The 270,247-nt window shown below is 48.9% G+C and overlaps 3 protein-coding genes and 1 non-coding gene across 12 annotated transcripts; 3 read left to right on the top strand and 1 right to left on the bottom strand.

The window, feature by feature from the left end:
* The first annotated feature begins 19,344 nt into the window (after window positions 1–19,344).
* Window positions 19,345–19,482, top strand: LOC119945335. The gene has a single exon (XR_005456204.1). It is a non-coding gene; the product is annotated as a small nucleolar RNA SNORA7 (small nucleolar RNA).
* Window positions 19,483–61,519: 42,037 nt separating this feature from the next.
* Window positions 61,520–109,919, top strand: ZYG11B (zyg-11 family member B, cell cycle regulator). The gene is made up of 14 exons (XM_038766340.1): window positions 61,520–61,618; window positions 70,254–71,008; window positions 90,592–90,732; window positions 95,086–95,262; window positions 96,592–96,656; window positions 97,907–98,006; window positions 98,093–98,143; window positions 100,572–100,733; window positions 100,830–100,877; window positions 101,789–101,986; window positions 102,085–102,137; window positions 103,913–104,010; window positions 108,844–109,082; window positions 109,484–109,919. The coding sequence occupies exons 1-13, from the start codon at window positions 61,606–61,608 to the stop codon at window positions 109,032–109,034; spliced, it is 2,052 nt and encodes a 683-aa protein (XP_038622268.1). The 5' UTR covers window positions 61,520–61,605; the 3' UTR covers window positions 109,035–109,082; window positions 109,484–109,919.
* A 31,351-nt stretch (window positions 109,920–141,270) lies between these two features.
* On the bottom strand, window positions 141,271–160,733 carry ECHDC2 (enoyl-CoA hydratase domain containing 2). Of its 9 annotated transcripts, none has more exons than XM_038766199.1 (10): window positions 160,647–160,733; window positions 153,685–153,752; window positions 152,004–152,091; window positions 145,477–145,563; window positions 145,093–145,213; window positions 144,936–144,992; window positions 144,635–144,822; window positions 142,482–142,532; window positions 142,087–142,165; window positions 141,271–141,774 (listed from the first exon to the last, which is right to left on the bottom strand). In XM_038766199.1, the coding sequence occupies exons 2-10, from the start codon at window positions 153,733–153,735 to the stop codon at window positions 141,423–141,425; spliced, it is 1,074 nt and encodes a 357-aa protein (XP_038622127.1). In that variant the 5' UTR covers window positions 153,736–153,752; window positions 160,647–160,733; the 3' UTR covers window positions 141,271–141,422. The 9 variants fall into 9 exon arrangements, with proteins under 9 accessions (XP_038622127.1, XP_038622121.1, XP_038622126.1 ...); XM_038766193.1 differs by lacking the exon at window positions 160,647–160,733 and adding an exon at window positions 160,150–160,168; XM_038766198.1 differs by lacking the exon at window positions 160,647–160,733 and adding an exon at window positions 155,655–155,687.
* Window positions 160,734–164,245: 3,512 nt separating this feature from the next.
* On the top strand, window positions 164,246–263,874 carry SCP2 (sterol carrier protein 2). Its single transcript, XM_038766078.1, has 16 exons — window positions 164,246–164,481; window positions 177,602–177,659; window positions 178,597–178,668; window positions 179,155–179,283; window positions 180,166–180,230; window positions 185,044–185,170; window positions 191,488–191,551; window positions 204,811–204,897; window positions 209,266–209,413; window positions 217,112–217,259; window positions 218,801–218,908; window positions 237,651–237,828; window positions 244,475–244,568; window positions 249,218–249,347; window positions 255,663–255,742; window positions 262,832–263,874. The coding sequence occupies exons 1-16, from the start codon at window positions 164,311–164,313 to the stop codon at window positions 262,925–262,927; spliced, it is 1,755 nt and encodes a 584-aa protein (XP_038622006.1). The 5' UTR covers window positions 164,246–164,310; the 3' UTR covers window positions 262,928–263,874.
* The last annotated feature ends 6,373 nt before the right edge of the window (window positions 263,875–270,247 follow it).

Raw genomic sequence — 270,247 nt, 5'->3', positions numbered from 1 at the left:
GCAGAGCACTGTACTAAGCGCTTGGGAAGTACAGATCACACTGTTCCACATTATGGCATTTTTTTAAGTATTTACTAAGTGCCAAAGCACCGTGCTAAGTGATGGGGTAGATATGAAGGAATCGTTCATTCATCCATTCAATCGTATTTATTGAGCGCTTGAATAAATGAATGAATGAATTGAGCGCTTACCGTGTGCAGAGCACTGTACTAAGCGCTTGGGAAGTACAGATCACACTGTTCCACATTATGGCATTTTTTTAAGTATTTACTAAGTGCCAAAGCACCGTGCCAAGTGATGGGGTAGATATGAAGTAATCATTCATTCATTCATTCATTCAGTCGTATTTATTGAGCGCTTGAATGAATGAATTGAGTGCTTACTGTGTGCAGAGCACTGTACTAAGCGCTTGAGAAGTACAGATCACACTGTTCCACATTATGGCATTTTTTTAAGTATTTACTAAGTGCCAAAGCACCGTGCTAAGTGATGGGGTAGATATGAAGTAATCATTCATTCATTCATTCAGTCGTATTTATTGAGCGCTTGAATGAATGAATTGAGCGCTTACTGTGTGCAGAGCACTGTACTAAGCGCTTGGGAAGTACAGATCACACTGTTCCACATTATGGCATTTTTTTAAAGTATTTACTAAGTGCCAAAGCACCGTGCTAAGTGATGGGCTAGATATGAAGGAATCATTCATTCATTCATTCAATCATATTTATTGAGTGCTTGAATGAATGAATGAATGAATTGAGCACTTACCGTTTGCAGGGCACTGTACTAAGCGCTTGGGAAGTACAGATCACACTGTTCCACATTATGGCATTTTTTTTAAGTATTTACTAAGTGCCAAAGCCCCGTGCTAAGTGATGGGGTAGATTTGAAGTAATCATTCATTCATTCATTCAATCGTATTTATTGAGCGCTTGAATGAATGAATGAATTGAGCGCTTACTGTGTGCAGAGCACTGTACTGAGCGCTTGGGAAGTACAGATCACACTGTTCCACATTATGGCATTTTTTAAGTATTTACTAAGTGCCAAAGCACCGTGCTAAGTGATGGGGTAGATATGAAGGAATCATTAATTCATTCATTCAATCGTATTTATTGAGGGCTTGAATGAATGAATGAATTGAGCGCTTACCGTGTGCAGAGCACTGTACTAAGCGCTTGGGAAGTACAGATCACACTGTTCCACGTTATGGCATTTTTTAAGTATTTACTAAGTGCCAAAGCACCGTGCTAAGTGATGGGGTAGATATGAAGTAAACATTCATTCATTCATTTATTCAATCGTATTTATTGAGCGCTTACTATGTGCAGAGCACTGCACTAAGCGCTTGGGAAGTACAGATCACACTGTTCCACATTATGGCATTTTTTAAGTATTTACTAAGTGCCAAAGCACCGTGCTAGGTGATGGGGTAAATATGAAGTAATCAGACCACAGTGTTCCACATTATGGCATTTTTTAAGTATTTACTAAGCGCCAAAGCACCGTGCTAAGCAATGGGGTAGATATGAAGCCCGCTGTTGGGAAGGGACCGTCTCTATATGTTGCCAACTTGTACTTCTCAAGCGCTTAGTACAGTGCTCTGCGCTTAGTACAGTGCTCTGCACCCAGTAAGCGCTCAATAAATACGATTGAATGAATGAATCGTACTTATTGAGCGCTTACAGGGTGCAGAGCACTAAATATGATTGAATGAATGAATGAATTGTATTTATTGAGCGCTTACTGTGTGCAGAGCACTGTACTAAGCGCTTGAGAAGTACAAGTCGGCAACATATAGAGACGGTCCCTACCCAACAGCGGGCTCACAGTCTAGAAGGGGGAGACAGACAACAAAACAAAACATAGTAACAAAATAAAATAAATAGAATAAATATGAACAAATAAAATAAAGAAATAGAGTAATAAATCCGTACAAACATATATACATATATACAGGTGCTGTGGAGAGGGGAAGGAGGTAAGGCCAGGGGGATGGGGAGGGAGAGGTGGGGGAGAGGAAGGAGGGGGCTCAGTCTGGGAAGGCCTCCCATTTTACAGATGAGGGAGCTGAGGCACAGAGAAGTGAAGTGAGCCCGCTGTTGGGTAGGGACCGTCTCTATATGTTGCCAACTTGTACTTCCCAAGCGCTTAGTACAGTGCTCTGCACACAGTAAGCGCTCAATAAATGTGATTAAATGAATGAAAGGAAATGAAGTGACTTGCCCAAAGTCACCCAGTTGACAAATGGCGAAGCCGGATTTGAACCCTTGACCTCTGACTCCGAAGTCCGGGCTCTTTCCACTGAGCCACGCTGCTTCCCCCCCCCCCCCGCCCCCCAAATAAGCACTGTTCTAAGCACTGGGGAGGTTACAAGGTGATCAGGTTGTCCCACGGGGGGCTCCCAGTCTTCATCCCCATTTTCCAGATGAGGGAACTGCGGCCCAGAGAAGTGAAGTGACTTGCCCAAAGTCACACAGCTGACAAGTGGCAGAGCCAGGATTTGAACCCATGACCTCTGACTCCAAAGCCCGGGCTCTTTCCACTGAGCCACGCTGCTTCTATAATAATCAAGCGCTTAGTACAGTGCTCTGCACACAGTAAGCACTTAATAAATATGATTGAATGAACAGCATTTATTAAACGCTTACTATGTGCAGAGCACTTTTCTAAGCGCTGGGGAGGTTACAAGGTGATCAAGTTGTCTCACGGGGGGCTCACGGTCTTCATCCCCATTTTCCAGATGAGGGAACTGAGGCCCAGAGAAGTGAAGTGACTTGCCCAAAGTCACACAGCTGACAGTGGCGGAGCTGGGATTTGAACCCATGACCTCAGACTCCAAACCCATGCTCTTTCCACTGAGCCACGCTGCTTCCCTAAGCAGCCATCCGTTCAGTCATTCAGTCAGGCATCCATTCATTGTCAGTCAGTCCTATGTAGTGAGCGCTTACTGTGTGCAGAGCACTGTTCTAAGCGCTTGGGAAGTACCATTCATTCATTCGTTCATTCAATCATATTTATTGAGCGCTTAACTGTGGGCAGAGCGCTGGACTAAGTGCTTGGAACGTACTATTCATTCAATCCTATTTATTGAGCACTTACTGGGTGCAGAGCGCTGTTCTAAGCGCTTGGGAAGTACAATTCAATCATTAAATTGTATTTATTGAGCGCTTACTGGGTGCAGAGCGCTGTTCTAAGCGCTTGGAACGTACCATTCATTCATTCAATCGTATTTATTGGACGCTTTCTACGTGCAGAGCACTGTTCTAAGCGTTTGGAAAGTACAATTAATTCATTTGTTCATTCAATCCTATTTATTGAGCGCTTACTGGGTGCAGAGCGCTGGACTAAGCGCTTAGAAAGTACAGTTTACTAATTCATTCAATCATCTTTATTGAGCGCTCACTTTGTGCAGAGCTCTGTTCTAAGCGTTTGGGAAGTACAATTCAATCATTTAATCGTACTTATTGAGCGCTTACTGGGTGCAGAGTGCTGGACTAAGCGCTTGGAAAGTACCATTCATTCATTCAATCGTATTTATTGAGCGCCTACCGGGTGCAGAGCGCTGGACTAAGCGCTTGGAAAGTACCATTCATTCATTCAATCGTATTTACTGAGCGCTTACTGTGTGCAGAGCGCTGGACTAAGCGCTTGGAAAGTACCATTCATTCATTCAATCGTATTTACTGAGCGCTTACTGTGTGCAGAGCGCTGGACTAAGCGCTTGGAAAGTACCATTCATTCATTCAATCGTATTTACTGAGCGCTTACTGTGTGCAGAGCACTGTTCTAAGCGCTTGGAAAGTACCATTCATTCATTCAATCATATTTATTGAGCGCTTACTGTGTGTAGAGCGCTGTTCTAAGCACTTGGAAACTACAATTCATTCATTCATCCATTCAGTCGTATTTATTGAGCGCTTACTGTGTGTAGGGCGCTGTTCTAAGCGCTTGGACACTACAATTCATTTCATCCATTCATTCATCCATTCAATCGTATTTATTGAGCGTCTACTGTGTGCAGAGTGCTGGACTAAGCGCTTGGAAAGTACAATTCATTCATTTAATCGTATTTATTGAGCGCTTACTGTGTGCAGAGCGCTGGACTAAGCGCTTGGAAAGTACCATTCATTCATTCAATCGTATTTATTGAGCGCCTACCGGGTGCAGAGCGCTGGACTAAGCGCTTGGAAAGTACCATTCATTCATTCAATCGTATTTACTGAGCGCTTACTGTGTGCAGAGCGCTGGACTAAGCGCTTGGAAAGAACCATTCATTCATTCAATCGTATTTACTGAGCGCTTACTGTGTGCAGAGTGCTGTTCTAAGCGCTTGGAAAGTACCATTCATTCATTCAATCGTATTTACTGAGCGCTTACTGTGTGCAGAGAGCTGTTCTAAGCACTTGGAAACTACAATTCATTCATTCATCCATTCAGTCGCATTTATTGAGCGCTTACTGTGTGCAGAGCTCTGTTCTAAGCGCTTGGGAAGTACAATTCAATCATTTAATCGTATTTATCGAGCGCTTACCGGGTTCAGAGCGCTGGACTAAACGCTTAGAAAGTACACTTCAATCATTCATTCATTCAATCGTATTTATTGAGCGCCTACTGGGTGCAGAGCGCTGGACTAAGCGCTTGGAAGGTACCATTCATTCATTCAATCGTATTTATTGAGTGCCTACTGTGTGCAGAGCGCTGGACTAAGAGCTTGGAAAGTACAATTCATTCATTCATTCGCCTTTACTGAGTGCTTACTGTGTGCAGAGCGCTGAACTAAGCGCTTGGAGAGTACCATTCATTAATTCATTCATTCAATCGTGTTTATTGAGCGCTTACTGTGTGCAGAGCGCTGTTCTAAGCGCTTGGAAAGTACCATTCATTCATTGGTTCACTCAGTCGTATTTATTGAGCGCTTACTGTGTGCAGAGCGCTGGACTAAGCGCTTGAAAACTACCATTCATTCATTCAATCGTATTTATTGAGCGCTTACTGTGTGCAGAGCGCTGTTCTAAGTGCTTGGAAATACAATTCATTCATTCATTCATTCATCCATTCAATCATGTGCAGAAATAATTCAATCATTTAATCGTATTTATCGAGCGGTTACTGGGTGCAGAGCGCTGGACTAAGCGCTTGGACCGTACCGTTCATTCATTCATTCAATCGTATTTATTGAGCACCTACTGTGTGCAGAGCACTGGACTAAGCGCTTGGAAAGTACTATTCATTCATTCAATCGTCTTTATTGAGTGCTTACTGTGTGCAGAGTGCTGGACTAAGCGCTTGGAAAGTACAGTTCATTTAATCGTATTTATTGAGCGCTTACTGTGTGCAGAGCGCTGGACTAAGGGCTTGGGAAGTACAATTCACTAAATCGTATTTATTGAGCGCTTACTGTGTGCAGAGCGCTGGACTAAGCACTTGGAAAGTACAACTCATTCATTCGTTCATTCAGTCGTATTTATTGAGCGCTTACTTTGTGCAGAGCACTGGACTAAGCGCTTGGAAAGTACCATTCATTCAATTGTATTTATTGAGCGCTTACTGTGTGCAGAGTGCTGTTCTAAGGGCTTGGAAACTACAATTCATTCATTAATTCATCCATTCAATCGTATTTATTGAGCGCTTACTGTGTGCAGAACACTCTACTAAGCGCGTGGGAAGTACAATTCAATCATTTAATCGTATTTATCGAGCGCTTACTGGGTGCAGAGCGCTGGACTAAGTGCTTGGAAAGTACCATTCATTCATTCAATCGTATTTATTGAGCGCCTACTGTGTGCAGTGCGCTGGACTAAGCGCTTGGAAGGTACCATTCATTCATTCAATCGTATTTATTGAGTGCCTACTGTGTGCAGAGCGCTGGACTAAGCGCTTGGAAGGTACCATTCATTCATTCAATCATATTTATTGAGCGCCTACAGTGTGCAGAGCGCTGGACTAAGCGCTTGGAAGGTACCATTCATTCATTCAATCGTATTTATTGAGCTCCTACTGGGTGCAGAGCGTTGGACTAAGCGCTTGGAAAGTACCATTCATTCAATCGTATTTATTGAGCGCTTACTGTGTGTAGAGCGCTGTTCTAAGCACTTGGAAACTACAATTCATTCATTCATCCATTCAGTCGTATTTATTGAGCGCTTACTGTGTGCAGAGCCCTGTTCTAAGCGCTTGGGAAGTACCATTCAATCATTTAATCGTATTTATCGAGCGCTTACCGGGTGCAGAGCGCTGGACTAAGCGCTTAGAAAGTACACTTCAATCATTCATTCATTCAATCATATTTATTGAGTGCCTACTGTGTGCAGAGGGCTGGACTAAGCGCTTGGAAGGTACCATTCATTCATTCAATCGTATTTATTGAGTGCCTACTGTGTGCAGAGCGCTGGACTAAGAGCTTGGAAAGTACAATTCATTCATTCATTCGCCTTTACTGAGTGCTTACTGTGTGCAGAGCGCTGAACTAAGCGCTTGGAAAGTACCATTCATTAATTCATTCATTCAATCGTGTTTATTGAGCGCTTACTGTGTGCAGAGCGCTGTTCTAAGCGCTTGGAAAGTACCATTCATTCATTGGTTCACTCAGTCGTATTTATTGAGCGCTTACTGTGTGCAGAGCGCTGGACTAAGCGCTTGAAAACTACCATTCATTCATTCAATCGTATTTATTGAGCGCTTACTGTGTGCAGAGCGCTGTTCTAAGTGCTTGGAAATACAATTCATTCATTCATTCATTCATCCATTCAATCATGTGCAGAAATAATTCAATCATTTAATCGTATTTATCGAGCGGTTACTGGGTGCAGAGCGCTGGACTAAGCGCTTGGAACGTACCGTTCATTCATTCATTCAATCGTATTTATTGAGCGCCTACTGTGTGCAGAGGGCTGGACTAAGCGCTTGGAAAGTACTATTCATTCATTCAATCATCTTTATTGAGCGCCTACTGTGTGCAGAGCGCTGGACTAAGCGCTTGGAAAGTACAGTTCATTTAATCGTATTTATTGAGCGTTTACTGTGTGCAGAGCGCTGGACTAAGGGCTTGGGAAGTACAATTCACTAAATCGTATTTATTGAGCGCTTACTGTGTGCTGAGCGCTGGACTAAGCGCTTGGAAAGTACAATTTATTCATTCGTTCATTCAGTCGTATTTATTGAGCGCTTACTTTGTGCCGAGCGCTGGACTAAGCGCTTGGAAAGTACCATTCATTCAATCGTATTTATTGAGCGCTTACTGTGTGCAGAGCGCTGTTCTGAGCACTTGGAAACTACAGTTCATTCATTCATTCATTCATCCATTCAATCGTATTTATTGAGCGCTTACTGTGTGCAGGGCACTGTACTAAGCGCTTGGGAAGTACAATTCAATCATTTAATCGTATTTATCAAGCGCTTACTGGGTGCAGAGCGCTGGACTAAGCGCTCGGGAAGTACAATTCATTCATTCAATCGTATTTATTGAGTGCCTACTGTGTGCAGAGTGCTGGACTAAGCGCTTGGAAGGTACCATTCATTCATTCAATCGTATTTATTGAGCGCCTACTGTGTGCAGAGCGCTGGACTAAGCGCTTGGAAGGTACCATTCATTCATTCAATCGTATTTATTGAGCACCTACTGGGTGCAGAGCGCTGGACTAAGCACTTGGAAAGTACCATTCATTCATTCAATCATATTTATTGAGCTCCTACTGGGTGCAGAGCGCTGGACTAAGCGCTTGGAAGGTACCATTCATTCATTCAATTGTCTTTATTGAGCACCTATTGGGTGGAGAGCGCTGGACTAAGCCCTTGGGAAGTACAATTCATTCATTTAATCGTATTTATTGAGCGCTTACTGTGTGCAGAGCACTGTTCTAAGCGCTTGGAAACGACCATTCATTCGTTCATTCAACATTTATTGAGCGCTTACTGTGCGCAGAGCGCTGTTCTAAGCGCTTGGGAAGTACAATTCATTCATTCATCCAATCAATCGTATTTATTGAACGCTTACTGTGTGCAGAGCGCTGTTCTAAGCGCTTGGGAGAGTACAATTCAATCATTTAATCGTATTTATTGAGCACTTACTGGGTGCAGAGCGCTGGACTAAGCGCTTGGACAGTGCCATTCATTCTTTCAGTCATATTTATTGAACACTTTCTATGTGCAGAGCACTGTTCTAAGCACTTGGAAAGTACAATTCATTCATTCGTTCATTCAGTCGTATTTATTGAGCGCTTACTGTGTGCAGAGCGCTGGACTAAGCACTTGGAAAGTACAGTTTATTCATTCATTCATTCAATCGTCTTTATTGAGCGCTTACTGTGTGCAGAGCGCTTGACTAAGCGCTTGGAAAGTACCATTCATTCATTTAATTGTATTTATTGAGCGCTTACTGGGTGCAGAACGCTGTTCTAAGCGCTTGGAACATACCATTCATTCATTCATTCAATCGTATTTATTGAGCTCCTACTGTGTGCAGAGAGCTGGACTAAGCGCTTGGAAAACAACATTCATTCATTCCATCGTATTCATTGAGCGCTTACTGTGTGCAGAACGCTGTTCTAAGCGCTTGGGAAGTAAAATTCATTCATTTAATTGTACTTAGTGAGCGCTTACTGTGTGCAGAGCGCTGTTCTAAGCGCTTGGAAAGTACAATTCATTCATTCGTTCATTCAACATTTATTGAGCGCTTACTGTGGGCAGAGCGCCGGACTAAGCGCTTGGAAAGTACCATTCATTCATTCAATCGTATTTATTGAGTGCTTACTGGGTGACTGGTGCATAGTACTGTACTAAGCGCTTGGAAGGTAGAATTCATTCATTCATTCAATGGTATTTATTGAGCGCTTACTTTGTGCAGAGTGCTGTTCTAAGCGCTTGGAAAGTACAATTCATTCATTCATTCAATCGTCTTTATTGAGCACTTACTGTGTGCAGAGCGCTGGACTAAGCGCTTGGAAAGTACCATTCAATCATTTAATCGTATTTATTGAGCGCTTACTGTGTGCAGAGCGCTGTTCTCGGAAAGCGCTTGGAAAGTACAATTCATTCATTCATTCAGTCAGTCATATTTATTGAGCGCTTACTGTGTGCAGAGCGCTGGACTAAGCACTTGGAAAGTACAATTCATTTATTCAGTAGTATTTATTGGGCGCTTACTGTGTGCAGAGCACTGGACTAAGCGCTTGAAAAGTACCAGTCATTAATTCAATCGTATTTATTGAGTGCTTACTGGGTGACTGGGTGCATAGTACTGTAGTAAGCGCTTGGAAGGTAGAATTCATTCATTCATTCAATGGTATTTATTGAGCGCTTACTTTGGGCAGAGCGCTGTTCTAAGCGCTTGGAAAGTACAATTCATTCATTCATTCAATCGTCTTTATTGAGCGCTTACTGTGTGCAGGGTGCTGTTCTAAATGCTTGGAAAGTACAATTCAATCATTTCATAGTATTTATTGAGTGCTTACTGTGTGCAGAGCGCTGTGCTAAGCGCTTGGAAAGTACACTTCATTCATTCATTCATTCAGTCATATGTATTGAGCGTTTACTGTGTGCAGAGCGCTGTACTAAGCGCTTGGGAAGTGCCAGTCGGCGACATATAGAGACAGTCCCTACCCAACAGTGGGCTTACAGTCTAGAAGGGGGAGACAGCAAAACAAAACAAGTAGACGGGTGTCGATACCATCAAAATAAGTAGCACGATAGCTCTATACGCATCATTAATAAAATAAATAGAATAATAAATATGTACAAATAGACAGTCGGCAACCTATAGGGACGGTCCCTACCCAACAGCGGGCTCACAGTCTAGAAGGGGGAGACAGACAGCAAAACAAAACAAGTAGACGGGTGTCATCATCAATCGCATTTATTGAGCGCTTACTATGTGCAGAGCACTGTACTAAGCGCTTGGGAAGTACAAATTGGCAACATCTAGAGACGGTCCCTACCCAACAGTGGGCTCACAGTCTAAAAGGGGGAGACGGAGAACAAAACCAAACATACTAACAAAATAAAATAAATAGAATAGATAGGTACAAGTAAAATAAATAAATAAATAAATGGAGTAACAAATCTGCAAAATAAGTAGCATGATAGCTCTGTAAGCATTATTAATAAAATAATTAGAATAATAAATATATACAAATAGGCACAAGTGCTGCAGGGAGGGGAAGGAGGTAAGGCAGAGGCAGGGAGTGGGGGTGATGGGGAGGGGAGGAGGAACGGAGGATAAGGGGGGTTTATCAAGCAGCCGCAGGCCCCAGCCTGGCCCCTTAATTAATTCATTCATTCATTCAATCGTATTTATTGAGCGCTTACTGTGTGCAGAGCGCTGTACTAAGCGCTTGGGAAGTCCAAGTTGGCAACATATAGAGACGTCCCCTACCCAACAGCGGGCTCACGGTCTAGAAGGGGGAGACAGACAGCAAAACGTAACAAGTAGATGGGTGTCGATACCATCAAAATAAGTAGCATGATAGCTCTATAGGCATTATTAATAAAATAAATAGAATAATAAATATATACAAATAGACACAAGTGCTGCAGGGAGGGGAAAGAGGTAAGGCAGAGGCAGGGAGTGGGGGTGATGGGAGGGGAGGAGGAAATGAGGATAAGGGGGGGTTTATCAAGCAGCCGCAGGCCCCGGCCTGGCCCCTTCATTCATTCATTCATTTAATCATATTTATTGAGCGTTTACTGTGTGCAGAGCACTGTACTAAGCACTTGGGAAGTCCAAGTTGGCAAGATATAGAGACGGTCCCTACCCAACAGCGGGCTCACGGTCTAGAAGGGGGAGGATGGGGGTGCTGAGGGGGAAAAGAGAGGAGCCAGAGGAGACAGAGCTGAGGAGATGAAGGACAGGAGGCCGAGCTGAGGAGGGCCAAGGTGTGTTGAGGCCGATGTTCCTCTTGACCACAGCTACTCCATTTTGAGTTGAAAAATCCCCAACACGAGGACAGGAGGCTGAACTGACGAGGGCTGAGGAGAGGAGAGCTGAGGAAGCAGTGACCCTCCTCTTCTTTAACTCTCCTCCCTTCCTCTACCTACGGCTCATTGTCAAGGCTCTTAGCTTCGCTGTGCCTCAGTTTCCTCATCTTTAAAGTGGGGACTAGGACTGTGAGCCCCACGTGGGGTTGAAGCCGACGTTCCTCTTGACCACAGCTACTCCATTTTGAGTTGAAAAATCCCCAACACGAGGACAGGAGGCTGAACTGACAAGGGCCGAGGAGAGGAGGGCTGAGGAAGGAGTGACCCTCCTCTTCTTTAACTCTCCTCCTTTCCTCTACCTACGGCTCCTTATCAAGTCTCTTAGCTTCTCTGTGCCTCAGTTTCCTCATCTTTAAAGTGGGGATTAGGACTGTGAGCCCCATATGGGGTTGAAGCCGGCGTTCCTCTTGACCACAGCTACTCCATTTTGATTTGAAAAATCCCCAACACGAGGACAGGAGGCTGAACTGACAAGGGCCGAGGAGAGGAGGGCTGAGGAAGGAGTGACCCTCCTCTTCTTTGACTCTCCTCCCTTCCTCTACCTATGGCTCATGGTCAAGGCTCTTAGCTTCGCTGCGCCTCAGTTTCCTCATCTTTAAAGTGGGGATTAGGACTGTGAGCCCCACGTTGGGTTGAAGCCGACATTCCTCTTGACCACAGCTACTCCGTTTTGAGTTGAAAAATCCCCAACACGAGGACAGGAGGCTGAACTGAGGAGGGCCGAGGAGAGGAGTGACCCTCCTCTTCTTTAACTCTACTCCCTCCCTCTACCTACGGCTCCTTGTCAAGTCTCTTACCTTCTCTGCGCCTCAGTTTCCTCATCTTCAAAGTGGGGATTAGGACTGTGAGCCCCACGGGGGACAGGGACTCTGTCCAACCCAACTTGCTCGGATCCACCCCTTAATACAGTGCCTGATATATAGTACATGCCTAACAAACGACGCTATTAGTATTATCTCACAAAAGCATTTGCTCCCACTGCCCTCCACTCCCTTACTGATAATTTCATCCTAGTACTAGTAGTGGCATTTATTCAGCACCCACGGAGTGTAATGCACTGTACTAAGCGTCTATCTCCCCGCCCCGACTAGACTTTCAGCCCACTGTGGGCAGGGATTGTCTCATTATTGCTGCATTGTGCATTCCAAATGCTTAGGACAGCACTTTGCACACAGTAAGTGCTCAATAAATACGATTGAATGAGTGAATGTTTGCAATACAATAAAAGTACAATGTTGTTGTATTTGTTAAGCGCTTACTAAGCTAGGCACGGTGATCAGATCGGACACAGTTTCTGTTGTATATAAGGTGCTGTGTTTCGTTTTGTCATCTGTCTCCCCCTTCTAGACTGTGAGCCCGCTGTTGGGTAGGGACCGTCTCTATCTGTTGCCAGCTTGTACTTCCCAAGCGCTTAGTACAGTGCTCCGCACCCAATAAGCACTCAATAAATATGAGTGAATGAACGAATGATTGACGTCTACTTTCCAAGCGCTTAGTCGAGCGCTCTGCACACAGTAAGCGCTCCATAAGCGTGGCTCAGTGGAAAGAGGCTGGGCTTTAGAGTCGGAGGTCATGAGTTCGAATCCCGGCTCTGCCCACTGTCAGCTGTGTGACTTTGGGCAAGTCACTTAACTTCTCTGTGCCTCAGTTCCCTCATCTGGAAAATAGGGGTTAAAACTGTGAGCCCCCCATGGGACAACCTGATCACCCTGTAACATCCCCATCGCTTAGAACAGTGCTTTTCACATAGTAAGCACTTAACAAATACCATCATCATTATTATTATTATTATTATTAATAAATTCGATTGGATGATTGAATTGCACTTTCCAAGCGCTTAGAACAGTGCTCTGCACACAGCAAGCGCTCAATAAATGCGATTGAATGAACGAATGATTGAAGCGTATTTTCCGAGCGCTCAGTCTGGCGCTCTAAACACAGTAAGCGCTCAATAAATACGATTGAATGAAGGAAGGAAGGAAAGAGAACAGGTATTTTATCCCTATTTTGCAGATTAGGAAATGGGCATGGAGAATTAAGTTAATTTGCCCGAGGTCAAAAGGCAGACAGTGACAGAGCTGGGATTGGACCAAGTCTTCCGATGCCCAGTTTTGTGCTTTTTCCACTTGTCTTATGCTTTCGTGTCGTCGTTTTAGTTTACGGCTCCCGGCCTCCCTCCCTGACGGCTCCTGAAGCCAGTCCCTTGGCTCAAGTGTCGTGTCCGGGTTTGCTTGCTTAGAACAGTGCTTCAGTGCTTAGAACAGTGCTTTGCACATAGTAAGCACTTAAAAATGCCATTATTAGTAGTAGGAGAACTGAAGGATCGGAGAAAAAGAAGGAGAGCCCGGAGATGCTGCAGGTTTGGGCGACTTAGACTGTGAGCCCACTGTTGGGTAGGGACTGTCTCTATATGTTGCCACCTTGTACTTCCCAAGCACTTAGTACAGTGCTCTGCACACAGTAAGCGCTCAATAAATACAATTGATTGATTGATTGATTGAATCGGGTGGGCAGAAGCACAAAAATGGAAACCAGAAGACATATCACAAATCATGCCGCATATGCTGGCCTAGAGTGGGGCATGGTTGTTTTGAGGGGTTTTTGGTCGCTGTTATATTTAATAATAATAATATTTTATTTTATTTTACTTGTACATATTTACTATTCTATTTATTTTATTTTGCTAATATGCTTTGTTTTGTTGTCTGTCTCCCACCTTCTAGGCTGTGAGCCCGTTGTTGGGTAGGGACCGTCCCTATACGTTGCCAACTTGTACTTCCCAAGCGCTTAGTACAGTGCTCTGCACACAGTAAGTGCTCAATAAATATGATTGATTGAATGAATGAATGAATAATAATAATAATGACATTTATTAAGCGCTTACTATGTGCAAAGCACTGTTCTAAGCGCTGGGGAGGTTACAAGGTGATCAGGTGGTTCCACGGGGGGCTCCCAGTCTTCATCCCCATTTTCCAGATGAGGGAACAGTGCCTTGCATACGATTGGATGATTGAATTGCACTTTCCAAGAGCTTAGAAAAGTGCTCCGTACACAGCAAGCGCTCAATAAATGTGATTGAATGAATGAATGATTGAAGTGTATTTTCCGAGTGCTCAGTCCGGCACTCTGCACACAGTAAGCACTCAATAAATACGATTGAATGAAGGAAGGAAGGAAAGAGAACAGGTATTTTATCCCTATTTTGCAGATTAGGAAATGGGCATAGAGAATGAAGTTAATTTGCCCGAGGTCAAAAGGCAGACAGTGAAGCCCAGAGAAGTGAAGTGACTTGCCCAAAGTCACCCAGCTGACAAGTGGTGGGGCAGAGATTTGAACCCGTGACCTCCAACTCCAAAGCCTGGGCTTTTTCCACTGAGCCACGCTGCTTCTCATAGTTAAGCACTTACTCTGTGGCCAGCATTCATTCATTCATTCAATCGTGTTTATTGAGCGCTTACTGTGTGCAGAGCACTGTACTAAGCGCTTGGGAAGTACAAGTCGGCAACCTATAGAGACGGTCCCTACCCAACAACGGGCTCACAGCATTGGGGTAGATAAGTAGGATGCAGAACAGGCAGTAAACCCCCATTTTGCAGTTGAGGAAACAGAGGCACAGAGAACTTGAGTGACTCGTCCAAGGTCACACGGCAGATAAGTGGTAGACCGGGGATAAGAAGCCTGGGGGCCCAGATGCAGGCACTTTCCACTGGGCTAAACCGCTTCCTATGCTGCAGAGTGAGAGTCTCGAGGTCCCGTTGTTTGGAAGAATGTCACTCCTATTCATCATCATCATCAATCGTATTTATTGAGCGCTTACTGTGTGCAGAGCACTGTACTAAGCGCTTGGGAAGTACAAGTTGGCAACATATAGAGACAGTCCCTACCCAGTAGTGGGCTCACAGTCTAAAAGGAGGCGACAGAGAACAAAACCAAACATACAAAATAAAATAAACAGCATAGATATGTACAAGTAAAATAAATAAATAAATAAATAGAGTAATAAATATGTAATAAATATGTAATAAATATGTACAAACATATATTCCCCTCCCCACCCACCGCCACCACACAAATGCACAGTTTACCAAATAGTGGGAGCAGTGAGAAGAGCAAGGATCAGAAAGGGAGTAAGCAGAATATCCCAAATTAAAGTGGAATAAACAAGAATCAATTAATCTATAGTATTGATTGAGCTCTTGCTAGGGAGAATACAGCAGAAAATCTCATCATCCCTGCCCTCTACGATCTTTAAATCTAGGAGGGGAGACAGGCATAAAATAATCTGAGAAGCGGCGTAGCCGAATGGAAAGAGTGCGGGCCTCCGAGTCAGAAGGACCTCAGTTCTAATCCTGATTCCGCCACTTGTCTGCCGTGTGACCTTGGGCAAATCACTTCACTTCTCTGGGCTTCAGTTACCTCACCTGTAAAATGGGGATTAAGACTGTGAGCCCCACGTGGGACTTGGACGGCGCCCAACCTGACTGTCTTGCATCTACCCCAGCGCTTAGTACAGCGCTTGGAACGTAGTACGCACTTAACAAATACCACTAGAAGGAAAAAGAAAAGCCGGGGGAAGAAGAGGAAAGAGGATGAGTAAGTGCTTAAATAATAGGGTCTATAAATGGATATTCATAGCACTGTGGGAGATTATGAATGTCAAGTGCAGAGATGGCACAAAAATACCGAGACAGTCACTGGGAGGGTATATAATCGGGATGCAGCGATAACAGACTGGGGCAGCACGTCTGGAGAATAAGCTGTTTTTTCGGGGGGAAAGGGAAGATGAGGAGGGGGAAAGGAGCCATCAGAAAATGAATGATTGATGATAATAATAACTGTGATATTTGTTAAGCCCTTAGAAATTGAGCACTCAAGCAAATCGGGTTGGACACAGTCCCTTGCCCACGTGGGACTCCCAGACTTAATCCCCATTTTACAGGTGAGGGAAATGAGCCTAGAGAAGTGAAGTGACTTGCCTAACTAAAGCCACTCAGCAGACAAGTAGGAAACTGAGGCACAGACAAGAGTGGACCCAAGGGTTTCTACAGATTGAGCAGGGATAGGGTTGGGAGGCCCAAGTGGAGGAGTAGGTTTGGAGAGGTTTTGAGCTAAAAAGGACGAGAGAGTGGATGGGGATGGGTTGGGAGGCCCAAGTGGAGGGGTAGGTTTCAAGAGGTTTTGAGCTAAAAAGGACGAGAGAGTGGATGGGCTGGGAGGAGGGAGCGGAGGAGTGGCAGAATAACCAGAGCTCATATCTGAAGGTTTTGATTTTGTCAACGATGAAGTTGGCAGGGTCATCAGGGGTGGGAATATGAGGGTTTCAGGATGGAGTTAAAGATCCAGAATAATTGCCTTCCCCATAAATCTGTACTGTTCCCCCGTGCAGACCACCAACCTTTTCACCCCATCCAATTTTCTCAAGTCATCATGATAGTCATAATAATAATAATAATGGTATTAAGTGCTAACTAGGTGCCAAGCACTGTTCTAAGCACTGGGGTAGATACAAGGTGATCAGGTTGTCCCACAGTCTTAATCCCCATTTTCCAGATGAGGTAACTGAGGCACAGAGACGTTAAGTGACTTGCCCCAAGTCACACAGCTGATAGGTGGCGGAGCCGGGATTAGAACCCACAACCTCTGACTCCCAAGCCCAAGCTCTTTCCATTCAGCCGCTCTGCTTCTCTAAATCGTGCCCCATTTAGCCTCCATAACCAAAATACCTTCCCTCGATGACCAGATTGATTCTTCAACGCCACCTTATCTACTGAACTCACCTCACTCGCCCGCCTATCCCTTCGCCGCTCTCGTGTCACTAACCCGTGGCCCTGGGTCACCTCTACAGCCTGCCTCCTTATTGACACTTGTGCCTATCATCCTCGCCAGTTGTTGCAGACATTTAACTCCCTCCTCAGGTTCCCTTCCCCCCCCCCCCCCCGGCTCCCCCATCCCCGGCCCCCAGTGACCTGGCCGTTTACTTCATCGACAAAACTGACAGTCTCGGATGTGAACTCCCGAAAATCTCCCCTGCCCCTTCTTCAACTCTCCCATCTTTTCCCAGCACTATCTCCAGAGGAAATCTCCTGCCGTATCTCAAAATCCACCCCCTCCACCTGTGCATCTGACCCCATTTCTTTGCACCTCATCAAAACACTTGCCCTCTCCCTCCTTCCCTCCCTAACTGCCATCCTCAACTGTTCGCTCTCCAGTGGCTTCTTCCCCACTGCTTTTAAACATGTCCTTGTCTCCCCTATCTTAAAAGAACCCTCCCTTGACCCCACGGCTCCCTCCAGTTATCACCCCGTCTTCGTACCCTTCCTCTCCAAACTCCTTGAGCGAGCCGTCCATACCCACTGAATCAAGTTCCTCTCCTCCAGTTCTCCCCTTGACCCCCTCCGGTCTGGCTTCCATCCTCTTTTCTCCACAGAAACCACCCTCTCATAGGTCACCAACGATCTCCTCCTCTCCAAATCCAACGGCCTCTACTCCATCCTAATCCTCCTTGACCTCTCAGCTGCCGTTATCACTCCCTTCTCCTGGAAACATCCCGGAGAACCAACCTCGGCTTCACCGACAGTGTCCTCTCTGCCTATCTCTCTGGCTGCTCATTCTCAATCTCTTTTGCTGTCTTCTCCTCCGCTGCCCATCCCCTAACTGTGGGGGTCCCTCCAGATTCAGTTCTAGGTCCCCTTCTTTTCTTCATCTACCCCTAATCCCTTGGAAAACTCATTCACTCACAAGGCTTCAACTACTACCTCTATGTTGACGACGCCCAAATCTACACCTCCAGCCCTGATCTCTCTCCCTCTCTGAAGCCTCGCATTTCCTCCTGCCTTCAAGACATCTCTCCTTGGATGTCCTCCAATCACCTCAAACATAAACCGAACTTCTTATCTTCCCACCCAAACCCCGTCCTCCTACTCACTTTCCCATCGCTGTTGACGGCACCACCATCCTTCCTGTCTCAGAAGCCCATAACCTTGGCGTTATCCTTGATTCCTCTCTCTCATTCCACCCACATATTCGAGTCAGCACTAAATCCTGTCAGTTCCGCCATCACTAAAATCCACCCCATCCTCTCTGTCCAAACTCCCAACACATTCACGCAAGCACGTACCCTACCCCATCCCGCCTTGATTATCGTATCAACCTCCTAGCTGATCTCCCTGCCCCCAGTCTTTCCCCACTCCAGTCCATACTCCATTCTGCTGCCTAAATCATTTTCTTTCAAAAACATTCAGACCAGGTTTCCCCTCTCCTCAAGAAACGCCGGTGGTTGCTCATCCACCTCCTCATCGAACAAAAACTCCTCACCATTGGCTTTAAAGTCCTCAATCACCGTGCCCCCTCTTACCTCACCACGCTACTCTCCTACAAAAACCCAGCTTACACACTTCATTCCTCTAATGCTAGCCTTCTCACTGTACCTCAATCTCATCTATCTCACCAACAACCTCTCGTCCACATCCTACCCCTGGCCTGGAAAACCGTCCCTCTTATCAGACAGATAACTGCTCTCCCCAACTTCTAAACCTTACTGAAGGCACATCTCCTCCCCTCCCTTCCGTGTCGTCCTGATTTGTTGCTCCCTTCATTCATCCTTCCTCCCATCTCCACAGCACAGATGTATTTGTCTGAAGTTTATTAAATTTTTTATCCATGCATGTATTTTAGTGTCTGCCTCCCCATCTAGACTGTGAGTTTATCATGGCAGGGACTGTATCTGTTGGTTGTTGTATTGTACTCTCCCAAGTGCTTAGTACAGTGTTCTGCACTCAGTAAATGCTCGATACATACAATTGAATGAATGAATGAATAATAAGGGTGCATTTAGCTTTAATTCTATTTGTTCTGACGACTTGACACCTGTCCATATGTTTTGTTTCGTTGTCCGTCTCCCCCTTCTAGACTGTGAGCCCGTTGTTAGGTAGGGACCGTCTCTATATGTTGCCAACTTGTATTTCCCAAGCGCTTAGTATAGTGCTCTGCACACAGTAAGTGCTCAATAAATACGGTTGAATGAATGAATGAAGGTGTGACCTAGATTACACTGTAGCGTTATTTATTATTTGGCCAATTTTCTCTTGGCCAAAGAGATCATTTCTTATAATAATAACAATAATAATAATAATAACAATAACAATAATAATAATGACATTTATTAAGTGCTTACTATGTGCAAACCACTGTTCTAAGCGGTGGGCACTGAACCCCAGTTTTCTCTTCATCTGATAGGGTAGTTTAATAAAAGTTTTGAATGAGCCCAAGTTCAATAGTCCTTATATTCAAAATAATACCCGTCACCCACCTAATGAAAATTGGACTTTCCCATCTACGAAGCCCAGGGTTTTCTGCAGGTAGTGTTATGGACCCCTCTCAGGGTTGCAACTGGAGAGTTTCCAGTCCTCTACCACTCTCGGCTACAGGAGGGAGAGCCAAGCAGAAGCCCACCCGTTCCATTCCTAGCTTGGGCAGTGGCTAGCGAGTGGAAGGTAATCTGCTACAAGTCAAAACTCACCTGTGCTGGGATCACGGGGGAGAATCGAGGGCAGAGATGTGAGTTTACTGTGCGGAAGGCAGCAATGGTAGACCACTTCCGTATTTTGACCAAGAAAACCCTACGGATCCACTACCGGAACGATTGCAGACGGAGGTGGGGCACTCTGGGAGAGATGTGTCTGTGGTGTTGGAAACGACTCGATGGCATAAGGCGAGATAATAATAATAATGATGGCATTTATTAGGCGCTTACTATGTGCCAACACTGGCCTCAAACCTGAGCTAAACTCCAGGTGTCAGCTGAAAAAAGCACTTTCTCACTTTAAAGGACCAAGTCCCAGTCTCTGCTGATCGGAACTTTGTTTGATGGCCAGAATCAGCCTTCCAACATGGCTACGCCAATTCCACCATCTTTCAACGGGAGCGTGAGAACCTGCTGAAATAGCATGTGACTGTTCTGGGGGGATAGATCCCTGAAAGATGAGAGTAAATCAACCACTGGGCGACCTTTCCACTTGTGTTGGACCCAACTTCCTTCACTTTGAGGACACCCAGGGAGAGCTGAGTTGGCTCCAGAAAACCTCTGCTTCCCAAATTTCAGTGAAAGGAGGGGCACCATTGTCTGGAGCTGGTTCTCAATCACTCAGTGAGTGACCCAGATTGGTGACTTGATGCAGCCAACTGATTACCTTGGGGTATTAATAATAATAATAACAATAATAATAATGGTAAGCCCTTAACAAATACGATAATAATAATAATAATAGCAATTACCATTGCTATAATGGTAATTATAATACCATTATTATTATTATGGTATTTGTTAAGGGCTTACCATGTGCCAGACACTGTATTAAATGCTGGGGTGGATACAAGCAAATCTGGTTGGACACAGTCCCTGTCCCAAATGGGGCTCACAGCCTCAATCCCCATTTTCCAGATGAGGTAACTGAGACACAGAGAAGTAAAGTGAATTGTCCAAGGTCACCCGGCAGATGCGTGGCGGAGCCTGGATTAGAACCCATGACCTACTGACTCCCAAGGCCTGGGCTGTAATCCACTACTCCACGCTGCTGACAAGGTTTGACTCCCCTCAACCGACGGGTTGAAAAGAGTGTAAAGCTGACCCAGAGAATTTCTCCCAAAGCGCAATGTAGTCTAGCATTGACTAGGGTACGCAACTTTTCACTAACCCAAACGGAAGCAACAAAATGCAGTACTGATATTGACAAATATCAGCAGTCACTATGACTAGCGTATGCAACTTTACACTAACTCAGACAAAAATAACACAAAAACCCGCAGAGGCTTTCTATGCCTGGATTGCAGATTTAGCCTAAAAACTAATGTCCCAAAGCGGTTGGGTTAATTCAAATTATCGATCACAGCACACCAGGGCTCAACACTGGAACTTGGGAAGCAAAATGACTAAACTCATTAGTAGTAGAGAGTGGATTGCTCCATCTTATATTTTATTGAAGCCATAACATTATCCACGGGGCCTCATTATTTGTTTCAAGCAGAGCAAGTTATGGCCTGCTCCCTAGAAGAAGTACGATTTGCTTCAGATTAAGGGCATGTGTCAGTAAGATCACTTGGTTTCCAAGCATAGTCATTCATTCATTGATTCATTCAATATATTTACTGAGCGTTTACTGCAGAAGAGTGTACTAAGCGCTCGGGAGAGTACGATACAACAATTAACATACACATTCCTCACCCACAATGAGTTTACAGTCCAGAGAGGGGCAGGCAGACAGTAATATAATTTAATAAATTACAGATGTGTACATAAGTGTTGTGGGGCAGGGTGGGGGAAAGAATAAAGGGAGCAAGGCAGGGTGACCCAGAAGGGAGTGGGAAAAGGGGAAAGGAGGTCTAAGTCAGGGAAAGGCCTCTTGGAAGAGATGTGCCTTCACTAAGTCCATGAAGGAGGGGAGAGTAATTGTCCGTCGGATTTGAGGAGGGAGGGAGTCCAGGCCAGGGACAGGATGTGGGCGAGGGGTCGGCGGCGAACTAGATGAGACGGAGGCACAGTGAGAAGGTTGTCGGTAGAGAAGCGAAGGGTGTGTGATGGATTAGAGTAGGAGAGTAGTGAGGTGACGTAGGAGGGGACAAGTTGATGGAGTGCTTTAAAGCCGGTGGCGAAGGAGATGCGGAGGTGGACGGACAATCACTGGAGTTTTTGGAGGAGTGGGGAGACACGTCCCGAATGTTTCTGTGGAAAAACAATCCGGGCAGCAGAGCGAAATATGACCTGGAGTGGGGAGAGACAGGAGGCAGGGAGGTCAATAAGGAGGCTGATGCCGTAATCCAGAAGGGAAAGGATGAGTGATTGTATCAACGTGGTAAAAGTTTGGATGGAGAAGAAAGAGGGGATTGTAGTTACGTAGGGAAGGTGGGACCAACAGGATTTAGTGATGGATTGAATATTGGAGTTGACTAAGAGAGAGGAGTCAAGGATAACGCCAAGGTTACGGGCTTGTGATACGGGAAGGATGGAGGTGCCATCTGCAGTGATGGGAAAATCGGGCGGGCAGGGTTTGGGTGGGAAGATAAGGAGCTCTGTTTTGGACGTGTTAAGCTTGAGGTGATGGGAGGACAACCAAGTAGAGATTTCTTGAAGGAAAGAACCTGGAGAGAGGAAGAGAGATCAGGGCTGGAGATGTAAGTTTGGGTATCATCTGCGTAGAGGAGTTTCATTGGCGTAGAGGAGTTAGTTGAAGCCAAGGAGCAAATGAATTCTCTGAGGAAGCAGGTGTAGATGGAGAATAGGAGGGGACCCACAATTTTGAGGGGTGGAAGGGCGAGGAGAAGCCTGCGAAGGAGATGGAGAATGACTGGCCAGAGAGATAGGAGGAGAACCAGGGGAGGACAGAGTCAGTGAAGGGTTGGATAATGTTTCCAGGAGAAGGGGGTGGTCTACAGTGGCGGAGACGGCGGAGAGGTCGAAGAGGATTAGGATGGAGTAGATGCTGTTGGATTTGGCAAGAAGGAGATCATTAATGACCTAAAAGAGGGCGGTTTCTGTGGAGTGAAGGGGACAGGAGCCAGATTGGAGGGCGTCAAGGAGACAACTGGAGGAGAGGAATTTGAGATGGCGGGTGTAGACAACTCGCTCTAGAGGAACGGTAGGAGGGAGATCGGGCCATAGCTGGAGGGAGCCGTAGGGTTTTTTTAGGATAGGGGAGACATGATATTCCACCTCACTTGTGAAAGCATCCTTGGCTTGCTATTACTACTAATAATAATTATGGTGCTGGTTAATAGCTTATTATTTACCAAGCACTCGGTATATATTGAGAAGCAGCGTGGCTCAGTGGAAAGAGCCGGGCTTTGGAGTCAGAGGTCAGGGGTTCAAATCCTGGGTCCTCCACTTGTCAGCTGTGTGACTTTGGGCAAGTCACTTCACTTCTCTGTACCTCAGTTACCTCATCTGTAAAATGGGAATTCATTCATTCATTCATTCAATCGTATTTATTGAGCGCTTACTGTGTGCAGAGCACTGTACTAAGCGCTTGGGAAGTACGAGTTGGCAACATATAGAGACCGAACAACGGGCTCACAGTCTAGAAGGAGGAGACAAACAACAGAACAAAACATGTGGACAGGTGTCATCAGAATAAAAAGAAGCTAGATGCAAATCATTGACAAAATAAATACAATAGTCAGCTGTGTGACTTCGGGCAAGTCACTTCACTTCTCTGTGCCTCAGTTACCTCATCTGTACAACGGGGATTAAGACTGTGAGCCCCACTTGGGACAACCTGATTACCTTGGAACCTCCCCAGCACTTAGAACAGTGCTTGGCACATAGTAAGCGCTTAATACATACCATTATTATTATTATTATTATTATTAAGAGCTGGATAAGATACAAGATAACTCAGTTGGACACATTCCCTTGTCCCACAGGTGGGCTCACAGTCTAAGTAGAAGAGAGTAGGATTTAAAATCCATTTAATAGGTGAGAAAACTGAGGCCCAGAAGTAAAGTGACTTTTCCAAGGTCTCCCAGTGGACAAGCATAGGAAATGGGATTAGAACCCACGCTCTGTAAAGTCCAGGTCCGTGCTCTTTGACTAGGGCATGTTAGGAAAGACAAAATTTGAGAATCAGTCCCGTACAAAGGGGACTCAACCTATATGGGAGCTCACTAGAAGTGGCGTGGGTCGTGGGTTCTAATTCCGACTCCGCCATTTGTCCGCTGTGTGACCTTGGGCAAGTCACTTCACTTCTCTGGGCCTCAGTTACCTTATCGGTAAAATGGGGATTGAGACTGTGAGCCCCACATGGGCCAGGGACTGTGTCCAACCCGATTTGCTTGTATCTACCCCCACGCTTAGTACAGTGCATGGTATATACTAAGCACTTAGCAAATATCTTAATTATTATTATTATTATTATTATTATTATTATTACTATTATTATTATTATTGAACAAGAGTGTCAGCTAGGGATTGAGACTGTGAGCCCCACATAGGCCAGGGACTGTGTCCAACCCGATTTGCTTGTATCTACCCCCACGCTTAGTACAGTGCATGGTATATACTAAGCACTTAGCAAATACCTTAATTATTATTATTATTATTATTATAGAATACAGTGCATGGTATATACTAAGCACTTAGCAAATACCTTAATTATTAATATTATTATTATAGAACAAGAGTGTCAGCTAGGGATTGAGACTGTGAGCCCCACATGGGCCAGGGACTGTGGTCCAACCTGATTTGCTTGTATCTACCCCCGCGCTTAGTACAGTGCATGGCATATACTAAGCACTTAGCAAATACCTTAATTATTATTATTATAGAACTAGAACGTCAGCTAGGGATTGAAACAGTGAGCCCCACATGGGCCAGGGACTGTGTCCAACCTGATTTGCTTGTATCTACCCCCACACTTAGTACAGTGCATGGTATATACTAAGCACTTAGCAAATACCTTAATTATTATTATCATTATTTTAGAATACAGTGCATGGTGTATACTAAGCACTTAGCAAATACCTTAATTATTATTATTATTATTATAGAACAAGAGTGTCAGCTAGGGATTGAGACTGTGAGCCCCACATGGGCCAGGGACTGTGTCCAACCCGATTTGCTTGTATCTACCCCCGCGCTTAGTACAGTGCATGGTGTATACTAAGCACTTAGCAAATACCTTAATTATTATTATTATTATTATAGAACAAGCGTGGCAGCTACCGCTCCGGCTCCCTAGAGCATTTAGCTGGCAAATTAACTTCTCCAGCCACATTTTAACAGCTTTCGGCCCCAATCTCCAGCAACTTCCAGGGAGGCCCCCTTCCCTTGGCTTGCTTAATTCTTCGTTCTCCAGGTTACCGAAGACAATCTCCCCCAGGATTGCTATTTCTCTCCTTCCAGCTGCTGCTGCCTTTATATTCTTTTCATATTATTCCTCTACCCTTCCCTTTCGCCTCACGACCTTATTACCTGGCCCCGAGAGACCCCCCCCAAACGCCCCACAGTCACTCCCGACACACTTTAGTGAGCACTTTGTGTGGAACACTGTACCGAGTGAGTAGTTGGGAGAGTGGAAAAGAGTAAGGAGACCAATCCCAGCCCTCAAGGCAGTTCAACAACTACATAATTTCCGCAGACTCCTACAGAGAACCTTTTCGTGTTTGCATAATAATAATAATAATAATAATGACATTTATTAAGTGCTTACTATGTGCAAAGCACTGTTCTAAGCGCTGGGGGGGGATACAAGGTGATCAGGTTGCCCCGCGGGGGGCTCACAGTCTTCATCCCCATTTTACAGATGAGGTAACTGAGGCACAGAGAAGTTAAGTGACTTGCCCAAAGTCACACAGCTGACAATTGGCAGAACTGGGATTTGAACCCATGACCTCTGACTCCAAAGCCCATCCTCTTTCCACTGAGCCACGCTGCTTCTCTAATGTCATAATGTCATAATGTCATAATGTCAGTAACCTGGGTGTTGGATTTCTTTAATTGGATCAGCACTTAGAACATTGCTTGGCACATAGTAAGTGCTTAATAAATGCCATTATTATTATTATTCATTCATTCATTCAATCGTATTTATTGAGCGCTTACCGTGTGCAGAGCGCTTGGGAAGTACAAGTTGGCAACATATAGAGATGGTCCCTACACAACAGCGGGCTCACAGTCTAGAAGGGGGAGACAGAGAACAAAATAAAACATATTAACAAAATAAAACATATAGAATAAATATGTACAAATAAAATAAATAAATAGAGTAATAAATACGTACATATATACATATATACAGGTACTGTGGGGAGGGGAAGGAGGTAAGGCTGGGGGATGGGGAGGGGGAGGAGATAATAATATTATTAATATTATTATTATCAGTGGCTATTTTGGTGTCCTGAGTGAAAGGGGGGAAAGGGGAGAGAGGGGTATTAGGGAGAGGGGGGAGGGAGGGCTCTCGCATGGAAATCCAACTTCACGGAAAAGACAACTTGGATGGTTCTCCCGGCCTAAACTGGCCAGGCCTCTTGATTTACGGAATGGGATTTTCTTGGCTCTCCTTGGCAAGGAATTTTTCTCCTCCGATTTCACAGCCTGCCACAAGCTGAAACTCCCAAACCGTGGGCCCCAGGACACTCAATCAGCTCTCCCCCATCCTACCTGGATTCTCTCCTCTTTCACCGCAACCCAGTGGCTCCTCTGTTACCCACAGTGAGTTCCCTACCTGTAATTTATTTTAATGTCTAGCTCTCCCACTAGATTATAAATTGCTTGAGGGCAGGGACTCTGTTTACTTATTATTATTATTATTATTGTTATTAATTATGGCATTTGTCAAGCTCCCTCTCAGGATCGGACCCGGAGAGTTTCCAGTTCTCTACCAGTCTGGGCTGCAGGAGGGAAAGTCAAGCAGAGGCCTACCGGTTCCATTCCTAGCTTGGGCAGTGGCTAGCGAGTGGCTACAAGTCAAAACTCCTCCGTGCCGGGCAGCAGCGACAGGGGAGAGAGTCGAGGGCTGAGACTCGAGTTTACGGCGCGAAAGAAGGCAACGATCAACCACTTCTGGATTTTTAGCCAAGGAAACTCTACGGATCCACTGCCGGAACGACTGCAGATGGAGGTGGGGCGTCCTGGAGGCGATGGATCCGTGGAGTCGCCATGGGCTGGAAATGGAAATAAAGACAAGACAATTTGTCAAGTGCTTACAAGGTGCCAGGCACTGTACTAAGCGCCTGGGTTCAAATCCCGGCTCTGCCGCTTGTCAGCTGTGTGACCTTGGGCAAGTCACAGTGTGGCCCAGTGGAAAGAGCCCGGGCTTTGGAGTCGGAGGTCAGGGGTTCAAATCCCGGCTCCGTCACTTGTCAGCTGTGTGACTTTGGGCAAGTTACTTCACTTCTCTGGGCCTCAGTGTCCTCATCCATAAATTGGGGATGAAGACTGTGAGCCCCATGTGGGACAACCTGATTACCGTGTATCCCACCAGCACTTAGAACAGTGCTTTGCACATAGTAAGCGCTTAATAAATGCCATTATTATTATTATTATTATTATTATTATTATTATTATTATTATTATTCTCTGGGCCTCAGTTGCCTCATCTGTAAAATGGGGATTAAGACTGCGAGCCCCCCGTGGGACAAACTGATCACCTTGTAACTTCCCCAGTGCTTAGAACAGCGCTTTGCACATAGTAAGCGCTTAATAAATGCCATTTAAAAAAAAAAGCAAATTGGGATGTTCACAGTCCCTGTCCCACAGCTCAATCCCCACACAGCCTCAATCCCCATTTTACAGATGAAGAAACTGAGGCTCAGAGAAGTGAACAGACTTGCCCAAGTGGCAGAGGCAGGATTTGAACCCATGATATTCTAACTCTCAGGCCTGTGCTCTATCCACTAAGCCACGCTGCTTCTCTTTACTTATTCTACTGTACTCTCCTGAGTGCTTAGCGCAGTAAGTGCTTATAAATATCATTGTTGGCTAAATTAATATTTGTTACCTTACCTGTAAAATAGGAATTAATCAATCAGTCCATCATATTTATTAGGTGTCGACTGTGTGCAGAGCACTGTGCTAAGCGCTTGAGAGATTACAATATAACAGACGCATTTCCTGCCCACAACAAGCATACGGGACATGGACTGGGTCGAACCTGATTCGCTTGTATCTACCCCAGTGCCTGGCACATAGCAAGCACTTAATAAATACCAAAAAAAAAAAGACAGATATAATCCATGTTACAAGAGGTTGCTCGGTGGTTGGGAAAGGGAGGAAAGGCGTGGGCTACAGTGGATGAGGAAGTGACTTGAGGAAAGGGGTGGACACAGCTACAGATTTGAAAATTGTCATCCCTGTGATCCCTGTGATCTCTGTGATCTTGGGATCCCTCAGATCCCAAGTTCTATACCCCTAATCATCCATAATAATGATGATGGTATTTGTTCATTCATTCATTCATTCATTCATTCAATCGTATTTATTGAGCGCTTACTTTGTGCAGAGCACTGTACTAAGCGCTTGGGAAGTACAAGTTGGCAACATATAGAGACGGTCCCTACCCAACAGTGGGCTCACAGTCTAGAAGGGGGAGACAGCACTTGCTATGTGCAAAGCACCGTTCTAAGCACTGGGGAGGTTACAAGGTGATCAGGTTGTCCCACGGGGGGTTCACAGTTCTAATCAAGCGCTTAGTACAGTGCTCTGCACACAGTATGCGCTCAATAAATATGATTGAATGAATGAATGAATGAATCCTCATTTTACAGATGAGGTAACTGAGGCCCAGAGAAGTGAAGTGAGTTGCCCAAAGTCACCCAGCTGACAGTTGGAGGAGCCGGGATTTGAACCCGTGACCTCTGACTCCAAAGCCCGGGCTCTTTCCACTGAGCCATGCTGCTTCTCTATGTATTTGTATTAATGTCTGTCTCACCCATCTGGACTGTAAGTTCATTGTGGGCAGGGAATGTGTCTGTTTATTGTTAGACTGTCCTCTCCCAGAACTCAGTACAGGGTTTTGCACACCTTAAGTGTTTGATAAATGTGATTGAATGAATTAATGAATAAATGAATATTGCAATGTATTCCCTGCCCCCACCAAAAGTCGTCTACCCTGGGCTATTCATCATTGGAGTCAGAGGTCACGGGTTCACATCCCGGCTCCTCCACTTGTCAGCTGTGTGACTTTGGGCAAGTCCCTTCACTTCTCTGGGCCTCAGTGACTCCATCTGGAAAACAGGGATGAAGACTGTGAGCCCCCGGGGGGGACAACTGGATCACCTTGTAACCTCCCCAGTGCTCAGAACAGTGCTTTGCACATAGTAAGCGTTTAATAAATGCCATCATTATTATTATTATTATTATTATCATCCATGGTATTTATTGACCGCTTACTATATGCAGAGCACTGTTCTAAGCGTTTGGGAGTGTAGGATACAACAAAGTTAGCAGACTGGTTCCTGCCCAAGGTGAGTTTACAGCCACGAGCCACGCAGCTTCTCTATGTATTTATATTAATGTCTGTCTCACCCATCTGGACTGTAAGTTCATCGTGGGCAGGGAATGTGTCTGTTTATTGTTAGATTGTACTCTCCCAGAACTCAGTACGGTGTTTTGCACACAGTAAGTGCTCGATAAATGCGATTGAATGAATTAATGAGTAAATGAATATTGCAATGTATTCCCTGCCCCCGTGAGCTTACAGCCACGAGGGCTAGTGTGACTTATTTTACTTAATGATGGCATTTATTAAGCACTTACTATGTGCAAAGCACTGTTTCTTCCGGAGCAAAATCTTCCACCAGATAGCACAGAGAATGGAGGGAGGCCAAATATTAGCAGGAAAAAAGTCCACAGTCTATCAGTGATATTTATTGAGTGTTTACTGTCTACCAACAGTACCAAGTCTCCAAGTGTAATATCCACTATTGCACTCTGGATCGTAAGCTCGCTGTGGGCAGGGAAGGTGTCTGTGCATTGTTGCATTGTACTCTCCCAAGTGCTTAGTACAGTGCTCTGCACCCAGTGCCCATTCGCTCATCATCATCATCATCAATCGTATTTATTGAGCGCTTACTATGTGCAGAGCACTGTACTAAGCGCTTGGGAAGTACAAATTGGCAACATATACAGACAGTCCCTACCCAGCAGTGGGCTCACAGTCTAAAAGGGGGAGACAGAGAACAAAACCAAACATACTAACAAAATAAAATAAATAGAATAGATATGTACAAGTAAAATAAATAAATAAATAAATAGAGTAATAAATATGTACAAACATATATACATATATAGAATCGAATGAACGGAGTTGGGAGTCAGATCCTGCCCTTGAGGAGCTGATGGATCAGTAGGGGAGAGGACCCGTGGCCTTGATGGAAAGAAACAATAGTTAGGGAATGTGAGGCAGGAGGAACAGGAGATCGTTGGAACGAGGACTCTGAAAGAGCCAGATCCCAGGGAGGCTCCCAGAAGGCAGAAGGACAATCGGGAGCTTTCCCAAACCGGCCAAGAAGCTTAATTCATTCAATTAATAACAGCTCGGCACTTTAAAGTTAAACCTGTCTCTACCTGATCGTTAATAATAATAATAAGAAGAATAATGATGGCATTTATTAAGCTCTCACTATGTGCAAAGCACTGTTCTAAGCGCTGGGGAGGTTACAAGGTGATTAGCTTGTCCCACCGGGGGCTTGCAGTCTTCATCCCCATTTTACAGATGAGGTAACTGAGGCCCAGGGAAGTGAAGTGACTTGCCCAAAGTCACACAGCTGACAGCTGGCAGAGCCGGGATTTGAACCCCTGACCTGTGACTCCAAAGCCCGGGCTCTTTCCACTGAGCCATGCTGCCTCTCAATCATCATTAATCTTGATGAGTAGGTCTTGCCTCACCCGATCATTTCCATCGTCCCGATCCAACTCCCAGACTTCGCACTGACTTGGGAGGGGAATTCCAAGGTTTGGGAACCTGGAGGGGGGAGGATCCGGAAGCAGTAGGATGCCAGAGATCTCTGCAAGCAGACACAGAAACCAAGTGAGTTGGATGCTGCTCTGTCTGCTGCCGGTCCATCGGTCAGAGGCCTGCTGAGGGCAGAGCGCTGGACTAAGCACCTGGTAATAATAATAATAATAATGGCATTTGTTAAATGCTTACTATGTGCAAAGCACTGTTCTAAGTGCTGGGGGGATACAAGGTGATCAGATTGTCCCACGGGGGGCTCACAGTCTTCATCCCCTGGAAGTTCTTGAGGAGAGGGGGGACGCGGCCCAAACGTTTTTGTAGAAAAACGATCCGCGCAGCGGAGTGAAGTGTGGACTGGAGTGGGGCGAGACAGGAGACAGGAGACAGGGAGGTCGGCAAGGAGGCGGATACGGTAATCAACAGGGCTAAGTGCTTGGATTAAAGTAGCGGCCGTTTGGATGGAGAGGAGAGGGTAGATTTTAGTGAGGTCGTGGAGGTCGAAACGGCAGGATGGATTGACTGCTGTGAGGGTTGAATGAGAGAGAAGAGTCAAGGACGACGCCTTGAGATGGGAGACGGGAAGGATGGACGGGCCGTCTACGGTGATGGGAAAGTCGGGGTCAGGCGAAGCAAGGAATTAGAGTTGGTGGCAGGGGAGCAGGACGACGCCGAGGTTACGGGCCCGTGAGACGGGAAGGATGGCCGGGCCGTCTACGGTGATGGGAAAGTCAGGGTCAGGAGAAGCAAGGAATTAGAGTTGGCGGCAGGGGAGCTCGAGGACGAGCCGTTGAGTAGCACAGTCCTGTTGGCTTCCCCGTCCCCCGCCCGGAGTCACGCCAGGTCACTGAGGGGCCGGACCGCCGCCCGGCTGCCCAGTAGGTATCCCCCATCCAACCCGGGGCCCGCTCCTTGGCCTCGGGCACAGGTACGTCAAGACCGAGTCCTCTCCTCACCCTTCCCGCCAGTGTCAGGTCAGCCCGGGCCTCTCGTCGCCCCGGAGCCCGCGGGTCGGGATGCTCAGCTTGGCCCTGAGAGAAGAAAATAGCATCGTCTAGGAAGTAATTTACGGTGAACTGTTCTGGTCTGTGCCCTATGGCTTTTCTCCTTGCTATTGCACTCTCTAAATGCTTACACTCTGCAAAAAGGAAATGCTCAACAAGTACTGTACGTTATTATTGTATAATAATAATAATTACTAGACCAGGGGTAGGAGGAGGCGGGTGAAGAACCCCCCGCTCCGCAACCTCGCCACCCGATGAAGCTTGGGTGAAGGAGAAGCTTGGGTGAAGGAATAATAATTATTATAAGAATATAATATAATAATATAATATAATTAATATAACATAACATAACATAAAATATAATATAATATAATATAATATAAATAATATAATATAATATATAGCATAATAGAACATAATACAATACAATATAATACAATACAACATAATATAATATTATAATGATAATAATTATTATTATTACCATAGAGTGATTGATGTTGAATCCAATGCTGATAATAATAATAACGATGGTATTTATGAAGCGCTTACTATGTGCAAAGCACTGTTCTAAGCGCTGGGGAGGTTACAAGGTGATCGGGTTGTCCCACGCGGGGCTCCCAGTCTTCATCCCCCTTTTCCAGATGAGGTCACTGAGGCCCAGAGAAGTGAAGTGACTTGCCCAAAGTCACACAGCCGGCAATTGGCGGAGCCGGGATTCGAACCCATGACCTCGGACTCCAAAGCCCCAGTTCTTGCCACTGAGCCATGCTGCTGATCACGGCAGTGCATTATCCTGGGGCCTCATTCAAAAAGTCAAGACGGTGTAAATCATTTAGGTGCCAGAAACAGGATACTCTGTTACGTCGTACTCTCCCAAGCGCTTAGTACAGTGCTCTGCACCCAGAAAAGAGCTTAATAGATACAACTGATGGACCGATTCAAGTCTTTCTCTGTGCCTCAGTGACCTCATCCATAAAATGGGGATTAAAACCGTGAGAACCCCGTGGGACAGCCTGATCACCTTGTAACCACCCCAGCGCTTAGCAAGCGCTTAATAAATAAATAAATTATTAATAAATGAATAAATAATAAATTATTTATTATTATTATTTATTTTTGACTTCAGCCAGCCGGCAGCTTGCCCTCTGATCGGAAAGGGGCTCTTTGGGTCACTTGATTCCGGGGTCAGGATTGGGAGGGTAAATAAAGGGCAGGAAGGGGGGGTGTTCAGTTACTCTTTGGGGGGGTTGCTAGGGGGAAGGTTGTTTTTAGTTTTAAGGGAGCGGCATCGGGATGCCCGCCAGGAGACGGGATGATCTGGGAGGCGGTTGGCCTTCCCAGGAATGGCGCCAGCGGGATCAGGGAGAGAGGCCGTTCTGGTCGGGGGGAGAGGCTGGAAGGGAGGGCCTTCCCCCAGTGAGGTCTCACACCCCTGCTTCTCCTTCACCCAAGCTTCACGGGGTGGCGAGGTTGGGGGGCGGGGGGGGGGGTCTCTGTCTAATAATAATAATAATAATAATAATAATAATAATAATGATAATAATAATAGTTATTACCCCTCATCTAGTTACCGCTCCAATCTTCCCCCAGCATTTTGACACCTCTCTTCATGTTTTGTTTTGTTGTCCGTCTCCCCCTTCTAATAATAATAATAATAATATTATTATTATTATTGTTATTATTACCCTGATCTAGTAACCACTTCAATCTTCCCCCAGCATTTTGACACCTCTCTCCATGTTTTGTTTTGTTGTCCATCTCCCCCTTCTAATAATAATAATAATGGCATTGATGAAGCGCTTACTATGTGCAAAGCACTGTTCTAGGCACTGGAGAGGTTACAGGGTGATCAGGTTGTCCCACGGGGGGCTCACCCTTAATCCCCATTTTATAGTTGAGGTAACTGAGGCCCAGAGAAGTGAAGTGATTTGCCCAAAGTCACACAGCTGACAGTTGGCAGAGCCGGGATTTGAACCCATGCACCCATGACCTCTGACTCCAAATAATAATAATGTTGGTATTTGTTAAGTGCTTACTATGTGCCGAGCACTGTTCTAAGCGCTGGGGTCGATGCAAGGTAATCAGGTTGTCCCACGTGGTTTTCATAGTCTCCATCCCCATTTTCCAGATGAGGGAACTGAGGCCCAGAGAAGTGAAGTGACTTGCCCAAAGTCACACAGCTGATGATTGGCAGAGCTGGGATTTGAACCCATGCACCCATGACCTCTGACTCCAAATAATAACAATAATAATAATGTTGGTATTTGTTAAGTGCTTACTATGTGCCGAGCACTCTTCTAAGCGCTGGGGTACATATAAGGTAATCAGGTTGTCCCACGTGGGGCTCACAGTCTTTATCCCCATTTTCCCGATGAGGTAACTGAGGCCCAGAGAAGTGAAGTGACTTGCCCAAAGTCACACAGCTGACAATTGGCGGAGCCGGGATTTGAACCCATGACCTCTGATTCCAAAGCCCGGGCTCTTTCCACTGAGCCATACTGCTTCTCTAGTCTGCTTCTAGACTGTGAGGCCGTTGTTGGGTAGGGGCCGTCTCTATATGTCACCGACTTGTCCTTCCCAAGCACTTAGTACAGTGCTCTGCACACAGTAAGCGCTCAATAAATACGATTGAATGAGTGAATGGATGAGAAGCAGCGCAGCTCAGTGGAAAGAGCCCGGCCTTTGGAGTCAGAGGTCACGGGGTCAAATCCCGGCTCCACCAATTGTCAGCTGGGTGACTTTCATTCATTCAATCGTATTTATGGAGCGCTTACTGTGTGCAGAGCACTGTACTAAGCGCTTGGGCAAGTCGCTTCACTTCTCTGGGCCTCAGTGACCTCATCTGGAAAATGGGGATGAAGACTGCGAGCCCCCCCGTGGGACAACCCGATCTCCTTGTCACCTCCCCAGCGCTTAGAACAGTGCTTTGCACATAGTACTCGCTTAATAAATGTGCCATCATTATTATTACGCTGTAACCTCCCAGCGCCTAGAACAGTGCTTTGCACATAGTAAGTGCTTAATAAATGCCATTATTACTATTATTATTGTTATTATGACCACCATGACCACCCCCACGACTACTGTAGGCCCAACCTAAACTGAGGCTGCCTCTGGTGTCCCCCCATTGGTCCCCCCCGCCAATAATGGCCTTGCTGGGCCCCCCCAGATTGGCAGGGTAGGTCATCTGGAGGTGGCCCCTTGAGATCTGCGTGGCCCAGTTTCAAAACACAACCGCTCCCTCCCTCGGTGCTATGTACTGAGCGCCTACTCTGGGCTGACCACTGAACTAAGCCCTGACGAATGCGCCGCCGAGCTGGAGGGGTAAGGGAGAGGAGGCTGTTCCAACTTGTCCTTCCCAAGCGCTTAGTCCAGGGCTCTGCACACAGTAAGCGCTCTATAAATACGATTGAATGACTGAATGACTGAATGAATGAATGAATGAATGAATGAATGAATGAATGAATTAATGAATGCGGGGGGCCTGGGGTGGAGAACGGGCCGGGGCCGAAGGAACGCGGGGCGGGGCCTGGAGGTCGGTGGGCGGGGCCCGGAGGGCGGAGCGGGATGGGGATTGGTGGGCGGGCCGGGGAGGGCGGGGCCTGGAGGGCGGAGCGGGATGGGGATTGGTGGGCGGTCAGGGGAGGGGCGGGGCCCGGAGGGCGGAGCGGGATGGGGATTGGTGGGCGGTCAGGGGAGGGGCGGGGCCTGGAGGACGGTGGGCGGGGCCCGGAGGGCGGACCGGCGTGGGGATTGGTGGGCGGGCCGGGGAGGGCGGGGCCTGGAGGACTTGGGGGCGAGGCCTGGAGGGTGATGGGCGGGGCCTGGAGGGCGGTGCGGGGTCGGGATTGGTCCGCGGGCCGGGGAGGGCGGGGCCTGGATGGGGGGGAAGGGGCCTGGATGGCGGAGCGGGGTCGGGATTGGTCGGCGGGCCGTGGAGGGGCGGGGCCGGGGGACGAGTGGGCGGGGCCTGAAGGACGGGGGCGAGAGTGCTTTGCACATAGTAAGCGCTTAACAAATACCATTATTATTATTATTATTATCTAGAGAACAAATGGGCGGGGCCTGGTGTTCGGGGCGGGGCCTGGAGGGCGGGGCTTGGAGGGCGGGGGCGGGGCTTGGAGGACGGGGCGGGGCCTGGAGTTCTTGCGGGCGGGGCCCAGAGGGCGGAGCGGGGTCGGGATTGGTGGGCGGGCCGGGGAGGGGCGGGGCCTGGAGAGCAAGAGGGCGGGGCGTGGAGGACTTGGGGGCGTGTCCTGGAGGGCGGTGGGCGGGGCCCCGAGGGAGGAGCGGGATATGGTTGGTGGGCGGGCCGGGGAGGGGCGGGGCCTGGAGAGCAAGAGGGCGGGGCGTGGAGGATTTGGGGGCGTGTCCTGGAGGGCGAGCGGGCGTGTCCTGGAGGGCGGAGTGGGGTCGGGATTGGTCGGCGGGACGGGGAGGGGCGGGGCCCGGAGGACGAGAGGGCGGGGCCTGGAGGTCGGTGGGCGTGGCCTGGAGGGCGGAGCGGGGTCGGGATTGGTGGGCGGGCCGGGGAGGGGCGGGTCCCGGAGGGGGAGCGGAGTGGGGATTGGTGGGCGGGGCGGGGCGGGGCGGGGCCTTAGAGGGGGTCCGGGCCACTGCGGGCCGCGTCTCCTTTAAGGCCGGCGGCGGGGCCTGCCGGGCTTGCGGTTGCCGTTGGGCCCAGCCCGACCGACCGACCGACCGACCGACCGACCGACCGACCCCGGGACCCCGGAGCGCGCGGCCGCCATGGTGAGCCGGGGGGGGGGCCGCGGGGGGCTTTGGGGGGGGGGGGGGGGGGCCTGGGCCCACCGTGTCCGCTCCGCCCCTCCCCGGCCCGGCCGCTGTACTGAGCTCACCGAGCCGGCGGAAGGACCGAGGGACCGCAGCCCCACCACAGGCCTCCCCCCATTCAGAATAACGATAAGAGTCACAATCATGGAAATCGTAACCACGATGGCCGTTGCTGAGCGCTTACTACGTGCTAAGCGCCGACCTCCGGTCCAGGCGCGTTGTGTCAGGCCGCTTTATAAGCAGGGTGGGCTGTTACACTGTGCTAAAGGCCTCCCCCCCCCCCCCCCCCCCGCCCCGGCGAAAATCAAATAATCCTATGTATTGAGCGCAGAGCGCTGCGCTAAACGCTTGGGAGGCAGTCGGTGGACACATTCTACTGACAGCCCAGGTGCTGATCTGGGTGATCCGGCACCATCGATTGTCTTTTGTATACATATATGTGTGTGTGTGTGTGTGTGTGTATATAGTAATAATGGAATATATTTTTTATATAATACTACATATATCGCTTATTTATAGAATACAGTGCATATTGTTTATGTATGTATAAACAATATGTACTCTATTATATACAAGCAATATATGTAGTGTTATATGTGTAAACAATGTATGCTGTTTATATATATATAGTATTATGTATATAAACAATCTGCATTGTTTATGTATGTAGTATTATATATATATATAAACAATCTACATTGTTTATATATTGTTATATATAAACAATCTGCATTGTTTATATATTATAGTATATGAACAATCTGCATTGTTTATATATTATAGTATATAAACAATCTACATTGTTTATATAGTATTATATATAAACAATCTACATTGTTTATATAGTATTATATATAAACAATCTACATTGTTTATATAGTATTATATATAAACAATCTACATTGTTTATATATGGTGTTACATATAAACAATCTACGTTATTTATATATAGTATTGTGTTGTTTATATATATATATCCATTCAATCGTATTTAGTGCTTGCTGTGCAGAGCACTGTACTAAGCGCTTCAGTCATTCATTCAGTCGTGTTTGTTGAGCACTTACTGTGTGCAGAGCACTGTACTAAGCGCTTCATTCATTCATTCAATCGTATTTATTGAGCACTTACTGTGAGCAGAGCACTGTACTAGCAATCAATCAATCGTATTTATTGAGCGCTTACTGTGTGCAGAGCACTGGACTAAGCGCTTGGGAAGTCCAAGTTGGCAACATATAGAGACAGTCCCTACCCAACAGCGGGCTCACAGTCTAGAAGGGGGAGACAGAGAACAAAACCAAACATAGTAACAAAATAAAATAAATAGAATAGATATGTACAAGTAAAATAAATAGAGTAATAAATACATACAAACATATGTACATATATACAGGTGCTGTGGGGAAGGGAAGAAGGTAAGATGAGGGGGATGGAGAGGGCGGTGAGGGGGAGAGGAAGGAAGGGGCTCAGTCTGGGAAGGCCTCCTGGAGGAGGTGAGCTCTCAGCAGGGCCTTGAAGGGAGGAAGAGAGAGGCGGATGGCGGATGAGCAGAGGGATTGGGGGCATTCCAGGCCCGGGGGAGGATGTGGGCCGGGGGTCGATGGCGGGACAGGCGAGAACGAGGTACGGTGAGGAGATCAGCGGCGGAGGAGCGGAGGGTGCGGGCTGGGCCGGAGAAGGAGAGAAGGGAGGTGAGGTAGGAGGGGGCGAGGGGATGGACAGCCTTGAAGCCCAGGGTGAGGAGTTTCTGCCTGATGCCTAGGTTGATTGGTAGCCATTGGAGATTTTTGAGGAGGGGAGTAACATGCCCAGAGCGTTTCTGGACAAAGACGATCCGGGCAGCAGCATGAAGTATGGATTGAAGTGGGGAGAGACACGAGGATGGGAGATCGGAGAAGAGGCTGATGCAGTAGTCCAGACGGGATAGGATGAGAGCTTGAACGAGCAGGGTAGCGGTGTGGATGGAGAGGAAAAGGCGGATCTTGGCGATGTTGCGGAGCTGAGACCGGCAGGTTTTGGTGATGGCTTGGATGTGAGGGGTGAAGGAGAGAGTGGAGTCGAGGATGACACCGAGGTTGTGGGCTTGTGAGATGGGAAGGATGGTAGTGCCGTCAGCAGAGATGGGAAAGTCAGGGAGAGGGCAGGGTTTGGGAGGGAAGACAAGGAGTTCCGTCTTGGACATGTTGAGTTTTAGGTGGCGGGCGGACATCCAGATGGAGATGTCCTGAAGGCAGGAGGAGACGGGAGCCTGGAGGGAGGGAGAGAGAGCAGGGGCAGAGATGTAGATTTGGGTGTCATCAGCGTAGAGATGAGGGTTGAAGCCGTGGGAGCGAATGAGGTCACCAAGGGAGTGCGTGTAGATCGAGAACAGAAGGGGACCAAGAAGTGACCCTTGAGGAACCCCTACAGTAACGGGATGGAAGGGGGAGGAGGAGCCCGCCAAAGAGACTGAGAATGAACGACCAGAGAGGTAAGAGGAGAACCAGGAGAGGACGGAGTCTGTGAAGCCAAGGTCGGATAGCGTGTTGAGGAGAAGGGGGTGGTCCACAGTGTCGAAGGCAGCTGAGAGGTCGAGGAGGATTAGGATGGAGTAGGAGCCGTTGGATTTGGCAAGCAGGAGGTCATCGGTGACCTTTGAGAGGGCAGTTTCCGTGGAATGTAGGGGACGGAAGCCAGACTGGAGGGGGTCGAGGAGAGAGTTGGTGTTGAGGAACTCGAGGCAGCATGTACTAAGCCCTTGATATATATCTTTTAAGAGGTATTAATAATCTTGCTGTAGAGACATCAGGGCCCAAACGTGGGTGAATGAATAATACCGATTGGGGCACTTAATAATAATAATGATGGCATTTGCTCATTCATTCAATTGTATTTATTGAGCACTTACTGTGTGCAGAGCACTGTACTAAGCGCTTGGGAAGTGCAAGTTGGCAACATATAGAGACGGTCCCTACCCAACAGCGGGCTCACAAGCGCTTACTATGTGCAAAGCACTGTTCCAAGCACTGGGGAGGTTACAAGGTGATCAGGTTGGCCCATGTGGGGCTCACAGTCTTCATCCCCATTTTCCAGATGAGGGAATTGAGGCCCTGAGAATAATAGTAATGATAATGATGGCATTTATTAAGCGCTTACTATGTGCAAAGCACAGTTCTAAGCACTGGGAACGTTACAAGGTGATCAGGATGTCCCACGGGAAGCTCACAGTCTTAATCCCAGTTTTACAGACGAGGAAACCGAGGCACAGAGAAGTGAAGTGACTTGCCCAGAGTCACCCAGCTGACAGTTGGCGGAGCTGGGGTTTGAACCCGTGACCTCTGACTCCAGAGCCAGGGCTCTTTCCACTGAGCCACACTGCTTCTCTAAACACCCGCCAAGTGCCAACCTCTGGAGGAAGATGCAGAGAATCCGATGAGATGCAGTCCCTGGCCTGGCTACCTGGGGCCCACCCTCGAAGGAGGAAGGAGAACGGGGGTCGAATCTCCAATTTGGAGATGAGGAAACTGAGGCTCAGAGAAGTCAGGGGGCAGGCGCAGGATTAGAACCCGGATCCCCCCGGCTCCCAGACGCATGCCCTTCCCACCAGGCTATGTATCGTGTGCCATCGGTTTTCCCAGTCCCCATCACACTTCTTCCCCCTCCATCCGTTCATTCTTTCGTGTTTAGTGAGCGCTTACTGTGCGCCAAGCACTGTACTAAGCGCTTGGGAGAGTATGACATCGGAATAATAGACAGCCACATTCCTGCCCTTCTAGACTGTGAGCCCGCTGTTGGATAGGGACCATCTCTATATGTTGCCAACTTGTACTTCCCAAGCGCTTAGTACAGTGCTCTGCACACAGTAAGCGCTCAATAAATACGATTGAATGAATGAATGAATGGATGAATGAGCTCGTGGTCTAGAGGGGGAGATGGATATTAATATAAATAATTGGATAAATTGCATACATATGTAGTGATTGGGAGAGTATGACATCGGAATAGTAGACAGCCACATTCCTGCCCACAACGAGCTCGCGGTCTAGAGGGGGAGATGGATATTAATATAAATAAATGGATAAATAAGTTAGAGATATATGTAGCGCTTGGGAGAGTATGACGTCGGAACAATAGACAGCCACATGCCTGCCCACAACCAGCTCGCGGTCTAGAGGGGGAGACGGATATTAATATAAATAAATGGATAAATAAATTACAGATATATGTAGCGCTTGGGAGAGTATGACGTCGGAACAATAGACAGCCACATTCCTGCCCACAGCGAGCTCGCGGTCTAGAGGGGGAGACGGATATTAATATAAATAATTGGATAAATAAATTGCAGATATATGTAGCGCTTGGGAGAGTATGACGTCAGAACAATAGACAGCCACATGCCTGCCCACAATGAGCTCATGGTCTAGAGGGGGAGACGGATATTAATATAAATAAATAGATAAATAAACTACAGATATATGTACACTCCTGGCCAGTTCTGTCCCCCTCCGGGGTCAGAGGTTGCAACAAGTGAGGAAACCGGGGTACAGCACAGGGGTGCGGCTCAGTGGAAGGACTCCGGGCTTGGGAGTCCGAGGTCGTGGGTTCTAATCCCACCTCCGCCACTTGTCAGCTTGTGTGACTTTGGGCAGATTTGTACAGATTTATTACCCTATTTATTTTACTTGTACATATTTGCTATTCTATTTATTTTGTTAATGATGTGCATTTTGCTTTAATTCTATTTGTTCTGCCGACCCGACACCCGTCCACATGTGCTGTTTTGTCGTCCGTCTCCCCCTTCTAGACCGCGAGCCCGTTCTCGGGTAGGGACCGTCTCTATCGGTCGCCGACTTGGACTTCCCAAGCGCTTAGTACAGTGCTCTGCACGCAGGAAGCGCTCAATAAATACGATTGAATGAATGAATGAGTGGGCAAGCCACTTCACTGCTCTGGGCCTCAGTTCCCTCATCTGGAAAATGGGGATGAAGATCGTGAGCCCCACATGGGACAACCTGATGACCTTGGATCTACCCAGCACTTAGAACAGTGCTTGGCACATCGTAGGCGCTTAACAGATACCACCATTATTATTATTATTTAAAAAGTGCACGCAGGACCCATTCCCAGCCAGAGTGACTGCAGCATGTCAGTACTGGCCCACTGTAGTCGGTGGTTACGCCTTGGTAGCCACCGGGATCTTTACCGCCCACATCAGCCAGCCGTTTTGCAGGATTCTTGCTGGAAAAACACGCAGCACTGTACATCATCAGTGGTATTTATTGAACGCCTACTGTGTGCAGAGCATCCCACTAAGCCCTCGTACAGATGGTAGTTCTGAGGCGGGCCGGGAAGCGGAGCGGATTCTCCTTCAGCCGCGCCGCATGTACGCTTACGATCTTACTCGTCCAACACTGAAGCCACCTGGGCCTGCTTGGAGATCAGGTGATACCGGGACAGATTCTTGAATTCTTCCACCGTGACCCGGCCAAATAATAATAATAATAATAATAATAATAACAACAATAATAATGGCATTTATTAAGCGCTTACTATGTGCAAAGTACTGTTCTAAGTGCTAGGGAGGTTACAAAGTGGATCAGGTTGTCCCCCGGGGGGCTCACAGTCTCAATCCCCATTTTCCAGATGAGGTAACTGAGGCCCAGAGAAGTGAAGTGACTTGCCCAAAGTCACACAGCTGACAATTGGCGGAGCCGGGATTTGAACCCGTGACCTCTGAGTCCAAAGCCCGGGTTCTTTCCCCTGAGCCACGCTGCTTCTCTTAAATAGTGCGCTGAAAACTCACATTATAGCAAGAACAGCGGGGGTGCTCTCGTGCTCTGCTAAGCGCTGCAAACCTTTGCTTACGGCTTTGTGGGCGCTTAAATATCCCGTGAATAATAATAATAATAATGTTGGCATTTGTTAAGCGCTTACTATGTGCCTAGCACTGTTCTAAGCGCTGGGGGGGATAGGAGGTAATCAAGGTTGTCCCACGTGGGGCTCCCAGTCTTAATCCCCATTTTACAGATGAGGGAACTGAGGCACAGAGGAGTGAAGTGACTCGCCCAAAGTCACACAGCTAAAAAAGCGGCAGAGCCAGGATTAGAACCCATGACCTCTGACTCCCAAACCCGAGCTCTTTCCACTGAGCTGCGCTGTGTGGATCGTGGGTCGAAATGGAAGCATCTGAGGGATGCAAGGATGGCTGGCTTCGTGCGGTCATTCAGTGGTTTTTATTCAGCACAATAATAATAATAATGGCATTTATTTAGCACTTACTATGTGCAAAAGCACTGTTCTAAGTGCTGGAACACTGTTCTAATAATAATAATAATAATAATAATGGCATTTATTAAGCGCTTACTATGTGTAAAGCACTGTTCTAAGCGCTGGGGAGGTTACAAGGTGATCAGGTTATCCTACAGGGGGCTCATTCATTCTTTCATTCAATCGTATTTATTGAGCGCTTACTGTGTGCAGAGCACTGTACTAAGTGCTTGGGAAGTCCAAGTTGGCAACATATAGAGATGATCCCTACCCAACAGCGGGCTCACAGTCTAGAAGGGGGAGACAGCAAAACCAAACACATTAACAAAATAAAATAAATAGAATAGTAAATATGTACAAGTAAAATAAAGTAAAATAAAGTAGTAAAATAGAGTAACAGTCTTAATCCCCATAATAATAATAATAATAATGACGGTATTTGTTAAGCGCTCACTATGTGCAAAACACTGTTCTAAGCACTGGAGGGATCCAAGGTGATCAGGTTGTCCCAAGGGGGGCTCACAGTCTTCATCCCCATTTTCCAGATGAGGGAACTGAGGCACAGAGAAGTGAAGTGACTAGCCCAAAGTCACCCAGCTGACAATTGGAGGAGCCGGGATTTGAACCCATGAACTCTGACTCCAAAGCCCGAGCTCTTTCCACTGAGCCATGCTGCTTCTCGTTCATTCATTCATTCATTCATTCAGTTGTATTTATTAAGCGCTTACGGTGTGCAGAGCACCGTACTAAGCGCTTGGGAAGTCCAAGTTGGCAACATAGAGAGATGGTCCCTACCCAACAGCGGGCTCACAGTCGAGAAGTCATCCATTGTAGGGGGGGAAATACAAGCCGTGGGAGCGGGGGAAAGAACAATGTTGCAACCGTTGAAAGTGTGACAGGATAATTTAGAAAAATCAGTGGGTTAATGCGCCCGGTGGATGGCTTCGACCTGGGAAAGTGGATCCTACTCGGAGATGGTCTGCGGATGTAGGTGGGTTGGCCGGAGGGCTCTGAAATCCCGGGGACGGGGAGCGTGAGTTGGCTGACCCAAAGTAGGAGGGGGGTTTCACACAGGAAAAGGGTCTTGGGTCTGGGGTTGGAGAGTCCCGAGAGGCAAACCGAGAGGGTTAGAGTGAGAGGAGGGAAATAGACGTCCTCCTGTGGCTGATAAGGAAGAGGGAGATAGATAATCAATCAATCTATCGTATTTATTGAGCGCTTACTGTGTGCAGAGCACTGTACTAATCGCTTGGGAAGTACAAGTCGGCAACATATAGAGACGGTCCCTTCCCAACAGTGGGCTCACAGTCTAGAAGGGGGAGACAGACAACAAAACCAAACCTATTAATACAATAAATAGGATAGATATGTACAAGTAAAATAAATAAATCAATAGAGTAATAAATATGTACAAACATATATACATATATGCAGGTGCTGTGGGGAAGAGAAGGAGGTGACTGGAAGGCAACCTGAAAGCTGAGATTCAAAAGTTTCTGGTTTAAAAATAATAATAATTATGGTTCTGGTGAAGTACTTACTAGGTGCCAAGCACTGACCTAAGCGCGGGGGTAGATACAAGTTAATTAGATGGGACGCGACCCCTGTCCCACATGGGGCTCACCCTCTGCGCCCCCATTTTCCAGAAGAGGCGACCGAGGCCCAGAGAAGTGAAGCGACTCGCCCCAAGTCACACAGCGGACGTGTGGCCAGAAATCCATCAGCGGGGATCTGTTGGCGTGGCTGCTGGGTGCGGAGCCCAGTCCTAAGCCCTGGGGAGAGTACAGTAAAATTAACAGGTGTCCCCCTGCCCTCAAGGCTCTTCCAATCCAGCAGAGTAGACGGCTACAGCAGCGTGTATCCGAAGCAGCGTGGCTCAGTGGAAAGAACCCGGGCTTTGGAGTCGGAGGTCATGGGTTCAAACCCCGGCCCAGCCAATTGTCAGCTGTGTGACTTTGGGCAAGTCACTTCTCTGGGCCTCAGTTCCCTCATCTGTCAAATGGGGATGAAGACTGTGAGCCCCCCCAAGGGACAACCTGATCACTTTGTACCCTCCCCAGCGCTTAGAACAGTGCTTTGCACACAGTAAGCGCTTAATAAATGCCATTATTATTATTATTATTATTATTATTATTATTATACCCGAGTGTAATGCCGTGCCGGGTGAGACGGACACAGGCGTGCAGGTGGAAGGGACGGTTGAGGGGATACAAACGGGAGAGAATAGAAATTCCATCAGGGAAGGCCGCGGTTGGGGATGTCAGCGCAGAATGGCTCGGAAGATGGGCGTTTGGATGGGGAAGAAACTCCAGCCCAGGGGGAGGGCAAAGGCGAAAGGCGGCAGGAGAGACGAAAATGAGGAACAGTGGGGTAGGTTAGCCCGCGAGGAGCAAAGATTTCGAGCTGGGCTGTAATGGGAGAAGAGGACGGTTAAGTCGGAGGAAGAAAGCTGCTCGATTTTGGTGCCGTCAAGCCGGCGGTCAGGGGTCTCTGCTGGGCGTGGGGAGTCATTGGAAGAGCGGGAAGGTGTGTGCCGAATCGTATTTTAGAAAAACGAACCGGGGAGCAGAACGAATTAGCAGAAGTAGCTCAATCCCCCCCTTCAAGGCCCTATTGAGAGCTCACCTCCTCCAGGAGGCCCTCCCAGACCGAGCCCCCCTTTTCCTCTGCTCCTCCTCCCGTCCCCATCGCCCCTTCCCTCCCTCTGCTCTACCCCCGTCCCCGCGTCACAGCACTTGTGTATATATGTACATATTTATTATTCTATTTATTTTATTAATGATGTGTATATAGCTATAATTCCGTTCCTTTATTTTGATGCTGTTGATGCCTGGCTACTTGCCTCGTTCCGTCGTCTGTCTCCCTGTAGCGTCAGTCGGCTCTGTGAAAAGTGCCGGGATCAATCCCTGGCTGAGTGGATAAAGCACAGGCCTGGGAACCAGAAGGACCTGGGTTCTAATCCCGAGTCCGCCACTTGTCTGCCCTGTGACTTTGGGCAGGTCACGTCATTTTTCTGTGCCTGTTACCTCATCTGTAAAATGTCAGTGTACAGTGTACGATTGCGTGTACAGACCAATGTACTAAGTGCCGGGGAGAGTCCGATACAGTAATGAACGGACACGTTCCCTGCCCACAAAGAGTTTACAGTCTAGAGGGGGAGACCCGGCATTAATATAAATTACAGCTACGTTCATAATGGGGCTGAAGTCTGCGAGCCCCAGGTGGGGCGTGGACTGTGTCCAGTGCGGTGAGCTTCTGTCGACCCCAGAGCTTAGTTCTGTCTTTGGCACATCGTAAGCGCTTAACAAATACCATAAGAAAACAAAACAGCAGCAACATGTGGAGAGGAATATGTAAATATGTATATATGTTTAGCTATGTTTGTACGTATATATGTTTGTACGTATTTATTACTCTATTTTATTTTGTTAATATGTTTTGTTTTGTTCTGTCTCCCCCTTCTAGACTGTGAGCCCACTGTTGGGTAGGGACCGTCTCTATATGTTGCCGACTTGGACTTCCCAAGCGCTTAGTACAGTGCTATGCACACAGTAAGCACTCAATAAATACGATTGAATGAATGAATGAATGAATGGCACATAGTAAGTGCTTAACAAATACCATAAGAAAACAAAACAGCAGCGACGTGTGGAGAGGAATATGCATATATGTATATATGTTTATATATGTTTGTATGTATATATGTTTGTACATATTTATTACTCTATTCATTTTATTTGTACATATTTACTCTTATTTTATTTTGTTAATATGTTTTATTTTGTTCTCTGTCTCCCCCTTCTAGACTGTGAACCCACTGTTGGGTAGGGACCGTCTCTATATGTTGCCAATTTGGACTTCCCAAGCGCTTAGTACAGTGCTCTGCACACAGTAAGCGCTCAATAAATACAATTGAATGAATGGCACACAGTAAGTGCTTAACAAATACCATAGGAAAACAAAACAGCAGCAATATGTGGAGAGGAATATGTATATATGTATGTATGTTTATATATGTTTATATGTATATATGTTTGTACGTATTTATTACTCTATTTTATTTGTACATATTTATTCTATTTATTTTATTTTGTTAATACGTTTTGTCTTGTTCTCTGTCTCCCCCTTCTAGACTGTGAGCCCACTGTTGGGTAGGGACTGTCTCTATACGTTGCCAACTTGTACTTCCCAAGCGCTTAGTACAGTGCTCTGCACACAGTAAGAGCTCAATAAATACGATTGAATGAATGAATGAATGGCACATAGCGCTTAACAAGTTCTGTTTTGTCGTCTGTCTCCCCCTTCTAGACTGTGAGCCCGCTGTTGGGTAGGAAAAAGTCCCTATATGTTGCCAGCTTGTACTTCCCAAGCGCTTAGTACAGTGCTCTGCACACAGTAAGCGCTCAATAAATACGATTGAATGAAAATACCATAAGAAAACAAAACAGCAGCAACGTGGAGGGGAATATGTATATATGTTTATATATGTTTATATGTATATATGTTTGTACATATTTATTACTCTATTTTATTTGTATATATTTATTCTATTTATTTTATTTTGTTAATATGTTTTGTTCTCTGTCTCCCCCTTCTAGACTGTGAGCCCACTGTTGGGTAGGGACCGTCTCTATATGTTGCCAACTTGGACTTCCCAAGCGCTTAGTACAGTGCTCTGCACACAGTAAGCGCTCAATAAATACGATTGAATGAATGAATGAATGGCACATAGTAAGCGCTTAACAAATTCCATAAGAAAACAAAACAGCAGCAACATGTGGAGAGGAATATGTATATATGTGTATATATATGTTTATATGAATATGTTTGTATGTATTTATTACTCTATTTTAATTGTTCATGTTTATTCTATTTATTTTATTTTGTTAATGTTTTGTTTTGTTCTCCGTCTCCCCCTTCTAGACTGTGAGCCCACTGTTGGGTAGGGACCGTCTCCGTATGTTGCCAACTTGGACTTCCCAAGCAGTGCTGTGCACATAGTAAGCGCTCACTAAATACGATTGAATGAATGACTGAATGAATGAAAGGAAGGAGGGAATCCTGGAAGTGCTTCAGAAACAAAACGGACAATTTGCGACGGAGAAATCCCTGTGGATTCCCTGGGGGCTTTTGAAGAGTGGAAACTTGTGAAACGAGTAACCAGAAGTGTAGTGCTGACTGGCTGGGGGAGAGACGGTTGGCAGCGAGGTCGGTGAAAAGGTTGGTGAAATAGTCTCTTTGGCCGTGGCGAGAACCGGACCGGGGTGCGGCTGTCCGGGGGGACGAGGGGCAGATCCAGGGGGGCGAGGGGAAATAAGATTTAGGGACAGACTGAATGTAAGTAGTAACAAATGTCGAGGATTAGGCCGTTGGAACAAGGAGGATAGTGGTGATGTCCACTGTGCTAGATAAATTAGGGAGAGGAGCCGGTTTATTGCAATCACACGAATTTGTGAAAACACTAAAGAACAAAAATGATGAGGGTCACACACTTGATCATCATCATCATCAATCGTATTTATTGAGCGCTTACTATGTGCAGAGCACTGTACTAAGCGCTTGGGAAGTACAAATTAGCGACATATAGAGACAGTCCCTACCCAACAGTGGGCTCACAGTCTAAAAGGGGGAGACAGAGAACGAAACCAAACATACTAACAAAATAAAATAAATAGAATAGATATGTACAAGTAAAATAAATAAATAAATAGAGTAATAAATATGTACAAACATATATACATATATACAGGTGCTGTGGGGAAGGGAAGGAGGTAAGATGGGGGGATGGAGAGGGGGACGAGGGGCAGAGGAAGGAAGGGGCTCAGTCTGGGAAGGCCTCCTGAAGGAGGTGAGCTCTCAGCAGGGCCTTGAAGGGAGGAAGAGAGCTAGCTTGGCGGATGGACAGAGGGATTGGGGGCATTCCAGGCCCGGGGGATGACGTGGGCCGGGGGTCGATGGCGGGACAGGCGAGAAGGAGGTACGGGGAGGAGATTAGCGGCGGAGGAGCGGAGGGTGCGGGCCGGGCTGGAGAAGGAGAGAAGGGAGGTGAGGTAGGAGGGGGTGAGGGGATGGACAGCCTTGAAGCCGAGGGTGAGGAGTTTCTGCCTGATGCGCAGATTGATTGGTAGCCACTGGAGAGTTTTGAGGAGGGGAGTAACATGCCCAGAGCGTTTCTGGACAAAGATAATCCGGGCAGCAGCATGAAGTATGGATTGAAGTGGGGAGAGACATGAGGATGGGAGATCAGAGAGAAGGCTGATGTGTGTCCAACGCTTTAATGAGCGCTCGGGTAGATACAAGGCAGTCTGGATGGTCAGGCCCTGGGGAGAGGGTGAGTGAGGAATTCAGCTGTGGACCCGTAGAGTTTAAAGTGGCGGAAAGGTGAGTCGGAGGCTGGAGAAGATGCCTGCTGCTTCTACCCTTGGGGCATTTAATAAGCGCTTGCTAGGTGCCAAGCACTGTTCTAAGCGCTGGGGAGGTTACGAGGCGATCAGGTTGTCCCGCGGGGGGCCCCCAGTCTTCATCCCCATTTTCCAGATGAGGTCACTGCGGCCCAGAGAAGTTAAGTAACTTGCCCAAAGTCACACAGCTGACAGTTGGTGGAGCTTGGATTAGAACCATATTTATTACTCTATTTATTTTCCTTGTACATATTTACTTTTCCATTTATTTGATTTTTGTTAATACGTTTTGTTTTGTTGTCTGTCTCCCCCTTCTAGACTGTGAGCCCGCTGTTGGGTAGGGACCGTCTCTATATGTTGCCAAGCGCTTAGTACAGTGCTCTGCACACAGTAAGCGCTCGATAAATACTATTGAATGAATGAATGATCACAGAGCGGATCAGTCAGCCAGTGGTCTTTTTTGAGTGCTTACTATGTGCAGAGCACTGTACTACGTGCTTGGGAGAGTACAGTATTACAGGGCCGTTAGATATGTTCCTTGCCTGCAAGGAGCTTTCAGCGTGGAGAGGGAGACAGACATTTAAGATAAATTACAGCGATGGGCGTAAATATCGAGGTGAATATGAAGGGCTTAAAGGATACAGACCCAAATGCATCGATGATGCAGAAAGGAGAGGGAGGAGGGGAAAAGAGGACTTAATCAGGGAAGACCTCATGGAGGAGGTGATTTTTAAAAAATAAATGTCTGAAGGTGGAGAGGGTTGGGGTTTGTTGGCTGTGAAGAGGGAGGCGGGGGTCAGCAATGAGATGGATAATAATAATAATAATAATGGTGGTATTTAAGTGCTATCTGCAAAGCGCCGGGGGGGATACAAGGGGACCAGGTTGTCCCACGTGAGGCTCACAGTCTTCATCCCCATTTTACAGATGAGGGAACTGAGGCTCAGAGAATAATAATAATAACGATGGCATTTATTAATTGCTTACTATGTGCAAATCACCATTCTAAGCGCTGGGGAGGTTACAAGATGATTAGGTTGTCCCACGGGGGCTCACAGTCTTCATCCCCATTTTACAGATGAGGGAACTGAGGCCAGAGAATAATAATAATAATAATGATGGCATTTATTAAGCGCTTACTATGTGCAAATCACCGATCTAAGTGCTGGGGAGGTTACAAGATGATTAGGTTGTCTCACGGGGGGCTCACAGTCTTCATCCCCATTTTACAGATGAGGGAACTGAGGCTCAGAGAAGTCAAGTGGCTTGCCCAAGGTCACTCAGCTGACAAGTGGCAGAGTGGGATTCGAACCCATGACCTCTGACTCCAAAGTCCACGCTCTTTCCACTGAGCCACGCCGCCGAGTTGGCGGTACACTGAGGAAGTGGGCAGTAGAGGAGTCAAGTGTGCAGGCTGGGTTGCTCACTGTGGGCAGGGGATGCGTCTGTTTATTTCATTCATTCAATCGTATTTATTGAGCACTTACTGTGTGCAGAGCACTGTACTAAGCGCTTGGGCCTTTATTGTTCTTTGGCGCTCTCCCAAGTGCTCAATACCGTGCTGTGCACCAGGTTAGCACTGGAAGAACACAATCGAAGGGATGGGAAATCGGAGAGCGGGGATGAGAGACGGGGGCCAGAGGGCGAGTCTGTACCCTGGCGGAAACTGAGGCCTTTTGAGCTGGGAAATGGGGACTCCCAGGCGAAAGCGAGTACATTCAGTCGTATTTATCGGCGCGTCCTGTGTGCAGAGCACTGTACTAAGCGCTTGGGAAGGACAAGTTGGCAAGTACATGATGAGGAAGAGCTGGGGGTGCAGAACTGAGCTTCGGGGTGCGCCCACGCTTAGAGAAGCAGCGTGGCTCAGTGGAAAGACTGAGCCCCCTCCTCCCCCCTCCATCCCCCCTGCCTTACCTCCTTCCCTTCCCCACAGCACCTGGATATATGGATATATGTTTGTACGCCATTTATTACTCTATTGATTTTACTTGTACATATTCTATTTGTTTTATTTTGTTAATATGTTTTGTTTTGTTCTCTCTCTCCCCCTTCTAGACTGTGAGCCCGCTGTTGGGTGGGGACCGTCTCTCTATGTTGCCAACTTGGACTTCCCAAGCGCTTAGTACAGTGCTCTGCACACAGTAAGCGCTCAATAAGTACGATTGTTTGATTGAAAGAGCATGGGCTTTGGAGTCAGAGGTCATGGGTTCGAATTCCAGCTCCTCCACATTCATTCAATTGTATTTATTGAGCGCTTACTGTGTGCAGAGCCCTGTACTAAGTGCTTGGGAAGTCCAAGTTGGTAACATATAGAGGCGGTCCCTACCCAATAGCGGGCTGCTGTGTGACCTTGGGCAAGTCACTTCACGTCTCTGAGCCTCAGTGACCTCATCTGTAAAATGGGGATGAAGACTGTGAGCCCCCCATGGGACAACCTGTTCACCTTGTAACCTCCCCAGCGCTTAGAACAGTGCTTTGCACATAGTAAATGCTTAACAAATACCATTATTATTATTATTATTATTTTTCTGGTGGGAGGCAGGATGCTGAGAAGGCACAGTCAGAGGGTGAAGAACCAGGAGAGCGGTGGGGACCGGCCTTCTAGACTGTAAGCCCACTGTTGGGTAGGGACCATCTCTATATGTTGCCAACTTGGACTTCCCAAGCACGTAGTACAGTGCTCTGCACACAGTAAGCGCTCAATAAATACGATTGATTGATTGATTCCAGGAGGCGGGGGTGGCCAGCAGCCGGCTGAGAGGTCAGGGGCCATTAGCCCACTGGACTTGGCTAGGAGGGAGTCCCTGGTGACAGAGAGGGCAGCCCCTGGGCTACATTGTCGCAATTTCCCGCCTATTTCAATCATGAAGCTAGAACGGTCATTCATTCATTCAGTCATATTTCTTGAGCGCTTACTGTGTGCAGAGCACTGTACTAAGCGCTTGGGAAGTCCAAGTTGGCAACAAATAGAGACGGTCCCTACCCAACAGCGGGCTCACAGTCTAGAAGTCGGCATCAGCTGAAATGGGACGAAGTAAATCTGGGCTTGGGAGTCAGGAGACCTGGGTTCGGATCCTGGCTCTGTCACTTTCCCGCCGGGAGACCCTGGGCGAGTCACTTCCCTTCTCTGCACGAAGGAAGCGCTCAGGAAGGACCCGACGATTGGCTGGTCGATTCGCTGGGCCTCGGGTTCCCCGTCTGTAAAACGAGGGTGCAGATATCCTGCAGGATATCCAGAGAAGCAGCGTGGCTCAGTGGAAAGAGCCCGAGCTTGGGAGTCAGAGGTCTTGGGTTCTAATCCTGGCTCCGCCACGTGTCTGCCGTGTGACCTTGGGCAAGTCACTTCACTTCTCTGTGCCTGAGTTACCTCAACTGTAAAGTGGGGATTAAGACTGTGAGCCCCCCGTGGGACAACCTGATCACCTTGTAACCTCCCCAGCGCTTAGAACAGTGCTTTGCACACAGTAAGCACTTAATAAATGCCATTATGATTATTATTATTCTCTGAGCCTCTGTTACCTCATCTGTAAAATGGGGATGAAGACCGTGAGCCCCCCGTGGGATAACCTGATCACCTTGTATCCCCCCCCCCCCCAGTGCTTAGAACAGTGCTTCGCACATAGTAAGCGCTTAACAAATGCCATTATTATTGTTATTATTATTATTATTATTATATCTCTCATAGACTGTGAGGCCCATGTGGGACCAGGGGCCGATCTGATTATGTACAGTGCTTGGCACGTAATGATGATGATGATGGCATTTATGAAGCGCTTACTATGTGCAAAGCACTGTTCTAAGCGCTGGGGAGGTTACAAGGTGATCAGGTTGTCCCACGGGGGGCTCGCAGTCTTCACCCCCATTTTACAAATGAGGTCACTGAGGCACAGAGAAGTTAAGTGACTCACCCAAAGTCACACAGCTGACAGTTGGCAGAGCCGGGATTGGAACCCATGCCTCATGTAGTAAGTGCTTACTAAACACCACTGTAATGATCACCGGCTGGGTTACGAGAGCATCCCCAATTCCTGGGGATTGGCGCTATCTATCACGGCCGTCGTGGGGCCAGCCAGTGGGTTTTCTGTTCGTCCCCTGAGCAGGTCACCCGGGTCTGCCAGGCCTTGCCGTGCCGTGCCTAGAGAAGCAGCGTGGCTCAGTGGAAAGAGCCCGGGCTTTGGAGTCAGAGGTCCTGGGTTCAAATCCCAGCTCTGCCAATTGTCAGCTGTGTGACTTTGGGCAAGTCGCTTCACTTCTCTGGGCCTCAGTTCATCTGGAAAATGGGGATCAAGACTGTGAGCTCCCAGTGGGACAACCGGATCACCTTGTAACCTCCCCAGCACTTAGAACAGTGCTTGGCACATAGTAAGTGCTTAATAAATACTATTATTATTATTATTATTATTTAGGCCTGCTGGAGCCCGGACCGATCGGTGTCTGCCGGAGAGCCGGGCAGTGGCCATTAGAGCAGAGGACTTAGGAGAGGAGCGGCATGCTGAGCACGGGGATCCCGTGGGAGGCAGGGAAAAGAAGGAATGTTGGACCCTCTCCCTCCGCCCCCGGGAACGCTCCCAGCCAGGGGAGTGGTGGGAAGTGGGGAGGCCTAGAGGAAAGAGTCCGGGAGTCAAGAGAACCTTGGTTCTAATCCCAGCTCCGCCGCTTGTCCGCTGTGTGACCTTGGCCAAGTCACTTACTTCTCTGTGCCTCAGAGAAAAATGGAGATTAGGACTGTGAGGCCCGTGTGATGCACCTGATTCCTTTGCATCTATCCCAGTGCTTAGAACAGGGCCTGGCACAGAGTAAGCGCTTAACAAATACCCTTTTTATTTTCAAAGGCCCCAGGGAAATGGTTCATTCATTCATTCGATCGTATTTATTGAGCGCTTACTGTGTGCAGAGCACTGTACTAAGCGCTTGGGAAGTCCAAGTCGGCAACGTATAGAGACGGTCCCTACCCAACAGTGGGCTCACTTCCTAGAAGGGGGAGACAGACAACAAAACAAAACATATAAACCAAATAAAATAAATAGAATAAATATGTACAAGTAAAATAGAGTAATAAATATGTACGAACATATATTCACATGGTTGATTTAGAGTCCTGCTGAGATCAGATCTGAGTGAGGCTGTGAACTGGCCCTTGGGCTGTTTTCTTTAGCCTCTTAAAAAAAATATAAAATAAAACAAAAAAATCACTTGGTGAAGTCAATCAACGGGATTTATTGAGCACTTACTATATGCAGAGCATTCATTCGTTCAGTCATATTTATTGAGCACTTATTGTGTGCAAAAGTCAGTACTAAGCACTTGGGAATACAGTCAACGTGGCTCAGTGGAAAGAGCATGGGCTTTGGAGTCAGAGGTCATGGGTTCGAATCCTGGCTCTGCCACGTCTGCTGTGTGACCTTGGGCATGTCACTTAACTTCTCTGAGCCTCAGTTACCTCATCTGTAAAATGGGGATTAAGACTGTGAGCCCCACATGGGATCACAAACTTGATCACTTTGTATCTCCCTCAGCGCTTAGAACAGTGCTCTGCACCTAGTAAGCGCTTAACAAATGCTATTATTATTATTATTATTATTACGATATAACAGCAGACCACAACAAGCTCACTGTCTAGAAGGGGAGACAGATGCTAATACAAATAAATAGATAAACTAGCCCACTGTTGGGTAGGGACCGTCTCTATCTGTTGCTGATTTGTACTTCCCAAGCGCTTAGTACAGTGCTCTGCACACAGTAAGCGCTCAATAAATCCGATTGAATGAATTTATGAATAAATTGGAGATATATACATGTGTGCAGTGGGGATGGGAGGAAGGATAAAAGTGAGAGCAGTTATCTATCGAATATGAGGAGGGAGGAATATAGTACAGAGCACCGTACTAAGGGCTAGAGAGAGAATAATACAACAGAATTAGCAGACACGTTTCCTACCCATAACGAATTTACAGTCTAGAAGGTGAAATGAAAGCATACTTCCCACTCAATTGTATTTATCGAGGGCTCACTGTGTGCAGAGCACTGTAAAAATAATAATAATAATGATGACATTTATTGAGCACTCACTGTGTGCAGAGCACTGTAATAATAATAATAATAATGATGGCATTTATTACGTGCTTACTATGTGCAAAGCACTGTTATAAGCGCTGAGGTGGTTACAAGGGAATCATGCCGTCCCCCGGGGGGCTCCCAGTCTTCATCCCCATTTTACAGATGAGGGAACTGAGGCCCAGAGAAGTGAAGTGACTTGCCCAAAGTCACCCAGCTGACAATTGGCCGAGCCGGGATTTGAACCCATGACCTCTGACTCCAAAGCCCGGGCTCTTTCCACTGAGCCACGCAGCTTCTCACTAAGCTGTACTAAGCTCTTGGGAGAGTTACAATATAAGAAGGTAACAGACACATCCCTACCCACAACGAGCTTACACTCCCGAGTTGCCTGGTTGTATTTCATTCATTCATTCATTCAATTGTATTTATTGAGCGCTTACTGTGTGCAGAGCACTGTACTAAATGCTTATTTCCTTTTGTTGTGGCGTACTTGGTATTTCTGGCCTGTCGTAAAAAGGGAAGTGAAATCCAACTCTCACACTGTGGGTTTATAGCGTAACTGTCATTATGTAGTAGTGATTATTTAGTCTGAAGAGATTCCCTCCTTGCTCTGAGCCACTTGAATAATAAGAATTTGTGGCATTTGATAAGTGCTTACTGTGTGCCAAGCACTGTTGTAAGCGCTGGGGTAGGTAGAGTCTAATAAGATGGGCTACAGTCCCTGTCCCAGTTGAGGTTCACAGTCTTGCTCCCCTTTTTACAGATGTGGTAACTGAGGCACAGAGAAGGGAAGTGACTTGCCTAAGACACGTGGCTGAGCGGCGATTAGAACCCACGTCCCCCGACTCCCGGGCTCTTGTCTATCCACCTGAGAACAGACAGAGGGAATAAAAAGAGTTTTCTTGCTTTCTGGAACCGGCGATGAATGTGTGGACGTTGAATGATAAGTGAGGTTCCCATTCCCCTATCAGACATCCAATGATTCCCAGATTCAGCCATCTAATAATAATAATAATATTGGTATTTATTAAGCGCTTACTATGTGCAAAGCACTGTTCTAAACGCTGGGGAGGTTACAAGGTGATCAGGCTGTCCCACGGGGGGCTCACAGTCTTCATCCCCATTTTCCAGATGAGGGAACTGAGGCCCAGAGAAGTGAAGTGACTTGCCCAAAGTCACACAGTGGCAGAGCCGAGATTCAAACCCATGACCTCTGACTCCAAAGCCCGGACTCTTTCCACGGAGTCACGCTGCTTCTCTAATCTACCACCCAAGGGTATTTTTGCTTCTTTCCCCCCAGGCCAAGTGGAGGCTTTTTCCGGACACCCAAACATGGACTCCAAATCTAAATTCCATTTGAACGGATTCAGGTCATCAGCTCCTAGCCATATATCCCACTTGGTAGTTTGTTGAATACCAAATTCTCCTTCTTGGCCGCATAGTTATCTGGTATTTGTCATTTGTGAGAAGCAGTGTGGCCTGGGAATCAGGGGGACCTGGGTTCTAATCCCAGCTCTGCCACTTGTCTGCTGTGTGACCTTGGACAAGTCACTTCATGTCTCTGTGCTTCAATCACCACGCCTGTAAAAGGGGGGTTAGACGGCGAGCCGTATTTGGGACGAGGACCGTGTCCAACCTGATTAGCTTGTGTCTATCCAAGCGCTTAGTACAGTGCTCCGCACAAAGTGGTCAATAAATACGATTGAATGAATGATGTAGCATAAAGAATTGTATTAAACGGAGGTTTATTTTTATGTTTTGTGGCCTTCAAAGTCCTGTTGCTCCATTTCTCCTGATTTTTGCCAATACTCCTTTGATAGATGTGTTGGGGAAGGTAATTAAAACCGGCAGAAGCCAAGCCCTGCGTCCACACGGGCCTAGGAATCAGAAGGTCATGGGTTCCAAGCCCAAATCGGCCACGCGTCTGCTGTGTGACCTTAGGCAAGTCACTTCACTTCTCTGTCCCTCATCGGTAAGATGGGGATTGAGACCGTGAGCCCCCCGTGGGGCAGGGACTGCGTCCGACCCGATTTGCTTGTAGCCACCCCAGTGCCGAGAACAGTGCTTGGCAAATAGTAAGCGCTTAACAAATGCCATCGGTTTTATTTTGCCGTACAGTCGAGTCGCTGCACGTGGAAACCGGGGAAACGTCTTCGAGGTGATGCGATTTCTCGGGAGGCTGAGCGTTACGAAGGAACACTGCATGATGGACTGCATCAGTGGAGATTTGCCGGGGGGTCCTAGATGTGGATTCTGGGAAGCACCGAGGTCTAGTGGATAAAGCCTGGGGAGACGGACGTCGATACAAATAAATAAAATTACAGATACGTACATAAGTGCTGTGGGGCTGGGAGCCGGGGCACGAGCAAGGGGAGCAAGTTAAGGCGACGCAGAAGCGAGTGGGAAATGAGGAATAGTGGGGCTTAGTCTGGGAAGGCCTCTTGGAGGAGATGGCCCTTCAGCGTGGCTTGGAAATTGGGGAGAATAATTGTTGGATTTGAGGAGGGAGGGCGAGCCAGACCAGAGGCAGGACCGGGCCAGGGGTTTGCGAGACAGGAAGGATCGCGGTGCCGTCCACGGCGACGGGAAAGTCAGGGAGTGACGCGGGTTGCAAGGAAAACGTTTTACAAGATAGGAACAAAATGTCCAGCTATTCCACCCTTCTCGCTGTCATTCTCCCGAAGTTATTAGTGGTCATATTTGCTTTCCCCCGGGGTGTACTCTGCGCTGTTCCAACGTGGTTGAAGCGACCTCTTGAATATTGTGTTTCCCCATTTATAAACGGACACAGTGTAGCTTTTTGTGTTTGCCTAAGGGACTAACAGAGCACGTTTTCACTGTTCTGCGCAAACATACAGAACACTTGTTTATTTCATGTAGAACGTGGCTGTTCTGGGGAACGCTGCCGAAGAACACGAAGGATAGCAATTTCTGCCTTGAAAGCCTGATAATAAAAAGCTCTGATTAGCTCTGATTGGACCTGGCACAAAAGCAGTAGCTATTGCCAAGAAATAGGTCAAAGCAAAGAGAAAGGGTAAGGTTAAAGGGCAGAAGTTTCACTCTTCACCCGCAGCCCGTTTCGTTTTTCCTTTGAATTTGTTAGCAAGCATTGTATTTTAGCAGTGTCCAACAGGTTGCTTCTTCCCATTTTCAAAGCCTTAATATAAGCATATTTCCGCCAAGAGACCTTCTCTGTCTCAAAGCCCGTTTTTCCTCTTCTCCCACCCACTTCTGCTTGCTCCCTTTATTCACGCCTTCCTCAGCCCCCAGCACTTCCTTACATATCCATAATTTATTTGATTTCCGTCTCCCACGACTTCAAGACGGACCTGCGCTTTCATAATTTATTTTAATGTCTTTCTCCCCCTCTAGACTGTAAGCTCCTTATGGCCGGGGAATGTGTCGACCAACTTTGTTGTGTTCTCCCGAGCGCTTAGTACAGTTCTCTGGACACCGTGCATGCTCAGTAAATGTCGCTGATTGACTGAAAGTCTGGTTATCCCGAAAAGTTTTAGCTGGAGGTTGGAGAGGATGCTCTTCTAAGGGTGGAGAGGTTTGCTTAAGAACTGAACTGTTAACTTGCCATTTGTGAAATAAATCGCGATGTTTTTATTCATGTTGCTTATTATTTGGATAATTATGGGACTAGTAATATCCCTCCCGTCCCTCATATACTTGAACTTGGAGAATTAAATCAGCCAGGAGCTGAAGGAGAAGCATTCATTTATTCATTCATTCATTCAATCGTATTTATTTAGCACTTGGCACAGAGCACTGTACTAAGCACTTAGGAAGTACAAGTTGGCAATATATAAATATATATATGTATATATACTAAACTATACAGTGAACTATAGACTGTGGCGTATAAGCATGTTGCTTAGTGGAAAAAACACGTGCCTGGGAACCACAGGGACCTGGATTCTAATGCCGGCTCTGCCTCTTGTCTGCTGTGTGACCTTGGGCAAGTCACTTACCTCATCTGTGCCTCAGTTACCTCATCTGTAAAATGGGGATTAAGACCGTCAGCTCTATGTGGGACATGGACTGTGTGCAGTCTGATAATCTTGTATATGCCCCAGCACTTAGTACAGTGCCTGACACATAGTAAGCACTTAACAAATACCATTAAATATATATTTATATATATATAAGAATCTTACACCTGTAATTTTATTTGTATTGATGTCTGTCTCGCCCTGACTAGACTGTGAGCTCATTGTGGGCAGGGAATGCCACTGTTTATTGTTAATAATAATAATAGCATTTGTTAAGTGCTTACTATATGCAAAGCACTGTTCTAAGTGCTGGAGGGGATACAAGGTGATCAGGTGGTCCCACAGGGGGCTCACAGTCTTTCTAGACTGTGAGCCCACTGTTGGGTAGGGACTGTCTCTATATGTTGCCAACTTGTACTTCCCAAGCGCTTAGTACAGTGCTCTGCACACAGTAAGCGCTCAATAAATATGATTGATTAATCCCCATTTTACAGATGAGGTAACTGAGGCACAGAGAAGCAAAGTGACTTGCCCAAGGTCACACAACTGACGATTGGTGGAGCCGGGATTTGAACCCATGGCCACACAACTGTTGTATTGTACTTTCCCAAGTGCTTAGTACAGTGCTCGGTGCACAATAAGCGCTTAATGAATACGATTGAATGTCTGAATGTGAACATTTTTTGATTAGGATGACTGTGTAAGACGAAAGATGAGAGAGGAGAAAGAGTTTGAGACCTCCCGGGCATGTGAGCCCCACGTGGGACAGTGCTTGGCACATAGTAAGCGCTTAACAAATACCAACATTATTATTATTATTATCCAATTGTAAGGCCACTTAATGAGTTTCTGGAATAAGCGCTTAAGAAATACCAACATTATTATTATTATTATCCAATTGTAAGGCCACCTAATGAGTATCTGGAATTTTTCTCGACCTCTCCAAGGTCATCGACAACCTCTTTCTTGCCAAATCTAATGGGTGTCAGACGCATTCCTCTCCTGGTTCTCCTTCCACCTTTCTGGCCGATCGCTGCCAGGCAGTGGGGTAGAGAGAAGATAGGTCTGATACAGTCTCTGTCGCACACGGGGCTCACAGTCTGTAGTAGGAGGGAGAACAAGGGTGGAATCCCCATTTTACAGGTGAGGAAATGGAGGCCCAGGGTAAAGTGACTTGCCCGAGGTCATACAGCCGGCCCGTGGCAGAGCCAGAATTGGAACCCTCGTCCTCTGATGCCCTGGACGTGCACTTTTCGCGAGGCCACACTGCCCGCAGTGAGGACTGCCCTGGAATCCACCATTCAGTGGTATTTATTGAGCGTCTAGAGCTCATGGGAGAGGACAATTCAGTAGAATTGGTAGAATGTAAGCTCATTGTAGGCGAGGAATGCGTCTCCCAAATCTCCCAAGTGATTCACACAGTGCTCCGCACATAGCAAGCGCTCAATAAATAGAAGATTCCCTACCCACACGGAGCTGACAGTCTAGAGGCCGGAACCGGAAAACTGCCCGTCGTAGCGGTGAAAAAGATGATTCTATTTTCTGCTTCCAAATAGAAAGTCGGAAAGCTTACAGTTTCACAGCCAAGTTAATACAGTCGAACAAGTTCTTTACCGCTCATTTCTCTCTAATGTTGCTGGCTTCTGGCAACCCAGGGGAATGTCTAGAATGCCCTTCTAGACTGTGAGCCCGCTGTTGGGTAGGGACCATCGCTATACGTTGCCAACTTGCACTTCCCAAGCGCTTAGTACAGTGCTCTGCACACAGTAAGTGCTCAATAAATACGATTGAATGAATGAATGAATGAATGCACTTTTCTATGAGTAGGAAGCGTTCATAAAAAGCATATTTTAAGTGCTGTCTAAGAAAAGGCTGAATTCAGGATCAAGTTGTCTGGATTTTCATGCTCCATTCTCCGTTAATTATTTCTCTCTCTCTTTTTTTTTTATTCCACCGCTCTTAGTTTCTGAACTTTAAAGGTCACCTTGCAGTGAAACGAAACACGAGGTCTTAATAAAAATCTACCTTGCGTGTGAATGTCCGGTTTTATGTCTTTATGGAAGCTGCTTTCAGCTTTTATATCCTTAAGAGAATGTTGTCCAGACCAATAATCCTCCTACCTCGCTCTGCGTCCGTTTTCTCACGGCCATCTTTGGCCACTCGTTGCCAAATCAGTCAGTCAATCAATCAATGATTGAAATCAGAATGTCTTTTGGATGCTTTAGTTTATGAATAACCTAGGGTGAGAAGTGTCGTTGAAAAAACAACAACAAAACCCCACGGTTCCAAAATATGGTTCTATTAATAACATAGTCCCTCCATAAATTACCGAGACAGAATTGTGGAATATGATCGTGGTCAGTGTTCGAGCCGACTTTTCTGACCCTCAGAACCGTGGCGTTAGTTACGGTTTTTCTCCCGGCTCCTTGAGAAACGGGCCGGATTCCATTAAGCCGCTCCGATCCCGCTTTGCCTGCCGGACTCTGCCGTTTTCCGAGGAGACTAACTTGTAGGTTGGTGTTCCCTTTTTCCTCAGGAGGAGGCCTCTCCCTACTCCCTGCTTGACATCTGCTTGAATTTCTTGAGCACTCATCTTGAGAAATTTTGTTCCGAAAGACAAGATGGCACTTTGTGCTTGCAGGAACCTGGCACCTTCCCTCAAGAAGTGGCTGATCGGCTCCTCCGGACTATGGCAAATCACGGTAAAATTCCTTCTCTTCCTCCCCATCCTCTGTTCAGTTTAGCAGCAACAGAATGCTGACTCTAGTGACCTTCCCTAACTGAGGCCTCATTTCCTGCTCCCCCACTCCCTTCTGTGTCACCTCTGGACTTGGATTTTTTTTTAATGGTATTTGTTAAGCACTTACTATGTGCAAAGCACTGTTCTAAACGCTGGGGAGGTTACAAGGTGATCAGGTTGTCCCAAGGGGGGCTCACAGTCTTAATCCCCATTTTACAGATGAGGTAACTGAGGCAGAGAGAATTGAAGTGACTTGTCCAAAGTCACACAGCTGACAGTTGGTGGAGCCAGGATTTGAACCCATGACCTCTGATTCCAAGCCACGCTGCACACTCTATCTGCCCCTCCCTCAGCTCCACAACATTTACACATATATCCATTTATTTCCATTCATTCATTCATTCAGTCGTATTTATTGAGCGCGTACTGTACTGTACTAAGCGCTTGGGAAGTACAATTAATGTCTGTCTCCACCCTCTAGTCTATAAGCTCACTGTGGACAGGGAATGTGTCTACCAACTCTATTGTACTATAATATTAATGATATTTATTAAGCGCTTACTATGTACAAAGCACCGTTCTAAACGCTGGGGTGATCAGGTTGTCCCACGTGGGGCTCACAGTCTTCATCCCCGTTTTACAGATGAGGGAACTGAGGCCCAGAGAAGTGACGTGACTTGCCCAAAGTCACACAGCGGACAAGTGATTAGAACCCACGACCCCTGACTGCCAAGCCTGGGCTCTTTCCACCGAGCCATGCTGCTTCTCTGCTTCTCCCAAGCACATACTATAGTGTTCTGCCAACAGTAGGCGTTCAGTAAATACAATTGCCCGTTACTTGGGATGGTTTCTCCGTGCAAGAAAGTGCGGTCATCCAGTTTGCTTCTTAGAAATGCCCAATAGAGACAGCCTGATAATAACTGTGGCATTTAAGTGCTTACCAGGTGTGAAGTATGGTCATTTATTTATTTATATCAATGTCTGTCTCCGCCTCTAGACCGTAAGCTCACTGTGGGCAGGGAATGTGTTTACTAACTCTTCTGTGCTCTCCCAAGTGCTTCACATAGTGCACTGCACGCAGTAAGTGCTCAGTAAATATGAACGAACCCCGCTGTTGGGTAGGGACCGTCTCTATATGTTGCCAACTTGTACTTCCCAAGCGCTTAGTACAGTGCTGTGCACACAGTAAGCGCTCAATAAATACAATTGACTGAATGAACAAGGGAACTAAAGTAGATACGATAGTAATAATAATGATGATGATGGCATTTGTTAAGCGCTTACTAGGTGCAAACCACTGTTCTAAGCGCTGGGGAGGTTACAAGGCGATAAGGTCGTCCCACGGGGGGCTCACAATCTTCATCCCCATTTTCCAGATGAGGGAACTGAGGCCTAGAGAAGTGAAGTGACTTGCCCAAAGTCACCCAGCTGACAGTTGGCGGAGCCGCGATTTGAACCCATGACCTCCGACTCCCAAGCCCGGGCTCTTTCCATTGAGCCACGCTGCTTCTCTATGAGATACCAAGTCGGACACGGCCCTGTCCGATCTCAGGATCTAAGGGGAGGGAGAACATCAGAGAGAAACCGAGGCCCAGAAAAGTGGTGACCGGCCCACGGTCACCCAGCAGGCAAGTGACAGAGCCAAGATCCTCTGTCTCCCAAGGTTGGCCTTTCTCCAGTAATAATAATAATGGCATTTATTTAGCGCTTGCCATGTGCAAAACACTGTTCTAAGCGCTGGGGAGGTTACAGAGTGATCAGCTTGTCCCACGGGGGGCTCACAGTCTTCATCCTCATTTTACAGGTGAGGTCACTGAGGCCCAGTGAAGTGACTTGCCCAGAGTCACACAGCTGACAAGTGGGGAGCCGGGATTTGAACCCATGACCTCTGGCTCCAAAGCCCGGGCTCTTTCTCACTGAGGCACGCTGCTTCTCTCAGCCACGCTGTATCTCTGGACTGGAAGTGTCCGACTCGAGATGAAATCATGTTGTCGGTCTCAGCTGGCTGGGCTTCTTAGGGAAACTGGGACTGAGAAAGGAAAGGCAGTAGGATTAGAAGCCCGTTTGGTAGTATTTATTACGCTCCTACTGGGTGCGGAGCTTGAGATGAAGCACTTCAGGGGGTACGGTAAAGTTAGGAAACACGGTTCCTGCCCTCCGGGAACATACGGTCTAGCGGGGGGAGACAGATGAAGGAGAGATAGATGCAGACATGAGTGCATAAATAATTGAGTGTGAGGATTGGTTTAGCAGCGTTAAAGGTGCTGGCGAATAGCTAGGGCTGTGGCTTTTTGGGTTTTTGAAAATGGCGTTTAATTGCTTACTAGGATGCCAGGCACCGTACTTAGTTTTAGGGGAAGATATGGGCCAATCGGATTGGAAACGTTCCATGTCCCACAGGGGGACTCCCGTTGTTGATCCCCATTTTCCCGAGGAGGCACAAAGAAGTGAAGCGTCTTGCCCAAGGTCACACAGCAGACAAGTGGCGGAGCCGGGGTCAGTTGCCGCGGGAGGCTTGAGGGGAGAGTTGGGGTCGAGGAAAAAGAAACGAATAATAATAATAATGATGGTCTTTGTTAAGCGCTTACTATGTGCCAAGCACTGTTCTAAGCGCTGGGGAGGTTACAAGGTGATCAGGCTCTCCCACGGGGGGCTCACAGTTTTAATCCCCGTTTTCCAGATGAGGGAACTGAGGCCCAGAGACATGAAGTGACTTGCCCAAAGTCACCCAGCCGACAGTTGGCGGAGCCGGGATTTGAACCCATGACCTCCGACTTCAAAGCCCGGGCTCTTTCCACCGAGCCATGCGATGAGGAAGGCTCCCTCTCTCTGTCCCCGAGGAGGTGCGATTTCTGGAGGGCTTTGGCGAAGGGGAAAAATCGAGGCTCCACCAATATCGTTAAAAAGTTTCAAGGGAACTCTGGTTCTTGAGGGCTCGATTCGGCCCCGGCTCCTGGGCTTTCCCTGTACAGGGTTTGAGCATTCATTCATTCATTCATTCATATTTATTGAGCGCTAACTGTGTGCAGAGCACTGTACTAAGCGCTTGGGAAGTCCAAGTTGGCAACATAGAGAGACGGTCCCCGCCCAACAGCGGGCTCACAGTCTAGAAGCAGAGAATAACCATCCAACCTGGGATGCAGAAGTCAAGCAACCCTCTGAGCCGCTGTAGTGGAATAATCGGCATTTATTCATTCATTTAATCATATTTTTTGAGCGCTTACCACGCACAGAGCGCTGGACTAAGCACTTGGGAAGTCCAAGGTGGCAACATAGAGAGACGGTCCCTACCCAACAGCGGGCTTACAGTCTAGAAGCAGAGAATAACCATCCAACCTGAGATGCAGAAGTCCGGCAACCCTCTGAGCTGCTGTAGCGGAATAATCGGCATTTATTCTTTCATTTAATCGTATTTATTGAGCGCTTACTGTGCGCCAAGCACTGGACTAAGCGCTTGGGAAGTCCAAGTTGGCAACCTATAGAGACAGTCCCCTCCCAACAGCGGGCTCACAGTCTAGAAGCAGAGAATAACCATCCAACCTGGGATGCAGAGGTCAAGCAACACTCTGAGCCTCTGTAGCGGAATAATCGGCATTTATTCTTTCATTTAATCGTATTTATTGAGCACTTACCGTGCGCAGAGCACTGGACTAAGCGATTGGGAAGTCCAACTCGGCAACCTATAGAGACGGTCCCCACCCAACAACGGGTTTACAGTTTAGAAGGGGGAGACAGGCAACAAAACAAGTGGACAGGTGTCAAAACGGTCAGAATAAATAGAATTATAGCTATATGCACATCATTAATAAAATAAATAGAGTAGTAAATATGTACAAGGAAAATAGAGCAATAAATCTGTACAAATATATACAGGTGGTGTGGTGAGGGGATGGAGGTAGGCCTGGGGGGCGATGGGGAGGAGGAGAAGAGGAAAAAGGGGGCTCAGTCTGGGAAAAATAAGGAGCTCAAAATAGTATCTGAAGCAGCACGAGTCTGGCAGTCAGAGGACCTGGGTTCTAATCCCGGCTTTGCCAGTGGCTTGCTGCGTCACCCTGAGCAAGTCACTTCACTTCTCGGGGGCTCAGTTCCCAAGTTCTCCCTCTTACTTTTGATGTCTACTTGCTTTGTTTTGTTGTCCGTCTCCCCCTTCTAGACCGTGAGCCCGCTGTTGGGTAGGGATCGTCTCTATCTGTTGCCGAATTGTGCTTTCTGAGCGCTTAGTACAGTGCTCCGCACACAGTAAGCGCTCTAGAAATACAATTGAATAAATGAGTGCTTATACTGTGAGCCCCATGTGGGACGGGGCTGTGTCCAACCTAATTTACTTGTAGAGAAGCAGTGTGGCTCAATGAAGAGAGCACAGGCTTTGGAGTCAGAGGTCATGGGTTCAATCCCGGCTCCGCCAATTGTCAGCTGTGTGACTTTGGGCAAGTCACTTCACTTCTCTGGGCCTCAGTTCCCTCATCTGGAAAATGGGGATGAAGACTGTGAGCCCCACGTGGGACAATCTGATCACCTTGAATCCTCCCCAGCGCTTAGAACAGTGCTTTGCACATAGTAAGCGCTTAACAAATGCTATCATTATTATTATTATTATTATTATCTTCTGCAGCATTTGGAGCAGTATCTGACACCTAGTAAGTGCTTAACAAATACCTTTTTTTAAAAAAAGCAAGCCATCTTATTTATTGAGCACTTACTGTGTGCTCTAAGCATCCGGAAGAGAACAGTGTAACTGAGTTGGTAGACACATTCCCGGCCTACAAGGAGCTTACAGTCTAGAGAAGACAAGTAACCCTTTTATTATTATTATTATTATTAATAGTAATATTAATAATAATGGCATTTGTTAAGCGCTTACTATGTGCAAAGCACTGTTCTAAGCACTGGGGAGGATACAGGGTGATCAGATTGTCCCACGTGGTGCTGACAGTCTTCATCCCCGTTTTCCAGATGAGGTAACTGAGGCCCAGAGAAGAGAAGTGACTCGCCCAGAGTCACACAGCTGACAGTTGGCGGAGCCGGGATTTGAACCCATGACCTTTTCTTCCCGTAGAAAAGGAAACACCACTGAGGTTTTACTCCGTGGGTCTTGACGTTTTGCTCGTGGTCTGAGTCACACTGGAACTGCCGTTTGAGGTCGATCAGTGATGTTTATTGAGCGCTCACTGTGACCAGAGCACTGTACTAAGCAGCGTGGCACAGTGGACCAGAGCACGGGCTTTGGAGTCATCATCAATCGTATTTATTGAGCGCTTACTGTGTGCAGAGCACTGTACTAAGCGCTTGGGAAGTACAAATTGGCAACATATAGAGACAGTCCCTACCCAACAGTGGGCTTACAGTCTAAAAGGGGGAGACAGAGAACAAAACCAAACATACTAACAAAATAAAATAAATAGAACAGATATGTACAAGTAAAATAAATAAATAAATAGAGTAATAAATATGTACAAACATATATACATATATACAGGTGCTGTGGGGAAGGGAAGGAGGTAAGATGGGGGGGATAGAGAGGGGGAGGGTCAGAGGTCTTGGGGGAGGCAGACAACTAAACAAAACATGTAGACAGGTGTCACATTCGTCAGAACAAATAGAATTAAGGCTATATGCACCTCATTAACAAAATAAATAGAATAGGTGAGTATGTACAAGTAAAATAAATAGTAGTAAATCTGTACAAATATATATACAAGTGCTGTGGGGAGGAGGAGAGGAAAAAGGGGGCTCAGTCTGGAGGAGGTGAGCTCTCAGTAGGGCTTAGAAGGGAGGAAGAGAGTTAGCTTGGCGGATGGGCAGGGGGAGGGCATCCCGGGCCAGCGGGAGGACATGGGCCGGGGGTCGACGGCGGGACGGGCGAGAACGAGGCCCGGTGAGGAGGTGAGCGGCCGCAGAGGAGCGGAGGGAGTGGGCTGGGCTGGAGAAGGAGAGAAGGGAGGTGAGGTAGGAGGGGGCGAGGGGATGGAGAATTTTGAAGCCAATAGCGAGGAGTTTTTGCTTGATTCGAAGATTGACAGGCAGCCATGGAGATTTTTGAGGAGGGGCGTGACATGCCCAGAGCGTTTCTGCACAGAGATGATCCGGGCAGCAGAGTGAAGTATAGCCTGAAACGGGGAGAGACAGAATCCCGGCTCTGCCACCCGGCAGCTGGGTGACTTTGGGCAAGTCACTTTCACTCTTCTGTGCCTCAGTTACCTCATCTGCAAAATGGGGGTTAAGACTGTGAGCCCACATGGGACAACCTGGTTACCTTGTATCTACCCAGCGCGACTCAGTGGAAAGAGCCTGGGCTTTGGAGTCAGAGGTCACGGGTTCAAATCCCGGCTCCGCCAGCTGTCAGCTGGGTGACTTTGGGCAAGTCACTTCACTTCTCTGGGGCTCAGTGACCTCATCTGGAAAATGGGGATTAAGACTGTGAGCCCCACGTGGGGGACAACCTGATCACCTTGTATCCCCCCAGCACTTAGAACAGTGCTTTGCATATAGTAAGCGCTTAACAAATACCATCATTAGTAGTAGTAGTAGTATTCCCCATTTTGCACCTGAGGTAACTGAGAGACGTGAAGTGACTTTCCCAAGGTCACACGGCAAACAAGTGGCAAAGCTGGGATTAGAACCCAGGCCCGCTGTCTCCCGGACCTGGGCTCCATCCGGTAGGCCGTGCTGTTTCTTTTGATCATCTGGATCCTCCAGAGAAAGTTCACTGTGGGCGGTGAATGTACCTAACACTAGTCTCTCCACACGGTAGGCGCTCAATAAGTGCAACTGATCGACTGTAGCATTTTACTCTCCCAAGAGTTTAGACAGTGCTCGTCCCTCAGTGAGTGTTCAGTAAATAGGGTTGATTGACTGATCGATCTTGGCTACCTTGGCCTATATTTCCTGTATGACCATTGTGCTACTGACTATGTGCCAAGCAGTATTCCAAGAGCTGGGGTAGAGAAACAGTCCCTGCTCCACACAGGGCGTGAGCGCTTAGAACAGTGCCCTGCACATAGTAAGCGCTTGCCAAATGCCACCGTTATTATTATGAGACCCAACCATCCCCAGACTCCTATGGAATCCTGATCTCCAGGGCTTAAGGGGGGAGGCGCTTAGTACAGTGCTCTGCACACAGTAAGCACTCAATAAATACGATTGAATGAATGAAAGTCAGGATTCCTGGAACAATCGGTAGTTTTGATTGGAAGCCGGGTTCGTTTCCAGCGTGCCCTTGGTTTTGACCTTGACTCTGCCCTTGGCAAAGTCCTCGCGTGTTCCTGGCTGGAGATCGTATTTGCAGACCAGTGCAGAAAGGCCTTCCAGCATTTCGAAAAAGAAAAACTTGAAGCAGCCTGCCCTTCCGGGTGAGTCACACCCGCTTACTGTGGCAATTAATTGTTACGGTATTCGTTTCACGCTTCCTATGTGCCAAGCACTGTTCTGAGCACTGGGGTGGACGCAAGTTAATCGGGTCGGACACAGTCCCTGTCCCACGCGAGGCTCGCAGTCTGAGTAGGAGGGAGGACAGGGATCGAATCCCCATTTTGCAGTTCAGGCAACTGAGGCCCCCCGAATGAATTGACTTGCCCAAGGTCGCCCCGCAGGCTAGCGGTGAATGCAGGATTAGAACCCAGGTCCTCCGACTCCCAGCGCTCGACTCTTCCCACGCTGCTTCCCTGAAAAAAAACCTCAGAAATTGCACCCGGGGAAGAAAGGCGGAGAAGCGAAGGTTCCCTTATACCTCTGACAAGCCACTTCACTTCTCTGGGCCTCAGTTTCCTCATCTGTAAAATGGGGGTTCAGTCCTACTCCCTCCTACTTAGCCTGTGAGCTCCCATATGGGACATGCATTGGTGTCCAACCTGATTAGCTAGTGTGTATCCCAGTGCTTGGCACATAGTAAGCACTTAACAAGTACCATTATTATCATTATTATTATTATTACTATTATTTATTACTCTATTAATTTTACTTGTTCATATCTATTCTATTTTATTTTGTTAATATGTTTTGTTTTGTTCTCTGTCTCCCCCTTCTAGACCGTGAGCCCACTGTCGGGTAGGGACCGTCTCTACATGTTGCCAACTTGTACTTCCCAAGCGCTTAGTACAGTGCTCTGCACACAGTAAGCGCTCAATAAATGTGATTGATTGATTGATATTATTATTAGTATTACTCAGTTGCGTTGGGCTGACTGGTTACGCGTTCAATGAAGGGTATTTGAGCACTCGTTGGCGGGGCTCTGTAGTCTGAGCCGGGGAGAGTAAGTTCGAGGAAATGAAAATGGCGTAGCGGATGGAGAACGGGCCTGGGTTCTAATCGTGCCCCGCCACTCATCTTCCGGGTGACCTGGGGCAAGCCACCTCACTTCCCTTTGCCTCATTTACCTCATCTGTAAAATGGGAGCCCCAGGTGGGACAGAGACGGCGCCCAATCTGACTCGCTCGGATCCCCCCCCGCGCTCAGAACAGTGCTTTGCACGCGGTAAGCGCTTAATAAGCGCCATCGTTACGATCGCGGCAGCCGCCCGGCCCTGGCTGGCGGCGTCCCGGGGAGCCGGCCGCCCGCCCCGCCCCCCGCCCCCCGGTTTACGCCTCGCTGCTTCCTCACAGGGGTCCTGAACGACGGAACGGTGGGCATCTTCCGGGGCAACCAGATGCGCCTGAAGCGGGCCTGCATCCGGCGAGCCAAGATCTCCGCCGAGGCCTTCCGCCGAGCCTTCTGCCACCACAAGCTGGTGGAACTGGACGCCACCGGGGTGAACGCGGACGTCACCATCACGGACATCGTCAGCGGGCTGGGCAGCAGCAAGTGGATCCAGCGGAACCTGCAGTGCCTGGTGCTGAACTCGCTGACGCTGTCGCTGGAGGACCCGTACGAGCGCTGCTTCGGCCAGCTGGCCGGCCTGCGGGCCCTGAGCATCACCAACGTCCTCTTCTACAACGAGGACCTGGCGGACGTGGCCTCGCTGCCCAGGCTGGAGAGCCTGGACATCTCCAACACCTCGGTCACCGACCTCACGGCCCTGCTGGCCTGCAAGGGGCGGCTGAAGTCCCTGACCATGCATCACCTGAAGTGCCTGAAGATGACCACCTCCCAGATCCTGGACGTGGTCCGGGAGCTGCGGCACCTCAGCCACCTGGACATCTCCGACGACAAGCAGTTCACCTCGGACATAGCCCTGCGCCTGCTGGAGCAGAAGGACGTCCTGCCCGCCCTCCTGTCGCTCGACGTGTCCGGGCGGAAGCACGTGACCGATAAAGCGGTCGAGGCCTTCGTCCGGCAGCGGCCGGCCATGCAGTTCGTGGGCCTGCTCGCCACCGACGCGGGCCACTCGGAGTTCCTCAGCGGCGAAGGGCACCTGAAGGTCAGAGAACCGCTTTTCCGACCGGCTGCCCCGCCGGCCAGAGGGCCCGCTCACCGGTCTCCGTCTCCCCCCCCACCCCCCCTCCCCGCCGTTATCCGAGCCGAGGGCATGACCGGAACCGGGGCGGCCGACCCCGCGTAGAGTCGGTCGATCAGTCGGTGGTAGTAGTAATAACAATAATAATAATGATGACGATGGTATTTGTTAAGCGCTTCCTATGTGCCAAGCACTGGAGTAGATGATCCAAGGCGATCAGGTGGTCCCACGGGGGGCTCACGGTTTTCACCCCCATTTTACAGATGAGGGAACTGAGGCCCAGAGAATAATAATAATGACGGTATTTGTTAAGCACTTAGTATGTGCCGAGCACTGTTCTAAGCGCTGGGGAGGTTACAAGGTGGTCCCACTGGGGACTCACAGTCTTCATCCCCATTTTACAGGTGACAGAACTGAGGCCCAGAGAATAATAATAATGATGGTATTTGTTAAGCACTATGTGCCAAGCACTGTTCTAAGCGCTGAAGTAGATGATCCAAGGCAGTCAGGTTGTCCCACGGGGGGCTCACAGTTTTCATCCCCATTTTACAGATGAGGGAACTGAGGCCCAGAGAATAATAATGACGGTATTTGTTAAGCACTTAGTATGTGCCGAGCACTGTTCTAAGCGCTGGGGAGGTTACAAGGTGGTCCCACTGGGGACTCACAGTCTTCATCCCCATTTTACAGGTGACAGAACTGAGGCCCAGAGAATAATAATAATGATGGTATTTGTTAAGCACTATGTGCCAAGCACTGTTATAAGCGCTGAAGTAGATGATCCAAGGCAGTCAGGTTGTCCCACGGGGGGCTCACAGTTTTCATCCCCATTTTACAGATGAGGGAACTGAGGCCCAGAGAATAATAATGACGGTATTTGTTAAGCACTTACTATGTGCCAAGCACTGGCAAGGTGACAAGGTGATCAGGTGGTCCCACAGGGGGCTCACAGTTTTCATCCCCATTTTACAGATGAGGGAACTGAGGCCCAGAGAATAATAATAATAATAACGACGGTATTACTGTGTGCCAAGCACTGTTCTAAGCGCTGGGGAGGTTACAAGGTGATCAGGTGGTCCCACGGGGGGCTCACAGTTTTAATTCCCATTTTACAGATAAGGTAACAGAGGCACAGAGAAGTGAAGAGACTTGCCCAAAGTCACGCAGCTGACGGTTGGCGGAGCCGGGGTTTGAACCCATGACCTCTGAGTCCAAAGGCCGTGTTCTTTCCACTGAGCCACGCTGGTATTTATTGAGCGTTCACTACGTGCTGAGCACTGTAGTAAGCGCTCGAGAGGGTTCTCTGCCCGTAATGAGCTTGCAGTTGAGCAGAGGGACGGTCTGGAGACTTTTCCCTTCCTGTCGGCCCCTTGACGCCCAGTGGCTTGGATTTACGGAGCGCTTACTGAATGCAGAGCGCTCAACTAAGCGCTTGGGAGAGCGCAGTACAACAGAGCCAGTCGTCACGATCCCTGCCCACAAGGACCTAGCAGTCAAGAAATTTCTTTCTATTAATGTGTGTCTCCACCCCGCTAGACTGTAAGCTCGTTGTGGGCAGGGAATGCATCTGTTCATTGTTGTATTGGGCTCTCCCAAGCGTTTAGTACAGCGCTCAATAAATACGATTGAGTGAATGAATGAAAATAGATCAGAGATGGGGGGAAATAATGGAGTATAAGAATGTTTATGTAGTAGTAATGGTTTTTAAGAGCTCACTCCAGCGCTTAGAACAGTGCTTTGCACGTAGTAAGTGCTTAATAAATGCCATTATTATTATTATTACTGAGCACTGGACTGGATGCAAGATAATCAGGCCACAGGGCTCACAATCTAGGTAGAAAGGAGAACAGGTGTGCAAAGCCCATTTTGCAGATGAGGGAACCGAGTCCCAGAGTGGGCCTGCACTGTGAGCTCGTCGTGGGCAGGGAATGTCACGGTTTATTGCCTCGTATTTTCTCAAGCTCTTAGCACAGTGCTCCGCATGCGGTAAGCGCTCACTAAATGCAATTGAATGAATGAACGTACTAAGCGCCGGGGTGGATACAAGCCGATCAGTTTGGACCCAGCCCAGGTCCCACGTGGGGCTGACTCCCATGACCCCCCCCACCCCGTTTTACAAGCAAGGGAACTGAGGCACGGAGAGCTCACTCTTGTAACCCCCGTTTTACAAACGAGGGAACCGAGGCACGGAGGAGTGATCCCCCAGCGGGCACGGGGCCGGAGGGATTATAATAATAAATAAATAATAATAAATAAATACATTTGAATGAGTGAATGAATGAATGATTAGAACGCGGATCCTTTCGATTTCCTGGACAGACCCTCTCTCGTCGGGTGGAAGTCCCGGCAGTTTCGTTTGCCAGCCTCCCTGGCAATCTTTTCCTCTGGGCAGGGAACCCACCTCCTCCCCAGCTGTGGCAATTCCAGCCGTCTGACGGGGCATCCGGCTGCGGTGCCCTTGGCCCGCCGACGGGACGGGCAGCCTCTGACTCTCCGTCGCTTTCACCAGCTGCTCGTTGTTCCCGCAGAGGCTGGACGCGTGCCCTCCATGCCCTCTCTGGGTGCCACGGGTATCCCTTGCTGTTTCTCACTCTTGTCCCAGTCTCCTCCTCCTCTTCCTCCCACACGCTTTGACAGAGCCAGGACGTGGTCTCCACCCCCCCCCCCCCCCCGCCCCCCACCACCTTACCTCCTTCAATCAATCAATCAATCGCATTTATTGAGCGTTTACTGTGTGCAGAGCACTGTACTAAGCACTAGGGAAGTACAAGTTGGCAACATGTATAGACGGCCCCTACCCAACAGTGGGCTCACAGTCTAGAAGGGGGAGACAGAGAACAAAACCAAACATATTAACAAAAGAAAATAAATAGAATAGATATGTACAAGTAAAATAAATAAATAAATAGGGTAATAAATATGTACAAACATATATACATATATATATATCATTCATTCAATCGTATTTATTGAGCGCTTACTGTGTGCAGAGCACTGTACTAAGCGCTTGGGAAGTACAAGTTGGCAACATATAGAGACGGTCCCTACCCAACAGCGGGCTCACAGTCTAGAAGGGGGAGACAGAGAACAAAACCAAACATATTAACAAAAGAAAATAAATAGAATAGATATGTACAAGTAAAATAAATAAATAAATAGGGTAATAAATATGTACAAACATATATACATATATATATCATTCATTCAATCGTATTTATTGAGCACTTACTGTGTGCAGAGCACTGTACTAAGCGCTTGGGGAGTACAAGTTGGCAACATATAGAGACGGTCCCTACCCAACAGTGGGCTCACAGTCTAGAAGGAGGAGACAGACAACAACACAAAACGCATTAACAAAATAAAATCAATAGAATAGATATGTACAAGTAAAATAAATCAATAGAGTAATAAATCCGTACAAACATATATACATATATACAGGTGCTGTTTCTAGACTGTGAGCCCACTGTTGGGTAGGCACTGTCTCTATATGTTGCCAACTTGTACTTCCCAAGCGCTTAGTCCAGTGCTCTGCACACAGTAAGCGCTGAATAAATACGATTGATTGATTGATTACTCTATTGATTTATTTTACTTGTACATATCTATTCTATTTATTTTATTTTTTTAGTATGTTTGGTTTTGTGCTCTGTCTCCCCCTTCTAGACTGTGAGCCCACTGTTGGGTAGGGACCGTCTCTATATGTTGTCAACTTGTACTTCCCAAGCGCTTAGTACAGTGCTCTGCACATGGTAAGCACTCAATAAATGCAATTGATTGATTGATTCCTCCCCCAAGCTTTGACAGAGCCAGGACGTGGTCTCTATCCCCCCCGCCTTACCTCCTTCCCTTCCCCGCAGCACCTGTGTATATGTATATATGTTTGTACGGATTTGTTACTCTATTTATTGATTTATTTTACTTATACATATCTATTCTATTTTATTTTGTTAATTTGTTTTGTTTTGTTCTCTGTCCCCCCCTTCTAGACTGTGAGCCCACTGTTGGGTAGGGACCGTCTCTAGGTGTTGCCAACATGTACTTCCCAAGTGCTTAGTACAGTGCTCTGCACACAGTAAGCGCTCAATAAATATGATTGATTGATTGATTGGTTAGGGGGAGTGGGTTGTCTGGTCGAGAAGACCCCCTTCCCTTCCCACCCCTCTGGAGAGAACCAAGTCTCGGGGCCGATGGGGCTTGGTCCAGACTGAAGGACCCCCAAATGATGATGATGATGGAATTTATTAAGCGCTTACTATGTGCAAAGCACTATTCTAAGCGCTGGGGAGGTTACAAGGAGATCAGGTTGTCCCACGGGGGGCTCACAGTCTTAATCCCCATTTTACAGATGAGGAAACTGAGGCCCAGAGAAGTGAAGTGACTTGCCCAAAGTCACACAGCTGACAATTGGCTGAGCCAGGATTTGAACCCATGACCTCTGACTCCAAAGCCGGCGCTCTTTCCACTGAGCCACGCTGCTTCTCAAATCCCAAATGAACCAGGACTGTCTGCTTCCTCTCCCTTGCTCCCTTACTATTTATCCCCTTTCCCCCCTTTTTTCCCCCCACAGTATTTATTGAGCACATGTGTGAAGAGCACTGTCCTAAGCATTCGATATACCAGCGTTGGTAGACATATTCCCTGCCCACATTCAATCAATCAATCGTATTTATTGAGCGCTTACTGTGTGCAGAGCACTGTACTAAGCGCTTGGGAAGTACAAGTCGGCAGTGTGCTTACAGTCTAGAGGGAGAAACAGGCAGTACTTACTGGCCAAGCTGGGCTGGCGAGCATTTCAAGCTCACGTGAGAAACCTGTAGCAATACGGTAATAATAATGGTTGTGGTATTTGTTAAGCGCACAATAATAATAATGATTGTGGTATTTGTTAAGTGCTTACTATGCGCCAGGTACCGTACTAAGTGCAGGGGTGGACGCAAGGTTACGCCAAGCTGCTTCTGCTACAGTCAGAGAAGCAGCGTGGCTCAGTGGAAAGAGCCCGGGCTTTGGAGTCAGAGGTCACGGGTTCAAATCCCTGCTCTGCCAACTGTCAGCTGTGTGACTTTGGGCAAGACACTTCACTTCTCTGGGCCTCAGTGACCTCATCTGGAAAATGGGGATGAAGACTGGGAGCCCCCCGGGGGACAACCTGATCACCTTGTAACCTCCCCAGTGCTTAGAACAGTGCTTGGCAGATAGTAAGCGCTTAATAAATGCCATTATTATTATTATTATTCAGTGCTGTGCTTCGCCTGCCTCGCTTCCATATTGGACCTGTGTTCCTGTTACCCTTTGTTTCTCTCTGAATTTTGTTCTAATTGGAGCTTTGGAATACAGCCGCCTTTGGCAGGCCGGATCGCTGGGGTTGGGATGCTTAAGATACGGCTTAGTGGATCTAGCGCGGGCCTGGGTTCTAATCGTGACTCCACCCCGTGTCTACTGCGTGACCCGGGGCTTGTCACTTCACATCTCAGTTACCTCACCTGGAAAATAGGGGTTAAGAGCGTGAGCCCCATGGGAGACAGGGATTGTGTCCAACCTAACCTGTACGGATCCCGGTGCTTAGTACAGCACTCGGCACGTTACTATGAAGTGTATTTATCGATTGTTGCCCACTTGTACTTCCCAAGTGCTTAGTACAGTGCTCTGCACACAGTAAGCGCTCTGTAAATACGAATGAATGAAGCAATCCAGTCGCCACCGCCGGCCGGACCGCCTTAGACGAGGAGTCAGCGACCTGGCGCCTTGGACCCAAAGATGGCTAAGGAGCCGGGGAGGTGGGATGAGGTATTTAAGAAGCCTTTTGGGGCCCCTGAATCCCCCCAATGAACTGCGCCGCCGCAGCACGCGGCCGCAATGTGCTCAAGTTGGGGCCGTGAGGACGCTGGGCACCGTCCGGCCCCTGGTGCGAGGGACGGCGGCCGAGTGCGGAGGGACGGGACGGCATTCCCCGAGTGGCCCGTGGTCTCCACAGAATCCAGCCCCGCCACTTCCGCACGGCAGTCGCGTGGGACGAGGTTTCTCCAACTCTTAGATTCACAGCTAGGTAAACTGTGCTAATAATAATTAGGGTAATTGTTAAGCAGTGACTGTGGGCCAAGCACTGTTCATTCATTCATTCATTCAGTTGTATTTATTGAGCGCCAAGTTGGCAACATCTAGAGACGGTCCCTACCCAACATTCATTCATTCATTCATTCATTCATTCAATTGTATTTATTGAGCGCTTCCTGTGTGCAGAGCACTGTACTAAGTGCTTGGGAAGTCCAAGTTGGCAACATATAGAGACGGTCCCTACCCAACAGTGGGCTCACAGTCTAGAAGGGGGAGACAGAACAAAACAAAACATATTAACAAAATAAAATAAATGGAATAAATATGTACAAATAAAATAAATAGAGTAATAAACACGTACAAACATATATACATATATACAGGTGCTGTAAAAAGCGCCAGGGCAGATACAAGCTAATCCGGTTGGACAGAGTCCCCATCACACATGGGGCTCACAGTCTTAATCTCCCATTTTACAGGTGAGGTAATAATAATAATAATAATAATGGCTTGTGTTCATTCATCCATTCATTCAGTTGTATTTATTGAGCGCTTACTGTGTGCAGAGCGCTGTACTAAGTGCTTGGGAAGTACAAGTTGGCAACATATAGAGACGGTCCCTACCCAACAGCGGTTAAGCCCTTACTCTGTGCCAAGCACTGTTCTAAGCGCTTGGGGGGATATAGAGAAGCAGCGTGGCTCAGTGGTAAGAGCCCGGGCTTGGGAGTCAGAGGTCATGGGTTCAAATCCCGGCTCCACCGCTTGTCAGCTGGGTGACTTTGAGCAAGTCACTTCACTTCTCTGGGCCTCAGTTCCCTCATCTGGAAAATGGGGATGAAGACTGTGAGCCCCACCGTGGGGCAACCCGATCACCTTGTAACCTCCCCAGCACTTAGAACAGTGCCTTGCACATAGTAAGCGCTTAATAAATGCCATCATTATTATTATTATTACTCTTACAGGGTAATCAGGTTGTCCCACATGGGGCTCCCAGTCTTGGTCCCCATTTTACAGATGAGATAACCGAGACATAGAGAAATTAAGTGACTTGTCCAAGGTCACAGGGCAGACATGGGGCGGAGTCGGGATTAGAACCCATGACCTCTGACTCCCAAGCCCGGGCTCTTTCCACTGAGCCACGCTGCTTCTCCTGGTAACGGGCCCGGAGAAGTGAAGCAACTTGCCTGGGTTCCCACAGCAGCCAATGTGGTGTTTATTAAGCACTCGGAGTCTAGCACAGTACAAGAACAGTGCTTTGCACATAGTAAGTGCTTAATAAATACCATAATAATAATAATAATTATTATTATTATTACAGAGAGCTGGGGTAGCTATGAGATAATCGTGTCGGATACGGTCCCTGTCCCACGTGGCGTTCCCTGTCTAAGAGGGAGAGAGAACATTCATTCATTCATTGTCGTATTTATTGAGCGCTTACTGTGTGCAGAGCACTGTACTAAGCGCTTGGGAAGTCCAAGTCGGCGACATATAGAGACGGTCCCTACCCAACAACAGGCTCACAGTCTAGAAGGGGGAATTTTGGCCCCATTTTACAGAGGAGGAAACTGAGATCCGGGGATGTGAAGTGATTTGCCCCGGTAAAATGGCGGATTGTGGATTAGAACCCAGGTCCTCTGAATTCCCGGCCCAGACTCTTTCTGTGAGGTCACACTTCCATCCCGCTCTGTTTCCCGACTGTAGGATTGGATCATCTCCCGGAACTTTCGTTCGATCCAGCTCTTCCGTACAAGCCGGTCTTTGCAGAGAGCCGGGGCTGGCCAAGCAGATGGGCTGTTGTAATCTACTCTCCTTTCTTTTTTTCTTTTTCTTTCAATCATATTTATTGAGCACTTACTGTGTGCAAAGCACTGTACTAAGCGCTTGGGAAGTCCAAGTAGGCAACATATAGAGACGGTCCCTACCCAACAACGGGCTCACAGTCTAGAAGGGGGAATTTTGGCCCCATTTTACAGAGGAGGAAACCGAGATCCGGGGATGTGAAGCGACTTGCCCCGATAAAGTGGCGGTTTGGGGATTAGAACCCAGGTCCTCTGAATTCCCGGCCCAGACTCTTTCCGCGAGGTCACACTGCCATCCCGCTCTGTGTCCCGACTGTAGGATTGGATCATCTCCCGGAACTTTCGTTCGATCCAGCTCTTCCGTACAAGCCGGTCCTTGCAGAGAGCCGGGGCTGGCCAAGCAGATGGGCTGTTGTAATCTGCTCTCCCAAGCGCTTAGTACAGTGCTCTGCACCTTGTCAGCTCTCCGTAAATACCGTCGATTGATTGCAGGCCTTCATCGATCAGTGGCATTCCCCGGGGGCAGAGCATTCTACTAAGCGCTCGGGAAAGTACGGCGCCGCAGAACGGCAGACGCGCTCCCCGCCGTAGCAATTTGTGTTAATTTCCCTTATTGGATTGTAAGCTCCTTGAAGGCAGGGACTAGAGAAGCAGCGTGGCTCAATGGAAAAGACCTCAGTCAGAGGTCATGGGTTCAAATCTCAACCCTCTTTGCTTACCAGCTGCGGACTTCTCCGGGCCTGGATTCAGGGTTGCCGTCCGGATCTTTAAATTGCCCCCTCCGCCCACAGCCAGCCAAGGGGATGGGGGCCACCCTCAATGGCAGCGTGCCCGGGCTTTGGAGTCCGAGGTCATGGGTTCAAGTCCCGGCTCCGCCACTTGTCAGCTGTGTGACTTTGGGCCAGTCACTTCACTTCTCTGTGTCTTGGTTCCTGAATCTGGAAGATGGGGATTCATTCATTCAGTCATTCAATCGTATTTATTGAGCGCTTACTGTGTGCAGAGCACTGTACTAAGCGCTTGGGAAGTACAAGCTGGCAACATATAGAGACGGTCCCTACCCAACAGTGGGGATGAAGACTGTGAGCCCCCCAGGGGGACAACCTGATGACCTTGGAGAAGCAGCGTGGCTCAATGGAAAGAGCCCGGGCTTTGGAGTCAGAGGTCAGGGGTTCAAATTCCGGCTCCGCCAATTGTCAGCTGTGTGACTTCGGGCCAGTCACTTCACTTCTCTGTGCCTCAGTTCCCTCATCTGTAAAATGGGGATGAAGACTGGGAGCCCCCCGTGGGACAACCTGATCACCTTGTAATCGCCCCAGCACTTAGAACAGTGCTTTGTACATAGTAAGCGCTTAATAAGTGTCATCATTAGTATTATTATTATTGTAACCTCCCCAGCGCTTTGAACAGTGCTTTGCACATAGTAAGCACTTAATAAATGCTATCATTAGTATTATTATTATTATTACTCTGTGGCACCATGGCCCTCCCCCAGTTGGATTATGTAGGACCCCCAGAGTGAGGCATTTCAAACCATTAGTCCTCATGAAATACGCTCTGTTCGTGTGTGTTCAAACTATACATAGTGTGGCTTAGCGGAAAGAGCCCGGGCTTGGGAGTCAGAGGACATGGGTTCTAACCGGCTCCGCCACTTGTCCGCTGTGTGACCTTGGGCAAGTCACTTGACTTCTCTGTGCCTCACTTACCTCATCTGTAAAATGGGGATTAAAAGTGTGAGCCCTATGTGGGACAACGTGATTACCCTATATCTGCCCCAGAGCTAGAACAGAGCTTGGCACATAGTAAGTGCTTAACAAATACTTCTTCTCCTTCTCCTCCTCCTTCTTCTTCTTCTTCTCCTCCTCCTCCTCCTCCTCCCCCTCCTCCTCCTCCTCCTCCCCCTCCTCCTCCTCCTCCTCCTCCTCCTCCTCGTCCTCCTCCTCCTCCTCCTCCTCCTTCTTCTTCTTCTTCTTCCTTTCCTTCTTCTCCTTCTCCTCCTTCTTTCTTCTTCTTCTTCTTCTTCTTCTTCTTCTTCTTCTTCTTCTTCTTCTTCTTCTTCTTCTTCTTCTTTCTTTCTTCTTTTCTTCTTCTTCTTCTTCTTCTTCTTCTTCTTCTTCTTCTTCTTTCTTCTCCTTCTACTCCTTCTTCCTCTTCTCCTTCTCCTTCTTCTCCTTCTTCTTCTTCCTTCTTTCTTCTCCTTCTCCTTCTTTCTTCTTCCTCTTTTCTTCTCCTTCTTTCTCCTCCTTCTTGCTCTTCTTCCTCTTCTTCCTCTCTTTCTTCTCCTCCTCCTCCTCCTCCTCCTCTTCTTCCTCCTCCTCTTCCTCCTCCTTTTCCTCTTCCTTCTTCTCCTCCTTCTCCTTCTCCTCCTCCTCCTCCTCCCCCCTCCCCCCCAGTGGTTGCCGTGGTACTTTCCAATTGTGTGCTTTGTGTTGAGCACTGTGGGGAACACTGGGGTCAATCAAAAAATAAGCAAATTCAGACGCAGTCCCACCCCATATAGGACCCACAATTGTGGAGGGCGAGGACAGACAACCTAGAGAAGAGAAATAAATTCTAGCCTGAGCACGGACAGATAAGAATCTAAAGTAAGTCAGAGGAATGGAAAGGTATCAGACCAAATCTGATAGTTGGGGAGGGTACAGTCTACCTCCAACCCAACCCACTAAGACTTCTCTAGTGAGCTAAAGCCTGGCTCTAATGACGGTGGTGATTGGGGAGTTTGTTAATAATAATGATAATAATAATGGCATTTATTAAGCGCTTACTATGTGCAAAGCACTGTTGTAAGCACTGGGGAGGTTACAAAGTGATCAAGTTGTCCCTCGGGGGGCTCCCAGTCTTCATCCCCATTTTCCAGATGAGGGAACTGAGAAGTGAAGTGACTTGCCCAAAGTCACACAGCTGACAATTGGCGGAGCCGGGTGTTGAACCCATGACCTCGGACTCCAAAGCCCGGGCTCTTTCCACTGAGCCACACTGCTTCTCTAAGCCCTTTTAGGGACCAAGCGCTGGGGTAGGGAGACAATAGAAGTCCTTGTGTGTCGTATGGGGCTCTAAGGGGAAGGGAGAACAGGGATTTTAACTTCCATTTTATAGATGAAGACATCGAAACACAGTGAAGCTTTTTGCTCAGGGTCACCGGGCTGAGAACGCCGGGTCTCTGATTTCTTGGCTCCTCTACTTGACGGCCTGAGTTCAGGTTTCCGTGGTGGGCGATCACAAGTTCTCAAGATGCCTGGCAGGAGGAAGAGGGAGGCGGTTCTTTGCCCAGGGATCCCCAATGAAGTCCATGGCCACACAGAGGTGCCACAGTAGCTCACAATGCAGCACCCCTCAATAATAATAATAATAATAATGGCATTTATTAAGTGCTTACTATGTGCCAAGCACTGTTCTAAACACTGGGGAGGTTACAAGGTGATTGGGTTGTCCCAAGGGGGGCTCAGAGTCTTTATCCCCATTGTATAGATGAGGGAACTGAGGCCCACCCCCTCCTCCCCCTCTCCATCCCCCCCATTTTACCTCCTTCCCTTCCCCACAGCACCTATATATATATATATATATGTATATGTTTGTACGGATTTATTACTCTATTTATTTTACTTGTACATATTTATTCTATTTATTTTATTTTGTTAGTATGTTTTGTTTTGTTCTCTGTCTCCCCCTTCTAGACTGTGAGCCCACTGTTGGGTAGGGACCGTCTCTGTATGTTGCCAACTTGTACTTCCCAAGCGCTTAGTGCAGTGCTCTGCACACAGTAAGCGCTCAATAAATACGATTGAATGAATGAATGGACTTGCCCAAAGTCACATTGCTGACATGTGGCGGAGGTGGGATTAGAACCCGTGACCTTTGACTGCCAAGCCCGGGCTCTTTCCACTGAGCCACGCGAGACTGGGCTCTGGCAGTTTCGATGGTTTAAGTGGGTAACTGAATGAGGGGAAGATGGCAGACTTTAATAATAGTAATGATGGTATTTGTTAAGCGCTTACTATGTGCAAAACACTGTTCTAAGTGCTGGATCGTAGGAGTATTTGGTCAAATTCAGGATTCTTTTCACCCACAGAGGCCTCGTGCAAACGTCCATTTCAGTCTCAGTGCAGGACCCAGGAGGTCATTTGATCGTGTCACTAGTAGTTGTAATGATGGTATTTATAAAGCACTCACCATGTGCTTAGCACATACCAGAGAAGCAGCGTGGCTCAGTGGAAAGAGCCCGGGCTTGGGAATCAGAGGTCATGGGTTCAAATCCCGGCTCCGCCGATTGTCAGCTGTGTGACCTTGGCCAGTCACTTCACTTCTCTGGGCTTCAGTTCCCTCATCTGGAAAATGGGGATGAAGACTGTGAGCCTCCCGTGGGACAACCTGATCACCTTGTAACCTCCCCAATGCTCAGAACAGTGCTTTGCACATAGTAAGCGCTTAATAAATGCAATTATTACTATTATTATTACCTAGCCCAGAGGAGAAGCAGTGTGGCTCAGCAGAAAGACCCCGGGTTTGAGAGTCAGAGGTCATGGGTTCTAATCCCGACTCTGCTACTTGTGTGACCTTGGGCAAGCCACTTAACTTCTCTGTGCCTCAGTTCCCTCATCTGTCAAATGGGGATTAAGGCTGTGAGCCCCAAGTGGGACAACCTGATCACCTTGCATCCCCCCCAGCGCTTAAAACAGTGCTTTGCAAATAGTAAGCGCTTAACAAATGCCACTATTATTATTATTATTATGGTTGGACTCTGTTCCTGTCCCACGAGGGCCTCATGGGCTACTGAGGGGGGGAGAGTGGATATTTTTCTCCCCATTTTATAGATGAGGAAACTGAGGCCCAGAAATGTTAGGCTGCCCAAGACCCCAGAGCAGGAAAATGGTGGAGCCAGGGGTCAGAACTTAGGTCTCCCAACTCCCAGTCTCCTGCTGTTTCCACTGGGCCTTGCTTCCTTCCCTCCCCAACCCAAAGTTCCCTCGCCTTGATTAAAGAATTCCTCGCCTTAGCTTCCTTCTCTTCTCTTCCATTCCCACACCTGAAGGGGACCATTCCAAGGACACTCAAGTAAATCGGTGCATTGAAAGGCTGGGCTTAACTGGCGAGCCCAAGGGCAGGACTGTAGAGACTTAAAGAAGCAGCATGGCTTAGTGGAAAGAGCCCGGGCTTTGGAGTCAGAGGTAATGGGTTCAAATCCCACCTCCGCCCCTTGTCAGCTGTGACTTTGGGCAAGTCACTTCACTTCTAGACTGTGAGCCCACTGTTGGGTAGGGACCGTCTCTATATGCTGCCAACTTGTACTTCCCAAGCGCTTAGTACAGTGCTCTGCACACAGTAAGCGCTCAATAAATACGCTTGATTGATTCTCTGGGCCTCAGTTCCCTCATCTGTAAAATGGGGGTGAAGACTGGGAGCCCCCCGGGAGACAACCTGATCTCCTTGTAACCTCCCCAGCGCTTAGAACAGCGCTTTGCACATAGGAAGCGCTTAATAAATGCCATTATTATTATTATTATTATTACTATTGAAGAGCCCGTGGAGAAGCGACAGTTCAGGACCGGCCAAATTCTGCTCCCATGGGAGCCACTTGGGCCAAGAGCCATGAAAAGCATCTGGAATCTCTTCCGGAATTGGGTCAAAAAGGGGGACGAGGGGAGATGTGGCCCTCCTGGAAGCTTTTCTATGGAAAAGGGATGAGACTGAGGAGTAGAGGCCCCACAGACCTTTCAGTCGGCTAATGCCTTGGGGCGGTCAGTCTTCCAGGAGCCTTTCCTTCCTCTTTGGGCCTCTTTCTGCTTCCACGGATTCACTCACCACCGTCATAGGATTTCTTTCGTGAGCCCCCTGCCAAGGTGGTTTGGGACTGGTTGGCTTCAACGCAGCGAGGAGACAGGTGTACCAACTTCCAGACAGGACGTGTGTCTGGCTGTCTCTCTCTTCCCTTTTCCAAGACCTCCGTCGCCTCTAGCCTTTCTGTCATGTCGGATGATTGAAGTCACCCTTTTCTCACCAGCCCATTCCCGTCTCCGCGCCTCCTGCCATCTTTGTTGAACCCACTTTACCAAGCTCTCTCTTTCTCTGTCAATCTCCCTTGTCCTGCTCTCCCTCTATCATTCAGTCACATGTACTGAGCACAGAACACTGTACTAAGTGCTTGGGAGAGTACAATACTCCCTGCCCACGTCTGCTTAGAGTGGGGGACAGACATTAAAATAGATTACCTGTATGGACCTAAGTGCCATGGGGCGAATATCAAGTGCTGAAAGGGTACAGTGAGCCCCCCGTGAACCCCCCATGGGACAACCTGATCTCCTTGTAACCTCCCCAGCGCTTAGAACAGTGCTTTGCACATAGTAAGCGCTTAATAAATGTCATTATTATTATTACAATGCTTTCCCTTTCTCTCTCTCTCTCTCCCATTTCATTCATTCAATCGTATTTATTGAGCACTTACTGTGTGCAGAGCACTGTACTAAGCGCTTGGGAAGTACAAGTTGGCAACATATAGAGACGGTCCCTACCCGACAGCGGGCTCACAATCTAGAAGGGGGAGACAGAGAACAAAACAAAACATATAAACCAAATAAAATAAATCGAATAAATATGTACAAGTAAAATAAATAGAGTAATAAATATGTACAAACATATATACAGGTGCTGTGGGGAGGGGAAAGAGGTAAGGCGGGGGGGAGGTGGAGGGGGAGTAGGGGGAAAGGAAGGAGGGGGCTCAGTCTGGGAAGGCCTTCTGGAGGAGGTGAGCTCTCAGTAGGACTTTGAAGGGAGGAAGAGAGCTAGCTTGGCGGATGTGCGGAGGGAGGGCATTCCAGGCCAGGGGGATGATGTGGGCCGGGGGTCAACGGCGGGACAGGCGAAAATGAGGCACGGTGAGGAGATTAGCGGCAGAGGAGCGGAGGGTGCGGGCTGGGCTGGAGAAGGAGAGAAGGGAGGTGAGGTAGGAGGGCACGAGGGAATGGACAGCCTTGAATCCCAGGGTGAGGAGTTCCTACCTGATGCGTAGGTTGATTGGTAGCCACTGGAGATTTTTGAAGAGGGGAGTAACATGCCCAGAGCGTTTCTGCACAAAGACGATCCGGGCAGCGGCGTGAAGTAAGGATTGAAGTGGGGAGAGACAGGAGAATGGGAGATCGGAGAGGAGGCTGATGCAGTAATCCAGTCGGGATAGGATGAGAGATTGAATGAGCAGGGTAGCAGTTTGGATGGAGAGGAAAGGGCGGATCTTGGCGATGTCACGGAGGTGAGACCGGCAGGATTGGTGACGGATCCGATGTGAGGGGTGAATGAGAGAGCGGAGTCGAGGATGACACCGAGGTTGCGGGCTTGTGAGACGGGAAGGATGGTAGTGCCGTCGACAGTGATGGGAAAGTCAGGGAGAGAGCAGGGTTTGGGAGGGAAGAGAAGGAGTTCAGTCTTGGACATGTTGAGTTTTAGATGGCGGGCAGACATCCAGATGGAGATGTCCTGAAGGCAGGAGGAGATACGAGCCTGGAGTGAGGGAGAGAGAGCCGGGGCAGAGATGTAGATTTGAGTGTCATCAGCATAGAGATGATAGTTGAAGCCATGGGTGCGAATGAGTTCACCAAGGGAGTGAATGTAGATAGAGTGATTTCAACATCTTCCACATAGCCCTCCCTGAAAAACTGCAAGAAACAGTTTCCCCTTCCCACTGCTAATTGTACTTTTACTTGGATGTAATGTAGAGACTCGACATTTGAATCTGTAAGCTGCATATGCATTTTTCGGATGACCCAAATATCTCCAATCTGGGTCAGTGTTGTTCGACCTAGATTTTAAGCTACTGGAGGACCAGAGGTACAATAAACTGCCTGTTTAGTCAGCTTTATTCAAGGCGTCCAACTGCTCCATGTGGAAGGAGGCATTTCCTCAATGCTTTGGTTGTTGGGATAGCCAGCCAGCTGTATTGGACACCAACTATTGCGAGCCCCATGTGGGACATGGACTCTGTCCAGCCTGATTACCTCGTATCCACCCCAGCACTTAGAACAATGCCTGGCACACAGTAAGCGCTTAAAAAATATCATTTAAAAAACCCCCACTGTGATGGATATATGGAATGTCAGATTGGTATTTGTCTGTTCTGTGACCTTGTATGGCCTTCTCTGTGCCTCAGTTACCTTATCTGTAAAATGGGGATTGAGACTGTGAACCCCAAGTGGGCCAGGGACTGTGTCCAACCTGATTTGCTTGTATCCACCCCAGTGCCTGGTACATAGTAAATGCTTAACAAATACCATAATTATTATTATTAATTATTATTATTATTGCAGGGAAGGGTGTCATCAGATGGCACCTCGCAGAGGGGAATGCGTTTATATTGTGTTTGTTTATGGTATTTGTTAAGCTTGACCATCTCTGTGCGTTGCCAACTTGTACCTCCCAAGCGCTTAGTACAGTGCTCTGCACACAGTAAGCACTCAATAAATACGATTGAATGAATGAATGTGTCGGGCACTGTTTTAAGCATTGGGGTAGATAAGGGTTATCAGGTTGGACACAGTCCTTGTCCCACGTGGAGCTCGCAGTCTTAATCCCCATTTTACAGATGAGATAACTGAGGCACAGAGAAGTGAAATGACTTGCCCAAAGTCGTACAGCCGACAAACGGTGGAGCCAGGATTAGAACCTAGGTATTTTCTGATTCCCAGGCCCGTGCTGAATTGACTAATAATAATGATAGTATTTATTAAGCGCTTACTATGTGCAAAGCACTGTTCTAAGCACTGGGGAGGTTACAAGGTGATCAGGTTGTCCCACAGGGGGCTCACAGTCTTCACCCCCATTTTACAGATGAGGGAACTGAGGCACAGAGAAGTGAAGTGACTTGCCCAAAGTCACCCAGCTGACAGTTGGCGGAGCCGGGATTTGAACCCATGAACTCTGACTCCAAAGCCCGGGCTCTTTCCACTAAGCCGTGCTGCTTCTCTGTTCATCCTGGCATAGCTCTCTGACACGTTTCCTGGCATGGCTGGCGCTCCCTACATCGGGGGGCGGTGAGCAGAGGGGACGGGAAAGACCCCAGCTCTCAGTGGCTTGTTTCTTCGTTGTCTTTTCTGAGATTTTCCCCACAGTGTTCTCTGGCCTCATGGGTTTCCTGAGAAGGAAGTGGCTTGCCCCGGAGAATCTCCCAGAAAACGGGGGCCGTTCTCCCCTTTCATCTCCCCGCTCTGCGGATGTGGATGCGGGAAATGATCAAACTTAGACTCCATATCATTTACGAAAAGGAAGACTGTAACCTTGCACGTCATAATGTATATCTGAAGGACAGTGCGTCACTAAATAGAGAAGTTGCCAACCCCTAGATGACCGCAAGGCAAGCCGATCTAGCCTTTTCAGAGAACAAATGCTGTCTGATCAGTTCATCTTCTTCTGTGACAGGAAATGAGACGCAAAATCAGTATATCTGGTCTTTGGTCAGGCCCTGGACTCTGACCTTTGGGCTGCTGTCACCCCTTAGCAAGCCAGATCCAGTCAGAAACCCTTCCATGAGGGGGTAGAAAACTAGTAGGGGGGTTTTAGGCAAGGCAACAATGACCGAGCGGACCTTGAGACTTAGAGGATCAGAGCCGGCAGGTTTCAAAGAGTTATGAGCTGAGAAATATTAGGTTTCAGGGCTCGTCAGCCGTGCTCGGAGACAGGTAGCACTCCTCGGAGTTCTGCTCCAAGATCCTCGGTTCTTGGCAGGCGCCGGAGTGAGTGAGGCTCAGAATGCAGCCCCAGAAGTTGTGGGGTCCCAAACGGTATTTGTGGTATATGTTAAACGCTTATTATCTGCCAAACCCTCTGCCAAGCCTTGGGGTAGATTTAAGCTAATTAGGTTGGCCACAGTCCCCCCCCTCCCCATGCCTAAGGAGGAAGGTGAACAGATAATGAATCCCCATTTTACCGCTAAGGAAACCAAGGCACGGAGAAGTCAAATGGCTCATCTAAGGGTCACCTACTAGGCAAGATATAGGATTAGAAGCCAGGTTCCATGATTCCGAGGCCCATACTCGTCCCGTTAACCCATCCTGTTTCTTGTGACTTGGCCCTCATGATTTGGCCTTTGCCTACAAGGGGTCGGCGATGGGTGGGACACTGTCATCGCCCTCTTTGTCCCTGCCACCTGGGCAGACAGGCCCCTGGTACTCTATTTCTAACAGTACTGGGGTTACGACTGAAAGAGTCTCTCATCAGTAACGGCATGGTTTGGGGTTCTGGAGCCTCCCGTTGGTGGCTGGGCAGGGTAGGAGATGTGGAAACCGCGAGTGTGTGCCGATCGTACCTCCAGTTCACCCCAAATTGAGAGAGATTGAAAGCGTCTCCAAAGTTGGAAAATAATTCTGATCCTCCAAACAGGGAATTAAAGATGGTCGGTGGCGACTGGGCCTTACCTAGCCTCCCTCCCCACCTCGGGGTTATAGTCTTTTAAGGAGAGCACCCCCCCCCCCCCCCCCCCGCGCGCTTCATAGGGTGCACAGGGTAGAAAGGCAAGGCAGTCATAATAATAATAATAATGGCATTTATTAAGCGCTTACTATGTGCAAAGCACTGTTCTAAGCACTGGGGAGGTTACAAGGTGATCGGGTTGTCCCACGGGGAGCTCGTAGCCTTAATCCCCATTTTACATATGAGGTAACTGAGGCACAGAGAAGTGAAGTGACTTGCCCAAAGTCACCCAGCTGACAGTTGGCAGAGCCAGGATTTGAACCCGTGACCTCTGACTCCAAAGCCCGGGCTCTTTCCACTGAGCCACACTGCTTCTCACCCTTCACCACTCCCCACTGACCTGGCAAGAAAGCCTGTGAGAATCACCCTCTTTTATGTTATTTGCTAAACACTTACTATGTGCTAGACAGTCTTCTGTGAGGATTAAAACCCAGGTCCTTCTGACACCCAGGGCCGTGCTCTACCCGCTAGACCACAATTGCTTCTCACTTGTCCTGTCCATTTACTGTGGACAGGACTAGGGGGCTTGAAGATAGATGATTGGTGGGAAGGCAGAATGAAACCGTTTATTTTTATGACTCACATTTACTGAGTGCCTGTTGTATACTTAACCCTGTATGAAACGCGTAGTGATCTTCCAAAAAACGGCAGATTTAAGACCCGGGGGTTGGCCGAAATCAAACTTGAAAGGTAACTTTCCGGCTCTGTGTCTGAAGACTGCCGACACCCTTGAGGTCATGAAGACTTTGGAGATAGGCGGGGCTTGGGACTCGTTTAGGTGGGGTCGCTTTGGTGGGACTCTGTGGGAGGAAGAAGAATCAGTCCTCAAGCCCTTTGAAACTCCTCTCTGAGGTAGAAGGCTGCCTTCTTCACTCAGCCTCCGCCTAGTTCGGCGGAACGCGAGAAGTCATTGGCACGACGGTGGTAGTTACGCACTTACTCTGCGCTAAGCGTTGGGAGAGATAAAGGGTGGCGAGGCCAGACACAGCCCTGTCCCATACGGGGCTCGTCCCGTTCATAGGGGAGGGAGAACAGGGGGTTGAAGCCCTCGGGGACAGAGAATCAAGGGATGTGGAAGGTTAGGACTGAGCTGGGTCATTTTCCGAAGTTCCCTCTGGCCCAGATATTGGAATGTGTGTATTGCCAAACTCCGAAAAGCCAATGTCAGGGACAGGAATGTACCTGGAAATGTAGAAGTGTTTTGTTTTTAAAAAAGAAAAAAATGTTGACCACCGGTCCCGACAGGTGTCTGGCGAAGCCAATGAGACTCAGCTTTCGGAAGCGTTGAGGCGGTACAGCGAACGGGCGTTCTTTGTCCGCGAAGCGCTCTTTCACCTTTTCAGCCTGACCCACGTCATGGAGAGAACGAAGCCGGAAATCTTAAAGGTACGGTGTCCCCGGGGACCCCCTCCGGTTGGGGCGTGACGGGCAGTGGAAGGGGCCGTTGATCCGCAGGGGGGGTTGCAAGATGGGTCCGAGTGCCCGGCCTAGAGGAAAGAGTCCAGGCCTGGGAACCGGGAGACCAGAGTTCTGATCCTGTCTCCGCAACTTATCTGCTCCGTGACCCTGGGCAAGTCACGTCTCCGGACCTACGTTTCCTCATCTTTAAAATGGGGATTAAATAGCCGTCCCCACAAACTCCCTTAAACCCATTTTCACGGTATTTTTAAAGCCAGGCACTGTACTAAGCACTGGGGTAGAGACAAGCTAATCAGGTTGGACACAGTCCCCGTCCCACGTGGGGCTCACAGTCTTAATCCCCGTTTTACAGGTGAGGTAACCGAGGCCCAGAGAGCTTCAAGGCCAATGGTAAGGAATCTGTCTGATGCAGAGGTGGCTGGGCTACCATGGAGGTTCTTGAATGGAGAGACGTGGGCTAATTGTTTTTGTAGAAAAAGGGTCAAGGTAACGGAGTGAAGTATGGCCTGAAGAAGGGAGAGACAGGAGGCAGGGAGGTCAGTGAGGAGGCCGAGGCGGAAGCGAAGGTGGGTTAGGATAAGTGATTGGATCAGCGGAGTAGCAATTCGGATGGAGAGAAGAAGGCGGATTTCAGTGGTTGTGAAGATAGAACTGACAGGATTTGGTGACAGATTGAACATGTGGGTTGAGTGAGAAAGATAATAATAATAATAATGATAGCATTTATTAAGCACTTACTATGTGCAAAGCACTGTTCTAAGCACTGGAGGGATACAGAGTGATCAGGTTGTCCCACAGGGCGGGCTCACAGTCTTAATCCTCATTTTCCAGATGAGGGAACATTGTGTGACTTGCCCAAAGTCACACAGCTGGCAATTGGCGTAGCCGGGATTTGAACCCATGACCTCTGACTCCAAAGCCCGGGCTCTTTCCACTGAGCCACGCTGCTTCTATGAGTCAAAGCTAATACCAAGGTGATGGGCTTGTGAGATGGAGGATTGTGGTTTGGGGGTGGGGGCTGAGGTGGAGGACAGGGTTTGGGAAGAGTCCTGTTTAGGACACTGAATTCGAGATGTGCGCAGGACATTCAGGTCGTGATATCCCAAAGGCAGGAAATGTGGAAAAGGAGCGAGGTTGAGGCTAGAGAGGTGGATTTGGGAATCACCTCCGTGGAGTTGAAACCGTAGGTGCTATTGAGTTCTCCAAGGGAGTGGGTGTAGATGGAAGTAACAATAATAATAATGATGGTATTTGTTAAGTGCTTACTATGTGCAAAGCACTGTTCTAAGTGCTGGGGGGGATACAAGGTGATCAGGTTGTCCCACGTGGGGCTCACAGTCTTAGAGAAGCAGCGTGGCTCAGTGGAAAGCGCCTGGGCTTTGGAGTCAGAGGTCATGGGTTCAAATCCCAGCTCCGCCAACTATCAGCTGTGTGACTGTGGGCAAGTCACTTCACTTCTCTGGGCCTCAGTTCCCTCATCTGGAAAACGGGGATTAAAACTGCGAGCCCCCCGTGGGTCAACCCGATCACCTTGTAACATCCCCAGTGCTTAGAACAGTGTTGGATAGGGACCGTCTCTATATGTCGCCAACTTGTACTTCCCAAGCGCTTAGTACAGTGGCCTGCACACAGTAAGCGCTCAATAAATACGATTGATTGATTGACCGTCTCTATATGTTGCCAACTTGTAATTCCCAAGCACTTAGTACAGTGCTCTGCACACAGTAAGGGCTCAATAAATGCAATTGAATGAATGAATGAACAGTGCTTTGAACATAGTAAGCGCTTAATAAATGCCATCATTATTATTGTTATTATTATTAATCCCCATTTTACAGATGAGGTAACTGAGGCCCAGAGAAGTGAAGTGGCTTGCCCAAAGTATCAGCCAACCAACCATATTTATTGATTACTTCCTGTGTACGAAGTACAGAGTCGGTAGACACATTCTCTACGCCCAACGAGCTTGCAGTCCTGAAGGGGAGGCAGCCGTCAATATAAATAAAGAAATCACGGCTACGTACATAAGTTCTGTGGGGTGGAATAGAGGTGCAAGACCAAATGCAAGGGGGGTGAAGAGGAACTGAGGACTTAATCAGTGTTTTGCACAGAGTAAGCGCTTAATAAATGCCATAATAATAATAATAATAATAATCAGGGAAGGCCTCGTGGAGGAGATGTGCCTTTCATAAGCCTAGAAGAGGACTCAGAACTGAGTCTTGAGTGACTCCCGCAGTTAGAGGGTGGGAGGCAGGGGAGGGGTCTGCAAAAGAGATCGAGAAGGAGCAGCAAGACTGTGTGGGATGGGGATTAGGTCCAATCAGAATCTACCCCAGGGCCTAATATTGGGCTTCCCACACAGTAAGCCCTTCAGAAATATCATCTTCATGATCATTATTATTATTATTCTTCATTGAGCTCCCTGGTGAAGAGATCCCTGGATCCGCCTTCTTGTTTTAACGACTGCAGAACAGAAGCCAAAGAACCATCCTGTCATTCCTGTCGATGAACAATAGGTAGTCGAGTTGCCACGAATAGTATCGTTAATAATAGCAATGACTGTGGCATTTGTTAAGGAAATTCTACGTGTTAAGCACAGAGGGGAGACACAGGATAATTCGGATGCAGTCTCTGTCCCACTCGGGACTCGCAGTCTGATGGGAAAAGAGAACAGCTATGGAAGAAAGTGAAGGGCGGAGAAGTTAAAATGACTTCTAGACTGTGAGCCCGCTGTTGGGTAGGGACCTTCTCTATATGTTGCCAACTTGTACTTCCCAAGCGCTTAGTACGGTGCTCTGCACACAGTAAGCGCTCAATAAATACGATTGAATGAATGAATGAATGACATGCCCGACGTCACATGCCAGACAAAAGGTGGATCCAGGATTAGAACCCAGTCCTCTGATTCTCAAAGGAGAGGGATATTTTCAGTAAACCCCCTTACCCCTAGACATGCACTTTTTCCTCGGGAGCAGTTTAATTCCTGAGATCCTAGAATCTCACCCATTGGCCAAGGTCACATCCTGCGTTTCCGAAGGGAGGCTGGATGGGGAACCCAGGAAGGAGTAAAACCACCAATTGGGCCATTCCGATACTAATCAATCAATCAGTGGTATTTATGGGGAGCTTACTGTGTGTAGTAAACATGGAGTCTAGTGTCCCTCTGGCCTAGAAATTTGTTCTGGGCAGGGAACGTGTCTGCCAACTCTGTAGAATTGTACTTAGTACAGTGCTCTTAATAATAATAATGATGGCATTTATTAAGCGCTTACTGTGTGCAAAGCACTGTTCTAAGTACTGGGGAGGTTACAAAGTGCTCTTCTATAGTAAGCACTCAATAAATAACATTAATGATGATAATGATGATGTTAGTAAGCTCCTCTTCTAGACTACAAGCTCCTTACAGGCAGAGAACATGCCTACCAACTCTATTCTATTGAATAATAATAATAATGATGGCATTTGTTAATCACTTACCATGTGCAAAGCACATGGGTGCTAAGAGCTGGGTGGGTTACAAGGTGATCAGGTTGTCCCACGTGGGGCTCACAGTCTTCATCCCCATTTTACAGATGAGGTCACTGAGGCCCAGAGCAGTGAAGTGACTTGCCCAAAGTCACACAGCTGACAGTTGGCGGAGCCAGGATTTGAACCCATGACCTTGGCCTCCAAAGCCCGGGCTCTTTCCACTGAGCCACATCTCCCAAGCACTTAGTACAGTGCTGGGCACACAGTACTCAATAAATACCATTGTTTGACAAATTGCAGAGCTCTGTACTAAGCTCTTGAGAAAGTCCAGTACAACAGAGACATGATCTCTGGCCACAGCGAGCATAGAAGGTGGAGATATCGCAACAATTCCGCAGCGTCGTGAGTGGGAAGATTCTGTTCTTTCATTTCCTTCAGAAGTACGATCTGAATTTGAGCCCGGGCCTGTCATTAGGACGCAAAGAATCTGAGGTGCCGGGCAGTTATTCATCTGGGAGAGCGAAGGCATTAAACCTTCTTGTTCTAATGTGTTGGGATTGTGCTGGGGACAAATGAGAGGTCTAACAGTAATCACCGTGGAATTTGTTGGGCGCCTACTTTGGACCAAGCACCGCGGTTAATCGGGTTGGACACAGTCCCTGTCCCTCAGTGGGACTCACATTCTAAGTGGGAGGGAGAAGAGGCCTTGAATCCGCACTTTATGGATGAGGAAACCGAGGCCCAGAGAAGCGAAGTCGCTCGCCCAAGGTCACTCAACAGTTAAGTGGCAGAGCCCAAAGCGGTGATTTGTTGGCCCTCTAAGAGGTGTTATGGGGACTTGCTTTGTTTCAGCTCGTGGTGATTGGAATGAGGAACCATCCAATGAATCTGCCAGTGCAGTTAGCGGCAAGCGCCTGTGTTTTTAACTTAACCAAGCAGGAACTGGCAGTGGGAATGCCTGTGCGTCTGCTGGCTGACGTCACCCATCTACTCCTCAAAGCGATGGAACACTTTCCTAATCACCAGCAGGTAAAAAGCAAGGCGGTTCTCTGTCATATGCCCGGCGAACGGAAAGTGTACTGAAGTGTTTGTTTCTGTGCTTGAGATGGGACCGTTCCGGTGGGCGTGAGTTTCACGTCACCCTCTCTGATTGAAAAGGAGTAATAATAATAATAATAATGGTATTTGTTAAGCGCCTACTATGTGCAAATCACTGTTCTAAGCACTGGAAAGGTTACAAGGTCATCAGGTTGTCCCACGGGGCGCTCACAGTTTTAATTCCCATTTTCCAGATGAGGTAACTGAGGCCCAGAGAAGTTGACTCACCCAAAGTCACACAGTTGACAGGTGACGGAGCCGGGATTTGAACCCCTGACCGGGGCTCTTTCCACTGAGCCATGCTGCTTCTCAGATGTGAGATGTAGAGAGTAGATGTGACGGCACTGTTTAAGCGCTTAACTGTGTGTCGGGCGCTGAGCTCAGAGGGATTACACCGTTGGAAATGGGAATTAGTCTCAGACCCTGCTCCTTGAGGGTCTCTGAGTCATTCATTCATTCAATCGTATTTATTGAGCACTTACTGTGTGCAGAGCACTGTACTAAGTGCTTGGGAAGTGCAAGTTGGCAACATGTAGAGACGGTCCCTACCCAACAGTGGGCTCACAGTCTGGAAGAGTGGGCTCACGGTCTAAGAAAGCTGAGGAAAGGGGTCTTTTCCGGAAAGGTTCTTGGTGCTATACCACGGTCAATCCATGCTATTCATTTAGTGTTTTTGGAGCACGGAGCACTGAACTAAGCCCTTGGGAGAGTAAACTACGACAGAGTGGCTAGACACGTTCCGGGCCCACAGTGGAACTTACACTCTTCAACTCCCCAACAGGCCTTGTGTGTAGCTAGTACTAGAAAGTCTTCTTCGTAATTTTCCCTCGTGTTTCCCATCCTGTCCACGCCGGCTGTCGTTCGGGCCAAGGCCTAGGCCAGCGGTCCATGACAGCTGCTCTAACTGAGTGTCCGTTAGGTGCAGGGGAATCTACTAGGTGCTGTGGGGGTCTCAGAGGAGAAGTCAAAGAAGATCTCGCTTGCCTCTCAAGAAGTTTGCTGGGGGATTCAGGGCAGGCATCCATCTCCGCGGGTAAACTCAAGTGATATAGCCAACCGGTGTCGGTGCCGGAGAACTAGGTTTGTAAGGATCAACTGATTTGGGGGTGAGAAGGATGAAGAGTGGGGAGAGATTTCTGCGGGACAAGGTGCAGCTGGGTTGGACTGGTCTAGAGCAGGCCCATGTCTGAGTTTTGCAGTGCTTTTTGTGTGTTTTTGAAGGGGCGTTTTTTGGGTCTGATTATTTCCCTTGCTCTTCAGCTACAGAAAAACTGCCTTCTTTCGCTCTGCAGTGACAGGATCCTTCAGGACGTCCCATTTAACAGGCAAGTGACCGTTTTGGGGCCAAATTCTAGCAAAGTGCTGTGGGGACTCTGGACTTCGCAGGGAATGAGACTCTTTTCAGAGCCATCCGAAGCTGGAATACCACTCCCCCCGCACCGGATGCGAGATTCAGCCTCTCCCCTCCAGCCCCGAGAAGCAGCGTGGCATAGTGGAAGGAGAACGAGCCCGCGAGTCAGAGGACCTGGGTTCTAGTCCTGGCTCTGCGAATTGCTTGCTGTGTGACCTTGGGCGAGTCGCTTAACTTCTCTGTGCCTCAGTTTCTTCAACTGTAAAATGGGGATTCGATACCTGTTCTCTTTCGTACTTAAGACAGTGAGCCACAAGACTGTGACCTAACTAACGTGTACGTACTCCAGCACTTAGAACTGTGTTTGACAAAGAATAAGCACTTAACAAGTGGCATAAAACAAACAAACAGCACGGGCAGAGGAAGTTTGAGTCTTATCATAGCCCACTGCCTGGGCTGGCATGTCCTCCCTGCCCTGGAGTGAGGGGGCAAGGGTAGAACCAGGGTAATGAGATATCATCAGGTGCCCTACTGATGGGGAGGGGAAGATATTCCCCTCTGAAGGATTTGAGGAGTGCCCAGGTCTAATGCAATGCTCTAAGAAGGCAGGGTAGAATAAATTCTCCTCTCTCTCTCTCTTTCTTGCTGTCTCTCTCTCTGCCAGGCACTTTCCTAAGCACTTGGGGAGATACAAACTTATCAGGTTGGACAGAGTCCCTGTCCCACAGAGGGCTCACAATCTTAATCCTCATTTTACAGATGAGGAACTGAGACACAGAGAAGTTAAGTGACTTGCCTGAGGTCACACAGCGGACGAGTAGCGGAGCCGGGATTAGAACCCAGGTCCTTCTGATTCCCAGGTGCATGCTCTGTCCTCTAGGCCACACCTCCTTCCCATCTTTTGGGATTCAGGGAAGATGATGTCCACACATGGCAGAAGACTGCTGTGTTGTTTACTCGAATTTGGAGACCCACGAGAGTTAGCATCCCTCTGCCCTTCCCAAAAAGTCATGCTGGGGACAAGACCTGGATAAAGCCAGCCACTGCATTAGTCTGGATCCTGTCCGATAGCTTGGCTTCCCTTTTCCATGCACACCTTTCCAAATGGAAGAGAAATGACCCTTCCTGCCTCTGGCATCGTCCTCCAGAGGAGGTGAAGCCAGGAATCCAGGGGCTGGGGTGGAATTTTGGAGCTGGCCCTTGCAAACCCTTCTGTGTTCTCAGGTTTGAAGCTGCCAAGCTTGTTATGCAGTGGCTGTGCAACCACGAAGACCAGAACATGCAGAGAATGGCGGTGGCTATCATCTCCATCTTGGCCGCCAAGGTATCCGGCTCACGGGGCGGCGGGCGGGGAGAGTCCCCGGGGATATTTGCCGCCCGTGGACTCACGTTGTCCCGTTTCTCTTGCAGCTCTCAACTGAACAAACTGCACAACTTGGGGCCGAGCTCTTCATCGTCAGGGTGAGTCCACTTCTTGCCATGTAAATGGGGGCCAGCCGACCGCCTGCCCCCAGGGAGGGTCCCGACGGAACGGTCGGGGATTTTGGGGCCCCGTGGGGAAAGCGTTCTGTCTAGCATCGGCCCCCAGGAATGGAAGAAGCCAAATGGACCTCTGGAAGGTCCGGTGACATGGGAGAAAGGTGAATTCTGGAGGGCCAGCCTGCTTCATAAAGACGTCTTCCTAAACTGCATCAGGGTGGGAGACCTGGGTTTATTCGGACCTAATGTCATTTCTGAGCCCAGGGCGGATTCTGCAAAGCCTTCCCCGGTTGTCCTTCATGGATGAGGGACTGCGGGACGGATCCCTGAATGACCGTCCCTAGGCCTTGGGATGATGAAGCTTGTAACTCGTTGAGTCGAAAGATTTCTGGAGGAGACCAAAAACTTTGCAGCAGCCTGTTGTAACCCTGTGAATGACTTGAATGTGACCAGCCCGCTCTGCAGTTCCACTTTGACGATGGAGAATGGGTCAGGCCGGGCGCCCCAACTCGAACCTGAAACCTCGACTTCTTGACGGACTTTTCGGGGCCGCCAAATTAAGTGAGGAGTCTCCCGATCCCAGATCCATCAGTAGTGTTGAATGCTTTCGTCGGCCCGGGGAATACCGTCCTTAGAGCCTGGTGCCATTAGAGACTGAGGAGACCCCGGCTACTGCGCCACGCTGGGCCTGAGACCACTGGGAGTATGCGGCCAACGATATTCCTCTCTGGCCACTCCAGGACTCTGGCTCAGATCTTGCCAGCAACGGGGAGCTGGGAGATGCCGCCTTTTCCTTCATAGTTCTTCTCAAAGGTGGTTACGTTGGTGGCATCTGTGAGATCCTGTCATCCGTTGAATGAATGTGAGATTCAGCCGTATATATTGAGTGCTTACTGTTTGCAAAGCACTGAACTAAGCATTTGGGAGAGTGCAATACAATACACATTCCCTGCCCACGATCCTAGGTCTTCGGGATCCGTTGATGGAGGGAATGTTGGGTGTTTCAGCGTGGAACCCCTCCGACTCTGTCATCTTGTCGAGCTGCCTGGCTGACTTCCGTGGCTCGTTACTTTGTCAGCGCCCAGAAATCCCGCCTGCATCCAGGGCGTGTCTTTGGGCACACACAACTAAGCACCACAGTGGAATTGTCCGGCAAAGATGCATCTGTAGAAACAACGATGAAAAGGAAGTAGAAAATGTCACCCAGACAGCCACAGTGGACGGCAGCGGAGCGCGGCAAACTCGAAGATCTACGGAATTGAAGTGCCAACCTCCATCCTCTAGCAGCGGTGGGGGAAGTGCTTAGCAAATACTAGTTAGTAGTAGGGGTGTGGATGAAGCACCTACTGTGTGCAAAGCACTGGGAAAAATTACAGGGTGAAATGAATACACAAACCCTGGCCCTCAAGGGGCTCACAGTCTAGGAGTAAGGGCTGGGAACACATAAGGAAAGAAGCAGCATGGCCTCATTGAAAGAGCACAGGCCTTCTCCGCCGTTAGAACGTAACCAGCTCCTTGTGGACAGGGAATGTGTCTCAGTGCTTCTCTTTTGGTTTCTCACACGCTCATTCTCCGTTCCAGAATGCCACTCAGTTCAGCTGTTTCACCGAGTTTCTTGGCTTTTCCTTTGGAAGCGACTCCCTCCCTCAATAATAGGGACGATCATTTCGGTTTCTATTACCTTCCCCGCCAATGGTCTTTGTATTGGATTGAGAATCAGGCCAGGAATTCTGAAATCCATCACAAAGGGGCCTTTCCCTGGCCCAACCCAATCTTACAAGTAGCCCGTCCTGAGTGATGGTTTATACCAGAAGAACTGGACAAGTAGTGATCTCTTTGATTGTAATTTTTGCATTTATTTATATTAACGTCCGTCTCCCCCTTTCGACTGTAAGCTCATTGTGAGCAGGGAAGATGTCTGTCAACTCTGTTGGATTGTACAATCCCAAGCATGTAGTACAGTGCTCTGCACGCAATAATTGCTTGATAAATGTCGATTGATGTAGAGAAAGGGCAGGAAATCAGATTAAAGAAAGTGTTCAACAACATCCAAGAATGTCCAAGTTCCTTATACTTGTAGGATGGGCCAGCTCCTTGAGGGTGGGGATTGTGTCTACTTTCTTCCACAGTCCTTAGCACAGTGCTCTTAGATTGTAAGATCATGGAAGGCAGGGATTGGATCTGCTAATTCTATCGTTCTCACCCAAGTGCTTAGCAAAGTGTTTTGCCCAGAGTAGATTGTAAGCTTGTTGAGGGCCAGGATTGGGCCTGCTGATTCCATTGAACGTCGCCAAGTCCTTATCACAGTGCTCTGCACAACGTGCAATACTGTAAGTGGAGTAATTGAGTTGTTCATGGGCTTTGCTAGCAGCGACCGTGTAGTGAGAACTTTTCCCTCTCTTCGTCTCAGCAACTTTTGCAGATCGTGAAGCAGAAAACCAACCAAAACTCAGTGGACACGACCCTGAAGTTCACTCTGAGCGCCCTTTGGAACCTCACGGATGAATCCCCAACCACGTGCCGGCACTTTATTGAAAACCAGGGGTTAGAGCTCTTCATGAGAGTCCTGGAGGTGAGGATGCACATTCTGCCGTACGAACCAGACTTTTTTACTCTTTGAGATCTTCCTCTTCAGGGAATTACAGGTCTTTGTCTTTGCTCTTACTAGTCTTTCCCGACCGAATCATCGATTCAGCAGAAAGTCCTTGGCCTCCTGGTAAGTGGATCAGAGTGATGGAAATCCCAGTCCCATTTCTCACCTTTTCTTTGTAGTGTGTGTTTGAGAGAAACCTCCTGGCTCTCCTCCAGACGGAAAACTATTCCAGTTTGCGGGCAGGGATCGTGTTAACTTATTACTTTGTCCTTTCCCCTGGGCTTAGTTCACAGTAAGCGCTCAGTATGTGCCGTGGATGGATTGATTAAAGGGTTCTCTGACTAAACATGCAGTTCTGATTTTAAGGAGAGTGAGTTCTTCCGAGACAAATTTATACTGGCACAAATGCAAGGGTCCAAACTTCCTAATGAGTATGTTTGTCTCAGCATTGTCAAGCTGAACGGGGAGAACCGTCTGAGATTATTCATATTTATTACACTCCCAGCCTCACCAGGAAGGTTACCACTCCAGAGGGACTGACTTGGCAACATAGAAGTGGAAAATGCTTATGGTTTTTGGTTGCGCTTACTACGTGCAGAGCACCATACTAAGCGCTTGGGAGAGGACAACAGAATCAGCAACACGTTCCCAGCCCATAACGAGGCTTTAATATAAATAATAATTTATAACATGTAATGTAAAGGTACGCACATAAGTGCTGTGGGGACGGAGACAGTAGCTTCCGGGGTAATTAAGGCCTGTGAAAGCAAAACCGGTCTGAGCATGGGGATTTTATTTTGGCTGATGCTGGCTGAGATGCTTGTCTTGGGAAACATTTCCTTAATTCTCTCCTTCTTGTTCACCAACTCTGTTGGATTGTCCACTCCCAACCGCTTAGTACAGTGCTCCTCACGCAGTAAGCGCCCAATAAATCCGATTGAACACACAAATGAATGTTTGCTATGCGCAGCACGACGTAGATACGTTCCCCACCCGCCAGCAGTAAACACCACTGATCGATTTGATTCTCGCAGAACAATATAGCCGAAGTCAAAGAATTGCATTCTGAGCTAATGTGGAAGGACTTCATAGATCATATCAGCAAGTTACTGCACAGCGTGGAGGTGGAAGTCAGTTACTTTGCAGCTGGGATCATCGCCCACTTGATATCCAGAGGCGAACAAGCCTGGACCCTGAGTTGCGCACAGAGAAACTCTCTTCTGGATGATCTGGTACGCTGACGTCCCCTTCCTCCGGGCACTGTTCGGAAAATATTGATTGTTTGACAAGGTCAAGGCCATCCTAAATGTCCTCGTTACTTGTCTTGCAGCATTCAGCTATCTTGAAATGGCCGGCTCCGGAATGTGAGATGGTAGCCTACAGGTAATAATAATAATAATAATAATAATAACAGCATTTATTAAGCGCTTACTATGTGCAAAGCACTGTTCTAAGCGCTGGGGAGTTTACAAGGTGATCAGGTTGTCCCACGTGGGGCTAATCCCCATTTTACAGATGTAACTGAGGCCCAGAGAAATGAAGGGACTTGCCCAAAGTCACACAGCTGACAAGTGGCAGAGCCGGGATTCGAACCAATGACCTCTGACTCCAAAGCCTGTGCTCTTTCCACCGAGCCACGCTGCTTCCCGTAATAACTGGATAGTCACACCTGGGGAATTACTAGCCCGTTGACCCAAGCGTATAGACTGGTAGTTCTTTGTCCCCTTGGGATTTTTGCCCAGGACTTATTTTGGGCTGGGAATATGCCAGTCTTTTGTTGTATGGTACTCCCCCAAGTGCTTAGTACAGTGCTTTTCACACAGTAAGTGCTCAATAAATACGATCGAATGAATCAGTGAAGGACTAGGTGCTTTCTTCCTCCAGGAGGCCCCCAGAAGCCACCGCCATTTTTAGTCGGCTTCTTTCCTTCGTGCCTCTGGAGCCACGGCTCCAGATGCCCCGCATTTGCCGACCCTGGAATTTTCCCCTCACCCAACCCTTGATCGGGCAGAGAAGAGTACGACACCCAGGCCGCAGATTCTTTTAAATTGTTCGACTCTGGACAATTTGCTCCAAGGATCTGCTTCCCGAGCCCAGAAGCCCTCAGGCCCTTCTACATTTTGTATTTTGTTTTGCAAGGGATTGTCCGGGAGGCAGAATCTCCGCTGTGGGTCAGGAGACCAAAAGGAGATACGGTCCATTTACAGAATGAGGACGTGCTGTGTCATAACCAGGGAGCAAATGTGGTCCCCCAGACTGTTTTCCTAAACTTGCCTCTCCCAAAGGGGTGGGTTTTCCCTACATTCTTTATGGGTGGGGATCGTGACACGTGGGAAATGGGGACATCCACAGATCTTCGTCTCCTTTAAAGTTTCTTCCCAGGGATTTCCCAGGAGGCTGGCCACTGATGGTGAAAATCCCCGAGGAGCAATTTAAGATTTTAGGGGGAAAAGTGAAAAGCCACCGGCGATTTAGAACCAGATCATAAAAATCCATGATTGCGTTCTCCTTTTTCTCCTCGCAACCCTACCCACACTGAGCGCATTACTCGCTCGGGCGTGAATGACTTTCCCAGAAGCCCTTAGGGTTCTAGTTGGGCTCCTCAGAGCCGGGGGGAGACTGCTGAGCTGAGGATCAGCATTCCTATCTTATTTTTTAAAAGAATGGTATTTGCTAAGCGCTTACGATGTGCCAGGTACTGTACGTGACCCACATGGGGCTCCCAGTCTTAATCCCCATATTGCAGTGAGGTAACTGAAGTACGGAGAAGTCAGTTGACTTGACCAAGGTCACACAGCAGACAAGTGGCGGAGCCGGGATTAAAACCCAGATCCTCTGATTCCAAGGCCCAGACTTTCCAGTAGAACACACTACTTCCCATCTAAGAAGAAGCAGGATTGAAGGGGACTTTGCAGGAAGAAAAAACCAAAGATTTCAAGGCAGACCAGGGGAGAGGAAGTCCGGAGGTGTGATAGGGCAAGAGAGGGGAGGGCTCTTTTGGGCATGTCAAATTTTAAGCCACCATTGAGATTGTCAGGCAATTCCAGCTGTTACTTTTAAGATCCTGACCAATCCCCCTGTATGTTTTCCGAATTCACGGTCCTAGGGCGACTGCGTCTCTCCGGTATGTCTTACCACCCTTTCTCTTTAACCCTTAGGTCCTTCAACCCATTTTTCCCACTACTTGGCTGTTTCTCAACTCCAGGGGTTCAGCTCTGGGCAGTATGGGCCATGCAGCACGTCTGTAGCAAAAATCGTATGTACTGATGAGGGCAAACCTCATTTTCTCCTAATTTTCAATCGGTCAGATTCAAGTATCGAAAGCGCCGTAGTTAATTGACTCTCCGGGGAGCAGTAGGCTTGAGGAACATATCAACTTTTATTTTCTCTAGTTTGCCTTAGGGGAAGCATTCGGAATGCATTAAGCAAATAGTTATATACATTTGCCTGCATTTTGTTATTGAAGGAGAGTTAGAGATTATCCTCTCTCACTTTGTAAAAGTGTCACAGGCTAGTGTTCAGCCGGATTTTTTGTTTCACTGGTACCTACAAAGCTTTTACTTTGAGCCAGGTACTGTATTAAGTGCTGGGGGAGATACCAGATAATCAGTTTGGACACAGTCCCTGCCCAATATGGGGCTCACAATCTTAATCCCCATTTTACAGATGAGATGACTGATGCACAGAAAAGTGACTTAACCCAGCAGACAAGTGGCAGAGCCAGGATTAGAACCCTGGCCCTGTGATTCCCAGGCCCGTGCCCTTTCCCCTAGGTCCCGCTGGTTGTGGATTAGTTCCTCTTCTCCTGTTTCCAGAGTCTCACTGTGTTCCGGTAGATTAAATATACAAGAAGCTTCAGAGACCGAGTTCTGCAAATGGATGTGCTCTTTTTCACTAACATCTTCCTCCCAAGCCAGAAACAAATTCCTTAGCTGTCCTGGCAGCAGTGTTTCTAGTGTCACTTTCTACCACCTCGCACCCTACTGCTTTGCAAAGGGGAAGGTATGACCCTTGCTCAAATTTTTTGAGGAAGTCAGGCCTGCAATAAGCAGCAGGAGAGATGGCCAAGATCCCACTTTAAATGGCCTAACAGCTGGGCTCCACAAGCAGGGAGGGAATGAGCGGCCCCGGCCTCAACGCAGGGTTTTACTCTACATCGGGAGAGATGTCACAGGCTTTCCAAGGGACCAGCACACTCACTGAGAAGAAAGAAGAAAACCCCAAAGGCCGACCTTAATCGGTCCACCCGGTTCTGCCACAACACGCGTCTTCAGTGGTGAGAGGGCAGTGAAGGGATGAGGAGGCGCTTTTCTGAGCATGGTGAGCCGTGGAAAGCCTCATTCTGGCAGAGACTGCTTATCCCCATGCGTACAGAGTCGGCTGCGGGGAGGACTCCCCGTGAGGTTTTTCCAGACCGCAGCCCTCTCCATCGGAGGAGAACTGAGGGTCCCGTTTGTCACCGTTGGAAAATCCTGACCGTAGTCCTTTCTGGGCATGTGATTGGGAAAATCCTGACGGGATCCTTCTGGGGCTTCAGACCGTGCACCTGGCCCAGTAGACGTAATCTTGGCCCGTCAGCTAGAGGAGACGTCTGTGGGCATTTCGGGGGACAGTCAGATGACTTGGAACTTGGCAGTCATGAAGAAAATTGGCTGCTCTAAGACGTTCACCAAGCTGCTAGGGCTTCGTCCTTAAAGTACCATCGGTTTTCAGGATTTAAGGTACCCTGCCTGGCCCTTTCCCCATCACAAGCAGAGTGGGGTGGGTGGCCCGGTCTTATTGATCCGCACTAGAGGGACATTCACGAGGGGCCTGGAAACTCGTACCGGACTCTGCTTCCCCTCCCTCAGGCCGCTTCCCGCTCAACAGGCCAAAAGTCTCGGAGGCAGCGCGAAGCCGATGACCGTAGCACGTCTTCAGGATGGCTTGAAGATCATCCCGAACTGCTGGAAAGAATTAGCACAACGCTCTAGACTTGCTCCAAGTTAAAGGAAGGCAAAAGTTATGTCCCACCAGACACCCGGAAAACCCTTTTCCTAGCTGAAGATTTTCCACAGAGAAGCAGCGTGACCTAGTGGATAGAGGATAGGCCTCAGAGTCAGAAGGACCTGAGTTCTAATTCTGCTTCCGCCAATTGTCTGCTGTGTGGCCCGGGGCAAGTCACCTAACTCCTCTGTGCCTCAGTTACCTCATCCGTAGAATAGGGATGAAGACTGTGAGCCCAGTGTGGGACGTGGACTGTGTCAAACTTGATTAGCTTGTATCTACCCCAGTTCTTAGTACTAATAATAATGGTATTTGTTAAGTGCTCACTGTGCAAAGCACCGTTCTAAGCACTGGGGGGGATACAAGGTGATCAGGTTGTCCCACATGAGGCTCACAGTCTTCATCCCCATTCGACAGATGAGGGAACTGAGGCACAGAGAAGTGAAGTGACTTGCCCAAAGGCACGCAGCTGACAAGTGGCGGAGCTGGGATTAGAGCCCATGACCTCTGACTCCCAAGCACAGGACAGTGCCTGGCACATAGTAAGTGCTTAAATCACACTGTGGGAAAAAAAAAAGAATCTACCCAGAACCTCACAGGCAGGAACCTTCTCAAGTTGGATTCAGAGAAGTAAAATCTCTAGATTGTGAGCCCACTGTTGGGTAGGGAACGTCTCTATATGTTGCCAACTTGTACTTCCCAAGTGCTTAGTACAGTGCTCTGCACACAGTAAGCGCTCAAAAATACGATTGAATGAATGAATGAATGAATCGCTCAATCGAGAAGCCTCGTAGAATCAGATGGAGATGGGTGGTTTGACTGTTGGGAGACTGATGAGACAGAGGATTCTGCATATCAGTCACTGGTATTTATTGAGTGCTTACTATGTGCAGCAGTGTTGCTCAGTGGAAAGAGCCCGGGCTTTGGAGTCAGAGGTCATGGGTTCAAATCCCGGCTCCTCCAACTGTCAGCTGTGTGACTTTGGGCAAGTCACTTCACTTCTCTGTGTCTCAGTTACCTCATCTGTAAAATGGGGATTAAAACTGTGAGCCCCCCTGGGACAACCTGATCACCTTGTAACCTCCCCAGTGCTTAGAACAGTGCTTGGCATATAGTAAGCGCTTAACAAATACCATCATTATTATTATTATTATTATTATTATGTGCAAAGCACTGTACTGAGCAATTGGGAGAGTGCAGTCCGAGTTGGTAAGCTTGACCTCTAGACTGTAAGCTCATTGTGGGCAGGGAATATGCCTGTTATATCATCATCATCATCATCATCAATCGTATTTATTGAGCGCTTACTATGTGCAGAGCACTGTACTAAGCGCTTGGGAAGTACAAATTGGCAACATATAGAGACAGTCCCTACCCAGCAGTGGGCTCACAGTCTAAAAGGGGGAGACAGAGAACAAAACCAAACATACTAACAAAATAAAATAAATAGAATAGATATGTACAAGTAAAATAAATAAATAGAGTAATAAATATGTACAAACATATATACATATATACAGGTGCTGTGGGGAAGGGAAGGGGGTAAGATGGGGGGATGGAGAGGGGGACGAGGGGGAGAGGAAGGAAGGGGCTCAGTCTGGGAAGGCCTCCTGGAGGAGGTGAGCTCTTAGTAGGGCCTTGAAGGGAGGAAGAGAGCTAGCTTGGCGGATGGGCAGTGGTAGGGCATTCCAGGCCCGGGGGATGACGTGGGCCGGGGGTCGACGGTGGGACAGGCGAGAACGAGGTACGGTGAGGAGGTCAGCGGCGGAGGAGCGGAGGGTGCGGGCTGGGCTGGAGAAGGAGAGAAGGGAGGTGAGGTAGGAGGGGGCGAGGTGATGGACAGCCTTGAAGCCGAGGGTGAGGAGTTCCTGCCTGATGTGCAGATTGATTGGTAGCCACTGGAGATTTTTGAGGAGGGGAGTAATATGCCCAGAGCGTTTCTGGACAAAGATAATCCGGGCAGCGGCATGAAGTATGGATTGAAGTGCAGAGAGACACGAGGGTGGGAGATCAGAGAGAAGGCTGCTGCAGTAGTCCAGACAGGATAGGATGAGAGCTTGAATGAGCAGGGTAGCGGTTGGGATGGAGAGGAAAGGGCGGATCTTGGCAATGTTGCGGAGCTGAGACCGGCAGGTTTTGGTGACAGTTTGGATGTGAGGGGTGAATGAGAGAGCGGAGTCGAGGATGACACCAAGGTTGCGGGCTTGTGAGACGGGAAGGATGGTAGTGCCGTCAACAGAGATGGGAAAGTCAGGGAGAGGGCAGGTTTGGGAGGGAAGACAAGGAGTTCGGTCTTCGACATGTTGAGCTTTAGGTGGCGGGCAACCTACTCTCCCAAGCACTTAGTACAGTGCCCTGCACACAGCAAGAGCTTAAGAGATAAGATTGAGTGACTGACGTTCCCTGCCCTCAACGAGCTTCCGATCTAGGGAAAGACAAACATTAATCTGAATCACTAATTTCCGGACAAGCGGCCAGCCGGGTATCCGGCTTTCGATCATTGCGCGGCTTGGCAGAGAGGTCTAGGAGTGTCCGGCCTCCTTCGCGGTTGTGATGGCTGGACCTATATGAACGCCGCGTCCATCTCTCAGCGGCGTTTTTGGCACGCTGGGAGAACAGGGCTTCCCAAATGACGTAAAGTTCCGGAATGTATTTAGCGTGTGCCAAGGTTAAAGCACTGCGCATCGCTTCACAGCTGCTCTGGGTGGCCCACCAAAGTACAGAGCCAGCTCTTCGAAGGAGTTTGGTTTGGTTTGGTTTTTTACGGTATTTGTGAAGCGCTTACTGTGTGCCGGGCATTGTACTGAACGCTGGGGTAGAGACAAGCTAATCGGGTTGGACGCCGGCACGGTCTTCATCCTCGTTTTACAGAGGCGCAGAGCAGTTCAGTGGCCTGCCCAAGGTCACACAGCCGACAGGCGGCAGAGCGTCCCCCAGGGCATGTGAGTTCCGCCGGACCCTTGACAAAAAGAAGTTGTAACTTCCTGGGTGGGCTAACCTGGATTCGGAATTGCGTGAAAAGTCTTAATCACGGGAGTCTTCTGCCTTATAAAAGTGGGTTCAAAGCTACCGCGCGGAGACCGATATTTCTGTGTTCTTGCAGCTTCAAGGTACTGCAGCATGCTCATTGAAGAAGGAGGACTGCAACATTTATACAACATCAAGGAGCAGGATCAGACTGATCCACACGTCCAGCGGATTGCCGTCGCCATCCTAGACAGTTTAGAAAATCACATTGTACGACACGGGAGGCCACCCCCGAGAAAAAAGCCACCTCAAGCCAGACTCAACTGATAGAAGTGATTACGGAACGGAGCGTCGTGGAGATCGCCTTCGCGATGGGTCTGTAATCGGAAGGTCTGGCCCACCACTTCGGAATGCTTTAGGGGTTTCTGGGCTGACTGAAGCTAATTGTTGTCATGAGGTTCCTCCTGGCCGGTAGAGCGCACCTCTAGCTTATGATTTGTGGTTTTAACTGTGGAGGCAAGAAGAGAGCGCTCGCCCTTTTTTATGGCCGTTCAGAAAACGACTTTCCCAGTCCTTCAGTGTCTGGCAATAATTGTGTTTGTGAGAGTCACCGTTTTGATGCCAAACTTCGATTCCCGAACCCTAGAAAAGACCCTTTTATCCAGGAAGGGGAGCCGCCCGGCCCTTTGAATCTGTTACCCCCTTCTCCTTCTGCTGCTCGCCGCTCGCTGCTCGCTGCTGCTGCTAAGCTATGGTCTGTCTGCCTTCTTTTCCAGCGCTGCTCCTTCAGGTCTTGGCTTTCCCCATCTCCGCGCCGTGTCAGCATGGCCTGTTGACGACGCCTGCTTATTGCCCAGAGTCCTCCCCTCCGGAAACGGCTCGGTGGGGACGGGGGAAGGGACGGGGGATGCTGGGGGCAAACGTGGAAAATGAAATGAAAAGGAACTTCCCGGGAATTGACGGGGCCGGGAGGATCGGGCTTGGATTTCCGCCAAGGTGTAGTTTGTGGAATTACCTGTCCGGAGCCCCCGACCCGTGTGTGTGTGGGGGGGACCAGTCCGCCTCTTCCCAGAATGACTGCTTTGCTCTGGGCTCCGCCATAAACTATTATTTCCTCAACATGTCAGTGGAAAACTTACAAACACCCCGTGGAAAAAGCTGCCTGTTCGCCTCATCACCATGAAAATGTGAATTTTTATAAAAATGCCCATGATTTAAAATCTGTCATTTCTTCTTCTCTACTTCTGGTTGATTGTCGTCAAATGGAATGGAGATCGCATTATGATTCATTCCCCTGGGGACGGAGTGGGGAGCGGGGGGATATTTTTGGAGGTGTTCTGTGATAATACAAAGGCAGATTTCCTTTGTTTTAGAGTTATTTTCCTGTCATCTCGTTCTCCTCTGGCTGGTGGTTTTGAATAATAATAATAATAATGATAATGGCATTTATTAAGTGCTTACTATGTGCAAAGCACTGTTCTAAGCACTGGGGAGGTTACAAGGTGATTAGGTTGTCCCACGGGGGGCTCACAGTGTTCATCCCCATTTTCCAGATGAGGGAACTGAGGCCCAGAGAAGTGGAGTGACTGGCCCAAAGTCACCCAGCTGACAATTGGCGGAGCCGGGATTTGAACCCATGACCTCTGACTCCAAAGCCCGGGCTCTTTCCACTAAGCCACGCTGAATCCGTTTTTCACTGCTAAATAACACAGATCACACTGTGGAAAGAATTCGATCATTGTGAAATGATGGTCCTAATTATTGAAGTCGACCTTTTCTTCTGATAGCGACTGCATTTAGGAGGGGAAAAAAAAAATCAATCCTTCATAATGGCTCTTTATACTTAGAACCTGCTGGCATGTCCTAACACAGAATGTCTGGAATTTCCATTCTAAATCCAGTTTTGTCAAGACGTCGCTTAATTTCACCATCAGCAGATTGCATTTTCTTGGAACAATCAAAATATTTGGAACAGAGGCTTCACACAGTGAAAAAACTGTAAACAGAATTTCCAACTACTTTAAAAATACTTTTCTGCTCATTGCTACAGGGGTCCTTTGGCTGTTTCGGGGTTTGTATTTTCTGGGCTTTCATTCCAATCCACTACCACAGTCTGTGGGATGAATTCATAGCAGCAAGGACAGTAACTGAACGGGAATAAATCTTGACTAAATTATGGATTAGGTCTGACTTGGCGAAAGGACATTTGGTGGGTTGGGCTGATATTTTCAGGTGAAACCGGCCTCTTGAGTGGGAAAGGGGAGTCCAGGGTAGAAGTAGCCCTTTTAACCAATGTCAGGATGGCTCTTCATTCTACGCTTCCAGCTCTGAACGGGGAGAAGGAATTCTTTGGGAAATAAAACATAAGGCAAAATAGTTCACGTCCAAAAGTTACCCTTTGGGAACTCTCTGGATTTCTTTTCTGGAGATGCTCCATTTTAATATATTGTAAAGAATCAGCAGCAGCATTTCTGTTTTACTTATTCCGTAAAAAAGGCTGATGTGAAGGGGCGAAGTAGCCTTCTGGTGGGAACATAGGTTTCCTGATCCTAAGATACCATGGTAAAATCTAGGCTCTTCCCCCAGGCTTCCTCAAGGGCAGGGATGAGGGGTGTAAATCTTGAAGTGTTGTTTCAAGATGCCTAAAAAATCCCAACCAACTGGGAGCCCACCCAGCACCCCGTCGCCCTCAAACAGGAATGGAGAGCTGAAAGTAGAACTCAAGGAGTTGAAGATTTGCAGTTTCAGTTTTGGGGACCGTTGGTGTTCAGAGTGGCTGTGGCCCTGAGAGGGGGACTCGCTCTTCTCATGCCCATCCTGTCCCCTCCTGACCTCAGTCAGTCAGTCAATCAATCAATCAATCGATGGGACTTATGGCTGCCGAGGGCCACCAGAGCCGCAGGGTCGTTGGTTTCCGTTTGTCCCCGGAGCCGGGGAGTGGGGAGGATGGGCCAGGCCCAAATAACCGCTTTCCACGAGATTCCTCAGCAATACTACAGGTCCCCCAATGGCATAGAGAAGCAGCGTGGCTCAGTGGAAAGAGCCCGGGCTTTGGAGTCAGAGGTCATGGGTTCGAATCCCGACTCCGCCACATGTCTGCTGTGTGACCTTGGGCAAGTCACTTAACTTCTCTGAGCCTCAGTTCCCTCATCTGTAAAATGGGGATTAAGACTGTGAGCCCCACGTGGGACAACTTGATCACCTTGTATCCCCCCCAGCGCTTAGAACAGTGCTCTGCACATAGCACTTAACAAATGCCATTATTATTATTATTATTATTATTATTATTATTATTATTATTATTATCCCACAGGCCTCTCCGCCTCTCCTCTTACCCGGAAAGTAGATCACGGTGTCTGCCCGTGTTTCCGTTGTGTTGCAATAATAATGATGGTATTTGTTAAGCACTTACTATGTGCAGAGCACTGTTCTAAGCACTGGGGGGGATACAAGGTGATCAGGTTGTCCCCCGTGGGGCTCACAGTCTTCATCCCCATTTTCCAGATGAGGGAACTGAGGCCCAAAGAAGTTAAGTGACTTGCCCAAAGTCACACAGCTGACAGGTGGCGGAGCCGGGATTCAAACCCATGACCTCTGACCCCCCCAAGCCCAGGCTCTTTCCACTGCGCCACACTCCTTCTCTAATGAATAGTATGTATGAAATTGTATGAAATTAATGAGTTGTAGTCTCCCAAGCGCTTAGTGCCGCACTCCGCGTACAGTCAGCGCCCAATAAATCCGATCGATTGATGGCAAAACCTGGTGTCATCCAGCCCTCCGGGAGCGGAGCCCTGGCCCGAAGGCAGTAGATTTGGGAAAGGACCGCGAGATTTAGCCAAGGGTCAATTTCCTCATCCTCCTATCTCAGCTGTTACCTGAAACACGATGCTGCAAAGTCAGCCGGCAGTTTCCTAAAATTGTAAAGCTGCTCGGGGGATGTGGCTAGTGCCAGCCTCTCTAATGGCTCCTGGGGCAGGGACAGAGGTGACCCTAGGGATTTCCAGTCAGGAATCACCCGATGCCTCCTTCTGCATCCTGGGCAAGGTTACTTTGAGTTTGTGCAGCAGATGAGAGGGAACAGCGAAGCGGGGATCGGGTTTGGAGGAAACCGGAGTCTGGCCCTCAGCTCTTCACCCAGTCACTTCGTCCACGATCTTGGGGTCAAAGGAAGAGAAGCAGTACCAAGACGGAGCAGGGATCAATCATATTTATTGAGCACTTACTATGTGCAGAGCACTTTCATTCATTCATTCATTCAATCGTATTTATTGAGCGCTTACTGTGTGCAGAGCACTGTACTAAGCGCTTGGGAAGTATAAGTTGGCAACATATAGAGACAGTCCCTACCCAACAATGGGCTCACAGTCTAGAAGGGGGACTTAATAATAATAATAATACTAATAATAATGGCATTTATTAAGCACTTACTATGTGCAAAGCACTGTTCTAAGCGCTGAGGCGGTTACAAGGTGATCAGGTTGTCCCTTCGGGGGAGGTCACAGTCCTAATCCCCATTTTACAGATGAGGTAACTGAGGCCAGAGAAGTGAAGCAACTTGCCCAAAGTCACACAGCTGACAAGTGGCGGAGCCGGGATTTGAACCCCTGACCTCTGACTCCAAAGCCCGGGCTCTTTCCACTGAGCCACGCGCTTGGGAGAGTACAATACAACGGAATTAGCGGACGCGTTCCCCGTCCATAATGCGTTTATGGTCTAGGGATCTAGACTAGCTGCTTGTGGAGTCCACGGGCCTCACTGGCTTTGAAACGGAAGGGAAAAGGAAAGGCGGTGGATGGGAAGAGCTGGCTTTCCAGGCTTTTCCATTTAGGGTTGCCAAGGGGAGTGTCTAAGGAGACTGTGGTTCCCAGAAACATAGTAGGGGAGATATCTTAGAATTGGATATGAAAACCATGGTTTCTTTCTCCCAGGTGGCTTCAACTGGGGACAGGGTCCGGTCCTCCTTTAGGCCAGGAGTGGTTAATCAGTTGATGAATCAGTGGTATTTATTGAGTGCTTACCGTGTGCAGAGCACTGTACTAAGAGCTTGGGAAAGAATATCAAGAATAAATCTCAGTTTCAATCAATCGATCTTATGCATTGGGTGCTTACTGTGTGCAGAGCACTGTACTAAGAGCTTGGGAGAGAACACCAAGAGGAAATCTCAGTTTCAATCAATCGATCTTACGCACTGAGTGCTTACTGTGTGCAGAGCACTGTGCTAAGGGCTTGGGAGAGAATATCAAGAGGAAATCTCAGTTTCAATCAATCGATCTTACGCATAGAGTGCTTACTGTGTGCAGAGCACTGTACTAAGCGCTTGGGAGAGAACACCAAGAGGAAATCTCAGTTTCAATCAATTGATCTTACGCACTGGGTGCTTACTGTGTGCAGAGCACTGTACTAAGAGCTTGGGAGAGAATATCAAGAGGAAATCTCAGTTTCAATCAATCGATCTTACGCATTGGGTGCTTACTGTGTGCAGAGCACTTTACTAAGAGCTTGGGAAAGTACACCAAGAGGAAATCTCAGTTTCAGTCTATCGATCTTGTGCATTGAGTGCTTACTGTGTGCAGAGCACTGTACTAAGAGCTTGGGAGAGAATATCAAGAGGAAATCTGTTTCAATCAGTCGACCTTATGCATTGAGTGCTTACTGTGTGCAGAGGACTGTATTAAAAGCTTGGGAGAGTACACTATAACAGAGGCACATGTTCTGCCCATGACAAGCTTACAGTCTTAGAAGGGGAGACGGACATTAATATAAATAATTATGGGTATATAGGAACCATTGTAGACGGAGGTGGGGTGCTCTGGGAGAGATGTGTCCATGGATGGAGACGCTGTGGGTCGGAGACGACTCGACGGCATAAGACAAGACGTACATAAGAAGCAGTGTGGCTTCGTGGCAAGAGCCGGGGCTTGGGGGTCAAGAGGTCGTGGGTTCTAATCCCGGCTCTGCCACTTGTCAGCTGTATGACTTTGGGCAAGTCACTTCACTTCTCTGGGCCTCAGTTACCTCATCTGTAAAATGGGGATTGAGACTGTGAGCCTCCCGTGGGACGACCTGATTCCCTTGTATCTATCCCAGCACTTAGAACAGTGCTTGGCACATAGTAAGCGCTTAATAAATACCAAACTTTTTATTATTATTATTATAAGGGCTGTGGGGCAGAGGGAGGGGCAAATAAAGGGGGCAAACCCAAGTGCAAGGGCGATGCAAAACGGAGTGGGAGGGGGGAAGTGAGGGCTTAGCCAGGGAAGGCCTCCTGGAGGAGGCGTGCTTTTATTAATAATAATAGTAATGGCATTTGTTAAGCGCTTACTATGTGCAAAGCACTGTTCTAAGCGTTGGACTTGAGGGTGGGGAGAGTGATCGTCTGTCAGAGATGAAGACGGAGGGGTTTCCAGGCCATAGGCAGGATGTAGGCGAGGGGTCGGCTCTGAGGTAGATGAGAATAAGGTACAGGGAGTAATTTGGCCTTAGAGGAGCAAAGTTTGTGAGCTGGGTTGTCATAACAACAATAATAATAATAATTTTAGTATTAAGTGCTTACTATATGCAAAGCACTGTTCTAAGCGCTGGGGAGGATACAAGGTGATAAAGTCTTCTAGACTGTGAGCCCATCTTCTACACTGTGAACCCGTTGTTGGGTAGGGACCGTCTCTATATGTTGCTGACTTGTACTTCCCAAGCGCTTAGTACAGTGCTCTGCACACAGTAAGTGCTCAATAAATACGATTGAATGAATGAATGAATAAAGTTTGTCCCATATGGGGCTCACAGTCTTAATCCCCATTTTACAGATGAGGTGACTGAGGCACAGAGAAGTTAAGTGAAGTTGGAGAAGCAGCGTGGCTCAGTGGAAGGAGCCCGGGCTTGGGAGTCAGAGGTCATGGGTTCAAATCCCCGCTCCGCCGCTTGTCAGCTCTGTGACTTTGGGCAAGTCACTTCACTTCTCCGGGCCTCAGTGACCTCGCCTGTCAAATGGGGATGAAGACTGGGAGCTCCCCCTGGGACAACCTGATCGCCTTGTATCTCCCCCAGCGCTTAGAACGGTGCTTTGCACATAGTAAGCGCTTAACAAACTGCCATTGTTATTAAGTGACTTGCCCAAAATCACACAGCTGACAAGCAGTGGAGCTGGGATTTGAACCCATGACCTCTGACTCCCAAGCCCGGGCTCTTTCCGCCGAGCCATGCTGCTTCTTTAGTAGGAAATCAGGGAAGTAAGAGGCAGGCGCAAGATGATTGAGTGCTTTAAAGCCTACAGTAAGGAGTTTCTGTTTGATGCGGAGGTGGACGGGCAGCCACTGGAGTCCTTGAGGGGTGGGGAAACGTGGACTGAATGGATTAGAAAAATGACCTGGGCAGCGGAGTGTAGTATGGATTAGGAATGGGGAGAGACGGAGATTTCCTTGGGATCGGTGCTGTTCTAAGGGGCAACGCGCTGTACGATGGAAGTGGCTTTTCCGGGGCCGCCATCTGCAAACCGCACCGAGACCGTAGCTCGGACCTGGTTTTGATCCTGTCCTGATCCCTGGTTTTCCGTGCCAACCCTGGGCTGGATTCTGGGCTCTCTGGCATAGCCGGCTTCAGCGCAGTTCAACGGGAACGCTGCAACCGTGAGGGCCAGGCGGGCGTCTCCGCGAAGGAAGATCGGTGGCTCAGCTCTGCTTCTGCCCTGCTTTTCCTGCCGAAATTCCAGCTGAAGAAAACATATGCTGCTTCAGTGCCCTCAAGTTGCCCCCTGAGCTACAGTGTTCAGGCATGCAGGTTGCCCCCAAGGGCCTCTCGGCGCCCGGAGCCCGAGAAAGCCAGGGGCAGGCTACAGGGGAATAATAATAATAATTTTGGTATTTGTTATGGATTTACTATGTGCAAAGCACTGACTCGGCTTTCCCTGCCTTGCCCTGTTGAGCAGAGGATCGTATAAGTGGTACTTATTAAGTGCTTCCCGTGTGGAGAGCATCATGCTAAGCGCCGGGAAAGAATACATACGTGGGAATTAGACCCTTCTCTATTCCTTGGGGGGCTCACAATCTGAAAATAAAGGGAGGGGACTGAACACAGGGCTGAATTCTTTCAACACTTTCATTCGTTGGTATTTATTGAGCCCTTACTGTGCGCAGAGCACTCTACTAAGCGCTTGGGAAAGTACAATACAACAATAAACCGTGACATTCCCCGCCCACAACGCGCTTACCGTCTAGAGGTGGAGACAGACGTCGATACAAAAAAAGTAAAATTACAGATGAGTACATAAGTACCATGGGGAACTTATGGGGGGAAAGAGCAAAGGGTGACACAGAAGGGAGTGGGAGATGAGGAAAAGTGGGACTCAATCTGGGAAGGCCTCTTGGAGGAGATGGACCTTCAATAAGGCTCTGGAGAGGGGGAGAGTGATTGTCTTTTGGATTTGAGGAGGGAGGGCATTCCAGGCCAGGGGTCGGCGGCCAAACAGGCGAGATGGCGTTCACTGGTTTGCTTCCATGAAGGCTTTCGATTGTCAGGCAACCAGTTTGGGAATCGGAAAGCCGGATAAAGGAGGTAGAGATCCTTACAGCACATTTTGAAACTTTCCCTGTTGGATGATGATGATGATGGTGCTATTTTTAAAGTACTTACCGCTTGGCAAGCACTGGGCTAAGCAATGGCAGTTGGGCTTTGGAGTTCATCTTAGATTTCAATTTTCCGGTTCTCGGTTCCTTCTTGTTAGTGGTTTCAAACGCGAGTGGAAAACATACTCAGACTTTATCATTAACCAGCATGCGGCTGAGTAGATTTGGAATTTACGCTCTAGCCGGAAATCATTAACTTAGGGAATAATATGAACTCCATCTTCAGTGGTAAGAGTGATAATGAGGAAGGAAGATTTCATTTAGTGGCTTGAAATGAGTAATTGGGACATATTTCTTATTCAGTTTTGACATGATTCATCACACTTTGAGATACAACCTAGTGCGTCGTGGCTCAGTGGAAAGAGCCCGGGCTTTGGAGTCAGAGGTCATGGGGTCAAATCCCTGCTACGCCACTTGTCAGCTGTGTGACTTTGGGCAAGTCACTTCACTTCTCTGGGCCTCCGTTACCTCATCTGTAAAACGGGGATTAAGACTATGAGTCCCCCGTGGGACAACCCGCTCACCTTGTAACCTCCCCAGTGCTTAGAACAGTGCTATGCACATAGTAAGTGCTTAATAAATGCCATTATTATTATTATTATCACACTAATGCTAAGAGCCCCTCCAACCCCGAGTAGCAGACTGTGAGCCCACTGTTGGGTAGGGACTGTCTCTATATGTTGCCAATTTGTACTTCCCAAGCGCTTAGTACAGTGCTGTGCACATAGTAAGCGCTCAATAAATACGATTGATGATGATGATGATCAATGTTCTCCTTCCTCAGTGGACAAGGCAGAAATTTGGGGGCCAGTTTAGCTGGACTTGGAGACTCCAGGCCCACTCCACAACTCGATTTCAGTGAAATTACGGTGGTTTATGAGCAACCCCCGGGGGTCTTTAGGTCTGACAACTTGGTGTTTCCTTGGTTTTGGATTTCATTTTCGACTCTACAACTTGGCGTAAAGCGTTTGTCCGATTTCTTTCTTGGCATCTGTTAAGTGCTAACTATGCATCAGGCAGTGTGCTAAGTGTGAGGTAGATACTGTGAGCCCGCTATTGGGTAGGGACCCTCTCTATATGTTACCAACTTGTATTTCCCAAGCGCTTAGTACAGTGCTCTGCACACAGTAAGCACTCAATAAATACTATTGAATGAATGAAATACAAAATAATCGGGTAGGATAGAGTCCCTGACCCACAAAGGGCTCACAGTCTTAGCCTCCGTTTTACAGATGAGGAAACTGAGGCACACGGAGGTTAAGTGACTTGCCGAATGTCACGCAGCGGACAAGTAGCGTGGCTCAGTGGAAAGAGCCCGGGCTTTGGAGTCAGAGGTCATGGGTTCAAATTCCGACTCCGCCACTTGTCAGCTGGGTGACTTGGGGCAAGTCACTTCACTTCTCTGTGCCTCAGTTACCTCATCTGTAAAATGGGGATGAAGACTGTGAGCCCCACATGGGACAACCTGATCACCTTGTAACCTCCCCAGTGCTTAGAACAGTGCTTGGCACAGAGTAAGTGCTTAATAAATGCCATCATTATTATGTGCCGAGAGAAGCAGCGTGGCTCAGTGGAAAGAGCCTGGGCTTGGGAGTCAGAGGTCACGGGTTCTAATCCTGGCTCTGCCACTTGTCAGCTGTGTGACTTTGGGCAAGTCACTTCACTTCTCTGGGCCTGTTAGTCATCTGTAAAATGAGGATTAAGACTGTGAGCCCCACTTGGGACAACCCGATCACCTTGTATCTACCCCAGCGCTTAGAAGAGTGCCTTGCACATAGTAAGTGCTTAACAATTACCATTATTATTATTATTATTATTATTATTATGTGCCAAGAACTGTTCTAAGCACTGGGGGAGATAAAAGGTAACAAGGTTGGACACGGTCCATCTGTGTACCATGTGGGGCTCACAGTCTTAATCCTCATTTTCCAGATGAGGTAACTGAGGCCCAGAGAAGTGAAGAAATGACTTGCCCGAGGTCAAAAAGCGGACATGTGGCAGACTTGGGATTAGAACCCAGGTCCTTCTGATTGCCAGTCCTGGGCTCTATCCACTAAGCCACGCTGCTTCTCTGAAGGAATATTGTTATTGCTGTGGCTTCCCAGGGGAAATTCTGGGAAAGGCGGCAGGTGGGCCCCCCCTCACCCCCCCCACCCAGGTGGGTGTGGGGGGCGGTCGCTGTCCCCCCAGTCATTCATTCATTCATACAATTGTATTTATTGAGCGCTTACTGTGTGCAGAGCACTGTACTAAGCGCTTGGGAAGTACAAGCCAGCGACATATAGAGATGGCCCCTACCCAACAACGGGCTCCCAGTCTAGAAGGGGGAGACAGACGATGAAACAAAACACGTGGACGGGTGTCAAGTCAGAATAAATAGAATTAAAGCTAAATGCACATCATTAACAAAATCAATAGAATAGTAAATATGTACAAGTAAAATAAATAGAGTAATATATCTGTACAAACATATATACAGGTGCTGTTGGGAAGGGAAGGAGGTAGGGCAGGGGGGATGGGGAGGAGGACAGGAAAAAGGGGGCTCAGGCTGGGAAGGCCTCCCAGAGGAGGTGAGCTCTCAATAGGGATTTGAAGGAGGAAGAGAGCTAGTTTGGCAGATGTGCGGAGGAAGGGCATTCCGGGCCAGGGGGAGGACGTGGGCTGGGGGTTGACGGCGGGACAGGCGAGCACGAGGCATGGTGAGGAGGTGAGTGGCAGAGGAGTGGAGGGTGTGGGCTGGGCTGGAGAAGGAGAGAAGGGAGGTGAGGTAGGAGGGGGCGAGGGGATGGACAGCCTTGAAGTCGAGAGTGAGGAGTTTTTGCTTGATGCGTAGGTTGACAGGCAGCCTGACCTCGTTTTTCAGTTCAGCTGTACTGAATTACAATTGATAATACAATTGTATTATCATTATAATGATAGTAATAATTATTATTATTCAACAAGGATCTGAACCCTTTCCCTCCCCTGGTGGCTTTCCAGATCCCCCACCATTCATTCATTCAATCATATTTATTGACCGTTTACTGTGTGCAGAGCACTGTACTAAGCGCTTGGGAAGTACAAGTTAGCAACATATAGAGATGGCCCCTACCCAACAACGGGCTCCAGATATTCTTGTGGCAGGGGGTCCAGGAATTCTCGAGACTCCTGCTTCTCATCAGTGCCAACTTCACTCCCAAGCCAGCTCACCGACCAGCATGGAAGTCCAGGACTTGAGGCCTCACTTAATAATAATAATAATAGCATTTGTTAAGCACTTACTATGTGCAAAGCACTGTTCTAAGCACTGGGGGGGGGGGGATCCAAGGTGATCAGGTTGCCCCACGTAGGGCTTATAGTCTTCATCCCCATTTTATGGACCAGGGAACTGAGGCTCAGAGAAGTGAAGTGACTTGTTGCAGGTCACGCAGCAGAGTCGGGATTAGAACCCATAACCTCTGACTCTCAAGCCCGGGCTCTTCCCGCTGGGCCACACTGCTTCTCTAATTGCTGCCTCAGTTGTCCTCGGTCATTGGGGACCGATGGCAGATGTCCAGAGCTCCTAATGTCCCCTTGGCTGGGGACATGCCCGTTGTTGGGTAGGGACCGTCTGTATATGTCGCCAACTTGTACTTCCCAAGCGCTTAGTACAGTGCTCTGCACACAGTAAGAGCTCAATAAATACAATTGAATGAATAAATGTCCATCCAGGCTGTGCCCTGACCCAGATGGCTGACATTCTCCCTCCAAAGAATCCTGCCTAGCATTGGATGACAGCGGGGTCAAAGTCATCCAGCGCTTAGAACAGTGCTCTGCACATAGTAAGCGCTTAACAAATGCCATAATTATTATTATTATTATCTTGTGAGACAACTTATGTCACCTTGTACTTCCCAAGCGCTCAGTACAGTGCTCTGCACACAGTAAGTGCTCAATAAATACAATTGAATGAATAAATGAATGAGACCCCCTGCACCTCTGGGGTCACGTGGCCGTGCTTAATGAGGTGGGAGCTCAGCTCTGCTCTCTGGGCGGCTTCTTAAAGTAAATCATCATGTGTCCGCCCCCTTCGACCTAACAAAAAGTAGGGGGTCAAACTGGCCAAAGCTGCTCTGGGTTGCAGCATGTTAACAATAATAATAATAATGATGGGATTTATTAAGTGCTTACTATGTGCAAAGCACTGTTCTAAGCGCTGGGGAGGTTACAAGGTGATCGGGTTGTCCCACGGGGGGCTCCCAGTCTTCATCCCCATTTTACAGATGCAGTAATTGAGGCCCAGAGAACAATAATAATAATAATGATGGCATTTATTAAGCGCTTATTATGTGCAAAGCACTGTTCTAAGTGCTGGGGAGGTTACAAGGAGTAATCAACCTGCAGTCAATGGTGCTTTTCTGTACAAGTCAGGGGTAGATTTTGTTTCCACCGATCATTTTAGAGGGTTTAAATTCGACCATGGCATATTGCTTTTTCTCCTAGGATTTTTCTGTCTTTGCTTTTGCTAAAGGACAAATCTCTGACGATCTGAACAGGCCCAGCTAGAAAGCTCTGGGTAGAAGTATATCAAGCGCTTAGTACAGTGCTCTGCACACAGTAAGCGTTCAATAAATATGACTGAATGAAGTGGCATGGTCTAGAGGAAAGAGCACAGGCCCGGGAGTCAAAGGACCTGAATTCTAATCCTAGCTCCCGTACTTAATAATAATAATAATAATAATAATAATAATAATAATAATAATAATAATAATAATAATAATGATGGCATTTATTAAGCACTTACTATGTGCAAAGCACTGTTCTAAGCGCTGGGAAGGTTACAAGGTGATCAGGTTGTCCCAAGTGGGGCTCACAGTCTTCATCCCCATTTTACAGATGAGGTAACTGAGGCACAGAGAAGTTGTGACTTGCCCAAAGTCACCCAGCTGACAAGTGGTGGAGTCGGAATTTGAACCCATGACCTCTGACTCCAAAGCCTGGGCTCTTTCCACAGAGAGATGAAGTGACTTGCCCAAAGTCACCCAGCTGGCAACTGGCGGAACTGGGATTTGAACCCATGACCTCCGACTCCAAAGCCCGTGGGGTCTTGCCTTGGTCTCTCTCGCCAATTCAAATGGAATCCTTTCGGTTTCGTTTGCAGAAACGGGATTAGAACCCATGACCTCCGACCCCCGAGCCCGGGCTCTTTCCACGAAGCCACGCCGTCTAATGGAAAGAGCCTGAACCTGGGAATCGGAAGACCTGGGTTTGAATCTCGGCTCCGCCACTTGTCCGCTGGGTGACCTCGGGCACGTCGCTTCACGGCTCTGCGCCTCAGTTTCCTCATCTGTAAAATGGGGATTCATGCCTACTTAGACCGTAAGCCCCAGGTGGGACAGGGTCTTTGTCCAATCTGATCAACTTAATAATAATTATGGTACTTGCTAAGTGCTTTGCTATATGTCAAGCCCTGTTCTAAGATCTGGGGTGGATTCAAGATAATCAGGTTCCCACATGGGGCTCCCGATCTTCATCCCCATTTTATAGATGAGGTAACTGAGGCCCAAAGAAGTTAAGTGACTTGTCCAGGGTCACACAGCAGACATGAGATTAGGTCCTTTTGACACTCAGCTCATTGCTCTATCCGCTAATCCACGCTGCTTCTCTTCTATCTATCCCCATGCTTAAAAGAGTGTCTGGCACAGAGTAGGCGCTTAACAAATACAAATGCTAAATACAATAATACTACTGATTGATTAAGGGTGATCGGTGGTATTTATTGAGTCTACTCCAGCGCTTAGAACAGTGCTTTGCACATAGTAAGCGCTTAATAAATGCCATCATTATTATTATTATTAAGTTCCAAGCACTTAGGAAAATATAATAAAAGAAAGACACACGATCAGTGCCCTCTGGGAGTTTACAATCTAATGGAGTGAACTGATAATAATAATAATAATAATAATTAATAATAATAATTACTCACTATCTGTCAAGCACTGGGGTGGTCACAAGATAATCAGGTCCCACGGGGGCTTGCAGTCTAAGTAGGAGGGAAAACAGGTATTGAATACCCATTTTGCCCATGAGGGAACTGAGACCCAGAAAATAATAATGATAATAATAATGTTGTTATTAAGCGTTTACTATGTGCCAAGCACTGTTCTAAGTAGATTCATTCATTCAATCAATCATATTTATTGAGTGCTTATTGCGTGCAGAGCACTGTACTAAGCGCTTGGGAATTACAAGTCGGCAACATATAGAGACGATCCCTACCCAACAACGGGCTCACAGTCTAGAAGGGGGAGACAGACGACAAAACAAAACATGTGGACAGGTGTCAAGTCGTGAGAACAAATAAAATTAAAGTTTTATACAGATTTATTACTCTAGTTTACTTGTACATATTTACATGTTCTATTTATTTTATTCTGTTAATATGTTTTGTTTGTTGTCTGTCTCCCCTTTCTAGACTGTCAGCCCGCTGTTGGGTAGGGACCGTCTCTATATGTTGCTAACTTGTACTTCCCAAGTGCTTAGTACAGTGTTCTGCACACAGTAAGCGCTCAATAAATACGATTGAATGAATGAATGAATTAAAGCTAGATGCACATCATTAACAAAATAAATAGAATAGCAAATAGTAAATAGATACAAGGTAATCAGGTTGTCCCACGAGGGGCTCACAGATTAATCCCCATTTTACAGATGAAGGAACTGAGGCCCAGAGAAGTGAAGTGACTTGCCCAAAGTCCCACAGCTGACACCTCCCCCTTCTAGACTGTGAGCCCGCTGTTAGGTAGGGACCATCTCTACATGTTGCTGACTTGTACTTCCCACGCGCTTAGTACAGTGCCCTGCACGCAGTAAGCACTCAATAAATATGATTGAATGAATGAATGAATGTGAGGGAGCTGGAATTAGAACCCATGACCTCTGACTCCCAAGCCCGGGCTCTGACCACTAAGCCATGCTGCTTCTCTAAAGTTAAGGGACTCGTCCAAGGTCACATGGCAGAGGGGCGACAGAGCTGAGATTAGAACCCAGATCCCCGATCCCAGGCCCATGCCCTTAATACTGCTTATTTACTACTACCTCTAAATACTGCTTCCCAAGCTGACAGGCAAGTTATTTATTCATTTCATTCAGTTCAGTCATATTTATTGAGCGCTTACTGTGTGCAGAGCACTGTACTAAGCGCTTGGGAAGTACAAGTCGGTAACATTTCCCCCTTCTAGACTGTGAGCCCATTGTTGGGTAGGGACCGTCTCTATATGTTGCCGACTTGTACTTCCCAAGCGCTTAGTACAGTGCTCTGCACACAGTAAGTGCTCAATAAATATGATTGATTGAATGAATAACATATAGAGACGGTCCCTACCCACCAACGGGCTCACAGTGTGGCTCAGTGGAAAGAACACGGGTTTGGGAGTCAGGGGTCATGGGTTCGAATCCCAGCTCCGCCAATTATCAGCTGTGTGACTTTGGGCAAGTCACTTCACTTCTCTGTGCCTCGGTGACCTCATCTGTAAAATGGGGATTAAGACTGAGAGTCCCACGTGGGACAACCTGATCACCTTATATCCTCCCCAGCGCTTAGAACAGTGCTTTGCACACAGTAAGCACTTAACAAATGCCATCATTCCAGCGCTTAGAACAGTGCTTTGCACATAGTAAGCGCTCAACAAATGCCATCATTCCAGCGCTTAGAACAGTGATTTGCACATAGTAAGCGCTTAATAAATGCCATCATTAAGGGGGAGACAGACGACAAAACAAAACATGGAGACAGGTGTCAAAAACTATATATAATAGATATGTGCTATAATTTGTGGCAGCAGGAGGAAGACTAAGGTGGAAGTAGGGAGAATTTGAGAGGAGGGTGAGTAGGTGTGAGCAGGGGTTTGGACTCAGTTTAGCAATCATTCATACTCTCTTGGTGCAGAACGCTGTGCTAAGCGCTTGGAAAGAGGGTAGTGGAGTAAAGGGATGTGGTCTCGGCCTTCGGAGAGTCGGGGTGGGAGGGAGCAGCTGAACCCAAACCCAAAACTCCCACCTTGCCCGGTCTTCCTCTTGCCCCCGGGCCCTCGAGGTCCTCCCATCCAAAAACCCGCTCTTGTGGACGGCCTCAGTGGTGCCCTGGGGTCATCGACATCGATGGCAGAAGAGCCAAATGAAAAGAGGGACCTCTGACGTGCGAAGAGTCGTATGGTGTGTGGACCGCCCGTGACACGTGTCGTCATGACCACTCGTGGCAACAGCTGTGGCCGGCAGCAGGGATGGGAAGGGAGAGGAGAGGAGGAGCCAGGGAGGGAGGGAGGCAACAGGGCCGTCGGCGGCTGGACAGCTGGAGTCCAACCTGGAACCCTCCAGTTTGTAGCCAGGGGTCTGTGATGGGCGTTCGGCTCCCAGCAGGATGACCGACCTCACCTCCGCCCTGGGGTCTTCCGGTTTCTTCCGTCAGCGGCCTCTGTCAGCCGTCTCTTTCCTTGCCCACGGCCTGCTGCGGACGGGTGGCACACAGGAGACATGGGGGAGGTGGGGAAGAGAGCACCTGGTGTGTCCCTTGCCCTCTGCTAGTTCATTCATTTAGACTGTGAGCCCACTGTTGGGTAGGGACTGTCTCTATACGTTGCCAATTTGTACTTCCCAAGCGCTTAGTACAGTGCTCTGCACATAGTAAGCGCTCAATAAATACGATTGATTGATTCATCGTTATTACTTCATTCGATCGTATTTATTGAGTGCTTACTGTGTGCAGAGCACTGTACTAATCACTTCGATAAACAGTGACATTCCCTGCTCCCAAGCCAGCCTTAATCGTGGTATCTGTTAAGCACTTACGTTATGCCAAGTGCTGTTCCAAACACTGGGTTAGAGACGGAATAATTGAGGTCTCACGGAGTAAGTAGGAGGGAGATCCGGTCCCCATTTGGCAGATGAGGGAACCGAGGCCCAGAGAAGTGAAGTGACTTGTTCAAGGTCACAGAACGGGCAAGTGGCAGAGCTGGGATGCCCAGGCCCGGGCTCGTTCCACTTAGTCACGTGGAGTCGCTATCTCTGCTCCCCTCTGCCCCTTTCCGGCCCCCCGGGGAGGGCGGCCCCGTTATTTGCTGTCCAGCTTTCTGTCTTCCTGGGCATGGGCACCAAACGAAAGGTGGGCCTCTCTCATAATAATAATAATAATAATAATGATGATGGTGTTTGTTAAGTGCTTACTATGTGCAAAGCACTGTTCTAAGCACTGGGGGGATACAAGGTGATCAGGTTGTCCCACGTGGGGCTCACAGTCTTAATCCCCATTTTACAGATGAGGGAACCGAGGCCCAGAGAAGTGAAGTGACTTGCCCCACGTCACCCAGCCGGGATTGGAACCTGTGACCTCTGACTCCAAAGCCCGGGCTCTTTCCACTGAGCCACGCTGCTTCCTTGGGTAAGGGTCACGGCTCCACGGCCACGTTTGGCTCCCAGAGGGAGGTTCTCGGCCGCCGAGTTGGACGGACGAAGGCTGTGAGATCCCAGAATGGGCTGCGTGGAGGGATGGAGGCCAAGGCCAGGCCTAAGCGTTGGGACGGAATTCCTCAAACGGTCCTCTCCCTCTTCCTCCTCTTCCCCGCTGCCAGCCCAGCGCGAGCGGTGCCCTCCCCAAATGTGAACCTCCCCGAGTCCTTCAGGCCCGCGACGCTCGATAAAGGGGATGGCCCGGCTGCCCGGCTCAGGGAGTAGAGAAGCAGCGTGGCTCAGTGGAAAGAGCCCGGGCTTTGGAGTCGGGGGTCACGGGTTCAAATCCCGGCTCAGCCGACTGTCAGCTGGGTGACTTTGGCCAGGTCACTTCACTTCTCTGGGCCTCAGTTCCCTCATCTGTAAAATGGGGATAAAGACTGGGAGCCCCCAACCCGTGGGACAACTTGATCTCCTTGTAACCTCCCCAGTGCTTCGAACAGTGCTTTGCACGTAGTAAGCGCTTAATAAATGCCATTATTATTATTATATAGGGGCAGAAGCCCCTATCCCAGAAGCCCCTGTTCCAGAGCAAAGCAGAAGGAGAGACCATAGGAGAAATGTGCGTGGCTTAGTGGATAAAGCACGGGCCTGGGCGTCAGAAGGACCTGGGTTCTAATCCTAGCTCCACCACTTGTCGGCTGGGTGACTTTGGGTAAGCCACTTGGCTTCTCTGGGTCTCAGTTACCTCATCTGGAAAATGGGGATCAAGACTGGGAGCCCTATGTGGGACAGGGACCTTGTTCAACCTGATTAGCTTCTATATTCTCAAGCACTTAGTCCAGTGACTGGCACTATAATAAGCGCTAACCAAACACCATGATTATTATGCGAATTGCGGCCCCGGGGTCAGTGTCACCAGGACACTTGGAGGCATTGTGTTCTGCCCACCCCCTTGCCCCCCAACTGCCCACTCCTTCCCAAACTCACCCCCTAGTAATTCAACATGGAGGGATGACCTGTCAGTGGAGTTCGCTAAACATCTCAGGACTCCGGGCCCGCTACAAAACGTCCCCTGGGAAGCCGAAGGCTCTGGTGGAAAGAGCCCAGGCCTCGGCATCTCTAATCCCGGCTCCTGCTGGGTGGCCTGGGGCAAGTCACTTCACTTCTCCATGCCTCGGTTGACTCATCTGTAAAATGGGGATTAAATCCCACTCCCTCCTGGTTGCATGCCCCTTGTAGTAATAATAATAATAATGATGGCATTTATTAAGCGCTTACTATTTGCCAAGCACTGTTCTAAGTGCTGGGGAGTTGTCCCACGGTTGTCCCATGGGGGGACTCCCAGTCTTCATCCCCATTTTACAGGTGAGGTCACTGAGGCACAGAGAAGTTAAGTGACTTGCCCAAAGTCACACAGCTGATGAGTGGCAGAGCCGGGATTTGAAGCAATGTCCTCTGACTCCAAAGCCCGGGCTCTTTCCACTGAGCCACACTGCTTCCTTCCCTTATGGGACAGGGACTGTGTCTGACCTGAATGTGTTGTACCTACTCAAGTGCTTAGTACGGTGCTGGTACATAGTAAGCTCCTAACAAATATCATCACCATCAGAATCTGACAGAGCAAAGATGTTTGATTTTACATTTTCTTTACGGTATTTGTTAGGCAGTAATCCCGCCTCCACCGCTCATCAGCTGAGTGACTTTGGGCAAGTCACTTCACTTCTCTGGGCCTCAGTGACCTCATCTGGAAAATGGGGATTAAGACTGGGAGCCTCACAGGGGACAACCTGATCACCTTGTATACCCCCAGTGCTTAGAACAGTGCTTGGCACGTAGTAAGTGCTTAACAAATGCCATGTCACTATTAGTATTATTAGAACAGTGCTTGGCACATAGTAAGTGATTAACAAATGCCATCATTATTATTAGTATTATTAGTATTACTAATCATTATTATTATCATTATTATCATTATTATTAGTAGTAGTAGTAGTACTGGGGTAGATGGAAATAATAATAATGATGGTATCTGAATGTGATCTGTATCTCACCTGATACTCACAGTCTTAATCCTTATTTTACGGATGAGACAACGGAGGCCCAGAGAAGTGAAACAGCTTGCCCAGGGACCATTCGGCAGACATTATGTTGCCAACTTGTACTTCCCAAGCGCTTAGTACAGTGCTCTGCACACAGTAAGCGCTCAATAAATACGACTGAATGAAAGTGGCGGAGCTGGGATTAGAACCCAAGTCCTTCTTAGTCCCAGGCCCTTCCTCTATTCACTAGGCCACTCTGCTTCTCTTAATAAAGCATTCATTCAATTCATTCATTCAGTCGTATTTATTGAGCGCTTACTGTGTGCAGAGCACTGTACTAAGCGCTTGGGAAGTACAAGTTGGCAACGGTCCACCTTCTGTGTGTAGAGCATTGTACTGGAACAGTGCTAGAACAGTAGACCAGTGTTTTGCACATAGTAAGCGCTTAATAAATGCAATTATTATTATTACTAAGAGCTTGGGAGAGTAGTAATCCTAGTAGTAAGCACTTAACAAACACCAAATTATTACAATAGAGCAAACAAAGCCAATCCTTGCTCCCGAGAAGCAAGTTTCAGAACTGAGGCTCATCCATCCTTCCTGACAGACTTTAATCCACAGCCCCACATGGACGGATCTCGCTCCCCTACTTCCTCTTCCTTCCCCCGTGTTCGCTTTCTGTCTCTTTCACTACATCCTTAGACCATGTCGCTCCAAGGTCCCGAACTAAAGGAGTCACTAAAAACCAGGGGGTTCCCGGGGTGAGGCCTGTTCTTCCGCCTCCTTGTTCAAATCCAATATTTGTTTCAAAAGCCCGGGGTCCTGGCGTCTAGCTTCACGAATCATGCCTGCCGTTTGCTGGTTCAACTCAAGAATCAGCAGGCAAAATAACGGGAGTATTCGTTTATCCTTCGTAGGAAATGTCTGGGGAAAAGGCGAATGCGGTCCCCAACTTTCACAGGTGATATAATCCAGTTTCTGGCATTTTTAGACTGTGAGCCCACTGTTGGGTAGGGACTGTCTCTATATGTTGCCAACTTGTACTTCCCAAGTGCTTAGTACAGTGCTCTGCACACAGTAAGCACTCAATAAATATAATTGATTGATTGATTGATTTAGGGAAGTAGCCGGGATTCAGTCAATCTCTTGATCGATCGATGGTATTTTTTTCGTGTGTGGTCTTTGTCAAGTGCTTTGTGCCAGGCACTGAACTAAGCGCTGGGGTAGATACAAGGTATTCCGGTTGTATCCCACATAGGGCTCAGAGTCTCAAGGCCCATTTTACAGATAAGGGGGCTGAGGCACAGAGAAGCTGTGAGTTGCCCCAAATCACCCAGCAGAAAAGTAAAGGAGCCGGGTTTAGAACCCAGGCCTGCGATCTTTCCACTATTCATTTATTCAATCGTATTTGTTGAGCGCTTACTGTGTGCAGAGCACTGTACTAAGCGCTTGGGAAATACAAGTTGGCAACATATAGAGACGGCCCCTACCCAACAGTGGGCTCACTAGGCCGCACTGCTTCTCTTCTTGAATGCTTCCTGTGTGCAGAGAACTGTACTAAGCACTTGGGAGTTGGTAGAACTGATCTATCTCTGCCCTTCGGAGCTTACAGTCTGTAAGGGGAGCCGGCCGTTAAAATAAATTACAAATAGGGAAACCGCAGAGCAGAAGGATCGGTAAGTGCCGTGGGACTGAGGGTGGGGTGAATATCATTTGCTTAAAGGGTAAATAATAATAATAAGGATGATGATGGTATTTGTTAAGCGCTTACTCTGTGCAAAGCACTGTTCTAAAGATCCAAGGGCGTAGGCAAAGCGGAGAGGAAAGGAGCATGGGGGAAATGAGGGTCAGTCAGGGAAAACCTCTTGGAGGAGACACTTTGAAGGGGGGTTTTAAAGATGTAGAGAGCAGTGATCTGAGGGGTGAGGGAATTCTAGGCCTGAGGGAGGACCAGAGTGAGGGGTCAGCAGGGAGACAGAAGAGATTGAGGTGTCCTGGTGTATTCATTCATTCAATCGTACTTATTGAGCGCTTACTGTGTGCAGAGTACTGTACTAAGTGCTTGGGAAGTACAAGTTGGCAACACATAGAGACGGTCCCTACCCAACAGTGGACTCACAGTCTAGAAGGGGGAGACAGACAACAAAACAAAACATGGACGGGTGTCAAGTCGTCAGACTAAATAGAATTAAAGCTAAATGCACATCATTAACAAAATACATAGAATAGTAAAAGTGTACAAGTAAAATAGAGTAATAAATCTGTACAAACATATATACAGGTGCTGTGGGGAGGGGAATCTCATCATGAGTCCAAAAACAATGCCAGTGTGTACTGGAGTCCCCCCGAAAATATTTCCGGGGCATTTCCCGTCATGCACGATCCCCTCTCCTTGACGTACTCCATCACCGGGCTGTGGTCATCTCTCTCCAGTCCTTTAGCCTTTCCCCACTTCTCCTTTCAGCCCTTTAGGGTGCTTTCTCAAAGCTCCTCACTCCAAGACTCCAGCCTAAACAGGTCTTAACATCCAAAGGAACTTCAGTGAGACCCAACCGGCTGCAGAGAGAAGCAGCGAGGCTCAGTGGAAAGAGCCCTGGCTTTGGAGTCTGAGGTCATGGGTTCAAATCCCGGCTCCGCCAATTGTCAGCTGTGTGACTTTGGGCAAGTCCTGTAACTTCTCTGTGCCTCAGTCACCTCATTTGTAAAATGGGGTTTAAGACTGTGAGCCCCTCATGGGACAACCCGATCACCTTGTAACCTCCCCAGCGCTTAGAACAGTGCTTTGCACATGGGAAGTGCTTAATAAATGCCATTATTATTATTAGACATGGTTCCCTACCCAAAGTAGGCAGTCTGGGGATAGGGGACCCCAAGAACTTGATAACGAGGAGCCCCAAAGCACTTTGGAACTCACACCCACCCCTAGACCATTTAATAATAATAATTATGGTATTTGTTAAGCGCTTACTATGTGCCAAGCACTGTTCTAAGCACTGGGGTAGATGCAGTAGATATCTCCTCCTCCCCATCCCCCCTGCCCTATCTCCTTCCCCTCCCCACAGCACCTGTATATATGTTTGTACAGATTTATTACTCTATTTTACTTGTACAGATTTACTATTCTATGTATTTTGTTAATGATGTGCATTTAACTTTAATTCTATTTGTTCGGACGACTTGACACCTATCCACATGTTTTGTTTTGTTGTCTGTCTCCCCCTTCTAGACTGTGAGCCCGTTGTTGGGTAGGGACTGTCTCTATAGGTTGCCAACTTGTACTTCCCAAGCGCTTAGTACAGTGCTCTGCACACAGTAAGTGCTCAATAAATACGATTGAATGAATGAACTTGTACTTCCCAAGTGCTTAGTACAGTGCTCTGCACACAGTAAGGGCTCAATAAATACGACTGAATGAATGAATGAATGAATGAATACAAGGTGATCGGGTTGTCCCACGTGGGGCTCACAGTCTTAACCCCCATTTTACAGATGAGGTCACTGAAGCACAGAGAAGTTAAGTGACTTGTCCAAGGTCATACAGCAGAGAAGAGGCGGAGCTGGGATTTTGTATATATCTTTGAATTCAGTTGCTACCCTTACCTGTAATTTATTTTAATGCCCATCTCCCCACACTAGATTGTAAGCTCTTTGAGGGGAGGGACCCTGTCAGCAAAGCAGCATGGCCTAGTGGATAGAGCCCAGGCCTTGGAGTCAGAAGGTCATGGGTTCTAATTCTGGCTCCACCACTTGTCTGCTGGGTGACCTTGGGCCAGTCACTTCTTTGTGCCTCAACTACCTCATCTGTAAAGTGGGGATTAAGACTGAACCCCTATATGGGACAGGGACTGTATCCAACCCGATTATCTTGTATCCCCCCCCCCCCAGCGCTTAGTACAGTGCTCTGCACGTAGTAAGCACTTAACAAATACCATAATTATTATCATCAGCGCTTGGAACAGTGCTCGGCACATAGTAAGCGCTTAACAAATACCATAATTATTATCATCAGCGCTTAGAACAGTGCTCGGCACATAGTAACCGTTTAACAAGTGCCATTGTATTATTATTATTATTATTATTACTCTCCCAAGAGATCAGTACAGAGTTAGTGCTCAAAAAACAGTATGGGAAGCAGCGTGGCCTGTGTCCCTTGGTGGAACAATCCCCGTGGGTTCTGATAGCTCCTGCTGGAATAATCATAGGGCCTCCGAGGGCCTACATCCCCTGGCTGAACAAATCTCCAAGGGCCTGTGGCCCCTGCTGGGCCAATCCCCAGGGGCTCAATCCCTGGGGGCCTGCGCACCCCCAATCCCTAGGGGCTCTGAAGGTCTGCACCCCCCGAAGGACCAATCCTCGGGGTCTCTGAGGACCTCCGCCGATCCTCCGGACTCTGAGGGTCTGCATCTCTCAGTGGACCAATCCTCAGGGGCACCTCAAGGACCTGCAGAAAATTCCTATCCCACAAGCCTCTAGCCTTGGCATCAGTCATGACTCCTCTCTCTCATTCAACCCACACATTCGATCCATCGCAAATCCTGGCCGTCCCACCTTGACGACATCACCGAAATCCTCTCCATCCAGACTGCTACGGCATTAATGCAATCACTCGTCCTATCCCGCCTAGATTACTGCATCAGCCTCCTTGCTGACCTCCCAGCCTCCTGGCTCTCCCTACTCCACTTCCATACGTCACTCCGCTGCCTGGATCATTGTTCTACAGAAACGTTCGGGCCAATGTTTCCTCACTCAAGACCCTCTAGTAGTTGCCCTTCCACCTCCTCGGCAAACAGAAACTCCTCACCCTTGGCTTTAAAGCACTCAATTCCCTTGCTCCCTCCTGCCTCAGCTCGCTACTCTCCTAACTCGTTCCTCTAATGCCGACCTTCTCACTGTGCCTTGATTACGTCTACCTCCCTGCCAACCTTTCTCTTGTCCTGCCTCTGGCCTGGACTTCATTCATTCATTCAATCGTATTTATTGAGTGCTTACTGTGTGCAGAGCACTGTACTAAGCGCTTGGGAAGTACAAGTTGGCAACATGCCTCTTCATATCAGACAAGTACTCTCCCCTCCTTCAAAGCCTTTTTGAAGGCCCATCTCCTCCAAGGGGCCTTCCCTAAGTCCTCCTTCCCTCTTCTCCCACTCCCTTCTGTGTCTCCTTGATTTCCTCCCTTTCTAGACTGTGAGCCCGTTGTTGGGTAGGGACCGTCTCTAGAGGTGGCCAACTTGTACTTCCCAAGCGCTTAGTACAGTGCTCTGCACGCAATAAGCGCTCAATCAATACGACTGAATGAATTTCCCCTCTCAGTCCCACAGCACATATTCACGTATCTGTAATTTCATTTATTTATATCAACTAATTCATTCATTCGTTCAATCGTATTTCTTGAGCACTTACTGTGTGCAGAGCACTGTACTAAGCGCTTGGGAAGTAAAAGTTAGCCACATATAGAGACGGTCCCTACCCAACAACAGATCTGTCTAAGTGCTTAGTGGAGTGCTTTCCACGTGGCCTAGTGGAAAGCTCTTTTGGGCCTGGGATTCAGAGGACTTGGGTTCTAATCCCAGCTCTGCCCCACGTCTGCTGCGTGACCTTGGACAAGTCACTTCACTTCTCTGTACCTCAGTTACCTCACCTGTAAAATGGGGATGAAGACTGTGAGGCCCATGTGGGACAGGGATTGTGTCCAACCTGATTACCTATAGCTAGCCCAGTGCTTAGAGCAGCGCTGGGCACATAGTAAGCTCATAACAAATACCACAGTTATTATTATTGTTAATAGTAGTAGCAAGTGCTCAATAAATACAACTGACTGACTGCACCCCCTGTTTGGATTACTGTATCAGCCTCCTTGCTGACCTCCCTGTCTGCTGTCTCTCCCCACCCCAGTCCATACTTCAGTCTGCTGCCCAGATCATTTTTAATAATAATAATAATAATAATGGCATTTATAAGGCGCTTACTATGTGCAAAGCACTGTTCTAAGCGCTGGGCAGGTTACAAGGTGATCAGGTTGTCCCACGGGGGGCTCACAGTCTTCATCCCCATTTTACAGATGAGGCAACCGAGTCACAGAGAAGTGAAGCGACTTGCCCAAAGTCACACAGCTGACAGTTGGCAGAGCCAACCCCTGACCTCTGACTCCAAAGCCCGGGCTCTTTCCACTGGGCCACGCTGATTCAGGCCATGTTTCCCCACTTTTCAAGAACTTCCAGTGGTTGCCCATTCCAGCGTTGAGAACAGTGCTTTGCACATAGTAAGCGCTTAACAAATACCATCATTATTATTATTATTATCCACTTCTGCATCAGACAGAAACTCCTAACCCTCAATTTTAAAGTACTCAATCACGTCGCCCCCTCCAACCTCACTTCAACTGTCTCCTAGAATCCAGCACCCTCAGTTTGCTCCCCTAAAACCAACTCACTTGTTCTATCTCCATCTTGTCCATTTTCACCGTCGACTTCTTGCTCAAATCCCACCTCTGGCCTGGACCTCCCTCCCACTTCATACCCGACAGGCCATCCCTCTCCTCACCTCCAAGGCCTTATTAAAACTGCTTCTCTTTCAAGAGGTCTTTCCCCACTTGAGCCCCCATTTCCCCTACTTCCTCTCCCTCCAGTGTCACCCTTGCATTTGGGTTTTCACCCTTTATTCGCTTCGCCCTCAGCCCCGTCTCACTTACATGCATATCCATCATTTATTTTAATGCCCACCTCCCCCTCCAGACTGTAAGCTCCTTTGGAGCGGGGAACGTTATCTACCATCTCTGTCTTATTGTAGTCTCCCAGGTGTTTAGCACAGTGCTCTGTACACAGTAATCACTCACTAAATACCAATGATGGGTTGTTTTTACGCTCCTTGAAGGCAGAGGTGATACGTCAGTTGCTTCCACTGTATTCAGCAGGTGCCCAATCAGTTCCGTTGATTGGGATGGTGTCTCCTCCTGGGCTGCTGCCTGGGACAAGATGGGTGTTTCTAAGAGCCAAGGAAGTGTACTTATGCTGGAGAATGGGCGTGTCTGTAAAGGAATCCTGGCACCATCAACATCCCACGACCTTGGTTGGGGGGAGAGGGGAACAGGGAATGGTAGAATTAATCATAACAATAGTTTTGTTAAGTGCTTACTCTGTGCCAAGCACTGTTGTAAACACTGAGGATTCCCCAGGCCATGGGGGAGTCTCCCTGTGGAGGAGCGTGAGGGAACCAGGGCTCCTCCAGGACTTTCCCTCTCTGCTTTTTCCTCAGCAACGCCTGCACAAATGGGTTCTTAGCTATATTTCCTCTGAGGGCCCCAGGCGGCCGTTCTACCAGTTCTAAAATCCGACTTTCAGAGGCTCCGTCAGCCATCCAGTGTGGGTTTGGCACCTCATCCATTTCTAGCCGTGGTTTCTTGTTTTATCCACCCAGCCTCCCTCCACCTTGGCTCCTCCTGCTCAAGTCTGCAATTCTGTCTTCTCAGGTGTCGGGGCAGGGGATGCAGTGGTCCCAAAGCGGGGAATGGATGGGGAGGAGATGGGCCGGAGCCCCTCTGGAGAAATGCTTTGGGTTTGCAGGGACTCCCACAGATATTCCCAGTGCCATCGCTAACTCTGCTACGGGCCAGGCATTGATGGGCCCTGGGTTTGTGGTGCTTCCCGGGACTGTCAGGGGTCGCCTCGTGGGTCCCATCTCTCGCCGACCTCCCTGCCTCCCATCTTTCTCCACTCTGGTCCATACTTTGGTCTGCTGCCTGGATCGTTTTTCTACAAAAACATTCAAGCTATGTTTCCCCACTCCTTAAAAAACTCCAGTCGTTGCCCATCCACTTTCGTGTCCAACAGAAACTCCTCACCATTGGCTTTAAAGCACTTTAATCACCTTGCCCCCTCCCAATTCACTTCGCTACTCTCCTGTTACAACCCGCTTACTTCAGTTCTCTAACCTTGTCACTGTGCCTCCATTTCATCCATCTTACCGACAACCTCTCGCCTACATCCCGCCTTTGGCCTGGAAAGCCCTCCCTCCTCAAATCCAATGGACAATTACTCCTCCTTTAAAACCTCATTGAAGGCACATCTCCAACTGACTAAGCCCTCCTTTCCTCTTCTCCCTCTCCCTTCTGCGTCGCCCTTGACTTGCTCCCTTCATTCAATCGTATTTATTGAGCGCTTACTGTGTGCAGAGCACTGTACTAAGCGCTTGGGTAGTACAAGTCGGCAACATATACTTTCGTCCCCCTTCCCAGCCCCACAGCACTTACGCACGTATCTGTTAATTCCTGATTTATAGTAATGGCTCTCTCCCCCTCTAGACTATAAGCTCCTTGTGGGCAGGGGATCTGTCTGTTAATCGTTATATTGTATTCTATTGTATATTGTATTCTATTGTATATTGTATTCTATTATACATTGTATGTGTAGAGAAGCAGCATGGCTCAGTGGAAAGGGCCCGGGCTTTGGAGTCAGAGGTCATGGGTTCAAATCCCGGCTCTGCCGCTTGTCAGCTGTGTGACTTTGGTTAAGTCACTTCACTTCTCTGGGCCTCAGTTACCTCATCTGTAAAATGGGGATTAAGACTGTGAGCCCTCCACAGGACAACCCGATCACCTTGTAACCTCCCCAGTGCTTAGAACAATGCTTTGCACATAGTAAGCGCTTAATAAATGCCATTATTATTTATTTTCTTCTTCTTATTCTCTCAAGTGCTTAGTACAGTGCTTTGCACACTGTGAGCACTCAATAAATACGATTGAATGAACGACTGAATGAGGGGTGGGGGGGCCCGCAGGACAGGAATTCGGTGAGGCTGTCGGGGCTCCTGTCAGTGGTGGAGCGGCCTTTGGCGGACCAGAATTTCCATCTGAGGCGGTGGTTGTCCCGGAACGGCCGGTCCCCGGCTCCGGTGTCCCCTCCCGCTGCCGTCACGACCCGAAGGCCGGTAGTGAGGCCGCTGCTGCGGCCTGAGTGAAAAGATATGGGGAGGTGGGCGAGCTAAGTCCCCTCCCCTTCTTACTGCTGTCCTTTCCCCGCTGTTGCCCCTTCCCCGCTGTTACCTCTTCCCCACCGCTGCCCATTCTCACTACTGCCCCTCGTCCACTGCCGCTCCTTCCCTGCTGTTGCCTCTTTTTACTGCTGCCCCTTCCCTGTTGAAGAACTGGAGCTGGGCTGAGAGACATAAAAAGAGGGAGGAAGAGGGAGGGAAAGAAGGTGAGAGGAAGGAAGAGAGGTAGAGATAGCCTATCTTCCCCACTCCCACGCCCTGCCTCTCTTTCCTCCCTTTTACTAACAGGGAGGCTTAGAATTCAGGCCTGGGCCCCCCATTACACTTTGAGCTCCCCAAAATGAGTCCCGTGGAAGGGTTCCGGAAGCTCTGTTTGGCTGTGGAGGGGCAGGGGTGGGGGGGCCTGTCCATTGTGACCTCTGATTCCTGTAATAATAATTAATAATTTGGGTATTTGTTAAGCGCTTACTATGTGCAAAGCACTGTTCTAAGCGCTGGGCAGGATACAGGTGATCAGGTTGTCCCATGTGGGGCTCACAGTCTTAATCCCCATTTTACATAGGAGGTAACTGAGGCCCAGAGAAGTGAAGTGACTTGCCCAAGGTCACACAGCAGGCAGATGGAGGAGCCGGGATTAGAACCCACGACCTCTAATTCCTGAAATAATAATAATTTGGGTATTTGTTAAGCGCTTACTATGTGCAAAGCACTGTTCTAAGTGCTGGGGAGGATACAGGTGATCAGGTTGGCCCATGTGGGGCTCACAGTTTTAATCCCCATTTTACATAGGAGGTACCTGAGACCCAGAGAAGTGAAGTGACTTGCCCAAGGTCACACAGCAGACAGATGGAGGAGCCGGGATTAGAACCCATGACCGTGCTCTTGCCACTAGGCCATAGCAGAGTGAGATCCTGGGCTTCTTCCTTCTGCAGACATTCCCACTGGCCTTTTTTTTCTAGTGGTATTCGTTAATAATAATAATAATAATAATAATAATAATAATAATAATAATAATGGTATTTGTGAAGTGCTTACTATGTGCAAAGCACTGTTCTAGGCGCTGGGGAGGTTACAAGGTGATCAGATTGTCCCATGGGGGCGCTCACAATTTCAATCCCCATTTTACAGATGAGGTAACTGAGGCACAGAGAAGTTAAGTGAGTTGCCCAAAGTCACACAGCTGACAGTTGGTGGAGCCGGGATTTGAACCCATGACATCTGACTCCAAAGCCCATGCTCTTTCCACTGAGCCATGCTGCTTCTGTTAAGTGCTTACTCTATGCCAGGCTCTGTACTAAGCGCTGGAGTAGATATGAGATAATCAGATTGGACACAGTCCATGTCACACATGGGACTCATTCATTCACAGTCTTAATCCCCGTTTTACAGATGAGGTAACTGAGGTCCAGAGAAGCGCTTAGTACAGTGCTCTGCACACAGTAAGCACTCAATAAATACGATTGCATGAATGAATGATTGAATGAATAATAATACTAATAATAATGATTGGACTTGTTAAGCGCTTACTATATGCAAAGCACTGTTCTAAGCGCTGGGGAGGATACAAGGTGATCAGGTTGTCCCACGGGGGGCTCACATTCTTCATCCCCATTTTCCAGATGAGGGAACTGAGGCCCAGAGAAGTGAAGTGACTTGCCCAAAGTCCCACAGCTGACAATTGGAAGAGCCGGGATTTGAACCCATGACTCCTGACTCCCGAGCCTGTGCTCTTTCCACTGAGCCACGCTGTTTTAATAATAATGATGATGGTATTTGTTAAAATGATGGTATTTGTTTGAACTTACCCAAGGTCACACAGCAGACAAGTGGCAGAGCCGGAATTAGATCTCAGGTCAATCAATCAATCGTATTTATTGAGCGCTTACTGTGTGCAGAGCACTGTACTAAGCGCTTCTCTGGACCTCAGTTACCTCATCTGTCCTTCTGACTCCCAGGCTGGAGATCTTTTCACGTCCCATTCAGAGATTCAGCCTGGGGCGCTTAGGTCTGGGTGGGAGGGGATCAATACTGATAGAGAAGCAGCGTGGCTCAGTGGAAAGAGCCCGGGCTTTGAAGTCAGAGGTCATGGGTTCAAATCCCGGCTCCGCCACATGTCTGCTGTGTGACCTTGGGCAAGTCACTTAACTTCTCTGAGCCTCAGTTACCTCATCTGTAAAATGGGGATTAAGACTGTGAGCCCCGTGGGACAACCTGATCACCTTGTATCCCCTCAGCGCTTAGAACAGTGCTTTGCACATAGTAAGTGCTTAATAAATGCCATTATTATTATTATTATTATTAGAAATGGTAGTTTCCGAGAACCTCCCGGGGCCAACACGCTGCCCAGAGGGTTTGGAAAAACACAATAGAATCGCGACAGCAAAAATGTTCGGTTTTCCATGCAGGGACGGGTCTTGAGAGAACCCAACTTGTGCTTCCCAACCGCTTAGTACAGTGCTCTACACACAGTAAGCGCTCAGTAAATGATTGAATGAGTGAATGAATGCACCAGGTCTGCTCCCAAGGTCACACATCAGGCAAGTCAGAGAAGCAGTGTGGCTCAGTGGGAAGAGCCCGGGCTTTGGAGTCAGAGGTCATGGGTTCAAATCCCAGCTCCAGCAAGTGTCAGCCATGTGACCTTGGGCAAGTCGCTTAACTTCTCTGTGCCTCAGTTCCCTCATCTGTAAAATGGGGATGAAGACTGTGAGCCCCATGTGGGACAAACCGATCACCTTGTAACCTCCCCAGCACTTAGAACAGTGCTTAATAAATGCCATTATTATTATTATTACTGTGAGGAGCAGTGTGGCTCAGTGGAAAGAGCCCGGGCTTGGGAGCCAGAGGATATGGGTTCAAATCCCAGCTTTTCCAATTAGCTGTGTGACTTTGGGCAAGTCACTTCACTTCTCTGGGCCTCAGTGACCTCATCTGGAAAATGGGGATGAAGACTGGGAGCCCCCCGTGGGACAACCCGATCAGCTTGTAACCTCCCCGGCGCTTAGAACAGTGCTTTGTACTAAGTGCTTAATAAATGCCATCCTCAAGCAACGGGGCTCAGTGGAAAGAGCCCGGGCTTGGGAGCCAGAGGTCATGGGTTCAAATCCCAGCTCCGCTGCTTCTTAGCTGGGTGACTCTGGGCAAGTCACTTCACTTCCCTGGGCCTCAGTGACCTCATCTGTAAAATGGGGATGAAGACTGTGAGCACCCAGTGGGACAACCCGCTCACCCTGTAACCTCCTTGGTGCTTAGAACAGTGCTTTGCACATAGTAAGTGCTTAATAAATACCACGATCAAGCAGCAGGGCTCAGTGGAAAGAGCCCGGGCTTGGGATCCAGGGGTCATGGGTTCAAATCCTGCCTCCACCGCTTGTCAGCTGGGTGACTTTGGGCAAGTCACTTCACTTCTGTGGGCCTCTGTAAAATGGAGATTAAGATTGCGAGCCCCACGTGGGACAACCCGATCACCCTGCATCCTCCCTGGCGCTTAGAACAGTGCTTTGCCCATAGTAAGCACTTAACGAATACCAAAATTATTAATTATTATTATGACTGTGGGGCTGCGCCTCCCCGAACAGCTAGGCCCCATCAGGTGTTCCAGCAAGCCCAAGGTCAGCAGTGAGCTACTGAGCCGCTCCTCTTTAGCACAACCCAAAGCCCTTCCCCGGGCCACATCATCCCCAACTGCTGCCCGCTGCTCCCGACAGCCCGCAGAGACCGGGGCTACAGAGACACGGGCTGGGCTTCAGTAGTGGCAAGGTGGAAACTTTATGGAGTGAGAGTTCACCCTGGACAACCTCCTTCTTGCCAGAAACAACACAGAAGCTGGATGTGGGGAGGGCGGGGGGACCAGCAGGGCACGGGGGCGTCGAGGAGCATGGCTGGCCCGGTTGGGAGTTCAGGACTGGAGGCCAGCCAGGAGGAGGGGGCCGGGTGCCCGCCGGGGCGTCACTGGCCCGTGAAGCGGGGAGGCCGCTTCTCCCGGAAGGCTGCCATGCCTTCCCGCCGGTCACGGGTCGGGATGTTCTGCGGGGAGAGGGAGAAGGTGCCAGTTGAGTGCGGCCTGGCCTCTCCTGGCCTCCGACGACCCCGCGGGCTCCTCCTCGGACTCCGCGACACCGGGGCCCCACAGTCCCCCGGCCCCTGAGGCCGGGCACAGCTTCAAGGCTCTCAGGTCCCAAGTGGGGGGATGTACCGGGGACCCACCCAGCTCAGTGGGGCCCGGCCTATCCCGGTTGAGTCTCGGGACCACCGAGACTGCCGGGGTGTGCGGACGTACTGACCGGAACCCCCGGTTCCAGCCCCAGCTGAGCGCAGCCCCGGGCCGGCCGGTCCTACCTGAGCGTAGCAAAGCCCTTCGAGAGCCAGGCCCGACGCCAGATCCACCTGGGGGAGCAGAGGGAGACTGAGGCGGCCACTGGGGGCTGGATTGGGGATGGGAATGTGCTGTGATAAAGCTGGGGCTTTGCTGGGGGTCGTGGGGGGAACTTCAGGGTGGGAGGATGGACGGGGCGAGTCACATCAGCTGTCTCCCCCAAACCGCCCCGTTCGCGCCCCTTCCCACCAGCCCCTGCTGTAGGGACTGTATTTAGCCAGGCCCCTCGCCCCAACCTCCGCCACCACGGCTGCATCCCCTCTCTGAGGTAGCCACCCACAGCCCCTGGGGCAGCCCCGCGTCCTGGAGCAGTCCGGCCCCCACACCTGGGTCCCCGGGGGCCGGGGACGCTCCTCACCTCCATCCCTCTGGACACGGCCACTTTGCCCAGTCTCACGGCTATTGGGGCCTGGGGAGACGAACGGAAGGTGCGGGCTGGAAGACCAGGCCCGAACACCCCTCCCGGACCTGCCCCAGGCTGGACTGGGGACACCCCAAGGGTGCGCAAGCCGGGGAAGGGTCTGCAAACCGTGGTGGTTCAGTGACCTCTCCCTCCCCTGCCACCGGGCTGGATGGGACCGCTCCAAGTCATAAGAATAATAACGATGGTAGCATTCATTAAGGGCTTACTACGTGCCAAGCACCGTTTTGAGCGCCGGGGAGGCGACAAGGTGATCAGGTTGTCCCACAGGGGGCTCCCAGTCTTCATCCCCATTTTCCAGATGACGGAACTGAGGCCCGGAGAAGTGAAGCGACTGGCCCAAAGTCACCCACCTGACAACTTGGACTTCCCAAGCGCTTAGTACAGTGCTCTGCCCACAGTAAGCGCTCAATAAATACGACTGAATGAATGAACGAATGACAAGCGGCGGAGCCGGGATTTGAACCCCTGACCTCTGACTCCAAAGCCCGGGCTCTTTCCACCGAGGTACGCCGCTTCTCTAGCAGTCATCTAGCCCACGCCCCCGTCTCCGGACAAGAACGCATTCCAACCATCGCGGCCCGTCTCCGGACCAGAAGACTCGCCAGCACAGTGACCGGGATACGTGTTAAGCGCATGCTATGTGCCGAGCGCTGTACTAAGCGCTGGGGTTGATTCAATCTAAGCGGATCAGACCCGGTCTCTTTCCCAGTTGGAGCTCGCCATCTACGTTGGAGCTAGGGCAGAGATTGAGCCCACTGTTGGGCAGGGACCGTCTCTATAAGTTGCCAACTTGGACTTCCCAAGCGCTTAGTACAGTGCTCTGCACACAGTAAGCACTCAATAAATATGATTGAATGAATGAATGTACTCTGACCACCTTCATTTCACTTTCATTATAAGTGAAATGAGAACCAGCGTGACTCAGTGGAAAGAGCCCGGGCTTTGGAGTCGGAGGTCATGGGTTCAAATCCCGGCTGCGCCGCTTGTCAGCTGGGTGACTTTGGGAAGTCACTTCACTTCTCTGGGCCTCAGTCACCTCATCTGGAAAATGGGGACAGTGCGCCCCCCCCCCTCCCCCCCGCTCCATGGGACAACCCGATCACCTTGTAACCTCCCCAGCGCTTAGAACAGTGCTTTGCACATGGTAAGCACTTAATAAATGCCATTTATAGAGAAATGGCATAGAGAGGCAGCGCGGCTCAGTGGAAAAGATCACGGGCTTTGGGGTCAGAGGTAGTGGGTTCAAATTCCGGCTCTGCCAACTGTCAGCTGTGTGACTTTGGGCAAGTCACTTGACTTCTCTGTACCTCAGTCACCTCATCTGTAAAATGGGGATGAAGACTGTGAGCCCCTCGTGGGACAACCCGATCACCTTGTATCCCCCCCCAGCGCTTAGAACAGTGCTTTGTACATAGTAAGCGCTTAACAAATGCCATCATTACTACTATTCTCTGTGCCTCAGTTACCTCGTCCGTAAAATGGGGATGAAGACTGTGAGCCTCTCGTGGGACAACCTGATCACCTTGTATCCCCCACCAGCACTTAGAACAGTCCTTCACACATAGTAAGCGCTTAACAAATGCTATCATTATTATTATTATTATTCTCTGTGCCTCAGTTACCTCGTCTGTAAAATGGGGATGAAGACTGTGAGCCCCTCGTGGGACAACCCAACCACCTCGTCACCTCCCCAGCGCTTAGAATGGTGCTTGGCACACAGTAAGTGCTTAACAAATGCCATCATTATTATTGTTATTATTATTATGAGTCTTGCCCTCGGAGTCCTGAAGTCTAACCTGGGCCCTTCCCGCTGCAGGCTCCTTTCCCGTGATCTGGTTTTTAGAGCAGAGGAATCCAGCCACTGCCCGAGGGGTGGAGGTGGGGTTTGCCCCTCGGGGTGCCCACTGTATGCCCGAGGGGCGGCCCTCGTCTGCTTCACCTTGGACGAATCACTGCCTCTGGGGCCCGCAGCCCCCGACTCCAGTCCCACCCGTCGATGGGGCCCACGGGGGTCTGCCGGGGGAGTGGAAAGAATAGGCCCTGCCCGCTCCTCTCCTTAGCCCGGCCGGCCAAGGCCCGCCGCCCACCTGGGGCACGATCTCCAGGGCCAAAGCCAGGGCCCGGCGGTAGGCTGCATCCCCGTCCTGGTTCTGCTGCACGGCGTGGTTCACCAGCCCCATGCCCGCGGCCTCCCGTCCGTCCACGCGTCGCCCGGTGAAGATGAGCTCCTTGGCCAGGCCGGTGCCCACGCAGCGGGGCAGGCGCTGAGTCCCGCCTGCCCGAGGGAAGGGGCGAGGGCGGGCCAGGGGCCCGCGGCCCAGTTGGTGAGCTCTGTGGGCCAGAGCCGAAGCCTGCGGCGGGAGCCGGGGCGCAGAAGGGAGGTTGTACCTGCCCCGGGAAGGAGTCCGCGGGTCGTCTCGATGAGTCCCAAGATGGCAGAGGAAGCTGGAGGGAAAGGAAGGGCGAGAGACCGGGCTTCGTACCCCGTCCCTGCCCGCCCCCGCTCCGAACCCACAGGCCCCCAACCCCAGACCCGGCCACCCACCTGCAACGCGCAGGTCGCAGGCCAAGGCGAGCTCCAGGCCCCCGCCCAGGGCGAAGCCATCCACGGCGGCGACGGTGGGGGCGGGGAACGCGGCTGGGGGGCAGACCCAGGCGTCCTCGGCCTCAGCCCCGACCGGTCAGCCCTCACCAGCCGGCCCCGACCAACCTGGAGACCCTGTGCTCCCAGCACCCCCACTTCCCTGCTGCTCCTCTGCCCCTCAGTTTCCCCGGGGGGACCAGAGGCGGCAGCAGGGGCAGGCCACCTGGGAAGGGATGGGAAGGGCCGGGCACGTGCTGGGGCGTGGAAGGGCTGAGGCGGGGCCTGGGGCACGGCCGGGCACCCTGGTGGAAGGGAGGGCGGGGAGGGGACGGGCCTAGCCCCTACCAATCTCGTCCATCAATGTCCGGAGTCGCTGCACGAACGGTCCCACCTCGGCGTCACTCATCTGCTCACGCTCCTTCAGGTCGGCGCCTGGGGCGGAGGGACCCGGGGCAGAGTTCAGCGGCCCCAGAGCAGCGTGGGGGGCAGAGCGGGGGGGGCCCGGGGGGGTGTGGATTCCCCATTTCAGTAAGCGCTCAATAAATATGATTGATTGATTGATTGACTTTGGGCAAGTCACTTAACTTCTCCATGCCTCAGTTGCCTCATCTGTAAAATGGGGATTGAAACTGTGAGCCCCCTGTGGGACAACCTGATCACCTTGTAACCTCCCCAGCGCTTAGAACAGTGCTTGGCACGTAGTAAGCGCTTAACAAATGCCATTATTATTATTATTACTATTATTTCAAAGCCTAATTGAAGGCACATCTCCTCCAAGAAGGCAGCATGGCTCAGTGGGAAAAGCGCGGGCTCTGGAGTCAGAGGTCACGGGGTTCAGATCCCACCTCCGCCAACTGTCGGCTGGGTGACCCTGGGAAGTCACTTCACTTCTCTGGGCCTCAGCTCCCTCATCTGGAAAATGGGGATGAAGACTGGGAGCCTCCCCATCTCCCTGTAACCTCCCCAGCGCTTAGAACAGTGCTTTGCACAGAGTAGGCGCTTAACATATACCATCATTGTTATTATTACTCCCTTTTCCCACTCCCTTCTGCACCGCTCTCACTTTTCCCACATTCATCCTCCCTCCCATCCCCACAGCGCATCTGTATATGTCCGTCATTTATTTATTTATACTAACGTCTGTCTGTCTCCCCCTCTAGGCCGTGAGCTCGTCGTGGGCAGGAATGTGTCTGCTGTTGTACTGTTCTCTCCCTGGTGCTCAGTACAGTGCTCTGCACACAGTAAGCGCTCAATACACGTGACTGACTGAATGAATGAGTGGCGACGCCAGCAGCGGGGCAGAGCAGGGGGCTTGGGTTGGGAGGAGCAACACGGCTCACTGGTGCCAGGCACGGCTGGGGGGATTGACTGTCCCGAGCGGCATGGCTCGGTGGAAAGAGCCCGGGCTTTGGAGCCCGAGGTCATGGGTTCGAATGCCGGCCCCGCCAATTGTCAGCCGTGTGACTTGGGGGCGAGTCGCTTCACTTCTCCGGGCCTCAGTTCCCTCATCTGGAAAATGGGGATGAAGCCTGATCACCTTGTATCCTCCCCAGCGCTTAGAACGGTGCTTTGCACATAGTAAGCGCTTAACAAATGCCATCATTATTATTATTACTACTATTACATTCAAATCCCGGCTCCGCCAACTGTCAGCCGTGTGACTTTGGGCGAGTCACTTCACTTCTCCGGGCCTCAGTTCCCTCATCTGGAAAATGGGGATGAAGACTGGGAGCCCCAAGTAGGGCAACCCGATCACCTTGTCACCTCCCCGGCGCTGAGAACGGTGCTCGGCACACAGTAAGCGCTGAAGAAATGCCATCACTGTGACTATTATTCTATTCAAATCCCAGCTCCGCCAACAGTCAGCCGTGTGACTTTGGGCGAGTCGCTTCACTTCTCTGGGCCTCAGTTCCCTTATCGGTAAAATTGGGATGAAGACCGGGAGCCCCCCGTGGGACCACCTGATCACCTTGCATCCTCCCCGGCGCTTAGAACAGTGCTCTGCACACAGGAAGCGCTTAACAGATCCCGGCATTATTGTCGTTAGATTCAAATCCCGGCTCCGCCAGTAGTCAGCCGTGTGACTTTGGGCGAGTCGCTTCACTTCTCCGGGCCACGGTTATGTCATCTGGAAAATGGGGATGAAGACGGTGAGCCCCACCGTGGGACAACCGGAGCACCTGGTAAGCTCCCCAGCGCTTAGAACAGTGCCTGGCACATAGTCAGCGCTTGATAAATGCCATCATCATCATCCCCTAACTCCCCACCCCAGGGCCCAGTGGGAACGCTGCGCTAGGACATGTAGCACAGCCGGGAACACCTGGCTTCCTGAGAGAGGAATGAAGGAGCGGTCCGGTCCCAGCCCCAGCCCTGTTCCCAACACGACTCTTCCCACCTCCCCAGCGCCTCAGCCAGCTATGGGCCCATCCCAGGCTCATCCCACGCCCAGCTCCTGCCCCGAGTCCGGGCCTCTGCTGCCCATGAGAAGCAGCGTGGCTCGGCGGCTTGGGGGTCGGAGGTCACGGTTCCGAATCCCGGCTCCGCCAACTGTCGGCTGTGTGACTTTGGGCAAGCCACTTCACTTCTCTGGGCCTCGGTGACCTCATCTGGAAAATGGGGATGAAGATTGCGAGCCCCCCGTGGGACCCCCTGATCACCTTGTATCCTCCCCAGTGCTTAGAACAGTGCTTGGCACATAGTAGGCGCTTAACAGACACCACAATTATTATTATGTTGGCATTTCCGCGTTTTCATATTTGGGCCGGGGCTGAGCTCACAGTCCTGGGGCTGAGCGTGCCCCGGGACCACTAGAGAAGCAGCGTGGCTCAGAGGAAAGAGCCCGGGCTTGGGAGTCAGAGGTCGTGGGTTCAAATCCCGGCTCCGCCACAGGCCTGCTGTATGACCTTGGGCAAATCACTTAACTTCTCTGAGCCTCAGCTACCTCACCTGCAAAATGGGGAATAAGACTGCGAGCCCCACGTGGGGCAACCTGATCACCCTGTATCCCCCACCTCCCAGCGCTTAGAACGGTGCTTTGCACATAGTAAGCGCTTAACAAATGCCATCATCATCATCACTAACCCACGCCCCGGGCCCTCCGGCCCTAGTGTACCGGCGCCAGGAGCGAATGCCCTGCCTGGGTAAGGGCGGACAGACGGGCCCGCCCTCCTCTCCCCGTCTCGGAGCCGGGGGCTCCGGCCGGGCCCGACACCTCGCTCCCCAGAGACCCGGCTCCCCGAGTCCCGGAAACCCAATCCCGGGCAAACCGGGGGCCTGAGCGTGTCCCAGCCCTGCCCCCGGGATGCGCCCCAAAGAGCTCCTCGATGGCAGCGAGGATGTCTGCCCACCTTTTAGCGCCCAGCCCAGTATTCCCCACATTGGAAGCGCTCCATCAATCAATCAACAGTATTTGTTAAGAAGCAGCGTGGCTCAGTGGAAAGAGCCCGGGTTTGGGAGTCAGAGGTCATGGGTTCTAATCCCGGCTCCGCCGCTCATCTGCTGTGACACTTGGGGCCAGTCACTTATTCATTCATTCATTCAATCGTATTTATTGAGCGCTTACTGTGTGCAGAGCGCTTGGGAAGTCTGAGTTGGCAACATATAGAGACAGTCCCTACCCAACAGCGGGCTCACAGTCTAGAAGGGGGAAACAGAGAACGAAACAAAACAGATTAACAAAATCAAATAAATAGAAGAAATATGTACAAATAAAATAAATAAATAGAGTATAAACCCGTACAAAAATATATACATAAATACAGGTGCTGTGTGGAGGGGAAGGAGGTAAGGCGGGGGGGGATGGGGAGGGGAAGGTCACTTCTCTAGGCCTCAGTTACCTCATCTGTAAAGTGGGGATTAAGACTGGGAGCCCCATGTGGTACAACCTGATTACCTTGTATCCCCCCCAGGGCTTAGAACAATGCTTGGCACATAGTAAACGCTTAAAAAATGCCATCATTATCATTATTATTATCATTATTACACTAAGCGCAGGTCACAGCGGGGCGACACGCCGTGGAGGCAGAGGCGGGCGGGGACCGCAGGATGTGGGTTCGAGCCCAGATAGGCCTCTCGCTTGCTGGGTGACCTTGGACGAGTCACCTGACCTCTCCCCATGGCCTGAATAATGATAATAACAATAATAATGATGGTATTTATTAAGCGCTTCCTATGTGCAAAGCACTGTTCTAAGCGCTGGGGGGATACAAGGTGATCAGGTTGTCCCACAGGGGGCTCACGGTCTTAATCCCCATTTTCCAGATGAGGGAACTGAGGCACAGAGAAGTGAAATGACTTGTCCAAAGTCACACAGCTGACAATTGGCAGAGTCAACTGTCCCCCAAAGAGCGGGGATGGTCCCGGCCGGCTACCTCCTCATGCCTCGGGCCCGGAAATCTGACCGAGGCTCCAGCTGCGTGGGCAGGAGCTCAGCAGACACGCGACTGGGCTTTTCCATCAGGTGGGTCGGCTCAAACTGGGAGAACTGGTTTCGAAATTCCAGACCAAAGCCTCCGAGGCACCTGTTTCATCCCTCTCCCCTCCGTGTATCCTCGCTTCTCTCCCCTCGAGCCCGCAAGCTTCACTCTCCTCAAGCCAACCTTCTCACTCGGCCTCAGCCTTGTCTCCCTCACCACTGTCCCCTGGCTCATTCCCTCCATCTTGCGTGGAACCCCCCCCCTCCCCGCAACTTCACATCTGGCAGTGTGGCTCAGTGGAAAGAGCCCAGGCTTTGGAGTCAGAGAGCGTGGGTTCAAATCCCGGCTCCGCCAACTGTCAGCTGGGTGACTTTGGGCAAGTCACTTCACTTCTCTGGGCCGCATTTCCCTCATCTGGAAAATGGGGATGAAGACTGGGAGCCCCACCTGATCACCCTGTAACCTCCCCAGCGCTTAGAACAGTGCTTTGCACATAATAAGCGCTTAATAAATGCCATTATTATTATTACTATCTGGCAGACCACCACTCTTCACATCCCAGCTTCGCCAATTGGCAGAGTGACTTTGGGCAAGTCACTTCGCTTCTCTGGGCCTCAGTTCCCTCATCTGTAAAATGGGGATTAAGACTGTGAGCCCTCTGTGGGACAACCTGATCACCTTGTAACCTTCCTAGCGCTTAGAACAGTGCTTTGCACATGTAAGCACTTAATAAATGCCATTATTATTATTATTATTATTATTATTATTCAAGCCCCCACCTGCCTTTTAACGGCATTTGGTCAGCACTTTCTCTGTATTAAGCACCGGGATTCCTCCTGGATGATCAGGCTAGACATGGTCCGTGTCCCTCATGGGGCTCCTGGTCTTCATCCCCATTTTACAGATGAGGTAACTGAGGCCCAGAGCGGTTAAGTGACTTGCCCAAAGTCACGAAGCGGACAAGTGGCGGAGGTAGGATTAGAACCCAGGTCCTTCTGTCTCCTAGATACATGCTCTCGCCACTGAGCCACACGGCTTCTTTACCAGCAGGCCTTCCCAGACTAATTCCACCTCCCCCCAACCTATCTTCCCTCCTACGGCCACAGGTCTGCTGTGTGACCTTGGGCAAGTCACTTAACCTCTCTGAGCCTCAGTTCCCTCATCTGTAAAATGGGGATGAAGACTGTGAGCCTCCCGTGGGACAACCTGATCACCCTGTATCCCCCCCAGAGCTTAGAACAGTGCTTTGCACATCGTAAGCGCTTAGCAAATGCCATCATTATTATTATTACTGCCACTTCACACCTGTGTCACTTAAACACTTGGGTAGAGAAGCAGCGTGGCTTAGTGGAGTGAGGATGGGCCTGGGGGCCAGAGGATCTGGGTTCTAATCCTGCATATCTGCTGTGGGACCTTGGGCTAGTCACTTAACTTCGCAGGGTAGCTCTGAGAAGCAGCATGGCTCAGTGGAAAGAGCCCGGGCTTTGGAGTCAGAGGTGATGGGTTCAAAGCCCGGCTCCGCCAATCGTCAGCTGTGTGACTTTGGGCAAGTCACTTCACTTCTCTGGGCCTCAGTGACCTCATCTGTAAAATGGGGATTAAGACTGTGAGCGCCCCCGTGGGACAACCTGATCACTTTCTAAGCACTGAGGAGGTACAACAGTGCTTTGCACATAGTAAGCGCTTAATAAATGCCATCATTATTATTATTCTCTGTGCCTCAGTCTCCTCACCCACAAAACGGGGATTCAGTCCCTGTTCTCCCACCTACTTAGACCATTTATTTTAGTGTCTCTCTCTCCCCTGCCAGACTGCGAGCTCCTCGAGGGCAGCGATCCCGTCTACTGACTCGCCCGGACTCCCCCAAGTCCTTAGTATTAGAACAGTGCTTGTCACATACTCATCGATACCATAAAAAAGTAAGCATTTGATCACTACCGCCGACTGATTGATTGTGAGGCCAGGAACTGCCTTTCCGAGGCTATATGCCAAGAACCGTTGAGGAGGTTCCCTGGGGAACATCCCGAGGGAAATTTCGGGGGCATCTGCCGGCGATTTCTAGTTCCGATGAGTTTATCCACCTGCGCCTCGGTCCAATTCCTCCCAGCGCCACAAATCCCATCTCCCCAGCCTCGTCTTCCTCCGTTCTGTGCCACCTACGCATTTGGGTCGCTACCCTCTAAGCCCTTTGATACTCATCTCCGGCCCCACCGGTCTCTTATACGCCGTTGCTTCCCTTCTCTGTAGTTTTTTTAAATGTCCATCTCCTCCGCTTGACTCCTCAGCTTTCTAACTCTCCGAAGTGCTTAGTTAAGCGCTCAGTAAATGCCACTGATCGACTGATCGAGAGGGAAGCGGGGTGAGTGGAAAGCGCGGCAGCAGGAGCGGTCCCTGAGGGATGCTGTCTGGGGGAGACGGAGTACGGAGAGAAGGGAGGGAAGGGGCGTGCCTCCTTACCTGCACAAAACACCCCTTTCACAGCACTCCTGACCACCACCGCCCGGACTCCGCTGTCTCCACGCAGCTGGTCCAGTGCCGCAAACCACTGAGAGGGAGAGATAATAATGATGACGTTTGTTAAGCGCTTACTATGTGCAAAGGACTGTTCTAAGTGCTGGGGAGGATACAAGGTGATCGGGTTGTCCCACGGGGGACTCACAGTCTTCATCCCCATTTGACAGATGAGGTAACTGAGGCCCAGAGAAGTGAAGTGACTTGTCCAAAGTCACACAGCTGACAGGTGGCGAAGCCGGGATTTGAACCCATGACCTCTGAGTCCTAAGCCGGGCTCTTTCCACTGAGCCACGCTGCTTCTCTATGTTTCCGTTGTGGTGGCGGGAGTCATCGGCCTGGAGTCATTCATTCATTCATTCAATCGTATTTATTGAGCGCTTACTGTGTGCAGCGCACTGTACTAAGCGCTTGGGAAGTCCAAGTTGGCAACATATAGAGACGGTCCCTACTCAACAGCGGGCTCACAGTCTAGAAGGGGGAGACAGACAACACAACAAAATATATTAACAAAATAAAATAAATAGAATAGTCTGGGGCCCCACTCCAAAGGTGAACGATCAGGGCCACCCCCGGGGGGATCGGGGGAGTTGGACCCACGAGGTGAGGCTCAGAATCCAGACCGCTCCGATCCAGGTGTGCGTGTCTACCTTGTATGTTGCCAACTTGTACTTCCCAAGCGCTTAGTACAGTGCTCTGCACACAGTAAGCTTTCAATAAATACAATTGATTGATTGATTGATTGAGATCCTCCCGCAGGGGCGAGAAGGGGGCGCTTATTCGGGCAGGCTAGTTGCCATACCAACTCATCCAGACCCTCCAGAGGGGGTGGGCCTCACAAATGGAACCCACGAGAGAGAGAGAAGAGGAGCATATTGGGGGAACGGGCGTCTCTCTGGGTCTCTCTCCATGGAAACCCTTCCCTTTCTCCTGTATCCGGCCCCCAGGTGTGAGGTGAGAGTGGAATTGGAAGTCTCTGACTGGGCTCTGACTGTCCGGTCTACACCGGGAGGAGCGGGGGTCATCGACGGCCGGTCCGGACCAGTGACGGCCCCGCTGCTTCCTTCCGGCCGCGGCCTGCCCAGTCCCGCTGCGCTCCTCCCAGCTCCGTGGCCCCCGGCCAGCCATTCCCATCTCCGGACCCTGATGGGAGTTACTTCCTTCCCTGTAAGCTCTTGGGGGCTGGGGGCACACCCCGAGTTCTACTTCTTTTTCTCCCCAGCTCCCTGCAGAGGGGTGAGTTCTGAAACCTTCGTTTTCCCATCTGTGAAACGGGGCCCAGCATCCTCTGCCCTGAAGGCCCGGCTTTGCTGGAGACGCTGAAACCCGATGGGGCTTCCTCCCTCTGGAGCCGTGAGGATGGGGGAAGCAGCGTGGCTCGGTGGAAAGAGCCCGGGCTATGGAGTCAGAGGTCAGGGGTTCAAATCCCGGCTCCGCCAACTGTTAGCTGTGTGACTCCTCTGGGCCTCAGTTACCTCATCAGGAAAATGGGGATTAAAACTGTGAGCCCCCGGTGCGCCAACGTGATCATCTTGTAACCTCCGCAGTGCTTAGAACAGTGCTTTGCACATAGTAAGTGCTTAACACATACCATCATCATTATTATTATTATATACACCCCACTCACCTCGCTGACAAAGACTTTCCCCAAGGAGTTCCGGGCATGGGGCCTGTTCATCAGAATTTCGGCAATTCCTGCGCAAGAGAGAGAGAGGCGATGGAGCGGTCGGAGACCACATCCTTCCAGCCTAGTCCAGGGCTGGCCCGTCTGGCTCTGTTCCCAAAGGATATTTAAAGGGTGGGAATGGGGGGCTGGGGGTTGGAGGGAAGTCACTCCGACTGGGCTAGGAAGCGATGGCATCACTTGGGTACAGAGCTTGGCACAAAGTAAGCACTTTAGAAGTACTAATACTACGCCCAGCCCCTGGCTCTCACCCTCCGTCAGCCTTCCCGCCCGGACGTCCACGGTGACGCCCACTAACTACCCCTAACCCAAAGACCATGGACTTCTGACTCCACGCAAAGGGTCTCTTTCCGCCTGCCCTCGGGTCTGGGCTTGCTCCTCCGGGAAAGGTAAACCTCTAACTTCCCCCCTTCCCTCCTCACGGACTCTGCTCCGTATCAAATCCTCCTCCCTAAAACCTTCTAGACTCCCCCCGTGCCCACCTCCGCTCCAACCGGTAACCAACGGATCGGTGGTATTTGTTGAGCGCTTATTCCACACTCGGTCGCTGGGAGAGTACAATAGTATACAAAATCACATCTCCTCCAGGGAGCCTTCCCCGAGCGATGTCTCGTCTCCCCAACTACTGCGTCACCTACGCGCTCAAGTCCCCATCATGTACAGATCTTCTAATTCTGGTGTTTCTTCCTCCCTGCAATCAATTTTTAGTGTCTCTCTCTCCCCTGCCAGTGTGTAAGCACCTTGAGGGATTGGGTTGACTAACTCTCCTGTTCTCTCCCAAGTCATCCTTCCATCCTCACTTTACCTCGTTGTCTCCCGTCCCGCCGTCGACCCCCGGCCCACGTCCTCCCCCTGGCCCGGAATGCCCTCCCTCCGCACATCCACCAAACTAGCTCTCTTCCTCCCTTCAAAGCCCTACTGAGAGCTCACCTCCTCCGGGAGGCCTTCCCAGACTGATCCCCCTTTTTCCTCTCCTCCTCCCCATCCCCCCCGACCTACCTCCTTCCCCTCCCCACAGCACTTGTATATATGTTTGTACAGATTTATTACTCTATTTATTTTACTCGTACATATTTACTTTTTTATTTATTTTGTTAATGATGTGCATTTTGCTTTAATTCTTTTTGTTCTGACGACTTGACACCCGTCCACGTGTTCTGTTTCATTGTCTGTCTCCCCTTTCTAGACTGTGAGCCCGTTGTTGGGTAGGGACCGTCTCTATAGGTCGCCGACTTGTACTTCCCAAGCGCTTAGCACAGTGGTCTGCACACAGTAAGTGCTCAATAAATATGACTGACTGACTGAATGAATGAATCTCCCCACAATTGTCTCCCTGAAGTATATGTTGATACAGCTGCAGCTTGTTGGTTTCCAGTCGTTAATCAGGGTTATTAGTAATGATAATAATAATAACAAGAGTATTTTTTTAGCCAAGCATTGTACTAAATGCTGGGGTACATACCAGAAAATCAGGTTGGATGCAGTCCCCATCCCACATGGGGCTCACAGTCTAAGTGGGAGAGGGAACAGGCATTCATCCCCATTTTACAGATTCTTTCATTCATTCATTCAATCATATTTATTGAGCGCTTACTGTGTGCAGAGCACTGTACTAAGCGCTTGGGAAGTACAAGTTGGCAACATATAGAGATGGTCCGTACCCAACAGCGGGCTCACGGTCTAGAAGGGGAAGACAGACAACAAAACATATAAACAAAATAAAATCAATAGAATGAATATGTACAAGTAAAATAAATAAATAAATAAATAAATAAATAAATAAATATTATTATTATTGCCCCAGCGACTAGAGCAGTGCTTAACAAATACCACTATTCTTCTTATTACGATTATTAATAATAATAACAATACTACTAATAACGATAACCACCACCGTCATTATGGTTACGGACCCTGAAGAGAGGCTACAGGTGAGAAAACGGAGGCACAGAGAAGTGAGATGACTTTCCAGGAGATGACGTTGCTCCCCAACCGTGCCAGACACTGGGGGAATAGGCAAGGTCGGTCCTGTGCCCCCGGGAGTCACGTGTCACCCGTGCACATTGGGAGACTCCCGGGGCCAGATGATGATGATGATGGCATTTATGAAGCGCTTACTATGTGCAAAGCACTGTTCTAAGCACTGGGGAGGTTACAAGGTGATCAGGTTGTCCCACGGGGGGGCTCACGGTCTTCATCCCCATTTAACAGATGACGTCACTGAGGCCCAGAGAAGTGAAGTGACTGGCCCAAAGTCACACAGCTGACAATTGGCAGAGTCGGGATTCGAACCCGTGACCTCTGACTCTAAAGCCCGGGCTCTTTCCACTGAGCCACGCTGCTTCTCTGCGTGGCCAGGATTCGCCAGCATCGACTCGGGCAGGCTGCTTGGCCCCGGAAGCAGAGCCACCCCGTGTCTACCAACTCTGTTTCGTCGTGCTCTCCCAAGTGCTTAGTACCGTGCTCTGCACACTAAGCCCTCAATAAATAATAATAATGATAGCATTTATTAAGCACTTACTATGTGCAAAGCACGGTTCTAAGCGCTGGGGAGGTTACAAGGTGATCGGGTTGTCCCCCGTGGGGCTCACAGTCCTGATCCTCATTTTACCGATGAGGCAACTGAGGCGCACAGAAGTGAAGTGACTTGCCCAAAGTCACCCAGCTGACGAGTGGCGGAGCCGGGATTTGAACCCATGACCTCGGACTCCAAAGCCCGGGCTCTTTCCACTGAGCCACGCTGCTTCACTAAATAAATACCACTGATTGATAGCTGGCCTCCTCCAAGGAGGGCAGGGGTTTGGGCTTCTTCCCACCACGGTTGAAGTGAATAAACAGGTGGTTTTGCACACGCAGTCAAAACCCGGTTTGACTTTGCCTCTACAAACACACGGGGCAAATATTTTCCAGTTGGCCAGTACTGACCCCACTAAATGGGTCAGCTGAGCCAAACCGCTGACCTCCCCCTGAGGCCACTCACTCCTTGAACATAATAATGATAATAATGTTGGTATTTGTTAAGCGCTTACTATGTGCAAAGCACTGTTGCTCCGGCCGGACCCTCTCTCACTCTCGCTCCAAAAACCTGCGCCCACCAGCTCCCTGCCCACCGAGGTGGGGACTCGGTTGGCCCTGGAGGGTCGGGGGGCAAGGCCGCACCCGATCCCATCGGGGAGCGGTCCGCTTTTCAGCTGAGGGTGAAGCAGCGTGGCTCAGCGGAAAGAGCCAGGGCTTTGGGGTTAGAGGTCACGGGTTCGAATCCCAGCTCCGCCACATTCATTCAATCGTATTTATTTAGCGCTTACTGTGTGCAGAGCACTGGACTAAGCGCTTGGGAAGTCCAAGTCGGCAACATATAGAGACGGTCCCTACCCAATGGTGGGCTCACAGTCTAGAAGGGGGAGACAGAGAACAAAACAAAACATATTAACAGAATAAAATAAATAGAATAAATATGTACAAGTAAAATAAATAGGGTAATAAATAAATAAATACAGGACCTTGGGCAGGTCACTTAATTTCTCTGAGCCTCAGTGACCTCATCTGTAAAATGGGGATTAAGACTGTGAGCCTCCCGTGGTGCAACCTGATCACCATGTATCTCCCCCAGCGCTTAGAACAGTGCTTTGCACATAGTAAGCGCTTAGGAAATGCCAACATTATTATGATGATGATGATGCCCGGTGCTCAGACTGGGAGCTTTAATGATCCTGGAGGGTGGGATCCTCTGGTCGGGTGGGGGGCACCTGTGGGCAGGCCCCTGACCTAGCGTCATTTCCTGAGTGACTTGGAGGGAAAAGTCGGGGGGGATGGCTCCAAAGAAGGGGATTGGGGTGTGTGTGTCTGACTGGAGGTTTGGGGGGGCCAGGGGAGAAGGAGGGAGGTTGAATGGGCGGGGAGTCTAACCAGGACCCCTTCTCTCCCATCTCACTCGTTCATTCATTCATTCAATCAATCGTATTTATTGAGCGCTTACCGGGTGCAGAGCACTTCTTCTAGACTGTGAGCCCGCTGTTGGGTAGGGACCGTCTCTAGATGTTGCCAACTCGGACTTCCCAAGCGCTTAGTACAGTGCTCTGCACACAGTAAGCGCTCAAAGCGCTTACTATGTGCACAGCACTGTTCTAAGCGCTGGCAAGGTCACAAGGTGATCGGGTTGTCCCACAGGGGGCTCACAGTCTTAATCCCCATTTTCCAGAGGAGGTAACTGAGGCTCAGAGAAGTTAAGTGACTTGCCCAAGGTCACACAGCAGACATGTGGCGGCGCCGGGATTCAAACCCATGACCTCTGATTCCAAAGCCCATGCTCTTTCCACTGATTGTATTTAGTGCATACAGCGTGCAGAACACTGTACTAAGCGTTTGCAGAGTACAATATAACAATAAACAGACACTTTCCCGGCTAGCAATGAGTTTATGGTCTAGAGGGGAAGACAGGCATGAATATAGATAATAATAATATTATTATCATCATAATAATGATGATGGCATTTATGAATATAGATAAATTAATTACAGATACGCTGGGTAATTTGCCCCTCACCCTCTCTCTCCCCCGGCCCTGTTAGAACCGGTGGATAGTGTGGCTTTGGCCGTGGGGTCGGGGTGACCTGGTTTGGTGGAGGAGGGGGGTCCGGGCTCTTTTGGGGTGGGGTGGCTTGGCCCGGGGTCAGTCCCCACATCTGGGGGGAAGGGGTAGGTAGGTGGGCCTGGATAGAGCCCACCCCAGGGGTGGGCAACGTCCTTGGATCCGAGCCCGAGGATAGAGCACGGGCCCAGAGGTCAGACGGGCATGAGTTCTAATTCCCGCTCCGCCACGTGTCTGCCGCGTGACCTTGGGCGGGTCGCTTGGCTTCTCCGGGCCTCAGTTCCCTCGGCTGGAAAATGGGGACGGAGACTGTGAGCCCCACGTGGGGCAGGAAACTATGTCCAACTCGGTTTGCTTGTATTCACCCGGCACTTAGTACAGTGCCTGGCACAAAGTAAGCGCTTAACAAATGTCACAATGATTATTATTATGGATGAGGGAGGGGGCACAAGGGACGGGGGGCGTAGGGGGAGGACATGGGGAAAGAAAGTATTGGGTATGTTTTGTTTTGTTGGCTGCCTCCCCCTTCTAGACTGTGAGCCCATTGCTGGGTAGGGACCGTCTCCATATGTTGCCGACTTGTACTTCTCAAGCGCTCAGTACAGTGCTCTGCACACAGTCAGCACTCAATAAATACGATTGAATGAATGAAGTGGGAAAGGGGTGCAGAGGAGAGAGTGTGGGTTAACAACAATAATTATTATTGTATTTAAGCGCTTACTACGTGCCAAGCACTGTTCTAAGTGCTGGAGTAGACAGAAGATAATCCAAGTGTCCCAAATTGGGGTCACGCCCATTTTCCAGATGAGGGAACTGAGGCCCAGAGAAGTGAAGCAACTTGCCCCAGGTCACAGAGTAGACAAGTGGCTGAGTCGGGATTAGAACCCACAACCTCCGGCTCCCAAGTCCGGGCTCTTGCCACTGAATAATTATGATGGCATTTATTAAGCACTTATTATGTGCCAAGCACTGTTCTAAGCGCTGGGGAGGTTACACGGTGATCAGGTTGTCCCCCGGGGGGCTCCCAGTCATCATCCCCATTTTCCAGAGGAGGAAACTGAGGCCCAGGGACGTGACTTAATAATAATGATGATGGCATTTATGAAGCGCTTACTATGTGCCAAGCACTGTTCTAAGTGCTGGGGAGGTTACAAGGTGATCAGGTTGTCCCCCGGGGGGCTCCCAGTCATCATCCCCATTTTCCAGAGGAGGGAACTGAGGCCCAGGGACGTGACTTAATAATAATGATGATGGCATTTATGAAGCGCTTACTATGTGCCAAGCACTGTTCTAAGCGCTGGGGAGGTTACAAGGTGATCGGGTTGTCCCACGAGGGGCTCCCAGTCTTCATCCCCATTTTCCAGATGAGGGGACTGAGGTGATAATGATGGCATTTATGAAGCGCTTACTACGTGCCAAGCACCGTTCTAAGTGCTGGGGAGGTTACAAGGTGATCGGGTTGTCCCACGAGGGGCTCCCAGTCTTCATCCCCATTTGACAGATGAGGGGACTGAGGTGATAATGATGGCATTTATGAAGCGCTTACTATGTGCCAAGCACCGTTCTAAGCGCTGGGGAGGTTACAAGGTGATCGGGTTGTCCCACGAGGGGCTCCCAGTCTTCATCCCCATTTGACAGATGAGGGGACTGAGGTGATAATGATGGCATTTATGAAGCGCTTACTATGTGCCAAGCACCGTTCTAAGCGCTGGGGAGGTTACAAGGTGATCGGGTTGTCCCACGAGGGGCTCCCAGTCTTCATCCCCATTTGACAGATGAGGGGACTGAGGTAATAATGATGGCATTTATGAAGCGCTTACTATGGACTCTGGGGAGGTTCCAAGGTGATCGGGTTGTCCCAAGGGGGAGGCTCCCAGTCTTCATCCCCATTTTCCAGATGAGGGAACCGAGGCCCAGAAAAGTGTAGTGAGTCGCCCAAAGCCACCCAGCCGACAAGTGGCTGGGATTCGAACCCACGACCTCCGGCTCCCAAGTCCGGGCTCTTGCCTCTAAATAATAACGCTGGTATTCGCTAAGCGCCTCGTCTGTGCCAAGCCCCGCGCTAAGCGTTGGGGTTGATACGAGGTGCTCCGAGGCTGTCCCACGGGGCGGGGGGGGGGGGGCTCCCAGCCTTCCCCCCCATTTTCCAGATGAGGGAACCGAGGCCCAGCGAAGTGAAGTGAGCGTCGCAAAGGCAGCCGGCGGACGGCTCCCCGGGCAAGTCAAAGAAGGGGCTTAGGGGCCCGGCCCGGCCCGGCCCGGCCCGGCCCGGGGGGCGGGGGGGGGGTCCCGGGGTCCCCCGGCCGGAGGGACTCACCTCGGTGGGGGCCGGGCAGCGCCCGCACCTGCACCTCGGGGCCCCAGGCGCGGCCCCGGGCCCCGGACCCGGCCCCGGATCCGGCGGGGAGGGGCGGCCCGGGCCCGGGCCCGGGGGCTCCCGGGGCTCCCGGGGCCCGCGGGGGGCGCAGCGGGGGGCGCAGCGCTTGGCGCAGCGCGGGGCGCAGCCCGGGATACATGCAGCCGTCGGACCGCCCGCCCGTCGGACCGCTCGCCGCGCTCCCCCGGGCCCAGGGCCACAGCGCCCCCTGCCGCCGACCCGCGACCACAGCACAGCCCCGACCACGGCACGGGACGGCGCGCGGGGCGGGGGGGGCACAGCGCCCCCTGCCGCCGACCCGCGCCCACGGCACAGACCCGACCACGGCACGGCGCGCGGGGCGGGGGGCGGGCACAGCGGCCCCTGCCGCCGACCCGAGCCCACAGCACAGACCCGAGCACGGCACGGCGTGCGGGGCGGGGGACAGGCACAGCCCCCACTGCCGCCGACCCGCGCCACAGCACAGACCCGACCACGGCACGGGACGGCGCGCGGGGGGACGGGCACAGCGCGCCCCCTGCCGCCGACCCGCGCCGACAGCACAGACCCGACCACGGGACGGCGCGCGGGGGGGGGGACAGGCACAGCGCCCCCTGCCGCCGACCCGAGCCCACAGCACTAGCCCCGACCACGGCACGGCGCACGGGGGGCAGGCACAGCGCCCCCTGCCGCCGGCCCGCGTCCACAGCACAGACCCGAGCACGGCACGGCGCGCGGGGCGGGGGGCGGGCACAGCGCCCCCTGCCGCCGACCCGAGCCCACGGCACAGCCCCGACCACGCGCGGGGAGGGGGACTGGCACAGCGCCCCCTGCCGCCGACCCGAGCCCACAGCACAGACCCGACCACGGCACGGGACGGCGCGCGGGGGGGACAGGCACAGCCCCCCCTGCCGCCGACCCGCGCCACAGCACAGACCCGAGCACGGGACGGCGCGCGGGGTGGACAGGCACAGCGCCCCCTGCCGCCGACCCGCGCCCACAGCACAGACCCGACCACGGGACGGCGCGCGGGGCGGGGCACAGGCACAGCGCCCCCTGCCGCCGACCCGCGCCCACAGCACAGCCCCGACCACGGCACGGTGTGCGCGCGGGGGGGGAACAGGCACAGCGCCCCCTGCCGCCGACCCGCGCCCACAGCACAGACCCGAGCACGGCACGGCGCGCGTGGCGGGGGACAGGCACAGCGCCCCCTGCCGCCGACCCGCGCCCACGGCACAGCCCCGACCGCGGCACGGTGCGCGCGCGGGGGGAGGGGGGGATAGGCACAGCGCCCCCTGCCGCCGACCCGCGCCCACAGCACTAGCCCCGAGCGCGCCACGGCGCTTGGGGTTGCAGGCACAGCGCCCCCTGCCGCCGACCCGCGCCCACAGCACTAGCCCCGAGCACGGCACGGCGCGCGGAGGTGCAGGCACAGCGCCCCCTGCCGCCGGCCCGCGCCCACAGCACAGCCCCGGCCCACCCCGCCCCGCCCGGAGCGCGCTGGGAGAGAGGCACAGCGCCCCCTGCCGGCACCCCGCGGCCACAGCCCCGCCCCCTGCCGGCACCCCGCGGCCACAGCCCCGCCCTGCCCGGAGCGCCTGGGGGGACGGCCACAGCGCCCCCTGCCGGCGCCCCGCGGCCACAGCAATGCCCCGCCCTGAGCGCGCGGGGGCAGAGGCACAGCGCCCCCTGCCGGCGCCCCGCGGCCAATGAATAGCCCCTCCAGGAACGCGCGCGTGAAGAGGCCCAGCGCCCCCTGCCGGCGCCCCGCGGGATCAGCCCCGCCCTGCCCGGGGCGCGCGGGGCTAAGGGCACTGCGCCCCCTGTCGGCGCCCTTATCTTATTAAGTGCTTGCTCTGGGCCAAGCACTGTTCTAAGAGCTGGGGAAGATACAGGGTAAGCAGCATTTCCAAGTGGGGCTCACACTTTTCATCCTCATTCCACAGATGAGGCAACGGAGGCCCAGAGAAGTGAAGTGACCTGCCCAAAGTCACCCAGCTGACAAGTGGCGGAGCCGGGATTAGAACCCACGACCTCTGACTCCCAAGCCAGGGCTCTTTCCACTAAGCATTCTCCCAAGCGCTTAGTCCAGTGCTCTGCAAGTAGTAAGTGCTCAAGAAATACCCTTGATTAATCGCTTTGCGCAGGATTGATTGATTGGGAAACCTTATCCCCATTTATCCAGGTGGCACAAAACACACAATAAGCACTCAATATATGCTATTGAATGGATGAATGAATGAAAAGAAGCAGCGAGGCTCAGTGGAAAGAGCCCGGGCTTTGGAGTCAGAGGTCATGGGTTCAAATCCTAGCTCCGCCACTTGTCAGCTGTGTGACTTTGGGCCAGTCACTTCACTTCTCTGGGCCTCAGTTCCCTCAGCTGTAAAATGGGGATGAAGACTGTGAGGCCCCGGGGGGACAGGCTAATCACCTTGTAACCTCCCCAGCGCTTAGAACAGTGCTTGGCACATAGTAAGCGCTTAATAGATGTCATTAAAAATATAAATGAATGGATGAATGAAGTCAAGTCATCGCCTGTGAGCCCCCAGTGGGACAACCTGATCACCTTGTATCTGCCCCAGGGCTTAGAACAGTGCTTGGCACATAGCGCTGAACCAATACCGCCATCATTATTAATTAATAACAATGAACAATCATAATTATATGATGTATAATCATTATAATGAATATTCAATCATTATATCGATTAATATTAGTTCTAATTAATAAAATAAATTAATGTGATGCATAAGCGTGGCTCGGTGGAAAGAGCATGGGCTTCGGAGTCAGTGGTCAGTGGTTCAAATCCCGGCTCTGCCAATTGTCAGCTGTGTGACTTTGGGCAAGTCACTTCACTTCTCTGGGCCTCAGTTCCCTCATCTGGAAAATGGGGATTAAGACTGTGAGCCCCCCGCGGGACAACCTGATCAGCTTGTAACCTCCCCAGCGCTTAGAACAGTGCTTTGCACATAGTAAGTGCTCCATAAATGCCATTATATTATATAATATATAACAGTTACATATAATACGATACGTATATATTATAATAATTATAACGCAATAATAAAATACGTACAACATGTAATTCATTCATTCAAATAACCATTGATTATTATAACGATAATTATAATGCTCCTGGAATAATAATCACAATTAGAACAGTCAGTAATAATTATGATTGATTACTATCATCATTAATAAAGGTGGTATTTGTTATTAATAACATCCTTCTTCTTTCTTCTAACGTCGGGGCTCGCCGGCGCCCCCCTGCGGCCCGCTCGCGGCGGCGGCGGCGGCGGCGGCGGCGGCGGCCTCGCGCATGCGCCCTCGGGCCCAGGCGGCTCGGCTCGCCGGCGCCCCCCTGCAGTCCGCTCCCGGCGGCGGCGACCTCGCGCATGCGCCCTCGGGCCCAGCGCGCGAGCGCCGGGGCGACCCGCGCGCGGTGGCGCGTGCGCAGTGGGCGACCCGCGCGCGGTGGCGCGTGCGCAGTGGGCGACCCGCGCGCGGTGGCGCGTGCGCAGTGGGCGACCCGCGCGCGGTGGCGCGTGCGCAGTGGGCGACCCGCGCGGGGGGCCCGGCCGGTCGTCCGTCAGTGCGTTCGTCTCCTCAGGCGGGAGAGGAGCCGATGTGGGCGGCGGCCCAGCGACCGACCGTCCTTCCTTCTGTCCGTTCTTCTGTCCGTCTTTCTTTCCATCCTTCCTTCTGTCCGGTCCGTCCCTCTGTCCGCCCTCCCGCCGCCATGGCCCCGGGCCCACCCGACCGCCGCGTCTTCGTGGTGGGAGTTGGCATGACCAAGGTACCGGGCCGACGGGGGCGGGGAAGGGGGCCTCACCCAGCATCATCAGCATCATCATGTTGGCATTTAATAATAATAATAATAGTAATAATAATAATGGCATCTATGAGGCGCTTACTATGTGCAAAGCACTGTTCTAAGCGCTGGGGAGGTTACAAGGTGATCGGGTTGTCCCACAGGGGCTCACAGTCTTAATCCCCGTTATACAGATGAGGTAACAGAGGCACAGAGAAGTGAAGTGACTTGCCCAAAGTCACCCAGCTGACAATTGGCGGAGCCGGGATTCGAACCCATGACCTCTGACTCCAAAGCCCATGCTCTTTCCACTGAGCCACGCTGCTGGTTCATTATTATCATAATAATAGTAATAATAATAATGGCATTTAATAATAATAATGACATTTAATAGTAATAATAATAATGGTATGGATTGGAACCCATGACGTCTGACTCCAAAGCCCGGGCTCTTTCCACTGAGCCACGCTGCTTCTCTATTTGTTAAGCGCTTACCATGTGCCAAGCACTGTTCTAAGAGCTGGTCATCGTCGTCATCATCATCGTGGTGATGGGATTTGATAAGCGCTTACTCTGTGCTGAGCGCGGGGGTAATAATAATAATAATAATGGTATTTATTAAGCGCTTACTATGTGCAAAGCACTGTTCTAAGCGCTGGGGAGGTGACAAGGTGATCGGGTTGTCCCACGGGGGGCTCACAGTCTTCGTCCCCATTTTACAGAGGGGGGAACTGAGGCCCAGAGAAGTTAAGTGACATGCCCAAAGTCACACAGCTGGCGGAGCCTGGATTTGAACCCATGACCTCTGACTCCAAAGCCCATGCTCTTTCCACTGAGCCACGCTGCTGGTTCATTATTATCATAATAATAGTAATAACAATAATGGCATTTAATAATAATAATGACATTTAATAGTAATAATAATAATGGTGGCGTGTATTAAGCGCTTACTATGTGCAAAGCGCTGTTCTTCGTTAAGCGCTTACTATGTGCCAAGCACTGTTCTAAGCATTGGGGTAGATACAGTAGTAATAACAATAATGATGGCATTTGTTAAGTACTTACAGTGTGCCCAGCACTATTATAAGCATGAGGGTAGGTGTATAATAATAATAATAATAACGATATTTAAGTGTTTAGTATGTGCCAAGTACTGTTCTAGGTGTGGGGGTAGATACAATAATAATTACAATAATGATGGCATTTGTTAAGCGCTTACTATGTGCCAAGCACTGTTCTAGGTGTGGGGGTAAGTGTATAATAATAATAATAGTATTTGTTAAGAGCTTACTATGTGCCAAGCACTGTTCTAAGCAAGGGGGTAGATGCAATAATAATAACAATAATTATGGCATTTGTTAAGTGCTTACTATGTGCCAAGCACTGTTCTAAAGCGTGGGGGTAGATACAATAATAATAACAATAATGATGGCATTTGTTAAGTGCTTACTATGTGCCAAGCGCTGTTCTAAGCGTGGGGGTAGGTGTATAATAATAATAATGGTATTTGTTAAGTGCTTACCATGTGCCAAGCACTGTTCTAGGTGCGGGGGTAGATACAATAATAATAACAATAATGATGGCATTTGTTAAGCACTTACTATGTGCCAAGCACTGTCCTAAGTGTGGGGGTAGATACAAGGCAATCAGGTTGCCCCACATGGGGCTCACGGTGTTAATCCCCATTTTACAGATGAGGGAACTGAGGCCCAGAGAAGTCAAGTGATTTGCCCAAAGTCACCCAGCTGACGAGTGGCGGAGCCGGGATTTGAACCCATGACCACTGACTCCAAAGCCCGGGCTCTTTCCACTGAGCCATGCTGTGGGCATTAAGCGCTTACTATGTGCAAAGCACTGTTCTAAGCGCTGGGGGGGATACAAGGTGATGAGATTATTCCACATGGGGCTCACAGTCTTCATCCCCATTTTACAGATGAGGTAACTGAGGCCCAGAGAAGTGAAGCGACTTGCCCAAAGTCACACAGCTAAGAGTTGGCAGAGTCAGGATTTGAACCCATGACCTCTGACTCCAAAGCCCAGGCTCTTTCTCCTGAGCCACGCTTGCTGAATGGAATGAGGGTTTTGAGGGTTTTCGGGGGGTGAAAGGAGGAAGAAAGGAAGGGGGAAGAAAAGTTGCTAATGAGGTCTACCGCTCCTCCAGCCCTTCTACTTAGAGATTTTTTTTTTCTTTCCAGCAAGTACACTGTGCACCCTTGCACAACACCACAAACACATACACACACAACTGCACAATATTAACAGCCCCGCTCTGTAAAATGTTCCCAGAATTGAGTAGAAGAGCGACATAGAGACTCAGCTACCCCTTCACTCTCTCCTTTAAAAAAGTCAATGAACCATTTCCTCCCTTGCCCCCAGATTAGGAAACCCACAGCTCAGCATACACAGGCGAGGACAACATAATCCCTCAAAAACTCAGCTCATGAAATGTCATCTGCTCTGGAGCCGAATCTTGTCAGTCATAAAACTTCTTGACCTTCTAGAGCGTAGTTGGATCCTGCCGCTGTAGAGACCTGTTGTACCAGTTTTTAATAGTCTGCAAGAAGCTGATGGCATTTGTTAAGCACTTACTACGTGCCAAGCACTGTTCTAAGCGTGGGAGTAGATACAGTAATAATAAAAATAATAATGATGATGGCATTTGTTAAGCGCTTACTATGTGCCAAGCACTGTTCTAAGCATGGGGGTAGATATAATAATAATAATAATAATGGCATTTAAGTGCTTACTATATGCCAAGCACTGTTCTAAGCATGGGAGTAGATACAATAATAATAATAATACTAATGATGATGGCATTTGTTAAGCACTTACTATGTGCCAAGCACTGTTCTAAGTGTGGGAGTAGATACAATAATAATAAAAATAATAATGATGATGGCATTTGTTAAGCGCTTACTATGTGCCAAGCACTGTTCTAAGCATGGGGGTAGATACAATAATAATAATAATAATGATGGCATTTGTTAAGCGCTTACTATGTGCCAAGCACTGTTCTAAGCGTGGGGGTAGATACAATAATAATAATAATGATGATGGCATTTGTTAAGCGCTTACTATGTGCCAAGCACTGGTCTAAGCGTGGGGTAGATACAATAATAATAATAATAATGATGATGATGGCATTTGTTAAGCGCTTACTATGTGCCAAGCACTGTTCTAAGCGTGGGGTTAGATACAATAATAATAATAATAATAATAATGGCATTTGTTAAGCGCTTACTATGTGCCAAGCACTATTCTAAGCGTGGGAGTAGATACAATAATAATAATAATACTAATGACGATGGCATTTGTTAAGCACTTACTACGTGCCAAGCACTGTTCTAAGCATGGGAGTAGATACAATAATAATAATAATACTAATGATGATGGCATTTGTTAAGCACTTACTACGTGCCAAGCACTGTTCTAAGCGTGGGAGTAGATACAATAATAATAAAAATAATAATGATGATGGCATTTGTTAAGCGCTTACTATGTGCCAAGCACTGTTCTAAGCATGGGGGTAGATACAATAATAATAATAATAATAATAATAATAATAATGGCATTTAAGTGCTTACTATGTGCCAAGCACTGTTCTAAGCGTGGGAGTAGATACAATAATAATAATAATACTAATGATGATGGCATTTGTTAAGCACTTACTATGTGCCAAGCACTGTTCTAAGCGTGGGAGTAGATATAATAATAATAAAAATAATAATGATGGCATTTGTTAAGCGCTTACTATGTGCCAAGCACTGTTCTAAGCATGGGGGTACATACAATAATAATAATGATAATGATGATGGCATTTGTTAAGCGCTTACTATGTGCCAAGCACTTGTTCTAAATGTGGGGGTAGATACAAGATAATCTGGTTGCCCCACGTGGGGCTCACAGTATTAATTCCCATTTTCCAGATGAGGTCCCTGAGGCTCAGAGAAGTGAAGTGACTTGCCCAAAGTCAACGGCTGACAAGTGGCAGAGCCGGGATTAGATCCCATGACCACTGACTCCAAAGCCCGGGCTCTTTCCACTGAGCCACGCTGTGGGCATTAAGCGCTTACTATGTGCAAGGCACTGTTCTAATCGCTTGTGGGGGTGGATACAAGGGGATCAGGTTGTCCCACGTGAGGCTCACAGTCTTCATCCCCATTTTACAGATGAGGGAACTGAGGCCCAGTGAAGTGATTTGCCCAAAGTCACACAGCTGACGAGTGGCGGAGCTGGGATTTGAACCCATGACCTTTGACTCCAAAGCCTGGGCTCTTTTCCACTGAGCCACGCTGCTTCTCTAATAATAGTAATAATAATAATAATAATGGTATTTAATAATAATTAAATTATCCTGCCGCTGTAGAGACCTGTTGTACCAGTTTTTAATAGTCTGCAAGAAAATGATGGCATTTGTTAAGTGCTTACTATGTGCCAAGCACTGTTCTAAGTGTGGGGGTAGATACAATAATAATAATAATAATAATAATAATAATAATAATAATGGCATTTGTTAAGCGCTTACTATGTGCCAAGCGCTGTTCTAAGTGTGGGGGTAGATACAATAATAATAATAATAATGATGGCATTTATTAAGTGCTTACTATGTGCAAAGCACTATTCATTATTATTGTTATTAATAATAATAATAGTAATAATAATGGCATTTGTTAAGTGCTTACTGTGTGCCAAGCAGTGTTCCAACCCCGGGGGTAGATACAGTAATAATAATAATAATAATAATAATAATAATAATAATAATAATGTTAGCATTTGTTAAGCGCTTACTATGTGCCAAGCACTGTTCTAAGCATGGGGGTAGGTGTACAATAATAATAATGGCATTTATTAAGCGCTTACTATGTGCAAAGCGCTGTTCTTTATTATTATTATTAATAATAATAATGATGGCATTTGTTAAGCACTTACTATGTGCCAAGCACTGTTCTAAGCATAGGGGTAGGTGTACAATAATAATAATGGTATTTGTTAAGTGCTTACTGTTTTGAGCACTGTTCTAAGCACGGGGGTAGATACAGTAATAGTAATAATGATGGTATTTGTTATCGCTTAGTATGGGCGAAGCACTGTTCTAAGTGTGGGGGTAGGTGTATAATAATAATAATGGTATTTAATAATAATAAAGATGGCATTTATTAAGCGCTTACTATGTGCAAAGCACTGTGCTAAGCGCTGGGGGGATACAAGATGATCAGGTTGTCCCATGGGGGGCTCACAGTCTTAATCCCCATTTTACAGATGAGGCAACTGAGGCACAGAGAAGTTAGCGCCTGTTGTGGGCCAAGCACTGTTCTAAGCGCGGGGGTAGATACAGTAAGAATAACAATAATGATGGCATTTGTTATCGCTTACTGTGGGCAAAGCACTGTTCTAAGCGTGGGGGTGGGTGTATAATAATAATGGTATTTGTTAAGCGCCTACTATGTGCCAAGCACTGTTCTAAGCATGGGGGTAGATACAATAATAGTAATGATGGCATTTGTTAAGCACTTACTATGTCCCAAGCCTTGTTCTAAGCATGGGGGTAGGTGTAGAATAATAATAATATTAATAATGACATTTGTTAAGTGCTTACTATATGCCAAGCACTGTTCTAAGCACGGGGGTAGTTACAGTAATAATAATAATGATGATGGCATTTGTTAAGCGCTTACCATGTGCCAAGCACTGTTCTAAGAGCAGGAGTAGGTGTATAATAATAATAATGGTGGCATTTGTTAAGCATTTACTATGTGCCAAGCACTGTTCTAAGCGTGGGGGTAGGTACAATAATAATAATAATGTTGGCATTTGTTAAGCGCTTCCTATGTGCCAAGCACTGTTGTAAGCGAGGGGGTAGGTGTATAATAATAATAATAATAATAACAATAATGATGGCATTTATTAAGTGCTTACTATGTGTCAAGCACTGTTCTAAGGGTGGGAGTAGATACAATAATAATAACTATAATGATGGCATTTGTTAAGTGCATACTATGTGCCAAGCACTGTTCTAAGAGCAGGAGTAGATGTATAATAATAATAATAATAATGATGGCATTTGTTAGGCGCTTACTATGTGCCAAGCACTGTTCTAAGCGTGGGGGTAGATACCAGGTCATCAGGTTGTCCCACGTGGGGACCACAGTCTTCATCCCCATTTTCCAGATGAGGGAACTGAGACCCAGAGAAGTGAAGTGACTTAACCAAAGTCACACAGCTGACAGGTGGCGGAGCCGGGATTAGAACCCATGACCTCTCACTACCAAGCCCGGGCTCTTGCCACTAAGCCACACTGTGCTGTTTGGTAAGCGCTATGTGCCAAGCACCGTTCTAGGTGCGGGGTAGATGAACAAGTGAGTTAGGTTGGGCACCGTCCCCGTCCCACAAGGGGCTCATGGTCTTAACCCCCATTTTCCAGGTGAGGTCACTGAGGCCCAAGAAGTGAAGTGACTTGCCCAAGGTCACACAGTAGACAGGTGGCAGAGTCGGAATTTGAACCCACATCCTCCGACTCCCAAGCCTGTGCTCTTTCCACTAGGCCCCATTGGCTTCATTCATTCATTCATTCATTCATTCATTCAGAGCAGCGTGGCTCAGTGGAAGGAGCCCGGGCTTTGGAGTCAGAGGTCAGGGGTTCAAATCCCGGCTCCGCCAATTGTCAGCCGGGTGACTTTGGGCAAGTCACTTTACTTCTCTGTGTCTGTTACCTCATCTGTAAAATGGGGATTAAGACTGTGAACCCCCCGTGGAACAACCTGATAGCCTTGTGACCTCCCCAGCGCTTAGAATGGTGCTTTGCACGTAGTAAGTGCTTAATAAATGCCATCATTATTATTTTGTCATTTATTGAGCACTTACATGTGCAGAGCACTATACTGAGCGCTTGGGACGTACAGTTCAGCAACAGAGACAATCCCTGCCCACAACGGGCTCACGTTCCGGAAGGGGGGAGACCGGCATCAAAACAAGCAAATGGGCCTCAGTAGCATCATTATAAATAAATAGAATTATACACACATCATTAATAAAAATAAATAGAATTATAATTAAATATATACACAAGTGCTGTGGGAGAGAGGGTGGAGAATAGGGAGCAGGTTGGGGCGATGGGGAGGGGGGCTTAGTCTGGGAAGGCCTCCCGGAGGAGGTGAGCCCTCAGTAGGGGTGAGCTTTCCGGAGGCTTCGCGGATGCCTGTGGCTTATGAAGACCGTCTCATGGACTACCTGGCTACTTGATGGCCGATCCTCCTCCTCCGTGGGCCCTGGTTGTTAACTAGAACCCCCCCCGCCTCCAGCCCCCCAAAAGAGAAAAAGCCTAGGAGCTGGCAGGGTCGGAGGTCAGCAGCCTTCTACCAGGGTTGTGGAAAGCCTCAAGGTGACCACAGTACAGATTTTTTTTCCTTTTTAAGTCTCGGCAAAAGCTGTTGGTTTGCAATCTTATTCGTTTAATCTTATTTATCGAGCGTTTACTGTGGACTGAGTGCTTGGGAGACGACGATGTAACAGCAGATACGTTCCCTGCCCACAGTGAGCTCATGGTCTAGAGGGGGAGGTGGACATTAATTACGGAAATAAGTAAATAACCCATATGTGCGTCAGTGCCGTGGGGCTGGGTGGGGAGGCAAGCACATAGTAAGCGCTTAATAAATGCCATTATTATTATTATTATGGAAGAACTTCCTATCGGGCCCAGGCAGACTACCAAGGGACTTTATGGGGCTGTGCCTGGGCTGGGGGGGCGTGGTCAATCCCTCAAGGGGGAAATTATTATTATTCACACCTCCCTGTGCCCCACAACACTTAATCTGTACCTGTAATTTATGTATTTATATAATTATAAGTACGCTATAATTATATTTGTCTCCCCCTCTAGACTATAAGTTTGTTATGGGCAGGGAACCTGTCGGCTGATTCTGTTGTTTTGTGCTCTTCAAAGCATTTGGTACAGTGTCCTGCCCACTGAAAGCGCTCAATAAATATAATTGATCGATTGAAAGGGAGGACAGGCGGACAGGAGGGAGGACAGGAGGACAGGCAGGACCAGTGGTCTCCCAGGGTCATCCATGTCGGGGATTCAGTGAGAAGAAGGTATTGTGTAATCGTTCCTTCTAATTCCGGGGAGGCAGGAGGCTGGAAAAGTTATTCTCTCTTCCCCCTGAATAGGTGAGTTTGTGGTTTCAGTTGGCTAACACGGAGCTAAATATTATCCAGGAAAACTGTTTATCCAAGACAGATTTCCATCGTAGATAAATAGACTTTTGTAGCTTTGGCCCTTCGCAGAAGAAGGGAACAGATCAAGGCCAGACAAGCCTTTTTTTTAATGGTATTTGTTAAGCACTTCATTCATTCAGTCAATCAATCGTATTTATTGAGCGCTTACTGTGTGCAGAGCACTGTACTAAGCACTTAGTATATGCCAAGCAGCATAACCCAGTGGCTAGAGCAGAAGGACCTGGGTTCTAGTTCCGGCTCGGCAACTTGTCTGCTGTGTGACCTTGGGCAAGTCACTTGACTCCTCTGTGCCTCAGTTGCCTCATCTGTAAAAAGGGGATTAAGATTGTGAGCCCCGTGCAGGACAGGGACTGTGTCTAACCAGACAACCTCGTATCTACCCTAGTGCTTAGTATAGTAAGCACTTAACAAATACTAACAAAAAAGCCCTGGGGTAGATAATAATACATGATAATCAGGTTGGGCACAGTCCCTGTCCCACATGTGGCTCACGATTTAAGTCGGAGGCAGGGGGACTTAATCCCCATTTTACATATAATAATGTTGGTATTCGTTAAGTGCTTACTATGTGCCAAGCGCTGTTCTAAGCGCTGGGGTAGATACAAGGTAATCAGGTTGTCCCACGTGGGGCTCACGGTTTTAATCCCCATTTTACAGATGAGGGAACTGAGGCCTAGAGAAGTCCAGTGACTTGCCCAAGGTCACACATATGAGGGAACTGAGGCACAGAAAAGTTAATTGACCTGCCCCAGGTCACACAGCAGACAAGAGGCAAGCAGGTCCTCTGAATCAGGCCCATGCTCTTTCCACTAGACCACGCTGCTTCCCTTTACCCTGTGTTTTCTTGCTGAAGGAAGCTGCGGAAAATGCAAAATGGAATTTTATCCAGTGTAAAATTGAGAGAATTTTTACCCTTTGGGAGTATTTACAATTCTTACTTAGGGGCCGTTAGGCCGCATACAAAATTGGCCACTCTGCCTTGATTAATAGTTTAGTGCGGGCAGAGTACCGGGTTAAAATGCGGGGAAAGAAATATACAGATGAGAGGCAGATCTAGTCCCCAGCCCCCTCAAGGGGCTCACAGACTTGTAACCACCCCAGGGCTTGGTTCAGTTCTTGACACATAGTAAGCGCCCTAGTAACAAATGTCACAGTGATTATTAATAATCTAAGGATAAAGAGGGGAGGGGTGGGGATTTGTGGCACGCGCAACAGGAGAGGCAAAGAGAAATAAAAGACTAAAACAGTGACAAACGTGAAAGGGACAGCGGGTTTTCCCGGTCCCCCCAGATCAGACCACCAGTCACAGAGTTCACAAGCTGCTCTCTAGGGCCCCGGGAGCCTCGTTGACGAAATCTCCCATTGGGACCTCTCACCTTTCACTCAATCGTTCATCAGTTGTATTTATTAAGTGTTTACCGAGTGCAGAGCACCGTACCAAGTGCTTGAAGGAATGCAGCATAACAGAGTGGGCAGAACGTTCCCTTCCCACTGCTTGTTTAGTATAGCTGCGGTTGCTCTTACCACTCAAGTGACCCTTCAGGACTTGGGTCTGTCCATTAAGACACTTCTTTTTCAGCAATTCAGCAAATATTGCGAGAGTCAGGTGAGAGAGGGGAAAAAGTGGGGTGTGAGTGGCTACAGAGGGGATAGTGGGAGATCAGGAGAGTTAGCTGGAGTGCTGGGTTTTGACTGTTAAATTGTTCCCTCCGACCCACGTAGCTCACTGTCCTTTGGACATTCATTCATTCAGTTGTATTTATTGAGCACTTACTGTGTGCAGAGCACTGTACTAAGCGCTTGGGAAGAGAAGCAGCGTGGTTCTTTCCACTGAGTCAGAGGTCATGGGTTCTAATCCCTGCTCCTCCACATATCTGCTGTGACCTTGGGCAAGTCACTTAACTTCTCTGAGCCTCAGTTACCTCATCTGTAAAAAGGGGATAATAATAATAATAATGGCATTTGTTAAGCGCTTACTATGTGCAAAGCACTGTTCTAAGCGCTGGGGGGATACAAGGTGATCAGGTTGTCCCGCTTGGGGCTCACAGTCATCATCCCCATTTTACAGATGAGGGAACTGAGACACCGAGAAGTTAAGTGACTTGCCCAAGGTCACACAGCAAATGTGGCGGAGCCGGGATTCGAACCCACGACCTCTGACTCCAAAGCCCGTGCTCTGTCCACTGAGCCACGCTGCTTCTCTGTGAAGACTGTGAGCCCCACATGGGACAACCTGATCACCTTGTATCGCCCCAGCGCTTAGAACAGTGATTTGCACATAATAAGCGCTTAACAAATGCCATTATTATTATTATTATTGTTATTACTTTGTTATTTGTTTGTGCTGTGTTATTTGCACAGCAAACGCTCAATAAAATACCACTGACTGATTTTAGGGCAAGAGGCAGTTGCAGCCATTTCAAGGCACAGTGAGGCTGGAAGGAATGGATTCTCTTGGATATTTAGGATTTCAGCTGGTGGCAACAGGAGAGGCAAACAGAAATAAAGACCAAAACAGTGACAAACGAGAAAGGGACAGCAGATTTTCCCGGTCCTCCCGGATCAGACCACCAGTCCCAGAGTTCACAGCGGCCGAAGGAAAGCTGCTCTCCAGGGCCCCGTGCGACTCCGTTGACTGACGAAGTCTCCCAGTGGGACCTCTCACCTTTCACTCAGTCATTCATCAGTTGTATTCAATTGCTGAGTAGTTTTGGGGAGCTGCTTTAGGATTACCGGTCCTTGCTCCTTCGGGCCCCTTGGGCTCCGGATCTGCCTCGATGGGAGGGAGGCCGGGCCCTGGGCTCAGCGGGCTCTTCTCCCTTCATTTTCCCCATCTCAGGGGGAACCGCTCTTTTTTTTACGGCCTTTGTTAAGTGCTTACTATGTGCCAGACACTGTACTGAGTGCTGGGGTAAGTACAAGGTAATCGGGTTGGGCACGGTTGCTGTCCCATGTGGGACTTGCAGTCTTAATCCCCATTTTACAGATGAGGTAACTGCGGCCCAGAGGAGTGTAGTGATTTGACCAAGGTCACCCGACAGATAAGTGGCAGAGCCAGAATTAGAGCCCAGGTTTTTCGGACTCCCAGGTCCACTAATAATAATAATAATAATGATGATGATGGCATTTATTAAGCACTTAATACATGCAAAGCACTGTTCTGAGCGCTGGGGAGGTTACCAGGTGATCAGGTTCTCCCACGGGGGACTCACAGTCTTCATCCCCATTTTCCAGATGAGGGAACTAAGGCCCAGAGAATAATAATAATAATGATGGCATTTATTAAGCAAGTCCCTCCCTGGTGGCTTCGTTACGGATTACCCCGAGTCAGACAGCCTATTGGATGTTCACCCTACTTTGGAGAACTCCATGATTCGGTGATATTTGAGTGCTTCCTGTGCTAAAGCGCTCGAAAGAGTCTGATATAACAGTGTCAGGAAACATCATCATCATCATCAATCGTATTTATTGAGCATTTACTATGTGCAGAGCACTGTACTAAGCGCTTGGGAAGTACAAATTGGCAACATATAGAGACAGTCCCTGCCCAACAGTGGGCTCATAATAACTGTTCACAGGAAACCTAGCATTTAGAGGGAGAGGAGTGTAGAGAATCTTTTTAAGTACTCGAGTGGACGTAGGAAGTGCAGATCCGGCCTTTGAAGACCTGCCTTGCCGTCACTGGGGCTCTCCTGCTGTACAGGCCACAGCTGTGGTCTTCAGCAAGTCAGTCAGAGGTGGAGTGTACTAAACCTGCCATGGGCCTAGTGTCTTTGCGCTTGATTCACCCCTCCGTCAGCCCCCTGCACTGATGTACGTGTCCATAATTTATTTCTCTTAATGTCTGCCTCCCCCTCTAGGCTGTGAGCTTCTTGTGGCAGGGAATGTTCTACCAACTCTGTTACGTTGGACTCTTTTTCTACCAACTCTGTTACGTTGCCAGCTTGTACTTCCCCAAGCGCTTAGTACAGTGCTCTGCACACAGTAAGTGCTTAATAAATACGATTGAATGAATGAATGACTCTCCCAAGCGCTTAGTACAGTGCTCCGTCCACAGTAAAGCCTCAGTAAACACAGTTGATTGGTGGCAGAAGGATCCCAAGATCTCCAGCTGGTTTTTTGTTTTTCCGGTATTTGTAATAATAATAATTTTGGTATTTGTCAAGTGCTTACTATGTGCCAAGCACTGTTCTAAGCGCTGGGGCAGTTACAAGGTAATCAGGTTATCCCACGTGGGGCTCACAGTCTTCATCCCCATTTTCCAGATGAGGGAACTGAGGCACAGAGAAGGTAAGGGACTTGGCTAAGGTCACACAGCAAACATGTAGTGGAGCCGGGATTAGAACCCAAGTCTCATGACATCCAGGCCTGTGTTCTTTCCACTAAACCACACTGCCTGTGGCGGGAGCTAAATCCAAGCAAGTGCGTGGCTTTCTCAGCAGACCCCTTTAATATTTCAAAATGTTGGTGTAAGTGTTGAATTCTTGTGGTTATTCAAAAATATTTTGAAATGCTTGTATATGTACAGAATTCACCGTATTCCAAAAATATATGGAACTTGCCCTCATATCAGAAAGGAACAAGAAGTATATCTCTGCAGCCAGCTGCCCACATGCTGGAGATGGTAACGAAATATTTACCGCCATCCCAGAAATTCAGACAGGCAGCCCTTGGGCTGAACTAGGTGTTCCTTTGTTCTTTAAAACTCAAAACCTGCAAAATGATACTGACTGATAAGAAAGGCAAAAACACAAACCGGAAAGGATAGTAATTGTTTCTTATGTCTCTGGCCATAAAATCTGATTCTCAAAATCCAGTCATTATGATTTTACTGACTTTTTTTTTTGGGGGGGGGGGGGTACATTTCTAGTTTGAGAAGCCTGGACTTCAAGGGGCGCCTGACTACCCTGAAATGGCCCAAGAGGCAGGTAATTAATACGTAGGAGAACGTTGGTCTTTTGAGCATCCCTAAATCAGATTGGGTAGCTGTCTCTTCCCGGGGTGGGGTTGGGTGGAGGGGAAGAGATATGCCGTCTTCGCTGCTCCAGATGGGGAGCCGCACGGCCTCCGAGGGAAACTTGGCCGGGCAGAATAACCAGGACATCCCGATCCATCTGCCGTCCACCGGCGAACCCCTCAGAAAGGGGATCTTTCCCCCAAGCCAAGCAGCTACAGAGCCCAGTCTTGGACAAATGGGATTCTCTGATCCAGGGGGAGGCTGGGCCTCAAAGAAAGATTGTCAGGGATGGGACTTGCCCGAAATCTTGGCCAGCACCCTCAGGTCTCCAGAAGCGATGATGTGGTTCAACACAAGGGCAGTCATTTTCTTTTATTCCTCTTTCCATCCTCATCGGGACAGATCGCGTGGACCCTTTGAATCACCCTGTGCAGTGTGGGGCCCCCACAGGAATATGACCGGCTGGGCAGAGACAGCGCCAGTGACCCCACCTAAACCACTGCTACGTGAATCATTTCCCCTGAGCAGGTTCTTGATCATAAAGTCCTAGTTCCGAGGCTCAGCCATTGTTCCTGACGGGAGACTCGTCTTTTTTTGTATGATATTTGTTAAAGCACTGTCTATATGCCAGGAAATGTACTAAACACTGCAAGAAAAGCAAATTAATCAGGCTGGACGCAATCCCTGTCCCACATGGGGCTCACCGTCTTAATCCGCGTTTTACAGATGAGGTAACCGAGGCCTGGAGAAGTGAAGTGATTTGCCCACAGTCCCAGAGCAGACAACCGGCGGAGCCGGGATCAGATAGATTAGTGACTCTATCCACTAGGCCACACAGTGGCATTTTGTGCACTGTTGAAAACTCCATTTCTGAGCAGGTGCAAATGCAGTCGATCATTTTCTTCCAGGCCAGAGAGCTTTAGCTGACGCAGAGATTCCTTATTCGGCTGTGGAACAAGCGTGTGTTGGCTACGTTTATGGTGAGTTATATTTGTAATGAATTGTTCAGGGAAAAAAAAAGATAAGCCATCCCATGCTGACCCAGTGGTCTGCCCAAAGATGACCCCAGACTCTGTAGCCGGGCTCCTAGACAGGCTGGGGGGTCTGTGCCAAGTCCCCCAGCTCCAGGCATCCTGGTGGGCTGGACTACTAGGCTCTACTAGTGGATACAACTAGTTGCCCCCAACCTCGCTGGGTATGCACGGAATAATCACAGACCACCACCGTCACTATCCCAGGAGTGAACATTTAGGAATCATTTTTTAAGTTGGAAGAGCGGAAAACTGAAGCGATTGTCCCGTCTGCCCCCTGAACAATGTGGTGGTGATTTTGCCCAAGGTCCGTATTAGGAAAGCATAATTCGGCAGGTCCTTGTTATTCATCATTTGCTGGATTCAAACGAACGGTTGAAGCACCTCACTTTCTCAATTTCCTTTTTCGCCTCTTTTGCTTCCCGCTCTCTATAGGCGATTCCACCTGTGGCCAGAGGGCTGTCTACGGTTTAGGAATGACAGGCATTCCCATCATCAATGTGAACAACAACTGTTCTACTGGCTCTACTGCTCTGTTCATGGCCCGACAGCTCATCTTGGGAGGTAATGTTGTACGCCACAGATACGTCAACTGAAATCTTGCGTTTCCCAGAAACTGTTTTCGCGAGCCTGTTGGTTAATATGCTGCAGATATCATCCCCTTCGCCGTAGGTGCCCGTGTTGGTCCCAGATGTTCTTGTTTTAGAGCTTGGAATTACACCAAGCAAGGTTAAATAGTCACGGTGCAGACGGAAGGACGTGCAGATTCGCAGACAGTCGGATGGATGTTATATAAGTACAATAGAATGCAAGTGGTGACTCCCAAGCCTGGGCTCTGTCCACTAGGCCCCACTCCTTCTCGATGAGAAACATTTGCGGCCTAGTTCTCTTTTTTTAGTTTGTTTGTTTTTAATGGTATTAAGCATTTACTATGTGCCAGTCACTGTATTAAGCACTGGGACAGATGAAAGAAAAACGAGGTTGAACACAGTCCACCTTCTACATGAGGCTATCGGCTTTAATCCCCATCTTATAGTTAAGGTAGCTAAGGCACAGTGAAGTGACTTGCCCTGGGTCACACACCAGCAGACACGTGGTGGAGCCGGGATTAGAACCTTCCGACTCCCGAGCCTGTGCTCCGTCCACTGGACCGCACTGCTTCTCTGTACCCGTTACACCCCACTGCACTTATGTAGGTATCTGTAATTTATTTTAATGCCTGTCTTCCCATCTAGACTGTATGTGCTTTATGCCCAGGGAACGTGACTGCCGACTCTGTTGTAGCGAGCTCTCCCAAACACTTAGTACAGTGCTCCGCACACAACGAGCACTCAGTAAATACCAGTGATTGATTTTACAAGCTTATAGAACCAGGAACTCTGGCTTTTATCACACCTCTGGAAACCCAGCCCGATGATAAGCCACCCTCCCCAATTTTCTTTCAAGGTTTGGCAGACTGCGTCTTGGCTCTTGGGTTTGAAAAGATGGAAAAAGGATCCCTCGGATCAAAAGTAAGTATTTAAGTTGTTCCCCTTGAAATTCTGGCCTACCGATCGGTACAACAATGAGGAAATCGTCCTGAACCAAATTGGCAGAATTCATTTATTATGAAATGAGACAGCCTATCCTCGACCAGAGTCCTTGACGAGATAAGATTGAGAAATGTAGATTGGCTCTTAGCAGTGGAAAAAGATGAGAGCAGACGGCAGTGAACTAGAGGACAGCCAGTCTCTCCCGAACCGAAGAGGGTGGCGGGGAAGGAGGAAAAAGGAGAGTTTGGTGATCAAAACCGACAGAGTCTCCTGTCGAGAGCAGTGGCCGAGCGTTGGTCCTGTTTTTTGTTTTGTTTTGTCTTTTAAATGGTATTATTTATTTATTTATTTATTTTATAGCATTTATTAAGCGCTTACTATGTGCAAAGCACTGTTCTAAGCGCTGGGGAGGTTACAAGGTGATCAGGTTGTCCCACGGGGGGCTCACAGTCTTAATCCCCATTTTCCAGATGAGGTAACTGAGGCACAGAAAAGTTAAATGACTTGCCCAAAGTCACACAGCTGACAATTGGCGGAGCTGGGATTTGAACCCATGACCTCTGACTCCAAAGCCCGGACTCTTTCCGTTGAGCCACGCTGCTTCTCATCTGTCAAGCGCTAAACTATGTGTCAGGCCCTGTACTAAGCGCTGTTCTGCCAGAGGCCCGGGCACGTAGCCAACCACAGACCACGCGAGGTAACATTAGCATTGGTTCCTCCATGTTCACAGCTGCCTTTCACCCGGTGTCTTTCTCCTTGGTTTAAGCGGTGCATTTACCCCCGCTTGGACTGAAAGGCAGATTCATTGGCAGGGGGATCGGTCTCAGGCCGCAGATTCCCGGGCACTGGATCAGTGGGGTTTCTTTGGAAGTTGGGCTCAGTACAGCCTGACACTGTCCTTTCCTCTCCGTCCGTCTTTGGAGCGTGCTTCAGAGTTAACGTCTCCGAGGGCGATCATCGCCAGCGCCTCGGGGCTTTTGATTCTGTAGGAGTCTCTGCCGTCTCAGGCGGGAATTGGGCAGCTGGTTTCATAACGCTGCCATTGCCTCACGGCTCCTCTGTCCCCTGAGCCAACGTTTTCCAGATTTCCCAACTCTGCCCCGGCCATATTGTTACGTCTTGTGATGTCATCTCTAGCAGCCAGAGCCGACTGCCAAGGATATTCATTCATTCATTCAATCATATTTATTGAGCGCTTACTGTGTGCAGAGCACTGTACTAAGCTCTCGGGAAGTACAAGCCGGCACCGTATAGAGACGGTCCCCACCCAACAACGGGCTCACAATCTAGAAGGGGGAGACGGACAACAAAACAAAACATGTGGACAGGTGTCAAATCGTCAGAACAAATAGAAATAAAGCTCGATGCATATCATAAAGCTAGATGCACGTCATATGTGATATGTTCCTCTCAGAGCAGACACTTCTGTTGGCGCTAACTTCAGACTTCTTCAGATGGATTTTTCTGCCCAGAGCGATTAGTGGCTTGTGTGAAGCTTTGAGTAAGCAATTCTGTCTCTGAGAGTGTTGACCGCTACTGTGGTCATGCACAAATAATAGGTCACGAGAGTCTCTGGCTTCTTGGTCGTTTGCGTGAGCGGCTGCAAATTCCCGAGTCTGCCGCCTAGGTGATTCTCCGTGTGGGCCACCGGCCCTAGGCCTCTAAACAAGGCTGGTGAAAGGCATCCGTCTGTAAGAAGGCAGCCAGCCTTTATACCCTGTGTGAGAGCGAAGGGGGTGGGAGCAGCCTTAATCCAAAGCTCTGACCTGTTCCAACGTGGAGGGGCCACGTGAGGGTTAAAGGAACTTTTCCCGGTAGCCAAACCCTTGGGCCATCACGGCGTACTCAGTGGAAAGCCAGTGTGGTTCCGCTTGCCACATTTTTCCTGGAACGGCCTACCGGCAAAGATCACGTCAGTCGGCCGTGGTTTTCGGGAAGCATTTTTTCCGCCCGCTGGGCTGTTACTCTGGCTGGAATCTGGCCAGGAATGGCCAGGAGAGCTCTCCCACGATGGCTAGCACTTGAGACACGACTGATCTTATTCCGATGGACAACCTGTGCTTCTTTGTGCCCTTGTGGCACTTCTTCCCATTCCCTGATTGTACCCAATTTGATGAGGTTCCCCTCAGTTACCTCATCTGTAAAATGGGGATTAAGACTGTGAGCCCCCCGTGGGACAACCTGATCACCTTGTAATCCCCCCAGGGCTTAGAACAGTGCTTCGCACATAGTAAGCGCTTAATAAATGCCATCATTATTATTACCCACCATACACGTACTACACTGCCGTAGGAATGGAGTCCAAGCCGGGGGCTTTCCCCTTTGAGCACTTTGGCTGGCCAAATGAGAGATGGGTAGTTTAAGGCAACTGCTTCAGTTCACTTTTGGTGGCACCCAAGACTTTGAGAAGGCAACTGAGTCTTGTCAGAGCATTCACCCAAAGCGGTCTAGAGGGCAGAGGGCCGGAGGACTTTGGTCTGTATAGCACGCAAAGCTCTTCAAAAAGCAACTCGCTGACCTGACATTCAGCTGTTTTCGGCATCTGACGCTTCTCTGTGGGTTGGTAGGTTACTTCTTAACGTAATTCTTGTTGTGATGGAATGGGGATGAAGACTGTGAGCCCCACGTAGGACATGGGCTGGGTTCAACCTGATTATCTTCTATCTGCCCCATCACTTGACACATAGTAAGTGCTTAATAAATACCATTAAAAAAAAAGCAAATTAGAAATGTTCTCCAAATCAAGAAAGACCCTGGATAGAATTGAGAAATCATCTTCCCACAGAGGAGAGAGTGACTAAATCCTCTCTCCCCGATCTTTTTGCTCAAGAACCATCTCTTTTGGGACTAAACATCCTCCTCTTACTCCTAGAGATTGTTTCTGCTTGGCGAAGGTTTACCTCTGTAGAAGACGGAGTCGGTCCGTCTCTTTGGCCCAATTAAAAAAAAGTGTTTTGGTTGAGGCCGAGTCGGTGGCTGTCATCCACCTGAAGGCAGATCGTCTTCAGACTCTGAGATCCTGGTTGGCCGATTTAGCGTCCATTTCTCAGACCCTGATTGGAAACGTCTAAGGAGTCGCCCGGTTTTTCTCTTCCCCCACCCTCCCACCCATCGCCACTTTCAGCAGACGGGGAGGCGAGCCTCACGGTTGGAGTTGCTCTCATCTGGGGCCTTTCTTTTCTTTTTGAAAATGGGTTCCGTGGCTGTTTGGACCCTTGAGGACTTTAGTTGACCGGACAAATCTGTGTAGACCACTGCCCGGCATGGGGCACCTTGCTAAAATACCTAGAGTAAGAAGCGATATTCCTCCTTCGAACCAGGCGCGCGGAACCTGGCCAGAATCCGCCAGGAAGCGCAACCTGAGTGTGTCGTCAAATTCAAAAACTGATTACTCATGCCTGTTAACAAATAACATTTTATCTGGAGGTATATTTGAGTAGGACGCAAGAAGGTAAACTCAAACAAAGATTGAAAACCCCAACCTAAGGTTTGCACAGCAGAACCCCCAAACAGATCATCCACGCCCTTTTCCCCAGCCTGTCTTCCCGTCAGGTTAACCGGGGGATAGGAGGGGCTTTACCGGTGTGAAGCAGGCTCTGAGGAGGCCCCTGACTCAGCATCGGAAGGAAAAAGATACGGGAAAATCCTTCCTCACTATAATCCAGGGCAGCTCTGGAGCTTGCTTTGCCCTGGATCACCCCTATTCTGGGGCGAGGAGGTGAGGAATTAAGCCTCTTTGCTTCCTGGAATGGCACGTCTAGTTTGGTGTCTTTCTCCCCCACCCCTCTCTGAGTGACTTTCAACAGGATCTTTCGGAGTACTGAAAACTGACCCTAGGAAAGTACTGTCAATTCTACTACTCCTAATAATTATGGTATTTCGGTGCTTACTATGCGTCAAGCCCTTTTCTAAGCTCTGGAGTAGATACAAGTTGGACACGGTCCCTGTCCCATAGGGGCCTCACAGTCTAAGTGGGATCGGATTCCCCCCCCCTTTGCAGTTGAGGAAACTGAGGCTCAGAGAAAGGAAGTGACCTGGCTATGGTCACCCAGCAGGCAAGCAGTAGGACCGGGATTGCACAGGCTGCTCACCCAAACTGACCCTGGCTAGATTCTGGAGAGGGTCCGAGGCCTCCTATCTTGGTTTTTTCTTCCTCCTGCGACTGGCTGCCGTAGGTTCGGTCTGGGCTAGTCTATTTGAAGAGTGGGCAACTTTCTGCACCAGTGCAGTTGCTCCATTCAGCTGCTGGATTGAAGAATCCCCAGAGCCCAGGGGGACGACCATCTGCACGTGAATGCACCTCAGAAGGCAACTCCGGGCGGGCTTGCCCTGGGGCCGACTCACTCTCACTTCTAACAGACCCAGAGTTTGGGATCTCAGTCACCCGTCACCCGATAGTGGCCCTGTACCCGGTTTTAAGTCTGCCCGGCAATTATTTGATTATCAGTACTGTAGACGAATCCCATAAATACATCATCATGAGAAATCAGGAAAAACCCTTCTTAACAACATTGGAGAAACTTTTTTTAGCCAGATGATTATGTCTCTTCTAGGCAAACGCAGATACTGTGATATCTCAAACGCAGGTGGGTTTTTTTTTTTTTTGGTCAGAAGGAACTTCTATCCAAATTTCCTTGAGTGCTGAGTGGAAAGCCCTTAATTTTCCAAATGATCAAATGATTTTGGTGCGCCCAAAGAAGTGCAGTTTGTTCTTCACTGTGTCCAAAGGGGCGAAGTGGTCTGGCGTGCCCCGAGAGTCCAACAGCCCTCTGAACTTAAGGTTGTTTTACAGTACACAGACAGGACCAACCCGATAGACAAGCACATCGAAGTGATGGTGAAGAAGTATGGCCTCGCCACAAAGCCAATAGCCGCTCAGCTGTTTGGAAATGCCGGGAAGGAGCACATGGAAAAATATGGTACTTTTCGAATCTGTTCCTCAATCATTTTTTGTTTCGTTTGTGGCGACAGCGAATGGAACCAGTGAAAAGTCTGAAGCTGCGCCTCAGTTACCTCATCTGTAAAATGGGGATTAAGAGTGTGAGCCCCCCGTGGGACAACTTGATCACCTTGTAACCTCCCTAGCGCTTAGAACGGTGCTTTGCACAGAGTAAGTACCATTAAAAAATAAAAAAAGGACTGAACCGACCAATAGCATTTATCGAGCACTTACTGAAACAGTAGCAGTAATTTTATTCAGTGCTTACTGTGTGCGTAGCACTCTTCTAAGCACTAAGAAGTAGTACAACAGTTGGGAATTGGACACGGTTCCTGGTCCTCAGCGGGGCTTATTCTAACAAAAAAAAGAGGGAGGGAGAGGGAACTGGTGACAGATGCATAGGAAGAGAGGAAATAAAACTCTAAGACAACGTTGAGACAAAACTAAAGTTGGGTGGAGAGCGGTGGCAGAGGAGCAGAATTTCAGGCTCCTTGTGGCTCTGCTCCGGCATCCAGCTGCAGTCGCGCGGTCTTCCCGAGGTTTTGTGGAGGCGGTCCTGGGCCGCGGCTGCTTCCCCGTGTCAGTCCCACCAAGGCGGTGCAATCGGGATGGAGGCTTCTCAGCGAGGCAGAGGAGGAGAGCCCTGTGCTTAGTGCTTAGGAAAGCACCATAGAGTTGTTTGTTGTTTAGGGTGTCTGTTAAGCGCTTACTATGTGCCAGGCACTGTTCTAAGCACTAGGGTAGAAACCAGTTAATCAGGTTGGACACAGTCCCTGTCCTCCACGGGGCTCATGATCTTAATTCCCATTTTACAGGTGAGGTCACTGAGGCACACGGAAGCGAAGTGACTTGCCCAGGGTCACCCTGCAGACAAGTGGTGGAGCCAGGATTAGAACCCAGATCATTCTGACAGAGTCGGTAGACACGGTCTCTGCCCTGATGGAGCTTACAGTCTAGTTGTGGGGACCGACTCTAAAATAGATCAGGGAAGCAGCAGAATGTCATGAGCCATGCCGTGAGACTGGGATGAACGTCCGAGTGCTTGGGGAAAGGGACCCAAATTCAGAGTGGATGCAGAAGGGAGGAAGAACGGGGTGGGGAGATAATTGGTTAATCAGGGAAGACTTTCTGAAGGGGAAATAGTTTTAATAGGGCTTCGAAGATAGGGAGAGTGTTTGAAACGGAATATGATAAGATCTTGGATCGGGTCAGTAGCAGTTTGGGTGGAGAGGAAGGTGTGTATTCTAGAGATGTTGTGAAAATAGGACCGACAGGATGCAGAGAAGTAGTATGGCCCAGTGGATAGAGCGCAGGTCTTGGGAGTCAGATGGACGCGGGTTCTAACCCGGACTTCGCTACATGTCTGCTGTGCTGAGACTGCCATCCTAAGTAAGAGGAAGCAAAGGAGAAACTTTTTCCAAGTTTGACCGCCCATAATTTGGTGGGTCAGGGAGAGGGGGGGGGACTGTCGGGGCCCCTGTGGACCTCCCATCCTCTGGGGAACTAACCCCACTGTTCTGTTTTGTTTTTTTGTGGTATTTGTTCAGCGCTTATTATGTATCGGGTACTGTTCTAAGCTCTGGGGTAGCTACAAGGTAATCAGGTTGGACACAGGCCGTGTCCCACATGGGGCTCACCTTCTGAATCCCCATTTTACAAATGAGGTAACCGAGGCCCAGAGAAGTGAAGCGACTTACCCCAGGTCACGTAGCGGACACGGGGTGGAGCCGGGAATAGAGCTCACGCCGTCCGACTCCAGACCCAGGCTGTTTCCACTAGGCCACGCTTCAGTGCCCGTGGCTCTGTGTGCGTGACCAGGGCATGCTCTCCGGCTGCCAGGTGTCCCGGGAAGTAGGGCCCCGTTATCACGGGAAATATTTTGAATCTCAACCATCGGTACCTAAGAAAGTCCGTGCGCAAGGGAGCGCCGGGAATTCATTTATTTGCCTGAGAAATAACGGGCGATTCAAGCAATGCAAAGAACTGGTGTCTCAGATAGAAAGAATTCCTATCAAGCCTTTGTTTTCTACCAAATAAGGCCATTTTTGTTCTGTTTTCTCAGTTCTGTGACTGCCTTTAATCAGGTACAAACGTTTCCAGTAGTTGTCCCTGGCGTGTCAGTTTGTATTGTCTGTTCTCAATTAGGCAAGCACCGGCCCCAGGGGCCCTCCCTCCCTCCTTCCCGGCCAGTCTGTTGGTTTGTTCCACCTAAATTACTCAAGTGCCAGTGTTTCACTTTAAGCGTTGCTTGTGAATCCAAACTGCCGATCTTTTCAATCCAGTTATTTCTGTGAAAACTTCCACTTCGCTTCATGTTTTTTTTTCCAGTTTTCTTTTTAGGGACCTGAATGAGAAAGGTGCCGTTTTAGGAGTGAGTCAGTCAGGTGTATTTGTTGAGTGCTTATTGTGTGCAGAGCGCTCGGGAGGGTACAATATAACAGGTCAGAGATTTCCAGTGCAGGGCACTTTATGCATGAATTCTAGGCTGTGTCCTGTGAATGTGATGATAGCCCTCCCAATTATATACACCTGTATACAATTTAGCAAAAAGAAACTTCTACTGTGGTTCCTGTTTTATTGGGTCTCAGTAAAGGTTTATATAGGAACTTTGGTGGCATTTGTTCTAACAGGCCTTGTCATCTGCAGTATGCTGAAACACGGTGTGGGGCATCAGAAGGAGATGTTAGGGCATTCTTTGATTTTTCTGCATCTCCAGAATTCCTATCAAGCCTTTGTTTTCTACCAAATAAGGCCATTTTTGTCCCGTTTTCTCATTTCTGTGACTGCCTTTAATCAGGTACAGACGTTTCCAGTAGTTGTCCCTGGAATGTTAGAGCATTCTTTGATTTTTTTGCATCTCCAAAACTCTACTTTGGGGGATCCAAGCTAGGTGACGTTAAAGCGTGGCTCGGTGGAAATGGCCCGGGCTTGGGAGTCAGACGTCAAGGGTTCAAATCCTGGCTACGCCACTTGTCAGCTGTGTGACTCTGGGCTAGTTGCTTCTCTGTGCCTCAGTTACCTCATCTGTAAAATGGGGATTAAGATTGTGAGTCCCACATGGGACAACCTGATCACCTTGTATCCTCCCCAGCACTTAGAACAGTGCTTTGCACATAGTGCTTAACAGATATCAAAATTATTATTATTATTATTATTAAAGGACCTCTTATGAATTTTTTTTTTTTACATTTTCAAATCAGAATTAGCAGAACGGGTACTTCCATAAACCCAGAATTCCCATCTAGATGGTGGGAAGACTGACTACCAGTAGAGGGGGAAAGCTGGATAAGAGGGAGGAAAAGAGATAAAAGGGGCTCAGACAGTTGGATGGGAAGGAGAGTCAGAGAAGCAGCGTGGCTCAGTGGAAAGGGAATAGGCTGGGGAGCCAGAGGTCGTGGGTTCTAATCCCGGCTCTGCCACTTGTCAGCTGTGTGACCTTGGGCAAGTCACTTCACTTCTCTGGGCCTCAGTTCCCTCATCTGGAAAATGGGGATGAAGAAAATGAGGATGAAGACCCTGAGCCCCACGTGGGACGACTGGATTACCTTGCATCTACCCCAGTGCTTGGCACTTAGTAAGCACTTAACAAATACCAACATTATTATTATTAAAAGAGCCAAGTTTGTAGGTTGTCCACCGATTCTCTGCAGGTTCGGCTGTCCAATCAGAAAGCCTCTCAAGATGGTACCCTGTTGCGAGTGGAAAGGGAGGGAGTTCTTGGCTGAAAGAAGGGCATGAATAAGAGGCTGGCAGCAAGGCAGTCATCTTCCCCACTGTTTCAAAACTAGTGGCTGGCCATCCATCCGTAAAGGCGGAGAGAAGGCGAAAAAGACACCCTTATGGCTCAGATAAACTGGAGGTGGAGATTGGGAGTGGCAGGAAGGTCAGTGGAAGAATGAGACGGGCTGGGCTTCGAAGGAGAGGGTGGGATGGTGTGAAAATGGCATTGCGGGAGGCCCCCCCCAACCCCTTCCTCCGCCCCCCCCCCCGAACTGGAGGGAGTGGGAGAAGAAGAGTTAACCCATTGTGGAGCCCGGGTTCCTCGGGTTTCATCATTTCGATGGAGATAATAATGATAATAATAATGGCATTTATTAAGCGCTTACTATGTGCAAAGCACCGTTCTAAGCACTGGGGAGGTTACAAGGTGATCAGATTGTCCCCCGGGGGGCTTACAGTCTTAATCCCCATTTTCCAGATGAGGGAACTGAGGCCCAGAGAAGTGAAGTGACTTGCCCAAAGTCACCCAGCTGACAATTGGCGGAACCGGGATTTGAACCCATGACCTCTGACTCCAGAGCCCGGGCTCTTTCCACCGAGCCACGGATAAGGGAGCAGAGTGTCAGTTTCCAGCCGGCTGACCTCAGGAGAGTTCAGTCTGTTCAGACATGGCAGAGACGGGAGTGGCCGAGAATAGCCGAGGCTGCTGTTGCCGTTACCGTGGTCCGAGAGGCAGCGAGACCCAGAGAAGCAATCGATCAGTCGTATTTACTGAGCGTTTACTGCGTTTAGAGCACCATACTAAGTACTTGGGAGACAATATATGTTTGCACAGATTTATTACTCTATTTTGCTTGTACATCTTTACTATTCTATTTATTTTGTTAATGATGTGCATCTAGCTTTAATTCTGTTTATTCCGATGACTTGACACCTGTCCGTATGTTTTGTTTTGTCGTCTGTCTCCCCCTTCTAGACTGTGAGCCCGCTGTTGGGTAGGGACCGTCTCTATCTGTTGCCAACTTGTACTTCCGAAGCGCTTAGTACAGTGCTGTGCACACAGTAAGTGCTCAAATACGGTTAAATGAATGAATGAACAGACACATTCCCCACCCACAACAAACTTCGAAGGGGAAACAGACAATGTAAATGAACAAACTACGGATATAATAATAATAATAATGGCATTTATTAAGCGCTTACTATATGCAAAGCACTGTTCTAAGCGCTGGGGACGTTACAGAGTGATTCTGTTCATTCATTTCATTCAGTTGTATTAAGCGCTTAGTGTGCAGAGCACTGTACTAAGCGCTTGGGAATCAATCAATCAATCAGTCATATTTATTGAGCACTTACTGTGTGCAGAGCACTGTACTAAGCCCTTGGCAAGTCCAAGTTGGCAACATATAGAGACGGTCCCTACCCAACAGTGGGCTCACAGTCCAGAAGGGGGAGACAGACATCAAAACAAAACACATTAACAAAATAAAATAAATAGAATAAATATGTACAAGTAAAATAAATAGAGTAATAAATTTACTTTAAATTTACTCCGGTTGTCCCACAGGGGGGCTCACAGTCTTAATCCCCATTTTACAGATGAGGGAACTGAGGCACAGAGAAGTGAAGGGACTTGCCCAAAGTCACAGAGCTGACAATTGGCAGCGCAGGAATTTGAACCCGTGACCGCTGCCTCCAAAGCCCAGGCTCTTCCCACTGAGCCACGCCGCAGTTCTCCGAGCGAGTGAGTGTAGATGGAGAATAGGAGGGGACCCAGAACTGAGCCTGCAGGGATTTGGAAGGGCTTTGACCTTGGGCCGAGCTGTCGTCGAGGTAAGCGGTGGTGTGAACTAACGTGTTTTGGAAAACAGAGCCGAAACACAAGACGCGTTCCCTGTCCGCAAGGAGCTTACGATCTAATGGGACGGTGCTCTGACGGATGAGTGGCCGGAAAGAGGACGAGCATCGTCAAAGGGTGAGAGGGGAGAGTTGAGAAGGAGGCAGAGTGAGAAGGTGAATTTAGGAGGCATCAAGAGCGTGGGCTGGGTTTAAGTGGGAGAAGAGAACTGCTAGCGGAGAGACTGCTGGTAATAATGATAACGATGGCATTTATTAAGCACTTACTATGTGCAAAGCACTGTTCTAAGCACTAGAGAGGTTACAAAGCAATCACGTTGTCCCACGGGGGGCTCACAGTCTTCATCCCCATTTTCCAGAAGAGGGAACTGAGGCCCAGGGAAGCGAAGTGACTTGCCCAGAGTCACACAGCTGACGAGTGGCGGAGCCGGGATTTGAACCCATGACCCCCTGACTCTAAAGCCCGCGTTCTTTCCCTCGAGCCCTGCTGAGTCCATTTCCGTCCGGCGTGGCGAGAAACAGCAGGGTTGGAGGAGCCGATGGCCATTTACAGAAGTTAACAGCTCTAAAGAAAAGTGGCTCGTACTTGGAAAACACCTGTCTGCATCACAGATTATGATGTGCCAGGGGAAGAATTGAGCCCAAAGTTGTCGTGATGAAATACACACAAAGCAGTATTGGAAAAGCGCGCTCTCTAATAGATATTTACTTTCTTTACAGGGACAAAAATAGAACACTTTGCAAAAATTGCATGGAAAAACCATAGCCATTCGGTCAATAACCCGTGAGTATTCTAGCGAGTGAGTACTTGACAATATGCAAACTAAAATTAACTTGTAAAGCGAAGGTAAGACCTAGGGCTTGTGAAAAAGGAATGGAGTGATGCATTTTATTTATAAAGTAACCGCCTGATGTGATAATAATAATGATGGCATTTATTAAGCACTTACTACGTGCGAAGCACTGTTCTAAGCACTGGGGAGGTTACGAGGTGATCAGGTATACAGTCCCTGTTAGGTATCCTTCCTGAGACTCCGTCCGGCGCTTGTTTTATTAAGCAATGCACAGCTTTGCAGTGTGGCTCAGTGGAAAGAGCCCGGGCTTTGGAGTCAGAGGTCATGGGTTCAAAGCCCGGCTCCACCAACTGTCAGCTGTGTGACTTTGGCCAAGTCACTTCTCTGTGCCTCAGTTCCCTCATCTGGAAAATGGGGATGAAGACTGTGTGCCCCTCCCCCCCCCGTGGGACAACCTGATCACCTTTTACCCTCCCCAGCTCTTAGAACAGTGCTTTGCACATAGTAAGCGCTTAATAAATGCCATTATTATTATTATTTGCTGGTAGAATTTCGCTTCGTACAAATGTGCCTCTTGTAGGTTCAGTTGCTCTGCTGCTTTCTGACCCGCTCTCTAAGTTTTATTCTCCCGACATCGTCACCTTAATAGCCAATATTAACATATTTGATATAAATTTCATCTACAGTTTAGACTTTAAACAGATTTAATTTGTCTTTAAGGCAGTCCGACTAGACTCTGTTTACTTCTTCAGAATAATAATAATGATGGCATTTGTTAAGCGCTTACCATGTGCAAAGCACCGTTCTAAGCGCTGGGGGATACAAGGTAATCAGGGTGTCCCATGGGGGGCTCACAGTCTTAACCCCCGTTTTACAGATGAGGTCACTGAGGCCCAGAGAAGTGAAGTGACTTGCCCAAAGTCACACAGCTGACAAGTGGTGGAGCCGGGATTCAAACCCATGACCTTAGGACTCCCAAGCCCGGGCTCTTTCCACTGAGCCACGCTGCTTCTCATTATTTTCATTATTCTCATTATTTCATTATCTCCATCATTATTCTTCAGCACGGTATCTCATTTATCCTCTCTGTTTGCAGTCTTTTCCCCCCAGATTTTACTCTTTTCAGCTGTAAATGTTTTCCAAGTCCTTCACCGGTCTTGGCGCTTCTCAGTTTTCACCTCTTCTAAATTAAGTGCCATTTCCTACAATACTTGTATTCTCCCAATATCGTTTCATTCCATAGCATAGCTTTATCCTCCTTGGAGCAATCTGGGAAAATGCCTCTCCTATCCCTTCTTTTCCTTTTATTTCCTCATCATCCTGCTTGTATGAGATTGCTTCTCCGTCACTGGTTTTATTTCCCAAATGGTTGGGTGTCTACTGCCGACTCTTTCCCCGTCTTCCGGTCTCCCCGTCCCGCGGATGGGCTCCCTCTCCGTCTATTCCCCAGCCCGTCCTCACCTTCCAAACGAACAACCCTCTGAGCTCTCCTATCTCCATCCCCGGGAACTGGAACTTATGCCTTCTCCCTGTGACAACTCTCCCCTTCTTCAGAGCCTTCTTTAAACCTCACCTCCTCTGTAAAGCCTTCCCTGATTGATTCCCAGCTCACCCACTGCTGCGAGTGACTTGTCCAAATAGTGTGAATAGGCCTTACTGACGTAATTTTCTGTCCCGGAAATCGGAGCAGAATGAAAATGTTGAACAAAATTTCATGTTTCGACGTAGCCACGGCGGCTCAGGTGAAGCGTCCCCTCTGCCTCCATTGTATTTGGAATGGAGGAGAAGACAACGTGGAGACGGGGTGGGATAAGGAACGTGTTTGAGGGATTTGGACAGGGAGGGTAGGAAGGAGAATGGAGCAGTAGACGTAAGGGGCGGTAGAATAAAGTCCAAACATGGTTTTATTAGGAGGGGGGAGACATGGGCATGTCTGAAGGCAAATGGGAAGAAGCCATTAGGAAGTGAGCAGTTGCAGATGGCGGTCTGGGAGGGATGAAGAGAGGGGGTGGGTATTTTTCTTAAGGGCTTACTATGTACCGAGCACTGTCGGATGAGACACGGTCCCTGTCCCACACGGTGCTCCCAGTGTGAGCGGGAAAAAGGTAAGAAGGGATGAGGTTAGAGTAACAGGAGGAGTTGGATTTTGAAAGCAGGCGGCGGGGAGTCTCTTGAGAGACAACTCAGGATGGCGAGAGTACGAATGAGGAGGTCGGAGAGTGGTAGGGAGATTTCGGCGAGGCCATGCTTGATGGCTTCGGTTTTGTCAACACCGTAGCCAGTGAGAATGTGGTGATGGGGAGAGGGATTTCTGAAGGGAGCCAAAAGTCCGGAAGAATCGGTGAGGGAGGAGATGTAGGCCTTTCGAACAGAGGAGAGGGCGGGTGAGTTTGAACTGGAGGCGACTCAAGTCGTCTCGGTGGCTGGCTTTCCACCAGCAGTGCTCTGCGGCGTGCGCACGTGAGCAGAGGAAGGGAACCGCTGGGGGTGAGTCGGGGCCGGAGGACGGTGGGAAAAGACTGGCGGAGGAACAGTGGGGCCAGGGAATTCGGTTGGGAGTTGAAGGTGTGGATCCATGCGTCGAGAGGGGACGTTGGGAGCGGGGGGGCAGTCTACCCACCCTGTGGTCACCGGACCCAAGTGCTGTGCAGTTCTCTGCGATCCATAAGCGCTCAATAAGTCCCACTGAGGGTGGTGAGATTGGGACCCCGCGGCGGGGCAGAAGAGGAGCGGATGAGGAGCTGAAAGTCTCTTTGCGAGATGGTGCGGTTAGAGGTTTCCCAGCGACTAGTGATGATGAGCTGCAGCGCCTAATAAATAAATAATTTAGCGCTAAATAAATAATCTGTGGCGGCATAATAGTTACTCAGATGCCTGGGTCTAGCGCGCATGGTTCCTTAGTTCCAGGCTTTATTAGCCCTATACTGCAGGGCTAATAGGAATAGGAAAGTGTTCTCCAGGTATTTATTTAGATACTTCATCTGCCCCTTGTTTTCACTCTTTTGGCCGTTCTTTTGGCCTGTTGTTTGCTTTTCTTTAATTAATGGTGTTTGTTAAACGCTTACTAAGTGCCAGGCTCTGTACTAAGTACTGGGGTAGATTGAGAAGCTAATCAGGTTGGACACAGTTCATAATAATAATATAATAATGATGGCATTTATTAAGCGCTTACCATGTGCAAAGCCCTGTTCTAAGCGCTGGGGAGGTTACAGGGTGATCAGGTTGTCCCACGAGGGGCTCACCGTCTTAACCAGAGCTTAGAGCAGTGCTTTACACATAATAATAATAATGATGGCATGTATTAAGCGCTTACTATGTGCAAAGCACTGTTCTAAGCGCTGGGGAGGTTACAGGGTGGTCAGGTCGTCCCACAGGGACTCACAGTCTTCATCCCCATTTTACAGATAAGGGAACTGAGGCCCAGAGAAGTGAAGTGACTGGCCCAAAGTCACCCAGCTGACAGTTGGCGGAGCCGGGATTTGAACCCATGACCCCTGACTCCAAAGCCCGGGCCCTTTCCACTGAGCCACCCTGCTTCTCATGCCCGACGTGGGGCTCGGTCTTAATCCCCATTTGGCAGACGAGGTAATCGAGGCACCGAGAAATGAAGTGACTTGCCCAGGGTCACACAGTACAGATTTATTACTCTATTTTACTTGTACATATTTACTATTATGTTTATTTTATTTTGTTAATATGTTTTGTTGTCTGTCTCCCCCTTCTAGACTGGGAGCCCGCTGTTGGGTAGGGACCGTCTCTAGATGTTGCCGACTTGTACTTCCCTAGTGCTTAGTACAGTGCTCTGCACACAGTAAGCGCTCAGTAAATACGATTGAATGAACGAAACTGGCAGAGCTGGGATTAGAACTCATGTCCTTCTGGTTCCCGGGCCTGTGCTCTATCCACTAGGCAACACTGCTTTCGTTGCTGCTCTTTGCATTTCTTACTAAAATTCCCCTTTTAATTTTTCCCTATGGGATAATAGTGCATGCCTTTATTCAATAATAATAATAATGATGATGGTATTTGTTAAGCACTTACTATGTGCAAAGCACTGTTGTAAACGCTGGGGGGATGCAAGATGATCAGGTTGTCCCACTTGGGGCTTACAGTCGTAATCCCCATTTTACAGATGAGGGAACTGAGGCCCAGAGAAGTTAAGTGACTTGCCCAAAGTCACCCAGCTGACAACTGGTGGAGCCGGGATTTGAACCCATGACCTCTGACTCCAAAGCCCGGGCTCTTTCCACTGAGCCGCGCTGCTTCTCTAGCAGCGTGGATTGATAGGACACAAAGATTATTTGTGTCCAACACCCATATAATTTCTTTTCAGCTGCTTTGTGCCACGGTTCATCATTCAGTCTCTAATCCAATTGCGAAATGTGTTTGTAAATATTAAAGCAAGCACTTTCTCCATCAGAAATTATGCTAATTATTCCATTTTCGTATTGAGCTGGATTATTTCCAGAACTTTTGGTTGGACTATTTGCGTAGTCACATAGTATATGTTAGCGTTCATTCGGTTTGGGGTTCCTTTTTAACCGTGGTGGCGTAGTATTTCCTTAGATGCCCGTGTCTAGCATACGTGGTTCTTTAGTTAGCCCTATACTCTAATCTGGATTTTCTGGTCATTTTCGCATTTCCTTTCATCATGTCTCTCTTCAAAACCACCCAATCAACTGACGATTTGATCTGATTTGATCTGATGACGAAGGCCTCTTCGAGAGCCCCGGGATTGTGGTTTGATTTAACTTCTAGAGGACTGTGAGCAACGTTCTCTTTCTTAATGCCGTCATTATTATTAGTGAAATTCGAATCTTTCAGTTGGCAGTGCCCTTTGGTGCAGAGCAGTCCTGAGCTTTCTGGTTTACCCCAATGATTATACCTTTCCTTCCTTCAGGCTTTCCTATATTAAAGCCGTTATATTAAAAACAACTTCCTCCCCTGCTATATTCCGAAATATATTGAAGTCACATTAGGCCCTTCTTTGGGAGTTTGCCTTTATGGCTGTAGAAGCGAGAAACTCCTCTGGGAAAGTTTTTTATGGTATTGAAGTGCTTACTTTTGGGCCAGACACTGTACTAAACACTGGGATAATCTCAGCTAATCAGGTTGGATACAGTCCCCGTCTCACAAGGGCCTCTCAGTCTTCATCCCCATTTTCCATATGAGACAACTGAGGCACAGAGAAGTGAAGTGACTCGCCCAAGATCACACACACAACAGCTGAGTGGCAGAGCAGGGATTAGAACGTAGATCCTTTTGATTCCCAAGCCTGATTCCCGGTTCTCAATCTTTCCTGTTGTGAGCAGAATTTGTAGTCAGTTTTACCACCCTAGGTGTGATTAGCTGAGCTTTAGCTAAATAATAATAATAATAATGATGGCATTTATTAAGCGCTTGCTATGTGCAAAGCACTGTTCTCAGCGCTGGGGAGGTTACAAGGTGATCGGGTTGTCCCACATGGGAGCTCACAGTCAATCCCCATTTTACAGATGAGGCAACTGAGGCCCAGAGAAGTGAAGTGACTTGCCCCAAGTCACACAGCTGACATGTGGCGGAGCCGGGATTTGAACCCATGACCACCGACTCCAAAGCCCGGGCTCTTTCCACTAAGCCACGCTACCCCCCTTTTCTGTCCATAGTTGGTTTTCAGCTCACCCCTTGTATGCTGTGGATTTTATCCACAGTGGGAAATTCATGGATTGATAGGCTCCGCCTTACCTCCTTCCCCTCCCCACAGCACCTGTATATATATATATATATATACATATTTATTACTCTATTTTATTTGTACATATTTATTCTATTTATTTTATTTTGTTAATACGTTTTGTTTTGTTCTCTGTCTTCCCCTTCTAGACTGTGAGCCCGCTGTTGGGTAGGGACCGTCTCTATATGTTGCCAACTTGGACTTCCCAAGCGCTTAGTCCAGTGCTGTGCACACAGTAAGCACTCAGTAAATACAATTGAATGAATGAATGAATTCTAAACAAGAGTGACTGACTGTAAGAAAGATCGAACCCCTCCTAGGCTGCTTTCTGTTTTTATGGTGTTTAAGTGCTTACTATGTGTCAGGCACTGTACTAAGTGCTAGGTTACAGACAAGATAATGGGGTTGGACACAGTCCCTGTCCCACGTGGGGCTCACGGTCTTAATCCCCATTTTACAGGTGAGGTAATCCCAAGCGTTTAGTACAGTGCCCTGCACACAGTAAGTGCTCAATAAATACAATTGAATGACTGACTGAGGCCCAGGGAAGTGACTTGCCCAGAGTCACACAGCAGGCGAGTGACAGAGCTGGGCTTAAAACCCAGGTCTTTCTGACGCAGACCTGTGACCTTGGATAAGTCACTTCTCTGTGCCTCAGTTACCTCACAGAGTCCTGTGTCCTTCACATTTAAAATGCTGTTGAGGCTTAATGACATTTTTTAAGTGCTTCAGTCATGTAGGAATAAAAGCTATGCATGACAGGAGCTACTTTTGAGAGACCCAGACCTGTGACCTTGGATAAGTCACTTAACTTCTCTGTGCCTGTTACCCCACAGAGTTCTGTGACCTTCACATTTAAAATACTGTCCAGGCTTAATGACATTTTCTAAGTGCTTCAGTCATTTAGGAATAAAAGCTATGCATGGTAGGGGGTGCTTTTGAGAGACCCAGACCTGTGACCTTGGGTAAGTCACTTAACTTCTCTGTGCCTCAGTTACCTCACAGAGTCCTGTGTCCTTCACATTTAAAATACTGTCCAAGCTTAATGACATTTTCTAAGTGCTTCAGTCATTTAGGAATAAAAGCTATGCGTGGCCGGGGCTGCTTTTGAGAGACCCAGACCTGTGACCTTGGGTAAGTCACTTAACTTCTCTGTGCCTCAGTTACCTCACAGAGTCCTGTGTCCTTCACATTTAAAATACTGTCCAGGCTTAATGACATTTTTTAAGTGCTTCAGTCATTTAGGAATAAAAGCTATGTATGGCAGGGGCTGCTTTCGAGACTATAAAAAGACTAGGACATTGGGCCAAGAAAAACATATCCTGGAAAATCACTAGAAGTTTCTAGTATTAGTGTTTATGAGGCACTTTTTGCGTCTGGATTAAAGAGAGGAGCATCGTGGCCTCGTGGAAAGAGCACGATCCAGAGAGTCAAGAGGACCTGGGTTCTAATCCTGGCTCCATCACTTGACTGTTGTGTGACCTTGGGGAAGTCACTTCTCTGTGCTTCAGTTCCCTCATCTGATTTGATACTTGTTCTCCTCCAGTGCTTTTCATTCATTCAGTCATTCATTCATTCAGTCGTATTTCTTGAGCGCCTACTGTGTGCAGAGCACTGTACTAAGCGCTTGGACATATAGAGACGGTCCCTACCCAGCAGCGGGCTCACAGTCTAGAAGGTGGGAGACAGACAACAAAACAAAACATGTGGACGGGTGTCAAGTCGTCAGACTAAATAGAATTAAAGCTAAATTCATTCAGTCGTATTTATTGAGCGCTTACTGTGTGCAGAGCACTGTACTAAGCGCTAAATGCACATCATTAACAAAATACATAGAATAGTAAATATGTACAAGTAAGCGCTTAACAAATACCACAGTTAGATTGTGAGCCCTGGGTGGGACGTGATCCTCTTCACGTGGATCCTCTTCAAAACCCACAATTATTATTACAACTTGCATTTTGAAAAAGAAGTATTCACGATCCAGCTGCTTCAGTGACTTTAGCCTGCTGGCCTCCGACCGACTGATAGAACAGTTCACATTTGAAAAGAACCGCGGAAATAGAGTGACCTTGCCCGTCACCAAAATGAGATCATCGGGGTCAGAGTTCGTTGGTGGCATTTGAGCTGTTACTTCGTTGGGTGATAATTTAAGAGCCATTATAGAGGGGGAACCTGGCAGAGAGGAAGGACCCCCTCGATCCTACACCCCGGGATCGAGAGCTGGGCAAATGGTGGCTGGGATTCTGGAAAGCAGAGTTCAGTTATCACCCCCCGCCCCCCATTGAGCGTTCGGACCGCCGGCTGCTGTTTCTTTTTATTTCATTGAGCACTTTATGCCAAGCACCGTCCTAAGCACTGGGGTAGATAAGACAGGTTGGACGCAGTCCCTGTCCGCGAGGAGGCTCGCGGTCTTAATTCCCATTTTACAGATGAGGTAACTGAGTCACAGGGCAGTTAAGTGACTTGCCCAAGGTCACAGACACATGGCTGAGCCCAGATCCTTTAACTCCCAGGCTTGGGCTCTATCCACTGGGCCACACTGTTTCTCAGCTAAACGATAATGCTTGAACAGGTTAACTCCAATCCCCGATTCTTGGGCTGTCCTCAGTCCCTCCTCACCTCCCCTGGCCATTTGCGGTAACTTTTAAATAGTGCCATGTGACCCCGGGGCCTGGGAACCTAATTTAAGACCACATTAGAACGTTAAAAACGTTAGACGTTCCTGACCCAAAGTGCTCGTCGCTTGGAAGCTCAGAAAGCCCTGTTGGCTGACTGAGCCGTTGTAAAAATGAAGTTTTTTGCAATCGGTTCTGCGGAATCAGTGCAGAAAGATCGATTCATGCCCCCTGCAGACACCTGGTCTGCGATCCCGAGAACCGTTCACTGGTCCGTGCTCATCGCTTTTGGCGTTTTTTGGGGGGTTGGGGTAGGGGAGAGAGAAAACGCACACACCTGGAGACCAGAGTTAAGTCTTTGAGGGCCCTCGGAGCAAATTCTTTGAATGCCCTTCAACTCTACTTTAGCGTAGCTGCCAGAGTCCAGGTGTGATATGTTGAGTTTGGATCGTACGTCTCTCTAAACATGAGTGGAGTTTTCTAGTCTCAAATCCCGGCTCTGCCAGTTGTCACAGCTGTGTGACTTTGGGCAAGTCACTTCACTTCTCTGGGCCTCAGTTCCCTCATCTGTAAAATGAGGATTAAGACTGTTAGCCCCATGGGACAACCTGATCACCCTGTAATCTCCCCAGCGCTTAGAACAGTGCTTTGCACATAGTAAGCGCTTAATAAATATCATTATTATTATTATTATTATTATTCTCTGGGCCTCAGTTATCTGTAAAATGGGGCTTAAGACTGTGAGCCCCTCCCCTGGTGGGACAACCTGATCACCTTGTAACCTCCCCAGCGCTTAGAACAGTGCTTTGCACATAGTAAGCGCTTAATAAATGCCATTATTATTATTATTATTAAAGCTGGGTTCCCTCTTGGAACCATTATTTGTGGCTGCTTAGTACAGTGCTTGGCACATAATGAGCAGTCAAGAAGTGCTATTGATGATGACGATGCTTTTTAAAATGCTTGAATAAACCCAGCAGACTCTACCGAGGCTCTGTGGGTTTATTGTACGTATGTGCTATGTAGGACTAACTCTGTAGTCCTCACTACATAGGCAAGTGTTTAGTACAGTGCTTCGGAGTCAGAGGTCATGGGTTCAAATCCAGGCTCCACCACTTGTCAGCTGTGTGACTGGGCAAGTCACTTCACTTCTCTGTGCCTCAGTTACCTCATCTGTAAAATGAGGATTAGAACTGTGAGCCCCACGTGGGACAACTTGATTACCTTGTATCTACCCCAGCACTTAGAACAGTGCTTTGTGCATAGTAAGCGCTTAATAAATGCCATCATTATCATTATTATTATTAAAGCTGGGTTCCCTCTTGGAACCATTATTTGTGGCTGCTTAGTACAGTGCTCGGCACATAATGAGCAGTCAAGAAGTGCTATTGATGATGACGATGCTTTTTAAAATGCTTGAATAAACCCAGCAGACTCTACCGTGGCTCTGTGGGTTTATTGTACGTATGTGCTATGTAGGACTAACTCTGTAGTCCTCACTACATAGGCAAGCGCTTAGTACAGAGCTTCGGAGTCAGAGGTCATGGGTTCAAATCTGGGCTCCACCACTTGTCAGCTGTGTGACTGGGCAAGTCACTTCACTTCTCTGTGCCTCAGTTACCTCATCTGTAAAATGAGGATAAAGTCTGTGATCCCCACGTGGGACAACTTGATTACCTTGTATCTACCCCAGCACTTAGAACATTGCTTTGCACATAGTAAGTGCTTAATAAATGCCATCATCATTATTATTATTACAGTGCTCTGCATACATTAAGTGCTTAATAAATATGATTGAATGAGCTAACGGCCATTTCCCCTGCCTGGATTTATTTTTCTGTCTGTCTTCCCCTGTAGACTGTCAGCTCCTTGTGGGCAGGGATAAGCGCTTAGTCCAGTGCTCTGCACACAGTAAGCGCTCAATAAATATGGTTGAATGTCTACCAACTGTCATACTCTCCCAAGAACTTAGCACAGTGCTCTACACGCAGAAAGCGTGCAATAAATAATCTCGATTGATAGATAATCTTTCCCAGCTCCCTCCGTGACCCTGTTAGGAAGGACAAGGTTACGGAGTAAATTCCAAGGAAACGCGGAGATAATTTTTCAAAGCCGTTCGTGCGTTTAGTCGCCGAGCTCGTGTTCAGGTATGTGCCGTTGCTGAGTGAGCTCAACTGCAAATGTTCAAAGTCCGTCAGCTTTAGTAACTAGTCTTTTATGATGTGTTAGTAGGGAGAAAATTAATGCATCGTTCATTGAACCGTTTGAGGTTACTTGTCGTGACTGAGAGAACATTTAATGCCAAAGGTTGAAAATGCCAAGGCTCTGGATTTGAGGTGGTCATTTGGGCATAGTTGTCTTTCACCTCTAGCCCTCCCCGACTAGAATGCTCACAGTAATAATAGTAATAATAACAATAATAATAATAATAATGGTATTTGTTAAGTGCTTTCTATGTGCAAAGCACTGTTCTAAGCACTGGGAAGGATACAAGGAGATCAGGTTGTCCCATGTGGGGCTCACAGTCTTAATCCCCATTTTACAGGTGAGGTCACTGAGGCCCAGAGAAGTGAAGTGTGGCTAGGGAAGCAGCGTGGCTCAGTGGAAAGAGCCCGGGCTTTGGAGTCAGAGGTCATGGGTTCAAATCCCAGCTCCACCAAGTGTCAGCTGTGGGACTTTGGGCAGGTCATTTAACTTCTCTGGGCCTCAGTTCCCTCATCTGTAAAATAGGGATTAAGACTGTGAGCCCCCCGTGGGACAACCTGATCACCTTGTAACCTCCCCAGCGCTTAGAACAGTGCTTTGCACAGAGTAAGCGCTTAATAAATGCCATCATCATCATCATCATCAGTCGTATTTATTGAGTGCTTATTATGTGCAGAGCACTGTACTAAGTGCTTGGGAAGTACAAATTGACAACATATAGAGACAGTCCCTACCCAACAGTGGGCTCACAGTCTAAAAGGGGAAGACAGAGAACAAAACCAAACATACTAACAAAATAAAATTAATAGAATAGATATGTGCAAGTAAAATAAATCAAAAGAGTAATAAATATGTACAAACATATATACATATATACATTGTGATCATCATCACACAGCTGACAGTTGGCGGAGCTGGGATTGGAACCTGTGACCTCTGACTCCAAAGCCCGGGCTCTCTCCATTGAGCCACACTGCTTCTCATGTAGTAGATATGTAATCTCAGTTTCACAACCTGGCGCGTTGCGCTGTAGATTGAAGCCCACCATCAATCAGTTAATCAGGCAGTGGCATTTATTGAGCCCTTACTGTGTGCAGAGCATTCTAAAAACACACTTGGGGGAGTGATTAATAATAATAATAATAATAATAATAATAATAATAATTGTGGTATTTGTTAAGTAAGCGCTGGGGTAAATATAAGCAAATCGGGTTGGACGCGGTCCCTGTCCCACGTGGGGCTCCCGGTCTTATCCTCCATTTTACAGGTGAGGTAACTGAGGCCCAGAGGAGTGAAGTGACTCCCTCAGGGCCACACAGCAGACACGTGGCAGAGCCAGGATTATTCAGTCATTCATTCAATCGTATTTATTGAGCGCTTACTGTGTGCAGAGCACTGTACTAAGCACTTGGGAAGTACAAGTTGGCAACACATAGAGACGCTCCCTACCCAACAGTGGGCTCTCAGTCTAGAACTCAGATTAGATTAGATTAGATCAGATTAGAACTCAGGTCCCTCTGAATTCCTGGCCCGGGCTCTTTCCACTGAGCCACGCTGCTTCTTCCCCAGCGCTTAATAAATGCCATCATTATTATTATTATAGAGTTGATAGACATACCGGCCCACAAGAAGTCTAGAAGGGGAGACAGACATTAAAATAAATTACAGGTAGGCACAATGGGAGAGTTTGGGGTTTAGGATGGGCTGAATTACAGTTGCCGAGGGTACAGAGAAGCAGCGTGGCTCAGTGGAAAGAGCACGGGCTTTGGAGTCAGAGGTCATGGGTTCAAACCCCGGCTCTGACAATTGTTAGCTGTGTGACTTTGGGCAAGTCACTTAACTTCTCTGTGCCTCAGTTACCCTATTTGTAAAATGGGGTTTAAGACTGTGAGCCTCACGTGGGACAACCTGATCAACTTGTATCTACCCCAGCGCTTAGAACAGTGCTTTGCACATAGTAAGCGCTTAACAAATACCAACATTATTATTGTTATTACAGACCCAACTGCACAGGTGATGCAGGAGGGAGGGCGAAGAGGGGAAATGAGAGTTTAGAGTCAGGGAAGGCTTCTTGGAGGAGATGTGATTTGAGGAGGAGATGTGATTTGAGGAGGAGATGTGATATGAGGAGGACTTTGAAGGCGGGGAGAGCAGTGGTCCGTTGGATCTGAAGGGAGAGGGGGGTTCCGGGCTGGAGGGACGACATGGACAAAGTGAGGGCGGAGAGATAGACAAAATCGAGGTACAGAAAGTCTGCATTTGAGGAGCAGAGCGTGCAGGCTTGGTTGTCGTAAATCAGAGTGGTAAGGTAGGAGTGGGAGAGCTGATGGAGTGCCTTAAAGCCAGTGAGGAGGGGGAAGGGCGGCCACAGGAAGGTTTGGAGGAAACAGGCTACCGTTTGTTAGCCCCGTCATGGAAGAGTTATTCATTCATTCAGTCAGTCAGTCAGTCATATTTATCGAGCGCTTACTGTGTGCAGAGCACTGTACGAAGTGCTTGGGAAGTACAAGTTGGCAACATATAGAGACGGTCCCGACCCAACAACGGGCTCACAGTCTAGACGGGGGAGACAGAGAACACAACAAAACATATTAACAAAATAAAATAAATAGAATGTGTACAAGTAAAATAAATGAATTTATTTATTGGTTATATTTAGTTATATTTACAGGACATCATTTATTCTTAAAACAATTGTTCATTTCATTCCTAGGTATTCCCAGTTTCAGAAGCAGTACAGCCTAGATGAAGTGCTGAAGTCTAAACAAATTTATGATTTCCTGACGGTCTTACAGTGTTGGTAAGAATTATGCTTCTTCTAATGGCCAAGTGACCTTTTCGTGCCAGGATTCTCTTACTTCCGCATTTGTGTGATTTCTAGATTCATTCATTCAGTCGTATTTCTGGAGCACCTACTGTGTGCAGAGCACTGGACTAAGCGCTTGGGAAGTCCAGGTCGGCAACGTATAGAGACGGTCCCTACCCAACAGCGGGCTCACGGTCTAGAAGGGGGAGACGGACAGCGAAACAAAACATGTGGACAGGTGTCGAGTCATCAGAATAAGCAGAAGTAAAGCTAGATGCACGTCATTGACAAAATAAATAGAATAGTAAATACGTACAAGAGAACAGTAAATATGTACAAGATCAGTTTCTTTAAAGAAAGCACTCTTTAGAATGCTTGTAGGTGAATGAGTGCATGAATTCCCTCCTGCTCTCCATGTCCCCAAAGAGCTCTTTTTATTTCGAGGCCTTGTTTCCAAGCCAAGTGATCCGAGAAAACCCTGGCTGCCGGCCCTCTCTCTCCTGGAGATTTTTCTCCTTTTTCTGAGCCACCTCCCCTGAACGTCCTCATTCCGAAATAACCCCGCTTTATAATTCCACCCCAGCACGTCCCTCCCCGCTCCCAAGCGGAGCGCATTTTTCCTTGGAAAACCTTCTTGCCTGCTGAGTTTCCCTTCATCAATCCCTCCTGTGTCAATCAATCAATGGTATTTATTGAGCAGTCCCTGAATACTAAGCAGTTGGGAAAGTAAAGCAGTGTAGCAGCATGGCTCAGTGGAAAGAGCCCAGGCTTTAGGGTCAGAGGACATGGGTTCAAATCCCGGCTCCGCCAATTGTCAGCTGTGTGACTTTGGGCAAGTCACTTCACTTCTCTGGGCCTCAGTTACTTCATCTGGAAAATGGGAATTAAGACTGAGCCCCCGTGGGACAGCCTGATCACCTTGTAGCCTCCCCAGTGCTTAGAACAGTATTTTGCACATAGTAAGCACTTAATAAATGCCATCATTATTATCATTGTGTTGCCAATTTGTACTTCCTAAGCGCTTAGTACAGTGTTCTGCACACAGTAAGCGCTCAGTAAATACAATTGAATGAATGAATGAATGAATCATTATTATTATTATTAAAGCACAAGAGAACAGTGCTTTTAGTAAGTACGTAGTAAATGCTATCATTATTATTATTATTATTATTATGAGAGTTGGCAGACTTGAGAGCCCTACCCTCGAGGAGCTTACCACCGTACACAGAGCGTTGTTTTAAAAACTGCCATCAGCAGTTTGAGGGACTCACCATTCGTTCAGTCATTCCATCATATTTACTGAGCGTTTACTGTGTGCAGAGCACTGTACTAAGCGCTTGGGAAGTATAAGTCGGCAACATAATGTCAATCAACCAGGGATATTTGAGTGCTTACTATGTGGAGAGTACAACAGAATTAGCAGACACATTCCCTGCCCTTAACGAGCTTAGGGTCTAGAGGGGGAGACAGATCTTAATATTAATACTTTATATAATTGATATAAATAGCTTATAATATATAATTTAAAGATATGTACATGTAAGGGCTGTAGGGTTGAGGGTGGGACAAATACTACGTGCCTAAAGGTTACAGATCCAGGATAAGGAAGAATGTGCTTGGCACATAGTAAGTGCTTAACAAATGCCATTATCATTATTATTATTATTATTATTATTATTATCATCATCATCATCATTATTATTACTAATGCGTCTGGGACAAGACGGCGTAATCGGGGAAGGCATCCTGGAGGAGACGTGACCTTATTCTGTTGCTGGATCTGTTGCTCCCCTCCCCGGGCCAGATGCTTCTCACGAAGCCGATCAGGAATATTTATAGTCACTGAGAAACTGCAGAGCAAAGGAAATCAAGAATTGCTGTTATTTGAAAAATGCCCGGATTTAAACGATCAGTCAGTCAATCGGGATTTATTGAGCGTTTACTGAGTGCCGAGCGTCGTAATGAGCTCTTGGGAGAGCACAGTACACAGGATTAGCCAACATGTGTGGCTCAGTGGAAAGGTCCCGGGCTTTGGAGTCAGAGGTCATGGGTTCAAATCCCGACTCCGCCAGTCGTCAACTGTGTGACTTTGGGCAAGTCGCTTCACTTCTCTGTGCCTCAGTTACCTCATCTGTAAAATGGGGATTAAGACCATGAACCACTGGGGGACAACCTGATCACCTTGTAATCTCCCCAGCACTTAGAACGGTGCTTGGCACATAGTAAGTGCTTAATAAATGCCATTATTATTTTTATCATTACTTATAAATGAACTTACAGTCTAGAGGAGCCAGTCTTCCATAGACGTAGACACTGTTGATGCCTGTCTCTCCCTCCAGACTCATTGTGGGCAGTGAGTGTGTCAGTTTATTGTTATATCGTACTCTCCCTAGTGCTCAGTACAGTAAGCACTCAATAAATATGATCGACTGACCGACACAACGCCGGTGGCATTCCTGTTTCGTTGACTTGGACAAGGACCAGTAAGAAACTCCTAGCCGATGATGTTGAATAAAGTTATTTTCATTTTCCAAAGACATTTTCAGCCTCCTGAAAAGAATCTGCACTCGGTCCTGCCGTAGCAAGTGTCCCCACTGGGCTTTTTGGCTAGAACACACTTAGCTCTTAACGCTCTCAAGCGCTTAGTACAGTGCTCTGCACACAGTAAGCGCTCAATAAATACGATCGACTAAAGAAGCAGGGAATTGGCTCCGTTACGCCTGGTGTTTCACATGGTTGGACACAACTGCTTCTGGGCATGCACGGGACATTGGAGGGTGGCAAGAATCTAGGGGAACTGGGTATACGGCTTTTCCTTCATTATCAGCCGGAGATCTTTTATTCCAACAAAGGATTGTTGTGAGCCACCCTTTATGGTAACACTGTTAGCAGTTTTCTCCCAACATCCTCCTCAGATTAAGTTAGGATTAGTGGCTACTCGTCCACTCTGTTATTCGTAGTTAGCGTCCATCAGAGGATCTGTGGATATAAAGGAAGGCAGTGTGGCCTAGTAGAAAGAGGCCGGCGCTGAGAGGCGGGAGAGTTGGGTTGGCGTCCCAGCTCTGCTTCTGAGCGCCTGTGACACCTTGGACAAGTCACTTCTCTTGGCCTCGATTTCCCCAGCTAAAAAACGGAGCTAAAATACCCATTCACCTCCCCTCTTAGACTTTGATCCCCAAAGTCTGGGCTCAGTTGTGATTATCTTGTCCCGTTCTGCCACTTAGCGCAGGATTTGGCGTATTAGTACGCACTTAATAAAGATCATTCTTATCATGGCATTTATCAGTAAAGCCACAGATAATCTCAAACCCTCGTATCACAGTGTCAGTCTCTCCTCCTCAACTGACCCTTTGCTGAGGAACCGACAGATTTGAATTTTTCCTTCTTTCTGTGCCCACCCGCAGGAGGGGACACCGATAATCAGTCAGTCTGTTGTACTGATGTCGCCAACTTGTACTTCCCAAGCGCTTAGTACAGTGCTCCGCACACAGTTAAACGCTCGATAAATACGATTGAATGAATTTATACGTGCAGAGCATTGTACTCAGTGCTTGGGAGAGGACAATACAACAATAAACAGAAACATTCCCTGCCCAGAGCGAGCTTAGGGTCTAGAGGCAGGATATCGACTAAGTGGACTGACCCAAGTCAGCAGCAACAAAGGGAAGGGAAGACCGCCCCCGGTATAATGAAGCTGACTCCTGAAGGGGACTGTTGTTAATTTCCCATCTTGGGCTATCCCTGCGGGAAACATACGCCCTGTGTGGGTGGGCCTCAAGGCTGCAGAAGTCTGGGAAGTTTGGATTGTGACCGTCCTCGGCATCCGATGCCGAAGTTTGGATTGGGACCGTCCTCGGCATCCGATGCCCCAGTGGGACTCTCTGACCATCAGTCCTGTTGGGCTCCGAGCTTCGTCCTCTAACATTTTGCTTTGCAGTTTTTACATTTCTTGGGGTGTCTACAGCCAAACCATTCCCCACCACTTTTCAGGTTGTGAAGTCCAGAGATCCCTTTTGTGTATTCTTTCCCCCCAGCCCTCAGCAGAGTTCCCTGCACACAGTCAGTGCTCAATCAACACGACTCTACTTCGCACTTTGCAAACAGTGTTTATCCCAGAGCTGATCGTGCTCTGCGTTCATATTATTTCACCTTCCCGATTATGTCCGCAGCCGAACCTTTCACCGTGTTATTTTTAGGCTGTGAGCTCCTGGGGGATCAGAGACCGTGCCCGACTCGCATTTGTGTATTTTTCTCCCCGCACTCAGCACAGTGCTCCGTACCCCCACCAGGTCCTTAGTCAGTCCGATTCTCCCTTTGGAAGCAGCGTTTATCCCGGGGCTGACCCCGTTTGCTTCCACCTAGCCCGACGTCCGACGGGGCCGCGGCGGCTGTTCTGGCCAGCGAAGCGTTCGTGAGGAAGCATGGGCTGGAACTCAAAGCCGTGGAAATCTTGGCGCAGGAGATGGTGACGGATCTCTCAAGCTCGTTCGGAGACAGCTGTATTAAAATGGTTTGTCGGAAGCTTCTTTCCTCATCTTTCTGACGGCAGCCGGTTGCCTTGAGCTTCTCGTTGCGCACCGCACGGCGTCGAGCTATCGGTGGAGAGAGGACCCTTTGACTCTAAAGGGAGCATTGAGATTGGAGCCGTCCTCCAGGATTGGGAACAGAAGTGGTTGCCCTTATGTTGGACGGTGCTCACAAAGAAGGGGGAGGCAGAATCGATCTGTTACCGGTATTTATTGAGGGCTTACTGTGTGCAAGAGCGCGGTACTAAGTGCTTTGCACATAGTAAGTGCTTAACAAATACCATCATTATTATTGGGGAGCACAGAGCAACAGAGTTGGTAGACGTGTTCCCTGCCCACGGGAAGCTGTCCGTAGAAGGGGGAAAAGATGTGAAAAAAAGTTACAGAAACGTACCCAAGTGCTGTGGGGCTGAGGGGTGGGGTGAATATCGTTAGCATAAAGTGACAGAAGGGAGAGGGAGTAGAGGAAACCGGGGCTTCGTTGGGGACGGTCTCCTGCCGAAGATGTAATTCTAATCTATCAAGTGATGGTATCGCGTGCGGAACCCCCGGACAAAGTGCTTGGGAGATTACAGCGCAATAGATTTAGACATCGTCCCTGCCCATAAGGAGGATACGATCTATTCATTCATTCAATTCAATCGTATTTATTGAGCACTTACTGTGTGCAGAGCACTGTACTAAGCGATCTAGAGGGGGGATAAATGACAGAGAGGGGAAACGGCAGGGAATAAGGAGGAGAGGCCGGATGGGAATGTGTCTCTCTTTATGTTGTACTCTCCCAAGCGCTTAGTACGGGTCTCTGCACACAGTAAGCGCTCAATAAACACTGTTAAATGAGCGAATGAATGAAAGGTACATAAATGGTGGCAGTGGGGTAAGTGGGGTGGGTCAAAGCAGAGGGGCGGGCAAATAGGGTGAGGAAATGAGCTTAGTTGGCGAAGGTTTCTTGGCAGAGATGTGATTTTAATACGACTTTGAAGGCGGGGAGAGTGACAGTCTGCCAGAGATGAAGTGGGAGGGAGTTCCAGATGGTGGACTTGGCAGAGGGTTGGTGGTGAGGCAGACAAGATTAAGATTATTAATAATAATAATGGTATTTCTTTAACACTCACTATTTGCCGAGCACCGTAACAAGCCCCGGGGTGGATACAGGCAAATCTGGTTGGGTAGTGAGTAGGTCGGCGTAGAGGTGAATGGGTTGGTGGTGAGGAGTTTCTGTCGATGAATGGGCAAACGTTGGTGTTCCTTGAGGAATGGGGAGATGAGGATCGAATGTCTTTTTAGAAATACGATGCGGGCAGCCAAGTGAGGTACGGCCTGGATCGGGGAGTGACAGGAGACAGAAGGAAACGAGCAGGCTGGTACAGTATTTAAGGTGGGATACAAGCGCTTAGATAATAATAATGGCATTTATTAAGCGCTTACTATGTGCAAAGCACTGTTCTAAGCAGCCCTGGGGAGGTTACAAAGTGCTCAGGTTGTCCCAGTCGTCATCCCCATTTTACAGATGAGGTCACTGAGGCCCAGAGAAGTGAAGAGACTTGCCCAGAGTCGCACAGCTGACGACGCAGTTTGGACTGAGAGGAGAGGGGGGATTTTACCGTGACGGGAAGGTAGAACCGACAAGATTTATAGGTGGGTAGAAGAGAGAGTCGAGTCAAGGAAAACAGGTAGGAGCCAGAGAAACGGTGTGGCCGAGTGGCGAGAGCCTGGGCCTGGGAATCAGAAGGACTCCAGCTCCACTACCCGTTTGCTGGGTGACCTTGGGCCAGTCACTTCACTTCTCTGTCCCTCACTTACCTCTTCCGCCAAACGGGGATTCAGACTGTGAGCCCCAAGTGGGACGGGGACTTCGATGAACTCGGATCTATTCCAGCGCTTAAAAAAGTAGCAACAGAAAACCAGGGTTTCCCACGGAGTCGTTTCCTTCACAGCCCTTTATAGAAGCACAAGAAAATGTGGACTGCTATTTTCTGAGCGCGGGCCAGTTAAGGGATAAAACTCCTCCGTTTGAGGGGGAAAGAATCATCATCAATGGTATTTATCAAGTGCTTAATATGTGCCAGAGCACTGTACTAAGCACTTGGGGGAGTACAATACAAAGGTATGACACCTTTTTAATAATAATAATAATAATAATAATAATAATGGCACTTATTTAGCACTTACTATGAGCAAAGCACTGTTCTAAGCGCTGGGGAGGTTACAAGGTGATCCGGTTGTCCCACGGGGGGCTCCCAGTCTTAATCCCCATTTTACAGATGAGGGAACTGAGGCCCAGAGAAGTGAAGTGACTTGCCCAAAGTCACCCAGCCGACAAGTGGCGGAGCCGGGATTTGAACCCATGACCTCTGACTCCAAAGCCCGGGCTCTTTCCACTAGGCCACGCTGCTTCTCGCACAAGGAAATGTGGACTGCTATTTTCTGAGCGCGGGCCAGTTGAGGAATGAAACTCCTCCATTTGGGGGGAAAGAATCATCAATGGTATTTATTAAGTGCTTACTATGTGCCAGAGCACTGTACTAAGCACTTGGGGGAGTACAATACAAAAGTATGGCACCTTTTAAATAATAATAATAACGGCATTTATTAAGCACCTACTATGAGCAAAGCGCTGTTCTAAGTGCTGGGGAGGTTACAAGGTGATCCGGTTGTCCCACGGGGGGTTCACAGTCTTAATCCCCATTTTCCAAATGAGGTAACTGAGGCTCAGAGAAGTGAAGTAACTTGCCCAAAGTCACACAGCTGACAAGTGGTGGAGCCAGGATTAGAACTCACAACCTCTGACTCCCAAGTCCGGGCTCTTTCCACTAGGCCACGCTGCTTCTCACTAGGTCACACTGCTTCTCGCACAAGAAAACGTGGACTATTTTCTGAGCGCGGGCCAGTTGAGGAATGAAACTCCTCCATTTGGGGGGAAAGAATCATCAATGGTATTTATTAAGTGCTTACTATGTGCCAGAGCACTGTACTAAGCGCTTGGGGGAGTACAGTACAGAAGTATGGCACCTTTTAAATAATAATAATGATGGCATTTATTAAGTGCTCACTATGTGCAAAGCACTGTTCTAAGCGCTGGGGAGGTTACAAGGTGATCCGGTTGTCCCACGGGGGGCTCACAGTCTTAATCCCCATTTTCCAGATGAGGGAACTGAGGCCCGGAGAAGTGAAGTGACTTGCCCAGAGTCACGCAGCTAACAAGAACAGTGCTTTGCACATAGTAAGCGCTTAATAAATGCCATCATTATAAGTGGCGGAGCCAGGATTTGAACCCATGACCTCTGCCTCCAAAGCCTGGGCTCTTTCCACTGAGCCACGCTGCTTCTCTTTCAAAGAACTGTGAGTGGAAGAGGAGAGAGAGTGCAAACCCGGTCAGAAAATCCGATTGACTGGCCAAGAGTCATTCATTCAATTCAATCGTATTTATTGAGCTCTTACTGTGTGCAGAGCACTGTACTAGGTGCTTGGGAAGTCCAAGACTGACAAGAGTCAGTTTTGTTCCTCTTTGAATACAGATGCATTTTCAAGTTCTCTCGACCAAAGGGACTGTGTAGTATATCTCGGTTTGGCTCCTGTGCCAGTGACTGAATGGCCAGGCCGAGCTGTTGTTTTAGTTCGGCTTTCCGGGAAAATTAACGGCAAAGTGTTTGATCTAAAAAAGATAAGGATTCAGGCAGGCTGGGTAGAAAATAAATCTCACGTAAGACTTGCTACAGGATTTTTACAGGATTTTGATACAGGATAGAGAAGCGGCGTGGCTCAGTGGAAAGAGCCCGGGCTTTGGAGTCAGAGGTCACGGGTACAAATCCTGGTTCCGACAACTGTCAGCTGTGTGGCTTGGGGCAAGTCACTTCACTTCTCTGGGCCTCAGTGACCTCATCTGGAAAATGGGGATGAAGACTGTGAGCCCCCCGAGGGACGACCTGATCACCTTGTAACCTCCCCAGCGCTTAGAACAGTGCTTTGCACGTAGTAAGCGCTTAAGAAATGTCATTATATTTTGGAAAGAGCCCGGGCTTGGGAGTCAGAGGTTATGGGTTCAAATCCTGGCTCCGCCAATTGTCAGCTGTGCGACTTTGAGCAAGTCACTGCACTTCTCTGGGTCTCAGTTCCCTCATCTGGAAAATGGGTTTTGTGAGCCCCACATGGGATAACCTGATCACCTCGTATCCTCCCCAGCGCTTAGAACAGTGTGTTGCACGTAGTAAGCGCTTAACAAATACCAAAATGATTATTATTATTTTTATTAAGTGTTCTATGGAGGTGGGGCTAGTAGATTAAAAAGTTGTTGGGTCGATAATCCAGTTTAGGCAATAAATTACACTCTTTTGATAGCGCCTCTATCCTCTCTGCAGTCTTGCAATTACCTCCCTCCTTACCTCCTTCTTACCTTACCTCCTTCCCCTCCCCACAGCACCTGTATATATGTATATATGTACGAATTTATTACTCTATTTAGTTTATTTGTGCATATTTATTCTATTTATTTTATTTTGTTAATATGTTTTGTTTTGTTCTTTGGCTCCCCCTTCTAGACTGTGAGCCCACTGTTGGGTAGGGACCATCTCTATGCGTTGCCAACTTGGACTTCCCAAGAGCTTAGTACAGTGCTCTGCACACAGTAAGCGCTCAATAAATACGATTGAATGAATGAATGCAATTCTCTCTTGCCCTCGGGACATCTCTACTTAAATGTCCCACCTGCACCTCAAACCTAACCCGCCCAAACCCGAATTCCTCATCTTCCCACCCAAACGCTGTCCTCTCCCTGACTGTCCTTAGCTTAGTACGGTGCTCTGCACACAGTAAGCACTCAATAAATACGATTGAATGAATGAATGAATGTCCTGTCACTGTAGACAGCACCACCATTCCCTCCTTCTCACCAGCCTGGAATCTTGGCATCACCTCCGACTCGTCTCTCTCATTCGACCCGCACATTCGGTCTATTTTATGAAATCCCGTCAGTTCAACTCCGTGCCGTCTCCAGACGCTAGCCTTTCCTCTCCATCCAAACTCTCCAGTCTGTTCCTCATTCTGCTGCCTGGATCATTTTCCTGGAAAACCGGTCAAGCAGCAGGGCTCAGTGGAAAGAGCCCGGAGTTGGGAGTCAGAGGTCACGGGTTCAGATCCCGGCTCTGCCAACTGTCAGCTGCGTGACTTGGGGCAGGTCACTTCACTTCTCTGGGCCTCAGTTCCCTCATCTGGAAAATGGAGATGAAGACCGTGAGCCCCCCATGGGACAACCCAATCGCCTCGTAACCGCCCCAGCACTTAGAACAGTGCTCCGCACGTAGTAAGCGCTTATAAATGCCATCATTGTTATCTCCCCACTCCTCAAAAATTGCAAATGTTGCCCACCCACTTCAGCGTCAAACGGAAATTCCTTTTCATCAGCTTCAAAGCACTCAATCAAACCCTCCCTGATCCATTATATCCCAGCCCACACAAACTGCTATTATAACGTTAACCTACTCTCCGTACCTCTGTCCCACCACTGACGCCTTGTCCGTATTCCCTCTTCTTTCCTATTTGGCATTCCACCGCTCTTCCCGCCGCCCTAAACCACCGAAAAATCACATCTCCTCCAACTGGCCTTCCCCAATTAAGCCCTTGCTACCCCTCCATCCCCTCTCCTTTCCGTCAATCGTGCATTTGGCTGTCGTCGTCGTTAGCGGTATTTGAGCGCTTACTGTGTGCAGAGCACTGTGCCGATCGCTGGAGAGAGTACAGTATGGTACAGTCGGTAGACACATTCCCTGCCCACAATGAGCTTACGGTCTAGACTGATTGCTCAGCCCTTGGGAGGCATTTGATGGACCCAAAACTGTCGGCTGGAGCACTTGATAGTCTTCTCCTAGTAGTAGAAGGAATTAATTGCCTCTCCCCAGTAAATGAATGGCAGATTAAATAACAAAGGCAGTGGCAGATTGAAAAGTGTTCATTGGCATATTCATTCATTCAGTCGTATTTATTGAGCGCTTACTGTGTGCGGAGCACTGTACTAAGCGCTTGGGGAGTACAAGTTGGCAACGTACAGAGACGGTCCCTACCCAACAATGGGCTCACAGTCTAGAAAAATCATATATTATCTATACTTTGCATAACATACACCCAAATAATGAGCACTGATAACGTAATCTGGTTTTAAATACTTTAAACCAAGTTCACCATTATTACCAGAACAATAATATTACGTTATAATCATAGTAGTAATAATCGTGGCATTTGCCAAGCACTGGGGTAGATTCCACGTAAGTCGGCCGGAGCCCCCGTTCCGCATGGGGCCCGCGGTGTTTGAAAAACCATGGATGTCAAATGATTGGAGGGTCGAGGGGACAATGCCGCCGTTTCCTTCTGGGTGTCCTGCCTCCCCCGTTGGCGATGGGACGTCGGGCCGAGCAGGCCGCCCGAATCAGTGATGGCCCTGGTCGTGATCTTCCGAGATGGGGAGACGGAAAAGCATGGGGGGGGGGGGGGGGGGCGGGATTCTCTTTCTTTCTCACCCCTCTACCTGCAAGCACCCTTGGGGCTTTGAAGACAAACTCTTGATAAGAGGGGATCCCCGGCGCGGCCCGGGGGACACTTGCCCTCAGGTTCTTTCCTTAAAGAAAAAAACGTCGGTTCAGTGAAAAGCCTCCTGCTTTTCCACATTTCTTTAGGTGGAGCTAGGAGAGTATGGGCTTTGGAGTCAGAGGTCGTGACTTCAAATCTCGGCTCCGCCAATTGTCAGCCGTGTGACTTTGGGCAAGTCACTTCACTTCCCTGGGCCTCAATGACCTCATCTGTAAAATGGGGATGAAGACTGTGAGCCCGCCCCCGGGACAACCTGATCACCTTGTAACCTCCCCAGCGCTTAGAACGGTGCCTTGCACATAGTAAGCGCTTAATAAATGCCATTATTATTATTATTATTATTATTATTATCATCAGTTTTCTTATGGTGCGTGTTTCACCTAAGAGGATGAACAGTGTTTCTGGGTTTTTTTTTATGTTAGCAGTTTGCAGAGCACACTGGCAATCCAGTATATTTCAGTGGGACAAATTGAGGAAATTCTTGTTCTCCAAATATATACTTCTCTTACATCTTAAGCACGTGGAAGCAGTGTGGCTTAGAGGAAATAATATGGATCTGAGTGTCAGAGGCCCTTGGTTCTAAACCCAGCACTGCCACTTGTCTTCTGTGTGACCTTGGGCAAGTCATTTCACTTTGCCATCTGTAATATGGGAATTAGGACCGTGTCCAACCTGATTAGCTTGCATTCAGCGCTTATACAGTGCTTGACATAAGTAAGCTCTTAATATATGCTTATCCGTATCCATACTTATCCATAGCTTGACGTATATTATTATTAGTATTATCTTTATCACCTTAAGACACTTTTGCAAAATATGGCCTAAAGGATCATATTCCTTGAAATCTGTGTACATTTTTTTTTTACTAGAAACACCTTTGTTTACAGAATGCGTTATACTAAATGTATAACTAATATCATATACTTGGAACTGCCGCCCTAGGATTACTTTATACCAACTCTTCAGGAAGTGTGAAGGTAGCAGTTCCTTGTGAACCTGGAAAAGTTCCAGTTCCTCTTTTACTGGGTAAAAATGTATAAACCATATTTTTGCGCCAAATTGAATTTGGGTGGCTCAGAGTCTTCATTTTCTTGTCCTTCCAGGTTGGCTTTGACATGACTAAAGAAGCCGCCAGGAGATGCTATGAAAAGTCAGGCCTGAAACCAAGTGATATTGATGTGATCGAGCTTCATGACTGTTTCTCCTCCAACGAACTCATTACTTACGAAGCTCTGGGGCTCTGTCCTGAAGGTAATCTCATTTAGAAGAGGGGATTGGGAAAATAGTGTACCCAAAAACAATCTCCAGAGAGATAGACGTTGTTTAAAATCAGTCAGTCAGGGCCTGATCTGCACTTACCTTAATAATAATAATAGTGACGGCATTTATTAAGCGCTTACTATGTGCAAAGCACTGTTCTAAGCGCTGGGGGCTCACAGTCTTAATCCCCATTTTCCAGATGAGGTCACTGAGGCACAGAGAAGTTAATTGATTTTCCCCAAGTCACACAGCTGACGGTTGGCGGAGCTGGGATTTGAACCCATTACCTCTGACTCCAGAGCCCGGGCTCTTTCCACTGAGCCACGCTGCTTCTACAGTAGATCATACATTCCCTCAATTTACACCAGTTCGTTATATAATAAAATACAGTAGCATCATTTTGTGGGGGGGTGGTCTGGAAACTAATTCCCTTTATTTAAATTGACTTTACCAAATTTTGCTTTTTCTCGGGATTATTTCTGTTATAGCGGGAGGGATTCCTATCTTTGATCCATAGGCCCAATGGATTGCCGATTCGATTTGGGAGTTGTCCACTTAGGGGTGGTAGGCGGAGGCGTGGAAGAAGATGAGCTCCCCAAAGGAGTGGGTGCAGATTTTGAATAGAAGGGGACCCAGAACCGAGCCCCGAGGGACCCCCACAGTTAAGGGGTAGGATGAAGTAGAGAGGCCATTGGATTTGGCAACGAGGCGGTCATCGGTCACCTCGGAGAGAGCGGTTCCCGTGGAGCGGAGGGGGCGGAAGCTGGAAGGGTCAAGGAAGGCGTCGGAAGAGAGGAAGGGGACGCGGTCAGTGTCGACAAATCATTGGAGCGAGATGAATCACATTGATGAATTCAATGAATCATTGAATCACAGGAGGGAGATGGGGTGAAACCAGATGCGCTCTGGCAGGGCCAGAGACCTTTTTTAGGCCAGGGGAGATGTGACCTGGTTTGAAGATGGCGGTCAGGGAGGGAAGAGAGTGGGAGCAAGCCTGTATCGTCCATGGTAGCAAGCTACTTCTAAGGATCCCTGCTCAGCCTGCATCCTAGGTAGTTTTGGCGTCAGAAACCTTCACCGATCAACCAGTAGGAATTATTGAGCACTTGGCACAGAGCATCGAATGAAGCACTTGAGGTGGGGGGTAATAGACACAATTCTGGCCTTCAAGGAGCCTGCCATCTAGCAGGCGTCGCTGATGACATAGCCCCAGAAGGCGGAGGCAGGATCAGCGTCAGGTTGTCCTCTCAGGGGCTGTTGAGCCCCTGCCCGTCCCCCCAATTCTTCCCCTCACCGTCTCTGGGTCTCTGTCGTCCCTCACCTGCCCCCCGCCTTCCCAGGATCCCTTCTTGCCGTGGCTGTTTCCACCTGTGTCCGTCGGCCGTCTCACATTTTCGGTTTCCTGTCCTCCGGTGGAGGAGACTCGGCCTCCCCTCTGCTAGTCCCACACCAAACTGATTTTAGTCAGGCCCGGGCCCTGCTATTGCGAAGAAAGGAGTGTCTTGAAGTGTGTTATTTTGATTTTCTCATAGGGAAAGCGGGCGAACTGGTCGATAGAGGAGACAATACGTACGGAGGAAAATGGGTCATAAACCCGAGTGGGGGATTGATCTCCAAAGGACACCCTCTCGGAGCCACAGGTAACCTGAAATTAATAATAATAATAATAATAATAATAATAATGGCATTTATTAAGCACTTACTAAGTGCAAAGCACTGTTCTAAGCACCGAAGTTCCCAGAGGTATCTTCGTCTTGCCGTTTGGAAGCCCTGAATGTTTCAGACATTGCTTAGATGATAACTTGTACTTCCCAAGCGTTTAGTACAGTGCTCTGCACACAGTAAGCGCTCAGTAAATATGATTGAATGAATGAGTGAATGAATGAACTTATTCCTAAAGATTTTGGGAATTGTGTAGATGGTAACTTGGCGGTGACTTTGGGATTGGGGAAGCAGCATGGGTCAGTGCAAAGAGCCCGGGCTTTGGAGTCAGAGGTCATGGGTTCAAATCCCGGCTCCACCGATTGTCAGCTGGGTGACTTTGGGCAAGTCACTTCACTTCTCTGGGCTTCAGTGACCTCATCTGGAAAATGGGGATGAAGACAGTGAGCCGCCTGTGGGACAACCTGATCACCTTGTAACCTCCCCAGCGCTTAGAACAATGCTTTGCACATAGTAAGCGCTTAATAAATGCCATCATTATGATTATTATCAGTATCAGCAGACCTCTCATGGGAATGGATGCAAAACGTCCCTTATTCTACCATTACCGATGGCCCAGAGATTCCAAAGTCGTTGTCTGATAGGACTTTGGATTGACAGGATTTCCACCGGTGGTTTCGACTTACCACTGACGCTCACCACCCTGCTTCTTGGCACACCTCGGGATGGCTGTTGCGAAGAGTTCATAGTCCTTCGTCAATCAGTGAGGTTCATTGCTCACTTACCGTTTTGGACTAGGCACATGGGAGAGTTGGTAGATATTCCGTGAATAATCAGGATGATAGACAGAGGCAGCCAAAAAGACAGATTACGACTCCCTAATCCATTTTCAGGACGTGCCGTTCTTTAATCGTTGTCCAAATATTTGGTAATTGTAAAAATTTGAGAGGTCGAGACGGTAACTCCTTAATCCCCATTGATTCTTTAGATCGCACAGTGTTTTCCAATACCGCAGCCACGTTATTCTGAACTTCTTTTGCATAGTGAGCTTTAGTTCCTGGAATGTTTTTCATTGACCTTCAATCTTTCAAACTATGCAACTGCCATATTAGGCTGACTCCCTAGAAAAGTAAGAATCATTTAGAAAGACTCACCACGTGAGCGATTTCTTCGCCCATTGAAGAGGTGCAGACGGTTCTCTTCGGCACTGTGTCCTCTAGACGTGGGTTCTAATCCCGGCTCCTCCACGTGTCTGCCGTGTGACCTTGGACGAGTCACTTCACTTCCTCTACGCCTCTGTTTCCTCAGCTGTAAAATGGGGATTATGACTGCAAGCGCTACATGGGAAAAAGGATGGGGTCCAACCCAGTTATGCTGTATCTACCCCAGCGCTAAGTACAGCGCCCGGCATGTCGATGCTTAACAAGTTGCTTAATTAATAATTAGGATGACTGCAGAAAGGGGACCAGATTTTTGCAGGAACTGAGGATCAGTTCTCATCCGTCTCACGCTGGGGAAATCCAGTCTGGTTTTTTGCCGGATGTCCAGGTGATTTTAAACTCATCCCTCTAGACTGTAAGCTCGTTGTGTACAGGGAACATATCTACCAACTCTGTTGTATTGTGCCCTCCCAAGCGCTTAATTCGGTGTTCTGCATATGGTAAGCTCTCATTAAACATCACTGATTGATCTAGATTTGGCCCTAAAGTTGGTTACTCTCAGAGGTAAATGTGTCTTTTTTACTCTCAGGGCAAAGTTTAAGGTAGGTGTCCCCCGATGATGCATGTAAATTAATTAATTCATTCCATCGTATTTATCGAGCGCTTCCTGTGTGCAGAGCACTGTACTAAGCGCTTGGGAAGTACAATGAGTCTGTCTCTCGTGGTGGGAGAGGCCGGAGGGAGGTAGGGGTAATGGCAGCAAAGAAGAGCCCAGAGTAAACTTCCATCTGAGGAATCAATCCATGGCGTTTAGTGAGCGCTGACTTTGTGCAGAGCACTGTACTAAGCGCTTGGGAGAGTGCAGTGCAACAGAATTAGCGGAAACGTTCCCTGCCCAGGAGAGCTTGCAGCCTATAAGGAAGGGAGGTATTTGGGCAGATGATCGACAGGTATACCACCACATTTTTTTTAGTATGCATTAGCAACAACAGCAGTAAAATTGGGAATTAAATTCATTCATTCAATCGTATTGAGCGCTTACTGTGTGCAGAGCACTGTACTAAGCGCTTGGGAAGTACAAGTTGGCAACATATAGAGACGGTCCCTACCCAACAGCGGGCTCACAGTCTAGAAGATGATCTTGGAAATATGTTTTAAATAAAGTTATTTTTCCTTTCTGAAATATTAATAATAATAATAATGATGATGGCATTTCTTAAGCGCTTACTTTGTGCAAAGCACTGTTCTAAGCACTGGAGTAATGATGGCATTTCTTAAGCTCTTAGTGCAAAGCACTGTTCTGAGCACTGGAGTAATAATAATGATGGCATTTATTAGCCGCTTACTATGTGCTAAGCACTGGGGAGGATACAAGGTGATCAGGTTGTCCCACGGGGAGCTCACAGACTTAATCCCCATTTTACAGATGAGGGAACTGAGGCCCAGAGAAGTGAAGTGACTGGCCCAAAGTCACCGAGCCTTCAAGGGGCAGAAGCGGGATTTAGAACCCTCGACCTCTGACTCCCAAGGCCGGGCTCTTCCCATTGAGCCACGCTGCTTCTCCAAATTGGCGGGAATTAAATTGGTGGGGATGGGACGGTCGTTGCATGTTAAATCCAAGATGGTCTTGAATCAATTAGTGCTATTTATTGAGCACTTACTGTACGCAGAGCACTATACTAAGCACTTGGAAGACGGAGCCGGTGGACCTGTTCCTCGCTCGCAAGGAGCTTACAGTCTAGAGGGATGCCTTGGTTTGGGAGCAGTACAGTAATAAGAGAGAGGCAGTGTGGCTTAGATGAAAGAGCACAGGCTTGGGAGCCAGAGGACCTAGGTTCTAATCCCGGCTCCGCCACTCGTCTGCCATGTGACCTCGGGCCAGTCACTTAACTTCTCTGTGCCTCAGTTACCTCATCTGTAAAAATGGAGATTAAGACTGCGAGCCCCATGTGGGCCAACCCAATTACCTTGTATCTACTTTAGCGCTTAACAAAGACCATAATGATTCATTCATTCAGTCATATTTATTGAGTGCTTACTGTATGCAGAGCACTGTACTAAGCGCTTGGGAAGTACAAGAAATTATTATTATTATTATTAGTGCTACCGAGATCCAAATGAGATCCAAACAACCCAAACTATCAGGGAGTTTAGAAACCAGACTTGGAGCTTAGAGCTGGCCAGAAAATGGTTGAATTAGCAATGTGGTACTCTTGGGGGTCTTTTTTTTTTTTTTTTTTTAAAAAAAAAGGCAACAGGGAACTGAAACGAATTAACAGAAACGTGACCTGCAAGGGGTCTCCCGCCCCGGGCCATGGCCACGGCGAAAGGCCGAGACCCCCTTGGCCGCGGGGGTCTCCGGAGGGGGGCCCGAGGGGCACAGGGGACGGAGCGGCCGTGCTCACTGCTTTGGGGCAGGGGGTCTCCTTGTCTTCTCTTCCCAAGCTCCCTGTGCCTAGAGAAGAGAAACCGTAGAAGCAACCGAGCCTAGCGGGAGTCAGGGGACCTGGGTTCTCATCCAGGCTAGTCCTTAGGAAAGTCACTTATCCCCTCAGGGCCTCAGTCTCCTCATCTGTAAAATGGGGATTCAGGACCTGATCTCCATCCTGCTTAGGCCGTGAGGGCCTGGCGGGGCAGCGACTGTATCCAAAGCGATGATCTCGTATCTCCCCCAAGCACCACAGCCCCCTCCTCTGCCTCCCATCCTCTGGGGGTCCCTCAAAGCTCAATTCTGGACCCCCTTCCGTTCTCCATCTACACCCGCTCCCGCAGAGGACTCACTGCCTCAACTACTGTCTTTTGGCAGATGAGACCCAAATCTAATATCGTCAGCCTTCCCTGCAGTCTTGTTTTCATCCTCCCTGATTCCCAAGCCTGTGCCTTTGGCATTACCCCCCACTCATCTCTCTTTTCCTTTCTATGATATTTGTTTAGCACTTACTATGTCCCGGGCACTGTACTAAGCGCTGGGGCAGAGACAAGCTAATCAGGTTGGACGTAGTCCGTGTTCCCCATGGGGCTCGCAATCTTAATCCCCACTTTCCAGATTCATTCATTCATTCATTCATTCATTCAATCGTATTTATTGAGTGCTTACTGTGTGCAGAGCACTGTACTAAGCGCTTGGGAGAACAGTGCTTTGCACATAGTCCCTTCTAGACTGTGAGCCCGTTGTTTGGTAGGGACTGTCTCTATATGTTGCCAACTTGTACTTCCCAAGCGCTTAGTACAGTGCTCTGCACACAGTAAGCGGCGTGGCTCAGTGGAAAGAGCCCGGGCTTTGGAGTCAGTGGTCGTGGGTTCAAATCCCGGCTCCGCCAATTGTCAGCTGTGTGACCTTGGGCAAGTCACTTTGCTTCTCTGGGCCTCAGTTACCTCATCTGTAAAATGAGGATTAAGACTGTGAGCCCCCCCATGGGACAACCTGATCACCTTATATCCCCCCAGCGCTTAGAACAGTGCTTTGCACATAGTAAGCACTTAATAAATGCCATCATTACTATTATTATTATTTAATAAATACAATTGAATGAATGAACATAGTAAGCGCTTAATAAATGCCATCATCATTATTATTATTATTATTATTACAAGTTGGCAACATATAGAGATGGTCCCTACCCAACAACGGGCTCACAGTCTGGAGGGGGGAAACAGACAACAGAACAAAACAATTAACAAAATAAATAGAATAGTAAATAGTAAATATGTACAAGTAAAATAAATAGAGTAATAAATCTGTACAAACATATATACATGTGCTGTGGGGAGGGGAAGGAGGTAGGGCTCAGTCTGGGAAGGCCTCCCGGAGGAGGTGAGCTCTCAGTAGGTCTTTGAAGGGAGGAAGTTAGTTCATTCCTATAATAATAATAATGATAGTACTCGTTAAGCACTTACTCTGTGCAAAGCACTGTTCAAAGCGCTTACCGTTCGCCCTGGCCATGGTGGGTATCCAATCATTTCGGTCGACGCTGCTACAGGAAGGATGTTAGCCTGTGGAACGGTCTGTTACAGACACATACATATATATCTGCGTATACATAGATATAATAGTAATAATGATGGCATTTGTTAAGTGCTTACTATGTGCAAAGCACTGTTCCAAGCGCTGGATATGTGCGTTATACACAATTCAAAAGGAGTTGCCACCTCCCTAGGCCTGTCCACCGTACAGATGCTGGCCAGTTGGCAGCGTAGAAGGGAAGTCAGTCACCAAATCCGAGAAAGACGCCCCCCACCGCGAAGAATCAGTCAAGCAGTGGTATTTATTGAGCGCTTACTCGGTGCCGAGCACCGTACTGGGCACTTAGGAGGGGACTGACAATCCAGTAAGATGGACGAGTACGCTGCCCACCAAGGCTCACCGTGTAGGGGATGCACCCAAGGCCTGCTAGACGATGGCACTCACGCGACCGTGTCGTGGGGGACGACCCGCCCCGGGGACTGGCCGTGGCCACCCAGGCTCCAGACCTGTGTGACTGGTCCCCGAACTGTCGGGTGCCAAGCTTTGGGAAGGTACCTTGCAGGGGCCTGGGATGACCCATAATAATAGTACTTTTTGGGTGTTTACGCTGTGCTAAGCACTGGAATGGATCCAAGTTAGGTTGGGCACAGCCTCCGTCCCACCTGGGACTCCCAGCCTTAATCCCCATTTTACAGATGCGGTAACTGAGGCCCCGAGAAATGATGGGAGTTGGCCAGGGACGCCCAGCAGGGTGGAGCCGGGATTAGAATCCAGGCCCTTCTGACCCGCGGGCCCGGGCGGCGACCGCTGAGCCGCCCCGGCTCATCACCAAGACTGGTTTGAAAATAGGTTAAGTGCAGAATGGCGTACAACGAAGGAAGAAACAACCTGGCAGACACGTGAGCTGAAAAGGCGTGTGTCCCCGCCCTTGGCCCAGGCGGATGGGGAGGCCAGAGGATTTGGCGAGGACACTTCAATGGTCCCAATGCCCAAGTGCAACTGAGAAGAAGCAGCGGGGCTCAGCGGAAAGAGCCCGGGCTTTGGAGTCAGAGGTCAGGGGTTCAGATCCCGGCTCCGCCAACTGTCAGCTGGGTGACTTGGGGCAAGTCACTTCACTTCTCTGGGCCTCAGTTCCCTCATCTGTAAAATGGGGATGAAGACCGTCAGCTCCCTGTGGGACAACCTGATCACCTTGTAACCTCCCCGGCGCTTAGAACAGTGCTTTGCACATAGTAAGCGCTTAATAAATGCCGTTATTATTATTATTATTAGCCGAGGATGAGACCTTAGGAAATTGGAGGCCAAAAATACAAAGCCGTGACTTGAGATCCCACTTGTGTGAAGGTAGTTACTACCACGGTCAAAGCCCAGAAAAATGACTTGAGATTGTAAGCTTCTTGCGGGCCCTTTTCCAGATGCCACCGTGCGTCTTTCCATCCTTAAGAAGGGTGAAGGCAGACAAGAGACTGTTTCCTTTTGCTGGTGAGATTCTAGCTTAGGCTTCTAAATAATGCAGGCATGTGTGTAGAGCACTTTGTTGAGGCTTCCGAGGCCGTAAAGCATCACAGCTCCGAGAGTTAACTCCCCCGGCCCTCCCCAAAGTCCTGCCATAGCTGGCCCAACCCATCCAGCGAAGGCTCTGTTACACTCACTGCCCCCACTTTCTCTCGACCAATCTTCTCCTTACACTGCGGATGGATTTCTTCGCCGCACGGAAATCGCTCTCACAGCCGTCGCCAAGAGCTTCCTCTTCATCAGATCCAGAAGTCCCTCGTTCGTGACGGGCCCTTTGGACCTCTTCTTTGCTTTTGACACAGTTCATCACCGCCTCCCGCTCGAGACTCTTTTAAAACTTGCTTTCCGAGGCACCGTTCTAGACGGCCACGGCCCGGGGAGGACCAGGCTGGGCAGATGTTGCTTTGACGGTTCTCCATTCGTTATTCTCTCAAGTCCGTTGTTCTCGCGAGCAACCTTCAACTGCCGTCAGAGTGAACCAAAGTTTGCACTCTGTCCTATTCGATAGAGGACTCCGGGACCCGGTGGTTAGGGAAAAACAGCTCCTCCTTGATCCCTCGAACAATATTAATAACTATAGCATTTGTTAAGTGCTCACTGTGTGCAGGGCACTGTACTAAGCGCTGTGGTCGATACGAGCAAATTCATTCATTCAGTCGTATTTATCGAGCGCTTACTGTGTGCAGAGCACTGGACTAAGCGCTTGGGAAGTACAGGTTGGCCACATATAGAGATGGTCCCTACCCAACAGCGGGCTCATAGTCTAGAAATTGGGTTGGATAACGAAGTGTAGAGCCCCAGCTGAGAAGGGGTGACTGAAACACAGAATACAGAGCACATATTCCGCCTGCCTGGTAGGGAAATTTAAGGAGTTGGACAACAAAGTGGATTGCAGCCAATGAAGGGAGCAAGTACTGCTTTTTGAGTTAATATTAATAATGATGGTATTTGTTAAGCGCTTACTATGTCCCAAGCACTGCTCTAAGCGCTGAACAGTTCAGTTACTCTAGTTCAGAGTAAGCTCCAGTGCGTCATGATTGGAGGCCTTTTTCTTAGAAAATACATCTTTAGTCGGATGAAACTGGGCTTTTCCCTCCCTGAGTAAATTGCCTCTCAGGTAAAAAGTAAAATAGCTGTGACCTTTGCTTATTGGCTTCGTTGATATTGGCTAGATTTGGTTAAATTGAGCGAGAGTAGGAGCCTTAGTCAGTGGAAAGAAAACTGTGGAAACCGCCTCCTGCTTTTGAAGGCAAGGCCATTCCTGCCAAAAACAACCAGGGGTTTTGCTTGGAATCAATGAATAAAATCACACGGGAGGTCGCTCGCATGCTTGGCTAGTCAGATCATTTATTATAAATTCATTCATTCATTCATTCAATTGTATTTATTGAGCGCTTACTGTGTGCAGAGCACTGTACTAAGTGCTTGGGAAGTCCAAGTTGGCAACATAGAGAGACGGTCCCTACCCAACAGTGGGCTCACAGTCTAGAAGGGGGAGACAGAGAACAAAACAAAACAAAACATATTAACAGAATAAAATAAATAGAATAAATATGTACAAGTAAAATAAAAATAGAGTAATAAATACGTACAAACATATATACAGGTATATAAATGAAGAGTGAGATTACACAGTAGTTCTCTGTGGCTAAAACTGGGGAGTTGACTGTAGCATTTGGAAAAAGGAAACTGAACCGTGGATGTATTAAATACGTTGCAGCTTCGGTTGGACGATAAGATCAGAAAACACCGAGCTGCATTTCACGTGGTGTAATCTTCTGAGCTTCCTGTACATCTGTGTGTGTTTCCCTTTGGGCAGGATTGCCGTGTGTGGAGGAGTAAATGTTTATTATGCCTTTTGGTAGATTTCTACGTGGAGCAGTAAACCTTTTGGTAGATTTCGTGACCGATTTCATCGCGAGCTACTTTTCTCAGCTTCCCGTCCTCTCTCCCGTTGCCCTCCTTTTCTCATTCCGAGCCGTCTCTCGGGGGTTGCAGAAGATTAACTCTCTATCTGGGCCTCACACCTCATCCCTTCTCACCCTGGGAAGAGCCTGCTCACATCCATGATTGTGTCTTTAAGCTCTCCCTCTCCTTCCCGACGGCTTCTTTCCGTCCATCTTGGGTCACCCCTTTGGTGTGGCTTAGTGGAAAGAGCCCGGGCTTTGGCGTCAGAGGTCATGGGTTCAAATCCCGGCTCCGCCGGTTGTCAGCTGTGTGACCCTGGGCAAGTCACTTCACTTCTCTGGGCCTCAGTTCCCTCATCTGGAAAATGGGGATTAAGACTGTGAGCCCTAAGTGGGACAACCTGATCACCTTGTATCTTCCCCAGCGCTTAGAACAGTGCTTTGCACATAGTAAGCGCTTAATAAATGCTATTATTATTATTATTATTATTAAATCCCGGCTCCTCCAATTGTCAGCTGTGTGACTCTGGGCAAGTCACTTCACTTCTCTGGGCCTCAGTTACCTCATCTGGAAAATGGGGATTAAGACTGTGAGCCCCAAGTGGGACAACCTGATCACCTTGTATCCTCCCCAGCGCTTAGAACAGTGCTTTGCACATAATAAGCGCTTTACAAATGCCATCATTATTATTATTGTGGGGGAAATGGCCCGGGGAAGATTGGCTACAGCACGGGTCTGGACCCAGCAGGACCTGGGTTCTAATCACAGCTCTGCCTTTTAATAATAATGATGGCATTTTATTATTTACCTCCTTCCCCTCCCCAAAGCACCTGTGTATACAGGTGTATATATGTTTGTATGTATTTATTACTCTATTTTATTTGTACATAACCTATTTATTTTATTTTGTTAATATGTCTTGTTTTGTTGTCTGTCGCCCCCTTCTAGACTGTGAGCCCGCTGTTGAGTAGGGACTGTCTCTATATGTTGCCAACTTGTCCTTCCCAAGTGCTTAGTACAGTGCTCTACACACAGTAAGCGCTCAATAAATACAATTGAATGAATGAATTAAACGCTTACTACGTGCCGAGCACTGTTCTAAGCGCCGGGGAGGTTACAAGGCGAATAGGTCGTCCCACGGGGGGCTCCCAGTCTTAATCCCCATTTTCCAGATGAGGGAACTGAGGACCAGAGAAGTGAAGTGACTTGCCCAAAGTCACACAGCTGACAATTGGCGGAGCTGAGCCACGCTGCTTCTTGTCTACTCGGTGACCTTGGGCAAATCACTTCACTTCTCTGGGCCTCAGTGACCTCGTCTGTAAAATGGGGATTAAGACTGGGACCCCCACATGGGACAGGGACCACGTCCAACCCGATTAGCTTGTATCTACCCCAGTGCTGGCACACAATAAGCACTTGACAGGTACCATTTTTTTTGTATTCACTCATTCAGTCTTACTTATTGAGCGCTTACTGTGTGCAGAGCACTGTACTAAGCGCTTGGGAAGTCCAAGTTGGCGACATACAGAAACGGTCCCTACCCAACAACGGGCTCACAGTCTAGAAGGGGGAGACAGACAACAAAACAAAACATGTGGACAGGTGACAAAACATGTGGACAGGTGACAAGACATGTAGACAGGTGGCAAGACATGTAGACAGGTAACAAGACATATAGACAGGTGACAAAGCATGTAGATGGGTGACAAAGCATGTAGACGGGTGACCAAACTTGTAGATGGGTGGCAAAACATGTAGATGGGTGGCAAAGCATGTAGATGGGTGACAAAACATGTAGATGGGTGGCAAAGCATGTAGATGGGTGACAAAACATAGACAGGTGGCAAAACGTGTAGACAGGCATGTAGACAGGCGACAGAATGTGTAGACAGGTGGCAGAACGTGTAGATAGGCGGCAGAACGTGTAGACAGGTGACCGAACGTGTAGGCAGGTGGCAAGACGTGTAGACAGGTGACAAGACATGTAGACAGGTGACAAGACGTGTAGACAGGCGGCAGAACATGTAGACAGGCGGCAGAACGTGTAGACAGGCGACAAGACGTAGACAGGTGACAGAATGTGTAGACAGGTGACAGAACGTTTAGACAGGTGACAGAATGTGTAGACAGGGGGCAAAACGTTTAGACAGGCGACAAGACGTGTAGACAGGTGACAAGACGTGTAGACAGGTGGAAAGATGTGTAGACAGGTGGCAGAACATGTAGACAGGTGACAAGACATGTAGACAGGTGACAAGATGTGTAGACAGGTGGCAGAAGTGTAGACAGGCAGCAGAATGTGCAGACAGGCGGCAGAACATGCAGACAGGCGGCAGAATGTGCAGACAGGCGGCAGAATGTGCAGACAGGCGGCGAGACGTGCACACAGGTGACAGAATGTGCAGACAGGTGGCGAGATGTGCAGACAGGCAGTGAGCCGTGCAGACAGGCGACGAGACGTGTAGACAGGCAACAAAACATGTAGACAGGCGGCAAACCATGCAGACACGTTAAAAAGCAACCACCTTTTCCCCCTTCTCCCTTTCTCATTTAAACTTGATAAACCCGTTTTCTCCACCCACTGGCTCCATTTTCTCCCTTACCAGTCTCTTCCCTGACCCGTACACTGTGGATCGATTCCTTCGCCTAAAGGAAATCACTTTCACAACCGTTGCCAAGAGCTTCCTCTTCGTCAAATCCAGAGCGAGGGGCCCTTCTGACCTGTCTGTTGCTTTTGACACAGCTCATCACTGTCTCCCGCTCGAGACTCTTTCAGAACTTGCTTTCAGAGGCGCCGTTCTGGACGGATTCTCCTCACGGCCGTACGATTTCATTCACCGGCTCATCTGCCGACCCTATCCCCTTCTCACCTTTCGACTGCGAACGCCCCTGCCATCCCTTTCCCTAATGCCCTGGCCTCGTAGTCCGTCGGTGAAATTGAAACCATCAGGCACCAGTTCCTTAAAATCTCCCCTACTGCTCTTCAACGATCCCCAAGCCCCCCTCTTAGACTCTCCCACTCTTCCCAGCAGCATCTCAGTGCTTTGCACACAGTAAGCGCTTAATAAATGCTATCGTGATTATTATTATTATCTCAAGAAGAGATTTCTCACCTCCTCTCCAAAGCCACTCCCTCCACCTGCGCATCCGACCCCATTTCTTCACGCCTTATTAACACACTGGCCCCGTCCCTTCTTTCCTCCTTGACCACTGTTGGCTCTCCAACGGCTTCTTGGCTTTCAGACGGCCGACGAATCCCCTATGCTCAAAAAAAAAAATACCCCCTCGACCCTCCGGTTATCACCCCATCTCCCTCATACCGTTCCTCTCCAGACGGCGCTGTCGCAAGTTCCTTTCCTCTGATTCTGGCCGTGGTGCCCTCCAATCTGGCTTCCGCCCCCGTCGTGAAAATAGCCCTCTTTAAGATAACCGGTGACCTTCCTCTCGCCAAATCTGACAGCCTCTACTGCATCCAAATCCTTCTGGACCCCCTTCTCGACATTTTCGCCAACTCTGGCTTCACCGACACTCTCCTTTCCGGGTCCTCCTATCTCTCAGACCTCTCCTTCTCAGGGGCTTTGGCCCGTTCCTCCTCCGCGCATCCCACCCTCGTGACACTCACCCCTTCTGTTCTCCGTCCGCACTCCTTGGGCGAACGGGGGACTGGAGAGGTGGTTTGGGATGTGATTAAATCAAGTGGTGATGTTTGCTGAGCTCTTCCCACGAGCCGGTTTCTGTCCCGCCCGGGGCTCCCAGGTCTAAGGGAAAGTAGTAGTAATAATAGCAATAAAAATGTCTATTAAGTGCTTATTGTGTGCAGAGTAGTGTACTAAGCACTGGGAGAGATTAGAATTAGACATGGTCCCCTGACCCTCGGAGAACAAGAATAATAATAATAATAATGATGGCATTTATTAAGCGCTTACTATGTGCAAAGCGCAGTTCTAAGCGCTGGGGAGGTTACGCCATGGGGGCTCACCGTCTTCATCCCCGTTTTCCAGATGAGGGAACTGAGGCCCAGGGAAGCGAAGTGACGTGCCCAAAGTCTCACAGGTGTCAAGTGGCGGAGCCAGGATTGGAACCCACGACCTCTGGGTCCCATGCCCGCACTCTTTCCACCGAGCCACGCTAATGATGGTATTCGTTAAGCGCTTACTATGTGCCAAGCACTGTTCTGAGCACTGGGGGACGATGATGATGATGGCATCTATTAAGCGCTTACTATGTGCAAAGCACTGTTCTAAACGCTGGGGAGGTTACAGGGTGATCAGGTTGCCCCATGGAGGGCTCACAGTCTTCATCCCCATTTTCCAGATGAGGGAACTGAGGCCCAGAGAATAAGAATAACAGGGTTATGAGGTTGTCCCACGGGGGGCTCCCCGTCTTCATCTCCATTTTACAGGCGAGGGAACCGAGGCCCAGGGAAGCGAAGTGACTTGACCAAAGTCACACAGGTGACAAGTGGCGGAATTAGAACCCACGACTTGTGGCTCCCAAGGCCGTTCTCTTTCCACCGCGATCTGACAGAGCAGCAATTAGATCCCAGGCCTTGCCTCCCAGTTCCCCCCGCTTCTTTCCAGTAGGCCATACTGGTTTAAGGCCCCCAAGGCAACTTTTCAGCATAATTTAGGATCTTACGCCTTTCACGACACTTCTTAGTTTATTCAGTTTAGTCATTTATATCTAGACTATAAATGACTATTTGTGGGAAGGGACTGGGTCTCCCAATCCTGTTGTACTGTGCCCTTCTGGTCGCTTAGAAGCGAGGCTTTGTGGAAAGAGCCCGGGCTTGGGAGTCTGACGTCACGGGTTTGAATCCCGGCTTTGCCACCTGCCAGCCGGGTGACCTTGGGCAAGTCACTCCACTTCTCTGGGTCTCAGTGACCGCACCTGTAAAATGGGGGTGAAGACTGTGAACCCCACGTGGGACACCCCAATTCCCTTGTATCTACCCCAGCGCTTAGAACAGTGCCTGGTATATAGGAAGCGCTGAACAAATACCAATATTAATATTATTAGTAGTACAGAGATGGCCGGGGCATCTTCTAGACTGTGAGCCCGCTGTTGGGTAGGGACCATCTCTCTATGTTGCCAACTTGTACTTCCCAAGCGCTTAGTACAGTGCTCTGCACACAGTAAGCGCTCAATAAATATGATTGAATGAATGAATGAATATCTGGCATATAGGAAGCGCTGAACAAATACCAATATTATTATTAGTAGTAGTACAGAGATGGCCGGGGCATCTTCTAGACTGTGAGCCCGCTGTTGGGTAGGGACCGTCTCTCTATGTTGCCAACTTGTACTTCCCAAGTGCTTAGTACAGTGCTCTGCATACAGTAAGTACTCAATAAATACGATTGAATGAATGAATACCTGGCACATAGGAAGGGCTGAACAAATACCAATATTAATATTATTAGTAGTACAGAGATGGCCGGGGCATCTTCTAGACTGTGAGCCCGCTGTTGGGTAGGGACCGTCTCTCTATGTTGCCAACTTGTACTCCCCAAGCGCTTAGTACAGTGCTCTGCACACAGTATGCGCTCAATAAATATGATTGAATGAATCTGCCCGGTACTCGGTAGAGGATTTCAACTGGATAGAAATATTTCTCCCAACTCTGTTTTGCCCGCAGTGAGCACCCCCCAAAACTGTATTACTACTATTTCCAAAGGTTTCTCCTTGGAAGACAGCATGGGTTTCCAAAAGGGGATTGGTAGGGATTGGTATCGAGATCCTGGCATTGGATCTGAAGGAGGGTGAAGAAATGGGTTTGGCACGGTGCTGAATTCCTGGTCATTCAATCGGTGGTAATTAGTGAACATTTATTAGGTGCAGAGCACAGTCTAATAGCTTGGGAGAGTACAGTAATAATAATAATAATAATAATAAATAATGATGGCATTTGTTAAGCCCTTAATATGTGCAAAGCTCGGGGGATACAAGGTGATCAGGTTGTCCCACGAGGGGCTCCCAGTCTTCATCCCCATTTGCCAGATGAGGGAACCGAGGCTCGGAGGAGTAAAGTGACTTGCCCAAGGTCACACAGCAGACACGTGGCGGAGCCGGGATTAGAACCCATGACCTCCTGACTCCCAGAATCAGCGGGCCCTGCCCATAACGAGTTCACAGGGCGATGCAGAGATTCATTCATTCAATCCTATTTATGGAGCGCTTACTGCGTGCAGGGCGCTGGACTAAGCGCTTGGGAAAGTCCAAGTCGATGTGGGGCAAAGCTGACCTGCGTAATAACGATGGCAATTATTAAGCGCTTACTATATGCCAAGCAGTGTTCTAAGCGCTGGTGGGGTTACAGGGTGATCAGGTTGTCCCATGGGGGGCTCACAGCCTTAATCCCCATTTTACAGATGGGGTGACTGAGGCCCAGAGAAGTGAAGTGACTTGCCCACAGTCCCACAGCTGACAATTGGCAGAGCCAGGGTTTGAACCCATGACCTCTGACTCCAAAGCCCGGGCTCTTTCCACTGAGCCACGCTCATCCCCGTCTGACAGATGAGGGAACTGAGGCCCAGAGGAAAAAAAAAATAATGATATTTGTTAAGTGCTTACTATGTGCAAAGCACTGTTCTAATAATAACAATAGTGATGATGACATTTATTAAGCGCTTACTATGTGCAAAGCACTGTTCTAAGCGCTGGGGAGATTACAAGGTGATTAGGTTGCCCCATGGGCAACTCACAGTCTTCATCCCCATTTTCCAGATGAGGGAACTGAGGCCAAGAGAAGAATAATAATAACAATAATAATAATGGCATTTATTAAGCGCTTACTATGTGCAAAGCACTGTTCTAAGCACTGGGGAGGTTACAAGGTGATTAGGTTGCCCCACAGGCGGCTCACAGTCTTCATCCCCATTTTCCAGATGATGGAACTGAGGCCCAGAGAATAATAATAATAATAATAATAATAACGACATTTATTAAGCACTTACTATGTGCAAAGCACTGCTCTAAGCGCTGGGGAGGTTCCAAGGTGATCAGGTTGCCCCACGGGGGGCTCACAGTCTTTGTCCCCATTTTCCAGATGAGGGAACCGAGGCCCAGAGAAGAATAATAATAGCATTCATTAAGCATTTATTACGTGCAAAGCACTGTTCTAAGCGCTGGGGAGGTTACAAGGGGATCAGATTGCCCCACGGGGGGCTCACAGTCTTCATCCCCATTTTCCAGATGAGGGAACTGAGGCCCAGAGAAGTGAAGTGACTGGCCCAAAGTCACCCAGCTGACAAGGGGCGGAGCTGGAATTTGAACCCAGGACCTCTGACTCCTAAGCCTGGGTTTGTTCCACTGAGCCCTGCTGCTTTCCTTGGATTTGCATTCATTCATTCAGTCGTATTTATTGGGCTGGGCGCTTATTGTGTGTAGAGCACTGTACTAAGCGCTTGGGAAGTCCAAGTCGGCAACACATAGAGACGGTCCCTACCCGACAGCGGGCTCACAGTCTAGAAGGGCGAGACCGACAACAAAACAAAACATGTGGATGGGTCACATTGCCAGAATAAATCGAATTAAAGCTAAGTGCACATCATTAACAAAATAAATAGAATAATAAATATGTACAGGGAAAATAGAGTAATAAATCTCTAGTAGTATTATACACTCCCCCTCACGAAGGCTGCCCTGAGCCCGGTCGGGGCCGCTGGGCCCCGATCGGGGTTGGATTGGTCCTATGGCTCAGTGGAAAGAGCCCGGGCTTTGGAGTCAGAGGTCGTGGGTTCAAATCCCGGCTCCGCCACCTGTCAGCTGGGTGACTTTGAGCAAGTCACTTCACTTCTCTGGGCCTCAGTTCCCTCATCTGTGGAATGGAGAAGCAGCGTGGCTCAGTGGAAAGAGCCTGGGCTTGGGAGTCCGAGGTCATGGGTTTGAATCCTGGCTCTGCCACGTTAGCTGTGTGACCTTGGGCAAGTCATTTCACTTTTCTGAGCCTCAGTTCCCTCATCTGTAAAGTGGGGATTAAGACTGTGAGCCCCCTGTGGGACAACCCGATCACCTTGCAACTTCCCCAGTGCTTAGAAGAGTGCTTTGCATATAGTAAGTGCTTAATAAATGCCATCATTATTATTATTATTATTATTATTATTATCATTCCCTGGGCCTCAGTTCCCTCATCTGTCAAATGGGGATGAAGACTGTGAGCCCCCTGTGGAACAACCTTGTAACCTCCCCAGCGCTTAGAACAGTGCTTTGTACATAGTAAGTGCTTAATAAATGCATTCATTATTATTATTATTCTCTGGGCCTCAGTTCCCTCATCTGTCAAATGGGGACGAAGATTGTGAGCCCCCTGTGGAATAACCTTGTAACCTCCCCAGCGCTTAGAACAGTGCTTTGTACATAGTAAGTGCTTAATAAATGCATTCATTATTATTATTATTCTCTGGGCCTCAGTTCCCTCATCTGTCAAATGGGGACGAAGATTGTGAGGCCCCCCCGTGGGACAACCCGATCACCTTGTAACCTCCCCAGTGCTTAGAACAGCGCTTAATAAATGCCATCATTATTATTATTATTATTATCATTCCCTGGGCCTCAGTTCCCTCATCTGTCAAACGGGGATGAAGACCGTGAGCCCCCCGTGGGACAACCCGATCACCTTGTAACTTCCACAGCGCATAGAACAGTGTCTTGCACCTAGTAAGCGCTTAGCAAATACCATTATCATCATTATTATCTGGGCCTCAGTTCCCTCATCTGTCAAATGGGGATGAAGACTGTGAGCTCTCCGTGGGAGGGCCTCCCCAGTGCTTAGAACAGTGCTTGGCGCCTAGTAAGTGCTTAATAATAATAATAATAATAATGATAATAATAATTTGGGTATTTGTTTAGTGCTTACTATGTGCAAAGCACGTAATAAATGCCATTATTATTATTATTATTATTATTATTATTATGGACTGTGAGCCCGTTGTTGGGTAGGGACCGTCTCTCTGTCATCATCAGTCGTATTTACTGAGCGCTTACTATGTGCAGAGCACTGTGCTAAGCGCTTGGGAAGTACAAGTTGGCAACATACAGAGACAGTCCCTACCCAACAGTGGGCTCACAGTCTAAAAGGGGGAGACAGAGAACAAAACCAAACATACTAACCAAATAAAATAAATAGAATAGGTATGTACAAGTAAAATAAATAAATAAATAGAGTAATAAATATGTACAAACCGTGGCTCAGTGGAAAGAGCACGGGCTTTGGAGTCAGAGGTCGTGGGTTCAAATCCCGGCTCTGCCACTTGTCAGCTGTGTGACGTCGGGCAAGTCACTTCACTTCTCTGGGCCTCAGTTCCCTCATCTGTAAAATGGGGGTGAAGACCGTGAGCCCCTCGTGGGGCAACGTGATTACCTTGTACCTACCCCAGCGCTTAGAACAGCGCTTTGCACATAGTAAGCGCTTAACAAACACCAACAATCAATCAATCAATCAATCAATCAATCGTATTTATTGAGCGCTTACTATGTGCAGAGCACTGTACTAAGCGCTTGGGAAGTACAAATTGGCATCACATAGAGACAGTCCCTACCCAACAGTGGGCTCACAGTCTAAAAGGGGGAGACAGAGAACTGAACCAAACATACCAACAAAATAAAATAAGTAGGATAGAAATGTACAAGTAAAATAAATAAATAAATAAATAAATAGAGTAATAAATATGTACAACCATATATACATATATACAGGTGCTGTGGGGAAGGGAAGGAGGTAAGAGGGGGGGATGGAGAGGGGGACGAGGGGGAGAGGAAAGAAGGGGCTCAGTCTGGGAAGGCCTCCTGGAGGAGGTGAGCTCTCAGCAGGGCCAACATTAATTATACATATATCCAGGCGCTGTGGGGGAGGGAAGGAGGTAAGGCGGGGTGGGGGAAGGAAGGGGCTCAGCCCGGGAAGGCCTCCTGGAGGAGGTGAGCTCTCAGTAGGGCCTCTCCATGTGGCCGGCTTGGACTTCCCAAGCGGCCTGCCCGCAGTCAGCGCTCAATCGGTAGGACCGAATGAGTGAGTGGAATGAATGAATGAATGAACGAACGGCGGGGCGGGGCGGGGCTGGGTCGATCGGGGCCGGATTGGTCGGGTCTGGATCGGGGCCGCGGCTCGGGGCGGGATGGGCCGGGTCTGTGAGCGCGGAGCGGGGCGTGGCGGCGCGTGTGTGTCCCCCCGCGCAGGCGTGGCGCAGTGCGCCGAGCTGGTGTGGCAGCTGCGGGGCCGGGCCGGGCGGCGCCAGGTGCCGGGGGCCAGCGCCGCCCTGCAGCACAACCTGGGCCTCGGGGGCGCCGTCGTCGTCACCCTCTACGCCATGGGCTTCCCCCGCCACCGCCACCACCGCGACCACCGCGACCACCGGTAAGGGAAACTGAGGCGAGGGGGGCGGGGGGCGGAGGGAGGGGGAGAGAGAGACAGAGAGCCCCCTGTCACGGCCCGCCGGCGGGGGCGGGGGGGGGGGCCGTCACTCAGTCAGTCAGTCAGTCAGTCAGACTGACCGGGGGCCTGGCGCTGCGCTGATCATACTGATAATATCGCCCTGTTGTTAGCGTGTTAGATAATAGAAGAGATTATTATAGCACAGTCGGTCAGTCAGATTGACCGTGTGCCGGGCTCTCCCCTAATACTAATAATAATATTACTCTATTGTTAGTATATTAGGTAACATATCTCAGTCAGTCAGTCAGATTGACCGTGTGCCGGGCTCTGCCCTAATAATAATAATACTACTCTGTTAGCAGATTAGGTAACGTATTATTATATCCCAGTCAGTCAGTCAGATTGACCGTGTGCCGGGCTCTGCCCTAATAATAATAATACTACTCTGTTGTTAGCAGATTAGGTAACGTATTATTATATCCCAGTCAGTCAGATTGACCGTGAGCCGGGCACTGCGCTAATAATAGTAATATTACTCTGTTGTTCACGTATTAGGTAATATAATATATTACTGTATCTCAGTCAGTCAGACTGACCGTGTGCCGGCCGCTGCGTTGATAATACTGATAATACCGCCCTATTGTCGGTATATTAGATAATATGATGGATTATTATATCAGTCAGTCAGATTGACCGTGTGCCGGGCGCTGCCTAATAATAGTAATATTACCCTATCGTTAGCATATTAGGTAATATATTACTACACCTCAGTCAGTCAGTCAGATTGACCGTGTGCCAGGGGCTGCGCTAATAATGATAATGTCACTCTATTGTTAGCGTCTTAGATAATATATTATTGTATCTCAGGCAGTCAGTCAGATAGACCGTGTGCCGGGCACTGCGCTAATAATAGTAATAATATTGCTTTGTTATTAGTGTGTTAGATAATATAATAGGTTATTATATCTCAGTCAGATTGACCGTGGGTCGGGCTCTGCACTAATAATAGTAATATTACTCTATTGCTAGCATATTAGGTAATATATTACTATGTCTCAGATTGACCATGGGCCGGGCACTGCACTAATAACAATAATATTACTCTATTGTTAGCATATTAGGTAATATATTATTATATCTCAGTCAGTCAGTCAGATTGACCGTGTGCCGGGCACTGCACTAATAATAATAATATTACTCTATTGCTAGCATATTAGATAATATAATATATTATTGTATCAGCCAGTCAGTCAGTCAGATTGACTGTGTGCCGGGCACTGCGCTAATAATAATAACGTTACTCTATTATTAGCATATTATATAATATAACATATTATTGTGTATCAGTCAGATTGACCGTATGCCGGGCACTGCACTAATGATAATAATAATATTGCTCTGTTATTGGTATGTTATATAATACAATGTGTTATGTTATATATAATGTATATGTACTATATATAATATATGTTGCCAACTTGTACTTCCCAAGCGCTTAGTACAGTGCTCTGCACACAGTAAGTGCTCAATAAATATGATTGAATGAATGAATAAATAATAATAATAATATTGCTCTATTATTAGTATACTAGATAATATAATACATTATTATATCACAGTCAGATTGACCATGTGCCAGGCACTGTGCTAATAGTAATAATAATATTGCTCCATTATTAATATATTATATAATATATTATTATATCACAGATTGACCATGTGCCGGGCACTGCACTAATAATAATAATATTACTCTTATTAGTATATTAGATAATATAATAGATTATTATATCACAGTCAGTCAGATTGACCGTGTGCCAGGCAATGCACTAATAGTAATAATAATATCACTTTATTATTAATATATCATACAATATATTATTATATGCAATTATATATTATTGTGTTATAATTATTTTATTATATATTGTATTGTATGATTATTACATTATTTATTATTAATATTACTCTATTTTACTTGTACATACTCCATTAAAAAAAGTCACTTCACTTCCCTGGGCCTCAGTTCCCTCATCTGGGAAATGGGGATGAAGACTGGGAGCCCCCCGGGGGGCAACCTGATCGCCTTGTAACCTCCCCAGCACTCAGAACAATGCTGGGCACACAGTAAGCGCTTTATAAATGCCATTATTGTTATTATTATTACAGGGTGATCAGGTTGTCCCACATGGGGCTCACAGTTTTCATCCCCATTTTCCAGATGAGGGAACTGAAGTAATACTGATGGCATTTATTAAGCGTTGTTACTATGTGCAAAGCACTGTTCTAAGTGCTGGGGGGATTCAGGGTGATCAGGTTGTCCCCCGGGGTGGGGGTGGGGGGCTCACAGACTTAATCCTCATCTTACAGATTATTATAATGATGGCATTTATTAAGTGCTTACTATATGCATAGCACTGTTCTAAATGCTGGGAGGGGGGATACAAGGTGATCAGGTTGTCCCACGGGGGGCTCACTGTCTTCATCCCCATTTTACAGATGAGGTCACTGAGGTAATAATGATGATATTTATTAAGTGCTTACTATGTGCCAAGCACTCTTCTAAGTGCTGGGGAGGATACAAGGTGATCAGGTTGTCCCACGGGGGGCTCACAGTCTTCATCCCCATTTTACAGATGAGGGAACTGAGATAATAATGATGGCATCTATTAAGCGCTTACTCTGTGCGAAGCACTGTTCTAAGCGCTGGGGGTATACAGGGTGATCAGGTGGTCCCACGGGGGGCTCACAGTCTTCATCCCCATTTTACAGATGAGGTCACTGAGGTAATAATGATGACATTTATTAAGCGCTCACTATGTGCCAAGCACTGTTCTCAGCACTGGGGGGGGGGGGGGGGGATACAGGGTGATCAGGTGGTCCCACGGGGGGCTCACAGTCTTCATTCCCATATTACAGATGAAGGAACTGAGGCAAGGAGAAGTGAAGCGACTTGCCCAAAGTCCACACAGCTGACAAGCGGCGGAGCCGGGATTAGAACCCATGACCTCTAGCTCCCAAGCCCGGCCTCTTCCCACTGAGCCCCGCCGCTTGGGAAGCAGAGAAGCAGCCTGGCCGAATGGCTTGGGAATCAGAGGTCATAGGTTGTGATAGAATGGGAAGACCACGGCCTCGGGAGTCAGTGGTCGTGGGTTCTAATTCCGGCCCCGCCACATATCAGCTGCGCAACTTCAGGCAATTCACTTCACTTCTCTGAGCCTCAGTTACCGCACCTGTCGAATGGGGATGGAGACTGTGAGCCCCCCGTGGGACACCTGAGTATGCTGTAATAATAGTATTAATACTAATGATGACATTTAAGCGCTTACTATGTGGGAAGCACTGTTCTAAGCGCTGGGGGGGGGATACAAGGTCATCAGGTTGCCCCCCGGGGGACTCACAGTCTTCACCCCCATTTGACAGAGGAGGGAACTGAGGCTCAGAGAAGTTAAGTTACTTGCACAAGGTCACACAGCTAATAAGTGGCGGAGGCGGGATTAGAACCCACGACCTCCGACCCCCAAGCCCAGGCTCCTGCCGCGGAGCCATGCCGCTTCTCTAGCAGAACCCGGGCTTGGGAGTCAGAGGTCGTGGGTTCTAATCCTGCCCTGCCACTTCATTCATTCATTCGTATTTATTGAGCGCTTACCGTGTGCAGAGCACTGTACTGAGCGCTTGGGAAGTACAAGCTGACAACATATAGGGACGGTCCCTACCCAACAGCGGGCTCGCTGTGTGACTTTGGGCATGTCACCTCACTTCTCTGGGCCTCAGTTACTGCGCCTGTAAATTGGGGATTGTGAGTCCCACGTGGGACAACCTGATCACCCTGTATCTCCCCCTGTGCTTAGCACAGTGCTTGGCACATAGTAAGTGCTTAGCGAATGCCATCATTATTGTTATTCAGCGCTTAGAACAGTGCTTTGCCCATAGTAAGTGCTTAACAAATACCATTATTATTATTATTATTTTTATTATTGTTGTTATTACAATTTGGCCACAGAGACAATCCAACAACAGTCTAGAAGGGGAGCTTGGGCTAATAATAATAAAATAGCTAAGAGAGCAGACTGCCTGCCCCAATAGGTGCTCAAGGACGGGAGTTCTGCTTGTAGCTGGGGCAGCCTTTGGAAGTCTTTCAAGGCTTTAGAGTATTTAAAAGTCTTTTAAAAATATCTGCATTTTTAAAGGCTCCTGCCACTGTGTTTGGAGAGAGCCCCTGTGTTTGGGGCTGGAGACTCTGACAATAGACCAGCTGGGAGATGAGGAGGAGAGTAGCCAGAGTCCCAAGGAGTAGGGTAGAGGAAAAACTGGTAGGACAGGGCCCTCCCAATGTGGGAGGAAAAGGATAATATCAAAGATAATATCAAGGTGTCATCCCCTGGGGCTGGAGAGGTTGAGTTTGAAAGGGATGGGAAAGGAAAGAGGAAGAGATTGGCTTAAAGACAAGTTGGGCTTGGTTGGAGCCTTTGTACGTGCTTTTTTTTTTACTGTTGTTATTAGTAATGATGGCATTTGTTAAGCGCTTACCATGTGCCAAGCACTGTTCTAAACGCTGGGGGGTTACGATGTAATCAGGTGGTCCCACGTGGGGCTCACAGTCTTAATCCCTATTTTAATAATAATAATGGCATTTATTAAGCACTTACTGCGTGCAAAGCACTGTACAGAGGAGGGAACTGGGGCCCAGAGAAGTGAAGTGACTTGACCAAAGTCACACAGCGGACGAGTGGCAGAACCCACGACTTCTGACTCCCAAGCCCGGGCTCTTTCCACTGAGCCTCGCTGCTTCTCTAATAATCATGATGGCATTTGTTAAGCGCTTACTATGTGCAAAGCACCGTTCCAAGCACTGGGGGGGTACAAGGTGATCAGGTGGGCCCACGTGGGGCTCACAGACTTAATCCCCATTTTACAGATGAGGGAACTGAGGTAATAATGATGGCATTTATTAAGCGCTTACTGTGTGCAAAGCACTGTTCTAAGCGCTGGGGAAGTTACAAGGTGATCCGGTTGTCCCATGGGCTCACAGTCGTAAGCCCCATTTTACAGATGAGGGAACCGAGGTAATAATGATGGCATTTACTAAGCGCTTACTATGTGCAAAGCACTGTTCTGAGCAGTGGGGAGGTTACAAGGTGATCGAGTAAATCACCTTGTAAATCATAAATATGATTGATGATGAGTTGTCCCACATGGGGCTCACAGACTTAATCCCCGTTTATTGATGAGGGAACTGAGGCACAGAGAAGTGAAGTGACTTGCCCAAAGTCACACAGCTGACAGGTGACGGAGCCGGGATTAGAACCCACGACCTCTCACTCCCAAGCTCGGGCTCTTCCGCAGAGCCACGCTGCTTCTCCGTAAAGTAACATAGTAAGTTAAGTGCTTACTATGCTCCCGGCGCTGTACTAAGTGCTGGGGAGATACAGACTAATCAGCTTGGACTCAGTCCGTTCCCACACATGGGGCTCGCAGTCTTAATCTCCATGTTACAGTTGAGGAAATTGAGGCAGAGAGAAGCACAGTGACTTGACCAAGGTTACCCAGCAGACAAGTGGCGGAGCGGGGATTAGAACCCAGGTCCTCTGACTCCCCAGCCCGGGCTCTTTGGGCCACGATTCCACTCAGGAAGCCCTTCTCCCCAGATTTAACACTAATGTGTTATAATTTTTTGAGCCGGGCAAGTATTTGCAGATTTAATCTGTGATACCCTTTGTGCCAGGCCTTTTAACGTGCTGAATTTCGGCTAACTGGGAGGAAGGGCGAGAAGGCTCTCAATCCTAAAGACGGTGGTTATCAGACTTTTATTTTCTAATTCATTCGTCCAGTCGTATTTAGCGAGCACGTACTGTGTGCAGAGCACTGTACTCAGCGCCTGGGAAGTACAATTTAGCAACAGAGACAGTCCCTGCCCACCACGGGCTCATAGTCTAGAAGGGGGGAAACAGACCTCAAAACGAGCAAACAGGCGATATTTGGTAAGCGCTTCCTCTGTGCTAAGCACTGGGATAGATACAGGGTAATCAAGTTGACCCACATGGGGCTCGCATTTTACAGGTAGCTGAGGCACAGAGAAGGTAAGTGACTTGCCCGCAGTCACCCAGCTGACAAGTGGCAGAGCTGAGATTAGAACCCACGACCTCTGACTCGCAAGCCCGGGCTCTAGCCACTAAACCAGTGTGAAAGGCAAGCGAAATCATCTGGTAAAAATGGTCTCAAAAGCGTAACGCATTAAAAAAGACTTGGTTTTGAGCTGTCCGGGCTTCATAACCAGACCTGTATCAGTCAATCGGATTTATGGAGTGCGTACTGTGTGCAGAGCACTGTGCAGAGCAGAGCGCTTGGGAGAGTCCAAAACAACAGAATTAGCTTTCGGTCTCTGGAGGGTGGTAACTGCGGGTGGACGGAACTGCGGGTGGGCGGCGTTTTCTTCTCTCCCCATCCCTGCCGCTGAAAAAGTTACGGCGTCCGTGGCCCTGTTGAGAAGTGGCACTTCGGAAAGCAAACCAGCGGAGGAGGAAGAAGAAGAAGAGCTACGGTTTGGGTCCCCACCCGGATTCCCACTGCCCTCCTCAGCTCCTCTGTCCGGGGAACTTAGCCGGGTGGTTTTCCTCCGGTCTTTCAGAACTCACCCCATCGAGGCCGTTCCCACCAGCTCCGCCGTCGATGGATTTAAGGCGAACCTCGTCTTTAAAGAGATTGAGAAGAAACTCAAAGAGGCAAGTAGCTGCTTCTCTCCCCTTTGACCCCGGAGGTGGCGGTGGGCTAGTCACCCCACCCCCACCCCCCGGAGAGGAGCCTAGAAATGAGTCCAACTGGTCCAGAAGGGTCACTGGCTCTGAGCCGAACCCCCTCGTCCTCTGAATTGCCTCGGTCGGGTTGCCACCTCAGAATATAGTCCGTCTGAATCTATCTGGTATTTTGGAACTCTTCTTACCCTAGTTAGTAGAACGATGATTTTATTCACCCTGCTATAGTAATAATAATGATGGCATTTAGTAAGCGCTTACTATGTGCAAAGCACTGTTCTAAGCGCTGGGGAGGTTACAGGGTGATCAGGTTGTCCCACGGGGGGCGCTCAGTGTCCCCATTTTCCAGATGAGGTAACTGAGGCCCAGGGAAATGAAGCGACTTGCCCAAAGTCACACAGCTGGCAATCGGCGGAGCCAGGATTTGAACCCGTGAACTCTGACTCCAAAGCCCGGGCTCTTTCCGCTGAGCCACGCTGCTTCTCCGAAGGCGTTTTTGAGAGCGGTTTTTCTTTTGCGACCATTAGCAACTCGGTCTCTAAAACCCTACGGTGTCCAATATTTTTAATCTGAAAAGACGTCTCGCTCAAAACTATTAACTCCTAGAGCCTAGCAACTCACTTTGCTAATCATAAAAAAAGCCTTTGAATAAATGCTCTGTCCACTTCCCACCATGAATAATTTAAAAGAAACATCTCCCCAATTATTCCCTGGGAGAATTCCCTTGTTCAGTACCGGTTCTCCCTCATACTTAGATTGTGAACCTTGGTCAGGGCGGGGACTGTGTCCAACCCGAATACCTTCTTCCCCACAACAGTGACTAGTACAGTGCTTCGCTCACAGTAAGTGCTTAAAAATCACGATTCTTATAACCCTCCTGGAACATATTTTACAACTGGATTTAAAATCGTCTAAATGTTCGTTAGAAAATCCACTGGGTGGTAAAATGACACTTTTTCTGAGGGGTTGACAGAGGCTCTCTTTAAATTTATTACCAACAATATTAGGTACTTTGGACCTTTACTACTCAAAGAATTAATCCTCTCTTTATACCTTGGGTCCGTTTTCTCATTTTGCGAATCGGCTGAATTCTTAATTGGAAAAAAAGGCTTTGTAAGCAGTTGGAAGATAACAATAATAATAATACTTATAATGGTATTTGTTAAGCGCTTACTATGTGCAAATCACTGTTCTAAGCGCTGGGGGAATACAAGGTAATCAGGTTGTCCCCCCGTGGGGCTCACCGTCTTAATCCCCATTTTACAGATGAGGGAACTGAGGCCCAGAGAAGTGAAGTGGCATGCCCAAGGTCACACAGCTGACAAGTGGCGGAGCTGGGATTCGAACCCACGACCTCTGACTCCCAAGCCCGGGTTCTTTCCAACAATCCAACGGCCTTTTATTTGCAGTGGGAGTGGAATTAGAGAACAGACTCCAAAATGTAACATCCAGCAGTAACCAAACCCATGTGGATCAGTCAGTTGAATTTACTGAGGTTTTACTGTGTGCAGAGCACTGTACTAAGCACTTGGGAAAATACAGTCCAACATTGGGACCCATTCCCCACCCACAGTGAGCTTAGAAATACTCCAAAACAGTAAAATTATTCGTGGCCCATAAATATAAGAAAGACAAGTCTTAGTCTCTTTTGCGGGTTAATAATAATAATAATGATGGTATTTGTTAAGCGCTTTGCTTAACAGTGCTTTGCCCTGCCTCGACTTCCCAACTGTAGGTGTCCCTCGGGATTCACTTCTGGGTCCTCTTCTATTCTCCATCTACACCAACTCTCTTGGAGAACTCATTCACTCCCATCACATCTCCGTGTGTGGATGATTCCCAAGTCTACATCTCCAGTCCTCATCTCTCACCCTTCCCTTCCTCCCGACCTGCAACAGACCTCTACTTGCATGTCCCACCTTCGCCTCAAACTAGCATGTCTAAAGCCGAACTCCTCGTCTTCCCACACAGACCCCGTTCTTCCCCCGACTTGCCCATCACTGTAGACGGCATCACCATCCCTCCCGTCTCCCAAGCCCACAGCGCCGGCGTTCTCCTTGACTCCTCTTTCTCATTGAACTCGCACATTCAATTCGTATTCAAGTCTGTCAGTTTGTACTTTCCAACCTGGCTAAAATCTCCCCTTTCCTTTCCATCCAAATGGCTGCCATGTTAGCCTTCCTTTCCTCTTATCCCACTCCTCCTGTGTCCCCCGACGTGCTCCCCCTCCCCAGCCCCCCAGCATGTACGTACTTATCTGTAATTTTATTTATATTAATGTCTGCTTCTCTAGACTGTAAGCTCGTCATGGGCAGGGAACGTATGTCATATTGTACTTTCCCAAGCATGTAATACAGTGCTCTGCACGCAGTAAGTGCTCAGTAAACACAACTGACTGTCAAGGGGTAATGGAGAGTCTTAGAATGTCCCACATCTCCATTTAATAATAATAATAATAAGGATGGCATTTATTAAGCGCTTACTATGTGCAAAGCGCTGTTCTAAGCACTAGGGAGGTTACAGGGTGATCAGGTTGTCCCACGGGGGGCTCACAGTCTTCATCCCCATTTTCCAGATGAGGGAACTGAGGCCCAGAGAAGTGAAGTGACTTGCCCAAGGTCACACAGCTGACAATTGGCAGAGCGGGGATTTGAACCCATGACCTCTGACTCTTTCCACTGAGCCGCGCTGCTTCTCTTATTGCCCACAGTAAGCGCTCAGTAAATACAACTGCCTGACAAGGGTAATGAAGAGTCTTAGAGTGTCCCACATCTCCATTTAATAATAATAATGGTATTTTTTAAGCACTTACTATGTGCAAAGCACTGTTCTAAGCACCGGGGAGGTTACAAGGTGATCAGGTTGTCCCACGGGGAGCTCACAGTCTTCATCCCCATTTTCCAGATGAGGGAACTGAGGCCCAGAGAAGTGACTTGACTTGCCCAAAGTCGCACAGCTGACGCTCGACATTTGAACCATCAATCATTAGTCTCCCCCTTCTTTCCTGCCCCTCCCTAACCAGAATCAGAAACGGCCCATTTGACGGGCTCCAGTCCCCGGCGTGTTTTTTTGGCCGAAGCAGCCCGCGGGCAGTGAAGTAGCCAAAACAGAGCCGCAAGAAGGGAGCGAGAAGTCAGGGGCTGTGGTTAAATCTACCAGTCTCCAGCCGTGGTCACCTCCTGCCTGTTCTCTGCCACGGGTAGCTTGGGTTTGCGGGTGAGAGGAGTAAGAGTGCGTGCACGCCTCCCATCCCACTCCCCCACCTCCCTCCCAGCCACCTCGCCTTCTTCCCTATACCTCCTGCAAGGGTTCGGGCCCGAGGGCCGGCAGCCCGTGCCCGCGCCCAGACAGCCATCTTGGAGACTTTGTCGGCCTTAATTTTTCTCCCCCGAGCCCTCGTCCCCGTCACCTCAGTTCTCTGCTCGTCTGCGTGCCGCCCAGAAACAGCGGCAGAGAGCAGAGGCAGAGGTTTCTCAGCCCTGGCCATCCGATTCTGATTTTAAACAGCCAGTCGTGATGGGCATTTTGCCCGCTGCGTGTCTGGCTGAACCTGTTTGGCTCCCCCTCGCCCCAGGAAGATTTGCCCTTCGGCCTGCAAGGAGATGGTTAGAGCTCATAAACGTGTGTCCCAACATGAGCTTGTATTTCATCGACCTTCCCTTTATTTTCTGTCTCTGTATTTTCTTCCCTTTCTCCCTCCCTCCTTCCTTGCCTTAACCACCCCCTCGTTCCCCTCTGTCTAGGATTTAAAGCTTTTGGTGACGGAAGAAGTGGACATTTAGGGAAGGACAGTTTAGTCCCCGGGGCCCTGCCGCAGGGCCACTCAGTGTGTGTGATTTACTTAAATCTGAGGGAGTAGGCCGAGCCGGATCACAGATGCACAAATGTCTCTGCTTTCGCCCTACGCGGGCGATCTCCGACCTGTGAGCCTGCCTACAGAGCCAGAGAGAGAGAATACTTATATTAGCGTTTGTCTCCCTCTCTAGACCGTGAGCCGGTTGTGGACAGGGAACGCGATTATCAACTCTGTGTTGTGCTCTCTCAAGTGCTTAGTACAGTGTTCTGCACATAGTAAGCACTCAGTAAATATTGCTGGGGAGAGATTGAGATTGCTTAGGGGTAGTTGCTTTCCCCCTCATGACTCTGGAGGTCCCGGCAGGGCACTGGGACATCAGGTGGGAGAGAGGAAATCTGGGGAAGATTGGAGGGGCAGCGAGGACCTCCGTCCCTTCTTCCCTTCCCTCTCACACGTGGCTTCACAGATCCTGGGTAGGAGGGAAGATGGACTCAGGTTGTCCCGCCACCCCACAGGTATGGAATTGGCAGGGGAGAGGAGAAGCATGGAGTTCTCGGGGCAACCGGGATGCCGTGAGGGGAAGGGAGGGATGTCCCCTGGCTTTCTTTACGTGTCTCAGGTGGCCTCGATGCCGTGAGGGAGGGAGGAATCCATGTTCGACCTTCCTGGTGGCTGGAACTCCGCAGCGCGGCCCCAGAAGCAGAACGACGCAAACCAGTCGCCCAGAGGAGTCTGGGGATTGGCCTTGCCCCGCTGCCCCGCAGGCCATTTCGTCCCAGCCGGAGGGCTGGGCCCAGTAACGGGGATGCATTTCTCTTTGCAGGAAGGCGAGCAGTTTGTGAAAAAAATCGGAGGAATTTTTGCCTTCAAAGTGAAAGATGGCCCCAGCGGGAAAGAAGCCACCTGGGTAGTGGATGTGAAGAATGGCAAGGGTTCTGTGGCCATCAACTCAGGTCAGTTCGGTCTCCTCGCGGCGTAGAGAAGCAGCATGGCTCAGTGGAAAGAGCCCAGGCTTTGGAGTCAGAGGGCACGGGGTTCAAATCCCGGCTCCGCCGCTGTGTGACTTTCAGCAAGTCACTTCACTTCTCCGGGCCTCAGTTATCTCATCTGGAAAATGGGGATGAAGACTGTGAGCCCCCCGGGGGACAACCTAATTGCCTTGTAACCTCCCCAGCGCTTAGGACAGTGCTTTGCACATAGTAAGCGCTTAATAGGTGCCATGGTTATTATTCTTATTAGAGTCAGGCCTGCGGGCCTGGGTTTTGTGGGGCAGGTGGGGAGAGGATCCCCGGGGGAACAGATTCATTCATTCAGTCATGTTTAATCAATCAATCAATCGTATTTATTGAGTGCTTACTGTGTGCAGAGCACTGTACTAAGCGCTTGGGAAGTACAAGTTGGCACCATATGATGACGGATGAGCTAGCTCTACCCTCCCGCTGGGTCATGAATGACTTCTGGGCTAGCCGTGGGGTTGGGTCTACCCACCTCAGGGCCCCCAACTCTGCACCCTCCTCATCAAGGGCCAGCTCACCCTGGGTTCAGAGCAGCCCAGCGTCGTCCCCCGGAGCACCTCTTAGCCCGCTCAGCTTTGGCAAGCTCCCCTCTTCTCCCCGTAATCGTAGAAAAAACCCAGCTCCTCATCCAGCAGTCCAAGCCTTCCTTTCCTGCTTACGTCCTGCAGTCCGGCACTTGTATGCTTAGCTGAGTATTTTCTTTTTATTTCTGTCTCTTTGGTGACTGGTATATTTTGGAATATTCATTCCTGTCTCCCCCTGAGGTTGTAATAATAATGTTTGTGTTTAAGTGCTTACTAGGTGCCACACGCTGTTCTAAGCACTGGGGTAGATCCGAGGTAATCAGGTTGTCCCATGTGGGGCTCACAATCTTAACCCCCATTTTACAGATGAGGGAACTGAGGCCCAGAGAATAATAAAAATAATAATAATAATAATGGTATTTAATAAGCGCTTACTATGTGCAAAGCACTGTTCTAAGCTCTGGGGAGGTTACAAGGTGATCAGGTTGTCCCACAGGGGTTCATAGTCTTAATACCCATTTTACAGATGAGGTAACTGAGGCACACGGAAGTGGGGTGACTTGCCCAAGGTCACACAGCTGTCAAACGGCAGAGTCGGGATTAGGACCCATGACCTCTGACTCCAAAGCCCAGGCTCTTTCCACTGAGCCACGCTGCTTCTCTCGTAAACCCTTCAAGATTGGGAGTAGCATCTTGAACTTCCTCTCAGCCTTAGGGGCTTCACCTTCTACCAGTCCTCGAGACTCTGGGAAAGAGGGAGGACTTGGCTTCCTTCTTGCCCCCCAGTGCCACCTCCCCCATTCCTCTCTTCCCCTTCCTCCCTTACTAGTCACGGTCATCTCCGCCTCCCTGACTCCTCCCCCAATTTTCCGAATCATTTTGCTCCCTCTCTCCCAATCCTTCTGTCTTTCTCAATCCCTACATTGGTCTGTGGGCACTTCCATATCCGTGCGGATGTTCCCCACGAGGCTACCTGCTTCCTCCTTCCTCTTAACAAGCTTACAGTCTAGAGGGGGAGACGGACATGAATATAATTACATTACAGATATGTACTTAAGTGCTGTGGGGCTGGAGTGGTGAAAGAAGGGAGCAAGTCAGGGCCTGCCGAAGGGAATGGGATAGGAGGGCTTGGGAAGGAGATTGCCTCCAATAAGGCTTTGAAGGAGGGGAGAGTAATTGTGTGCAGATTGGAGGAGGGAGGAAGTTCCAAGTCAGAGGCAGGATACAGGGGAAGTGTTGGCAACCAGGAAGAGCGGGAAGGTTAGCATTAGAGGAGCAAAATCTGGGCCCTGAGTTTTAATAGAAGAGTAGGAAGGTGAGGCAGGACAGGGCCAGGTGATTGAGTGCTTTGGAGCAACTGATGAGGAGCTTCTGTTTGATGCAGAGGTAACTACTGGAGTTTCTTGAGTAGAGGGGAAACGTGGCCTGAGCGTTATTGTAGAAAAAGGATCCGGGCAGCAGAGTGAAGTATGGACTGGAGTGGAGCGAGACAGGAAGCCGGGAGTCTCCTCATCTCCTGTGTTTGCCTTCCCTTCTTTGTAGCCTTATGCCCTGAAGCACTTGTTCTTCGTCCCCCCAGTACTTATTTGGACAGATCCTGACAATTCCCATTTCCTCTTTCGGTAATTTACTTTCATGTCTGTCTCGCCCTCTTGTGTGTTAGCTCCCTGTGGGCAGGGATAGTGGCTACCAACTCTCTTGTCGTGTACTCTCCCAAGCGCTTAGTCCAATGCTCTGCACTCAGAAAGGACTCAATAAATACCGTTGGGCGGTCGGTAGGTAGGTAGTCCCCTGCAGTGGTCGTCACCTGTTGCTATGCTTCGCGGCAGCCCAGGTCCACAGACCCACAGTCCTGAGCGTGTGTTGCTTGCAACTCTGTTTTTGGTAGGGGGACGGTAACTGCCGCCATACTTCAATCCATACTTCATGCTGCTGCCTGGATTATCTTTGCCCAGAAACGCTCTGGGCATATTACTCCCCTCCTCAAAAATCTCTAGTGGCTACCAATCAATCTGCGCATCAGGCAGAAACTCCTCACCCTGGGCTTCAAGGCTGTCCATCACCTCGCCCCCTCCTACCTCACCTCCCTTCTCTCCTTCTACAGCCCAGTCCGCACCCTCCGCTCCTCTGCTGCTAATCTCCTCACCGTACCTCGTTCTCGCCTGTCCGGCCATCGACCCCCGGCCCACGTCATCCCCCGGGCCTGGAATGCCCCCAATCCCTCTGCCCATCCGCCAAGCTAGCTCTCTTCCTCCCTTCAAGGCCCTACTGAGAGCTCACCTCCTCCAGGAGGCCTTCCCAGACTGAGCCCCTTCCTTCCTCTCCCCCTTGTCACCCTCTCCATCCCCCCCATTTTACCTCCTTCCCTTCCCCACAGCACCTGTATATATGTATATATGTTTATACATAGTTATTACTCTATTTATTTTACTTGTGCATATCTATTCTAGTTATTTTATTTTGTTGGTATGTTTGGTTTTGTTCTCTGTCTCCCCCTTTTAGACTGTGAGCCCACTGTTGGGTAGGGACTGTCTCTATATGTTGCCACTTTGTACTTCCCAAGCGCTTAGTACAGTGCTCTGCACACAGTAAGCGCTCAATAAATATGATTGATGATGATGATGATGCCGCCACTCTGTTTTTGCCCAGGGACGCCCGTCCTCTTCTGCCTGGGTAATCCCGTCCCCCTCCAGCCTCAACCCCTCCAGGAGGGGCCCCGGGGCCCACAGGAGAGACCGCAAGCCAAGCAACCTGGTGTGAAGTTAGATCCAGGGAACGTCACCCTGAAACGGGGCGCAGGTTCAGAGATGCGACCCGTCGTCCCGAGACGGGGCACCCCTGCAGCTCCAGGGGTCGGGTCAGGGCTCCTGGACCGGAGCAGCTGAGACCTCAGGCTCCAGACCCAACAGTTTTCCGCACGAGCAGCCCCAGTTTTCCATCTCCCTTCCTGGCTGATCCTGGAAAGGGATCCCCACAAGTGAGGGAGGATCAGTGGTGATCCAGAGGAGGTCACGTTTCCACGGTCATCCCCCTCGACCCGGGAAAGTCCGAGGGAAGCGGTTGCCTTGTGGATTTCTGACAGGACTGGCGGATGTCGTAATGGAGAGGAGAGGTGGTTTTGCTGGTTGCAGATCCCCAAGGTTTCTGTTGCTCGTACGTCTCTTGCAGTCGCAGAGTTGAACGCGATCCGTGTCGCTTCGTCTCTTGAAGATCGGTGGCGGGGTGTAGGTTGTGTGGTGGTTTTGAGGGCAGGTTCTTTGCCACGTCTTGCTCCCGATACATGCTCCCAAGCATTTAGCACAGTGCTTTGCACACAATAGACCCTCGAGGCCTTTGAATTTTTAACGCCGAGGCCATCGACTCCTGGTTTTTAAAGGGTCGTAACAGAGACTACACTTGTTACTTCCCAGTTGGATGAAGTAGCTTCCATCCCGCTCCCTCGGGGATGTGAGCTCAGCCCTATTTGGCATTAGCTCATTAAATGACGTCTTTGAGAGTTCAGCAGTCTCTTGGAAAATCCAGGTTTGGGAATGAGGAATGGGGCTCACTGGTCTGAGTGTCCGCTGTGTGCCGTAGAGGTGGTTTTTGGTCATCCCTCAGTTGCTCAAGAAAGTAACATCAAGATTGCGGGGGGAGAGACAGAGAGAGAGGAGGAGATAAAGAGAGGAAGCAGTGATAGATCACGGTCATGAATAGGACCTGGGTTCTAATCCTGGCCCCACCGCCTGTCTGCTCTGTGACCTTGGGCAAGTCAGCTGACTTCTCGGTGCCTCAGTTCCCTCATCTGTAAAGTGGGGATGAAGACCGTGAGCCCCATGTGGGACAGGGACTGTAGCCAACCCGATCATCTTGTATTTACCCCCAGGTCTTAGAACAGTGCCTGGCACATAGTCCTTGCTGAACAAATAGCACAATTGTTTGTGTTGCTACAGGGAGAGAGAAAAATAGGGAGAGAGAGTGTTCCAGCAGATTGTAATTGAGGCAGAACATCCATCCACATTCCAATGGCAATGGCATTTATTGAATAACGTCTTCATTCCTTCGGTCGTATTGATTGAGCGCTTCCTGTGCGCAGATCACTGTACTAAGTGCTTGGGAGAGTATGGACACATTCCCTTGCCCACGAGAGCCAAAAGTATGGCCGGGGCGGGGGGCGGACATTAATTTAAATAAATAAATTGCAGATATATACATAAGTGCCGTGGCGCTGGGAGGAGGAGAGAACAAAGGGAGCAAAGGGAGTCTGACGAAGAAAGGAGTGGGAGAAGGGCATTCCGGGGCAGAGGCAGGACGTGGGCGAGGGGTTGGCAGCGAATAGATGATATCGAGGCACCGTGGGAAGGTTAGCGTTAGAGGAGCAAGGTGAGTTAGACGGGGGCAAGGTGGTGGGGTGCTTTGAAGCCAGTGGTGAGGAGTTTTTGTTGGTTGCAGAGGTGGATGGGCAGCCACTTTGAGGAGTGAGGAGGCACGTCCTGAATGTTTTCGTAGGAAAATGAATAAAGTACGGACAAGGGTGGGGAGAGACAGGAATCAGGGAGATCCGCAAGGAAGCTGTTGCAGTAATCCAGATGGGATAAGCTGAGTGTATTAACGTGGCAGCAGTTTGGAAGGAGAGGAGAGGACAGATTTCAGCCATGCTGTGAAGAGGGGACCGATGGGATTTAGGGATGGATTGAATATGTGGGTCGAATGAGGGAGAGGAGTCAAGGATAACGCCAGGGTTACAGGCTTGTGAGACAGAAGGGATGATGAGAAAATCCTGGGGAGGACAGGGTTTGGGTGGGGAGATGCGGAGTTATATTTTGGACGTGTTAAGCTTGAGATTACGGGAGGCCGTCCAGGAAATGCGGGACTGCAGAGAGGACGAGCGGTCGGGGCTGGAGATGTAGATTTGGGTATCGTTTGCCCAGAGGTGGTAGTTGAATCCATGGGAGCGAGTGAGTTCTCCAAGTGATGTGGCGTAAATGAAGAATAGAAGGGGACTGAAAACTGAGCTTTGGGGAACACTTACAGGAAGGGAGGCAGAGGAGGAGCCTGCGAAAAAGACCTGAGAATGAGAGGCCAGGGAGATAGGAGAACCGGGGGAGGACATGCAATACGCTGTGCTCAGCACTTAGGAAAGGTCGGCGGATCACAAGACTGGTTCCCAGCCCACAAGGCACTTCCACTTGTCAGCTGTGTGACTTTGGGCAAGTCACTTCACTTCTCTGCGCCTCAGTTACCTCGTCTGTAAAAGGGGGATGAAGACTGTGAGCCCCACGTGGGACAACCCGATTACCTTGTATCTTCCCCAGCGCTTAGAACAGTGCTTGGCACATAGTAAGCACTTAACAAATACCATCATCGTCGTCATTGTGGTGTGGACGCCATGCAGCACTTGATGGGGGCAGGGTTACAGTCAGATTCCCTCGTGTCCCCTTGAAACAATAGCCCTCCAATGCCGAGGTGGCTCTTCCTGCGTTCTGTTGGGGCCACACCGACTGCCTCGTTCGTCCCAGTCGACGACGGGGATGTGTCGAGCGCTCACTGTGTGCGGTGCACTGTACTGAGTGCCCGAAGGACCACACTCCACTAGAATTGGTAGGCGCGATCCCTTCCCTCGCGAGATCCGGGCAGATTTGCGATCCAGAGAGCCAGGGATGACCGGAGCGTGACTTCTGGGCAAACTTGTTCTCAAAACTGAATTTTCTTTCCGCTCTCTCTGCTCCCCGCCATGCCCGTGCTTCAGATAAGAAGGCCGACTGCACCATCACAATGGCTGATGCTGACTTGCTGGATTTAATGACCGGAAAGATGAATCCTCAGGCGGTAAGTGTGAAAAGAAAGAAATCGGCTCTGCGGCCACGGTTGAAATATTCCGATCTGCAACGTGTTCAACGCTCCTCCTGGCTTCTGCCAATTAGATAGAGTTGATGCAATCACAGGCCCGCCCCCGCGCCCCCCCCCCCCCCCCCCCCCCCCCCATGGTATATTATAAGTGCTTACCTCGTGCCAGGCACTGTACTATGTGCTGGGGCATAGTAATAATGATAGCATTTATTAAGCACTTACTACGTGCAAAGCACTGTTCTAAGCGCTGGGGAGGTAACAATAATAATGATGATGGCATTTGTTAAGCGCTTACTATGTGCAAAGCACTGTTGTAAGTGCTGGGGGGGATACAAGGTGATCAGGTTGTCCTACGGGGGGCTCACAGTCTTCATCCCCATTTTCCAGGTGAGGGAACTGAGGCCCAGAGAACTGAAGTGACTTGCCCAAAGTCACACAGCTGACAATTGGCAGAGCCGGGATTTGAACCCATAATGATAATCATGATAGCATTTATTAAGCGCTTACTGTGTGCAAAGCACCGTTCTAAGCTCTAGGGAGGTTACAAGGTGATCAGGTTGTCCCACGGGGGGCTCACAGTCTTCATCCCCATTTTACAGATGAGGGAACTGAGGCCCAGAGAAGTGAAGTGACTTGCCCAAAGTCACACAGCTAAGTGGTGGAGCCGGGATTTGAACCCATGACCTCTTACTCTGATTAGTACAAGCTAATCAGGGTGGACACAGTCTCTGTCCCACATGAGGCTCACAGTCTTCATCCCCATTTTACAGATGAGGTGACTGAGGCCCGGAGAAGTGATGTGACTTTCCCAAGGTCACCCAGTGGATATGTGGCGGAGCTGGGATTAGAATCCAGGTCCTCCTGACTCCTAGGCCTGGGGTCTATCCGCTAGGCCGGCCTGCCTCTGCTGATGATGCTAGTTTGCAAGGCTGAATTAAAGAAGCAGCGTGGCTCAGTGGAAAGAGCCCAGACTTTGGAGTCAGAGGTCATGGGTTCAGATCCCGGCTCCGCCACTTGTCAGCTGTGTGACTTTGGGCAAGTCACTTGACTTCTCTGGGCCTCAGTTCCCTCATCTTTAAAATGGGGATGAAGACCGGGAGCCCCCAGTGGGACCACCGGATCACCTTGTAACCTCCTCGGCGCTTGTAATTGCTTAATAAATGCCATTAGAAAAAAAATTGAACAGCCCAGCCTTTCTTGAGTATTTTCCCCCCTTGATGATGATGACGATGATAGCATTTGCTAAGCACTTACTATGTGCCGAGCACCGTTCTAAGCACTGTTCCGAGCAGAGCCTCCAACATCCCACTCTGGGAGCGGCTGGCCCAAACTGGCCGGGCAACCGTTGGGCTCGGTTCCGGCTCCTCTTCCCGGAGCCCACACCGCAGCGCGGCCCACGCTGCCGTTCCTTGGGTCGGGGGCTGCCCACCTGCCCCCCCAGCCCGGTGTGGTGAGCATTGGCCAAGAGGGGGAAGGACCCCGAGGGATTCTGGGGGTCTGGGTGGCGGTTGGCACCGAGACATCCCTGCAGTCCTGCCTAGTCCCCTCCTGCCCAGTGGTATGAATCGTGATGGGATCGTCGACCTCAGGGCTTATTATGGTACCTGGCGCGTAGCACGGAACAAATACCTCTAAAAAGCAGTTGAGGGTGGGTAATGTTAGCCGTTTGTGGCCACCAAAGAGATGTTGTTTCTTAAGATCGCAACAGCAGCGGACACCGTTGTGTCTCCCCCTTCCCAACCAGTTAGGTAGCGAGTGAGTTACTTTAGAGGCTCAGATTGTAATACAAGCAAAATTATAGTATAATAATAATAATAATAATGATGACATTTATTAAGCACTTACTATGTGCCAAGCACTGTTCTAAGGGCTGGGGGGCGCAGCGTGGCTCAGTGGAAAGAGCCCGGGCTTTGGAGTCAGAGGTCGTAGGTTCAAACCCCAGCTTTGCCAGTTGTCAGCTGTGTGACTTTGGGCAAGTCACTTCACTTCTCTGGGCCTCAGTTAGCCTCATCTGTAAAATGGGGATGAAGACTGTGAGCCCACCGTGGGACAACCTGATCACCTTGTAACCTTCCCAGCACTTAGAACAGTGCTTTGCACATAGTAAGCGCTTAACAAATACCATCATTATTATTATCATTATTACAAGGTGATCAGGTGGTCCCACGTGGGGCTCACTGTCTCAGTCCCCATTTTACAGATGAGGTAACTGAGGCTCAGAGAAGTTAAGTGACTTGCCCAAGGTCACACAGCAGATACGTGGCAGAGCCGGGATTTTAGAACCCGTGACCTCTGACTCCCAAGCCGGGGCTCTTTCCACTGAGTCACGCTGCTTCTTAAAAATGACACTCCCCGATCAAGTAGAATAATTTCCTTAGTTTAGCTCCCAAGTAGCTACCTTAAATGCACACAAAGCACCAATAAATGACTGGCCAGATTCCCAAAGATGTGTATCTGGTGACTTCCTTTTCTCCCTCCGGTCCTCGGTTTAATGTGGCCTTTCAGCTCTTAGAACAGTGCTTTGCACATAGTAAGCGCTTAACAAATACCATTATTATTATTATTATTATTAATCTCTGGGCTCCAAAATAGAGCCTGTCACAAAAACATATACCCTTGTCTCCCTTCTCACGCCATATGTCTCCACGCTGCGTACACATATACACACTCACTCGCAAATCTGTGTCCCCTTCTGCCACCTCTCCCTTCCATCTTGCAGTGATACCTTACTTTCTGTGTCAGTTTGGCTACGCATGTGCTTTTAGGAGATGAGCTTGGTTTGTGTGTTTTCTTTATAGTATTTATTATTATCATGGTATTTGTTAAGTGCTTACTATGTGCCAGGCACTGACCTAAGCGCTGGAGTGGATACAAGCCAGTCGGGTTGGACTCGGTCCCTGTCCCTGTGGGGCTCACGGTCTCAACCCCCGTTTTACTGGTGAGGGAACTGAGGCCCAGAGAAGTGAAGTGATTTGCCCAAGGTCTCACAGCAGATTTAAGTGCTTACTACGCATCAGGTACTTGCATCTACCGGGGTAGATACAAGTCAGTCAGGTTACACAGAGTCCCTGTCCCATATAGTAATAATAATAATGATGGCATTTATTAAGCGCTTACTGTGTGCCAAGCACTGTTCTAAGCGCTGGGGAAGTTACAAGGTGATCAGGTTGTCCCACGGGGGCTCCCAGTCTTCACCCCCATTTTATCATCATCATCATCATCAATCGTATTTATTGAGCGCTTACTGTGTGCAGAGCACTGTAGTAAGCGCTTGGGAAGTACAAGTTGGCAACATATAGAGACAATCCCTACCCAATAGTGGGCTCACAGTCTAAAAGGGGGAGACAGAGAACAAAACCAAACATACTAACAAAATAAAATAAATAGAATAGATACGTACAAATAAAATAAATAAATAAATAAATAAATAAATAGAGTAATAAATATGTACAAACATATATACATATATACAGGTGCTGTGGGGAAGGGAAGGAGGTAAGATGAGGGGGATGGAGAGGGGGACGAGGGGGAGAGGAAGGAAGGGGCTCAGTCTGGGAAGGCCTCCTGGAGGAGGTGAGCTCTCAGTAGGGCCTTGAAGGGAGGAAGAGAGCTAGCTTGGCAGATGGGCAGAGGGAGGGCACTCCAGGCCTGGGGGATGACGTGGGCCGGGGGTCGATGGCAGGACAGGCGAGAACGAGGCCCGGGGAGGAGATTAGCGGCAGAGGAGCAGAGGGTGCGGGGTGGGCTGTAGAAGGAGAGAAGGGAGGTGAGGTAGGAGGGGGCGAGGTGATGGACAGCCTTGAAGCCCAGGGTGAGGAGTTTCTTCCTGATGCGCAGATTGGTAGCCACTGGAGATTTTTGAGGAGGGGAGTAACATGCCCAGAGCATTTCTGGACAAAGACAATCCGGGCAGCAGCATGAAGTATGGATTGAAGTGGGGAGAGACACGAGGATGGGAGATCAGAGAGAAGGCTGATGCAGTAGTCCAGACGGGATAGGATGAGAGCTTGAATGAGCAGGGTAGGGGTATGGATGGAGAGGAAAGGGCGGATCTTGGCAATGTTGCAGAGTTGAGACCGGCAGTTCTCATTTTACAGATGAGGTCACTGAGGCCCAGAGAAGTAAAGTGACTCGCCCAAAGTCACACAGCTGACAATTGGTGGAGCTGGGATTTGAACCCATGACCTCTGACTCCAAAGCCCCGGCTCTTTCCACTGAGCCACGCTGCTTCTCAAATAGAAGCCACACTGCTGTAAAATAGGGATTAAGATTGTGAACCATATTCATTCAGTTGTATTTATTGAGCGCTTACTGTGGACTGGACTAAAGCCATGTGAGGCTCACAGTCTTCAGTAGGAGGGAGAATAGGGATTGAAACCCCATTTTACAGTTGGGGAGACTGAGACAAAGAAGCAGCGTGGCCTAACGGAAAGAGGATGGGCCTGGGAGACGGGGCCGTGTGGAAACTCTGGGCAAGTCACTTCACTTCTCTGTGCCTCAGTTCCCTCATTTGCAAAATGGGAATCCAATACCTGCTCTCCCTCCTACTTGGGAGCTCTTACAGCTAGAGCTCAGGCCCGGGAGTCAAAATGCCCGGGGTTCTAATCCCAGCTCTGCTGTGTGTCTGCCGCGCGACTTTGGGCAAGTCACTTCACTTCTCTGTGCCTCAGTTTACCTCCTCCATAAAATGGAGATTAACACCGAGCCCCAGGCGGGACACGGACCTCGTCCAGACCTGTTAGCTTATTTCCACCCCAGCACTTAGTACAGTGCCTGACGCGTATAATAAGCGCTTGACAAATACCATAAAAGAAAATGCAAGAACCAAGGAGAAACTGCCACCCTCTCTCTTTAGTGTTGTCCAGTGTAGTGTCTCCTATTCATTCATTCATTCAGTCAGTCATATTTATTGAGCACTTACTGTGTGCAGAGCACTGTACTAAGCGCTTAGGAAGTATTCAGCCCTCACCTGTCTGGTTCTCATCAGTTTTGAGCAGGCGCCGGATTCCTGGCCCGCAAACTGTTCTGAAGTGATGGTCCCCTGCCCCCTCACCAGTATATCATTCAGTCGTACTTATTGAGCGCTTACTGTGTGCAGAGCACTGTACTAAGCGCCTGTAACCCTGTACCCTGGACAAGGGAAGCACGCTACAGTCCTCCACCCTACCAGCCGAGCTGTCGAGGGAACCTGTATATTCCTGGATTCCACCAGTCCCAGCTGGCTCCTGACACCCGGGACAATTTCAAACTGGCCTCCTCCCCATTCCCTCACTCATCTGGGAGCTGAGAGTTTGTTCCTGAAAGACTCTTGCTCCCCTCCCCGTGACTCCTGGGGGAGGTCCGCGTGGCGTTGGTTCGTTAAACAGCTTGCACGCTAAAGTACCTCTGGCCCCTGGGGAAGAGGCTGCCTGCCAGGGGGAACATTTAGTTTGGCGCAAAGGAGGAGAAAGGAGTTAGTCATCCTACCCAGAAGGCTGGGAGCAAGGCAGTGCGATCTGTCCAAGAGGCCTGGACAATCCTGTAAGCAGACAGGCTGGAAAGGTAAGAATCTTGGACTGCAGAGAGGTTCCGTTGCCACTCTCACCCCATCCGGCATTAAGTGGCTATCCCGAGAAGACCGGCGAACGGCCCTGTGGGAAGCGCCCCCGCCCGTGGCCGGAACAACCCAGGCTGCCTCCGTAGCGGGGATGGGTCGGATTTCCTTCGGTTTCCTCGGTTTCGCCTGGGCCGCACGGCCTGGCCGGTCCCCGCTCTTCTCTCCCAACCGCACCGAGTCATTGGCCGTGGGTACGGATCTCTTGGCTCCTCTGCTCGCCTGCTGTGTAACGGGGGGCAAGTCGCTCGGCTTCTCTGGGTCTCCGTTCCCTCATCTGTAAAATGGGGATTCAGTCTTACTCCCTTCTGCTTCGACTGGGAACCCCATGTGGGTCAGGGGCCGCGTCCAACCCGATGATCTGGTGTCTACTCCGGCGCTCAGCACGCAGCGTGACTCGGTGGAAAGAGCCCGGGCTTTGGAATCAGAGGTCAGGGGTTCAAATTCCGGCTCCGCCAATTGTCAGCTGTGTGACTTTGGGCAAGTCACTTCTCTGGGTCTCAGTTACCTCATCTGTAAAATGGGGATTAAGACTGTGAGTGCCACGTGGGACAACCGGATCACCGTGTATCCCCCCCAGCGCTTAGAACAGTGCTTTGCACATAGTAAGCGCTTAACAAATACCATCATCATTATTATTATTATTATTGTAAGCCCTTAAGTACCATTGTTGTTGTATGCTTGGGCAGAGCTTTGTCAGGCTCTGGCCAGAGGCTCTTTGGCACAATTATGGTTCTTTCATGCCAGACACTGTACTAAGTGCTAGGGGACGGCAGCCAGATCAAATACGGTCCCTGTTCCGCAGATCACAGTCTAATCTGGAGGGAGCATTGAAGAGCTAGTAAACAGCCCTGGGGGCTTGGAAGCAAGAGGCGAGGCCTACTGAGTGGACACTCAGTCCTCTGAAAATATTTGTTGAGCGCTTACTATTTGCAGCGTTCGTTGAGTGCTTACAGTAGGCTCAGCCCCTAAGCTCTGGAGTAGGTACAAGATAATTAGATCTGAGTACAGATCTTAGGACAGTGTTAAGCGCTTAATACAGTGCTCTGCACACAGTAAGTGCTCAATAAATACGATTAAATGAATTGGGTGAATGAATCTGGCACAGTCCCCGCCATCCAACTTTGCGCAGAGCACTGTACTAAGCACCTGGGAGAACATAGTACAATAGAGTTGGTAGACACGTTCCTCGCCCGCAAGGAGCTCACAGGCCAGGGAGAGAAAGGTAGATAGTGTAATAAATTACTGACTGGGGAAATGGGAGAGGATAAGGATACTTGTACCTCCCAAGCGCTTAGTACAGTGCTCTGCACACAGTAAGCGCTCAATAAATACGATTGAATGAATGAATGAATGAAGATGAGTAGAGAATTGCCCGAAAACCAAGCAGGCAGTATAGAGAGAGGCCAGGAGAACGATTAAGTCCCCAAACCAAGGAATCGGGAATGCATTTTCTTGCTCTCTGTCTTTTTCAGGCGTTCTTTCAGGGCAAATTGAAAATAACCGGCAACATGGGTATGGCTATGAAATTACAGAACCTTCAGCTCCAGCCCGGCAAAGCCAAGCTGTGAGGAGCTCCCTGAGCCACTTGAGAAAAATCAAGATGCAACCCCGATCTCTTTGAGAGATGCTACACCGGCATGAGGCATCTGCAATCACATGGAATCAATTTGCATTTAAATGAAAATGAACAGCCCTGTCTTTCCCTTGACCCTCTCCCCTCCCTCCCTCCCAACCTCCCACACCTCCCCTTCCAGCTCATCAGTCCTGCTCCTGAGCTAAACTGTTAGCTGGAACCCTACAAGGTAATGTGGAAATTAGGGGATGGGAAGAATCCGAGGGGCACCGGATAAAGAACAATAAAATCCAAAACAAAATTTGGGAAGCACTTTGCTCTAATTAGTTCTTCAAGTCACAGATCTGGTATTTAGCAATAGGATTTCTTTCTGAGTTTCCGATCTGAACTGTCCGCCAGAGAAAGCTAAGAAGAAAACATAATAGGAGCTGGCAGTAATTAGCGTGCTGGTTGTAATGACATAATCCACTTGCACTAATGTGTCTAATTAGCTTGGTTGAAATTCAGGCATTTTCATTTATTTAATGAAATTTAAATTAGCAGAAGGCAACAAAATCTGGATTTGGGTAGAAATATCGTTCAGCGTCTTGGTCTGCTGAAAAAATCCTTTCAACTGGAAAACCAAAACACTTTGAAGATTTTCCTTTTGAAAATCAGGGCGTTAGAATTAGAAAAATGCCGTTGCTCATAATCAGGAGGCCACCATTTACCTTTGAGGCATTCATAATGCCCCTCTACTTGGGACTAGAGTTAAACCATAACTGGGAAATAAGTTGGAGGTTACTGATTTTAAAATTCACTTTAATCAGCTAACTTGGCTTACTGCTTTTCTAATGTGGGTTTTATCAAATATTTTCTTATAACTTTAGAGTTGGAATAAAATAATGGTTTTAAAAGAATGTTTAATAGAAATTAAAGTAGCTTTTCCTGGTTTGCCTGGTTTATTCAGAGTCCGTGTTTTTCATGGGAACGGGGCGGGGAATTCTTTTTGCCATTTTTTTGTAGTTTTTGAAGCAGGCCATTTTGAGAGTCTCATTGCCATTGGATGTGTAGACTTCACTTCCAGCAAGGATGACCGACTCTCAGTAGTCATCCCTCTGTGTGTTATCCCAATCCCACTCTCCTCTTCTCCTTCCTCCTCCTCCCGCTTTTCACCCTGGTCCGCTGTGCTTCCCCACCCCTCCCTCCGTCTTTCCGTTCTTCCGACTCTCCCCATGAGGGTGGAAAGCAGCCTGCGTCTTCACCTTGGGACAGCAGAGTGCTCAGGCATCTTGTAGGGCTGACTGGAAGTTGGAATTGGACAGGTATGTTTGGTCCTCCGGCTGTTGTAAGGAGAGAGTGGATGTGGCAGAACTCGTGGAAATGTGAGTCTGTGGCCTTGGGTTCTTGAAGACCCAGAAAGTGTCGGTCGGGGTAGGTGAAGGAGAACGTTAGAAGTAAGGGAGAAGTAAGCTACTTTGACAGTCCTGATCTATCACATTCAGCCGTCAGCGTGAACGATTGAGAGTCGGCTGGCATCCTTCAGAATGAGGGGTGTGAAGAGGAAAGGGCCCGGACGAGGCTGTTTGCTGCCCCGTATCCCATCGGGCCCCTGGACTCCGGCTCCTAAGAGGGGCGTCATTTGGAGAAACCATGGGGCGATTGTCCTAGCCAACTGGGCTTTCATTCATTCCATCATACTTACTGAGTTCTTACTGGGTGCAGAGCACTGTACTAAGCACTTGGGAGAGTGCAATATAACAGTACACAGACACACTCCCTGCCCACATCAAGCTCATGGTCTAGAGGCGGGGACAGACAGTGGGAAGGTGGGTGTTAGAGGAGTGAAGTGTGTGGACTGGATTGTAGTAGGGGAGTGATGTGAAGTAGGAAGGGGCAAGGGGATTGAGTGCTTTCGAGCCAATGGTGGGGAATTTTTAGAGGAGTGGGGAAACACGTTGTGAACGTCTGTGTAGAAAAATGATCCAGGCGGCAGAGTGAAGTATGGCCTGGAGCAGAGAGAGACGGGAGGCTGGTAGGTAAGCCGGCTGGGCGGGAGAGGATAAATGTATTGATATGCTAGCAGTTTGGATGGAGAGGAAAGGGTGGGTTTTAGCCATTTGGTGAAGGTGGAACCAACAGGATTTAACGATGGGTTGAATACGCGGGTTGAACTAGAGGAGGGGCCCTCGAAGGAGGCGAAGAAGGGCGCCCAGAGAATAGGTCTGGTCGGACCGATGCCTCATATCCTTTCATTTCATTCGCTGGAACGGGAAATACGAAAACTAGAAAGAGGTTGGTTTTTGTCTTCAGTAGCCGTGGTGATATAAGGAATTATGAAAACAGCAGCTTCTGATCCCCACAGGATTTTCACATTCCTCATCTGTCACGTCCAATCTCTCTCCCTTCCCACCGGACTTCATGGCTCCTTGTGCTCATTCCCTACTTGGGGGCCTCATTCTTTTCCACAACCTCAATTTGTCTTCACCCCCTCCCACGTTATTGCTTTTTATCTCTCTGTACAACTCTTTTTGGCCTCTGCCTCCTGATTTCCCCGACTCCCTCTTTCCCCATTTCTTTTTTCCAACTCTCTGGGGGGTCAGAAACAGGGCCCTGTAGGATCTCGACAGGTCTCCAGATTGAGGGGGTTAGGGGGGTTGGGTTATAAGTCTAGAGAACGGGGTGGTTGGGAAAGAAGGGATGCTAATTCCAACCCCGAGGTGAAGGGATGGAACGTGAGGAGAACCCGTGGTTAGCCTCCTGTCTCCCCAACCACCCCCAATTTAGAAACGATATCCAGGTCCTCCGGGGCCTCTTCCTGCCTCCCACCTGGAGTTTAGTTGGAAGCAAGAGGGTGCTTTGGTTCCATTTCCCACTGGATTAAACGGAGTTTGTGAAGCACTATGTATCAAACACTATTCTAAGTGCAGGGGTAGGTACATGTTAATAATGCAGTCCCTGTCCCACATAATAATAATAATGATGACATTTATTAAGCGCTTACTATGTGCAAAGCACTGTTCTAAGCGCTGGGGAAGTTACAAGGTGATCAGGTTGTCCCACAGGCTCACAGTCTTCATCCCCATTTTACAGACAAGGTAACAGGCCCAGAGAAGTGAAATGACTTGCCCAGAGTCACACAGCTGACAAGTGGCGGAGCTGGGATTTGAACCCATGATGCCTGACTCCAAAGCTCATGCACTTTCCACTGAGCCACGCTGCTTCTCATGGAGCTCGCCCTCGAAGTGGGTGGGAGAAGAGGCATTCGTTCATTCATTTAAGCGTATTTATTGAACGCTTACTGTGTGCAGAGCAATCCCCATTTTACAGTTGAGGAAACTGAGGCCAACAGACTTGCCCGAGGTCACAGCAAGGAATTGGCAAAGCTAGGATTAGAACCCTGCTCCTTTTGGATGTCTGGCCCATCCTCTCTCCACTAGGCCACACTGCTTCTCCATTGTACGATTTTCTACCTTAGCTGCTGCAGCGGAGAAAAGGCCGCTCCCTTGCATCCGTGGTGTGATCACCCTTTTTCTCCAAAGGTAACGTGAACTCCATTGTAGGTAGGAAGAATGGAGGCAGCTGAGCCCCGGAACGGAATTCCCGATGAATGAGCCAGGCGAGGAAGAAATCGAAGGCAACAAAGGTGTTCTTGTTAGATCTCCAGCTGCCCCTAGACGAGTCAAGTTGCGAGGAAGCCAGGAATAAATCTAGAGTCCTTAAATTGCAAAAGTGGGTTGGTGAAATGGGTTGAAATTTTAGCTGGGCAAGTGCAGGAGAGTTGATGTAGACAAATGGCGTAAATCCAAGATGGGGACAGATTGGCCAGGGACAAAATAGAAGAAAAAGACTCCAAATGGGATACGGATCCACCTAGTCCGAATGTTCGAGTGCCGCCCCATAAATACTGTCACGGGGCCTGGGCTGAAACGTGGGAGTCCGTGGATTCTAAGCTCCTTAGGGGCAGGGGAAGAATCGTGTCTACCAACTTTGCGAGAGAGCACAGGCCCGGAGTCAGAAGACCTGGTTTCTAATCCTGGCTCCACCCCTCTGTCTGCTTTGTGACTTTGAGCAAGTCACTTAACTTCTCTTGGCCTCAGTTACCTAATCTGTAAAATGGGGGTAAAGACTATAAGCCATCAGTGGGGCATGGACTGTGTCTAACCTGATTAGCTTATGTCTACCCAAGTGCTTAGTACAGTGCTTGGCAAATAGTAAGCACTTAAGTGCCATTATTTAAACAAAAAACCACATACACACACACACAAAAGAAAAAACCATTGTATTCTCCCAAGAGCTCAGCACACTACAGGTGCTCAAATACTTATGATGGTGATGATGATGATGATGACATTTGTTAAGCGCTTACTAAGTGCAAAGCACTGTTCTAAGTGCTGGGGGGATTCAAGGTGATCAGGTTGTCCCACATGGGGCTCACAGTCTTAATCCCCATTTTACAGATGAGGTAACTGAGGCTCAGAGAAGTTATGTGACTTGCCCAAGGTCACACCGCAAACGTGGCAGAGCTGGGATTAGAACCCACGACCTCTCCCAAGCCCGGGCTCATTCCACTGAGCCATGCTGCTTTTGATTAAACAATTGATCAGTAATTGCAGTGACACACACAAGTTAAACCTTAGCCCTGTGTCTTCCGATGTCCAATTTTGGTTTCACCTATTTTGTGGGATGTGGAGAAATTGAGAGGGTCTAGAGAGAGAGAGAGAGAGAGACTGTCTTAAGGCCCAAGGGGAGAAAAGGTGGAGCAAGGACCCTAAACATAGGAAGGATTTGGAGGGAGAAGGCTGAGCAGCTGTTCTCCATGTTCCCTAAGGATTGACCGTGAAGTCGTGAGCTTTAAAGTGAGATTTTGGTTGAATGTGAGGAGAATTTCGTGACTCCATTTGATCAAAACGGAAAAAAGCGAGTGAAGGAGCAGGGAAAAGACTCAAGTTTGGGAGATCTAAAAGACTCATAGTATTTTGAGTGTCTGCTTGTTTGCTGAAAACTACATTAAGCACTTGGGAGAGTTCAGTAGAGTCCTGCTCTCAAAGAGCTAGAATTCCAATGGAGGCAAACACAAAATAATTTTCAGAGAGGAGGAAGGAGTGCTTGGAGTAGGTAAATGGCTGTGGGCAGAGGGGGGCCTTTGAAGGGTATAACATGGTGGGAATAACATTTATTTGGGGAAAATCTCCTGGGGTTGGAGAGAGTTGTGGTCTGGTGGTGGATTTGAAGGCAAAAGAGGGAAGTGGGCAAAGGTTTGGATCCAGGGGAATTGAGAATAAGGCATAGTGAGGTGATCGTGGGAGGAATGAAGAGTGAGAGTTGGGCTGCAGTGGAAGACTAGATGAGGGAGAAAGCTTATCAATCAGTTGTACTTACTGAGCTCATAGTATTTAAAGAGCACTGTACTAAGCACTTGGAATAATAATAATTGTATTAAGCACCTACTACATGCCAGGCGCTGTACCAAGTACTGGGGTGTATATAATCAAATCAGGTCGGACGCAGTCCCTATCCCACATGGGGCTCACAGTCTTAAGCCTCATTTGGCAGATGAGGGAACTGAAGTGAAAAGAAGCAGAGTGACTTGCCCACGGTCAAGCAGCAGATGTGGCAGAGCTGGGATTAGAACCCAGGTCCTTCTGCCTCCCAGCCCGTGCTCTAACCACTAGGCAGAGCTGCTTCTCTTGGGAGAGTACAGTGTAACAGAGTTGGCAGACACGTAGCCGGTGGGCAGGAATTTCCGCCTGATGCAGAGAGGAATGGGTCGCCATTGGAGGTTTTTGAGGAGTGGAGAGACTTTGGATGGAGAGGAAGGGGCCGATCTGGGAAATGTGGAAGAAGAACCAACAGGACCAAATGTGGGAGTTGAAAGAAAGCTAGCCCCTTCTCACAAGGGGCTTCTGGTTAGTTTCCCATCGATGTTATCACAATTCTCATATCCTGGGGAGCAGGTTCCCCTGGAAATGATCTGTTAAGGGCTTCTCAACATGAATCCTTCCCTTCCCCAACTATAAATACCAAAACACCACAGGATTTTGGAGGGAAGATGAATATTTTACCTACCCAAACGGAAACCCGTGCGTTGGGGTCCTGGAGACGAAAGGAAAGGTGTAAGATGGGTCAGGGCTGGTGAGACTTCTGAGTCCTCAGCAGAGAGCTGGTAGAAGAAGCCAGGGGAGTGGAGAGCTTCTCGAGGGAGGGAGCGTCAAGTGAGAAGAGAGGGCACAGATCGGAGTCTTGAGAAACCCCAAAAGTTAGTGAAGGAGAAATAAATGCTAAGGAGGTTGAAAAAGTGTGACTGGAGAGGTTGCAGGAGAGAATGGTCTGAAAAACCAAGGTTCGAGTGTGTTCCCAGGGGAAGGGAGAGGTCCACAGCATCAGGCTGGCCCGGAGTCAAGAAGGATTCAAGTTGACGAGGAAAAGTCATCGACGATTTGGGAGAGCGCATCTCTGACGTACGAAGGAAGTGGAAACCAGATTGGAGAGGGTTGAGAAGGGAGTTGGAAGAGAAGCAGTGGCAGCAGCAGATAACTATATCATCTGTTCAAGGGTTTTGGACTGGGATGGGAGCAGGGAGATTGAGGATTATTTTCGGTTGTTTTTTTTTTTTTGGTGTGGGGGAAATTGGAAGCAGAGGGGAAGGAGCTATTAGAGAGTGAGTAGTTGAGGAAGGCATTTAGGAGTGAAGGAAGAGTGTGGCAACAAGGGGTTTTTGAGGATAATAATAATAATAATAATGACATATATTAAGCGCTTACTATGTGCAAAACACTGCTCTAAGTGCAGGGGAGGTTACAGGGCGATCAGGTTGTCCCACGGGGGGCTCACAGTCTTCATTCCCATTTTACAGATGAGGGAACTGAGGCCCAGAGAAGTGAACTGACTTGCCCCAAGTCACACAGCTGACAAGTGGTGGAGCTGGGATTTGAACCCATGACCTTTGACGCCAAAGCCTGAGCTCTTTCCACTGAGCCACGCTGCGTCTCCAGGATGAGGAGATGAAGTTAGACCCAAGGTAGTGGGGGTGGAGGATTTGGAAATCGGAGTTGGGAGGCAGTTTAGCTTAGTGAAAAGAGCAGGGGGATAAGAGTCAGAAGGCCGCATTCGGGTTCTGGTTCTGCTGCGTGACTCTGGCAAATTGCTTAACTTCTCTGGGCCTCAGTTTCCTTGTAATATGCAGATTAGAGAAGCAGTGTGGCTCAGTGGAAACAGCGCGGGCTTTGGAGTCAGAGGTCATGGGTTAAATTCCCAGCTCTGCCAATTGTCAGCTGTGTGACTTTGGGCAAGTCACTTAACTTCTCTGTGCCTCTGTTACCTCATCTGTAAAATG

Source organism: Tachyglossus aculeatus, chromosome 24, assembly GCF_015852505.1.
Source record: "Tachyglossus aculeatus isolate mTacAcu1 chromosome 24, mTacAcu1.pri, whole genome shotgun sequence".
Lineage (NCBI taxonomy): Eukaryota > Metazoa > Chordata > Mammalia > Monotremata > Tachyglossidae > Tachyglossus > Tachyglossus aculeatus.
The sequence above is the reverse complement of the archived record's forward strand: the minus strand, read 5'-3'. Positions and strand labels throughout refer to the sequence as shown.

Bases quoted from the DNA above. Each gene is read 5' to 3' on its own strand.
- ZYG11B (XM_038766340.1), top strand. The intron at 100,878-101,788 runs GTAAGTGGATCA...TGATTCTCGCAG, and splicing joins AGAAAGTCCTTGGCCTCCTG to AACAATATAGCCGAAGTCAA. The intron at 102,138-103,912 runs GTAATAATAATA...TTTAACCCTTAG, and splicing joins TGTGAGATGGTAGCCTACAG to GTCCTTCAACCCATTTTTCC.
- ECHDC2 (XM_038766199.1), bottom strand. From the start codon at position 153,735: ATGAACAGGCCCCATGCCCGGAACTCCTTGGGGAAAGTCTTTGTCAGC. The intron at 152,092-153,684 runs GTGAGTGGGGTG...TCTCCCTCTCAG, and splicing joins GGAAAGTCTTTGTCAGCGAG to TGGTTTGCGGCACTGGACCA. The intron at 141,775-142,086 runs GTAGGACCGGCC...CTCTCCCCGCAG, and splicing joins AAGGGCTTTGCTACGCTCAG to AACATCCCGACCCGTGACCG.
- SCP2 (XM_038766078.1), top strand. From the start codon at position 164,311: ATGTGGGCGGCGGCCCAGCGACCGACCGTCCTTCCTTCTGTCCGTTCT. The intron at 209,414-217,111 runs GTTTGTCGGAAG...TTGTCCTTCCAG, and splicing joins GAGACAGCTGTATTAAAATG to GTTGGCTTTGACATGACTAA. The intron at 255,743-262,831 runs GTAAGTGTGAAA...TGTCTTTTTCAG, and splicing joins GAAAGATGAATCCTCAGGCG to GCGTTCTTTCAGGGCAAATT.